Source organism: Vicugna pacos, chromosome 6 (genome assembly GCF_048564905.1).
Source record: "Vicugna pacos chromosome 6, VicPac4, whole genome shotgun sequence".
NCBI classification, from domain to species: domain Eukaryota; kingdom Metazoa; phylum Chordata; class Mammalia; order Artiodactyla; family Camelidae; genus Vicugna; species Vicugna pacos.
The window spans coordinates 60364348-60652705 of record NC_132992.1 but is presented as its reverse complement, the minus strand read 5'-3'; the positions used below and the strand labels follow the sequence as shown (position 1 = coordinate 60652705).

At 37.9% G+C, this 288358-nt stretch overlaps 3 protein-coding genes and 3 pseudogenes across 11 annotated transcripts; 3 read left to right on the top strand and 3 right to left on the bottom strand.

Moving 5' to 3' along the window:
- The first annotated feature begins 6326 nt into the window (after positions 1-6326).
- On the top strand, positions 6327-10528 carry SIX1 (SIX homeobox 1). The gene is made up of 2 exons (XM_006216552.3): positions 6327-7187; positions 9227-10528. The coding sequence occupies exons 1-2, from the start codon at positions 6628-6630 to the stop codon at positions 9519-9521; spliced, it is 855 nt and encodes a 284-aa protein (XP_006216614.1). The 5' UTR covers positions 6327-6627; the 3' UTR covers positions 9522-10528.
- Positions 10529-98431: 87903 nt separating this feature from the next.
- On the bottom strand, positions 98432-98501 carry LOC116281117 (small nucleolar RNA U3; annotated as a pseudogene).
- A 5481-nt stretch (positions 98502-103982) lies between these two features.
- On the top strand, positions 103983-104798 carry LOC116280863 (NAD(P)H dehydrogenase [quinone] 1-like; annotated as a pseudogene).
- Positions 104799-115870: 11072 nt separating this feature from the next.
- C6H14orf39 (chromosome 6 C14orf39 homolog) lies at positions 115871-250830 on the top strand. Of its 9 annotated transcripts, XR_012073661.1 has the most exons (23): positions 115871-116058; positions 121240-121419; positions 150179-150240; positions 150339-150395; positions 151407-151533; positions 155271-155360; positions 164445-164632; positions 164725-164767; positions 166433-166553; positions 167393-167484; positions 168909-169054; positions 169784-169860; positions 174849-174934; positions 175025-175083; positions 177678-177739; positions 178813-178985; positions 180625-180763; positions 184601-184658; positions 235593-235712; positions 238157-238248; positions 244080-244118; positions 248384-248621; positions 250586-250830. XR_012073661.1 is itself a non-coding variant. In XM_072963164.1 (19 exons), exons 3-19 carry the CDS (start codon positions 150192-150194, stop codon positions 191523-191525), a joined length of 1764 nt encoding a protein of 587 aa, XP_072819265.1. In that variant the 5' UTR covers positions 115871-116058; positions 121240-121419; positions 150179-150191; the 3' UTR covers positions 191526-193039. The 9 variants fall into 9 exon arrangements, 6 of the variants coding, with proteins under 6 accessions (XP_072819265.1, XP_072819266.1, XP_072819267.1 ...); XR_012073662.1 differs by lacking the exon at positions 244080-244118; XR_012073663.1 differs by lacking the exons at positions 244080-244118; positions 248384-248621.
- Positions 119669-122141, bottom strand: SIX6 (SIX homeobox 6). The gene is made up of 2 exons (XM_006216551.3): positions 121493-122141; positions 119669-120403 (listed from the first exon to the last, which is right to left on the bottom strand). Exons 1-2 carry the CDS (start codon positions 122062-122064, stop codon positions 120235-120237), a joined length of 741 nt encoding a protein of 246 aa, XP_006216613.1. The 5' UTR covers positions 122065-122141; the 3' UTR covers positions 119669-120234.
- Positions 202117-202734, bottom strand: LOC102530682 (large ribosomal subunit protein eL15-like; annotated as a pseudogene).
- Positions 250831-288358: the final 37528 nt, after the last annotated feature.

Genomic DNA, 288358 nt, shown 5'->3' with positions numbered 1-288358 from the left:
GGGAAGAATCCAGTTCCTCTTTGGACAACCACACTAAAATTAGGGCAGGAGGATGGCCCTGGGAGAAGACAACCATGAGGAAAGAAGAGCAAGCTCTGAACTGGACTAGGGAGAGGCGTTCACTTCTGAGTGAGGGGCAGGCCTGTCCCGGGAGCCTGGGCGAACGCTGTAGAGTGGGAACCCGCGAGAACTGCAGAGGCCCAGAGACCACGAGGCGTCTCTGCACCAGAGGAAAACAAAACCATTAAGACTCTTCATCTCCGTCCGCTAGGGTGAGTTTGGACCTGGAAAATGGGGAGAAAAGAAAAGAGTAGTGAAAGGCGTTCGGTTGTCGGCTCCTAGCGTGCAGACGCCTTGCTCGCCCCAGCCGCCCAGCCAGCAGTGGTAGCCACGCTGTGCGCGTGTCTCTTTCTCCTTCTGCTCAAACCAGCCCCCACATCTTGAAGTAATCAGCAGCCGAGAAGGGACTCGTCCCCCTGGCATCTCAGGTTAAAGAAGGAGGTCCAGGAAAATGTGGTAGAGCCATTACAAGAAACCCGAGCCGCAGTCATCAGGGACTCCAATTGCCATCGCATTAGGATTGATTAGAGACCAGCAGTACCGTAATGACCCGGAAAGAGGGGCAGCCGGGGATTATTAATATCAGAATGTGGCGGGGAGGAGAGGTGGGTGAAGGGAGGGAGGGAAGAGCTAAGTAGGGAGGGAGAAGTTTTAAATTACTAGGATTTATATATAAGTGCAGGCTTACCTGAGGAAACCGGATAGTCAGTGAATCACGAAAACAATAAATCTAATTGCATCTAAAATTTCACGAAGCCTGATTTTTTTTGGAGAGGGTGGGAAGGAAAACCAGGCCAACATCTTAGATTTTATAAACATCTAGTTTTACAAACCTATTGTAAAAATCCAAGTGAAGAGATGGGGAGGTTTGTTGGATGTTCACTTACTGATTCTCTAAAGATTTAGGGAGTGCATTTTTAAGTCATTTTGGGTCTTCTCTCAAGAGCTATGGGGCAATGGAGTGGACATTTTTGCAGCATCTGAAAAGGAGTAATAAACCGAATTTTAATTGAAATAGTGATACCTGGGTACTGATTTTTGTTTTTTGTTTTGTTTGAGACAGAAACGATCAGGATCCCTAAGAGATGTAGAGAAGAGAGTGGTTTGTCTCCTTCCTCGGACTATGAGCCAAAACAAATCAGCCCCTGATGGTCTGGGTTGAAAGGCAGCTCACTGGATAATTAACTCCATCTTTCCAGTCCACCCTAACTGTTTATTTAGTGTCACCCTGCATTACCGTCACTAGCACTTTCCTCTAAACAGGAGTTGCTGCAGGCTTTCACCTCCCAAAAGGAAATTCTTCTTAGCTTAGACAGATGCGATATTCAGGATGTACATTAGCTGACCAAAAAAAGTCGACTGAAAATTCAATGGAAGATAAGGATTCTTGGAGAGTGCCTTTCTGTAAACTTTCCCGGAGGCAATATTAGTAAAGCAAAGGAGGCAAGAGTGTTTAGATTCTTAAGAACAGATTCTTATAACACTCTTCTTTACTTTCCGGAAAGGTGCTTGGCATCTGATGTTGAGTGGTGTCTTCTGGCTCAAATCTGTGGGTTAGTGAGTCTCTGGGCCTAAGCCTTCTCAGAGCACAGCTTAAATCATCCCTTTTCCCCCAGGAGGCCAACCTACCTTCTTAAGTCCTACCCATGGGCACCCACCTTTTGATGACTCTACCCCTCAGTGACAAGTCCCCACCAACTGAGACCAACGTTCCCGCCTGGACTTCGGAGTCTACTTGTCCCATTTGCCTCAGGTGTGAGACATCAGCACCTCGTACTGTCTGTGAACCCCACATTACCAGATTGTGGAGAAACAAGCACAGGTGCTCAGAACCTTGAGGAAGGGAGGAGATGAGAGAGAAAAAAGAGAGAAAAAGAGAAATAGATGGATTCAGAGGAGAGTGTGTGTGTGTGTGTGTGTGTGTGTGTGTGTGTGTGTGTGTGTGTTTGAGAGAGGTGGGGAGAGGAGAAGCAATGAGAAGAATGAGACAGTGAAAGAAAGAAAAGAAGAGAGTGTGAGATGGAGATAAGAGAGAAGGAAGGAATGAGAAATGGAGGTTCACTGAATGAGCTTCGTCTTTCAGAATGAAAAGAGGATTAGGTACAAGGAGAGACAGAGAAAGACCCATTTAGAAAGGGACCAGACGTGGGGACACACACACAGGAAGAGGATAACCTCTCCAAACATACAGACTCCAGCACTGTCCCCCTCCAATCTGAGTTCCCTCGCGGCGGTGTGTTTCAGCCAGCCTGTCTTTCTCCTTTCCCCGACCCCGGGACAATGTGGAGACTGTATTTTCAGGAGCCGCGCGGGGCGGCAGGGTCTTTAGCGGCAAGCGGAGCTCGCAGCCCGTTCTGTTTGTCCAGGTGTGGGCGGGGGGCGGCGGTCTGCCTGCGTTTTGGGCTGGGGCTGCGTTTTCGCACCAAGGAAGCGGGAGACTCTGCTCTCGCGCTTCCCGCTTCCAGGAGAAAACTCCTTCCCCCCCACCGCCATACATAAATATATTAAGGGAACAGACAAATCTTCATTGTTCAGAAATAAACCGAGGAGGCTGGCCGGCTCCCCTTGGCCCGGCGGAGCGAGGCTGGAAGGAAGGGAGGGAGAGAGGCGGGGGCCGCGCGGATCCGGTGTCACGTTGCAGATTCCCACTAAAGATAACGAAATGTGATCTATTTTTCAGAACAGCAAGTGGATGGGAAAGAACCTTGACAACACAAAACTCATTTACTAATGGACTAGTTTTGAGTTTCTCTTCTCCGGGTCCTCAAATCGCCCTGCCTGAGCCCTCGCCCTATTCAGAGCTCGCGGGGAGCAGCGTCCCCAAGGAGGCAGATGGACGGCTGCTCCGGCGCCGTGCCGCCGTCGGAACCTGGAATCCCAAGGGTCGAGGGCACTTGGAGTTTCCGACCAAGCGGAGGAAAAAGATGAAATTGTCACTTCAGCCAGAATTTGGGGAGTCTCCGCATTACCCCAGAACGACGACGCTAACTTATTGAAGAAACTCCTCCCGAAGCCCTTCCCTTCCATACATCTGTAGGTAGAGTAGAATCCCCCTATCTTTCTTGATGGTAAAGGAATTCCCAGAAAGCGGGCTGGGAGCCTCGAAGCATCTCGCTCCAAGCCAAAAGGGAACCAAATGGATCCCGGCCAGAAGTTTTTGAACCAAGGCCTTATGTCAACCCGGCCGAGAAAACCCAGCACCAACTTGTGCTTCCGCATTGACTTTTCCATAGACCGGTTGTGCATACCCGGGGGTTACCTGCACAGAGGAGGCATAGAAGAACTGAAACCTGGCGTTGGGAACCCCTTTCCAGCCGCGTTGCCCTCGGGAGCCGCGAAGCGACGAGGGCAGCAGCTGGAGTTGCTCGTTGTCTTTAAATCTCCGACGCATCTCTGTTTTCTTGTGATTTGCATTGACAGGAAAAGGTTTTAAGTTACTACAACAACTCAAACCTTTCTGTGTGCGATTTAAAATGGATCATTTGGTTTATGTGGTTTGTAAATTCATGTCATTTTACCTCTTTTAGTGGTTTTCAGTGAAAGCTTCCATTTTGGGAAACCTTATATATCCGAGCCAATAATTAACATTTATAACAATTGGTTCCCCTAACCAAGGGATCGAAATAGCAGGTAGGCTCATTGGTATAAACCGAATAGCACTTTTCCTTTTTAGTCACGCGATCTACTGGGTTGAACGCTAGGAGGTTGGCGAGCCCGGGCATGGCCTTCAAGGATGAACACCATATCTCATCAACCCAGGTGCCCGAAATCGCCGCATCCACACGGATGTCTTTCCAGTTGTCGCCAACATCTAGTACGTCTTGGTTCCTTTTGAAGAGAAGAAGCCGAAAAAAGGGTAGTCATATTGGTGTCTAATTTTCATCACTCCGCTCCTCTTCATCCCCTGCAAATTTATACTTGCCCTTCTTTGTCCAAGATATGCCTAATTTCCTCATGCAAAATTGTTAATAATAGAGTACACCGCATATTCAACTTACCCTTTTGTCTTGTAAGAGACTTGGTTGTGCTTACAGTCTCCCACCCTGCTCCCCAGCCACCGATATACACACATTGTAGTTCTGCGCACTTGCTCTAAACTTTAGGGTATTAACTGATTTTTTTAGAGGCGAGTTTAAGCCTCTGATCCCATCCTCACACAGCTGCCATGTCAATAAGGACTGTTCCAAGCAGAGACATTCCTTCTGCCAGGACACTGCAGTTCCTCAAGACTTCATCTGAAACATCATGAGCACTAAAATAAGACCGCGAGGGAAAATTACCAGACACATGGGCTTGGGCTCCGCTTTGCCAGGTTTCCAGTTTAGAAAGCAAGTCGTTGGGCACACTATGTGGTAGGGGCACTTTTGAAATAATATGCATCTATTAAATGCATTTTAAAATAATCCTAAACATAATGAAATATCAGCATCTGTTTCCTGAAGTCTAATTGCATGGGATACTACAGGGTTTCAAAGATACAAAAAGCATTGTTTGGAAGTTCAGCAGGAGAAGCTCTTCGTGTCTACTCAGAGTCTCCCAAGGGACAGCGAGGAGGTAGAAACCCTTCATGAGTTTAAAGTGTACATTGCAGGGTGCACTGGATTGGGTGCATTATTTTAAAACCATATAAATAATAAAAGGGGAAACCCACACAGTGCTTCTCCTTCTCCCACTTATGTCTCAATATGCAAATTGTTCTGCCGTGCTGGGCTCTTGCTGATGGAATAAAAACATATTTAAAGAAGACAAGCAAGTTTAAAGGACCTAGAGTTTGTTCTTTGCAATCACTGAGAGGACACATTTAAATCAAAAGCATTTTTGAAGTGTACTTAAAATTCTGTTTTGAACTTATCTAATCAGAGATAAGTATAGTCATAAAGTCACTCTCCTTCCACTGTTTGGCTCCCCTTATCTACACGCATTGTTCTTATCTGCTGCCAGTCTCAGCTACTGACAATAGATTATCTTTGTTTAGAGACGCTAATTGTTTTCAAGATCTTTTTAATAATTGCTTTGGAACAAGGTGTGCAAATGAGGCTTAAGATAATTACAGCTTCATTTGTTTGTGTAGTTTTACTAAGCATTCTCCACACATACACAAAATAACAAATAATGGGACTGAAATTGCAGGGCATCTCTCCTTCCCTGGCAGTAAAATAGGCCAGCATTGCAATCTACACACACACACACACACACACACACACACACACACACACACACACACACACACACCTCTTTATTTAATCTTCTTGGAGCCGTTGTCGTCCTCGCTTTGAGGGCAGTGTCCCTTTCAGAACAGGACAAAGATTATGTTACAACCGGACGGCTATTGGAGCCGGACACAGTTTTATTTAATTTACACCCCATCCAGCGCCTTTCGTGCGAGGTTCCCGAAGCATTTTTGCTAATTGCAAGCAAAACTTCTCAGCGTTCCTCGGTAGCAGAGGTGGCCTTGGAAAATGCAACCGCGCAGATAGGGAAACCGAGTCCAGAAGCCTTCCGATTTAAAGTATAGAACATTAAGATATCAAATCACAAATCAACCCTCGGAATCTCTATCTGCTTGGTAACTATGCTCTCTAAACAGCTCTTCAAGTGGTCCCAAACAGTCACGGCCATTTGAGAATGAGGGAAGCGCTATACGGTTTGGAGTACTTGTGCCCTTTAGAAGACGGTGGGGGCAGGAGGGAAGAGAGGAGGAAATTAGGTTTGGCTCCTGGAGCTGAAGTCAGTCCTGAGAGAAGCCATTCTTCCAGCGGCTGCAGCCCGGAGCACTGGTCTGCTTTTGTATTATTTATCGCGTTCCATAAGCTATTCATCAATCCATTACTTATTTATTCCAACATTAAGGTAATTAAATATGAGCTCACCGGGAAAGGGCAAGTCTTCAAGGGACAGGGACAGGGGTACGGAGGGAGAAGAGGGGAATTAGAAGATCTGAAGTCATTGATTTGTGCAGAGATGTGCGCGGCTGCCCTTAGGTGACACTGCAGAGGGGGCTCACGTTGCAAGGTCCTGACTTGCTCACCCATTCCCACCGCCTTATGTCCCTGGGAAGCCCTGCTCCCTCCTCCTCCCCACCTCTCAAGGTCCCACTCCTCCCACCACTCCCTAGCCCCCGCTCCGTAGCCTCGCCCTCCCCTCTCGGGGCGGCGCGGCCTCGAGGCCGGGCCGGGCGGCGCGCGGGCTGGCCAGCCCCGGATAGGCGCCGCCTGCAGCCAATCAGCACGCCAGGGACTCTGCGCGCTTTAAGGCAGCTGCCTGGAGAACAGAAACCAAGTTCCCCGGCAACGAGCAGCATCCACCCGGCGGGAGGCCGGAGCCAGCGAGGCCCGAAAAGCTTCGGAGTGAGCCGGCCGGCCGTTCCTTTCCCAGCGCACGCCCTACTCCTCCTCCTCTTACTCGGCCGCCCGCGCCCAAGTCTCGACTCGTGATTTCGCCTTCGCAAAGCCTAGGGAGGGGGTTAGGAGCAGACGCGCCCCCATCCCTGCAGCTGCCTCGCCCTGCTTTTTCGGTTTTGCTCCCTGCCGCGTGCGCCCGGGCGGTGCGCCCCGGCAGGCCCAAGCCATGTCGATGCTGCCATCGTTCGGCTTCACACAGGAGCAAGTGGCGTGCGTGTGCGAGGTTCTGCAGCAAGGCGGGAACCTGGAGCGCCTGGGCAGGTTCCTATGGTCTCTGCCCGCCTGCGACCACCTGCACAAGAACGAAAGCGTGCTCAAGGCCAAGGCCGTGGTCGCCTTCCACCGCGGCAACTTCCGCGAGCTCTACAAGATCCTGGAAAGCCATCAGTTCTCGCCTCACAACCACCCTAAGCTGCAGCAACTGTGGCTGAAGGCGCACTACGTGGAGGCCGAGAAGCTGCGCGGCCGGCCCCTAGGTGCGGTGGGCAAATACCGGGTGCGCCGAAAATTCCCGTTGCCGCGCACCATCTGGGACGGCGAAGAAACCAGCTACTGCTTCAAGGAGAAGTCACGGGGCGTTCTGCGGGAGTGGTACGCGCATAATCCCTACCCCTCGCCGCGTGAGAAGCGGGAGCTGGCCGAGGCCACCGGCCTCACCACCACCCAGGTCAGCAACTGGTTTAAGAACCGGAGGCAAAGAGACCGGGCCGCCGAGGCCAAGGAAAGGTACGCGGCGTGCTTCCCGCTGCTGGGGCGACTCCGGGAAGCCTTCCTTTTCCCTCCGCCCCTTCCCGCCCCCGCAGTCACCAGGAACCGCGTCCTCCCCTCTGGCCCGAGCCTGTCTGCGGGTTGGCGCCCAGGCCTCCGCGGCACTGCGGCGAAAGTTCGTGAACTCTGAGATCTCTTGTTAGGGATTGGGGACTTACCTGATTTGAGAGTCCGCGCGTGGGTATCCTGGGATGTGAGTGTCGGGAAATGTTAAAAATGTTGGCCCTAGGTTTGTTTTTCATGCCTCCCTGTCTGGCTGGGGCGAGGAGTGGCGGGTGGAGAGTGAATTTCTAGAACTAGAAGGTAAGTCTTGATTGGCATCGCAAGGCAAGGGGTTCTGTGGGAGCTGAGGGTCTCGAACCCTTTTCTTCTTCCTCCCCAGAGGGTTGAAGCTGGCCTGAAACTTCTGCTCAGCCTCCACTCCCGCCCCGTCCTTCACTCGCTCCTTCCTGGTAGTCTTGGGTGAGAGGTCCTGCTTCATTCCGTACTAGCTGTACAAAGGGAGGAGTCTTTCAAAAGAAATCCACAGAGAAGAGAGGTTTGGGAGAGTTGCCGCTGCGTTTACTGCCCGGCGCCCCAAGCCCAGAAAGGATTGTTCCTTGCCATTTCTCTCGCGCTTGGCCCGGCGCCGCGGCGGGTCAGTCTGGCTGTCCGCGCCGCCGCCCCGGGCGGGGAAGGGGGCTCCAGTCGCAGACTTCTCTCGTCCCGGAGTTCAGAAATCAGTGTTTTTTTAAACCTGTCTTTGCCTCCGCCCTCCTTGCCCCAACACCCCCGGCCACCTGGCCCGGCTACTCCCGAGTGCTGTAGGTTTCCAACCGAGATTCGGAAGAGCGTCGGGGAGGCGGTGGCGGTGGCTAGAGCGCTCCCGGGAGCCGAGCAGTTTGGGGAAAACTCGAGCGCCCGGGACCCCTGGGTTTCTTTTGTTCGCTTCGGAGCCTGGGGGCCGAAGGTGTCGCCGCCTTGTTCCCCTCCGGGTGGAAAAGAAGAATCTGGATAAATTCAGCTGAAATGGCCTTTCTAGGAGAGAGAGACTGTGAGGGATGGGGAGTGAGAGACAGGCGGTCCCAGGGCATGGGGGGTACGGCCGAGCTCTCTGAAGGCAGAAGCCGCGAGGGCTTCGAGATCCTGCAGTGTATCAGCATCGAGCGTGCAGACCGACTCTCCGCTACACCGCGCCGGCTCCGGCTGTGCGGGGTCGCGAAGTTCCCCTTCCGGGAAAGGGTGCGCCGGTGTGGATATCCGCAGAGTTGTTGAGAGAGGGCGGTGAGGGACTGGGGACTGAGCGGGTAACACGGGGACGGGGACAGCAGAGTTCCAGTTTGATGTTAGTTACAAAACGGCTGTCTTTTAAGCGAGGCCCGAGGGCCCACTCCCTGATGAAATCGGAGAGACTGGCTGCGCTCCCTGTGTTTACTCAGGTCACTGGGCCGCTCTGGACACCACTTCCCATGACCTGTCCTGTGTCTGAAACCACAACCTCCGGGCAGGGGCAGGGAAACTCGACGTTTAATTGTTTCCTCAGATGGGAACAGGAGAATTGACTTGATTCACCCCCTCAAACATCTGTGCATTGGGGGCTGTTTTTCCCCTGCTCATTTTCTTCATCACTAACAACCATTTGTTGGAAGATTTTCAAACTTAGTTACTTCTAGATGTGTTGCTTGTTGATTAAAAATAACCGCTTGAACAAAAATTTAAAAATAATTTTTGTGTGTTTCAAAAAAGCTCTGCTGATCTGGCTTTCTGAAATGTGGAAGAGGAAAGGACCTGGGTCCCCAGGAGCTCTGTCTGTAGCTCCCCATTTCTCAAGTCCCCTCTGTCTCCTCACTTCCCCCAGAACCCTTGGGGATGGGTGAGAGGACAGAGCTCCTCCATTTGGGTCAATGACTGATTGCACAATGGCCCTTTGCTCCTTCCAGCTCCTCTCCCTCCATCTAACACTTTTTTTAACCTACTTTTTTTTTTTTAACCATATGGTGTCGTCCTCTATTTCTTAGGGAGAACACCGAAAACAATAACTCCTCCTCCAACAAGCAGAATCAACTCTCTCCTCTGGAAGGGGGCAAGCCGCTCATGTCCAGCTCAGAAGAAGAATTCTCACCTCCCCAAAGTCCAGACCAGAACTCGGTCCTTCTGCTGCAGGGCAATATGGGCCACGCCAGGAGCTCAAACTATTCTCTCCCGGGTTTAACGGCCTCACAGCCGGGCCACGGCCTGCAAGCCCACCAGCATCAGCTCCAGGACTCCCTACTGGGCCCCCTCACCTCCAGTCTGGTGGACTTAGGGTCCTAAGAGGGGAGGGACTGGGGCCTCAACACAGTGACTAGGGACACTTGTAAATAGAAATCAGGAACATTTTTGCAGCTTGTTTCTGGGGTTATTTGCGCATAAAGGAATGGTGGACTTTCACAGATACCTTTTTAAAACTCAAACCAACAGTGATCTCAAGCTTAATGCCCTCTTCTCTTCGACTCTTTCCAGTTTTGCATTTCCCCTCCCAGTGTGGAGATCAGGAAAAAAGAAAAAACCCAAACAAACAAAAACATCCAGTCACCCAGCCTGATTCTGGGCAACCCGTGTTCCTGCTTCAGTTATGTCTCTCTTTTCTTTCTTTCTTTTTAAAAAATGAATGAGAATTACAAAGCAACTGGATTTTAATTATTTCCTTTTAATTTATTTATGGAAAAATGTTTGGAGAAGAGGAAAAGGAAATGAAAACAAGAGAGAAAAACAGAGAGAGAAGTCAAAATCATGCAAAGAGCCTCCAGCCTGGGAGGAACTGGTTGCATTCTTAAGATGAATAGGAAAAATATGATCTTACAACTTTTTTGATGGGGAAAATTAAGTTTACATTTTTCATATTTAGTGTTAAACAATTTTATGTAGATTAAAATGAAAGAACAGTATTAGGGGGGGAAAAAACAAGTGCCTAAATGTCTTAATGCTCTGAATGTGAGGCAGTTAGAAATAGAAGTGGCCATTAGAAATACAACTATTTTTGTCAAATTTAGTGGGGTTTTTTGGTTGTTGTTTGTTTTCTTGGGTTTTTTTTATGGCAAACTTTAAAAATGTACCAATGTGAAAAAACACTTTCCTGAATGCCATTACTTCTTATGCCCTCAAAGCTTTCATATCTGTACCCCACCCCTGTTAAGGGTTTCTCCTGTTCCTAGTTTCTAGCTTGCAACAATACACAACAAATCTGGCAACCTGGTATTTGTTACTAAAACAGCATGTGTTTTCAGGTTTCTTTTCTATTGTACCTAAACCAGTCTAAATTAAAACTTAGTAGAACACCAGGAGTACCGATTCTGTTTCTGAAAGGTGAGTTGTGTTTTGCTGTCATTGGGCCGTTTTTTTTTTTTTTTTTTAATGATGTTTTCTTGCTTTCTTACTTAATGGTGGTTATGAATTGCAGGGTACTTTAAAGGCCACCTCCTGAACCAGGAGTGGTGACTGAGTTAATTATATGACAGAAAAAGTGAATTTAGTTTTGGGATATTTATTTATTTTAAAAAATTATTTAGATATGCAGTTTTGGTTACCACCAGCTCTTCTCCACAGCATTCATATGTTAACTCAGTTCTTTTGTATTATTAACAAGTTTATGACAAGACTGTGAAGATAAAATAATTTATCTGCCTGGGGGGAAAGGGGGGAACTCAAACAAGGGTAGCAACATTGTGAATTAATCTGTACAAACAAAAAGCAAACCAGCAGGACAGGAGCTCTTTGCAGTGTTGCAGGATAGCTTCCAGAAAAATCCCAGTAATTATGTAGGCTCCATATTATTTTTGCCTGAGGCAAAAATGATGTATCTTTGTATTTAGCTTTTAAAATTAGTGAAACAAATGGCATTATTTATTAAAATTCTACTCAGGATAACAGGCTTGCTTGTGCTTTGTAAAATATTGTTCCCCAGAGGAAGTCTATTTATTTTCTGACATGGCAGTTTCAAAATTTTAATTTTTCTCCCTCTGTGTCACCATTAACATATTTCTTTCTTCTTACTTATTCCTATCTTTCCTGTCCTGATCTAGAAGGGGATGGGCAGGGCATTAAGGCCTTATTACGGATTTCTTTTTTTTATGTCAGATGGCTTTGACTGAGTTCAAGGGAGAAAGGGTCACTGTATTTAACTGTAGTCACTTTTACTTATAAAGCCATTTTTCCCCTCAATGATGGACAGATGTTCACACAGCCGCTCAGAGACCATCATTTGGATTGGGAGCTCAGGGTCCCAATCTCCCTTGTTAGTGTTTTGGATCATTAAGTTGGTGTTTATTTAAGTCACTAGGGTGTTTATTCTCCACGTCTTGGGCCACGGAGAAATGCCACCCTCTGCAGGAGGGGCTCTCACAGGGGTTCTCCTCGCATTCTTCACATTCACTCCCCAAAACAAACACCCTGCACAAAGATAGCTTTCAATGACCCTGACAGGCTTCAAAGGACACCGCGGAAATCTCCCTGGAAAATAGGAAGGGCCAATTACTTTAATTTCTTACATGCCCTCTCTTCCTACTCTGATGACTACCCCCCACTCTTCCAGCTCTGTTTAGTATAATTTTAGACTCCTGGAAGTTCTGTCTCCCTGGGCGCCTGGGCCCACTTCCTGCTCCCTTGGTTGGTGAATCTTGGAAATGTTTGCAGATCTGGCGAGGAGCAGAGCGGGCCCGTCCTGTAAAAGCCCCTGTGATTACTGCTTGTAAACTTGTTAAAAGGACAGTTTTCTGTCACAGTCATAAACTCTTTGTAAAATCCCTGGCATTTGATCCAGAGCGCGCATATTCCAGATGTGTTTAATAAGAAATTGCACAATGTGCCTCCCTTACCATCCTCCTCTCAGTCTGGCTAAACCAGGGACAAACAGGAGGAGGCAAGAAAGCTGCATATTGCTTTGAGTTTTCTTGGCAATCATTTTAGAGCGATCATTAGAGGGAACTAACCATATTTTTTTTTCCCTCGAGGAAATCTTCAAGGACCAGCTGTTAAGGGACCTCCAATTTACCTTCTCGGCCTCGTAGTTTAACTGAATCAAAAGCCGCTTTTCCATTTCTCCTTTACAGATTTCATAACGATAGCCAAAGTAATGAACAGCAGCTTATAAGTAAAGTGTTTTTAGGATAAAATTTCACAGAATTTTGCCAAGTAAAATTAAACACACACACACACACACACACACACACACGGGCTATTTTTTTTAATTTTTGGACGTTTTAAATCTGAACACAGGATTGTTCAGGTCCCCACTACCTGTTCGCCTTGACCTCTTGGCTGAAGCTTCCTAAATACTCAGGAGACCAAGGGCTCTGGCCGGTGGTTCGCGAATTTGGCTTAGCAGGTAAGGATTTAAGAGCACTCAGAGCCCCACGAACTGCGTGCTGGGAGAACGGCGCCGCTGGGGTCTGGCACTGCAGGTCTTGAACTATTCTCTAGCCAAGGACAGCTTGGTCTTGACCCTGAGATGAAGTGGAAGCGTCCAGGAAGAGACAGTGGCGTTGGCGCTTATGTTCGAACTTTCAGTTTGCTGAGCAGTGACCCTTGTCACGTAGCTTTCCCCCGCACCCTGAGGGCCAGTCCGGCACCTGGCACTGACCCCGCGTGGAGCAGCCTTCCCTCTGCTCTGCCGCCGCCGCGCCTGCAGCGGAGACTGTGGGCGAAAGAGCTCCAGTCCTACTACTTCCCCCGCCTGGAGGTCTTTGGTCAATCGAGTCTTCAGGCAGAACTCCAGGCTGGGGAGCTAGAGGCTTCCGTTCCACGCTACTCTGGCTGCAAAAAAACTGGAGGAGCTTCTCCTGCCACCTGCAGACTCCGGAGGCTGCTCTGGCCACTCTGCCCTCCCTAGGCGCGGGCAGTCAGGACGCCGCGCTCTGTCCCCCTCCGCGGCTGGGCCCCTTCACCGCTTGCGAGAACCGCGCGCGTCCCGGGAGCCGCACCACAGCGCAGCTCCAGGCGCGGGGCCTGATGGTCCGGCCCGCGGAGCCCCTGAAAGCAGAGGCTGCCAGCCTGGCCTCGAAGGGTCAGGCCGTGGAGAAGGCCGCAGCCTGAGCTTCGCGAGACAACGCAGCTGCCGTGGCCTTGGGCATCCCGGAGCCACATCCCAAACCCAAGTCGGGTCTCGCTCTCCAAGTCAAGGAGTTAGTTCGGGGCGAGGCACGTGAGCCGCGCCAGACGCAGGACTGCGGGTTGGACCAGGCCCGGTTACGGCGGGATGAAGCAGCCCGGGCCACCTGCAGCTCCCGGGCCGCGCGGCAGGTGGGAGCGCTCCCTCGTTCTCAGACGCCGCGCTGTGGGCCGAAGACAGCCGGCTCAGGCCTCAGAGCCTGGTCGGGAGGCGGCCTAGGCTCCGCCACCCTTCCTGCTCCAGGTATGGCCCGTTTCCTTTGCTTCTTGCCGCCTCGGCTTTGGCTCTTCGACCTGGGCTCTTCACCCGCGCTCTCGGCGGAGGGGTGCCAGCCAGAGGGCGCCCCTTCCTGGGCTTGTCACTAGAACTTCAACAGCCTAGGAGAGTGGCCCTGCTTTTTAGAGTCGCAGTCAGGACCAGGCGGCAGCTCGGCTTCCTTGGCGAGGCCTGGTCTGGCGTTTCCCCCATGGCCCGTGGCCCCAGGGAGAGCAGCAGCCTCTTCTCCGCGCACCGTCCGGGGCCCCAACAGGAAGACGCGGGCAGAGGCCCGCAGCGCGCTTCGGAATGGGCTGTGGCGGGGCACACTGCCCTTCTTTGGTAGCATAGGCGGCGCTGACAGGAACAGCTGGGTCAAGGTTTAGGTGAGGAGAGTCGCTTGTGGCCCACGTGCTCTCTGTGCTCCATTTCTCCTTTTTTTTTTTTTTTTGAGCTCTTCCCAGGAGTAGAAGACCAAAAATTCTCCTTACCTACTTCCTCCAGCCGCCCGAAGGCAGAGGAACTAGTGTCCGTGCCCACTTCGTCCCCAGGGGCAATTTGCACCAAGGATACCCGAGGGCTCAGTCCTTTAGCCCGCAGGTATGCTCCGCAACCTTAGGCGGGAACTTGTGAGTCCCTTCAAGGTCACAGTGTTCCCTCCCCCCGCCCCCTACCCCCGGCCCCCAAGTCTGATTGAATCCAAGAGCTCCATCTGAAAGAGTCTCTAAAGATCTGTGTAAGCCAGTCAGGACCGAAAAGTCAAAATCATGGGCGAATTGTTGGTTTATTGTCTTACCCAGAAAAAGTATTGCCCTGGGAAGGCCTCATTTTCTCTAATGTTTTAAGCCGACTATACACACAACTTCGTTCCAGCTGATGAAATTGGAAACCCGTTCTCCCACTGAGGATGGCAATCAGTGTTTTAGGCACTGTGGTCCTTTCAGACAGCGAGGAACAACACTGCAGTAGCATTTAAAAACAAAGAGAAAGAGGCTGCTTGAGGCGCGTGGACGCCTGTCTCTTCCACATCCGAGTTTCAGCTTCTTTCCTTTTAACTTGTTAAGGAACAGCTGAGACTCCAGCACTCACCTTAAGGTTTGCTCCCCTATATTGCTTTGCTATCTAGGGGTCTCCCCCACCCCACCTTTTACTAAAGTGCTCACTAATTGTTTTCCTTTGCCATGTCACAAAATATTCTTAAAATCACACCCCCGCCCTTCCCCATGGTCAAGAGGAAAATTCAGAAAGAACAACCAACAAAACAAAACCTACCCCCCCCCAAAAACCCAAAAAACCCAACCCAACCCAACCAATCTTATCTTTGAAAGAGAAAAGGTTTGACTTCAGATTTAACACACACTTAAGCGTACCTGAAGTGGCCACCCAACTGTAATTAAAATACTATTAGGTGATATTGGCTGTTCTCCCTTCCTCACTGCCATTAGTGGTTGTCATTAAAAAGACAGACAAATAGAAAGATAGATTCTGGCCCTTTACCTACTATAATAAGGAGGCATGGAAATGTATACCAGTTCCCTCCCTCTGGTCCCCTGTCCTTTGCACCCTCCCTAACTTAGAAGATAAATCTTTTGTGAGACTGACATAGGCAGATCTGAATAGAAGCACTGATGGATTAACACAAGCCAAATTTATCTTAATTTGCTATATAATTTAATACAGGATTAAAAATTGATTACAACTTTTAAAATGCCACGGCTTATTTATAATAGATACAGTTTTTTTGGGGGTAGGTGGGTTAGTGTTGGGGTAGTGGTTCAGGACCTGAGCTGATATGCATGTGGGATCTTAAAGGAAAAAAAGAGTCCTAGACTACATATTTTTTACTAACATATGTCATTTAATTGCCTTAAGATTCCTAAAAAAAAATTTGAAATGTTCTTTAACATTTCATAGAGCTGGTCAGTTGGTATCCCTGATAACAAAATCTGTTGGTTCCAACCAGCGTGTCTGTAAAATCAAATTTCTAGGTGTTCTTTACACCTTACAAACTCAACTAACTACCCCCCAACTTAAGGCATGACTTTAGCTACTTTGTAGCACTTCAGTTCTAATTTGAATTGCCAGTTATCCAATCATAGAAAGACAATGGGACTGTGAAAAAAATAACAAACCAAACCAAATCCATATAGCTGTGACATCTTTAGTTGGCTCTCAAACAGATATTATATTCAAAATATAAGCATCAGTATGCAGTAATGTTCCTCTGAATTTCTGCAGCTTCATATGTGTGTGGGGGGGGTAGTTATGGGGATTGGTGTGGCTGGTGGAGGGGAGCTGCAACTTACAATGTACAAAAGTCCTTGTGCGGAAAATGCACATTTTGAGGGTGAGGTGGCCTAGTGTGCAATACCTTGCAAAAGGAAATTTTACCTCTAAGTCAAGGAGGTAGTTACAAGGAAGAAGCATTAGCTCTGTATTTAGGAAGCCGGGAATATGAAAGTAGGTAACAAGCTTAAAAAAATTAAGCTAGATAGGTCAACATGACTTAGTATCTATGAAGTGAAAAGAACGTTTAAACAATTGAAGTCTTGTCTGTCTTCAGATATGTGTGGGGAATATTTTCTATGTATTGCTGATGCTATATAAACATAACATACTTCCTCCTAAAGTCAAGTTCTTGATTTTAATTGAAGAATAATATTGCTCAGGGCCTACCTCTGAGCACAAATAGCTAATCTAAGAAAATCAGTTCTGGGAAACTGGAACCTATGGCTGTTTTCAAAATAAACAGACAGAATCTTCATAATGGAGGCCGGAGGATTATTTTTACATACAGTGTATCTCCTAATTTCTCACCAAAAACAAAACAAAACAAAACAAAACAAAACAAAACCCAACAACCCCAAAACAAAATTTTTCTGGAAAAACTAAAAGGCAGAATGTCAATGCAGGCCCCCTTATCAAATTTCTTTTTTAAAAAAATCAGTCTGATTTAAGGTTCCCAAGCTGTCCTGGTTAAATTTTACAGCATTAATATATCTTAGAAACAAATCTGTATGCATTTCCTCTTTCCGTCTCTTTTTTATTTCTAGGTGGGAAAGAGTTATAGGGAAAAGAAAGCTAGGACAAAATAAAAAGTAAAGGTATAACTTTAAGTTTATATTGTAATATTTAATAAGTAGCAGGTAAACAGTAGCCTCACAACAAAGAACACCAGGATACTAACCTTTCTGCTTTTGTTCAACTAAGGGAATTGAGTTAGGAATTAAATGAATAAGGGAAAATTTGAAATCATTTGGATTTTCCAATACAGACCCCAATATGGATACTCAACAAGGTTGACTTAGGGAAGAATCTGGGCAAGGGAAACACCCATTTACAGAAGTTGTCTAGAAACTCCTATTAGGGTAGAGATTTTCCTTTTATTAGGATCAAGCCCAACTGCATTGACACCCAGGCAGGAAGGAGATGTTGAAATCTACCTGTTCAAAGACCACACTTGGGACTCCTTTCAATAGATAGAACCAGGTAACCCGAAGATGCCACATTCTCTCCTGGTTCTCCTATGTTCCAAGTCCCACTAAGATGGGAACACAAACTAAGAAATTGCAAGATGGAGTGGATGTGAAGATGTTCCCTCAAAAAGTCATTTGGGTCATTTTGTGTGAATGTGTGTGGTGGGTTTTCTGAAAATGTATTTTTAGTTCCCCTGGGGAATAAGAAAGAGTTAATTTGTTTTCTGACCGGTTTCACACTGTGGGCAGGTCTGCCAAAAAGGAGAGGAAACAGAGAACAGCCCTATGATTAATTCTACCTGTTTTTCCCATGAGCGATCACCTGCTCCAGGGGTCATGAATAGCAGGTAGCTCTCCCTCTCCGGGGCTCTGAGAGCTTCGTTTGTTTGGTGACAGCTGAGTGACAAGGCCTGAAACCCGAGCCCATCGCCCGGCCTGATGGGGGGATAAAAACCCTGGATGTTCCCTCAAACATTTCAGGAAATGAAAGTTGTAACGCGATCCCTCCTGCGCCCACAATCTCCCCCAGCAAACACAAAAGCTCAAAGGAGCCTTCTCGGATTGAATTCGGCCTGGAGTTGATGGAGGGAAAGCGGAGCCCCGCGCGGGGTAGGGGGAGGAGAACGGAGCGGGTTGAGGCCGCGGCTGGCAGGCTTTCTGAGCCAGGAAGGGAGGACAGGAGAGCAGAGCGGGGAGAGAGCTGCGCGCGAGGGGCCGGGGGACTGTTTCCACGCCGCGTCCCTAGCGCCCTGCGCCTCCAGACAGCGTGGGCCGCTGCCGCTGCCGCCCGTAAAGACGATTACATCTGTCTTTAGGGTCAACCCGGAGTGGGAAGGAAAACCTGGCCACAGGCCCTGAGCAGACCCCAGGGGGTAGCCCGGCCTCTGCATCAGGGCCTAGAGCCCCCGCGGGCCTCAGCGCAGGCCCGGGCCCCACCTTTGCGCCCACAGTGGCCTGGGTGGAGGCTCTGGGACCCGGCACCAGCTCTTGGGCGGAGGTGTCCCTTCCAACCGACCCCGGGCCTGCGCAGGGTGGGCTGCCGGGACCCTGAGGCCGGGCAGGAGGACGCGAGGGCCTCACTCAGCGCCCTCGCGCTCGGCTGCCCTCATCAGTCAGCAGCATCCATCTGCCTCCGGCCTCTCCCGTGCTGGCAGTGGAGGCTCCCCGCCGGGGGCTGGGAGGTGGCGGGGAGAAGTTGACGCTCCGATCCCCGCGCGGCCAACCGCACGTCCTTGGGTCTTACCTTCCTGTCAATCACCGCGCCCGGTGCCCGAGCGACCTCAGGGTTGGTAGGTAGAAGTAAACCCAAGGCCCCTTAAGGCGAGTTTTTCTCCTTAACCCAGACAGCTGCGACTGCTTTGTTCTCTTACAGAATTTCCTTTTTTCTTTCTCCATGAGTTCAGAAATCTTTCCCAGACAGAGTTATCAGTCCCCATCTTTCTCCCCAACCTTCAAGGGGTCTAGGGAGGTGATTTTCTTTTCTTTTTAAAGAAACACGTTAGAAATACATTACAGGGAGAACTGACTGCTGGGAAGTAGAATAATGCGTGGTCACAGACCCATCACTTGCACACACTTGCAAACTGTATGACTCAGGGCAAGTTACCTAATTTCGCCCAGCCTCATCAGGGAAAATAGAAACTATGAAACTTACATTGCAGGGGTACCTTAAATGAGATGAAGTGCTAAATGTAGAGTGCTTGGCACAAAACACATTTAATGAATAGTAGATATAATTGTAACATGCTTGAACCTTCCTTAGACTTTCACAAAACCTCCTGGGAAAATTCCCATGATGCTAGAGTTTCCAGTGAGGGCAGGTTATGGCCATTTGCTCCTTTTGTCTGAGGCATTGATAGAAGCAGAAGTTATTCTAACAGGGACCTAAGGTCTGATTAGCCTTTGGGGTAGCCAAAACTGAATTTCATTTCTTGAATCCCTGAGTCTAGAATCTGGAAGTTTAACTTCAGGAACTTAATTCTGAAATGACATTTAAACCCACAATGTTTGAAATTTGTCTGTATTGTTCTTCATGATTTGAACACTTATGTAGATGCCATCACGTATGGTAGTGTTCCATTGATGAAAAATAAAACCTACTTAAATGTGCCTGAAAATGACAAATGACTTAGAAGGGAACTAAAGCATTCAGCGGAGTAGAGAATTTAACGCCCCACCTAAATGTGTCAACATAAGTGTAGAATAAGAAAGTACTTTGAAGATTTAATGCCTTGCTGATGTTAACACAGTCCTGGTATAATAGCACCTGATAAATATTTTTTGAGTAAATGAATGGGCTGCTGAAATGACAGAGAGTCTTTAGATAGATCACAATTCCCAGAGTTGGAATTTTGCAGGACCCTCTTGGGTACATTTCTTCTCTGGTGACACTCTCTAATGATCACTAGGGATGAATAGTTCATTTTGACATGTCACACAGCCTTCTCTGATTTCAAGGACTTTCTCATTCAGGTATTACTGAAAGCAAAATGCATAGCTGAAATTTGCGTGGGTAAATGAGAGAGAGAGAGAGAATGAGAGAGAGACCATGAGAGAGAACTTCTGGGATTATGCTGGGACGTTTCTCCCTAGACTGACTCAGTGGTAGAACCAGAGACCAGAGAACTGCTAGTAGGAGGAACAACTGCAGGAAAGGTAAATATAAAACCTAGAGAGTAGGTAGAGCGTGCATGTGGTAGGTGTCTTTAAGAAGGGATTCTCATGCAGTGCAATCCCTTCACAATGATTTCGTTGTCATTACTGGAAGAGGCATCTTGTACCCAGCTCTTTAACTCTACATTTTCCTTCAGTATCTTCATTTTTCTTCAGAAGTCTCCTAGCCAACTGAAACTACATATTTAAGTTTTTAGTTTAGGAAAGTTGATCAATTTGTAGTCAGTCACCATACATATTCAGGATAAGTTCAACATTTTCTAATATAAAAAAAATGATATCACACTCATGAATTCCTTGAGGTAGAAGTAGAGGGAGCAGATGCATGTTTAGAAATTTATCAGAAAGGTCTGTTATATAATTTGTCTTAGGCCTGTAGACTTGCACTTGTCCACACAAGAATTTATTTTTGGAAAATACATGTTCTAATATTACTTTTATTTATAAAGTAAAGATTTGAATGTAAGCAGTACACAGACAGAAATGGATAGAAAAAGTGAGAGTTAAAGCTCATCACTTTTAAGAATGTGTCCTATAATCAGAGAAATATTTGTTAGGAACTATGACTATATTGCTGCTAAATCGTTTGCATATTGTGAAATGACTTGCATAGTGTCAGGGCCAGGAGTTCTCAGAATTATGCTTTATGCCACTGCTTTTTAACATGACTGAAATGAAGAAATATGTAGTGCTTTTTCTTTCTAAATTGTTCCAGCATCCACATGTTTAGAAACACAAAAACGTGTCCATGTGCTCACTCAAAAAATAAAGAGAAATAAGAAAGAGCATTTTATGCTGAGGAATAAGTTAATTCAAATTAGATTAAACTTTGCAGAGGGTTCTTCAAGGAAGTTTGGGTAGAGTCCAAGCTTTAGCATATCAATTCAAGACATGAAAGGCCTCAGGGCATTCTAAAAGGCATGTCCGCTCTAAATCAGCTTTAGTTTATTTCAAATAAAAAAATATATGACTAAACTTGAAGGCTGGATAAAGAGAGGAGTCTTATTTCTACTCTGTAGATGTATCACAGTGAAATAAAATAAATGTGGAAATCCAGGTCCCTCAATGCTAGAATTTCTCTGAAGGATTTATATGTAAGTGCTGAAACTGTCGTTCCTGTTCAATCACTTAGCCTCTATGACATTGAAAGACTTATTTGTCAATAATGCTGAGAAGTACAGTAAATTTCTTTCCACTGGAAATTAGTTATAGCTAAAATGAATTAGCCCTCATAGAGTGCTTAGAAGATAACATACTAGATATTTTCAGTGTATTTTATGATTCATGACAGTTTATGATTTTAATTAAAGGTCAATCTCAGATAGCTAACTGGACCTTCAACTGTTAAAAGCATTTTTTCCTCTTTTGATTAAGGCCAAAAACAATGGAAAAATAAGCCCATTTCTTATAAAATTTAAAGATTTTTAACATTAGTTAGCTGAGCTAAACAAGGAATGAAATGAAATATAAGCTTTATTTTTTGAAGTCCAAGTGTTTAGCATTATATGGTGGCCAATTTAGTGTAAAAACATGCACATGACAAATACTATAATTTGTCACCACCACCCCCCTTTTAAACTAGATCGTGTATGACTTTAGGGTAATGAGGACTTGAATTTTAATAATTACCTGAAATACATGGATTAAATATAGTAAAACAAAGGTATCAAATTTTGTGGAGATATGAACAAAACTCACAAACAAGACTCAAGATTGATTCTAATCTTTCAGTACACTTCTTTTGCACAACACAATTGATTAAGAAAGACCTATTTTTTTTGCTGGTGCTGTCAGCCATACTTCCCTTGAGAAGTGTACCAAAGGAAGTATGGTAATGAGGATTAGGAGAGTCAAATACTGCTAGCCAGTGGGTGTACTGTGGATTGTATTACCTGCAGGAGTGAAGGCAAAATACCCATAAAATAGCCTTTCACATTCAGTTTGTCTCAAGTTACATTGTGCAATTCAGTGGTTTGGTACAGTTGTATACCCATTGGCTCTCAAGAATTAAACAGTTGGAGTGGGCCAAACCTTGTGCAGAAAGGACATGCAGGTGGTACCAGAGGTATTGGGGTTTGTGGTTTCTTATGGGAAATTCTTTTGGTGATTTCATCCCCTCCTGGGTAGAGTGGGTAAGAGGCAGAAGGTCCGGAGCCTGATCTGCAGTTCCTTCTTGGCTCACAAGCGAGTCTATATTGTGAAGACTAATTTGATTTAGACTATTATGTGTAATTCTGGCACTAGCTCTCTGACTGAGGACACTAACTAGTTAAAAACTGAAAATACATCTTTCGTCCAGTAAGAGCAGAGAGTTCTAATATTTCGTATTTCTTAGATGAGAAATAAAACCTCAAGTCCTGATCACATAACTCACCTTAATATTCTTCAGTTCTGTTGGAAGTGGTATCAACAATCCTGGTATCTTGGCTGAAATTCAGGTTTAAGACCTTCCTTATGTTCATTTATGTTCCAGCCATAACTGGAAGTGATATTTATTTATTCTTCACTTCCTGTTCTAGATTTTAGTGTGGTATTTTTTTGTGAGTGGCTGTTAAGCTGAAGGCCAAGGAAGATTTTCTGTTTAGACATATTTTCATTGATTTAACCTCTTAAGACTGAACAAAAATTATAGTATCTACAGATTTTTTTATAGAAGAAAAATATTAAAATTTCTAAATTTTTAATAAATTATTGAGACTGTGATACTAATGACTATATGTACATAGTATTCACTTGGGCTGTTAGATTGGGTAAATTTTTTTTAGTGAGAAAAAATATCACTTACTGGTTTTGTAGAAATAGTGGATTATTAGGATGAATGAAGTACCATCTCAGATAAAGTACATCCATGGCTCAGCTCATGTCAAAAAAAAATGTCTTACGGTGAATCAGCTATTTAGAGACAGTAACCAAGACCAGCAGTGAATTTCTCATGTCTACGTTTTTGGTAACATATGGGAAGTGTAACATTTATTTTCACAGCAATTTGACTTATCTAGTCATCTCTTAAAACCTGTATCCTTTTTTTCCTTATGTCTTCCTCTTTCACACATTCTCATAACCGCTCCAAGTAGGTTCGATGCAATTGCCTTTACAAATGGAAATAAATGCCATCTTTACTGAATGACTAATTCATTCATTAAGTGGGTAATTAATTAAGGTTAGTGGGAGGAGATATTAGAGTTGATAATGAAGATGGATTAAGAGGGATAAGAGAAAATATTTCTTTCTTTTCCTGATAAGGCTGTGCTTCAAATTAGCCAAAGATTTGAAAAGGGAAAAATGTAACACTAGATGACTGAATGAACTTTTCTGTGCTTGTGTTGCCTGGTTGAGCCAATTGCTTTGCATGTAGGAAGCAGACATGTCAGCACAGTGATCTCTGCTAAAATTCTGGCCCATTTGTTTTCACCAGAAATGAATCCAAATATTTAGATATGCTCTCAAGTGTTACCATTAAATTAGAAATTTTGCTTAGAATGAAATCTCAGAAAAAGAGAAATTGTGGTCATGTATGTTATAAGCGATGATGATAAAAGTAAGGTTTAAAACAATAAGCATCTCATGAGATTTTAGACTTAGTGCTGTCTTTGTTAATGATGGATGTAAGGCAAAGGGGTGGTGGAATGTAACCTTGGCTCTTTTAGGAACGTTTTTCTACCTTGAGAGTTTGGCAATAGTTGGAAAACCACCATCGAGAAACGCCTCTCCCCTCCTGGTAGTATGATTTAAAGTGGCTGTCTCAGAAGGAATCTGCCCATGGCCACTAGCTAATTCACAGAATTGAGGTCACATTTATTTTAAAGAGTTGACCAGTTAAATATAAAGAAAACTCTCCTTTCTAACAATGAGCAGAGAATTATGGTTAAAAATGTTATTCATGAGCAATCTGCAGAATGGTTCTTAGGTCAAATCTAGCATTAACAGTGGGGGTTTGGCTACGGACTCCAGATGCAACCGTATATGGGACAGCCTTATCTCCCTGCCCGATCTCTTCTGATAAGATTGTGCTGGTGGAAACTGAAAACTGTTCAGGTAGCTGAATGAATGCCCTGAGATAGACTGTCCCTGAGAAATGAGAAGCATAATCACACAGAAAAGCATCATGGTAACATCACTTATGTTATAACAAAAGTATAGATTGGTTTTATTGAGTTGCAAGTAATATATATTACCACTCATGTTTGGCGGGGAGGGGAGATAAATATTTTTACTATACAAAATTTTTAAGAGGATCTTTATCTTTAGAATTTGACTCCAAACCTTTGCTAGGCATGATTTTCATTAAAAACCCCAAAACAAAAATGCTGCCAGAGCACCCCAGGAAGGTGTTAACCATAGTAAATATCCATAAGGTAATGAGAGAAAGATTTGTATCTAGCTAGATTTGGTGAACTTTTTGGCGTTTAATGGTGTATTAAACCAGGAAAAACAAATCTAATACAAACAGTGCTATCTTTTTGGAACAATTGTAGTTGTGCTGGTTAACAAATATAAGCATGTGCATGAGCTTTGGTTACACTTTTGAAACCAAATTCTTCCAAGTGCCTAAGTTTGTGCCTACTGGCATCATATTTCTATTAATAAAAAACTACTCCAAGCCCAGGGAAACTGGTCATTTGGCAGCACAGAAAGAATAATACCTATCCGACTGAATGTTCCAGTTTTATAAATAGTTTGTAAATTTAAATTAGGCAGGCAGTTTCATTACCGTCTTCCCTAGCTCTTAGTAAACTGCAGGTCTTTTAAGATATAATAATGCTTTTAGGCTTCCAGGGTTCCATTTCTATAATTTTATATTTTAAAATTTCTTTCTACATTTTAAATCAGAACCACATTTTCCTCAGAGCTCTGCCAAGGAGTATGCCAGCAGACTGAAAGCCTTACTGTGCCTAACATGTTGGCAAAGTCAGTTTATTGACAGCGTAATTTGTACACAATAAATAATTTCCTTTATTGCAACTGTGTAACCTATTGTTTGTCATCTTGTTGTTAAGAGTTCAGAGAGGCTAGGAAAAAGAAATTTGAGGTTCTAGATTACTCGTGAGAACAGGCTGTTACTTCCTGAATAATTGTTGTAGTAAGACTCTTGGCAGAAGTGTTTAAAGCTTTGTTGTCAGTTTTGATGCCCACTCAAAACACTTCAATGTTTATCTTCTAAAAAAGAATTTCTGGCATTGTTTCTAGAAACAGTAATTATGCTCTCAATAAACCCCTTCTAGTCTTATTTAGCAGAGATTAGAGAGGTGAATATAAGCTTGGGTTCAGCAATTAATTAAACATCAAAGGGCCTAGGACTAGGGCTAAAATCTCAATAATATCTTATGGATTCTCAAATTGTCCACCCTTCCGATGGGATCAGCATGCAGTGATTTGGGGACCTTGTCTTGGTCAACTTCAGAAGACGGCCTGTTAGTTCCTTTTTGTTTCTTCCTCCCCTCAACAAGAAAACCTTGACCCCAGTGGTTTATAAACAATCTAGACAGATAGTTTTCTCTGCTGAATATTCAATACATGTCTCTGGAGTAGTCTCAGATAGTCAGATGTTGTCTTGCCTGTTGTTTGCTTAAGGTTCAGGTAAGAGATTTATAAGACCTCATCACATGCAGGCTCTGAGGAGAGTCTTATCAGGCTATATTTTCAAAGTCTTGTCATTGAACATTCCTCTGCTTTATTTCTACTGGATCTAATTTCCCATTGTGTTCTTCCTTTTCTCCTTCATAATGCTAAGTTTTATTGCATGGAGGGCATATGAGGGAAGCTAAATAGAGGAAGAAGATGAAGATGTATCATACAAGAGGGTTTGTTTTATTTATTTTGGTGTGACAAGAATCCAGCTCAGTGCCAAGCACTTAGACTGTGCTTAGTAGGTGCTTTTTGAATGGATGAAAACATAATGTTCAGGAACATTAGGGACAGTGAGTTATAGGAACATTACTTCTTTTATTGAGTGTAGCACAAGAGGGGATAGATAGGCTATGCTCAGAGAGATGGAGGTGAAACTAGGAAAAACCATGTGGCTGTAAGGAGTTCAGGGCCTAAGGAGTTCCTACCTGGGAAAGCTGGAAGCCCTCTACATTGGGAGATGGTTATTTTTGGAAAACAGTCTCACTTATCAAGTCAAAGGTCTTAATGAATGTTTCTATATTGGTGTTTCACAAATGCAATCTGTAGACCACTTCTATCAAAATCCATTGGTGTGTTTACTTGTAAATACCACCAGTGATTCTTCCACAAACTAAAATTTGAGAATGACTGTTTGAATGAATATTCCATCATCTCTTACCTGGATTCCTGCAATGGCCCCAGGTGATCTCCCCACTGCCTACTCCCTCTCTCCAGTATGTTCTCCAGACTGCAGCAGCCAGAATGGGCTTTGGACCATGTCACTTCTCTGCTTTGAGTCCTTCAGTGACTTCCCATTACACTTAGAATTAAGTCTAAACTTTTAACTGTGACCTAGAAGGCCCTATGTGATCTTTTTTTTCTAATCATCTCATTTCATGCTCCCCTTCAGTCATCATACGTCTGTCTTATGAGCTTTTAGTATGCCTCAAACAAGCCAAAGTCGTTCTCTTGTCAAAGACTTTATAGACTCGGTTTCCTCTGACCCTTAAGATTGCCCCTCTTCTGCCTAATCCTTCCTGCTGCTTGAGTGTCACCTTCTCAGAGAGGCCTTTTCTCTAAGGCCTAAGTAAGTACGGCAGCACAAGGTTAAGGTGCGTATGGTGGCAAGTATCAGAAAACCACAACCCAACCCAAATTGGCTAAAACAGGAGGGCAGGCTCCAGGCATGGCCTCTAGGAGCCTGCTCACAATGTGCCTCCTGGCCAGACCATTTTCTGTGTGTGACTGTCATCCCTCCTTCTGTGTGTTGAGCATCCCCAGGTTGGTTGCAGCAGTGCCAGGCATCTCATCACAGCTACATCAAGAAGGACAAGAGGAACTTTCTCTTCCTGGAGCTCTCAGGAAGGAGGCAACCTTTTTTAGAAGCCTTCTCCCTTCAAAAGGTTTTTTCTTTGTCTCATTGGCCAGAATTGGGTCATAAGCTAATTTATAAACCAATCACTTGTCAGAGGGAGTAGGGTTTATTGTGATCAGACTTGACCATGGCTGCTTATTCTATTTTGTACCAAGTACACCTTGGGCAGTTCTGTGAAATCTTCACACCTCTTCTCAGAATAATGTTTTTAAACGTATATCATTGAAATCAATGATAAAGACCTATACTCAACAAATTAGTAAAATTGTGATCTAGACCCTCATGGGAATCAAAAATAATTGGTTTAATAATAATTAGTATAATTTTAAAATAGTGACTAGTATAAGTGATACTTTGGGGTATCTGTAACAACTGTAATGTGCTTTGAGAATATCTGTGATTTCTATTGATGACAAATTGGTACCATGAATACTATTTTGGTTTCCTGCCTCCAGTGATAATGAAGGGAATGCTAAGTTTTGTTTAGAGGTTAATTGAAATGTAGATGCGATTTTTTTTTCTCCCTCAAATACATGGACACCCTGAACTTAATTCTAGGTAAAGAACACTGACCTAGACTAGTTATTTGAAGATTAAATAAGATTAAGTAATGTATTTAAAGTGCTAAGCATAGTGCCTAGTGCATGGTCTAATACAAGCCTCTAAAGTCATGACCACATCTGACAACCTGAGAGCACTCCAGAGGCATATATTGAATATTCAGAAGAGAAAACTATGTGTCTAGATTGTTTATACCACTGGAGTCAAGATGTTCAAGAAATGATAGCTTAAAACACAGACATACACCGAAGTCTAAGGAATCCAAAACCTAAAATGATATCATTTAAAAAAATTGAAGTATAGTCAATTTACAATGTGTCAGTTTCTGGTGTACAGCATAATGCTTCAATCATAAAAATAATATAATTTAAATCGATTCATTTTATCCTTATAAACTAGGAATAGGGCTCCAATGCAATGTATTAATATACTGCTCCAAAACAATTTCACATATGAATTCCAAGGCAGTTAGAAGAATGGCCAATGAGTGACACTAATTACTGGATGAGCTAGAACCTATCAAGAAATATTCAGAATCACACCAAACTTATGAAAGTTACTAGTCAGAGAATTTGCTGTCTAATGCCATAGTTCAGCACCACCATTCATGTGATTTGATGTGCCTGGACTGCAGCTCTCCCTAAGTCACGTTGCTGATACTGGATAAATCAGGATGATGGCTTGGCTCTGCATTCTATGGTGTGGTCACCTTGACTCAGTGCTGGGTGGTTCTGGCTTGCCCCAGAATTCTTCATTAAAATCTAGTTCCTTACCCACCTCCCTTGAGAAGGATGCAATTTTATGACCATTAAGATACCATATTTTGGTCAGAAAGATGAAAGGTCATCTTGACCCACAAGATAGGTCAGGGGAGGAGATGCATTTACTTTGTCCATGTGTGTGTTTGGGTCTGGAAGGAGAAACTTAAAGAGATGGCTGTTTCCTGATGATCATTCTTGTATGTTCTCTCCATGAAAAAGAGTAACTTTAAAATTTCCAGAAGTGGTCTTTTATTCTCAGAATTACCCCGGGTTAGGTGTTTGGAGGCATTGTCTTCTACAGGCCAAGCACTCAAGTTTTGGACTCAGGCAGACCTGAGTTCAAATTGTGGCTCTGCCGTTTTCTGTCTGTGTGACCCTGATAAAATAGCTTCACAACAATAATGATAACAACAACAACAACAATAATAATAAATACTAATAGTCGTGTCAGTAGTAGTACCACTAGTAGAGTCGCGGCAGATGCAGCAGTAGCAGTAATCATAATCACATATTTAGAACTTACTCTTACTAGGCTCAGTGCTTTGTATGGACTTGTATTTAATTCTCACAACCCTAAAAAATGGTTTATACTTTATTCTCACTGTACAAATGAGGAGATAAAGCCAAAACAGGTTATATAACTTGCCTCTAAACTTCGTTTTCCTTTCCTACACAGTGGAGATACATGTGGTACCTGCCTCGTGGAGTTGCTGTCAAGATTAAATTGCTGTGTGTTGGAGGTTTTTCAGTGCATGACGTGTACTAAGCGCTCAGTAAGTGGCGGTGTTAGTGAATATTAGTATACCTGATCTTATGCTGCCAATAAAACCTTATTGTACCCCTAGTCACTTTGCTAAAATAAAATACAGTAATTTTGCTTGTTCAGGAAGGGATGATATGGATTAATAATAATAATACATGTGATTCAAGGGTAAATAAATTCGAAGCATAGTCTGTGATCATGATGATTCCATCCCTTTTGCAAAACAATTTCTGGGCCTCTGTGAACATGATTTGGCGACTGTAGCCACTATTGTCATGTTAAGGGAATCTTTATAGTAAGGAATATCTTTATCTTTTATTTTTCTCTGCTCAATTCATTCTTATTCAAAATGGTTTTGGCTTGCTTTTTAATTTTCGAAGTGACATGTGGCTCTTTAATCCTATTCCAAATATTACTGAATCGGGAAAGGGACATTAGAAATTTCTTAGGCCAAATTACTGTGGACTGGAGTGGCTTAAGCAACAAGCCCTTTTTTTCTCATAATTCTCAAGCTGGAAGTCAAGGTGCCATTGTAGTTAGATTCTTGGTGTGTGCTCCTTCCTGGGTGTAAGAGGGTTGTCTTCTTGTGTCCTCACTTGACACAAAGAACAGAGACTTAGCTTTCTGGCCTCTCCTTATAGGGGCCCTAATCCAATTCATGAGAGCTCTTCTCTAATTACCTCCTAAAGTCCCCACCACCAAATATCATCACATTGGAGGATTAGATGTCAACATATGAATACTGGGGGACACAAACACTCAGCCCATAACATCCACAAAGCTATATTTTCAGTGTGGAATTTCTCTATTCTTGGAGAACTTTATTTTTAAAAATTACATGAATCAACTGGCTGCTTATATCCAATGTCAAAACTTTATTTAAGAAGACACTAGGAGTGAAATCCATAGTTTTTCACTAAGACGGCATCTGTCTACTATTTACTGAGCGTAAGAAGAAATTTTTTATGAACAAAGATTTCCCTGGCCAACAGGAAAGCTCCCTATAGCCTTGGATGTGAGTGCCACCTGCTGGATGTTATGTACAAACATTTTCCTGTACCTCAATCCAAGAATAGGGAGTCACTTGCAGTTCTTTATGGGAAAGTGCCCAAGTAATACCCCTTTGATTTTAGGTCACAAGGACAGCTGTAATGCCTAATGAGTAATGTGATCTTTGGGTAAGCCTGCAGATTTATAAGAAAAACATACTCAGGAAACAAACTCAATGCAAAAATATTCCACTGAGCTATTGTTTATAAGCTTGCCGGTGCCAAGAATGTAGTAAATAGTCCTCTGTTTATATTATGAGCTCATGACTTTTATATGGTGGTGACATAGGCAGTTGGTGGGTGGCTTTTACCTTAAGGAGCCTCTACCTATATCATGCAGTAGGGTAGGAAATTAGGAAACCCTTCGCTGTGACCACGTGTTGGCTTCAATGCCAACTATGTAATCTCATCCTAGAATTTTGGTTTTGGAGCCATAGCCCCTGTTTGGGGTTTAGTGGAGAAACACCTCTTTTCATTGCTTTATTCAAATGGGCTCTATGAAGAAAACTTCACCTCTGACTTACGGGGTAATTCTGTAGACCAGGACTCACAGGAGCATTGGGACAACTTGTAATTTCCATTGAGGGCAAGGAGGTAGAAATGGCTCTTTAAGGGGAAAAAAATACATGCATTTGGTCTGTTAAGAGTTTCATGAAGTTTCTGCCAGATTGGTCTTTGGAAAGGACATGAAAATTGCATAGCATGGTTTGTGTGCTAGCTATCTGGGAGAGGTGGAGGGAAGGGGGCCCTGGGAAAGGGACAACCATTTTAGCCTTTTCCTTGGATCATTTTTGATCCCTTTTACAGAAATTTTCAAGTTCTAGGAGTTGGTCCCCAGGTTATCACTGACCCAGGGATTGCCTCTAGAATATTAACATTATGAAAACAGTTTTCTGCTTTCAGGATTTTTACAGAAGCTGGTGGCATGTATTTCTCCTTCCCTTGTTTCTTTTTCCTACCACTGGAAAACATCATGCATAATTCACAAAGGACTCTGTTTTGGGCCAAAGCAAAAATTCTTTTCCTTTGTTCCAAAGTTGGTTAATGGGTTTTTGTGGCTAAAATTCTAAACCTACAGAATAGGATTCAGATTCAGAAAGGGCTTGAGGCTGATAGAGCTTTCTATTTTTATTTCTTCTTATGTCCGGTTCAGAACCTTGATAACACAAGGATGTTGGAATTCAGTATTTTATGGGAAAATGGTGGGTGTTTGATGGGATTTATTCCCAAATTTCTAGTTGACAAGAATCTATACTATGGCTATTGACTAAACTTATTGTGGCGATCATTATGCAGTATATACAAATATTCAATCATTATGTTGTACTTTTGAAACTAATAATATTATATATCAATTATACCTCAATTAAAAAAGAATCTATATTGTATGAGATCTCATGGCATTTGGCACTCTTGCCTGTACCTACATCAGTGCCAAACGAGAGTGCAGAAAGAAGACGTTACTTCTTACACTTACAATGGCACAATCAGCTCATGAGATTGAGATATTCTGTCCTAGCCGATGACTGCGCTTTTAGATTTTTGGCTTCTTTCCATATGTGTTTCCTGATTTAACATAGATCTGTGGACTGGAAAATATGGAGCTACTCTTCCCTAGAGGAAAACCCCCACTTATTATTTGTCCCTTGGCTCTCTCAGGATGCTATGCTGGTTCTATGTTTCTTGCACTTCTAGTCTGGGGCAACATTAGTCAGTTCTTGGATTTCCTTTCTCCAGCTCTTCTTCCCCATGGTATGCAACCCCCAGCAATTTTTTTAACATTTTTTATTGATTTATAATCATTTTACAATGTTGTGTCAAATTCCAGTGTTCAGCACAATTTTTCAGTCATTCATGGACATATACACACTCATTGTCACATTTTTTTCTCTGTGATTTATCATAACATTTTGTGTATATTTCCCTGTGCTATACAGTGTAATCTTGTTTATCTATTCTACAAGTTTGAAACCCCAGTCTATCCCTTCCCACCCTCTACCCCCTGGTAACCACAAGTCTGTATTCTCTGTCCATGAGTCTTTAGATTCCACATATGAGCGATCTCAGATGGTATTTTTCTTTCTCTTTCTGGCTTACTTCACTTAGAATGATATTCTCTAGGAGCATCCATGTTGCTGCAAATGGCGTTATGTTGTCGGTTTTTATGGCTGAGTAGTATTCCATTGTATAAATATACCACCTCTTCTTTATCCAGTCACCTATTGATGGACATTTAGGCTGTTTCCATGTTTTGGCTATTGTAAATAGTGCTGCTATGAACACTGGAGTGCAGGTGTCATCCTGAAGTAGATTTCCTTCTGGATACAAGCCCAGGAGTGGGATTCCTGGGTCATATGGTAAGTCTATTCCTAGTCTTTTGAGGAATCTCCACACTGTTTTCCATAGTGGCTGCACCAAACTGCATTCCCACCAGCAGTGTAGGAGGGTTCCCCTTTCTCCACAGCCTCTCCAGCATTTGTCATTTTTGGATTTTTGAATGACGGCCATTCTGACTGGTGTGAGGTGATACCTCATTGTAGTTTTGATTTGCATTTCTCTGATAATTAGTGATATTGAGCATTTTTTCATGTGCTTTTTGATCATTTGTATGTCTTCCTTGGAGAATAGCTTGTTTAGGTCTTCTGCCCATTTTTGGATTGGGTTGTTTATTTTTTTCTTATTGAGTCGTATGAGCTGCTTATATATTTTGGAGATCAAGCCTTTGTTGGTTTCACTTGCAAAAACTTTCTCCCATTCCGTAGGTTTTCTTCTTGTTTTATTTCTGGTTTCCTTTGCTCTGCAGAAGCTTGTAAGTTTCATTAGGTCCCATTTGTTTATTCTTGCTTTTATTTCTTCTAGGAGAAAATTTTTGAAATGTATGTCAGATAATGTTTTGCCTATGTTTTCCTCTAGGAGGTTTATTGTATCTTGTCTTATGTTTAAGTCTTTAATCCATTTTGAGTTGATTTTTGTATATGGTGTAAGGGTGTGTTCTAGCTTCATTGTTTTACATGCTGCTGTCCAGTTTTCCCAACACCATTTGCTGAAGAGACTGTCTTTATTCCATTGTATATTCTTGCCTCCTTTGTCGAAGATGAGTTGACCAAAGGTTTGTGGGTTCATTTCTGGGCTCTCTATTCTGTTCCATTGGTCCATATGTCTGTTTTGGTACCAATACCATGCTGTCTTGATGACTGTAGCTCTATAGTATTGTCTGAAGTCTGGGAGAGTTATTCCTCCAGCCTCTTTCTTTCTCTTCAGTGATGCTTTAGCAATTCTAGGTCTTTGATGGTTCCATATAAATTTTATTATGATTTGTTCTAGTTCTGTGAAATATGTCCTGGGTAATTGGATAGGGATTGCATTAAATCCCCAGCAATTTTTTTCACTGAGACTTTCGAAGTATTTGAGTTGATGTTATAGTTGGTCTAATAGTGGTATCGTATAGATTTGTGCTATATCCATAGAATCTTCTTGATTTTTACACTGAGTGGGTTTTAGTTATATTCTCAGCTTTTTCATCATTGGAGTCTCAAAAATTATTGCTAGACAAAAATTTGGTCCTGAGCTCATGCAGAACATAAGAGAAATTACAGAGTTGCATAGTCATATGCTATAGAAGTCATCAGGTTTTGCAAAAACAGTTTGAAACAAGACAGGAATGGAAGTGCAAATCTCAGTGGGTTCTTAGTGTTTCATCACAAAGTTCTGTGGTAAAACCAAGATGAAACCACAAGCTTCACTGTTGGGCAGACAAGTACTGGAAGAACGATTGATTCTAAGGTTAGCCAAGGTCAGGCGGAAACTTGGCTTTTTTTATTCATATGTTCAAACCCCAGACCTACTGAGTTTTGCATGGTTTGGGGTTTCCAAAACAGAAAGCGTTTTAGGGCTCAGTCCAAAGCCAAGGCCTGGGGACTTAAGGCTAAGGGAAAGTCATTCTGTCTTGGTCTGCTAGCAATGCTAAGGTGAGGAATTTTTGTCTCTGATTACCAACTGAACCGTATTTACTTAAACTTCGTAAATTTGCAAAACCAAAGCGTATCTTTTCTCCCTATCTCTCCACCTAATAGGAAGACCAGGATTCTTCTCTCAGAGTCTCCAGACATTTCTACAGGCCACAGAAAGATTGATTTCTTGAAAAAATTCATGGCTGCATTTACCAGCACTCATGGACTATAGTCAATTTCTTTGACTCAATATTTAGGGAATTCTGTAGGGGTAAAGGTAGCAAATTTGCCTAGTCTGAAAGAATTGGACCTAGCTAAATAGTCTGAAAAAGTAATATTGCTCTTTCAGAATAAAACTTTAAAGAAAACAAAAGAAACGATCAAGTGTAGAGCCTAAGATCAGTCCCTCGGTGGAGTGCAGGAAATGTGACATGTGGAAGACTCATTTCCTTGCAACCTCGTGGCCAGGCCAGGTTTTGACCGGGGTATCATCACTGAGTGGTTTGAGGCTGGGAGTGACTCTAGTTGTGCCAGAACCAAACCTTCTATGAAGTGGCAAAATCAATCAAGTCTATTAGATACGCTTTCAGCTGCAAATTATAGAAAACCCTTCTCCAAGGTTTCAGTCCTACAGGGAATTGTTTTTCTCTATAGAAATTCTAAGCCTGGTGAGGTGGCTCACCAGTGCCATCAGGAACCTAGACTTTTTCCTTCTTTCCACTCCACTGTCATCCTTATTGTGGTTACCTTAGGATCTCAAGATGGCTGCCATGATTCCAGACCTTATGTCTGCATTCCAGACTGGAAGCAGGAAAAAGGAGCTAAAGGGCAAAAGCTTAAGGGCAAAATGATGAAAGGCCCATTTTATGAGGAAAACAAGAGCTTACCCAAAAGTATCACCCAGCAGATTATCCCATATGTTGACTGGGTCATCCAGTTAAGAGTACCCCCCTCAACTAGCTCAGGACGGGGGGTCAACAGTAAGAGGATATGATGGAACCACACAAAAAAGCAGATGTGAAGTACTCTTTCTAGGGCAGGTCTCACTTACAAATCAGACCCATGGAATAATGGCCAGTAGAGAGCCTTACCACTGCATTTTAGAGGACTCTCAAAGAGCAGGTTCTCTGTGAAAGTTCACGGAGAAGTCTGGGGGAGCTGGAGTTAGATGATCACAAAGTGACTGTAGATTACAATAATTGGAGTGGAGTGGTTAAACTGTAGTGTTATAGGCTATTGTTGACCATTAAGTTTCTCAGAATGAGCAAACCAGCTAAGCCCACATCTTTCAGGGTCTTCAGGAAGAATTTCTTTCTTCCTCCTTCCCTCCCTCCCTTCCTCATTTCCTTCCATCGTTTCTCTCTCTTTCCATTTCTCTTCTTTCCTTCCACTCATCTTTTTAAGTTTTTAATCATGGAAAATCTCAGCATACAGAAAAAGAGAAGGAGTAACTAATACCACATACCTTCCATTGTTTCAGTAAGTTATTTACCTATTTTATCTTATCTTTTTTATATGTATAAAGTTGTACAATGCATATGTATATGTGTATACATCTATATACATATATGCATATACACACATATCCATCTATCTATCTGTATATATCTGAGCTATTTAAGTAGGTTGCAGACTCTTCACCTAAATACTTGAGTATACATCTCTTAAGGAGGCATTTCTGACTGGATTTGTAATTGAAGCACATACCTGTGGTTAAAAAGACTTCAAAAAAGAAATGTTTATTTAAGTATAATTGAAATACAACATTATATTAGTTTCAGGTGTACAACATAATAAATCAACATTTGTACACATTGTGAAATGATCACCACAATAAGTCTAGCTACCATGTGTCACCATCAGTGTTAACAAATTTTTTTCTTGTGATGAGAATTTTTAAGATTTACTTTCTTAGCATTTTTCAAATTTGCAGTACAATATTATTGACTGTAGTCACCATGCTGTACATTACATTACATCTCCATGACATTTACTTTAAAACTGGAAGTTTGTACCTCTTGATCCCCTCCTCCCATTTTGCCCACCTGCTCAAACCCCCAACTCTCTGGCAATCACCAATCTGTTCTCTGTATCTATGAGTTTTGTTTTGGTTGTTCATTTGTTTTGTTTTCTTAGATTCCACATATAAGTGAAATCATATAGTGTTTGTCTTTTCTTGACTTACTTAGCATAATACCCTTGAGAGCCATCCATATTTGCAAATGGCAAGATTTCATTCTTTATGACTGAGTAGTATTCCGTTGTATAGATAGACTACTTTTTTTTTATTCAGTCATCTGTCGATGGACACTTAGGTTGTTTCCATGTCTTGGCTGTTGTAAATAATGTTGCAATGAACAAGAAATATTATAAAGAAAGTGAGACAAGAGGAATCCAAGAAGCAAGTAGTATGCACAGAATAAGGAGTGCCTGCACAGCTTCATCCTTAAAGCTGGTACTACCCTAGTAATCATCTGTAAAACGTCATGCTCTCTGTATACAGAATGCATATCAGAGAAATACACGGCTCAGAAAACATTAATTTACCTTTCTAAATAGTGTTTTTTTCTAATTATGTACTAACTTTAAGGAAGAGAAAAAAGTCAGGATGTGAAACATTTTCAAGTTCTTCTACTACCCTTTTCTTTTTAAGTTATAAAATGTCTTTGTTTAATTCTCATTGTAGAAAAATTGGAGAAAGAGAAAGATTAGTTTGATTTGCAGAGATTTTAAAATCCTCAAAATGAAGCTGCATGACAAGAGTAAAACAAAGCAAGATAAATTGGTCACAGGCACTCTTTCGTGCCTACCTTGTGGAAGGAGCTGCCATTTTTTTCTGCAGTTGGTGTCAAAGTTCCTGAAGTATTGTCAGCAAAGAAGCCCAATCCTCACTGCTACCCAGTGCTGACAGCCAGTCTCTGACAGCTAGTCCCTGACAGCCCTGGAGATGATGGATGCACTGTGCCCCATCACCCTTCCCAGGGGCAGAGCTGTTCCTTTCTCTTCCACAAGAAGAATCATGAGCCCATCAAGAACAATGAGGGAGCCAATCTATGGCCGCTGGTGCCCAGATTCCAGCCCAAGCCTCCTCCTTTCAGCCACCCTCCTTGACTGGGGATGGTGAAAAAACAACAGTGGGGCAGATTGAGAATCAAGGGTGAAACGTGAGATTAGAGGCTCAGACTCAAGCAGTCAACTCAAGGGAGGATGGATTAGTGTCAGTGCCCAAGACGCTGACAGTTTTTTCTACCCTCCTCATGTTGCTGGGCAAGCTGATCCTGGAAGTTACCTACCAACCCCTTGACAATAAAGGCAGAGCAACTGAACGCTGAATTTGCCCGTACATCGCTTTCTAAACCACCTTGTTTGAAAGATTAGGTTTTTAGCCTGCCTTTAAGGACACGCAGAATTGTTCTGTTTTCTTCCTTTGAATTTTTCTTTGCCACGCTCATTTTTCCCTGGTCATCCTGCTGTGTCTGCTTTTGCTACTGTTTGTCTCATCAAGCCGCCACTCCCAAGGCGGCTGTTCACAGGCTGTGAGGCTACAGTGGTGAAAGAGGTTTTCTCACTGGCACTGACTCCCTCTGGTTTCTTTTTTGGGCAAATATATTCTTTTTTATTATTTTATTTCTCCTGGCTCTCAAAGTCTCCTTTCCTTTTAATCAGGTAAAATAAACCTCAGGGCTTTGTTTATGAGAGAGTGCTTTCAGAAGCAATATTCAGAGGGTTTGCTTGCCCGAAAAGTTAGCCAGCAAGCACCCAGCTCTTGTACAAGGCCATATGTTCTCTAAGGAAATGGAGTCCATTAACAGACGTTGTTGCCTGAGGCTTTTTCATTCTTTCCTCTTTCAGACTTAGAAGGATGTCTAAAGTGTTTATTATTAGCCTAAACTGAGAGCAAGTGAGTCCTTATCATTCAAAAACAAATACACCTGTCTGGCAGCAGGAACTCTGCCTGGCTTTATGAACCAGGAAAATCAACACTGTATTCAGAGCTCAGCCAGTAAATCTGAGGGGCCTGTAAAGTCATGTTGGAGAAGGGGTTCTTTGTGGAAGGATCCATACTTACACGAGCTCCAGAATTCTCACTGAAAGAGCAGACTCTGTAATTATTTGTCTGCACAGACTCTGCATCTTATTACTAAACTAAATGTGGAATATAAGAACTCCGATGGGTGGAGACATACTGAAAAATTTGTAGGGGAGCCACCTATGAGACAGAGAGAAACCAACATCCTGTGACTGTCGTCAGGTCAGCACTACTTTCTGATATTTCTCCAGTGCCCCAGACTTTCCTTTTTGCTGAAAAAGGAGCTAGTTTAGTTCCAAAACTTAGTTATGCCATTGTCCTGATTTCCTTTCGTCTAGAATAAAAGTTGACATTTAAGAGGAACTTTACTTTCCAAAAGGGAAAGTGTGTCTTGATACTGTCCCCATTCACAAGGCCATAACACCCAATATTCATTCAGTTATTTGACTAACCTTTGAGTGCCTGTGAATTTTAAGTCAGTGTGCTGTTCTGGACAAAACAGTAGTACAGTATGTGGTCCCTGCCCTCTAGAAGCGTATGCTCTAGTGGAGGTATAAGCTTTATACCATTCAGGTCCCCCAACACACACACAAGATCCACACATCCATTGTTCCCACTCTTTCATCATCATCTTCAAAGATGTTTTCATATTAGAGGCAGTTTCAGTCACCTGAGTCTTTCCCACTGTAATTTTAGGCCATGTCAGATTGGTCTCAGGTGAATTTTTTTTTTGACAGCTTTAGGGTCACCTGAACAGGCAGGGGTAGTGTTGTCTCCTTTTACCTTAGCGGCTTGGATGTAGTTAGATGGTTTACCATGTGGGAGAGATTCCACATGGGTAGGGTGAGAGGGATAATGTTTTTGATGGAATAAAAGCATTCAGGATCCATTTAAAAAATAATCCAGAATTTAAAAATAACCGAACATATGGTTATTAGTATTAATGAATGCAGTCAACCAAATATAGAAGTCATGTTTGTCGTATTTTCAAACCTAGGATAGCCTGCAAGATAGTGTAAGTTTTGAAATTAGCAGATCTGTATTCGAACTCTGCTCTGCCATTTTCTATCTGTATAGCCTTAGGCAAATAACTTGTTAAGCTTCTAAGCCTCCCTTTTCACCTCTGCAAAATGGAGATGAGCAATATTCATGTTTCAGAGTGGTGTAAAGATTAAGTGAGACAAAGTGTGTAAAACCTTTTAGCTCCACGCCCCAAATGCTAATTCAGACCCTATCTTTTCCTCTACTTTTCTTTGAAGGACTATGCCTGTATTTTATTTCAGTCCATCCTTCACCCCTCCACCCCCACCCCCGCCTTCTTCTTGGCTTTTCTCATTGTTTTTGTTCTTATTTTTTCTGGCTGATCTTGTCTCTTTGGTTTCCCTCTCTCTCCTCTCTGTGGATATTTGTTTTGATGGTGTTTATTTTTCCATCATGAACTTTCCTTGGGTTCCTTTTTCCTTTGCCTTTTTGCAGGCATCTTTTGTTTTACCTGGGGCTCTAGCCCTTTGCACATTGATGTCAACAGTAACTGCTGATTTTGGACTTTGCTGGGAAAGGAGGATGGAAGGTGTGCGAAGACAGCTCTTACGGGGCCTAGAGAAAGGATATTGGGAGGTTGAAGCGGTTAGTTGCTTGGCTGTACATATTTTGCAGACGTCCTTCTCAGTTCCTGGCCAGAAGTCTAACACTTTTTCCCATAGGTCCTCGGGGGCTTTTGAGCCGGCCCTGATTTCACTCTCTTTCTTTCCCTTCCCATTTCTCTACTCGACTGCAGTGGAGCTCTGCTTCCATCCCCCCAGCTTCCTGCTGTCTTGCTCTCCTTGAAACATGTTTTACCTATTATGCTCTTCTCCAGCGTTTCACTTATGTGGAACACCCACTTGGAAGGGGAGTTGTTTTTAAAGCGGGAGAGGTCATTATTGATAATGGCAATAAGAATAGCAGTTGCACATCATGCACATTTGCTCACACAAGGCCAAAAACAAGACAGCAGGAACTCAGGACTCTGTCCATTGGGCACAGATTCCTGAGTCCAGAGGGCCTGGAAGATAGAAACAAACTAAGGGAGAGGTGGGTGGTGACAGAAGGAGAAGCCAGGGAATTTTTCTTGCATTTAAATTTCTACAAACACTTACTCATCACCTACCCTGGCCCAAGCTGTGTGCCAGGCTCTGAGTATCATTTGATGAACAATATACAGAAAAGCCTTACTTTTCTTTGATGGTTCCAGTTGTGTTCTTTACTTACAATCATCCTGTAAGTCATATCTAGGATTTTTAATTTGGACCTATTTTTCTATCTTGGGTTATAGCTTGGAAGGGAAGGCTGGAGGGGCAACAACAGATATTTTGGTGCTTATGGGCAGTGGCTGGTGGCACATCACAATTACCCAGTAGGTATCCTTAAATATTTTTGTTATGGATATTTTTAAGCAAATGTAGAGAGAATAGCAGAATGAATGTTTGTCACCATCTCTCAGCTTCAACAATTAACATTTTTATCAATCTTGTTGCGTCTCCCCATGCATCACTATTTTTCTGAAATGTTTTTGTGCAAATTGCAGACCTCATGTCGTTTCACCTTTATTTCAGTCTGCATCTCAAGTAGGCAAAGACTTTTTTTTACATTACCACTATGCCAAAAATCAATAATTATTATATAATTTCATCTAATGCTTATTCCACATACAAAGTTCTCCAGTTATCTCAAAGTTGCTTTTTTATAGTTGGTTTGTGTGGCTGGAGGTCAAAGCAAAGCCTGCAAATTTCTTTGGGCCATTCTGCCTTTTAAAGCTCTTATTCTACACTAATAGCCCCCCTCCATTTTCCATCTATACCATTGACTTCTGCAGACATTTGGTATGGTGGATGTGTGGTGTGATGCCCAGATCCCTTCTTCATAACCAGAGCACTCATTCCTGGTGCTGCCAGGAGTGTGGGCTGCTGATGGTCCACGGCAGGTGTCTAAAAAGTCTTGGCCCTCTTGCTTCAGTCTGGGACAACTCTGAAGGACCATCTCAACTCCAGAACTCTTGGTGGGACTGTCTGAGTCCTCAGTTGTGACTGCATCCCAAATCAATTTCTTCCTTTTCCCAGTCTTGTTTCCTCCCTCCCATTCAGGGGTGTTCCTGAGGCTACTCCCCAGTAAAATTCCTGAAATCAAGTCTCCACGTCAGAGTCTATTTCCTAGGGTATGTGACCTAGACAGTTGATACCAGGTTGCTTCTAACAAGCAGAATCTAAAGTGGGGTTTCAGTGCTGGATTTAGCTGCCTGTCATCTTGTGATACAAATGCCATCACCGGTGGTAGGTGGAATACTGATAACACTGGTATGATGTAGAGGTGCAGTTGTTGAAATTTCACTCATGGTAAACTGGGACGACATACGATGGCAGGGAAAACACTGGTGAGGGCAGGATTACAAGCATTCAATAGATTTGGGAGAAGTGGGAAGCAAAAAGACTACAGGAGCTTGGATGGCTGTTGCTGGGGACTCTGGATGCTTTGGGAAAAAGACAGTGAAAGTCTGAGGGTGATTAGTCACCAGAAGGCTTCCTTGACAGCATATAAAGGGGTTGTTATCTCTTGCAGCTAGAAGGCAGAAGAAGCTGATGATCAGGGCCTGCACTTAATTATGAGGGGAACATAGTTGTAGAGACTATTGGATTTTCAGTCCTGGCAAGTGTGCTACCTGAAGGTCAGGGCCTGACTGGGAAGAAGTGGGGCCCTGAGAGTAGGGCTAGGGGCCTCTGGATCAGTGCACTTGGAAATGTTGAGTTTCTGGATTCTTCTGAACCTTTGGGCCTTGCAGAAATGGGCAATTCCTCTTTGTTGTGAAAAGTTGACACTCTCCTCCTGCTTGGAGAAGATGCAGATATGACACAACACATAGTACAGGCTGGAGGGACTGGATCCACAGGATATTCTTCAGAACATCACGGTGGCACATCATATTGATGACGTGCTAACTGAACCGAATGAAAAATAAGTGGCAAGTCCTTACAGACCTTGTTAAGACACTTGTGCTCCAAGAGATTGGAGATAACTCCTACAAATTTTCAATGGTCCACCACATCAATGAAATTTTAAGGATCCCAGTAGTCTGGGGCATGTCAGAACATTCCCTCCAAAGTAAAGAACAAGTTATATAACCTCCTAACTCCCACAACTAAGAAGGAAGCAAACACGTGATAGATCACTTTAGGTTCTTGGCTACAGTATATTCTACTTTCAGGAATACTGGCTTGACTCATTTGCTGAGTGACGGGGAAGGATTCCAGATATGATTGGGACCGAGGGAAGGAAAGGAATCTGTAGAAGGTCCAGGCTATGATAAAAGTGGCCCTGTTGCTTGGGCCGTATGACCTGCAGATAGATACTAGAGGTATCTTTAGTGGCAAAAGATGTTATGGGGAGTGCATGACAAGCTCCAATAGAAAGATTGCAGCATAGATCCCAGGATTTTGGCTCAAGCTAACTTTTGCAGTAGATAAACTTACACTGTTCACAAAACAGCTCATCTTAACCTACTGGGCCCTAGTTGTGCTGGAGCATCTAATGACCTTGTGTCTAGGACTGGATTTTGTCAGAGCCACCAAGTCACAAGGTCAGGTCAGCCCAGCTGCAATCCATTGCAAATTGGAAGCAGTGCATCTGGGATTGGGCATGAGTGAATAAGAGGGCACAAGTAAGCTGCATGAGCAAGTGGCCGGATTTCCATGCCCTAAGTGTGCACTGGTCTTTCCTTCTCACCTTGCAAGTATGACCAAGGTCATTACAAGGGTACAAAGGCATTGCCTTCTGACCTCTATTTCTGAAGGGACAGAGGCCCCTGAGGGATTGGCAAAGTTCTCCATTGCAGCTGTGTTGCAGTTTAATTTTTCCCTTTTCCCATTCCTGTTTGCCTCTTTTCTTTATAGGGATTTTCCCTGAGATCACTCTCTAATAAATCTGCACATGATTCTCTGTCTCAGTGTCTGTTTCCCAGAGAACTCTACCTAAGATACTATGTCACTCATCCTGTAGAATATCCTATATTCTAGATTTGGATGACTGTTTCCTTATAGTGTGGTTCTACAGTTACCTGTTTTTCTATCCCCTGTGTTTCCAGTAAAGTGGTAGTTAGAGTCAAAAGCTTTATTAGATTCAGATGGTACCATGTGCTTCCTAACTGTGTCACATTCCAGGGCATTCGATGTCTGGATGTCTCACTTTTAGGGATGCTAAGATTGGTTGGTTGGTTCAGGTAGTGTCAGCCAATCCCTTCAATATTAACGTTTTTCAGAAACAGACTCAGAGACATAGAATACAAACTTGTGGTTGCCAAGGGGAGAGGGGTGGGAAGGGATAGACTGGGAGTTCAAAATTTGTAGATACTGACAGGCATAAGTAGAATAGATAAACAAGATTATACTGTATAGCACAGGGAATATATACAAGATCTTGTGGTAGCTCACAACAAAAAAAAATGTGACAATGAATATATGTATGTTCACGTATAGCTGAAAAATTGTGCTCTACACTGGAATTTGACACATTGTAAAATGACTATAACTCAATAAAAAATGTTTAAAAAAAGAACCAAAAATATATATATAAACACGTTTTTTGCAGAACCCCCCTTTTCCCCCTTTTCTCCTCTCTTTTCTCCCTTATTCCTTCCATTTTTCATTTGCCTTTCTTCCTCTCCTCTTTTCACCTTCCCTTCTATATATGTCTCAAATCTCCCAGTGGCACCCATGTATGTTGAAGGGAGAGCTTAGGACTAGCAATTGCCGACAACAGACTAGACCTCTTGAGAAAGAGGAAGAGAAACTGATCAGACAGAAAGAAAGTGAATAGCTTCCTATTCAAGTCTTTGAATACTCTTACTTTAGCTCCATGGAAATGGAGTTTTTGTTTGGGCTGACAGTGAGGTAGAAGGGTGAGTTTATACTGGATATAGACGATTTAAAAATCTACTCTTTTATCACAAAACAACCCTTCCCTTTCCTGCCTTCTAACTTCTCACTGAATAATTAGAGGCATCGCCTCACTCTCACTTTTATTGAAAAAAGAAGTTAGTAAACTTTTTATTTTGAGATAAATTGTAAGTTCACATACAATTATAAGAGATAATACTGAGAGATCCCATTTATCTTTATCCAGTTTCCTTCAACGGTAGCATCTTGCAAAACTATAGTACCAGGATATTGACAATGATACAATCAAGGTACAACATTTCCACCACCGAAAAGATTTATCATGTTGCTCTTTTATAATCACCTTCAGCACTCCCTGCTCTGGCAACTCCTGGCAACTACTAATCTTTTTCTCTATTTCTATAAATTTTCACTTCAAGAATGTTATATAAATGGAAGCATGCAGTGTGTCCACTTTTGGGATTGCCTTTTTTTTACTTGGCTTAATTCTCTAGAGAGTCATCCAGGTTGTTGTGCCTACTCATAATTTGTTCTTTTTTAGTTGCTGAGTCATATTCCCTGTTAGATATGTACCACAGTTTAACTGTTCGCCTTTGAAGGGCATCTGCATTGTTTCTAGTTTTGACTATTATGAATAAAGCTGCTATAAACTGTTGTGTAGTTTTTTTGTGTGAGCATAAGTGTTTATTACTCCGAGATAAATGTCCATGGGTCGTATGGTAGTTGTATGTTTAGTTTTTAAAATACACTGCCAAGCTGTTTTCCTGAGTGAACCATTTTACATTCCCACTGGCAGTGTATGAGTGATCCAGTTTCTCCACATTCTTGCCAGCACTTGAGGTTGTCACTCTCCCTTTCTTCTGTCCTCCCTCTCTCTCCTCTTCCTTCCTTCCTTACTTCTTTCCTTCCTTCCTTCCTTCCTTCTTTTCCAGATTCATTGAGGTATAATCAACAAACAAAATTATATATATTTAAAGTGTACAATGTGATGACTTAATATACATATACATTGTGAAATGATTACCCCAACCAAGTTAAGAAACACACCCACCACCTCACATAGTTGCTATTGTGAGGTGAGAACACTTAAAATTTATTTTCAGCAAATTTCAAGTATACAATACAGTATTATTAACTATAGTCACCAAACCATACATTAGATCTCTAGAACTTGTTCATCTTATAACTGGAAATTTGTATCCTTTGACCAACATCTCCCCATTTCCTGCACTCCCCTAGCACCTGGCAACCGCCTTTCTACTCTCTGATTCTATGAGACTGACTTTTTTAGATTCCACATACAAGTGAATTCAAACAGTATTTGGCTTTCTGTGTCTTTCTTATTTTACTTAGTATAATATCCTCCAGGTTCATCCATGTTGAAACAGATGGCAGGATTTCCTTATTTTTTATGGTTTAATAATATTCCATTGTGTGTATGTATGTAAATGTGTGTGTGTGTGTATAGTCTTCTTTATCCATTTGTCTGCTGAAGAACCCTTAGGTTGTTTTCCATATCTTGGCTGTTGTGAATGAAGCTGTAGTGAACATGGTGGTACAGATAGCCTTTGAGATATTGATTTCATTTCCTTTGGGTATATACCCAGAAGTGGGGTTGCTGGATCATATGGTTGTTCTATTTTTAATTTTTTGAGGAAAATTCATACTGTTTTCACAGTGGAAGTGCCAATTTACATTCCCATTAACTGTGTACAAGGGTTCCCTTTTCTCTACAACCTCTCCAACACGTTATCCTTTGATAATAGCTGTTCTACCAGAAGTAAGGTGATATTTCATTGTGGTTTTGGTTTACATTTCCCTGATGATTAGTGATGTTGAACACCTTTTCATGTACCTTTTATTGAAATGTGATGGTACTTTGGTGAGTTGATAAATTATTCTACTATGTCAAATGAAAGGAAAGTGGAAAGGTCTAAGATTATCCTTCTAGGATCCCCCATCCCCTGCATGCTAATGCATAGCCAGCATCTAAAGATAATGTTTTCATTTTTATTAGTCCATCAAAAGAATGACTGCAAGGATGGGATTCATAGTCAGGGAGGAAGGGAAACACTATTGGCAAGCTAGGGTAGCTTGGTAGGTTTTTTGGTAGGGCTTGAGGGTAGTAACCATCAGTCAACTCAGTGGGCTGCAGCTTTCTTCATTTACATATGGGGCTGGCCAAAAGGCTCATATTGAAAAGCATAAAGAAAGTCTATTCACCCGAAAAGAAAGGAAAAAAGAAATTATTTGACAGTGACATCTGACCTCTATCACACAATGTGTTACAGTTAATGTCTTAAAGTTCTTCTGATTGCCAGTAACAGAAAATAACAGGAAATAGCTTACCAAAAAATGAGAGGAAAGAAACAGGAATAGATTATGAAATGTAAGTAGAAGTTGATCATTAATAAAGTTTCAGGAGAGGAAATAACTGGAAGTTAGAAAGCTGTCAGAACCCAGTCCATTATTATTGAGAAATCATTATTGGCTATCTTGGGTCAGGTGTCTGTTCTCAGTTCAATCAGCTATGGTCAACGAGACAAGACCATTTAGTACAAATGTGGGAGAGGGGCAGTCCTCACTGAAGGGGATTTGAGTTATGGCCTAGGTAGATACTGCAAAAGTCAGTCAATATCCAATAAATATGAGGAATAGATGAAGGATGCAAATACACAAATATAATTTATTTATTTATTGCATTTTTAAAATTGAAGTATAGTCAGTTTGCAATGTTGCATAAATTTCAGGTTCTTAGCATAATGTTTCAGTCATACATATGCATCCCTATGTTCTTTTTCATATTCTTTTTCATTGTAGGTTACTACAAGATATTGAATATAGTTCCCTGTGCTATACAGTAGAAACTTGTTGTTTATCTATTTTATATATAGTAGTTAGTATCTGCAAATCTCAAACTCTTGATTTATCCCTTCCAACCTCCCTCCCCCTTGGTAACCGTAAGTTTGTTTTCTGTGTCTGTGAATCTGTTTCTGTTTTATAAATAACTTCATTTGTGTCTTTTTTTTTAAAGATTTCACATATAAGTGATATGGTGTTTTTCTTTCTGCTTCTGGTTTACTTCACTTAGAATGATAATCTCCAGGTTCATCCATGTTGCAGCAAATGGCGTTATTTTATCCTTTTTCATGACTGAGTAGTATTCCATTATATATCTATGTATATGTATAGGCATATATATATACCTATGTATATATAACAACTTTTTAATCCTATCATCTGTTGATGGACGTTTAGATTGTTTCCATATTGTGGCTATTATAAATAGTGCTGCTATGCACAAGGAACTGTATTCAGCATCTTGTAGTAACCTATTACAAAAAAGAATGTAAAAATTAACATACGTATGAGTATGTGTGACTGAAACATTATGCTGTGCACCAGAAATTAACACAACATTGTAAACTGACTATACTTCAGTAAAAAATATAGTGCTGCTATGAACATTGTGGTGCATGTATCTTTTCGCATTAGAGTTCTTTCTGGATATATGACCAGGAGTGGGGTTGCTGGATCACATCGTAAGCCTATTTTTAGTTTTTTAAGCAATCTCCATACTGTTTTCCATAATGGCTACACCAAACTATATTCCTACTAATAGTGTAGGAGGCGTCCCTTATCTCCGCACACTTTCCAGCCAAATACATATATTTACACGTAAAATTCATTCATTGTTTAGTGAACATTAACGTTAAAAACAGTCTGTAGATCAATCATTAAAATAATAATATGTGAAAACTTTTTGAAAGAAGGGGCCTTGCTGTCATGTTTAATTCTTTATGCTTGGAACCTAGAGGTGTACCTGGCTTGTGGTAGGTATTTGGTCGATATTTGTTGAATTTATGAATTTTGATAAATAATAATAAAAAATAAAATGATAATAAGTATTATTAAAAGTGGGACAATGAGCCCTGTGAACTTCCTGATAAAATGCAATTTATAGTACATGGCACTACTATAAAATATTCTTGCCAAAAAGTTGAACCTGAGTCTAATCAAGATTTTTGAATTAACATCCAATTTACAGGAAATAAGGGGAGAGAGGGACAAGTTAAAATGCTACCTGAAGGAATCAAACAGATAAATCCAGAATTTTGGACATTCTATAGGACAGCTGACCTGGTTTATTCAACAAGTCAATGGCATGTGGTGGGGGAAAGAGAGAATTAAGAGACATAACAACTATATGTAATTTGTAGACCTTGTTTGGATTGTGATTCAAACGCATCAACTATAAACGGAGATTTTTGAAACAATCATGGAAATTTGATCACAGACTAGATATTAGATGATACCAAAGAATTATCGTTAATTTTGTTAAATATGGTAGTGGCCTAATGGTTACATAAGAAAGTGTCTATATTTTCTAGGAATGCATATTGAAGCATGTGGGTGTATAATAATATGTTTTCTTAGATTTTATTTAAAGTGCTTCAGCAAAGAAAACAAACAAAAGGAATGGATGATATAATTGCAAATGTTGGTAATTCTTGAATGTGAGTGATTTGGATTTGGGGGCTCGTTGTCTATTCTCTGTTTTGTGTGTATTTAAAAATTTTCATTAAAAAGAGATAGAGAATAGAGTGTATTTTCAGCTTTTTCTAAAAATACTGAGTCTTAACTATCTATAAGATTTATTATTATAATGTTCAAATTTACGTGGAGAAACACATTTTGTGGGGCAAGGTGAAATGGTGGAAAGTGTACTGCCTTAGAAGTCAGATAAATGTGGTTTGAATTCTAGTTGTTCCCCATGGTCCTGAGGAGGAAGGGAACATGACTGGAGCAAAAACAGCAAGAACAGAGGCACGGCTGGTTTCTAAGATCTCTGTGTGTGTGTGTGTGTGTCTGTGTGTGTGTGTGTGTGTGTGTATGGGGTGCGGGGTTGTACTTCGGGCAGGCTGTGTCAAGTCTGGAGCAAGCACATACTTTCTGTGTTTGCTTTTTGATCCTTTTTCTCCAACATTATTTTATCAGTCATAATGACTGCCTTGTCAACAAATTATCTAAAAGAAAATTGTTGGAAAGTTGTCACTTTTGGAGATTATGCACTGGAGGCATGTCTACCACCTTTCCTCACTTCCTAGCAAGAGTGAGTATAGTGTGAATTGAGGCTGATGAGGTGGGTAGGGACCAGATCATGAAGGGCATTGTAGACCATCCTGAGGAGTTTTGTCCTGATCCCAAGAGTAAAGGGGAGAGATCTAAGATTTTAAACAGAATATGCATGTGACATGATTGGTTTTGTGTTCTGAAATGATGATTCTGGCTAAAGTGTGGAGAGCAGATTGTAAGGGGCCAGAGTGGATGTACTAAGCTCTGTTTGGAGGCCAGTACGGTGGACCATGTGAGAGAGAGTGGGTTAAGGGTGGCAGTGGTGGTAGAGATGTAGGAGAGTAGATGATATGAGATACATTGAAGAGATAAAATGGACAGGACTTTGTGATGTATTGTAAATGGTAGAATGAGAAGGTGATGTCAAACATTATAGGTTTCTGACTGGTAGAACTGGATGGCTGGTAGATTGATTCACTCAGGGATCCCTGGAAGAGGACCAAGTTTTGAGGACATTCTATTAAAGAAATAGTGACTTTGGTTTTGGGCACGTTGAGTTCGAGTTTAAGCCTTTGAAACGTACAAGAAGTGATGTCAAGAGTGTAGTTCAGTATTAAAGTCTGGAGTCAGAAGAGAACAGTGTAAGTCTATTAGTTTGATAGAAAAAGGTAGTTCACGTTTGGGCTTTTCTATGTAAGTGTGTTACTGTTATAGCATATGCAAACATTTCACAGCTATAATACCTATGAGACGCAAGAACTCACATAAACCAAAATAAAGTTTTGTTTTATTTGTTTCACAAATGAGCAGGTTCATTTTTATAGGAAAGCAGTTACCTTTCCCCTACTTTTAATTTTTTATTGCAAATGTGGAAGAATTCTGGCAGTAACCAGATTTTTTTTTTCAGCCAAGTATGCCTTAGTTTTCTCCTATTATTAAGTTTCTCTGTTTCATGTTGCATATTTGCCAGTTACTAGTTAGGTCAACTTTCCATTGAAGGAGATTACTCTGGAATTGCAATCTAGCAGTTTCTAAGCAGTAACGCCCCCGTCTACCCCATTAGAGAAGGCCACTGGAGAACCATTAAAATTTTCTGAAGAGTCAGATCCCAAGTACATTTTAGGTATAGAACAGAATGAGGTAAGCTGGTGGGGAGGGAGTGGTGGTGGTAGAAGAGACTATTTCTAATCCTGTTTTCAAGAAAGTCTATAAAATGTTGCTTCTATAAATAATTTGGTTTCTTAAAGGGCTGTAACTCCTTCATAGCCTTTGGGAAACTCAGACATATTCTGTGGTCAGCTGTCCAATTTGGGATTAGGTTTGCTTAACCTCCCAGAAAATCCTTTGAGTAATACGAGATTTTTAACTGGGAAAAGAAGACAAGTTGTTGGCACGCTAAACTGGTTCTTGGACAACACTTGAGAGTTCATCACTCTTTCCTCACTGAGCTTATTTATTCACTTCTAGATTTTCCTAATTGTTTCTTACTTTTGCAGACCAGTCTATGGTTCAGTCAGTAAATAAAAGTTATGAAAACAATATGTTTGATTTAACTAATTCTTTGTCTTGATTGATTTCACATGTATGATTTCACTATAAGTTATTTGCTATTTCTGTCAGTGAGTCAGAGAAAGGCAGTTTCTATTCTCCTATTTTGATAGGGTAATCAGTGATCCCTAGTGCTAGTGAGTATCAGAACTAGGGCTGGACCACAGGTGTTTTGATTTCTATCTTTACAAGGGAAGAAGCAAGAAGGAAGACAAAGGATAAAGGAGGGGAAGGAGAAAGAGCAGCAAATAAAAAGTAAAATAAATTTGCTTTTTTATTCTTCCAAGAAAACTTTTTAAAAGCATTTTTTTTTTTAGCTTCTTCAGTGTTCCCATGTTTGAGAACAGAGTGGTGTGTGATGTATGGTTACCTTCCAAGAGCTAAAACTCCATTGGGAGAGAGAAACCCATAAATATTACAGCATGATGGAAGAAATAAAGAAGGGCCATGGAGAAAATATTGCATCAAATAAATTATAACACAAAGTAATTTTTGTTCATGGTCTCAATTTCTCAATCTCAAATATCTAATATTTTCTAATTTGTTTGTCTTAAAGTGGATATCATGTATAATCTGATGTTACCATTTTTTCATTCAGGGGCACTTTTGTATCTGTAAAATTTTGTCCACATTTTGGCATAGGATTACTTGATTTTCTCAAATATGTATGTTTTCTTAGCCACATCTTGCCCACTGAAGTTGTTGTAAATGCCTATTTTTAATTTTATTCTCCTAGAACTGCATTTGGGGCAGAGGAGGACTGCAGGAGATCCTCCAACCCTGTCTCCTGGGCTTTCCTTGTATCACTATGGCAGACCTTGATGGAACACCATGTCCTATGCCTGGACTTCCAAATGCTGTCCATTTCCCCCATTACAGTTGAGCCAACCCAGGGATGACTGATGGGCTAGATACTGTATGTTACGCTTACTTGCTTTTAAAAATATATTATTTCATAAGATCTTGTTATAGTGTTAAAAAGTAGAATTGGTTGGGTTTGAGTGCAGAAATGATATGGTAATTGATGTGACTCATTTAAAATAAAATATAATTAATTCTTTTCACCTAAAGCATCATGCTACTTTGTGTGTGTGTTGTGTGTGTGTGTGTGTGTGTGTGAATTATCAAGAAACAAACCACTGCTACTTCTTTACATTTGATATGTGATGGCTGACCTATTCTTGTGGTCAGTTTTGAGGAGAGAGTTTTGCCTACATATGTGTTTATTCAAAAAAGCATTTATTGAGTACCTACTATATTCAAGGCACCTTTAGATACATTGAAGATACAGAGGTGCTCTGCTCCCAAGGTGGCGGCAGGGTTTAAATGAATTAATAAGACAACATGTTTATATGAAAACTGCTTTCTAAATGATGAAGAAAAAGCAAATAGTTTAGTATTGTTACAAAAAACAAAATCAATCCATCTTTTCCTATTGCTTGATTGGCATAGAGGTGGAATCTTTTCAATTTTGTAACTTTATAAACTCTGGGCTTATGGAACAGCAGTAAATCTTGCTTGGACTTGGTTCACACTCTTAGATCTCAGAATCTGTGGGGACTATGGTTGTGACAGGACCATTCATCTTGTCCCGCCTAAACCCACAGAGTTATAATCTTCACTCCAATTTGGGTAGAAGAGGAAGTTGAGACTAGTTTTGCCTTTTGAGTCATGCAGACATTGAATGGCTTGGATTTTCATTCTCACTGATTTCTTTTGCAAAATGCCCTTGCATGTCAGGTGTGGGCAGAGAAACCATGGTTGGACTCCTTCCTCTTGCAAAACAAAGTGGAATGTTACTGTCACAACAAATGAAGCTTTTCTTCTCCTCTAGTTTTCATAAATGCCCAGGTGCTTAAACAAATGTTCTAGGACTATTTGTGGCTTGCTCAAGTTTGTAATGATTTCTATACTTTCTCTGTTTGAGGTCTTCTTTTGTCTCATTTTCTAAATTCTGTTATCTGACCTACCAAGGAAGGATATTTATTCTCAAAATACAGATTAATAAAAATAAGGCTCTATATATGGAGATCAGTGACAGCTCAACCTGTATGGCCTTTGTTCACAACATGAGAATTGTATATCTTGGTTTTGGTCTGTTAGTTGCTCTGAAATCTTTGATACAAATTAGTAATAACCTTAGTTGTGTTTGGCACTGAAAACAGCAGGGAGTAATATGCATTTTATTTTACAGAGTAGTTCCAGCTGGAGCTGACTGGAGCCACCTGACTTTTAAACAGTGTTTATTGGAAAGGTCATCTTACATCATTGCTCTATTGTCCAAGGTTAATTGCCAATTTGCTTTTAAATATTATGCAAAAGCATTGGCTTAGTTGTAGAAAACTTAGTCTTGGAGATTTTGACTCTTTTAGGGATGAATAATTAATGTCTTGTGAAGTCATACTTCTGAAAGAGAATTCTAAAGTTCACCATGACCGTTCTTTCTTCTAAGTGTCTCCTATTTTTAAAAATTCCAGGAAACCACTTTGTTGAACAAGAAACAAAATTTTAAAGCAAACATGCTGGGAAAGTATTTACAGAAAATATGATAGACAAAAAATATTAATTTTGTTACAGAAAGAATTTTATATAAATGTATAAGAAAATCATTACGAATACATTAGGTAAATGGAGAAAAGATATGAACAAACATTCCACAAAAAACAGTTCAGTTACTAAACATGAAAAATTGGTCCATCTCACAAATTTCATAAGTATATAATAGATTCTTTTTTGATCAAATTAGCATAGACTTGAGATGATTATAATACTGGTGAGAATATGATGAAATAGGTACTATCTTACATTATTTTGGGGTATGTAAATTGATAAGATTCTTTTGCTAAATAAATTGGAAAACTGTATGGAATTTCTTAAAAATAATCATACTTTTCATTTTCAGTAATTCCACTTCTGGGAATTTATTCTAAGGGTATTATGTTATATGAAACATAATGCACTAAAGCAAAAAAAATTAGAACCACAATGAACATGTTTACCAATTGGAAATGAGTCAAAACTATGTATATTTAATATTATGTCATCATTGAATAATATTATAATGTTAAATTGCAAGGTCTTTCATAAAATGGCAAATATTATATATTCCACTTATATGAGGTACCTAGAGCAGTCAAATTCATAGAGGCAGAAAATAGAATGGTGGTTGCAAGGGGTGGGGTGTGGGGATGTGTAATGGGGAGTTATTGTGTAATGGGTATTAGTGTTTCAGTTTGGGAAGATGAAAAAGTTCTGGACACATTGATAAACAGTTGCACAACAATGTGAATGTACTTACTGTCATTGAATTGTACACCTAAAAATGGTTAAAATGGTAAATTTTATGTGTATTTTATCACAAAAATTACAAGATCTTTATAATAGTATGATGAATGTTTGTTATATGTCTACTACACCTAGATCATACTATAGTTATCTGTGGTGATATCTCCCTTCCTGGAACATATCCTCTATCTAAATTCTTTTAGGTGGTTAGGGGGAATGTCTTCTTGAGTATTTTTGGCCTTGATTGTTTTCAGCTTGAAATGATCCACATGTGAAAAAGACACATTTGGGGTTGGCAAATTTTGCTATCCTACAATATGCATGAGTTTATTTCTGGGTATTGATTCTATTCCATTGATCTATGATGTCTGTTTTTATGCCAGTAACATACTATTTTGATTACTGTACCTTTGTAGTATACTTTGACAACAGGCAGTGCAATGTTCTTTGTTCCTCCTCCAGGTTGCTTTGGCTATTCAGGGTCTTTGTGGTTCCATACAAATTTTGGAATTGTTTTTTAAATTTAACTTAATTTAATTTTTTCTATTCTGCAGGTTGTCTTTTCATATTTTTGATATTCAAAAGCTGTGCAGAAACTTTTTAGTCTGATGTAGTCTTAGAAACCCCCCCATACTTTCATGAGTTTTATATCTAGGAATTCCACCTGCTTCTTAGAGTAAAGAGCCAAGAAAACTATGTTTCTGCTAGGGGCAGGAGGAAAGCAACCATTTTGAAATACATTTAGAGCAGTCTCCTTAGTCTACGTAGCAACAGAAAAGCTTACCAGAGCTTTAGCTGAAGGGAGAGGGAGAAGAAGGAAAGTTACTCAACTCCAGTCTCCTCTAGCCTTTCTAGTTAATCTAATGGAAAAAATAAGATCACAGCCCAGGATGACAGGCTCACTAAAAGGCTTACCATCATTGGATTATAGACTGCTTCCCCTCCATTTTAGTTGGAGACTTCAACACTCTTCTTTCAGTAATTGATAGATCAAACAGGCAGAAAAATTAGTAAGAATATCATTGAACTGAGCCTCGCCACTAATCATCTTGATCTAATATTGACATTTATAGAGTACTTCATCCAACAACAGCAGAACACACATTCTTCTCAAGTTCACATGGAGCATTCATCAAAATAGACCACATTCTGGACCAGAAAACACACCTGAGCAAACTTAAAATAATAAAAATCATACAAAGAATGTTAGTATGTTCCTCAGACCACAGTGGAATTAAACTAGAAATAAAAAACAGAAAGACAGTTGGAAAATATTTGGAGATTAAACAGCATGCTACTAAATAACACATGTTAAAGAAGAAGTCTTGAGAAATTAGAAGCTCTATTGGTTTATCTTTCACATTCAGGTTTACACCCCATTTCAAATGGACTTTATTTACAATGTGAAGCAGAGATCAAGTGTTGTTTTTTTCTGTATGGATATCTGTCAAATACTCACAAGACAATGTAGGGCCAAGGCCTGACTGATTTGGCTGTAATGATAGAATGAACCACTTCCAAATTCAGATACTTTATTACTACATAGACAGTGATAGGAAAAAATCTCTCCCTGGTCTTTGTCCCACACACTAAAAAGGACAGTACCAAAACAAAAAGGGCCAGACGACTGCAATGAGATTTGTGGGATACCCCATAATGGAGGAGCCAAAGAGCATGATCTTCAGAATCACACAGATCTGGATTTGAAGGCAGGTTTGATTACTGACTAATCATGTGATAATCAGTGAGATCTCAGAATCTTCATTTTCTGTCTATAAAATGGAAATAATAACTATCTCTCACTATTATTAAATGAGACAATATATTTGAGTTGTATCCATAAAAATACATCTTAGTACATCTTCAAAAAATATACAAAGGTGGTATTTGGGATGCCTTTTTCCTAGGATTGATAACTCATTATGGTCCTCAGTTTTCTTAAGCACATGGATAGGCCCTTAGTAGGAAAAGAGAACTGTGAATACTTGTTAAGGAATATAACCTGAAACTCTAGGCTGCCTAATACTTTATCAAATATCTATTGGACAAAATAATGTTTATGGACATTACCTAAAGAGTATGCAAGCCACCTAGTCCTCCATGTCTTAGGTTAGGTTGGCTGGGAAACACTCTGAAATGGAAATTGTGTGCAGGAAGGTGATTGAGGAACATCGCCAGGATCACCAAGGTGAGGGAGTAGGAAAAAGCAGAATAAGCAGGAGAAACTTAACTGTGAGAAAAAATTTTCCCTTAAATTGGTGAAATTGTCAGAGAGTTGCAAAATAAGAGTGTGATTTTGGCCTCATTCATTAATTCATTTAACAATTATTTATTGAGGACTTACTATACACTTTATGTTAGATTTTTGCAATGGTGAACAAGATAGAGTCAGTCTCTAACATGATGGAGTTTATAATCTCATAATGGGAGAAAGATATTTAAACAATTAATTGTAATACAGCATCAATATTTATGGTTTTTAAAAACTAGATAGGTGGGGAGAAGGGTAGAGCACATGCTTATCATATATAAGGTCCTGGGTTCAATCCCCAGTACCTCCATTAATAAAAAAAATTAAAAAAAAAAACCTAGATAGGCTAATTCTAAAGTTGCTAGTTAAAATATATTACATGAGTCTAGTTAAGTTATGAAAAAACAAGAGTAGTAAGTGATAGTGGGGGGAAACTAGCCCTGATAGATATTTAAAGCATATTATAGAACTATTTTAATTAATACCATTGCCACTAGTGAATGAATTCATCAGTGGAGCAAAACCAAGTACTCAGAAATTAATTCAAATACATAGGTAGTATGTGAAAAAGGGAGCTTTAAAATAAGTAAGATGAAAGGTAGTTTATTTGATGAATAAATGGATGAATGGCTTTAAGGTAATTGGTTAATTATTTGGGAAAATTTTTGGATATGACTTTACTCTTTATACCAAAATAAATTCTAAATGGACTTACTATTTAAAAATACAAATTAAAAGCATAAAATTATGAAACAAAAGCATGGAAGGATTTTTTAATGCATTGGAATGGAGAAGTTCTTTTAAAGCAATATCCCAAATCAAAACCCCACAGTGTAAAAATTTGTTAGATTTGACTATATGTTAGTTAAAAATATCTATGCTGTAAAAAGTACCATAAACAAAATCAAAATCAAAATTGGTCAGTTGAAGAAAATAGATTTTCAAAAGACTAACAATGGCTAATTTTCTTAGAATATAGAAGGCCCTTAAAAATTAACAAAGAATATATCATCAAACCAATAGGCCATGTTCACATACATATAGATCAGAGGAAAAGAAATCCAAATGAGTATGAAAGGTATGAAGAGGTAAGTGAAACATTGACTAAATAAATCATAATCATATCTAATTTTGGGGTGAAAAATCAGCTAGTAAGGATAGAATGAGGTCTGACATCCATCTAATTACAAGTCCAGGAGGGAACAATAGAGAGAATGGAGGAGACACATTATTCAAAGAGATTCTGTCTAATAATTTTCCAGAACTGTTGAAGACATAAATCTTCAGAGTCAGGACACACAATGAATCCCATGTAGGACTCTTAAAAAGTAATTCACAATTGTTTATGTCTTATTGCAATTGTGGAACACTAAAGACAAAAATAGGTTTAAGAAGGGCAAGCAGAGAGAAAAGACAATTTACTTACAAAGGGTATGACAATTACACTTGGAGCAGACTGCTCATCACTGACATAGAAACCAGAACACAATAGAGTCATATTCAGAGAGCTGAAAGGAAATAACTATTAACCTCAGCTCAGCTATCATTAAATAAATATAATTTCTGACAAATAAAAACTGAGAATTTTTACCTTCAATATATACTAAGGGTACTTCTAGGATCTAGAAGGATGTACTTCACGACCAAGGAAAATGGTCTCCAGAGGAAGGTAAGAAATGTGATAAGAAACTGTGAATTCATAAAAGAAAATGAATAAAAATAGTAGATTGGAATAACATGTAAGATGGGAGGAGGGTGATCTTGATTCCAGGTTTGAAAAAGCATGATATTCAAGAGCACAGAGTATAGAACCAGACTGGGTTTGAATTCTAGTCCAGGATTTATTATCTATAACCCTGGGTGAAATTACTCAACTTCTTAGGCCTTAAGTGACTTGCCATAAGTGGAGTACTTAGAGCAGTGACTAACAAGTAGCAGGTACCCAGTAAACATTAATTTTTATGGTTATAAAGGTCCTGAGATTGTTTACAGAAGAGCTGACGTACAGATTATCTTCAAACGTTAACAAAGTATGTGAGTTAAGTTTTTAAGGGCAATTTCTAAAAGTATAGAAATAGCAGTTATACTTTTCTCATCACAGCAAAAGGGAGAAAAAAAACTTAATTAATCTAAAATGAGACAATAAAAGCAATGAAAAAAGAAGCTTACAGATAGAACATCTAAAAAGTACAAAATAAGGTGATAGACACTTATGTGAGAAAAAAAGAGATAGAAAATAAATGTGAATCTGTTCATTTGTGCAAAAGAAATATAGAAAGGATAAACCAGAATTTAAAGAGATTGATAGGAAAGGGGTTGCAAAAATTGAGGGGGGGATGGGAACAGAGTAATAGGCATGTGGAGGTAGTGATAGTTCTCTGAGTATACCTTTTTAATAGCTCTACTAAAACCATAGTAATGTTTCACATACTCTCAAAAATGAATAAACAGAATCAATCAAGATGTTAGCAGGAATTCAAAATTAAATACAGTTACAGATAAATGTGTTTTGTAAATGAATATTACCATATTGAAAAGGATGGGAGCTAATGTAAATAACTTTGGAATGTGATATTTTGAACACTATAAAGAACTGTACACAGTACTGTAGTTGGTAAATTTGTTTTTCATGGGTGTGAGTAAACAATTCTGAAACTACATTATGTGTGTGCTAGAATAGAACAAATGAATATAATGTAGATAATGAGAGCAAGTTTTCTCACTGTTAGAGGAAGAAGGTATAAATAAGAAAGGGAGAAGATGAAGGTGAAAACTGACTCTGTGGTGTTGAATTGGACTCAGAGGTATCAGTATGAACTCATGATAGATAGCTGGATAGATAGATACAGGGTTTAGTATACATATATAGTGCAATAATTTAACACATCTATTTGAGTAATTGATAAAACAGTGAAAATAAATCTTTTATATGAACTTTTATATAGATTATAAAAGTTTATATATAGATTATATGATAAGATTAGGTCTAATGATCAAATATAGGACCATATATTCAATAATTACAGAATACACACATAGAAAGTTGTGGAAAATTGAACATCAAGTAAGTCTCAAAAATTTCAAAGAACTGTTAAAATACCAATCACATTCTCTGACCATAAAGTGCTTAAGTTAAAAAACAACTGCAAAAAAACCCAATCCTTTTAGAGGGAGTATAAGTTGGTTCAGTTAGTTTGAATTTTGGAAAACTGTTTGGTCATCTTAATTGAAGCTCAGTATACACATGACCTATCAATTCCTTTCTCCTAACAGAAATGCATATGTGTATTAAGCAAAAAAAGATGTAGTAGAATAATCACAATAGCACTATTGATAATAGCCCCAAACTGGAAATACCCAAATGTTCATCAACAGTAGAATGGATAAAGAAATTGTGGCAACACTTTTACCACTTTTATTCAAATAGCATTGGAATTCCTAGCCATAGCAGTCAGACAAGAATAAGAAGTAAAAGGTATCCAAATTGGAAGAGAAGAGGTGTCATTTTGCAGATGACATGATACTCTATACAGAAAGCCCTAAAGACTCCACAGAAAAACTGTTAGAACTAATAGAATTCAATAAGATAGTGGGATAGAAGATTAATATACAAAAATCTGTTGTATTTCTTTACACTAATGAAACATCAGAAAGAGAAAGTAAAAAAACAATTATGTTTAAACTCATGTCAAAAAATACCTAGGAATAAACTTAACCAAGGAGGTGAAAGACCTATATGCTGAAAACTATAAAACAGTGATAAAAAAAATTGAAGATGATTCAGAGAATTGGAAAAATATCCCATGCTCTTGGATTGGAAGAATTAATATTCTTAAAATTGCCATACTGCCCAAGGCAATCTACAGATTTAACATGATCCCTATCATATTACACATGACATTTTTCAAGGAACTGGAAAAAATAATCCTAACATTTATATGGAACCACTAGAGACCCAGAATTGCCAAAGCAATCCTGGGGAGAAAGAACAAAGCTGGAGGTATAATCCTCCCAGACTTCAGACAATACTACAAAGATACAGTAATCAAAACAGCATGGTATTGAAACAAAAACAGACATATGGATCAATGGAACAGAATATAGAACCCAGAGATAAACCCACACACCTATGGCCAATTCATCTTCAACAAAGGAGGCAAGAATATACAATGGAGAAAAGACAGCCTCTTAAGCAAGTAGTGTTGGGAAAGTGGGACAGCTGCATGTAAATCAATGAAGTTAGAACACTTCTTCACATCATACACGAAAATAAACTCAAAATGGCTTAAAAACTTAAATATAAGATATGATACCATAAAATTCCTAGAAGAGAATATACAGGCAAAACATTCTCTGACATAACTCATAGCAATACATTCTTAGATCAATCTCCCAAAGCAAAAAAAAAAAAAAAAAAAAAAAGAAAGCAAGCAAAAATAAACAGATGGGACCAAATCAAACTTATAAATTTTTGCACAGCAAAACCATAAACAAAACAAAAAACAATCTATGAACTGGGAGAAAATATTTGCAAATGACATGACTGACAAGGGCTTAATTTCCAAAATTTACAAACAGCTACACAACTCAATACCAAAAAAAACCCAATCAAAGAATGGGCAGAAGACCTAAATAGACATGTCTCCAAAGAAGACATACAGATGGCCAACAGGCACATTAAAAGATGCTCCACATCACTGATTATTAGAGAAATACAAATCAAAACAACAATGAGGTATCACCTCATACTGGTCAGAATGGCCATCATTAAAAAGTCTACAAATAATAAATGCTGGAGAGGATGTGGAGAAAAGGGAACCCTCCTATACTGCTGGGAATGTAAATTGGTGCAGCCTCTCCGGAGAGCAGTATGGAGGTTCCTTATAACACTCAAAATAGACTTACCGTATGATACAGCAATCCCACTCTTGGGTATACATCTGAAAAAGATGAAAACTCTAATTTGAAAAGATATATGCACCCCAATGTTCATAGCAGCATTATTTACAATAGCCAGGACATGGAAACAACCTAAGTGTTTTTGGACAGGTGAGTCGATAAAGATTTGTTATACATATACATAGATATCTATATCTATATCTAATATATATAGATATATATAGATATGATGGAATACTACTCAGAGATGTAAATGTAAAAAACAAAACTATACAACATACTTGTGTGTATGTATTATGGCATATATATGTGGTTTTGTTTTAAGATATTTTATGTATGTGTGTGTATATATATTGATATATATATAGAGAGAGAGAGAAAGAAGAGAAGAGAAAAGAAATTCTTCTCTATATATGACCTAGGAGATTCCAACTAAATGATGTCACTCACCACCCAGCTCTACAAAGATTGAGTCACCAGCCACTGCAGTCAATTACTGACCTTCAACACATCCTGAAAGGAGTTCAAGGCAGAGATAGGAATGAGGCTCTCTGTGCTCTGGGAAAACTGGCAGAACAGGCCTTCAGATAGATATTTTCAGGAGAAAATTTTATGAAGCCAATTTTTTGTGTCTTCCCATATTTACAGAAGCACTAAAATAATTTATCAAGATATCTGTGCCTCGTGATTAGCAGTAACCTTCTACCAAGAAGTGTGCTTGATTGCATGTACCTCTTCCCTAAAATCATGTATATGTTGACCTCTCCCATTACCTATTTGGAGCAGCCTCCTCAGAGCTACCTGAGAGGCTGTATCCTGGACTATAGTTCTTAGCAAGTCCCCAAATAAAACTGAAACTCATGAAAAAGAGAAATTGTGGCACATTCATACAATAATACACTCTACCGCAAGGATAATTAACAAACTACAGTTACATACAGCAATATGGATGATTTCACAGATATGAGGTTGAATGAAAGAAATCAGTAAAGTAGTTTAAATTTGTGTGATTTCATTTATATTAAATACCAAAGAAGGCAGATCTATGCTATTAGAAGTCAGTGTAGTGTTTCCTCTTAGGGAGGGAGTAGTGACTGGAAGGAAATATAAGGGTGGCTTCTGGGTTAGTGGCAAGTTTCTGTTTCTTGATTTTGGTATTGGTGACATGGCTGTATTTAGTTTGTAAAAATTTATTGAGCTGTGCATTTATAATGTATCCTTTGTGTATGCACATTATTCTCCAATGAATGGCTAAAATTAAAGCCATATGATCTTCATATATTTGGAAATTTAAAAAGTATTTACTAAGTAACTCATGAATAGAAGTACAGTCAAAATGGAAATTTGTAAATGCCTAGAACTGCTATAAAGAAAATGCTAAATCAAAATTTACAAAATATAGCAAAAACAGAAGGAAATGTCTACTTTTTAATGTTTACATTATAAAGGATGAAGGCTGAAAATCAATGAGCTAAACATCCAACATAAGATAGCAAAAGATCAGCAGAATAAATCCAAAGAAAATAGAGGAAAGAAATAAAGATAAGAGCAGACATGAATGAATAGAAAAAATAAAGATAAAATAGAGAGGATCAACAAAGTCAGAAGTTGGTTCTTTAGAAAGACTAATAAAATATACAAACCTTTGGCAAGACTGAGGATGAGGAAAAAGAAAAAGTGAATAAATAAACAATATTAATAATGAAAATGTTATCTAGTGCATATTCAGCAGAAATTAAAAAGATGATAAGAAAAAGATATGAATCACTTTATGTCAATAACTTTGCAAATGTAGATAAAATAGACTATTTCCTAGAAACATATAACTTTCCAATACTGACTTAAGAAGCAACAGAAATTCTGAAGAATATGTAAAAAATATTATAACCCCTCACCCCCACTGCATGCAGAGTGCAGTCCCAGCAGGCTCCCATTGTGAGCATGCAACGTGGTGTGCAGCCTTAAGATCTGGTTGGACAAGAATTTAGTACCTGTGAAAATCGGATATTGATATAAGCTGTGATGATGAGGTCCACATAGGTGATAGGTTGGATTTTGGACTAAGATGGTGGGGTGGGCCGCTCCTAAATTCCCCTCCTCTCACTGACATACTGAATATAGAGCTACACATGGAGCAACCATCTGAGAGAAATCTGAAACTAGTTGAGTGACTCATACACATTGGTGACTGAAATAATACCCACATTGAAATGGGTAAGAAAGGCTGAAACATACTTTACCATAAACCTCATCTCTAACACAATGTCATACAAGAAAGAGGGAACCCCAACTCCCAGCTTCTCCCTAAGGAGCAAATGATTTGGACCACTTATCTAGTGCCCTAACTTTTATGACTGCCAACTGAGGGATGGGCCTCTGAAATGCCTTGCTCTAGTACCCAGTGGGGCTTATATTCACAAGTCCCACAGGACTATAGCAGCTCCTGCCACAGTCTGTGGCTATATACCTGGGTTCAGTGCAGAGGTAGCACACAAAAGTGCCCATCACCCAGTTTCTCCCTGGTAAGGATTTGACTGCATACTTTACCAGTTGCTTCTTGAGAGTCTGGCTTCTAGTAGCCTGCATCTAGATACTGACTGTGATCCTCCCCTTTGGAACACTGATGGGTCTTGGCACACCCTCAATTACTGATAGCCACTAAGAACAAAGATAGAAGATTAAATAATCACAATAGTTAGAGCTAACATAGAGCTTAGGCTGAGCTGATTGATGTCAAAAAGACCAGAGATAACAAATGCTGGCAAGGATGTGGAGAAAAGGGATACTTTGTACACCATTGGCAGGAATTTAAACTGGTATAGCCACTGTGGAACACAGTATGGAGGTTCTTCAAGAAATTAAAAATAGAGTTATCATAAGATCCTGCAATCCCATTTCTGAGTGTATGTCCAAAGGGAATGCAATTGCTATCTTGAAGAGATATGTGTGCTTCCATGCTCATTACAGTATTATTCACAAAGCCAAGGTGTGGAAACAACCTAAGTGGCAATCAGTGGAGGAGTGGATGAAGAAAATGTGATATATACATACGAATATTCTTCTGCCTTAAAAAAGAAGCTAATCATGCCATTTGCGATGATTTAGTTGGAACTTGAGGGTATTATGCTATGTAAAATAAGCCAGATAGAGAAAGGCAAATACTATGAGGTGTCACTTATATGAGGATCCTAAAAAAAGTTAAACTCATAGAAACAGAATGGTAGTTGCCAGGGGCCAGAGGGTGGGGGAAATAGGGAGAACCTGGTAAAAGGGCACAAATTTTTAGTTATTAAATGAGTAAGTTCTGAGGCTTTCATGTGTAACATAACGACTATAGTTGATAATACCCTACTGTATAACTGAAATTTGCTAAGAGAGTAGAACTTAAGTGTTTTCACCATAAAAAAAGAAGAAAAGGTAAATGTGGGAGGTAATGGGTATGTTAATTAACTCAATCCTTTCATAGTATATCCATATATCAGATCATCATGGTGTATATTTAAGTATAATACAATTTTCTTTTTCAATTATACCTCAATAATGTTGAAAAAAGAGAAAAGGGAAAAAATTAAGGAGCGCTGCCATTTGAACTACTTGCTTTGTTAAAAACAATCTAGATATACCTTTGTAAGAGACACATCTAAAACATAAAGACAGATGAAACAACAGGATGGAGAAAGACACCTTGGGGAAAAAAAGCATAAGAAAACTTGTGTGGCTTTATTACTATAAGATAAAATGGACTTTAAGACAAAAAGTATTTTTAGAAATGGGGAAGATGATACTATAATGAACATACTATGGTTCTACGCATGTATGCACTGAATATAATAGCCTCAAAATATGGGAAGCAAGTCTACAGAAAGAAATGGATACATAAATCCAATCATTATCATGGGAAATTTTAAGCATTGTTCTTAATTATTGCTAGATCAAGCAGACAAAAAACAGCAAAGATATAGAGAAACTGGATAGTAAAATTAACACATTTAATCTGATGTAAAAATATAGAGTTCTGTGCCCAACAACTAGAGAATATATATTTTTATCAATCACTTTGATAATATTTTTAAAAATTATTCATTCACTAGGCAATTAAGAAAGCCTCAATAAGTTTTAAAGACTATCACACATGCCATAATCTCTTGACAAAATGCAAGTAAATTAGAAGTTAATTACAAAAACATAAAAAATGTTCAGTCCTTGCATATTTCAAAATCTATAAAACACTTTGCTAAATAATTTGTAGTTTTTTAAGTAGAAATTTAAAAAATACCTAGAAGTGAATAATAATTACTGCATACAAAATTATTCTTCCAGAAAATTTAGCAAAGCCTGAAAATTAATGAGATAAATGTCCATTTTAAGATATTGGTAAAAGAATAACAGAATATATCCAAGGAAAATAGAAGGAAAATACCAAAAAAAATGAAATAGAAAGCAAAGATTCAATATAGATCAATAAAGTCAAAATTGATTTTTCAAAACAACAACATCAACAAGGCACTGACAAAATTTATAAAAAACAGAAGGAGGAAGACACAATTTTGTGAATAAAAGGGAGAATATAACTAGAATAAAATAGAGGTGAAAAAATAAGAGAACACTGCCAACAATTTTGCAAATTTAGGTAAGAAGGAGAAAACTCTAGGGGAAAAATTTACTAGAAGAAATAAAAGTTTTGAATAGTCTTATACTATTATAATAATTGAAAGAATAGTTAAAATCTTCCAACAGAGAAAACACTGATAGTTTTATAAGAAAGTTCTGTGAAATTTTTGAAGAATAGAAGAAAATAGGCAAATTATTGAGGACAATCGAAATAGAGAATACTACCCAATTTGTTCTACAAGGCCAGTATAAGCTTCAAAATAAAACCAGAAACACATTATAAGAAAGAAAAATTGAAACAGAAAGAAAAATTGCAGGCTCATTTCTCTAATGAATATAAATGCAGTAGTCCTAAACAAAATATTAGCAAATTGAAAAAAACTGTATGAAAAAGATAATGCACTATAGCCAAGTTAGATTTATACCAGATATGCAAGGATGGTTTAATAGAAGTGGGAAAATTCATCATGTTTATGCATTAAAAGAGATAATTCAATGTGATCATCTCAAAAGCTTCAGAAAAAGTTGCATCATTCAACACAAACACTTAGGAATGGAAGGGAGCTTCTTTATTCTGATAAACATATTTATTAAATACCTAGTGCAAACATCATCCTAAATAAGGAAAAGTTAGAAATAGTCTCTTTAAACATCAGAAGAGAGACATTCTGAATTTGCATTGTCATCACTTATATTCCATATTGCACTAGGGGTTCAAGCCGGTAAAGACAAGGAAGAGACAATGGAGGCTAAAGACTGGCTTCAACTAGTAGAATATAGCAGAAATGACTGTCTAGGACCTCCAAGCCCAGGCTTTAAGAAAACTATGGACTTGTATGGCCTGCCTCTAGGAGTAGAGCCCCATATAAAATGTCCAGCTCCCCTGCTAGGGAGACTCCATGAAGAGACGATGTGGAGCAGCCACAAGAAGAGGGAGAGGCCCTGAAACTGAAGGAACTGAGAAATCCATCCAAAAGAACCAAGGCCCCACAGTTATGACCCCAGCCATTTGAGTCATCCTTGCTAAGTCTCCAGATGTGTGAGTAAAGATCCCATTTTGAACATGCCAGACCCGGCAGACATCAGACAGAGAAGAGATAAGCTGTCTCTGTTGTTGCTCGTCCAAATACTGACCCAGAGTCTCATGAGAAAAAGAAAATGTTTATTGTTTAAGCCTCCAAGTTTTGAAGTCGTTTTACAGTGATCAATATTTGAGATACAAGGAGTCTAACTTTTTACACTATTTTCTTCAGCTCCATGATAATACATGATGGTCATGATACATATATGATGGAGGAATGCTTGAGGCCTTTTATCTGAACTCTTGCTGTGGAAAAGTTTTCATTTGGTTGGCAATTTGTATGTGATATGGATTGTGTGGCACAAAGATGCCAAAATGACCCCCACTGATTCCCACCTCCTATGTATGTGATGGGCTTTCACTCCCATGATTAGGTTACATTATGTTGTAAAAGTGATGGGATGTCATTCCTGTAATTATGTTACATTATGTAAGACTGCATCTTAGCAGACTGGAGCTAGAGATTCTCCTTGCTGGATGAATAAACAGCCATACTGAGAAAGCCCACATGTCAAAGAACTATTGGTAACCTCCAGGACCTGAGGAAGTCTCCAGTTAACTGCCAACAAAAAGTCAGAGCTCTTAGTCATATAATCACAAGGAAATGAAGTCAGCCAACAACCTGAAGAGCTTGGAAGTGGATTCTTTCCCTTGAGCCTCCAGAGGAGAATTCAGACTGGCTGATGCCTTGATTGCAGCCTTGTGAGAATCTGAGCAGAGGATTCAGTCAAGCTATGCCTGGACTCCTGATCCATGAAATTACAAGGTAATAAATGTGTCATGTTTTAAGGCCCTTAATTTGCAGTCATTTGTTGCATAGCAATAGAGCACAACAGGAAAGTTTGTGTTGGAGTGAGTATTGATGGAGTATCCCTATGTGTCGAGCAAAGGAGAGCACTGCTAGGCAAGTAAGAGGTTATACCAAATTCCACACATTACTTCATTCATGAATATAGCTGGTGATCATCAGTTTGCCTCCTGATTTTGATTTGGAATTGAAGAAAATAAATGATTCATTGTAGTAGATTGAAACTTTGGGATCACGTTGTGGTGAGAGTTGGTATAATATTAATGTGAGGTTTTGTTTGTTTGTTTGGTATTTTTGACGCTCGGTTTGTGTGGTTGAGTAAGGCACTTCCATGGACCTTTCCTAAGATTTCTGATGGCTTACTTCTTTCTGAGTTTCCCTGTCTCCATGCTCCCGAAACCAGAAGGCTTTTAATATTCCAGCCGTGACATACTGGGTGCAGAATTCCATACCTTCCTGGTTTCTACAAGAAAGCCAGTGACACCAAGTGTTTTGTGATATTTTGGAAGAGTGAGAGGGGTAGTACCCTTTTACTGAAATTTTGGAGAGAATCAAAGTGGGGAGTCATGTGGAATGCCCTGTCTAATATCATCTTGGTGTTTCTTCTCCTCTCTTCCTCTTAGTCTCTCCTCATTTGCTTTGGGAGCAATGAAGTATTTCCTCTCCTCCTCTCTTGCACAGCAGGTCTACTCTGCCTCTAGTCCCCTCAAGGTCTTAGCTTCTATCTGAATTGACTAATCAAGAGATTTCTTCCAAATAAAAATTTTGTATATGTGGCAGGCTCTACCACTTGCCTACCCAATAGCTATTCATCCCTTTTTCTTACCGACAGAACCCAGATAAAGTTAATAATTTCCCCAGGCTTTTCTTACAGCCAGTGAGATGTATGTAGTCTGGTGCTTTGGAGAGAACTGTGCTTTTCTGACATAAAGGGACAGACTCAGCTGACAGGACCCTTTTGCCCTTCCCTCTTCTTCCTGCCTGGACAGATGCAGTGATTCACAGGGCTTCATCCATCTTGTAGGTGGAGACTTGGAGGAGATGGCAGGGCAGAGAAATACAAGGACTACCTTGAGGCTTCACTGAGCTGCTTCACTTGCCCTAATTATCTGTCTCTGGACCTATTGTCATGGGGGAGAACAGAATCTCATATTGAATTAAGCCACTTATTAGTGGATTTCTGTTCTGCCATCCTGGTTAATACAGTTCTCTTCCTAGAAGCAGTTATGGTGAGTAGTTTGTTTTCTTTCCTATGTGTAGTTTTGCCTTTTCTGAAGAGCTTATTTTGAACAACTCAAATAACACTGGACTTGTTTGCTCCCTCCTTAAAGGCTACCTCAGAGTGGTGGTTTATCCCAAAGAAACCCAAATCTGACTACAAGAAGTTGTGCTACTTTCCCTTACACCATACACAAAAATAAACTCAAATGGATCAAAGACCTAAACATAAGACAAGATACAATAAACCTCCTAGAAGAAAATATAGGCAAAACATTATCTGACATACATCTCAGAAATGTTCTCCTAGGGCAGTCTACCCAAGCAATAGAAATAAAAGCAAGAATAAACAAATGGGACCTAATTAAACTTACAAGCTTCTGCACAGCAAAGGAAACCATAAGTAAAACAAAAAGACAACCTACGGAATGGGAGAAAATTTTTGCACATGATGAAACCGACAAAGGGTTGATCTCTAGAATATATAAGCAGCTCATACGACTTAATAAGAAAAAAACAAACAACCCAATCCAAAAATGGGCAGAAGACCTAAACAAGCTATTCTCCAAGGAAGACATACAAATGATCAATAGGCACATGAAAAAATGCTCAATGTCAGTAATTATCAGAGAAATTCAAATCAAAACTACAATGAGGTATCACCTCATACCAGTCAGAATGGCCGTCATTCAAAAGTCCACAAATGACAAATGCTGGAGAGTCTGTGGAGAAAAGGGAACCCTCCTTCACTGCTGGTGGGAATGCAGTTTGGTGTAGCCACTGTGGAAAACAGTATGGAGATTCCTCAAAAGACTAGGAATAGACTTACCATATGACCCAGTCATCCCACTCCTGGGCATATATCCAGAAGGAACCCTACTTCAAAAAGACACCTGCACCCCAGTGTTCATAGTAGCACTATTTACAATAGCCAAGACATGGAAACAGGCCTAAATGTCCATCACCAATGACTGGATAAAGGAGATGTGGTATATTTATACAATGGAATACTATTCAGCCATAAAATGACAACATAACGCCATTTGCAGCAACATGGATGTCCCTGGAGAATGTCATTCTAAGTGAAGTAATCCAGAAAAAGAAAGAAAAATACCATATGAGATTGCTCATATGTGGAATCTTAAAAAAAAAATACAAAACAGAAACAGACTCATAGACATAGAGTACAAACTTGTGGTTGCCAAGGGCGGGGTGGGAAGGGATAGACTGGGAGTTCAGAATTTGTAGATACTGACAGGCATATGCAGAATAGATAAACAAAATTATACTGTATAGCACAAGGAAATATATACAAGATCTTGTGGTAGCTCACAGGGAAAAAAATGTGACAATGAATATATGTATGTTCATGTACAACTGAAAAATTGTGCTCTACATTGGAATTTTGTAAAATGACAATTTTTTTAAAATGACAACATTGTAAAATGACTATAACTCAATAAAAAATGTTTAAAAAAAAAAGAATAAGCTATGCTGGAGCCTCCTGAGCACAGGGGAAATTGCCACATGTGGCTCACAGCAGAACTTCTCCAAATCCTTTTGTGCAGCTTTCTCTCTAAAATCACCCACTAAACTACACCCCTCCCCCATCTCTTTGATAACTCTTCCTCAGAACTCTGTCCACCTCTCTTTCCTCCTGTTCCTCTTCCTTTAAATTAAGTCTTCTCTTCAAGAAAAAGCTTTATGCTGCTGCTTTAAGTCAGCCTGCCACCTTCTTTTTTCTTTTACTTTGCAGCTTTACCTGTTACCCCTGGCAACACAACAAAGAATCCATGTGCAGTCACAGACTTGTCCTCAGAAGGCAGTTAAATGAGAGAGATGTGAACAGGAACCTTTGGGTAAATTTCCTCATGTATTAGTTGGGGTTCTCCAGAGAAACAGAACCAATAGGGTTTCTTTATTTCTTTTATTTATTTATTGTAAGAAATTGGCTCATGCAATTATGGAGACTGAGAAGTTCCAAGATCTACTGGTAGTAAGCTGGAGACCCAGAAGAGCTGATGGTGTAGTTCTAGTCAGAGTCCATGGGTCCAAGACCCAGGAGACTGGAGGTGTTCTGCTCTGAAAGCTGGTGGCTTGAGACCCAAGAAGAGTCAATGTTTCAGTTCAAGTCTGAAGGCAGAAAAAACCTGATGTTCCTGATGTTTCAGCTTTCAGGCAGTTAGGCAGGAGGAATTCCACTTTACTTGAGGGAGGGTCAGGCTTTTGGAATGTTTTTCAGGCCTTCAACTGATCAGGCAAGGCTCACCCACATTAGGGGGAGCAATGTGCTTTATTCAGTCTGCCAATTCAAATGCCAAGCTCATCCAGAGACACCCTTACTGACACACTCAAAATAATATTTGACCCAATATCTCGGCACCCCATAGCTCAATCAAGTTGACACATACCATTAACCATCACACTCCATCACACATATCTCTCACACAACTCTCCACAACATGGCCAACTCTCTGAGCTCATTTTTTCTTACTTTCCTTCACTCCTCCCTTGTTCCTTTCACACCAGGCTGTTGTTTCCACATCCTGCAGTAGTCTCTTTCCTCCCTACCTTTCTCACCTTCAAACCTCAGTTCATCCTTTCAGACTTAGCTCACACGTCATTTCCTCTACAAAGTGGTTCCTTGCTTCCCCTAGTCAGACGTAATTCCTCCTTTTCTGCATGCCCCCGACTGTGTGACTCTCAGCCACGCACTTGTCACAAGAAACCTGTGTTCTGTTCATATCTGTATCTGACATGTCTGCATCTTGCAAGTGCTCCCCCAAGAGTTGTGGGTGTGGCTGAAGTGGTGGGAAAGGCTCAGTGATGTCGTATTTGCATAATTATAATTGGGCATGAGAGTAACTATTTTCCTTCTGCTAGAAAAGACGGTTTAATTGGAAGTTTTAAAATAGATATGTTGATGGTAATAGTACAAAATAGCTGTTACATAAAAGCCCTTATTGTGTCCTGGGCAGTATGCTAAATGCTTTGTATAAATTGCTTGATTTAATCATCACATCAAAAATATGATCTAAATCCTAATAACCCCATTTTACAAATGAGAAAAACCAAGACAGAGAGGGGTACAGTACCTTAGCAAGGTCACAAAGCTAGCAGGTATGGAGAAGCAGTTTGAACCCAAGTATAAATATGTAATATCCACGTACTCACTGGGAGGGGCAGAGGTGTGTGAAGTGCCCAGGAGGAAGTGGCACACCTATGTAATCTATCACACAGTCTTGGTTCCCCCAGCCCATGTGCCCAACAGCATTTCTGTATTCTTGGCCAACAAAAAAGGTGGTTTTTTTCCCTCTCCTTTTCTCCTCTGTTTTCCTTCAAAAATACTATTAATCACTGTAATAAAAACCTTTCTGTAAAAGCAACACCAGGCACCACATGCATTCCAAGTCTGGTTTTTGTTACCAAATTTGTTCTCCACATATGATTCTCACCATGAGCGTGAAGTTAATGGTGCCCTTCTTGTGACACAATGTTGTTGGCTCTGTTTTGTGCTTGGTGCTGCCAACCTCTGGATTAAATAATGAAGAGCCAATTGTATATTTCAGGGCCATTAGACCATTTAATCAGAATTTTCAAAAAATTCTATAGAGTAATGGATTCAGTAAATGCATTTATAATTAATGCTATTTTCATTTCAATAAAGTAAAACATATTATGTGGATTATTAAGGGAGAAATATCCTAATTTTTCTTCTGGAGAAGTGAGCAATTTTCCATCTAAAGTCTTCTTCCTCAATGCCAAAAAATATATGTTACTGTAATTACTTATTGGATAAAATATGGTTGATCAATTCTAATATATTTTTATATTAAAAACTATACTAAGTAATAGGATGTTGCTCTCATTACCATATAGAAATAAAAGTAGTGCCTTTATTTAAGTTTCAAAATTGCAATATTTTTTTAAAAAGTTACTGAAATGAGGTAAATATTCTTATAATTTAATTCCCTCCTCAGGAATTTTCTTGCAGGAATCTTGTAAAATATGCTATTGTAGGATGGACCTTTACCTTGGAGGATAATGAATTGTCAGCATCTAAGCAGCCATTCTATAAATCATGATGTTTTCAGAGCAAAATCACCATTCTTTGACAATTTTTTCAGTAAGCAAATGAGGTTAAAGAAAATAACTATTTCTCACAAAGCTCTTTTTGATAGAAGGGTACATAAATTGGGCATTTAAATGTAAGAATGTAGAAGTTCTCAAGATGATTCCTTGGTACCAAACCTGTCCATATGTTGCAGGCTCTGAGGTCAAGAAACTGAACTTACGAGTTTTGCTTTGAGGGAGCAGAATGGGCTTTGGTAGCAAGTCATCTATTATGAAATAGCTTGGGGAAGGCTTCCAGAGAAAATAGGAAAAATCTGCTATGTATTTAGAAATGCTCTTTCCCAGATAGGGAATGGACATTACTTGCAAACCTAAAATATTTTGGAAGACAAGTCATTGGCTCATATTCATTTAATTAGGACATTTCAGGAGTCCTTACCCTGGTTGGCATGGAAAATAACTTCTATTTCAGAAAAGTCTGATGGTCCCATGAGAAAAAAAGATATTCCCTCTGCCTTTTAAATTCTTTTTGGTGACTTTGATTCATCAATCTAGACGATTTTGTGGGAGAAGTAGAGCTAAATACTTGGAATAAAAGTTTGTGGGGCCAATCTCATATTGACCTTGAGCAAGTCATTTACCACTTTGGGTCTGGATTTTTTTCCCCTCTGCTGCATTTAAGTAAGCTGGACTGGATCCCAGGTTTGCTGGTCTGGTGGAAGAAGAGAATGTGTCCTTGGCTGGAGAAGTAAGAGGTGATGTGAATTTCATGTGTGTTATTTTTAGCTGTTAAAGACTTGCTTTCTTAAACAGAAAGTTAGGATGGTGATATGTATTTGTCAAGAATTTGGTCAGTGAATGAGAAACAATGATAGACATGCAAATTATTACTTCCATGTGGCTTTCTTCTCTCAAGGATCATAGAGACAAACCTGCCTCTAATTATATGTCGCTTAAATATGGCACTTGTCATTAGAGGATGTCAGAGTGTTTTGCAAACATTAATTAAGACTTGCATCTTTCCTGTGAAGTGAATATGATTGTTTTGCTGGTACACAGAGCCGCAAACTGAGACACAGGATACTTTAGAAGCTGCCCAAGGTTATCCTGCAGAACAGTGCCATCAAGAACCAAAGGGACTGTTTATGTAAGTTACTTGTTCAAACCTGCAACACAGTAACAACATGGTTACTTGGTAGAAGTCAAGTACCGAAGAAACTTTTGAAAGAAGGCCAGTCAATCTTGGAGCCACTAGCTAAAGTTCACAGACACTTTGGCATCCTTGTCTTCTAGGCAGAAGTGGAGGCAACCCTACCTAGTGAGGGAGGGAAAGCAACCGTGAGAAGGACTGGTTCTGTCTTCAGAAGTTGCAAGCTTCATTCCCACCTGGTGTGTGGGTAGGTTCTATGGCATTAGGTAGAATTTTTAAAAGCAGAGTTTCTGCGGAATTGGAATACTCCCCAGGGTGTTATCGTGGGTACCACTGGGGATTTCAGGGTCTAAGCAGAGCAGGCTAAAGGGTTGGATAAATTATCCCTCTGCTGCCTCATCTCACTTTTCACAAAAGCACAAAAAACGGAATCACCCCAGAGACTACTAGAATAATCCCTGTATGTCTTAATAGGATTATTGAACTCTATTTTTACAGGTTCTTAACATGGGAAGTTTTGCTTTTATGCGTGCTCACTTGGTGGCTGTGTGGAGAGGAAACTGACAGATTGAAAAAAAATAGCAGGTGGAATTAATTTTTTCCTTCCTCTTCTCTTATTGTCTTACTCCTGGACCACTGCCGCCTCGTTAGTTTTGTCATATTTAGTTGTCCCTCCTTCAGTCTGTCCTGTGCACAGCTGCCAGATTAGTTTAAAGCTTTCATGGTACAGCCCTTCTTAGAAATCTGCCACAGTTCTTTACTGCACAACAGCATCAATGATAACAGCAGCAAACATAAGCTGAATCCTTAATTATGAGCAGACATTGTGCTAAGGGCTTTACATAGCTTGTTTTTATTTAAATCCAAATATTTCTGTATAATTTTGAAAAGCCATCCAAAATTGGATTCTACCCTCCTTTTCCAATTGTATTTTCTACTATTCTAACATGAATTTCTGCTCTGGTGAGACGATGTCTCATTGCTGTGCCCACCCCACCCTTCCGCCCCAAATGCCATTCTCCCTACCCTTGGCTCATTCGGTTTCCCACTCATTGAATGGGTCCACTTTTCTCTGCCCATTCAATTCATCTTTGACGGAGCAGCTTAAATCCCCCTTCAGGGCTTCTATCAACAATTTTATTTTTCTTCTTTATACTTTTCTTCACTGTTGTTGCATTATGTAAGTAGCACTTAATTACCTACCAATCTATTTTCTGATCGACTATCAGGATATATTATGCACAAGATCTTCCTTGAACCCTCTATTTTCTCTTGGATTACCATCTCCTTCTAGAGTTGGCTTCTATATCAGGCAGGATAGGCTAAGTTATGCTGCAGTAATAAATACGCCTTAAATCTTAATGGTCTACAACAACAAAGGTTTGTTACCTATATCATACATCTGTTGTGAATTGGCTGGAAGTTCTGCTCCATGTCTCCTTATTCTGGAAATTGAGCTGACAGAAGAGCAACATCTGGAACATTGCCTAATGTAGTGACAGGGAAAAAAAGATGTGGCTAATAGTGTACCAGCTCCTGAAGCCAGATTCATGTCTCTTCTGCTCACTTTTCATTGTTCAAAACAAGTTATGCAGCTATGTCTAACTTCAAGGAATACAGGGAAGAACAATTCTATCACATACCTGACAGAAAGGAAACCAGAATATTTGCCAGAAACCCTGCTGACTAATATAACTTCCTTTTCTGTATAGCCTAGACCAGAGGTTTTCAAACTTTTTGACTAGATTCCATTATGAAAACTATGTTTTACGTAACAACTCAATAAACAATACACATATGTATATATATATAACTGAGACAGAAGTTACTTAAAAGTAATTTACTCTGCTATTTTTGTTCCATTCCATTTAATATCATTTTTTTAAAGTGATGGACATCACCTACTAAATTGATTTTATGATCCACCGATAAATTGTGACCCAAGATTTGAAAAACCTAGAAGTCATCAGCCCAGCATACTTAACCCTTTCTTACTGCAAATCACAAACTTTCTCACTGAAAATCCCAATTCATAAGGCTACCTTCTCTGTATTTATACTCTTGCTGCTAAGTACTGCTGATGGAAAATTATACTTATAAAGACTCAGTGGAGGCTGGGGATCATACATTTGTAGAGGTCTGACCCCCATAACTGCATGATTTCATCCAGCAGCTCTTTGTGTTTCCTATCCCATCACCCTCTTCTCTCTGCAAATGCATCAACACACACATGTAACTGAGGTCAAGTTCTCAACTTATGTATATAACCTTATCAATATCTGAATCCTCTTTTCCTTCCTATTGTCTGGTCTCAGAGGAGGAAGTACCACATTATGACATCTTAAATGCTCTTATTATTTATTCAGGTGTTCATCTGCTTCCTCCAGGAGTAGTTTCACGTCATTGGGCTTGCATCCTAATCACCCAAGTAGTTCCACCTCTTCCTGGCTGTTGGACTGCCTGAGGTAAGGAATTATTTTTCTTTGAGGTTCATTTGGGGCTCAAGCCTGGTTGCTGATATATTCTTAAATGGCAGGGATCCTGCAGGAAGTGCGAGGCAAGTGGATCTTCGGCTCAGACACCAGCCCTTCCTGAGACACCTGGAGGAGTCCCTCTGCTCTCTGCTATCCTAGCTTGGAGGTCAGGGAAGATTAGCCTTACCATTGGCTCTCTCCTGGCTTTTGGGAGTCAGGAGGACCAGCATACTCACATGTGGGGTCAAGATAGACTATCCTAGGAGCTACAGTTTGATAAACGCCAAGCTCTTCCTAGTGTCCACTGACTTTGGTCCTCATCCTTCAGTCTGGTTCACAGGGAAAGAAGCCGCACACCAGGTCACTCCACTGGGAGCCTGCATGACTACGGCCCTACTTTTACCCAGTTGCCTGAAGGTCCCAGTAGCCCCTTGTCTCAGGAGAGGCAGTTAGCTTGTAGAAATAGACAGCAGGGCGCTACCTTCAGGATGGCCTTTTCTAGGATCCAGATAGCTAACTGTCTCTCTAGTTACCTCCTTATCGATCTCTTTGATTTATTGCCAACCTTCTCAAAAAATAAACTATACCTGTTTTCTCCCTTTCCTATCTCACATTGCCTTCAAATCCACTGCAGTGAAACATTAGTCCTGACACTTACCTGAAACTGCTTTGGCAAATGCAACCATTGACCTCCTAATTGCCACATGCCTCGGAAGCTTCATGGTTCTCAGACCTTTCTTGACTTCTCAGCTACACTTACTCTTGCTGCTCACTCCTACTCCCTTTTTGCCTCTTTGGCTTCCCTGACAATACTTTCTTCTAATCCTTCCCTTATTCCTCTGGTTCTTCTTAGTCTCCTTTTCTAGCTTTCCCATTTCTCCTATGCTCTTAATTTTGGTGTCACCCATAGTTCTGTTCTCTTCTTTTCTCACTCTACTTGCTGTCCTCTGGGTAATCTCACCTAATCTTTAAAAATTTATATTTAGCCACTTGTACATGAATGATTCCCAAATTCAGGTGTCTAGGGCAGTTCTCTCTTCTGAACTCCAGATCCATTTATGCAACTGCCAACAGTACATTTCCACCTGGACATTCCGTATGCATTCTGAACATGGCATTCCAAAGTGGAAATGATCTTTCTCAGAAGTGGTACTGCATAGCTCAGGGGTTGGTGGACTGAGGCCCACGGGCTGAGTCTGGGCTGCTGCCTGATCTTTGTATGGCCTGAGAACTAAGAATGGTCTTTAAATGTTTAAATAGTTGGGAAAATGGAAAGAGTAATATTTTATAACACATGAACGTTATATGAAATTCAAATTTCATTGTTTATAAGGAAAGTTTTATTGTAACTCAGTCCAACCCATTGTTTATGTTATTGTTTATGTTTGGCTATAGCTTTTCACTGCAGTGACAGAGATGAGTAGTTGCAACAGAGATCAAATGATCCACAAACCCGACAATATTTACTACCTAGCCCTTTATGGAAAAATTTGCTGACCCCTGGTGTAGCTAAGTGGACCTAACTTTGATTCTCAGCTCTACCGTGTATTCTCCATATAACCTGGGCAAATCACTTCTTTCAATCGTAGTTTCCTCAGCTGTAAAATGAGAATTGTGTTTATTGCTCATGGTTTTTGTAGGGTAATAAGATAAAGCATGTAAGACACTTGACACAGTACTTGATGTCTATTACCTTGTACATGTTAACCGTTGTTATTTCTCTCCATACTCATGCTCCCTCTTATTTTTTTCTATCTTTGTGACAGCTTCATGGTCTACCAGTCACCCAAGCCAGACACTTGGGAGTCATTCCGAGCCTTATATCCTATTTGCTGATTTTACCTCCACAAAACCCAAGGCGTCCATCCTTTTTTCTTCACATCCACTGCTGTTTCTTTAGTTCACACCCTGATCTCCTCTTGTGCAGATTGTCTCTCTTGACTCAGATCTTGTCCCCATTTCTGTGTTTTCTGTGCTGCAACTTGTGTATCTTAAAATGAAAATCTTGTTGTGTTCCTCTCTATCTTAAAACCATGCAAGGACTCCCCATTGTTTGCATGATAAAGCCCAAGTTCCTTTCACCGTCCTCCATGGTCAGTTCTCTGCTCAGACTTAATTCTCACCATGCCTACCTTAGACACCATGTACCAGCCTTATTATGCCTTGAATTCCCAAGGCAACCTGGAATGCTGCACACACCTCCCCACCCCCCATTAATCCAGGTGGCTTCTAGTACTTCACTTTCAACATTAAGTATTTGAGAATCACTGTGGCTACGAAGTAAGTTTTTCTTTCATTCTAACCTCTCCCTATTCTCATGCAGAATTGAGGACTCCCTTCTTTGGGTTCATATGGACCCTCATGTTCTTTAGTCATAGCAAGTAATTGTGATTCTAGGTTATAAGCTTCTGAGAGCAGGATACATATTCAAATCCCAGGGTCCAGTACAGTGTTTGACACATTATGGAAACTTATGAATGTTTATCAAAAGAAAGAACAAATTCCTACAAAAATTAGACAAACACGGAGATACCCAAATGACTGTTTATCTACCTCTCTTTCCCTCTGTGATTTTTCTTTTTTTAAAAATTGAAGTATCATTGATACTCTGTGTGATTTTTCAGAAGATCAAAGTGATTCTCTAAGTGTGATCTCCCTGGAACAGCACCACCTGGCCATCTGTTAGAAATGCAGGTGCTTTGGTCCCAACGTACACTTCCTGAATGAGAAACTCTGGAGGAGGGGCCCAGTAAACTGCTGCAGTAAGCCCTCCAGGTGATTTGGATGTATGTTAAAGTTTGAAAACCACTGACCTAGACTATTTTTCCTTAAACTGTGGCTGTGGATCACCTCTGTTAGAATCACCTGGGCTGATTGTTGACACTAAAAATGCCAGGCTCCATTCCAGACTCTCGGGTGCACGAAATAGCTGTGCTTTCAAACCTGGCTGCACATTGGAAGTACCTGGGCAAGGCTTTAAAAACAACAGCAGAACACTGCTCTGAATTTGTTCCCAGAGACTCTGACTCTGCGTTTGGTGCAGGATGCCGACCAAGTGCTTATAAAAGCTCCTCAGGGGACACAAATGGACAGCTGAGGTAGGGAGCCCCTGCTTTCTGCCTTGTGAGCATGGGCTCTGGTGTCTGATGACTCACCTTCTAGTCCCAGTGGTGTGACTTTGGGCAAGGTAACTCTGTTTCAGCTTTTGTCTGTCATGAGAATTAAATGAGGTAATATGTGCAAAGTGCTAAACACAGGGTCTGGCTCACAGTATGGTCTTAATAGATGTTAATTATATTTTCATTAATGAATATAAACTCCTATGGTCCCTTATGTACACTAACATTTAGGAACTACGGAGCCAGAAAATCTTATTCGCTGAAACTAATTGAATGCTGGTGGAATTACTTTGCTCTTCATATGGTTTAACCAGGAACCATGTAAATCTCTCAACTTCCCGGTGTGCTGTTCCCTCCAGATAATCAGTCCTATCTAATCCTGATGGTGGTGACAAAGCTCAGGTGAATCTGCAGGGACACACAGCATGGGAAGTACTCCAGCAGTGCATTGTCATGATCTCTTGATCAGAAGTGTTTCATAGGTATATCTTTCTTCCTAATTAGGTTCTAGTTCTTGGAGGGGCATGGATTGAATCTTATATTTTGTTTTCATATCATAGAGCCTGGCAGAGTTAGGAATACAAGAGACCTTCAACTTGGCTGAAATGGAGGCTCCTCACATGCCAGTTTCAGGCCTGCCTAGTGTGATCCTGATGAGGTTTTCTGTATTCCTTGTGTCAAGGGAGGGAGTTAGTTATTTCAATTTACTTCCTAGGGCTGATATTTAAAACAAACAAACAAACAAACAAACAAACTCAGCCTTTCTAGTGTGCCTTCAATTTGCAAAGATTCAAAGAAAACGGACACAAAGTTTCCCCATGGCCAGTGTTGGAGCGCTAAGTATTTATTTCAGGCTGACATTGCAGGCATCACCAAGTATCCACTTAGTGCAGTCCTCCCTCACTGTGATGTCTCATTGTAAGTGGTCATTTTACTATGAATTGTATAAATACCCAAGAATTAAGTTTTCAGACACAGCTGCTTTTTAAGTCTTAAAACTTAAAGACTTGCCCTTTTATTTTTCTTCTGAAATTCCAAAAGGCATCCATTCACGAAGATTTAATTGACACCTTTAAAAAGGAAAATAATAATTAATTTTAAAAGCACAGAGGGTCACTATATATCTCATATTCATTATGGACAAAGAGTTTGTTAAATAAATCGCGATTCTGATTTTCATCCGTGATGAACTGCATGAATCGTATTTCCAGGAGATCGATGTGGTTGTTTCAGTAATTAGGGCTTTGTAATGATACCATCTACATGATTCTTACCATTGGATCCCATTAGGAACGACTGCCACTGTTGCAAGTTTTTGGTCAGAAATCAGTACATCAGAGAGTGGTCCCTTTGAACAAAGTTGAAGCAGAACTTTGAAAGTCAGAAGCAGGTTGGCGTTATGCTCAAACTTACCTCTCCTCCCTACAGTTATGTTCTGTGACTTTCTCTGTCCTTTGTTAAGTCACAGAGCATTGTTCTTACATTTTTGTATAAACTTACTATAGTGCTTTAAGCAGCTGGTTTTTATTTTAGTTAGAATTAGTCACACTGTTCTCTGGCCTTGGAATTTGTAAGAGTTTTGGGTGGAGAGGCTGTTCTTGGAAGCTGAGGTCTGTGTAATTTTGTTAGTTTTTTTGGCTTACTGAATTCATTGCTGTGGTTCTCGACAGATGAAGGGTGTATGTGAATTGGCTGTAATTTCTTTGTTGTATCAGGCGGAACTCTCCACCAAGTGACTCTTGGTAAATCAGATTTACTTACTTTCTGAAAGTTAGAGCATTACATAGGACTCCTAGAGAGAAGCTGGGTGGTTGTAAGTGCTCTTAGATTGTTTTATCACTGTAAGATTCTCCAAATACCTCTAATTGTGCACTGATACACTACATGAGATATAATTTAGGGTGATTCTGGTGTATTTGTTAGAGTGTTAGAGCTTGGATGATCTATTTAAGAACTTCTCATTTATATCATAGTTTATCCTTCAGATAAGCCAATTAGGAATGACAATTTTCCACCACTGAAATTTCCAGTCACATCAATGTACCTTTATATTTCAAAGCTGGTTTAATTTCCCACATTTTATCAAATTCTAATGGTAATTTTTGCAATTCAACCTGCAGAGCTAATTGGTAGAAAACATTTAGTATTGATGTTACAGCTGATTTGTTTTCCTATCTAAAAATTCCACTGAGTTCTTTCATTTGTCAGATAATTGTCGAGTGTCTGCCGTGTGCCAGAGGCTGGGGGACCCTGGGAGTGTGGAGGTGGACAACAGTCTCTTCTCTCAGGGACTTGCCGTCCAGACGGTGTCAGGTGGGTGGTAAACGAGACAGCCCAACACAGCATGCTAAGGACTGTGCTGGAGACTTGCAGTGCCTTCCTCGTATGTGTTCCTTCTTGCCAGGGGGAGTCAGGGATGGCCGTTCTGGTCATTCTCTACCTCCGTCTCTCCTGAAAATGAGTGGAGACTCCATGATTCAGAGCACAGAGGGGTGTAGGCTTTCCAGCTGGTTCTTGAGGAAATGAAACAAAACAAAAAGCTTTTGCACACGAGGTGGTGCTGCTGCTCTGTAGCAAGAGCTGGCCATCACTCTCAGAGGCGGGTGGGAGCCTCCTGTTATCTTTTGGCTTGTGCTGAAAAGCTGAATTCTTAGAATCTGCCCTCCTCGGTCTTTTAGAGCTTTTAATTCCTAGGTGCATTTACTTTCAGAATGAAAAGACCTACTTCATCTCTGAAGTGCTATTCATCGCCCACCTTACAAGGGAATGCTTTTGCTTTCATTAAAAGTTATCGAGGCTTTCCTGGGAGTGTTCTTGAGAAATATGGTATTTGCTACCTAAATGCCCCGGGGTTTTGTGTTTTGTTTTGTGATTTTGGTTGGCCTGATGAACTTTTGGAATGGCCTTAGCTGTTGAAGGACTTTTTTGAGAGGGTGGAATGGAGGCCGGAGAGGGAGGTCCCAAGGCACTGAATTGCATTTGAGTTTTTTACAATTGCTGCAGTATTTCTGGTAAGAAAAGTTATTAGGTGTTTATGGATGTTTCAAAAGACCAAGGGAAAAAAAGCAGATTCCACGTTAAAATATCCACTTGGGGACCCTTAACACTCAGAACAGAACCTAAGCTGGGACTGCTAAGGGGTGTGATCAGCGTAAAGCAGCAGTTGTTTCTAACGGGGTGGGGGGGAGGTGTTAGCTGGATGCAGTCCAAGAGGAACAGGGTTGCCAAAGTATTCCCAGAGGAGGATGGGCTGGCTTGGCCAGGTGGATCAGGAATATAGGTTTTCTTCCTACTGAGTCACACCCAACTTCTTCCCACACAGGGAAAGCCCAGTTCTGTTCACAGAGGCCTCTCTCTTTGTCTGCCTCCTCCAGGAGGTGTGGTGAAAGCAGGCTTATGGGAAGAGATAAAAAATCAGAATTCTGCAAGGGGCACAAAAGAGAAAGTATTTTTGGCTAATAATTTTGGGTTGCTGTTTTAGAATAAAGTGATTTTTCCCCCTATTAGAGATGAAGTTGCTTTGAATTGGTCTTTGCAGGGCAGATGAGGGAGTGGCCTTGACCTGGTCCACTCTCCCATCTGATCCACTTTGGAAACCACAAGCTTCATCTGCTGTTCAGAATCTAGCATTTGGCCATGGGTTCCTTTAGAATTCAAGTTCTGGAATATTCTGGGGAAAAATCTAAAATATGCTTAAAAGGTTATAAAAATTCTATCAGATATTCTTTTGAAAATATTGTTTTGACTAAGTAGTATGAATAAGGGGATCCAATGTTCATGTCTTTCTAATCTCTTCAGTGCTAAGGTGGTAAATACAGAGTACACTGCAACTTAACATATCATGATACCATTTGTTCCTAGACTGATTCAACATATATATACATTATACTATATTATATGAAGTCCATGTAATATATGCATGTTATATAAAATGATTATATAAAACATTGCGTATGTGTGATGTATGCAACATTAATATAGGTTTATAATGCATATTTTAATTATACATTAATGTACATGGCTGTTTTTTATTATACATTATGGGATACAACAGTAATAAAAAAACTGCTACTTAGTAAGATTTAGGGCTATATAAATAGTAATTATATATTCTAAAGTTCCAATCAAATTAAATATTAATTTGGCACCCACTCCCTATAAAACTCTTTTTTAGTTACTATTTGAAACACTTATAATAAGTTCAGGACAGAATCATAAAAAATTAAATGAATTAGCCAAGACCCAACTTGTAAATGGGTTGTGTTCCATAAATTTCTTGTAAAACTTTGTAAATCAGGACACATTCCTATTAAATGGATAACACATAGTGGTTAGTTTCCCTGGTTAGATAGCAAAAGCTCGATGAAACCATAATGACTTTTATAATAACTCCAGCCTGGTTTCTGGGGCTTGGGAGAAAGGAACAATGTGATACAGAGATGAGAGGAAAGTAGAGTTTTTCTGCTTTTCTAAAGTGGAGCCAACCCTTAACAGAATATTTTAAAACAAGAAAAATTTATGTTTGGCCAGTGCCAGCTTCCCTTTCCATACCCTTCTCCCAAGCGTCCAGGACTCTCATACTAACCTACATGCTTCCCACCTCATGGTTCTCCACTCAAGTCTAATATACTCCTAATGTGCTCCATGTCCTAGAATTCTCACCCCACCCATTATAACAGTGATTTGAGGAATACAGTCTTTGCACAATCTGCATTAGAATCACCTGAGGTGCATGCTAAAAACAGATTTCTGGATACCACTCCAGACCATCCATCAGAACATCCAAGGATAGGGACTGGGAATCTATCTGGATTTATAGCAAGCTCCTTGAATCACATTTAGATTGGGCACCTTAGAAGTGAAACTCATTTCATCAGAAGGGCCAATCTTGTAGAATATTATTCATCCTTAAAAGAGGAGATTCTGCCATTTGTGACAATATGGATGAATCTGGGGCAGGGAAATGAGGAGATGTTGGTCAAATGGTACACAATTACAGTTATGTAGGTTGAATAAATCTAGAGGTCTAATGTACAGCATGGTGAATATAGTTAATAAAACTGTATCGAAACTGAAAATTTGCTAAGAGTAAATTTCAGGTACTCTCATCACACACACACACACACACACACACAAAATAATAATTATATGAGGAGATGGATATATTAACTAGCTTGATTGTACTAATCCTTTTACTACATATGTATATCAAGACATCATGCTGTATACCTTAAGTGTATATACTTTTTTAAATTGAAGTATAGTTGATTTACAATGTGTTAGTTTCAGGTGTACATCAAAGTGATTTAAGTATACATATACCTATATATTTTTCCAGATTCCTTTCTATCATAGGTTATTAAGAAATATTGAATATAGTTCCCTGTGCTATACAGTAAGTCCTTGTTGTTTAGCTATTTTATATCTAGTAGTATGTATATATTAATCCCAAACTCCTAATTTATCCCTCCCCACTACCTCTTTCCTCTTTGGTAATCATAGTTTGTTTTCTATGACAGTGAGTTTACTTCTGGTTTCAAAAAAGTTCATTTGTATCATTAAAAAAATTCTACATATAAATGATATTATATTTGTCTTTCTCTGCGTCTGTCTACAATTTTCACTAAAAAATAAAAATAAATAAAAATCATGGGGAAAAAGAAGAGCCAATAGTGCAAATGTTTCTGAAGCTATGGTAGGCACTGGTTGGCTTGTGAAAACACAAACTACTGGACCCTCACCGCCAGAGTTTCTGATTTAATAGGTCTGGAGTGGACCCCTGAATTTGTATTTTTAACAAGTCCACAAGTAATCTTCATGCTGCTGGCTGGAGGACCACAGTTTGAGAACCACTGATCTATTATGTAGATTCAGTGGAATCAAGAGATGTTTGCATTTTGAAAAGCGGATGCTTATTAACCCAAATGGATCTCAAGTAGTGGAACATAGCAAAAGTGAAAATGAGAAGGACATAGAGGGTTAGGACTGTTGAATAGAGGCTGAGATGTGTGTACATGTGTGTGTGTGTTGGGGTGAGGTGACTGGGCATCTTGAGATCTAATTTGGAATCTGACTGGATTTCCATCCCCCCAAACCAGGTTCTGCTTTTCACAGCTTCTTCTCTCTAATATAACCCCAGATCTTTCCATTAGCAGTTCCAAAAGCAGTGACAATAAGAGGATAAGCTGGGGGAGAGAGGTGTGGAAGCTGTTCATTTCTGAAAATCTATTGTGCTCCATTTCTTTAAATTTGCCAGTTAGAATTTTACTTTGGCCACCAGAGGGCTCTCCTAACATTGTATAAATAGATCGTGTAGCCTTGGAAGAGAGAAGTGGAAGTGATCCTTCCATCTAAAAAGCCTAGACGGAATAAATTTGCAATTAGGGAGTTTTACACTGTTTTGATTATTAAGTTTTCCATGAAATTATAATCAGATTTAAAAAATCACTAATTGGCAAACAGAAAAGGACAATAATAGATAAGAACAAGAAATAAACAGGCTTGGAAATTTGAGTTTTACTGTAGTTGTTGGCTAGTAAAATTTGTACAGTGATAATTCCCAGATGTGTAGGGGAGGGATTTGAGAATTACTGAGTATTTAAAAAGGAACTAGCTATTCCAGACTCAGAGAGTATTTTGGGGGTTTTTTTGTTTGTTTTTTTTTGGTTTGGTTTGGTTTGGTTTTTGCTTTCTAGACCAAAAAGCCTGCATTCACAGTCCCTATTTCATAGGTAAGAAGTTTTTCCTGCTGTGGATATGAAGTGTAAGTCCCAAGTGTCTCTACATATTGATTCTTGGTTGAGCCTTTTATTAGTCTTGACAAAGCGAGGGAGCTTTCAAGGCAAATCAGATTGTTTAAATAGACAATAATGTTGTGCACAGATTAGTTATTTGTAGGCTCTTAGAGACAAAAAACCCCACCACACTGAGAAAGATGACATATTTCCTAGCCATTCCAAAGAGACATGCTCCTAAATTTTAAAGCAAAATAGTTTGGTTTAGTAAAGAGTGGAATCAAGGCTGGTTTCACAGGTGTTTGATCTGTGCAGTTACACAGGGCCCTGAGCTTAGAAGGGCCTTGTGCTTAGTTTAATAGTCTTCTCTTGTCATTTTGAATTCTTAATAATTTTTGAATAAAGGGCCTCACATTTTCATTTTGCACTAGACCCTGAAAATTATGTAGCTTGTTCTGAATGCAGTAGATTGTCTTCCATCCTCCTGTTTTTGTTTTTGTTTTGTTTTGTTTTTAGATAAGTAGTTCTTGTCTTTGGTTGTACTTTAGAATCACTTAGGGAGTTTTTGAAAACCTCAAGACCCTGGCTGTCCCCAGACCAGTTAACACCACAATCTTCCTGGGTGGGTTCCAGGCATTGGTATTTAAAAAAATTCCTCGAGTAATTCCAATATGTCGCCCAGGCTGAAAGCCACTGTAAGTTTGAAGCCTTGTTTTCGGAATCTTCCTTCCATATCAACCCCTCTGCTTCAATTGCCCTTGCAATTTAATGGGCTTGTAAGATTTTATTTATTTATTTTTAATTGAAGTATAGTTTATTTACAATATTATGTAAGTTCTAAGTGTACCATATAGTGATTTTTAAAGGTTATACTCCACTTATATTTTTTATAAAATATTGGCTATATTCCCTGTGTTGTACAATGTATCCTTGTAGCTTATTTATTTTATGCACAGTAGTTTGTGCCTCTTAATCCCCTACACCCATCTTGTCCCTCCTGCTTCCCTCTCCACTGGTAACCACTAGTTTGTTCTCTATGTCTATGAGCCTGTTCCTTTTTTTGTTATAGTCACTAGTTTGTTTTATTTTTTAGATTCCACAGGTAAGTGATATCATACACTTATAAGACTTCAGATCCTTCACACAGGCTTTACGTGTTAGAAGAAAAAATTGTATGAAATTTGAGTTCTTTATATGATGTTTTTTTTTTTATTACTTTAAAGATTGTGGAGTTACAAAGAAAACCATCTTTCTTAAATATAGGTCTAATCACACTTGCGTTTCCTTTAAAGTAGCAAATTAATGTACTTCGAGAGGAAAACCTCAGATATTTAGTGAGAATAAAACTGAAGAGGGTAGCATATAGACTCCTCTTCTTTGCTATTGGCTTAATATTCACTAAGCACCTTGCCCTGGTCAGACCTGCATCAGGTTTCATTAAATGCCTCTTTTCTATCTGAAGGGTTTTTTTTGGGGGGATGCTGATTATTTTTTCCTTATGAGTCACCTGTGGGCTTTGGCAATAATCTAGAAGTGTCTGGTCCCAATCCTTCTGGATTACAGGAATTGAAGCTCCCAATTAGGGACCTGGGGTCCTGCAAGGGCAAATCCCTTTAACCTTAATTCACTGGGGGCCTCCTCCGAACAGAGCTGTTTTGCTGCCTCCAGCCTTCTTATTCCCTAACAAAACAGCACACAAGGAATTTCTTTCTCCTTAGCATGTCTTCCTGCATTTATGTCTATATATACATAATTTAGGGATTAATTCCAACCCTTTTTAGATATTTTACTGTAAGAGTTGTATTAAATCTTTCTACTTGTTAGCCTTGAATTGAGCATGAAACAGAGAATCACTTAATGGCAAAGTAATTAAATGTTTAATGAAAATATTAATAAGCTGAAACCCAAGGGAGATGAAAAACAGAATAATCCTTTAGCTCTCGGAGCTCAGAAATTCAGACCCACAAGGAGGCAGTGTTTTATTGCTAAGACTTATGGTGAAATTAGAAATAAGAGATGATGGTGAAGCTAAGGTTTGGAATAAGTTATTTTGATATTAAATGGTTTTTCTTTAGCAAATCTAAGAGTAATCTAAATAATTTATGTATAAAACTTCAAATTTTGGAAAGTGAATTTGCTTTTTACATATATCATCCTCTGAACTGGATGTGTATATTTTTAGATTCATAAAAATATGATTTAATAAACACTCAATATCACATATGATGCCAGGTGCTTTACATATGTTATCTCTAAACCTCAGGACAGCCATGCAAAGTAAAGATTGTCCCATTTTAGACATGAGGAAACTGAGTCTTAGAAAAGCTAAATGGCTTTCCCTGGGTCACACAGCCTGTAAATGTCATAACTGCAACTGCAACTACCTTTATCTCCAAACTCTGCCTCTTTCCAATTTAAAAAAAAACTGTGGTAAAAGTATACATAAAATAAAATTTACCATTTGAATCATTTAAATATACAATTGTGTGGCATTAAGTTCACTCACATTTTTGTGTAAACATCACCATTATTTGTCTCAAGAATTTTTTCTTTATCTTAAACTGATAATGTTTTCAAGGTTCATCCATATTGTAACATGTATCAGGATTTTATCCATTTTCAAGGCTGCATAATATTCCACTGTAACTGTATATCACATTTTATCTGTTCATCCATCAGTGGACACTTGGATTGTTTCCACCTTGTGGCTATTATGAATAATGCTGCCTTGAACACTGGTGTGCAACTATCTGTTCAAGAACCTGATCCTTATTCTTTTGGGAATATACCTAGAAGTGGAATTTCTGGATCATTTGGTAATTCCATGCTTAATTTTTTTAAGGAATCACCATACTGTCTTAAAGGCATAGATTTACATTGGGGCATTTGACCTAAAAAAAATCCTCTGTGTGGAAGGCTGAGATGAAATTCAGCTGTGGAATGGACCAACAAGACCAGGTCTGTCTCCTTGGTTTGTGGGCTCTGATTTAGGCATAGAGTTAAGGGTACATAAAAGTCATTGAAGGGGGATAGGATGAGAGAGAGATCCTCCTCCTCTCACTGTGGGCCCTTTACCAACAAGTGGCTGTCTACATCTCTCTGGCTCTTGCCCTGGGTATTCCAGAAAGAAGGAAGTTCTTTTGAAAGTATACACTTTTAGGGTGGGTTTATCCTTTTCAACACAACTAAACCCAAACATCTCTCTTTCTGGACTCTGAAGGGAGCAAGGCCTAATCTCTGATCATTTTATTGTTAAAATTACAGACACACAGAACCACCTTGCAATCACAGATATTGAATAATCCCATTTATGAGCCACTTGTCATGTTCTTATAATCATGCTAATAGAACAGAAAAAATAAAAACAGTTTGGCAAGGTGGATGTTGGTCAAGTAATGATGACTTAACAATAGATTTCAGCTGTACTGCTAATGCCTTGTGTATTAATGGACATTTAATGGCTTTCTATGGATTTGCTTTGGCAATAATCATTGTGTGTACATTTTCAATTCAACAAACATTTATTACATTTCTGCTCTGTCCTATTATTAAGAGTAGAGGAAAAACTAAAGGGCTCACTAACGATTACCCCTATGCTCCATCCCAGACCTTCTTTCTCATTTCTATAACTATAGAGCTGGAAGAGGATCATAGAATTTATCCAGCCCAGTCTCTCTTTCTCTTGATTCTACTTCCTCAATGTATTGTGGATGAGGAAACCGGGGCCCACAAAGAAGAAACTGTTACGAACACAGAGATGTGGGTTTGAATCCCTACGTGTGTGTGTATATCTTTCATTGGCTTACTTAAGCTTTCTTAATCTCAGTTTCATCTGTAAATGTGAGCTTCAGACCCTCCCTTTGTTCTGAAATATTGTCTCTACTCAGCTTGTGTGGTATCACACTTTTTAGGTATTCTGTCTTCTTCTCTGGTTATTCATTCTCTTCTTTCATAGTCCCTACTCCTCTACTTGTCTCTGAACATTGGAATTCTTAGAACATTGCTTTGGGCCCTTTTCTCTTCCTCCTCTATACTGTTTCCTTGAGCAATCTCATCTGTCCCCATCTATGGGCTGGTAAACTCTAAATATGTATTTCGTTAGCCCTGAAATTTCTCCTTTAAAAAAAATTTTGGGGGGGTAATTAGGTTTACTTATTTATTTACGTTTGGAGGGAGTACTGGGGATTGAACCCAGGACCTCGTGTATGCTAATCATGAGCTCTACCACTTGAGTTATTCCCTTCCCCCTGAAATTTCTCTTTTGGTATTGTATTCGTGTTCCAAACCAATACACCCATTTGTGTGCTTGATTCCTGCAGTTATCCCACAGGCACTTCAAATTCCACATGATCAAAGTGGGGCTCAGGGTCTCCCCCATGCCTGCTCCTCCTCCTGTATTTTCTATCTTAATAAAAGGCACCACAGCTGAGGTTTCCAAGTCAGAAACTGAGGGATCTTTATATCCAGTTGAATTCCCAAGTTTCATTGCTTCTACCTACTGTTGAATTCCCAAGTTCCATTGCTTCTACCTGCTGACTATGTCTGGTATCCATCACCATCTCCATTCCCACCAACATTTTATTGCCACCATCCTTATCCAGAGACCCATCAATTCTTACCTAGACAACTACCACTGTCTCCTAAATGTTCTTTCTGCTTCAAATGTCGCTCCCCCCAATCCATTCTTCACACTATCCTCAGAGTGAACTGTTACTCAAACTCATCTGATATATCACTCAAAACATTTTAAATAGAGGAATACCTCTATTTACCTGTGTAGCAGGGTAGAACATTTATTTTCTTAACAATGGGAACTTTAAGAATTTTTCTTATCAGGAAGAAAATGGTCTTTGTTAGGAAAAAGACTGCAAAGAACTACTGGGGATGGGCTGAGAAAAGTTCTAATGACACGAGATGTCAGAAACCAAGTTCACAAATAATTGTCAATCAAAATAAATAGGAATATAAAGTTGGTTCAAGTCCTGATAATGAAGAGGCTAAGATCTTTGGAGAACCAGAATTCTGTTATTCGCTTTAATTTTTACATTGCAATGTTATAACCCTCTCAATGTACTCTGTAAAATCTGCTACTTACACAGATTACCTGGGTGTGTTGGTGATTATGTGTGTATATATGTGAGTGTGAGTGTGTGTGTGTGTGTGTGTGTGTGTGTGTGGAAGAAAAGAAAGAGCAGGTTCCATCTTCTGATCAGTATTGTGTAGGAATATTACCAGCACTCATTCATGGCAGTGATAATCCTTTAACTGAATTAAGCAGGAATTCACAGTCAGTAATATAAACCTATTAGAAATTTGATGAAGTCCTGGGGAAGGCGTTGGATTTTACAAACTCCTGTGGAATGAGGTTTTATTTTATTTATTTATTTTTTTATTGACATACAGTCAGTTACAATGTGTCAATTTCTGGCATACAGCGCAATGTCCCAGTCATACATATACATACATATATTTGTTTTCATATTCTTTTTTCATTAAAGGTTCTTACAAGATATTGAATATAGTTCACTATGCTATACAGAAGAAACTTGGTTTTTTAAAATTTATTTTTATATGTAGTGGCTAACATTTGCAAATCTCAAACTCCCAAAGTTATTCCTTTCCACCACCTTTCCCCTGGTAACCTTAAGACTCTTTACTATGTCTGCAAGTCTGTTTCTGTTTTGTAGATGAGTTCATTAGTGTCCTCTTTTTTCTATTTTTTAGATTCCACATATGAGTGACATCATATGGTATTTTTTTTCTCTTTCTGGCTTACTTCACTTAGAATGACGATCTCTGGGTCCATCCATGTTGCTGCAAATGGCATTATTTTATTCTTTCTTATGGCTGAGTAGTATTCCATTGTATAAATATATCACAACTCCTTTATCCAGTCATCTGCTGATGGACATTTGGGTTGCTTTCATGTCTTGGCTATTGTATGGTGCTGCTGTGAACACTGAGGTACATATATCTTTTCAAATTAGGGTTCCCTCTGGATATATGCCCAGGACTGGGATTGATGGATCATATAGTAAGTCTATTTTTAGTTTTTTGAGGAATCTCTGTACTGTTTTCCATAGTGGCTGCACCAAACTACATTCCCAGTAGTGTAGGAGGGTTCCCTTTTCTCTACACCCTCTCTAGCATTTATCAATTGTGGACATTTTAATGATGGCCATTCTGACTGGTGTGAGGTGATACCTCATTGTAATTTTGATTTGCAGTTCTCTGATAATTAGTGATACTGAGCATTTTTTCACATGCCTGTTGAAAATTTGTATGTCTTCATTGGAGAATTGCTTGTTTATGTCTTCTGCCCATTTTTGGATTGGGTTGTTTGGTTTTTTTTTTATTATTAAGTTGTATGAGCTGTTTATATATTCTGGAAATTAAACCTTTGTCAGTCTCATCATTTGCAAATATTTTCTCCCATTCCATAGGTTGTCACTTTGTTTTGCTTATAGGTTCCTTTGCTGTGCAAAAGCTTATAAGTTTAATTAGATACCATTTGTTTATTTTTGCTTTTATTCCTATTGCCTGGGTAGACTGCCCTAGAAGAACATTGCTAAGATTTATGTCAGAAGATGTTTTGCCTATGTTTTCTTCAAGGAGGTTTATTATGTCTTGTCTTATATTTAAGTCTTTAAGCCATTTTGAGTTTATTTTTGTGTATGGTGTGAAGAAGTGTCCTAACTTCATTGATTTACATACTGCTGCCCAGTTTTCCCAACGTCACTTGCTAAAGAGACTAATTTTTCTCCATTGTATGTTCTTGCCATCTTTGTTGAAGATTAATTGACTGTAGGTCTGTGGGTTTATTTCTTAGCTCTATATTCTGTTCCACTGATCCATATGTCTGTTTTTATACCAATATCATGCTGTTTTGATTACTGTATCTCTGTAGTATTGTCGTCTGGGAACATTTTTCCTCCAGCTTCATTCTTTTTCTTCAGTATTGCTTTGGCAATTCTGGGTCTTTTGTGATTCCATATACATTTTAGGATTATTAGTTCTAGTTCTGTGAAAAATGTCATGAGTAATTTGATAGAGATCACATTAAATCTGTAGATTGCCTTGGGATGTATGGCCATTTTAACAATGTTGATTCTTCCAATCCAAGAGCACTGGATATCTCTCCATTTCTTTAAGTCATCTTTATTTTCCTTAATCGATATTTTATAGTTCTCCATATATAAGTCTTTCACCTCCTTGGTCAGATTGAAGTTTTAGATCTGGCTTATCTAGATCTTTATCTACCTGACAGTGGGTTGCACATGATTATGTATGTATGGAATCTTCCATTATCTCTCCACTGCCTTTCTTTTCAGGTTCATCTCTCATTTCTCTTCCTTCCTGGACTTTATACTCCAGGTATGCTCAACAAATCATCTCTAACCTTCTTGCCTTTTCAAATGAAGTGCTTCTCTTCCCATTTTTAATTGGCCTAACTCTAGTTTTTCCTTCACATTGCTGCTTACATGTCATTCTATCAAGAAATTTTTCCTCATCTTTATCTAACTCTGTTTACAAGGTAGGCTGCAGATGGATTTAGTACTTAACCTATATGGGTAAAACTATAAAGTTAATAGAAGTAATATAGAAAAAATATCTTTAATGGCCTAGGTCAGGGAAGCAAAAATCATAAGGAGAAATGATGAACGTGATGATTCTATCAAAATTTAGTGTTTCATTCAACAGATGAATATACAGACAAATGTAACAGACATGATAAATTTGGAGGAAATACTTGCAAGGATATAGTATATAAAACATGTAAGGTACTCCTACAAATCAACAAGGAAAGAACAGAAACTACAACAGAAAAATGGGCAAGGGTTATAAACAAGTAATTCATGGAAAAAGAAACTCAAACGGTTAACAAGCATGTGACAAGAGCTCAAACATTAGTAATTAGAAAAGTGAGCATGAAAATAACGAGGAAAGAGCACTTTACATGCATCAAATAGGCAACACTTAGGTGACGTGAAGTGCTGTCAGGGAGTGGAGCTGGAGGAAGCTTCATGCCCTACTCAGCACTTTTTGGAGAGCAGTTTGGTGCTCTATGGTCAAATTAAGTGCAGCTAGTCCCGAAAAGCCACCAGTTCCCCCCTAGTCACATATCTCAGGGAAATCTCTCCACAGGTCCATAAGGAAGCATATTTGTGGATGTTAATTTTGAGTTGTTTGTGTACTGAGAAACTGAGGGCAAAATTAGGTGCCCATTACTGGGAAAGTAGAAGTGAAAAAAGTGTGGTAGATACACACTATGGGTATAAAACAATTCAGAAGTGATAAATTACATGTTCATACAGTAATGTGGAAAGACCTAATAAACATGATGCTGAATGAAAAAGTAAGAAATAGAATGAGGTCTGTAGGACAATATGGCTTAGGAAAGTGAAAAATATAAACTAAACACTACATGTTTCATAAAAACATATAAGAAGGGACTTCTGGTTTCCAGCCCCAGACAATATAAAGAGCTTGGAGACTGTCACTCCCATCATCGCAAGATGAAAGCTGAACAAACTGAAAATCAACAACCTTTCTTAGATTCATCAGGGACATGAGGCCACAGGGTAGACTGCTGCCCCCAAACTGCAGAGACAGATGGGTGAATACAGGGACTCAAAGCTTAACAGGAGCAGAAGCCCAGAGCTGGAGGAACAGCTATCAGTAGAAATTCTTTAAATTTTAATTGACCAGTTGCTAAGCATCCAGCTTAGACTAGCTTGAGTGTTAAAAACTCCAAAGGGTCCCAGTCTTAGGGTATTACATTTTCATGAGTTTTACCTCCAGAAGTCCCCACCAGGTTCTTAGGGTAGAAATTAGAGAAAATAATCCTCTGGTACATCTGACAGGGGGAGGGAAGAGTAGCCATTTTGAAATATGGTTATTTCCTGAGCTTGCTGTTCTTAACAAGCCCTGTCCTCGAGGGAAACTATTTTACCAAAACCTGATCAATTGGGGTTTTCCCAAAGCCTAACCAGTCTGGGGAAAGGAAGTATCCAACTCCAGCTCACACTGGCCTTTGACATAAACGTAAAGAAATACCCAGCTCAGGCTCACTAAAAGACTGAGGCCTAAACACAGGACTGTACATTTCCCTTCCCCCAACACCTCAACAAGGCTTCTGTGTAACTAGGGATAACAACTAAAAGAGCTGAAAGCCTCAGATTCTATTTAAGGAAACCTTAGGGAAGCCCAAAGGCAGCAGATGAGACAAAAACAAGGACACCAGAGGAAATTTTAGCCCCTGACATCACAGCTACAGCAAAGAGTAAACACAGCCTAGCTCCTAGTCAGATGGACTAGGGGATACAAAATGGTACAGCCACTCTGGAAGACAGTTTGGTGGTTTCTTACAAAGTCAGACATAGTCTTTCCACGCACCCCTAGATATTTACCCAAATGAATTAGAAACTTCTGCCCACACAAAAACCTACACACAGACACTTACAGCAGCTTTAATCATAATGATTAAAAGTTGGAAGCATCCAAGATGTCCTTCAATAAGTAAATGGATAAACAAACTGTGGTATATCCATGCAATAGAGTATAATTCAGTGATAAAGAGAAATGAACTACCAAACCATGAAAAGACATAGAGGAACCTTAGATGCATTTTACTAAGTGAAAGAAGCCAGTCTGAAAAAGCTGTATACCTGTATAACTCCAAGTGTATGACATTCTGAAAAAGGTAAAACTACAGAGGTAGTAAAAAGATCAATGGTTGCCAGGGGTTTAGGGGAAGAGAGGGGTGAATAGGTAGAGTACAGAGAATTTTTAGGGCAGCGAAACTATTCTGAATGATCCTGTAATGGTGGATACATGTCATAATACATTTGCCAAAACTCATAGAATATACAACATGGTGTAATGTAAATAACTTTATAATAATAATAGTATATCAGTACAGGTTCAATATGGTTAATAATAATGTATCAATACAGGTTCATCAATTGTGCCACTCCAGCACAAGATGTTAATAATTACAGGACCCTAACACTGGGAATGGTAGTGGGGATAGAGAGATAATATATAAGAACTCTTTGTACTTTCTTTACAATTTTTATGTAAACCTAAGTTATCTCTAAGAAGTAAAGTATGTTAATTTTTTTAACAGCTTAAAACAAAAGCAACTGCAAGACCCAGCACAGGGAAATGGAGAAGCCAATATGCCTGGGGACTTTTTTTTTAAGCTCTTTCTACTTGGCAGTCCTGAGGTTGATCGTGATAATCTGGAAGATACTAAGTATTGTAATAATACTTTATTAATAATAATTTATTAATAATAATAGTCTTCAACTCTCAAAAAAGCCCCATCCATCTGTGATTTTATAATCAACAGGTACACATCAACAAATTAGAATGATTGCCTATTTGCAGAGAGGGGAATAGGAGTAAGGAATGGGAATAAAAGGTCTAAATATATAAAACTAGAGATGACCTTATACAGACCAATGATAATGATGTGTCCTGTGCAGAGGGTGATTCCCTTAACTTTTGTAAAATGACTTTAAAATTTATCAGTAATTCTCATTTGGGGTGGAGAGTGCCATACCAGAATCTCTCCAGTATGTTACAGTGGATCAAAGGCTGAAGAGGAATGAATTAGGTAGTCTTACCAAGCTTGTTGAAAGTGGTTTGATATAGTGAAAAGAATGCCAGATAATAGTCAGAAATGAGTTCTGCTTAGGCTACTTCAACAGCATAGTCAAGAGATGAAAGCCTGAATTACACAAGCAATAGCAGGAGTGCAAAGGTGCTTTGGAGGTAGAATCATTAAAATAGTTTGTATTTGGGGGTGTGAAGGGTGGAGAAGAAATCAAGGATGACTATATAATTTCTGCTTTGGATGACTAGGAAGGTAGAAAACACAGATGGAAAGGGAGGTTTGGGAAATGGGTAAGAGAAATTCAGTCGGGGTGTATTGAGGTTGAGGTGTGTGGAGGTGAGGAAACGCACCTCACAGAAGCTGCTCACTAGGGGCAGCTTGCTGGATCAAGAGCTCCAGGTGCTGCTGTGCACTGACATCCATTACATCCATCAGACCCAGGCCAAGCCTTCCAAGGGTGGCTCCCAGCCAGTGACTGGATGTGGCAGGAGTGCCAAACAGGTCCTCTAGGTAGATTTAGAATTTCCTCCTTTCATCAGCAACGTTGGTTGGGGACTCTCCATCAGCCTTGCCAAAATTTCTTAGAACTGCATAGCAGTCTATGGTTCTTCCACTCAACTCCCCTTCCTCCTTTCTCCCCCCAAAAAAGAGACAGACTAGTTTGCCAGCCTTCACAGCCTCACTGACTTCCTCTCCATTTTTCCTCACCAGTATTGCCCTCAGTTCATCTCCTGCACATCTAATTCTGTTTTGGCATCTACTTCTCTGACAACCTGTGCTGACACAAGGTGTTATTGGGACATCCATTTACAGACACCTAGCTGACAGTAACAAATACACGTTGAGAGCTTTAGAGAGGTTATATCAATTATCATGCAAGTAATAGAAAACCCAGCTCAAACTGACTTAAATGATAAGAAAATTCATAATCTCGTAATCTCACTCAACAGGGAGTCCATAGGGAGGATAAGGTATTTCTAGGAATGGTATGATCAGGGCTGTGGCTACATTTCTCCCATACTCCTTTGGTTCTTCCCAACTCTGGTTGTGGATTTTGTCCTCAGGTGATTGTCTTAATCAGAGACAGCTCTTCTTCCAGCCTCAGCTCAAATATCTCACATTCTGTGGAGGTTTACCCAATCAAGTCTGTTCGATGCCATTTTCCTTCCTTTCAGAATTGATTGTCTTAGTTAAGGCTGCAACAACAAAAACACTGTAGACTGGGTGGTTTAAGCAACAAACATCTGTTTCTCACAGTCCTGAAGGCTGGAAAATCTAAAACCAAGTCACTGGAAGATCCATTCTCTGGTGAGAGCTTGCTTCCTGGCTTATAGACAGCCACCTTCTCACTATATCTTCATTTAACCTGGAGAGAGTTCAACTCTTGTATGTCTAGCCTTTTTTTAAACCTATTTTCTTTTTCTTTTTTTAAATATGATTTAAATGATTTACAATGTGTTAGTTTCAGGTGTACAGCAAAATGATTCAGTTATACATATATGTATAAAGAATATACATATATTCTTTTTCTGATTCTTTCTGCTTTATGTTATTACAAGATACTGAATATAGTATGGTATTTTGCTTTCTCTTTCTGGCTTGCTTCACTTAGTATGACGATCTCCAGGTCCATCCATGTTGCTACAAATGGCATTATTTTATTCTTTTTTATGGCTGAGTAGTATTCCGTTGTATATATACACACAACACATCTTCTTTATCCAGAAACTTCTCTAGTAACAAACTGTAGAAGTGATTCCTGAAAGTATAGTCTTTAACAGGCAGTTTTAAAACTCAATACTCCAAGAGGTAATATGGACTAAGCTGTATTAAATTCAGGGCTATTCAATTCATACCAAGTTATAAAAATTGGGCCACTTTAGAAACACACAGAAGTATTTTGAAGTTAATGTTGGCGGAGAACCATCATGCCCTTCTGCCAAATACCTTTTGTGCCATGGATGGACCTGTTGCCTAAGATGAGTATTTTTTAGTGATCAGTAGCCACCTGCTCCTCTTGATGGACTGTGAATGGATCCACAATTATGAGTTCATTGGCTTTCAGTTTTATATGTGCCTAAGGACTATTTACATATAATCCACTGTTATAGATGAGTTGTGTCCCCACCTCCAAATTCACGTATTAAAACCCTACCCCCCCAATGTTACTGTATTTGGAGATAGGACCTTCAAGGAGGTAATTAAGGTTAAATGAGGTCATAAGGGTGAGATAATTAAGATTAAATGAGGTGATAAGGGTAGGGCCCTAATCCGATAGGACTGGTATCCTTATAAGAAGAGAGAGAAACACCAGACTACCCTGTGAGGACACATCAAGAAAGCACTGTCTGCAAGCTGAGGAGAGAGACCTCACCAGACACCAACCTGCTAGAACCTTGATCTTGGACTTCCAGCCCATGGAATTGTGAGAAAATAAAATTCTGTTGTTTAAGGCACCCAATCTGTGGTATTTTGTTATGGAAGCATGAGCAGACTGATAACACCCATTAGCTGAGTCACTAAAACTAAGTGAAATAATAAAATTTGGGAGAGTCCATAAATAAAAAGCAGTACATCACCCAGAATACATATATATATATATATACACACACATACACATATATATAATATATGTATAATATATACACAAATACACACATATATATAGTTTACATGTATAGACTGAGTATGTGCTGGGGCCTGTTCTATGTACTTTACATATAAACACTCCTTTAATCTTTATGATTACATAAGGCTGGTGCTATTATTAACTCTATTTTACAGAAGATGAAACAAACCTACCACCTTCAAATTAGTAATTTTCCTAATATCACAGACTGGGTTTCATACTGACTCCAGACTATGCCTCTAATCACTGAATATCATATAGAACAGTTCTGTTCAATAGAAATATGATGTAAACCACGTATGTAATGAAAATTTTTCTAGGAATCACATTTTAAAAAGTAATGAGAAACAGGTAAAATTAATTTTGGTAAAATCTTTCATTTTAACACAATAAATCCAAAATATCATTTCAATGGGTGTTTAGTATAATTATTAATGATCTATTTTAATTCTTTCTTTAGTACTTAAGTCTTCAAAATCCAGTGTGCATTTTAAACTTACAGCAAATCTCAAGCAAAATTTATATTTCAAGTACTCAACAGCCACATGGTTACTGGCTATTGTATTGGACAGCCCATGTGTATAAGGCATTATAGCTTAGTAAGAAGCCCGGACAAGATTCTGCAAAGCTCCTACTTCATATATACACTCATAGTTGGATTTCTTCCAATTTTTCAGAAGGATGTTTTCTTATCACAGCATACCATTAGTGTTGTCTCAAGTTGGTTGTGGTTTTAAACTGCTACTATTGGTGTATGTATGAAAATATTTGTAGAATTGCTATTGCTTTTTCTTGTGAGTGTATGTGTGGTTGACATTTTGATATTATCAAGTTCTTTTTTCCCTAGAAAGTAGGAACATGTAGGAGGACTTCCTAGCCTTTTCCCCACATATAGTTACAAAAAAAGATAAAGAAAACTACTGAGGTAGATGGATTATTGGCTTGACCTGGACTAGCACTGTTTGTTTATAGTAAGTAAGACATAATTGTGAGATATGGTTAAAGGTGCTTGTATGACCATGAAATAGAGTGATGCTAACCAATTTACATAAATCCATCATGTCAAATGCAGTAGAACTGTGGGCCTTCCCATGACCTTACCATACAGATATGGTTTAGAAGTATTCTGAAGGGGTCTTTTCCCTAACATTAGCCTAACTCCAGTGCATACAGAGAAGTGGTTATTTCTAAACCAAATGAAAAAAAGAGCTTCACCATGTTATAATGCCCACGCATTTATTGTCTCTAGATTCCAAGGATAAGTGGATAAATGTGATGGTTCACATTTGCCCTTCAACTAGTTAGAATTGGTTCTCTAAGGCAAATGTTTCTCCTCCTTTGCTTTCACTTTACCAAATGATTGGAGCTGAAGCAATCTCTTAAAATGGTCGTGATGCACTCAGTGTTTTCTAAAGCAAAGCACTGTAACCATTTAGATCCTTCATCATTATTGCAATGCGTCCAGTGGCTCTTCTTGTAGAATTAATACATGGAGCTTCCATTAAGTGTTCTCAGAATCTACTCATAAATAGGCCAATCTATTGTCCTCTCAACTGAGTATTCATATATAAGAGTTGAAAAATATTCAGAAACATCCCCAGTCAGGAGGGAAAAAAACCACGCACAGCAGTTTTGATAAGAAAGAGTTGCTCTCTAAAGGGTTCTTAAGAGATGGGGTCCCCAAGGGATGGTAGAATAAATAAACTCTCAGAAAAAAACAGCTCAGAGTTTGGAGATCTGATAGTGGCCCTCCAAAACCCCCAAATGGTTGTCAACTTAGAAAATCCATGGAGGAAAAAGATTAAGAAAAACAAGCTGATTAGACTAGCAAAAAAGAAGAGAAAATATTACAGCAGTCTTCAAATATATGAACTGTGCCTTAGTCAAGAAGCCTGGGAGCAAGTGGAAGGAGCCTAATTCAAACTAGTTTAAGTGAAAAAGAGAATTTTATCTGTTCACATGACTGAGGAACATCCAAGGAACACCTGCCTTTGGGCATACCTGGGTCTAGGGTCTCAAACAATTCTTTCTTGATTCTCTTTCCTTATCTGTCTCTCTTTTCTGCTTAGTTTCTTTCTTTTCTGTCGTATGTGGCATTTGTCCCCATGGCAGAAATACGGCCTCTGGCAATGCAGGTGTCTTTGCTCTATAGTTCTGGCTCCAAAGGGAGAGAGAAAACTGTCCCTTGGCCTCCAGTTTGGAAAATTTCATGAATATTGATTGTTCTGAGTGGATTACTTACCAAACTCTCCAGTTGGACCAGTCACCGTGTCCAGGGGGCTCTAGTCCTGTGGTCAGCTTAGCCTGGCTTACAGGCCTGCCGTGGGTGGTGTGATGGGGAGGGAAGATAAGATACTGTGATTAGCAGCTCCATCAGATCCACAGAGAATGGAGGGGAGGTAGTGCCTCCAATTGGAATAGTGAAAGATAAAAATAATTAAGTGTTTTCCAAAGGTATTGAAGAAAACATAGTTAAGGTTCTAAGAGTTCTAAAAAAAAGCATTTTTAAAATTTAGAGATTTTGTTAAAGTAGCTTCCAATTCAGTAGGTTTGTGTCAATTTCCAGTGTACAGCATAATGTTTCAGTCATACATATACATACATATATTCCTTTTCATATGCTTTTTCGTTATAGGTTACTACAAGATATTGAATATAGTTCCTTGTGCTATACAGTAGAAACTTGTTATTTATCTATTTTATATATAGTAGTTGGTATCTGTAAATTTTAAACTCCCAGTTTATCCCTTCCCACCCCCTCTACCTCCTGGTAGCCGTAAGTTTGTTTTCTATGTCTATTAGTCTGTTTCTGTTTTGTAAATAAGTTCCATTATGTCTTTTTTTTCTTTTAGATTCCACATACAAGTGATATCATATGATAGTTTTCTTTCTCTTTCTGGCTTACTTCACTTAGAATGATAGTCTTCAGGTCTATCCATATTGCTGCAAATGACATTATTTTATTCTTTTTTATGGCCGAGTAGTATTCCACTGTATAAATATACACAGCTTCTTTATCCAGTCATCTGTCGATGGATATTGAGGTTGTTTCCATGTCTCGGCTATTGTATATAGTGCTGCTATGAACATTGGGATGCATGTATCTTTTTGAATTAGAGTTCCCTCCAGGGGAACAGTATAGCTCAAGTGGTAGGGTACATGCTTACCTTGCATGAAGTCCTGGGTTCAATCCCCAGAACCGCCATTAAAATAAAATAAAATAAACCTAGTTATCCACCCCCCCAAAAAGGGTTGGGTTAATAACAGTTGCTCACTGTATTGTTATAAATAATGAATTAGACAAGGCATGCAAAAAATAAAGATAAAAAAGAAATATGCCACAAACACCTAACATGGTGTGTCTGCCATATAAAAAGACCATTAGTAGAGTTCCCTCCAGATATATGCCCAGGAGTAGGAGTGCTGGATCATATGGTAAGTCTATTTTTAGTTTTTTGAGGAATCTCCGTACTATTTTCCATAATGGCTACACCAAATTACATTCCCACCAGCAGTGTAGGAGGGTTCCCTGTTCGCCACATCCTCCCCAGCAGTTATCTTTTGTGGGTGTTTTAATTATGGCCATTCTGACTGATTTGCTTTTCTCTGATAATTAGCAATACTGAGCATTTTTTCATGTGCCTATTGGCCATTTGTATGTCTTCATTGGAGAATTGCTTGTTTAGGTCTTCTGCCCATATTCGGATTGGGTTGTCTGGTTGTTGTTGTTGTTGTTGTTGTTAAGCTGTATGAGCTGTTTATATATTCTGGAAATTAAGCCCTTGTCGGTCGCATCATTTGCAAATATTTTCTCCCATTCCTTAGGTTGTCTTTTTGTTTTGCTTATAGTTTCCTTTGCTGTGCAAAAGTTTGTAAGTTTAATTAGGTCCCATTTAAACGTGACTTTTTTAAACCTTCATCCAAGTCCAGGATGAAAATATTGACTTTAGATGGTTACCTGTGGCAGGCACTATGATCCTCCTTGCTGTTAGAGAACTTTGGCTCAAGCTGTGTTTTCTAAAATCTACCCTTTTTCTTCTTTCTGAAATAAGGAGATTACCTTTCCATTCCAGGGTTCTGCCATCTCTCCAGTTGTCCATTTATCCTCTGAGATTCCTTGACTCAGAGACCACTTGAGCAAGTTCCTTATGGGTCCAAGAATGTAATTCTTTAAGATTTAGAAATTTGAAGTCATTTAATGTGGCTAAGTGCTCCTTTCTGATATCTACCTATTGGACAGTCATTTACTGATAATTACTTAAACTATGAAAAGGGTTAAACAGATTCTTTAGTGTGGATAGAAAGCTGATAATGCCTTACATCACACTAAATGCCCAATACATGAGTGAGTGGATGGACGGTTATAGGGTGATTGAATGAGTGAATGAATTTCTGACCAGTTTGAGTGTCTGTAATAGTGTTAGTGATACCATTGGGTGTTGACAATGAAAGTACTTCTTCACTAGAGGAATAGGATTTATGATTTATACAAGTTTTAAGATACTATAGACTTGTGACGTCTCCCGGGTTGCAACCGGTGCAGCAGTGGAGACCTTGTCTCCACCCATCCCCGGCTTGAGTCGCCCCGGCAACCAGGAGCTCAGCCAATCAGCGCACCGCCAGAGCCATGTCTGTGAGAAAAGCACTGATCATGCTGGCGCACTCAGAGAGGACGTCCTTCAACTATGCTATGATGGAGACCTCTGTAGAGGCTTTGAAGAGAAAAGGATGGGAGGTCATTGTGTCGGATCTGTACGCCATGAACTTCAATCCTGTCATCTCCAGAAAGGACATCACAGGTAAACTGAAGGACCCTGGGAATGTTCAGTACCGTTCTAACTTATAAAGAAGGCAGCCTGAGCCCAGATATTGTGATTGAACAAAAGAAGCTGGAAGCGGCAGACCTGGTCATTTTTCAGTTCCCACTGCAGTGATTTGGGGTCCCTGCTATCCTGAAAGGCTGGTTTGAACGCATGCTCATAGGGAAGTTTGCTTACATGTATGCTGCCATGTATGACAAGGGACCTTTCTGGAATAAGAAGGCAGTCTTTCCATCACCACTGGTGGCAGCGGCTCCATGTACTCTCTGCAGGGTATCCACGGGGACTTGAATATTATTCTCTGGCCCATTCAGAGTGGCGCTCTGCATTTCTGTGGCTTCCAAGTCTTGGAACCTCAACTGACATAATAGCATTGGCCACACTCCCGAGGATGCCAGAATTCAGATCCCGGAAGGATGGAAGAAACGCCTGGAGAATATTTGGGATGAGACGCCGCTGTGTTTTGCTCCAAGTAGCCTCTTTGACCTAAATTTCCAGGCAGGATATTCTTAGTGAAAAAGGAGATGCAGGATGAGCAAAAAAATAAGAAATTAGGCTTTTCTGTGGGCCATCACTTGGGCAAGCCCATCCCAGTGGACAACCAGATCAAAGCTGGAAAATAAGATTCACAAGACCTGCATTCCTTCTAAAATGTAGGCAAATCTAGCTTTCTTTTTCAGGCTTCCTTGACTTGCTTGCTTCTTTAAGATTTGTGTGTTTTCTTTTTCCACGACAATAGGAGAGAGAACAGACTGTATTCATAAATATAACTGATTTTTACGATTGCTATCATGGCAAAATCTGATTCGGCTCAAGAGGCCTCTGAGGATAATGAAGACAGGAAAGGTATAGAAAGATGCCACACAGTATTCTTTAAGGTCCTCAGCACAATTTAATCCTTCTCTTTAGGGAAATATTTTTAGGAATAAATCTGACTAGAGAGCACCCAACTTCTCAATTATCTATTTTTCTTTTAAGTCCCTCTCTGTGGTTCATGGCAGAAGGGAATTGCTCAAAGAAAGAAATGATGGAATCTGTCTGACCTAAGGAACTTGTTTAGTAGTTACTACTCTATGCTTATTTGTGATACATGTTGTCTTTAATTACTGCACAGTGACTATTATTCCTAAAATGAATGTCATTCTTCCTTCAACTTTTGTTGTTAGTGTACAATCCACATAGATACCTTGAAATGAAAAGCTAATAAAAATCTCTTCTTTACCTCAAAAAAAAAAAGATACTGTAAGTTTACTAGTTAAGATGTTATAAATCAAACACCAAGCTGCTTCCCTCAGCTAATAGGAGTGTTATTTTAGCTAATTATAAATTAGTATCTAAGTAGATTATGTGTCAAAAGACCTGACTTTTAACTTTTAAGATAGCAGAGATTAAGACCCTTTTTTTAAAATCTATAAACCTACTTAATTTTATTGTTTTTTAGCATTATCCATTACTTTGGTTTATATGATTTCATTTAGGTCATCAGATCTTTTAAGTTATGGGAGTCTATGATTGAAAACAAAATAAAGGAGTCCTTGGATAAGAAGATTGGGAATGACTAGACAAAATCTCTAAGATCCCTTTCAATCTAACATTTTACACGTTTTTAAAATCAGCTTTATTGATATATATTTACATACAACAAAGTTCACCTATCTGAAAGTGTAAATTTCAATAAGGTTTTAAGAAAATGCTTTTTTTTTTTACTGGAAAGAAAAACACTAATTAGTAGATGGAGAATTTTGAGTTCTCTTTTATCCTTTATTTTTTATATGAAACAATTTTATTTGAACACTTTGCATTTAGCCTCAACACTAATGTCATTATCATCACCAGGGCTGTTTGTTCCATTTATTGACGCCTCTAACAGAATTTTCTAGAGTACATCATCTTCATTTCTATATAAATTATTTGAGCTATTGCACTTTCTAAATCAGAGCATGGTGCTAGCACTGCATGTATATTACATTAGGAAAGTAGGTTCTTTATTTCATGTTGTAGGTGAATGATCTCTACAACAAAACCACTTTACTTAGTTATTATTTTATTCATTTAGTTTTAATTTAACTTTGAATAAACAATGAATCACCTGGTTAAAAATTAAAATATACAAAGTATACAGTGAAAAGTCTCCTCACCTCATCTCCCATCTGCTCAGTTGCTCCCCGAAATTTGAAATCACTTTATAGTTTCTTTTGTATCATACAAGAGTATATTTATTCAGATACAAATACATATAAATACAGGTCTCACTTGCCCAGCTTTTAAAAAACATTGGCACCCTTTAACATTCACCATTTTCCCCTAGCAATTGGTGAGCCATTTCTTCTTTTATTTTTCCTTTGCAAAAGAAAATACTTTTTATTATTTTTAGAACTTCAGATTATTCAGACTAAAATTTCCTGAAATTAAACATAGAGATTCCAGATATCCTTTAGTGATGTCCATTCATCCATTTAATTCATTCCCTCGTCAAAAATCTATTGATTTTCTGCTGTGTCAAAGATTCTGTACTCAGTGCTTTTTTTTTTTTAACATTTTTTATTGATTTATAATCATTTTACAATATTGTGTCAAATTCCAGTGTAGAGCACAATCTTTCAATTATACATGAACATACATATATTCATTGTCACATTCCTTTCTCTGTGAGCTACCATAAGATCTTGTATATATTTCCCTGTACTATACAGTATAATCTTGTTTATCTATTCTACAGTTTTGAAATCCCAGTCTATCTCTTCCCACCCCCCACCCCCTTGGCAACCACAAGTCTGTATTCTATGTCTATGAGTCTATTTCTGTTCTGTATTTATGCTTTGTTTTTGTTTGTTTGTTTGTTTTAGATTCCACATATGAGCGATCTCATATGGTATTTTTCTTTCTCTTTCAGGCTTACTTCATTTAGAATGACATTCTCCAGGAGCATCCATGTTGCTGCAAATGGCATTATGTTGTCAGTTTTTATGGCTGAGTAGTATTCCATTGTATAAATATACCACATCTTCTTTATCCAGTCACCTGTTGATGGACATTTAGGCTGTTTCCATGTCTTGGCTATTGTAAATAATGCTGCTGTGAACATTGGGGTACAGGTGTCATCCTGAAGTAGGGTTCCTTCAGCATGTAAAACAATGAAGCTAGAACACTCCCTTACACAATACACAAAAATCAACTCAAAATGGATCAAAGACTTAAACATAAGACAAGATACAATAAACCTCCTAAAGGAAAATATAGGCAAAACATTATCTGACATACATCTCAAAAATGTTCTCCTAGAAGAAATAAAAGCAAGAATAAACAAATGGGACCTAATGAAACTTACAAGCTTCTGCACAGCAAAGGAAACCATAAGTAAAACAAAAAGACAACCTACTGTACTCAGTTCTTAGAGGATCACAAAGATTATGAATCTTGCCCTTGAAGAACATGTAATATAGTAGGAGATGTAAGACATGAAGCTAAATAACTATGAGAGATGTATAAAATGCCACAGCAGTTCAGAGAAGGAAGAATTAGTTAAATCCTGTGGATAAAGGAAGACTCTGGGAGGAAAATGGCCTTTGAAATGAGCCATGAATGTTGGGTCTACGTACCTGTGGAGATGAGGTGAGAGAAAAGGAAGAACGTTTTAGGTTATATCTCAACACTCTTGTTAGCAAGTGACAGAGACTAAAAGTAGCTTAAACAAAGAAAAAAAAAAGTAGAAAGGTAATATATTAGTTCCTGTAAACAAATTCAGAAAAAACAAGGCTGGAGCTAGCATCAGTGTCAACAGCATATAAAAACTTTATTAGTGTTAGCCTTTTCTGTCTCTCCTCCCTCCATTCTGCTGCTTCTCCTCAAGGCCCCTTCTTGTAACAAATGATATAGTTGCCACTAATTTTGGCATCATATTCTTACTGTTCTCAATCCAAGAGTAAAGAGATAATTATTCCTTTGCTTCCAAATCAGAAATTTTGGGAAAGAACTGGCCCAGCTTGGTGGTTATACTGCACTGTGAGTTGGATAGGGAGGGGCTATGTTTGGCAGCCCCACCAGAAACACACTGAATTGGGGAGGAGCAGTGCTCTAAGAGGGCTGCTACCAGAGGAAGGTAGGAAGGGGTACACAGCAGGTACGAGGCATGGAGGTTCACTTACTACATGAGCAAAGGCATGAAGGCAGGAAATTACAGAATGTGCTTTGAGTATGATGAGAAGCTCAGTTATGTTTTAGAAGCAGAGCTGGGACAAGTATGAGGGAAGCGAGCCATCTATGGTGCACAGTAAAGGAGCTACTCACTCTCACGTGCCAATCCTGAATTTGTAAAACTTTGAGAAGAGTGCCTCCTTAAATTTTGTACTTTAGGCAGCTATCTTGTCTCAACCTAATCCTGGCCCTGTTTAGAAAGAAGGGATGGCCAACAGTGTTGAAAATCAACAGGCTGAATAGTTTGAGGACCAAGTAGAGTGACTTTGAGGGAACAGTTTTGATTGATGGAATGATGCAGGTGAAAACCAGATTGCAGGAGGTTAAGAGTAAGTGAAGAAATGAAGGCAAAGAATGTAGGCTACTTTTTCATGAAGTTTGGTTGCGAAGGGATGATAAGAAAGGAAGTGCAACTTGAGGGAAAAGCTGGTGGCCCAACAAGTTTACTTTCATTTTATTTTTGATTTTGGCAGTATCTGACCCCAAAAGCAGTCATCTGCTTCCTTGGAATGAGTTGAAGCGTTCCTGGCTCCCTTCCAACCAAAATTAATTTTCTACTAGCCTAGTAGTGATGTCTGAATTGCTACCATTAGTGATTTGGGGTTATTGAATTAAAGGATTATCTCCTAGCAGTAACTACCCTCCCAGGCCCCCATCTGTAAGTAATTCATTAAGCTTTTAGCAGCTATTTGTGTTGATGTGAATTGGTTTATTTGATTTTTTGGTGACAACTGAGAATAGATTTTGATAAGGGGGGGGTGAAGAGCACTGAAAAGTTTTAGGCAGTTTGGGATGCGGCATTTGTTAAAAGGCAAAGTAAAGACCTCACCTCCAAAATAGAAAAGGTAACCAGGTTCTAAGAGGTTACCTTTCTACCTCAGTTCTACCCAAGGCCAACTTTCTATTTGCAATCTTAAGCTCTCCCTCTCTTCATCAGTAAATCACTTTTCAAGGCAGTTTTGAGTAGAACCCTGTCGAAACTTTCTGAGAAAATGTATTTTGTCCCAGATAATAGAAAAGAGTACTGAACTTGAAGTCATAAAATGTGTTCTCTTCAAATGCTCACTGGGCATGTGCAGAGGCAGAATTACCTTGAAGCAAATGATGCTTGGGTTTCAAAATACCTCACCTGCACAGGCCCCTTTCAAGGCCCTGGGAGGGACTCTAGCAATATGTTCACACAATCATGCATTTTTTAAAAATTAGCAAAATAAGACAATTTAACTACAGTAGACTACTCTCTTTCCACTCTTATTTCCCCTTTGTCACATTTCCCCTAGTGCTGGGTGGCACTTGTCTAACCATAGTCATTTTTATGATGCAGTAGCTAAAGGGAGGTTGAGTTGGAGATACAGTTAGTTTGGATTTAGCAGAACACATTTTTATGGTTTGCTGTCACTTTTGTGTATTGTTAGGTTATCGCTAGCTGCTTCAGTGCAAGGATGTCTTGCAGGAATATTCCTACTGCCCACTGTGCTGATTTATGTGTCACAACATGAATGTTTAAGGCTCTTGATCACAAACTGGTTAATGAATGTTAACTAATGCAAAGATCATTTAAAGTGGATCACTGTTTAAGGAAACTTAGAATGTCATAAGAACCTTACTGCTCCTATATGAAAGAAACTTCACAGAGGCCTTCCCAAATTTAATACCAAATTAAATATGGCATTGCCAATAGTGAGCTATGAAGATGAAAGAAACCTTTCTAAATTATGAATACTGAAAATATTAGAAATCAACCCATACTATAGGAAAGACTGAATTATCTTTCTATTTAAGATTGTATTATAAGAAGCAATCAAAGAGCATACTGAGGAAAAAAATAGGGGAAAGTATTCTAGAGGTTTATACAACAGTTAATTAATAAAATTACTTTGTTATTATTTGGATTTTGTGATGCTTGTTATATTTGCCAGGTTTTAAAATTTCGTGATTGGTGTAATTTCTTTTTTTATACCCAATTTTTAAAAATCAAAGTATAGTTGATTTACAATGTTGTGTTAGTTTCAGATTCTTTTCTGTTATAGATTATTACAAGATATTGAATATAGTTCCCTGTGCTATACAGTGGAAACTTGTTGTTTATGTATTTTATATATAGCAGTGTATATCTGTTAACCCCAAACTTCTAATTTATCCCTCCTCCCTTTCCTCTTTGGTAACCATAAGTTTGTTTTCTATGTCTATGAGTCTGTTTCTGTTTTATAAATAAGTTCATTTATATCATTTTTTAAAGATACCACATATAAATGATACCATATGATGTTTGTCTTTGACTTTTGTCTGACTTACTTTACTTAGTATGATAATCTCTAGGTCCATCCATGTTGCTGCAAATGGTATTATTTCATTCTTTTTAATGGCTGAGTAATTATATATATATATATATATATATATATATATATATATACACACACACACACACACACACAATATATATATATATATACACAATATACTATATATATAATATACATATATACATATATGTGTGTATATAACTATACCACATCTTATCCATTCACCTGTTGATGGACACTTAGATTGTTTCCATGTCGTGACTATTGTAAATAGTGCTGTTATGAACATTGGGGTGCATATTATCTTCTCAAATTAGAGTTTTCTCCAAATATATGCCCAGGAGTGGGATTGCTGAATCATATGGCAAGTCTATTTTCAGTTTTTTAAGGATCCTCCACACTGTTCTCCACAGTGGCTATATCTATTTACATCCCACCAATAGTGTAGGAGGGTTCCCTTTTCTCCACACACTCTCCAGCATTTATTATTTGTAGACCTTTTGATGATGTCCATTCTGACTGATGTGAGGTGATACCTCATTGTAGTTTCGATTTGCATTTCTCTAATAATTAACAATATGGAACATCCTTTGATGTAGCCATTGGCCGTATGTATTCTTCTTTGGAAAAATGTCTGCTTAGGTCTTTTGCCCATTTTTTGATGAGTTGTTTGTTTTTTTGATATTAAGTTGTATGAGCTGTCTGTATATTTGGAAATTAAACCCTTGTCAGTCACATCATTTGCAAATATTTTCTCCCATTCTGTAGGTTATCTTTTCATTTTGTTTCTGGTTTCCTTTGTTGTGCAAAAGCTTGTAAGTTTGATTAGGCCTCATTTGTTTATTTTTGCTTTTATTTCTTTTGCCTTGGAAGACTGACCTAAGAACACATTGCTACAATTTATGTCAGAGAATGTTTTGCCTATGTTCTCTTCTGGGAGGTTTATGGTGTCATGTCTTATGTTTGTCTTTAAGTCATTTTGAGTTTATTTTTGTGTATAGTGTGAGGGAGTGTTCAGTGTTCTGACTTTACTGATTTACATGCAGCTGTCCAGCTTTACCAACACCGCTCACTGAAAGATTGTCTTTTCTCCATTGTATGTTCTTGCCTCCTTTGTTGAAGGTTAATTGACTGTAGGTTTGTGAGTTTGTTTCTGGGCTCTCTATTCTGTTCCACTGAGCCATATGTCTATTTTGGTGCCAATACCATGCTGTTTTGATCACTATAGCTTTGTAGTATTATCTGAAGTCTGGGAGGGTTATGCCTACAGCTTTGTTCTTTTTCCTCAGGATTTCTTTAGCAATTCTGGGTCTTTTGTGGTTCCACATAAATGTTAGGATTATTTGTCCTAGTTCTTTGAAAAATGTCATGGGTAATTTGATGGTGATCACATTAAATCTGTAGATTGCTTTGGGTAGTAAGGCCATTTTAGCAATATTAATTCTTTCAATCCAAGAGCATGGGATATCTTTCCATTTCTTTGAATCGTCTACAGTTTCCTTTATCAATATTTTATAGTTCTCAGTACGTAAGTCTTTAACCTCCTTGGCCATTGGTTTATTCCTAAGTGGGATTTTTTAGATGCAATTTTAAAAAGGATTGCCTTTTACTTTCTCTATCTGGTATTTCATTGTTAGTGTAGAGAAATGCAACAGATTTCTATATGTTAATCTTGTATCCTGCTACCTTGCTGAATTCATTTATCAGTTCTGGTGGTTTTTGTGTGGAGTCTTTAGGGCTTTCTATCTATAGTATCATGTTATCTGCATATAATGATAGTTTTACCTCTTCCCTTCCAATGTGGATACATTTTATTTCTTTTTCTTGTCTGATTGCTCTGGCAAGGACTTCCAATACTATGTTGAATTGAAGTGGTGAGAGTGGGCATCCTTGTCTTGTTCAAGATTTCAGCAGGAAGGCTTTCAGCTTTTCACCATTGAGCATTATGTTCACTGTGGGTTTGTCATAATAGCTTTTATTATTTTGAGATATGTTCCCTCTATATCCACTTTGGTGAGAGCTTTTATCATGAATAGATATTGAATTTTATCAAGTGATTTTTCTGCATCTATTGAGATGATCATGTGGTTTTTATATTTTCTTTAACTGATGTGGTGTATCACATTGATTGATTTGCATATGTTGAACCATCTTTGCAACCCTGTTTTTATAACCAATTTTGTACTTATAATCTTGTATTTATCATAAAGAGTATTCTTCCCTCCAAACTGTGTTAATTTCAAGCCCTACAGTATACGGATTCTTCCCTTATCCTATGACTTTGAGCAAGTAATGTGAGCCCCCAGTTTTCTTATCTGGAATGTAGGAATCACCATATCTGCTGATTTACCAGTCAGAGTTCTTGTGAGGAAGTGAGACGATGCAGTAAAATGACATTATTATTAGTTGTAAGAGCCATAAAAATGTAAATAAAGTAGAATCTCTGCTTCCTTCTCAAAGAAATTAACCTTGAGTTTTCTCCAAGACATTGTTATCTTTTCAGGGTCATTCTTTACATTTGGGGTTGTCTTGACTTTCATCATGGGTCAGGCTCTCTTTGGAGAGTTTCACATAGGTGGCAAGAAGCCCTAAGCAAAGTAAAAAGCCTAGGAAAGGATGATGGTGCATTAGCACAAGACCATTCATTACCACTGTTGGAAAACCAACATACTGGGTCCTCCCTGCTGAGTATGGGGAGCTGAGCTGCTTTTGATACTAAGAACAGCATTTGGCATATAATTCAATAATATTCCAAATATGTAGATGACATCTATTAAAAAAAATTTAAGGGGAATGGTACAGCCTATTTCATTGCCCTGACATTTAACCCCTCCAAATGGGAAAAAGAACCACACCTATTATATGTGTGGTTCTGTGCTAGATGATTTATATACATTATCCCAGACACCTACAATATCCCTGGATATTATCAACCTCTTTTTGCAAAAGTAAAAACCAAGGCTCAAAGAATTGAGTGACTTGCCCAAATTCACAGTGATTTTGTATTTTAAGCAAAGTGTGTTTGATTTCACCCTCTCAGGTCCTGCTTACAATATAGTTTTCTTTTTCCTATTTGCTTATGTGTTTTAAACTGATGAATCCAGCTCATACAGTTATAATCGCCTGCAAAAGTAATTTTATAGATCAGATGGCTAGTATATACACACAAGTCTTTAGTTGAAATGCATACTTTATCATGAATTTATGGAAAGTTAGGAGTATATCCAATGCAATAGAATATGCTTAAAATGGTGCTTAATTTAAATAATAAAAATATGATTTAAATAAACAAATCTTTATTAGGAATTTTAAATAATCTGAAAATGTTTGAGATGCACAATAAACTAGTTTACCACCAATTAGACTTTTCATATATCAAGTTAATATGCACCATCTGAACTTAGATATTTGATTTCATGCTAGAAAATTCAAGACTAATCTCTTCAGCCAGAAAAAAAGAAAGTAAATCAACCTTCTCAGGTTGCAGATTGACAGTACTAGGCTAAAATGACTTTCCAAGAGGCAGCTTTATATATATTTTATCAGAAATTATACACAGTTCACTTGTTTCTTTCCATTAAATTTTAAAATAGAGATGAGTTTGGTAACCAGTAGATTCTCTTGGGGCTTTTGCGATTTACAATTTTAATGAAAACTGTGCCCTCCACTCCCCAGGTTTGCCTAAGTATGGGGTGGGATGCCAACCCACTGTCTCAAAACTGGACACCTTGTCTGAGCTTGTGATTTTCTTTGTATGTTTACTTTTTAATGTGTAGGTTAAGACTAAAATGGAGGAGGGAGTGAGAGAGAGAGAGAAGAGAGGAATTATTTTGAAGAGGAAGCTTCTGTCATACTATAATAGATAAAAATATTAGGAATTATATTCTTTTGGGTTCAGAGAATGTAATAGCTAGAAGTTTCAAAATCTAGGGAGATGGCTCTTACTTTGCTATTTGGGAAAATATGTTTGTGAGAAGATAATTTTCATGTTATGAATCCAAAGCCACAGGATTCTGAAAAACTATATGCCTAGAGGGAGAATCATCCCAGAGAACCTGACAAGTAGGTACAGCCATTAACCTGAGCTGAGAGGATTTAAGTGAATTTAGGATCCAGTCAACATCAGTCATCTTTGCTGTTCAAATGAGCTCAGAGCTGGCAGAACTTCTCCACTAATTTGGAGTCAAGAGGCTTCAAGGAAGATTCATTCATTCATTCAATTTAAAATAGTTTTTGAGCACCTACTACTTATGCAAGGCGTTGGGATATAAAGATGAGTAAGATTCTTTCCTTGCCCTTAAGGAGTTTACACTCTAGTGAGAAGTGGAGGGCAGGGGAGCAAACATACAGACAAATACACAAATGTATTACAAACTTTAAAACAGACGCTTACGTAAGGTACGGTGACAGCTTTAAAAAGCAAGTGGAAAAGTCTCTGTGGAGAGCCCAATGAATCAAGAAAGACTCCTTCGAGGTGGTGCAGGCTTGAAGGATTGACAGGTTAGCTGTCGAGGTAGGGGGCGAGGTTCCGGCAGAGGAAACCACGGAACAAGCGGAAACAGGGTGAGCAGAGAGGCACGGAGGCGTGAAACTGCTTGTTCTGCCCTGGGATCGCCCTCACACCCCTTTGTCTCCAGACAAGGAGGCGAAAAGGGGGAGAAAACCAGTTCGATCTCTCACGGCAGGGTAGGTCTAAGGAAGTTTGGGCATATAAAACTAGCAAATAGAGCTGCAAGGCAGGACCTAGCCTGAGGAGATTTGTTAAGAGCTGAAACGGGAGCGGCCAAGTTTCCGAAAGAAGGGGACTCTGGTGGCTGCGGGGGCTTGCCAGAGTTTAACTGTGCGTTCGCGGACCTTTGGTTCTCCTGGAGCCCTGCTCCGGGTCCCCGCCCCGACGCTGAGCCCGCGGATCTGCCGGGTGCACAAAGCCCTCTTGAGGCCTCAGCGCCTGCAAATCTGGCTCCCTGAGTCTGCAGCGCCCTGCTCTCCAGTCCCTACGCGGGCGACTAGCTCGGCGCCCCCGAGAGACGATAGTGACAAAAGCTTTCTCCGGACCGGCCCCGTCCAGCTGCTGAGAGCAGCTGGCTCGGGCCAGACGCGCGAGGCCCCCCCAGCGCGGGCTCCCAGCGGGCGGGCCTGACGCGCGCCGCACCCTCCGGCTCCGGGCTCACTAACTGCCGCGCCTTCAGAGGCTCGAGGGCGGGCGCGCGCCTCAGCAGCTGCCAGAGCGCGCATGTGTGTTTATCCCCTCACCTTGGTTTTTTATTTAATTATTTCCCCCTGGTGTTGAGAGATTTCTCTCCTCGAGTTATTTGAGTCAGGCAGTCTATTAGGAGTGGTTCGAGGCCTACACGTCTGAGAGCTCCCAGGGAACTGGACGCAAAAGGTGGGTGTGTGGGGTTGTCACCTCACAGAGTTACGATCCGCACCCTAAAGGAAGGACCCACTTTCACGGGTACTGCCGGCCCACTCTGGGCTTCTCCTGGGGAGCAAAGTTCGGGCCCCACCTCCTCGCTCCAGGCCGCCTCCCCAGGGGACCCACGCGCCCGCCGCTCGGGCCGCCATTTCCCAGCAGGCCTCCAGGGGGCCTCCCGGTCGCCGCCTTCCAGTCGGCCGCTCCCGGCCCCGAGGGCGGACGCGCAGCGGCGCCCGGGCCAGTGCGCGGACAATGACCCCTTCTCCCCTCCCGGCCTCCTCCTCCGACACCGCCCCCCTCGCAGCCCCCGGGCAAACCTATTAGCCATTCAGGTCGACAAAACCCCGCGGCCCCGCGCATTGTCCCGCAGAGCGCCCGGCCACCGTCATTAGCCCTGATTACGCTGAGCCGCCTGACAGCCCCGCGGGCCGCTCGGCAGACCCCCTATTCACGGCCGCCCCCCGGCCCCGCCTCACAATAGGAGCGGAAATCGTCCGCGCTCCCGCGTCCCGGCTGAATAGAGCGAAAAGTGCTTCTCCTCTCCTCCCGCCCCATTCACGCTCTCTTTGGATACAATATTTTTTTCCTTCTTGTTAAAGTTAGGGAGAAAGAACGAGGTCAAGAAAGATTTTGCTTGAGCTCTTTGCCTGTCATTTGTTTAATGTAAACAAAGAGCAAGTCCTCCCCTACCCCCAGCCCCTCATCCCCTCCCTCCCAGATTTTTATAAACAAACTGGTGATGGGAAAGGCGGCTCGGAGGTGGCGGGGCAGGGGGGACAAGGACGACAGTGGAAGCGGAGTGGGTCATTAGAGTCGAAGAGAGAGGAACTGCGGCACTTGGGGAGCAGGAGCTATCGCGCTTTTGGTGGAACTGGCGGGTGGTTGGAATATTTTTAACTGGTAAAGGAGCGCAAGCTGGGGCTGAGAGTTAAATCTTCAAACTGGTCAGGTCTGTTGAAATGCAAAAATGCAGATTCTTTACACTCTGCTGGTGTAACTGCTTTTGGGGAAATTATTACAGAAAAAAGAATTTTAAGGGGAAAAAAAGAAAACCCATCATCATAGAGATTTCTCCAAATTCAAAAACCTTCAGCATTGCTACTAACTGGAATTAAAAAAAAAAAAATCCTTTCTAGACCAAGAGTAAACTGATATGGAAAAAAATCTTAAAAGGAAAACGAAAACCTTTACATACTTGTGCTTGGGAAAATTTGAAGCAATTAAAATAAAATAAATCTGTGTGAAGAGTTGGCCCAATTTCCAATATGTAATCATAAAAAAATTGATTAACAAAGAATTATTATTCCCAGTTAGGTGCCACTAGGTTTCAGATAAACATTTAGAAAATCTTCTAAATATGTCACCACTTAAGATGCTAAAGTGAAATTATATAAATAAATCTACACATTGGTGAAACAGAATAGCTGCTTTATAATGTAACCCTTAGGCAGCATGTTACTTTCAGCAAATTAGATATACTTCAAAGGCTTTCACCAAAGCAGGACGAAAAATCGTCCCTCACTGTTTTGCCTTCTCTCCTTTGCCACACAATTAAGCATTATTTTAAAATTATTTGTGAAGAGAAAGCTTAGTTCTTAGCAATGTTACAGTTTTTTTCCTTGAGAAGGCAGAATGGACAATTTCTTCTGCTTTTAAGCATTATTTGAACTGCTGAGTGGGGTGTGATTTTTAGAATCTAAAATTCCTTCACATCATTTCACTAATTAGTCCTTTCCCTTCCCTCTTAGACCTGGAAGAGCCAGATTAAGAGATAAAATATGCCAACTATCTTCTTCAAATGGTGGTCTGGACAGCTTCATTGTTAGGATGGGGTCTGGCTGGGGAACAAAACTGGAAATCTCTTGATTTTTTGTTGAAGTGCAATACTCTTTAGCAGATTCAGGTCTAGCACGAGACAGGGGAGGCACGTAGAGTGCAAAATTTAAGGAAGTACTCACTCCCAGATGCCATACACTTGCTGCATTTGCTTGACCTTGATAGTGAACGCCTCTCAAAATTTTGTAGTCTAGATACCTCCCTTGCCTCTCCCCAGTCCTGGCCCTGCTACTTGGGAGTACCAGGGTCTCTAGGAAGCAAAATAGAGCCTGAGGAAGCTCTAGCATCCTAGCCTTTCAGGACCTACGAAGGGCATTTGCTTGCTTTCCTGAGGAACATCAGCTTGATCACAAAGACTTCTCCACTCCTTCCAGCTAGACCTCTTGTGCAAGAGAGTTTTGATTGTCAACAATTCTCTGGGTAAGGGCCCCTATATAAAAAGACAACCATTTACAAATCTCAAATGAAGCCAAATCTGTTTAAGCAATTTAGAGACCAAAAATCAACCCTTATTTATGTCCTGGGCTTTCCTCATATATCTTGCCATTTGACTGTCTTTTGTCTTCTGTGACTTCACTTATTTTTGTTTGGTTTGCATGTGACATTTCTACCCAAATAAGTTAGCAGGCTTCTCAACCAAAGAGCATCTGCTAAGGACAGAGAGTCAAACTGAAAGTAGTCCAATGGAGGAGGTGGGGGGGAAGTGCTCAGGGAGGAAGTTCAGCTCAAGTGATTTAAAGATCAATGTCAAAATTTATAATATGCAATCCATTTCACTAGGGAAAAAGCTTAGAGACTCTCCAGATAGCAGAGAGTCTCTGTTCTTTAAGTGCAAGGACAGTAGATTTTTTTTGGTTTTGTTTTTGGTGTGTCTGTCTGTGTGCCTGCATGCACCTGCACTCTTTGGGAGGACAAATTAAATTCTGAAAATATTTGATATTTTTAACTGAGGCCATTAAAGGACAACGAGGCTCTGCGTGACTTTTTTCATGTTTAATACAGGAATCAGATTTTTTAAATGCCAGTTCTTTATCTGCAGCCTTCTATTTGACCTTACTACATGACAGGATTACGTCCTTTCCCCATCTCAGTATTTCTTTTGTTGAAAATAATGCATTTGATTAAAACCTGTTTCTGCTTTGAGAAGATGGTAGTCTAGTTAGTAAAGCCTTTCCTATCTTCTTTTGTCTTATTTTAATGCAATCCTAAATACAATCCTAAATGCAGTATATGCTCACTCGCATGATCATGGGTACCTACTGCTTTTGTATGGGAGGGGACCTTAAAGGAGATGGAAAGCCTTTATCATTGCAGAGCCTCTGTCAGAATAGGCTTGTATTTTTATAAAGTAGGACTCACTATTGAGTCCCAGAGTTTGGCCTCCAAAATTGTTCCTGAAAGCCATATAAGTAAGTGTCAGGTTGACAAGCTATAGTTAGTTACCTGTGCTAGGGATTTGGGGAGTTGCCTTACAGGGGGTGCTCATGTTACCATTTTCTAGGTTTAAATATATCATACATACATGCATATGTACATACATACATACATACATACATGTACAATCTGACAAGGAAGTGCTTATGGACCTACCTTGGGCTGTTTTAAAAATATACCAGGAGACATCAGAAAAGGCAAAAGATACAGAGAAGACTCTCCTGAGACCATTTGCACAAGGGCCCCTGCCTGTCTGGTGAAGAGAATGATCTCTCTCTCTCTCTTTTCCAGGAATCTGAGAGCAGCTCCCTTAATTAAGAAAGGTTGCTCACCAGGTTTTTTATTGTTTGGCTTCTTACACAGAACCCAACGGCTCCACCCTACGCCTTTAGAAACACTAAGTTCTCTCACGATATAGAGAAACCTACCACACCAATCTCTTAAATAAGTAAATAAACAACATATATATGTTTTGTTTAAAAAAAAAACTTTAAAGCAGAAATTATACATATATAACAGCGTCCTTTCGATGTGAAATACCCACAGGAGATTCAGGGCAGGCGCTCAGCGTGCAGTTCGGGTTCCGGAGGCAACTTTGCAGCAAAATCCTTGGGAAAAGCAAAGCAAGGAGAACGTGGCGCTGGGTCGGGCCTCACCGCGGGCCCCTGTGGTAGTGGCCGGAGGTCGCCAGTGGAGAGGGTCAGGCCGCCGGGACCGACACGGCAACCTGAGCCCGCGGTTCCCTGGCCTCCGGTCCCTGGCCAGCTGGATTCGCAAGCGTTGGGTTGCTTGGTCTCTCATCCTCTCTCCCTCCTTCATTTTGTTTGTCTCGATTTTTACACCGAATTCTGTTTCTGAGCGTGCTGGGTAGGCAGCTCAGATGTCGCACTCACTGTCACTGGAAGTGATGGAGATGGCCGAAGTGGCTGCCTTGCTGGATAGGCTGGCGGCGGGGCTGGCGGCGGCGCCGAGAGCCTCGGGCGTGCCCTCTTCCTCGGCCCTTAGCGCCCTCCCGGAGCCCTGCGACAAGACCTGCTGCTGGAGTCTACGGAAAGGGAAGGGAAAAGAGTCACAAAGCGTGTAACACAGCCGCCTGTCCCCTGCTCCCTCCCTGGTCCGCATCCCTTAAGCTCCGTGGTCAGCGGCTCTCCGCCAGACCCGGGCACTGAAAGCGGGCAAGATGAGGTAACAGGGGTCGGGCAGGAGACCTGCGTCCGCTTCTCCGCGGAGCCCTGCAGTTCTTAGTCCTTTCTTGGCTACCTGTCTCCTCAATCTTTGGGGTGCTGAGGTGGTAGAGTCATTCCCGATTGTTGGCCACCTTTGGAAGATTTACAATACTGTCAAGATAAACGAGGTGTGGGTGACAGACAAGGACAGATCAGGTTTTGGGATAGGAGACCCCTTTCCCAGCTTGCGACTGCCTGGGGTGCACGCCTATGTCAGTGGCCCCAGGCTAGGTTCACCCAAAGCTAAAGGCAAAAAAAAGGCTGTGTGACAGTTGCACGGAGAGTTTGGGCTTGGGAGAAGAGGTTGGGTTGTTGGTCAAAATATATGGCTAATTAAGAGTCACAGGCTGGGGAAAGAAAAGCCTCAGCCGACTAGTTTGCTGTTTTGAGACAGGGCTGCCCACGCGTGGAAAGAGGAGAACTCGACTTTCCACCTCTTACAAACGGAAGTCCATCGAGAAAACTGTTATCAAAGCATTAGAGAAGGTTGCATGCGGGCTTTAAAAATGACAGCACTGAATTGCCACATTGCTAATAAGCAAGGCTTCGCTTAATAATAGGAGCCTGGGCCCAGGCTGACAAGAATTAGCTTTGGGCTTCGGGGTCTCTAATTGTTTCTGGGATTTTAATTTTTATTTGTTTCTCCTCAATGCAGCCTTGGTTTGGTGACTGGAACCAGCTGCTGGAGCGACCCCAAAGCACCGAGAATGAGAAAGAGAGGGTGGGGAATCTAGAACCCGGAAGGAAACCCCCACCCAAGATCCCAGAATGCAGAGGAGTCAAGACCGAGGACCTCGAGCCCAACTTCTTCGGAATCCAAGTCGAAAGGCCCTGGGTAAGTGCGCCGGGGGTGCGGTCACCCGCTCCTCCCCGGTAAGCGCAAGGCTCGGAGGCCTCTCGGTACCGACCTGTTCTTGGCAGCAGCCGCCCGGTCCCTTTGTCGGCGGTTTTTGAACCAGTTGCCCACCTGCGTAGGGGTCAGTCCGGTTGCCTGGGCGAGCTCACGCTTTTTGCTGGGGTTGGGGTATGGGTCCTGCAGGTACCACTCCCGTAGCAGGTGCCGCGTGCGCTCCTTGAAGCAGTGTGTCTTCTGTTCGCCGTCCCAGATGGTGCGCGGCAGCGGGAACTTCTTCCTCACACGGTACTTGTCCACTGGCCCCAAGGGCCGTCCGCGCAGCTTCTCAGCCTCCTGGTAATGTGCTTCAAGCCACAGCGCCTGGAGCTTGGCATGTGACTCCTTGGTGAACTTGTGGTTTTCCAGGATATGGTAGAGCTCGCGGTAGTTGCCACCGTGAAAGGCCACGATGGCTCTCGCGCGCAGCACCGATTCATTCTTGTTGAGCGCCTCGCAGGCCGCAGGGGCCACCGGCAGCGACCAGAGGAAGCGACCCAGGCGCTCCACGTCGCCGCTTTCCTCCAGAGTCTCGCATACCCCGGCCACTTGCTGGGGACTGAAATTCAAGATGGGCAGCTGGAACATCGAGGCAGCGCTGGCGGCAGCGGGAACGCTGAGTCCGGAGCGGGACACGCAGCAGATGCCTGCGGGCCCGGCTGGGTGCGCCAGGCTCTCCTTGGTGAAGCGGCTCGGGGCAACTGGGACACACGCCGGGCCAGTGGCAGTGGCAGCACAACCGCAGGGAGCGAGGGGAGGGATTGGAGGAGGAGGTGCGGTCTCCGCAGCTTGGGTTTGGCTCTGCTCGGTTAGGGCACGCAGGCCAGCAAGCCAGCGCGGCTACTGGGGTGGGCTGATTGGCGGGGCGGGCGCCATGGAGACCCCCTGTCAGTCACTGGCCGGCTCTGCCAATCAAAACTCCGACCAGAGTGCCCCGGCCGTTTCAGCACCTCCCAGCCCTCGACAGCGCCCGCCGTTCACCCGTGGACTTTTCCTCAGTATTTTGCAGAACCCGGAGGAAGAAAAGACGTGCAAGTGGATGGGAGAAAAAGACGGACGAGAGCCTCAGCGTTTCACCACCACCCCCTCAGCCTTGTTCCTCTCTCTTCTCCCGCAACACCTCCTCCCCCCTAAGAGGCAGTGATGCTACAGGAATTCACTCTGAGGCGAGGCGCTGCCTGGGTCAAGAGGTCTCCAGAGGACAAAGAGGACTGGGCCAAATCGAAATTCTCTGAGAATTCACCAAGTTTAGTTGTAACAAAACAGAAAACCTTGAGGAGACACACGAATGGGGAGGGAGGAGAAGTGGATCACCTCTTTTGTTGCCAGCACCCATTCCTGCGTACCTTTCCTCCTTTTCCAGCTGCCAAAGCAGCCGAGTGAGAATCGGGTATGAAGCAGAAGGAACACGACCTAGGATCTGTAGAAGAGGTCAGTTTGGACTCTAGTCCCACCACCTTCAGAAGCCTCCTGAAATCAGTTTAAATATGAGCTAGGACACTCTCACACCTGATAACACAAGTGCTGACCATGAAGTAAAACGCTCGCAAAAAAGGGGCATCGCACTTTCCCAAGTTTATACTTTTCAGTTTTTCCCCCTGTTTAATGGACTTGAACAAATGCGCAGCATAACCACATCTAGAGTGAGAAGTCATTGGTAGGTCAGGACAGCAACTTAAAAGCTTATTTCAAAGATCTTTTAAAAAAATATCGATTTGCTCTTCTTGCAAGCTAATTTTGCCATACCCTGTGTTAGAACATTTAACTCAAGCTGGGGATAAAAACTCTAACCTTGGCCTTCAGGCCCAAAGGTAATTCAGCAAAAGTAAAATAGAGAAGGGGGACCCACATCAATGGAGGAGAGGGTGCAGAAAGCACTTCTTAAGCTGCTAAGCCCTGACCCCTCCTGAAGAGATGGCAAAGGGCTTTTTGATGGTTCTGCTTTGGGGCCAGCAGATTGAATTGGCAACTTTTACTGATTCCCAATTGACATCCAGATAATACTGTTTTGAGACCTTGGTCAAATGTAACCATGATCTCACCTGCACTTTTGATAGGGGTTTGCTTAGTTTGAAGAAAATAGTTGGGAGAGGGGAGTCCAAAGAAAATACCAGCCAAACTATCTTTGGAGGTTCATCCCTAGGAAGGAATCAGACAGGAATGTCCACTGCCGAACTGGACTGGGCCCGGCTGCCTTTTCTTTAGTATCAAGTACAATTTGTATGCGGCTTGTACAGCTCTGGTAAATCAGAAGGCAGATAGATAGCACAGATGGTTGGAGGTGTCAGGTCAGATCATACTACGCCTGAGTGCAGGGCAAAGCTCATTCTGACGGAAAACCCTGATATTATTTTCACAGATCTTCACAGTTCACTCGAAAAAAATAGCAGAGGGAAAGAAAAAAGCCCTGCAACCATTTACATCATTTCTGTGAGATTGCCAGCCGCCTCAACGGAGAGGCTTTCTTTTCTGAGAGCTCATTTTCTTGAAATGCGACAGAGCAGGGGCAAAATAGAGAGGGTGATGAGGATAAAGTCAAAGCACAAACCTTCTCTAGCTTGGGGCGACTTCCGAATCCGCCGGAAGGACAACTTTTAGTGAGGAACATCTCATACAAGAGCCGGCAATGCGCAGTATACAAAACCTGGAAGGCGGGGAAGGGGTGAAGAAGGACCCCAGAAGGTCCGTCTTCCCTGGCCAGGGGAAACCCTGCACCCCTAGGCAGGGAAGGAAAGCACCGCCCTTGCTCGTTTGCAGAGGTTCCTTGATTTTTCCTCCCGGGATGTCTTCCCCGCCGGCTCACAGTAGCCGAGTCGCTTCCCGCTCGCCCTCCGCGAGCAGAAGCTAGGGATCCTCCAGACTTTACAGCCCTTGAGCCCAGAGGGGACGCCAGCCTACACGCCGGAGGTGGGAAAAAGTCGTCGGTGCTGCAGGGGACCGCGCTTCCCCATGCCCTTTTGTTGTACAGTGCGAAAGCGGCGAATTCCGGGGAAACTGGCTTCTTATTCTAAGTCTTTGTGAGCAAGTCGTGTGATTTCCCGAGTCTAGGTGCCCTATACAGGAAATGGGAATATTTATTTCCAAACATCCCCTTTGGCTTCTGCGTGTCTGGGGCTCTCGAGGGACTGGGACCGAAAGCCTAGGTTGCCACCTGGAGATGGGTAAAGGGCGCTCGCGGCCACAGAGTCCGAACCCCACCCGAAGCGGTGTCTGGGTACCCCGGCGGGCGGGTTCTGAGAAGTGTCTAGAGGCCCAGGTCTACTGCTAGGAGATCCTATCTTCATCCTTGCAGTGGACCTGGCTTCACTTTATTGATTCAAGGGAAATAAACTTCTCCAGGGCACCCTGGGAACACGTATTCGTTCATCAGCTTCACTCTGGGAAGGGACAAGCGGAAGACGTTTCTGATTCCCCATTCTTGGGAATGAGAGAAGCTCCGAGGGTTTTCTTAGAAATAACTCCATTGTGAAGATGACCCCCACCCCAGGATATAAGCGCACTTCTCCGGTTTTCCCAGGTGAAAGCTGGGCCGTCGTATTGACTTTTCTTAATTTTATGGGAGAATACATTTTCCCCCCCAATTTTGGAACTTTGCGCCAACCTTGTAGGCAACTCGCCACCCTCGACTTCATTTTTTCTTGTGCGCTTGACCAAGAAACCTGGAAAGCGCAGCGGCAGCCCTTGACCTCGGGCCTATCTAGGCGGTCTTGTAACTTTCTGTGATTGGTTTGGAGCTAATAGTAGATTTGGAAGGCCTTGCATTCCTGCCGGGAATCCGTAGACTATATTTTGCTTTCTGCAAACTCAAAACCTTTACTTTACAGAGAAAAAGATGGGGAAAGAGCATGTAGAAGACAATGCCCCTGGGCAGATTCTGTGTCTAATTGTAAGTGTGGACGCAGCAAGGCAAAGTGTCCCGGGGAGTTATGAGGTTTATACCAGAAATCTTCAGAGTTCAGTTCTGGGACTTCTCACAAATATGGATTTTTTTCCTCTCGTTTTGCCCCTTCTGACTTTGCTCTTTAGAGTAAAGGGACTTTTGGAGCCCAGATACACCCTGCTGAAAGATTTGCCAGTGGAGAGCACTGTGTCAGTACTTTCTTACATCTAGTTTCCAATCTCTTCTCTTGTTTTGTCTTGTCTTTTCTTATCTTTTCTTCAACTTTTCCTAAATCAAGCTGTAAAATAAACATATCTTTGTTTTCTTTCCTACATAATTTTGAGAATGTAGTAATTGAATGCATCTGAATTTTTTGATAAAAACATTTAGTTTGTGCTGCAATGTGAGCATCACAGACTGGAAGACAATGAGGTCTCAGCCTTTTGTGCATGTCCATTCTGAATTTGGGGAGAGAGATCTTGGTTTTTCCTTTCCTGGCCTTCAAAGCCATGTGTTGTGGATGGGTGAGAAAAATGTGAAAAAGACAAAAAAATCCTGAAGATTAAAAAGGTATTTTATTGTCTTTGAAATTACTGTATTAAAATTTCACACTCTCAAGCATTTGTTCTGAATTTAGCATTCTGATTTCCAGATGATAGCATATGCATAAACATAGATATGTTTGTTTATGTATTTGGTGGTTCAGATTATGAAATTAATTCAGTATGCTAGTTTTAAAGTACCAACTATCCTAATGAGCTCCTAAGATAGATTGCTTTCCTCCTCTCCCTGTATGCACCTTATAACAAAGAACAGAGATGCCTCTTTTATTGTGTATTCCTGAGAACAAATGCCATTTGAGAAATGTTTTGTAGATTTCCTGGTACTATAAAATTAACTAGCAAAAAAGTATTAGAATTAAAATATTGATCTAATTTTAAGAGATTTAGGATATATTTGTTGTTATTTGTGAAATTATTCACCAACTATTTTTAAAACGATGCAAAATTGCTTATGTTGTTAAGTACAGGAAATTTTAATAAGTTTAAATGTAGGGAAATGTACCATTTGAATGTATTGATTAATTAGGAGCAATGTTTTTAAAAAATATTAGGCTGACTATGCAATTCTGTTTTGACCATTAGTTTGTGGTTGCTTCTATGCATTTGGATGGTAATTTGTATTTAAGCCAAAAAGTATATTACACATTATATTCTTTATTTAAACCATGGTTTTACATTCACTGTTCTCTCTCTCTTATGCTCCTGTGAGGGTAAGCCTAAATCTTCAGAGGACTAACTACACCACAGCATAGCTTGCTTAGGGCTATGTATCAATAGGTTCATTCTTAACCAGCATGTCACTTATAAACACTTTCTCATCAGTAATGAAACATTAGTTGAATGATTGAAAGAATAATTAGTTCATGGTTCCCTACTAGAACTTTATTTTTTTCTACCAGCAAATTTGTTTTGACTATTTTCAAATCCAAGATCAAAGTATCTTTCTAAAATACATATAGAAACCTTAAAATTTAGTGAAGTGAAAGAGTGTAAGTTTGTTTATGTTCTCTGGCATGAGCCAAGCATTATTCACATTAAGTTTCACGTGTGTTATATATATGTATTAATTACATGTATTACATATGCAGTAAATAATAATTCCCTCCCAATTATTGTAAAATCAAATAGAAGCACTAGCCTCCAATAAATACCTTAAATTATCTGAGTTGATTCAGTTGGTAAGCAGAAAATACTTTAAAAAATTACATTAAAAATATATTTTCATGGCATCCTTCAAAGTGCAAACCTCAGGAGGGCAATTTTATATCCTTTTTCTAGGGGACATTTGGCAATGTCTGGAGACATTTTTGGTTGTCACAACTGGTGTCTAATGCATGGAGTCCAGAGATGCTGCTAAACATCTCACAGTGAATAGCATAGCCCCCCTCCCCACAACAAAATGTCAATAGCACCACTGTTAAGAAACCCTGCTTCAAAGGAACTCAAAATAATCAACAAGGCACAGACATGCAAAATCTGCTAAAATTCTGTTCATTCTGGAGTTGAAGCACTTCTAAAGGAATCAGTGCCCTTTTAATTTCACCTTAGGTCTAGGCCACACCAATAAAATCTGTTCCTAAGAACCTACTATAATTTTGTTTCTTTTTAAAATTTATTGTAAATGATACTTATGGTGACTGAATATTTATAAATTTAGAAGTGTCTCTGGGGAAAGTGGGGTTTTCTTTCTATCATGTTGGAATCTATGTTCTTTGAATAATTGGTGGGACAAACAATAGAGGTTGAAAGTTATTGTTCAGCCCGTCTCCATTTTACAAGTGAATAAAACATGAAGACCAAAGAGGTTAAATGATTACTCATAATACACAACTAGTTAGTGGCAGAGATATGTTAAAAACACAGATTCAAACCTCTATTTGTCACATACCTTGCCTTCTCTACCCAAAGAAGATGGTATAATTCACACTGAGTTTGAGGGCAGAGGATCTGAATCACGCATAAATATTTATTGGTGGCTGCCATGTATAAGGTCTTATGCTGTTTCCTGATGCTGCGACTTTCAGAGTTTGATGAACTCTAGTTCATGGATCGCAGAGAGATTGAAACTATTCTGGGTCTTGTCAAATGGTGTTTCCTTGCAAGCCCTAAAAAGTCCTTGAATCTCAAATGTGGCTCTGGGACTTCAATTATCTTCTTTGTGTGGTGGGAACATTGGAGTCTGGGTTTACTGAAGACCTTTCTCTGAGTCATCACACTGTATACTAGCAGGAAAATGGAACTGAATCCAGCCTCTTGGGAGGAGAGATTGGACTTGAGGTGCTGTAAGGCATGGTTTAAGTAAAAAAAAACCCTCCAAACTCTTTTGTCAGGTCTTTCAAAAGAATAACAGTGCTGCTCACTAGCATTTCTGTAATTAACAAGCTGTCAACATTTCTATTATGACCACAGAAGTCTATTACAGACCACAGAATTGTGATAAATGTTTCTTTAGGTCTGAAATGTTAGCCTTCATCTTCTTTTCAGCCTAAGGCAATTTTTGAAACCAATTTTGTTTCAATCATTTTGGATCAGTTGTGTGGTAATTTTGGAAGTGCAGATGCTCTAGGCCCACCTATTGAAATAAAGATTTTTAAATGGAAACACAGAGAGGAGTCTGCTTAAGCCCCAGTGGGGACCAGCTGCAAAGCTCTGGCAGGGAATTATATAGGCAGACAGTAAGAGCAGATTTAGAAAAAATTAAGAGGCAGAGAAATGTGTGCATGTTTCCTTTAACAGCAGATTTTTTACCCCCTCCCATCTTTCAAACTATGGAATTTTAATCCTCCCTTTTTTCTGTTTTGTATTTTATTTGTTATTACTTTCCCTATTATTCCTAGGTTTTGGTGAAATGAATGTAAGAGAATTTGTTATTACAGCTATTAAAATTTGGGGCTGAACTGCTTTTTTGGAATTTTAATACTTAATTTTAACCTTTTAGTTTAATTTTCTTTCTATTCCTCTCATCTCCTTTCTTCTTGACTGTCTTTTTATCCTTGTCAGTCCTTCTGTGGACTCTGAAATTTAGTATTTCCCAATGATTGTTGTTCTCTTATTGTAATAATTTGCATTTATTTTCTCTCTTTTCTGTTTGTTCTGACTCCATGACTCCTTCCTCCTGCTTGCCAATTTTCCATTGCCAGATACCTCCTCACTAAACTAAGCCTTGTTAAAATTGTGAAGTTGGCAAAGACAAAATGCTCACTTAAGGAAGTTGATGGGAGACAGGAGTGGTTCTCAGAGAAGAAGGATATGGTGTCACTATAATAATGTTTTGGGACAGTGATACTTGTCAAACTAAACTTTATGAAAATAGATAAAATAGTGGAAACAGCAAGGACTCTAGACAATTTAGGTTTAAAACATTGCACTAGCCACATGATTTTAGGCCCCAGTTTCCATATTGGATAAACAGTATAGCACTTGTCACATATAGTAGTTGCAGGGATTAAATGAAATTATGAATGACTGTTCCTTATATAGTGCCTGGCTCATAATAAATTCTCAGCATGTATTACTTCTCCTCTTGTGGAAAACCATCCACTTAATCTGTTAGTTTGACCCTCTATATTAGTTTTGTCTCATTTTCTGTCTTGGTTTTGGTCTCGTAATCCTTTAGTGTTCTGATTAGGTCTCTTGAAACTTTCCAAGCAATAGGTTCTTTTGAAATAGGCCTTCCTGTTCTGTGAACCATTGTTTTTGCATTAATTTGGTCTAAAGAAGTCGATAGATAGCTTACATGAAATTCCCCAAATGCTCACTGTGTTAGTTTCCTGTGGCTGCTATAACAAGTTACCACATACTGGGTGGCTCAAAACAACAGAAATATATTCTCTCACGGTTCTGGAGGCCACACGTCTAAATCAAGTGCAGTGCTCCTTCCAGAGACTGTAGGGGAGAATCAGTTTCTTGCCTCTTTCAGCTTTGGTGGCTGCCAGCATTTCTCAGTTTGTGGCCGCATCTCTCTGATCTCTGCCTCTTTCTTCACATCACTTCCCTTCCCGTCCCTTCCCTTTCTTCTTGCACTTGCTTTCTCTCTGAAAATTGCCTCTGCTTATATTTTATAAATGCGTGTGACTGCATTTAGGGCCTACCTGTATAATCCAGAATTATAAAGAATTATAAACTCCTCCTCTCCAGATTCTTACCTTAATTATATCCTTTACCAAAAAAGGTGATATTCACAGAATCTAGGAGTTTGAGGGCCTTTTTGTTTTTTTCAGCCCACCACATCCACTTATATGACAAACGTAATAGTCTCAAGTGTTTCTTGGAAGTAAACTGAGAGAACAGAATACTATAAGTGGTCAATCTCTAAGTAGAGAAATGGTCCTTTTGGCTTTCATTTTTATAAATGATAGACTTTTACCTGAACATTATTCAATGTTGAGATTGCCAAGATCCCAAAGGAGAGTTTTTATTAATTTCTTCATTTTCATATTGAGCTTTGCTTTTAAAGCTCCCTTGGGGCATTAAATGAAATGAACAACTCCAGTAGTAGATTTATTTTATGGGATAAAAGAGAAGATTCCATCCATCTTCACATGTTTTTGGTATAGAGTGAAAACATAATATGGTAATATATTGAATTACAATTCACAAATTTGCAGTTTATTGGTATTTTTCTTTATTTCAGTGAGTTGAAATAATAATTTAGAATTCTGCTGTATTTGCTAGTCCATCAATGGTTATCTTTTCTTTCCCTGCTCTCTTAATTGTTACATATGACTCTATTATTGCTTATAAACAAGACACAATATTTCCCCACCAAGATGCATTGTTTTTCCTACCATGTCATTACTTTCCCCATTCTTCTCCCCACTGAAATAGGATCAGCCTTTTAGAGTATTTTCATTTCCCCACTTTTCTCCTCCTCAGTTACCCCAATCCCAGAGTTTTCTGAAATGGTATAATACCTAGCATTTTACTTGTAGGTGTCTTCTGTTTTAAGAATACTTATTTAACAGCTACATCACACAGTTTTAGAAGGTCTGTTCTTAGTACACACACAGACAGACAGACACACATATTCCTCTCCATTCTTTCCCTCTGCTGTGGTTCACGTTGATATTTAGATTTTTTCTCATGTATTTTCCTCATCTGGTGTGCTATTTTCCCCCTGCTGGGACTACATTTTATGTTTCCTCTTTATAAAAGCAATATCTGCTCATTGCAATAAATATCCATATTTGTACAGAGTCAAAATGGAAAGTATTTTGGAATGTCACTATTCCAGAGATAATCACTATTAGTGCTAGGTGCATACTCTTAAAGATTTTTTTTCTACACGCAAACAGATAGATTTTTTTCTTTTGAGAGAAATGCTGTCATATTATCCATACTGTTTTATAACCTTTTTTTTAATGATAACATTTTGTGAACATTTTTCCTGATAATAAATACATGTTATCATTTAGAATGGCTGCATTGTATTCCACAGGATGCCTGCCGTAACTTGCCTAACCAGTCCCTACTGATGTTTGCTTAAGTTGATTGTCCAGTTTTTCACCATTAAAAATAATGAAGCAATGACCGTCTTTATGTGTTTTCCAATTTTTTGCCTTCAAATTCTTGCAAGTGAGATGAATGGGTTAAAGGGTTTACATTTCTTAAAAACTGATACATGTTTCCAAATTGTCATAAGAAGGTATTTTACCAATTTATACTTCTACCCATACTGCATGAGTCTTCCTTCTTTACTTCTTTCCTTCTGTTTTTCTCCCTGAAACATAGAAACTAGAAATGCAATCCCTTTCATCCCTAGCCCCATTTCCTTTCTAGCCCCCTTTCTTCTGAAAGAGTGTAAATTTTTCTCTGTGACATTTCTTCCCCCTTCTCCTGCTTCTCAGCTAATAGATCCTAGTCTTCAGAATGTACTGGAAACCTGCTTCCATTCCAGACCTGGGTTTGTCTTCTGACAGCCTAGGTTCTCTTTTTTCTCTGGCAGTCTTGCTTAACATGAGTGTATCTAGATTGTGCTTGTTCTCAGAATATTAATAGGGTAGAAGCTGGGTGGGGTTGCTTAAGGAGCCAAGAAGACTCACAGGGCTGGAAGAAGACAGGAGTAAGTGTGCTACCATGCAGGAAAGGGAGGCTCTCGACCAGGGCCTCAAGGACTTGGTGGGATGTGCAGAGATTCAGGTTGGAGATAATGAAATGGGCTGGAGACTTTCTGGAGATGAGAACCAGGGTTCTAAGAGATTCCTCAGACCAAAAAGTGCCTCTGGTGTGTATTTTCCAGAGTTCAGTTTTACCACTGCTGAAATCTGACCATTATTTATTGGTTGATATTTCTTTCCTCACAGGTTTGAAATGCCACTTTTATCACATATTAAATTCCTATATATACATAGATATTCCTCTAGACTTTCTATTCTTGTTCATTGATATGTCTGTTTATTCCTACAGTTCCACTACTGTATTTCAGATATATTTTAATATTTGACTGGGCAAGTCATTCTTCAGCATTTTTAAAGGAAAATTCTTTGGCTGTTTTGTGAGTAATTTTTCTTCCAGATGAGCCTTAAGGTCAGTTTTATCAAGTGTCTTTTTCACAGACCCAGATTCCAGTGGAAGTTTCCATGGAATTGCATTGTTTCACAAACTGGCCCTATAACTGGAGGCAAGGAGAGACTGGAGAAAGAGGCAGACCATTCAGGATTGGTAGGTGGCAGGTGTAATAAGCAAGGGAACTTATTTATGAGACTTGTCTTGGGTGATTGCAGGATGAGTAGATCTCTGCATCTGCTCACCAAATCTTAAAGCTTATATAGAGGCCTTAAACTAGGTTTGGTTATGTATTCAGTCCAGATGTTCTCAACAATACCTCTCTCTCTCAAAGCTGTGTCCTTGAAAATGGCTTCCCTTGTGGGAATGGAGGTAGAGCAAGGACAGGGAAGGAGGTGAGGAGCCTCTGATTGCTTAGGTCCAGCTCATGGGTCAACTAGTGGTCACAATCTTTTGATGACCTTCTCCAATGCTCCACCCTGTGACTGGCTCTTACAGTCTTACATGCTCTCTTCCACCATGTGCCTTGAGCTGTCAGAAGAGGTTTCTCTAGCATGTAGATGGCTTGTTTGGCAGCTATCTGACCATCCTGGTGAGATGTCCCATTGCAAATTACAGTAGATGACACCTTTTCCAGGCATAATGGGGGCTTCGGTGTTCTCAGCAGTGTAGCAGATTGATCCATGGTGAGAGTCAGGCAATAGCTGTTTCCTGCAACGTCTATATCTTTATGGTATTGCATATCTTGGCAGGGGTCCCTATTCTGGCATATGGGGCAGTAGGTCCTACTAGTTGATCATTCAAATGTAATAAATCTTAGGACAATACTTTAGTCCACCTGGCCAAGGTGGTTTTACCTGTTAGTAATTAATCTGCTGCTTTGATGATCAATTTTTCCTTTCTATCAACCTTGCTGCTTGTTGATTATAGGGGAGATGGAACCTTCATTCAATGTCATGTTCTTTTGCCCAGTCTTGCATATCATGACCTTTGAAATGTGACCCCCAATCACTATCTGTTTGATGATGATACCTGTACATGGTACTCAGCTTCTCTAATCCCCTAACAGTGGCAGCCTGGTTTGTATAATGGCAGGGGAAAGCATGTGTTAGGTCAGATGCACACAAACCAAGGCGTATTTAGAACCTTCACTTGGAGGGAAAGGACTAATATAATCAACTTGCCACTCCCTCACTGCTTGGGAACTCCAATATATGGCCCCAGACTCCTTTGGCAATTGCCTTGGATGTTGTTTAGAACACAAAGTACATGTTGTTACTACATTAACCATGCCATTATATTTCAAAGGCAATCCAGTGTCTTTGACAATATGTCATCTCACCCATGTGCTATGTGGGTGGTCACTATTCAACCGATCTGTTGTTGAAAGGTCAGTTGCTAGGACTTGTACCTGAGCTAGGGCATCAACATCCTGATTGCCAGGGTGTGTCAGGCATGCGGAAGACAGTAAGGACTGCATCAAGCTCTTCCAGGCAAACCCAAAGTCTTTTCACAAATGCTGACCCTACAAGGGATTTTTCATGATCATCCACCCCTCAGCTTCCCATTTTCCAAGTCATGGGGTCAGTCCCTTTAGTACAGCCCAACTGTCAGTACAAAAGTTTAATGACAAGGGTTCATGAATTATCACCAGCCAAACTGCTCTGAGATCAGCCCACTGGCTGCTGTGGTTTGTTCCTGTTTCCAGGCTTCTGTATACCAGATACCAGTGGGAATTTCCCCACTCCCTCTCTACAGGTTGCAGGGGCTGCCACAGGAATAGAGGTGTAGGCATTTGGATCATCTACATACTCTACAGGACTTAGTAGCACTTGTGTTTCTAGAGACACTGGGCTGGCAGACAGGGTGCTCCTCTGCTGCAAGTAGGCATGACACATGTCAAAGTGGGAGTCTGAGCCATGACAGAGATGAGCTGATGGATCATATTCTCTATCCACCCCTTGACAGGAAGGGATGTTCTTACCATAATATGCTATTCTTTTGTAAGAGGATCTAACTTGAGGAGCACTGTGTCAGGAGCTGTTGCTCGATGGGGGAGTGGGTATATTTTGGGTTTCTGACCCTTTCCAGAGCTGAGACCAAAATCCTACGGGTACTTTCTCCTTCTCTTGTCTCTGCTGCAACACCCAACCCGTGCCTTCCAGAGTCAAGGATATATCTAACTTAAATAGTATCCCTGTGTGGAAAATGCCCAGAGCTTTATTCTGCCTCACTGGTATTTTTGTCTTTTCAAAGGAAGCTTGTTGCTCTGATCTCCAGTCTCACATTCTCTCCTTCACAAATGTTGCAGCAAAGCCTGCAGAGTGTCCTGCAACAGATGCAAATCATCACATGTTAACATTATATAATCAATGTAATGGGTCCATTTTACTGTGGTGGGGAAGAACAGGGATAGATCTTGGGCTACCACCCAGAAGATACTGTAGGGAACAAAACCACAACTGACTGCCAAAGAACCATCAAAAAAAAAAAAAACCAAACCTGGAACTTAGCAAAAAAAATCTTCTTTAACCGGAAACATAAAGAGGGAACCATATCAAGACAGCAGGAAAGATGTGCTAGTGATATAATTAGGCCCTGTACACTTCAGCTGGCTGACCCACAAACTGGAGAATAATTAAATTGCAGAGGCCCTTCCACAGGAGTGAGAGTTCTGAGCCCCATGTAAGGCTCCCCAGCCCAGGGGTTCCGGTGTTGAGAGGAGGAGACCCTGGAATATCTGGTTTTGAAGGCCAGCAGGGCTTAATTGCAGAAGCTCCACAGGACTGGGGGAAACAAAGACTTCACTCTCTTGGGAAGCACACACAGAATCTCATGTGTGCTGGAACCAAGGGCAGAGGCAGTGATTTCATAGGAGTCTGGGTCAGACCTACCTGCTGGTTTTGGAGGTATCCTGGGGATATCAGAAGTAAGAAAACAATAATCCCACAACTTTGGAAGGAGTCCACAAACTCAAGCCACACCCTAGCTTGGGACCAGCTGGACCCTGGCCCTTGGGTGACAGGAGGGGAGTGCACTGCTGGGATGCAAAGGACATCTCCTATAGAGGGCCACTTCTCCAAGGTCAAGAAATGTAACTAACTTACATAAAAATACAAATGAAATTTAGACAAAATGAGATGACAGAGGAATATGTTCCAGGCAAAGTCACAAGATAAAATCCCTGAAGAAGAAATAAGTGATGATGAAATAGGCAGTCTACCCGAGAAAGAGTTTAGAGTAATGATGTAAAGATGATCAGAGAACTTGGGAGGAGAATAGGTGCACATAGCAAAGTTTTTAGTAAAGGTTTAGAAGATATAAAGAATACCCAAACAGAGTTGAAGAATACAATTACAGAAACGAATAATACAATAGAAGGAACCAAGAACAGACCAAATGAGGCAGAAGAACATGTCAGTAAGCTAGAAGACAGAGTAGTGGAAATCACTACCACAGAATAAAAAAAAAAAGAATGAAAAGAAATGAGAATAGTTTAAGAGACCTCTGAAACAATATGCAGCATAATATTAAGGGTCCCAAAAAGAAGAGAGACAGAGAAAGGACCTGAGAAAATATTTGAAGAGATGATAGCTGAAAACTTACCTAACTTGGGAAAGGAAACAGTAACCCAACTCCAGGAAGTGCAGAGAGTCCCACACAGGATTAACCCAGAGAGGTACACACTAAGGTACATAGTAATCAAATGGACAGAAATTAAAGATAAGGAAAAATACTAAAATCAGCAGGAGAAAAGCAACAAATAATATACAAGGGAGCTCCCATAAGTTTATCAGTTGATTTTTCAGCAGAAACTCTATAGGCCAGAAGAGAGTGGCATGATATATTTAAAGTGATGAAAGGGAAAAACCTACAACCAAGATTACTTTATCCAGCAAGCCTCTTATTCAGATTTGATAGAGAAATCAAAAGCTTCACAGATAAGCAAAAGCTGAAAGATTTCAGCACCAACAAACCAGCTTTACAACAATGTTAAAGAAACTTCTCTAAGTAAAAAAGAAAAGGCCGCAACTAGGAACAAGAAAAGTAATTGTGAGGGGAAGAGGGTAGAAATGCAGGGTATCTAAAATATATCTGAAATTAAAAGACGAGCAACTTAAAACAATCATGTATTTATATAGATTCCTATACCAAAACCTCACAGTAATTGCAAACCAAAGATCTATTAATAGGTATACACACAAAAAAGAAAGAGGAATCCAAATGTATATAGTCATCAAACCACAAGATAAGAGAACAAAATGATGAAAGAGAAAAAGAAAACCTACAAAACAATACAAAACAATTAACAAAATGGCAATAAGAAAATACATATCAATAATTACCTTAAATGTAAATGGATTAAGTGTTCCAACCAAAAGACATAGACCAGCTGAATGGATACAAAAACGATCCATATATATGCTGTCTACAAGGGACCCACTTCAGACCTAGAGACATCTACAGGCCAAAAATGAAGGAATGGAAAAAGCTATTCCATGCAAACAGAAACCAAAAGAAAGCTGGATTAGCAATACTTATATAAGACGAAACAGATTTTAAAATAAAGACTGTTATAAGAGATAAAGAAGAACACTACATAATGCCCAAGGGATCAATCCAAGAAGAAGATGTAGCAATTGTGAGTATATATATATATATATATATATACACCCAACACAGGAGCACTTCAATATACATGTTAACAGACAGAAAAGGAGAAATTGACAATAACAATAATAGTGGGGGAATATTAACACCTCACTCACTTCAATGGACAGATCATCCAGACAGAAAATCAGTAATTAAATACAGGCCTTAAGTGACACATTGGACCAGATGAACTTAACTGATATTTATAGAGCATTCCATCTGAAAGCAGCAGATTGTTCTTCTCAAGCGCACATGGAACATTCTCCAGAATTGATCACATGCTGACCCACAAAGCAAACCTTGGTAACTTTAAGAAAATTGAAATCATATCAAGAGTCTTTTCTGATCACAACGCTATGAGATTAAAAATCAACTACAAGAAAAAAACTGCAAAAATTACAAACACATGGAGACTAAACAATATGCAACTAAACAACCAATGGATCACTGAAGAAATCAAAGAGGAAATAAAAAATATACAGACAAATGGAAATGAAAACACAATGATCCAAAACCTCTGGGACACAGCAACAGTATTTCTAAAAGGGAAGTTTATAGTGATACAAGCTTACCTCAGAAAAGAAGAAAAATCTCAAATAAACAACCTAACCTTACCCCTAAAGCAATCAGAGAAAGAAGAACAAACAAAACCCAAAGGTATTGGAAGAAAAGAAATCATAAAGATTAGAGCAGAAATAAATGAATAGAAACTAAAAAAATTTTTAAAGATCAATAAAATTAAAAGATCGATAAAACTAAAAACTAAAAGCTACCTGTTCTTTGAAAAGATAAACAAAATTGATAAACCTTTACTCATCAGAAAAAAAAAAGAGAGCCCAAATTAATAAAATGAGAACTGAAAAAGGAGAAGTTAACAACCCATGGAAATGCCATGGAAATATAAGGGATCATAACAGGCTACTATGAGCAACTATATGCCAGTAAAAAGGACAACCTAGAAGAAATGGACAATTTCCTAGAAAGGTGCAATTTGCCAAGACTGAAGCCCAATTACCAGTACTGAATTTGAATTAGTTATTAAAAAAATTCCCAACAAACAAAAGTCCAGGACCAGAAGGCTTCACAGGTGAATTTTACCAAACATTTAGAGAAGAGTTAAGACCTATCCTTCTCAAACTATTCCAAAAAATTGCAGAGGAAGGAACACTTCTGAACTCATTCTATGAGGCCACTATCACCCTGATACCAAAACTAGACAAAGATATCACAAAAAAGAAAATTAAAGGCCAATATCACTTATGAACATAGACACAAAAATCCTCAACACAATATTACAAATTGACTCCAACAATGCATTTAAAGGATCATACACCACGATCAAGTGGGATTTATCCCAGGAATGCAAGGATTTTTCAATACTCACAAATGAAACAATGTGATACACCACATTAAAAAATTCAGGAATACAAGCCATATGATCATCTCAATAGATGCAGGAAAAGCTTTTGATAAAATTCAACATCTATTTATGATTAAAAACTCTCCAGAAAGTGGGCATAGATGGAACATACCTCAACATAATAAAGGCCATATATGACAAACCCACAGCTAACATCATACTTAATAAGGAAAAGCTGAAAGCATTTCCTCTAAGATCAGGAAAAAGAGAATGATGCCCACACTTGCCACTTTTATTCAACATAGTTTTGGAATTTATAGTCATAGCAATCAGAGTAGAAAAAGAAATAAAAGGAATCCAAATTGGGAAAGAAGAAACAAAACTTCCACTGTCTGCAGATGACATGATATTATACATAGAAAATCCTAAAGACACTACCAGAAAACTACTAGAGCTCATCAATGAAATAAAGTTGCAGGATACAAAATTATGATACAGAAATCTGTTGCATTTCTATACACTAACCACAAAATAGCAGAAAGAGAAATTAAGGAAACAACCACATTTATCATTGCATCAAAAAGAATAAAATATCTAGGAATAAGCCTACCTAAGGAGGCAAAGGTCCTGTACTCCAAAAGCAATAAGACTGATGAAAGAAACTGAAGATGACACAAACAGATGGAAAGATATACCATGTTCTTGGATTGGAAGAAATATTTTTTAAATGGCCATATTACCCAAGGCAATAAACAGATTTAGTGCAATCCCTGTCAAATTACCAATGACATTATTCACAGAACTGGGACAAAAATGTTGAAACTTGTATGGAAACACAAAAGACCCTGAATAGACAAAACAATCTTGAGAAAGAAGAATGGAGCTGGGAGAATCATGTTCCCTGACTTCAGAATACAGTACAAAGCTACAGTAATCAAAATAGTTTGGTACTGGCACACAAATGGGCAGAAGACCTAAATAGATATTTCTCCAAAGAAGACATACAGATGGCCAACATGAAAAGATGCTCAGCATCACTAGTTGTTAGAGAAATGCAAATCAAAACTACAATGAGGTATCTCCTCACACCAGTCAAAATGGCCATCATTAAGAAGTCTACAAATAATAAATACTGGAGAAGGTGTGGAGAAAATGGAACCCCCTTACACTGTTGGTGGGAATGTAAATTGGTGCAGCCACAATGGAGGACAGTATGGTGATTCCTTAAAAAACTAAAAATAACTTACTATATGACCAACAATCCCATTCCTGGGTATATACCCAGAGAAAAATATAATTTGAAAAGACACATGCGCCCCAATGTTCACAGCAGCACTATTCACAATAGCCATGACATGGAAACAACCTCAATGTCCATCAACAGATGACTGGATAAAGAAGTTTTGGTATATTTATTCAATGGAATACTACTCAGCCATAAAAAGAATAAAATAATGACATTTGCAGCAGCAGGATGGACCTGGAGATCATCATTCTAAGTGAAGTAAGCCAGAAAGAGAAAGAAAAATAACATATGATATTGTTTATATGTGGAATCTAAAAAACAAGAAATAAACTTATTTACAAAACAGAAACAGACTCACATAGAGAAAAAACTTATGGTTACCAGAGGAGAAAGGGGGTGAGAAGGGATAAATTGGGAGTTCAAAATTTGCAGATACTAAATACTATATATAAAATAGGTAAGCAACAAGTTTCTACTGTATAGCACAGGCAACTATATTCAATATCTTATACTAACCTATAATGAAAAAGCATATGAAAACAAATATATGTATATATATATGTATGACTGAAACATTATACTGTACACCAGAAATTAACACAACATTTTAAACTGACTATACTTCAATTAAAAAATAATGATTAAAAAATATATTTTGGGGCTGTGCAGGTAACCTTATTGCCCTTCTATTATTGCCCTTCCCACATGAAGGCAATTTGATCTTAGTTATCAGAAACCTGTACTTGTCAGAGTCTTTTTTTTAAATAAAACTCCTTGAAGAGGAAGCACTTTTGCAGGAACATATATTTATAGTAATAATGTATATTTATACAAAATAACCTAAAGAAAATTTAGCATCACTTCATGTTTGGCAATGCTTCCCATGTAATTTAACATGTCAAATAAGCCTGATTAGTTTAATTCCCTTTTATAAGAAAAGAGAACATATCTTTGAGATGTTCCAGGGACCCTCTAGAAAATCCTAAAGTTAATTCAAAGTCAACAGAACTTCATTTAGACTTTGATTTGAGGTACGTTTTTTAAAAATATCAAAAGATTTAAAACAATTGAATAGGATCACAGGCCACTGTGAAACAATACTTAGTTATGCAGTTAGTTAATCAAAGTAATCATTAAAGACTTCAAAGACAAATACAGAAAGTTACATGGTTGTAAAAAAAAAAGTAGCTCTTTTTTTTTTTGGTGGAGGAAGTAATTAGGTTTATTTGTTTTATTTTTAGAGGAGGTACTGGGGATTGAACCCAGGACCTCACGCATGCTAAGCATGTGCTCTACTGCTTGAGCTATACCCTCCCCTGAAAAGTAGCTCTTTTAATGGCAGTGACTCAGTTTTCTTAAGTAATCAAAGATCTGATAAAGACAACATGAAGCAGAGGAAATTACTTTGATAAAACCAGAATCTCTCTTTTCTAGGCAGACTACTTAAAAGTTGAAGAAAAACCTTTCATAAACTCATTAGGAACAGGCCAATAGTCCAGACTAACTTTGCCCTTTTAGCAGATTAAAAAAAAAATCATTTCATTTTTACATAAGTGCACTCCTGATATTAAAGCTTATTTTTCTTTAAGCCAATTAAATAGAGCTCTTTTACAAATTAATTTTGGCAATACCCTCCAAAGATAGAAAAGCATCACACATACATGACAAATATTCATAGGCATACATCAGCATATAGACAGACATAGAGGCCCCATATCTTTTGTTCCAAAACCTTAGCCAGAAATCAGATACAACAATATAAAACTCATACATTTCTAAACCAGTTGAATCCAAATGTGTCTCTGGCAGGTGGAACAAGTTAAGATTACCCGCTCACATGGCTCGAGCTTCTTACTATTATTGTGGAGAAGACTTTTAAGGTTTGCATTTGGCCTTCACCAGTCATCCTATGGAGGCTGTGGACTAGATTGTGGGCAAGGGAGTTTCTATAAACATCTGTATTTTAGTCTCTTACCCTTCTTTTTTCTCTTCAGGCAATCATGGGCAGTGTTTTAGTTATCTCCTGAGGTGTTTACATGTCAGATACAATTTACAACTTCAAGGGACAGAGAATTTTCTCCTAGGAGTTTTGGGATATATTATTCTGCTCTTCTGCCTTGTCTGCCAGTCCCCAGGCTAGCAGAATCCTGGACAACTGCATGCTCATCTCTAACTTAAGCTCTTCTTCCAAATTTCTAACTCAGGTTATTCTCCAGTTGGGCTGAACTGCCCACAGAGAGGCAAGCCCACTGTGGCAGGCATTCCTTTCTCTTTCCCACAGTTCTCTGTATGCAGTTTCTCAAACAAGCTTGTTAAAGCAGCCATGTTTTTGGGGTGTCCTCATACTCATGCAGTGGTCCACAAGCATCTGACATATGGGTCACCCCCTCTTCACATAGAGGTCAATGGTGGGATTTCCACTGCAGATGACTCTGAAGGCCCGTTACTTCCATCTCCTGGCTGGCTCACCAGGTTTTGGTTTACAAACTCACCATCCTGAACACAGAAGGCAAGAAAGAACAAAGAAAGAGGCAGACCACTCCAGATTGGTAAGTGGCGGGTAACAAGCAAGGGAACTGGCTTACAAGACTTGTCTTGAGTGAGTTCAAGATGAGTCTACCTCTGAACCCACTCCCCAAATCTTAAAAATTTCTAATAGAGGCCTTAACTGGGTTCAGTCACATACATAGTCCAGAAGGTCTCAGCGACACATTACTATCTTAAGGCTATATCCTTGAAAATGAACCCCACTGTGCAAATGGTAAGCAGAGAGTACATTCCAAGGACAGAGGAAAGGGTGAGGAGCCTCTGATTGCCTGGGTCCAGCCTTCAGGTTAACTAGAGGTCACGTCCTCTGGATGACCTCCTCCAACAAACTGCATTACATAGATTAATTTGGGATAAGTTGCATCTTTACAATGTTGACTGTTCCCATTCCCATTTATCCAAATGTTCTTTTATATCCTTCAATAACATTTTATACTTTCCTCATATAGAAAAGCAATCATGAGAACTGAAAAAGCATCATGGCTTGATGTTATTATTGTAAAGGTCTTAAGTCCTGCACAACTCCAAAGATTTTTCAAGCATTGTTGTATTATAGCATGGTACAATAATTAACATTTACTATTGTTTAAAATGAATGAGGAAGTTTTTCCGTTGAGTCCCCCTGACTTGGTAGATACAGATAATTGGAAGGGGAAGAGGAGCAGAAAATGAAGAATTGTCTAGAGCAGGGCCATGCTAATTGGCTTTTCCTATCTACCCTCTACTCCTGTGAATGCACCCAGACTGAAGCCCAAGAAATAGTCTTTAATGAAATTGGCTGATTAGCCTGAGAAGGTATAGGTCTTTCAAAGTGGAGAATTTGTTCTTACTCAGGGCTCAGAAATTATGCTAGTGCATTCAAAAATCAGTAAGGAGCCTGAGGGATTTAGTGATATGGTGAAGAAGATATATGATTCTTCTGTTTACAGGGGTGAAAAAGCACACTTTGAAACTCCAGGGAAAATAAAGGCTGTACAGGAAATCATAGCTCAAATATGAAACAAATTAAAACATGGCATGATTACACTCAATTGATAAAGACTAAAAGAAAATTTAATTGATTTTGATGCTTGGAAATTTGATGCAAGTAAATTTTCAAATGGCATGTGTAGTGACATAAAATTTCATCACCTCTACTTTTCTGCATTTTTTTTTTTTAAGATCTCAGTAGGTGCAGGAGATTTAAATCCAACTTGGGCTATCTTGAAAAGGGAATCTATTGACTTATGGAACTGACTAGCTGACTCTTCCACATCTTACTTCTGCTTTGATCTCTGTTGTTATTGAAGGACTGGTTTTTTTCCTGTGGTAAGAAAGATATTTATCAGCTGCTTCAGCCTTACAAGGTTTTTGAAGTTTACCAGCTAAGATAGAAATTTTTCTCCTGTTGTTCTACGTATACTGTTTAAGGAGAGACTGGCCTCACAGCACTCCACTTGCTGAAGTCATTGATTTAATATCTCCAAACTATCATCCAAATAACATATGTATATTTCTGTTATGGTAGTTATAACTATTAATATGTCTCCATTGTCAAATGGAGAGGTTTTTGAGAGCAAGGACTTTCTTCATCTTTATAAAGCTAATGTTCAGCATACAGTGCCATAGTCTTCAGAGAAAGTGCCATAAACTTCAGAGAAAAGGAATATCTATAATAATCAGGATGGTCTTTCTGGGAGATTAGGACTAGAAATCTGAAGAACGGATAGATCTTGATTGGCTCAAAGAGAAGAAACTTTCCAGTTGGGAGGAATATTGAACACGAAGCCATAAAAGCTTAAATAAGCATAGTGTCTTCATGAATTAGTGAGGGAACTGCTTAAAATAGATTTTGTTGAGAAATCAGGTTGAGATCAAATTATAGATCTTAAAATAGTGCAGAGGCATTCCAATTTGAAACAGAGGAAAATATAATCAATTTCTTTTGAATTATATGAGTACCATAAGAAATAGCCATAAGAAAAATAAATATTTTTATAGGAAGGAATAGGAAGAATATAGAATAGATGAAAGGGGAAGTGTTATACCCAGTCTGTTACAGTAATCTGGATGTGAAATGATGTAACCATTTTTGAGCACTTTTCATTCATTCATTATAATATCTGTCGAGCTTCTGTCATGTGTTAGGCAGAGCTAGGTGCTGGGGATACAAAATACAAAGGTAAGCAAACAAGGAATAAAATTAAAGAATTATGTGATGGAAAGGATAAAGATTAAGAGTAAATTAAAATTTAAAATTTTACTTAATAGGATTTTAGAAGTAAGTAGGCATATTTGAGGGAAACAGACTTGCACCAAAAACAGAATTAAAGTACATGAACAGTAGAACAATGAATGGGACAGACTGATATTAAATGGTGTCTATGAGCGCTACAAGAACAAAAAAGGCTGTTTTTTCTCTTCTTTTTTTTTTTTTTTTTGCATTTGCCTGATATAGTTTATACACACTTGGAAACCAACCAGCATTAGGATTATTGTCAAGAAAGGGCAGCAGAGTTGTCAAACAACTATCCATATTTTATTGACTTGGTAATTCAAGGAGGTCATGAAGATATAGACCAAAGTTGACCAGGAAGTCAGCTAATCCCGACACTGGGGATCAAATGAGAAAACGAAGGAGAGGTTTTTGTTTTAATATGAAAATATGAATTTTAATCATGCATTTTTGAAAATCCTGGCACACTTTAAGCCTGTTGTTTTTCCCATTGACCTGATTGCCATGGTTCTAGCAAATTCATTTTGCTTCACTTCTCCTATGACTATTTTCCCTATAAAGACTGTTCTTAGGATGAAGTGGCATTTATTCCCTTGGAATTGCTTTTGAATTGAATTGGGATTATAACTATTATAACAAAATACTGCTGTAGCCTATTCATTGTGGCCACCAAGGTGCTTTTGTGTGTTGGGGGAGGGGAAAACAGGCAGATGGGGTCTGTTTTCATGGAGCCTACCGTATAGTGGATGAGATAGATATTTATACAATAATTGCACAAATAATTTAGAATTATGGCCACATTAAAGGCTGTGGAGATAAGTACGTGAACTTTGAGAGGTAAAAATGGTCATCAATGAGGCTGTGATACTTGAGTTGAGATTTGAGAAAATGAGTGGGAGATTATTAAATGAAGAAGGATAGGGCACTGAGGAGCCAGCAAGTGCATTCACTGTCCCTGTGATGGAAAGGAGCATGTTAAGAACTGAAAGAAAGTCTGAAGGCTGGATTGCAGGGAGGAAGATAGAGTTGGTATAATATGAAGAAGCAGAGATAGGTAGGGACAGAATCATAAAGGGCATTGTAAGCCATGATAAGGATTTTGTCCTTTATTCTTAGAACAATAGGAAGCCATAGACATATTTCAGGGAGTGTGTGTGTGAGACAGAGAGAGAGAAAAAGAGAGACATAATATTAAATGTACAATTAAGAATTGCTCTGTTGAGGGATCGATAGTGAATGGGCAAGAGGGCCAGAGTAGATGTGCAAGAAAACCAATTTGGAAGCTGTTACAATTATCGAAGTGAGAGAATGATGGCAACTTGGACTAAGATGGTGGCAACTGAAATGGAGAAAAATGGATGAATTTTGAAAGATAGTTAAGAGGTAAAATTGGTAGGATTTTTGATAGATTAGATGCAAGGGACAACAGGAGAGGAAGACTGTCAAGGGTGATGCCTAGGTTTCTGGTATGCACAAATGGATACTGGTCCCATTTATGAAAAGAGATAATGGAAAAGGCACCGCATTAGTTGGGGAAAAACATGAATTGTGTTTTGGCTTATCATGTAGGCAGTTAGATATGTGGGTTTGGAACTCAGAAGATAGATATCATGGAAAGTTGCTATTATTTTTGACTTCCCAGCATTTAAATCCACTTTTTATGTTTGGAGAACTTCCTACCTTAAAAATCTGAGAGGAAGAAGAAGCAGAGCATGTGGCCTAGGCTTTCCAATCAAATGTACCCATCCCAAATTTTCAACTGGGAATATGTGACACAGAGAAGAATGTCCTAGGGAGAATCCCCTCTGGTAGTGGTGGCAGTTGAAATAAGATCAAGTTTACAGGGAAACTGTGGTACTGGTGGTAGCAGGAATTGTGTTGGTGTCAACTGCAGCCTTTAGTGCTTGGTTGTGATGGTGGTGTCCTGAGCTCTAGTTCTGTAGTATGAGTTTGGGCATTACTCCTTGCTATGCTGTCTCCGAACCTGTTCCTCTAGCTTTTCTGGGGAATTGTTTATTTGTGTTACACAATATCCTTGTTAACAAACTTGATTTTTACTTAAATCAGCCAGAATCAGCTTCTGTTATTTGCCTCTAAGGACTTGAACTGATACTAGAGTTCTGTTCTATAGATATACTTTTGTGAGTCACATGTTCAGTGGTTGTATTGGAAGCTGTAGACAGGGATGAGATTACTTAAAGACAAGAACAGAATGAGAGAAAAGGGCTAGGGTTGAACCTAAGGAATTTATGATATTTGATGACTGAGTAGAAGAGGATGAGTCTGAAAGAGGAGATAGATAAATTATTAGAGATAGAAGAAAAATCAGGTAAATACTGTGTCTCAGAAGCCAAGATGTAGAATTATTAATTCTTGCTTTACATTTGAGGAAACTGAAGCTTAGGTTAGAAACTTGCCCGTAGTTTTGACTTAACAAATGTCAGAAGCAGAAGTCAGATAGAATCCACATCTGTCTGACTACAAAGACTGCTTATAGAATTGATTGGATGTATACAATAGACATATCAAAGAAAAAATCAACAAGACTGTGAATATTTATAAGAGGGAGTAGTAAGTCATATGAGATACCAACTTTTCATGTATTGATTTTTGGGAGAATTACTATGCCTCTGAGACAGTATGTTAGAGTGAAAGGAAGAGATGACTTTGGATTTGGATTTGGATTTGGATCAGAATGAACTCAGATTAATGGAACAGCATGTAAGTGAAAATATTTGGGTAACTCTCAGATACAACTGGAAATATAGATTTGGGAGTTTTAAGCACAGAAGTGATAAATGAAGCCATTATGAATGAATAATTCAAAGAAAGCATAGAGAGGGGAAGAGTTAAAGAAAATGCTTAGGTAAGAGTCTACAGTGAGTAAGGACGGTGAGAGGGAAAGAAGTAGAAGCTAAAATCAGAGGATCAGGTAGAGAACTGGGAGAACTGTAAGAAAGTAGTGTCTTGCTGGGACATTGTGATGTACACCAGAAACTGACACATTGTAACTGACTATACTTGGAAGTCAGGGTTAGTGTCGCAGAGAATTTTAATGGGACCAAGTATGGAAGAGAGTTAGAAAAAAGATGGGAGTTTAAGACTAAGTAAAGACCATTACTTTTGAATAAAAACATATTATAGATTATCTGAGAAAGCAGTTAAATGTAATGGGGGATAGCGTTTGAGTTGAAAAAGTCAGTGAGGAAAGGAATGGAAAGGAATTGTAGGCAGGAAATATGCTTTTTGTTGGATAAATTTAGTCCTAAAGCAAAGAGTAATAGAGTGCAATTAGAATGGACAGCAGGTTTAAACTAAGCATTTTTTCAGATTCTGATTTGCATGTATGGAGCAATAGGGGAAGGTGCAAAGAAAAGGTAGGGAGATATTTTAATGGGAATTCTTTCCCAGAAAATGATTTGTTAGGATAAATGTTTACCTGAGTCAATGTTCTTTAATTTTTCAAGTATAACACTATATTTCATTGAGGGGATTTATAGAGGAGAATCAAATTTATTATTTAAGACCCTCCAATGGATGGAACATCTTCATCTTTATTGCTTTTTCCAGAAGGGGTTTTTGGAATGGGTGGGATACGTGGTAGTGAAGTTGGTAGAACTCAGGTATATTTTTTTGAGAGTAATTAGAATTTGCATATATGTGAATGTAAATAAATTGATTTTCAGGTTTCAGTAAAGTGGTGTTTTTAGGTTTCCACAATATTTCATAAGAAAACTTATTGTTAAGTTGAAGTGGATCAACTCTTTCCACATACCGATTTTTCCTGACAGTCATAGCAATGTAGTGCAAGCAAAACCAAAAGATAATTTAGCCTTCGTATCTATTCTCATGCCTTCCTAAAAAGGGGTAACTAGTAAATATATTATAAACAAGTATAAGAAATATAGCTGCTAAATCTCTTATGTCATCACACATTAAATTAGCCTTGATGGCTCACTATCATTAATACTAACTAATGAGCACCATTACATCACATAATAACATTGGTTATGCCTGTATGACCTGAAGTACTTAAGTAAAACAAAAAACAAACTGAAAGTATCTTCTTCATTTTAACAATCTGTGAAACAACTTAGGTTGTAGTGAATTGAGGCAATTATTTACGTCATTTATTAAATGTATCAATATTTACATTTTCACTTTAATATTATAAAAACTATTAAAATATTAAAAACATTTTCACCAGAAATATACAAACAATGAAGGCAGTTTGGGGGACTGGTTTGTTTAAATTACTGTGAACAAGTTATAAACTATAAATAATTTTTAAATTATTTAAAAAGTGAAGTCTTTATTTCATTTTGGATATGTAGACAAAGTCTAGGAGCATAAATTATCCAAAAACAGCATTTTGGACAGAAAATATTAATGCGCATTTTATTTGAAACTACAAAAAGTTTGAATGAAAATGATTTTGAATCTCTATACTTGGTTTTCAACAATTTTGAAAAATGCTGAATGTGAAAATGAATTTTGACGATTGATTCGAGTGGTTTTTGCCGTCATGTTAAAGTTAATATCAATTTTATTGCTGTTCTGCAAATAATCTTTTAAACTTTTATTTTACAAGCGGAATGAACAGTCTTAAAATAACAGCCCCGACAGTTTCCCCAGCCTGGGGCTGGGGCTTCTGACTCCAGCACGCCCTTCCGGGCGGCGAGGGGCTGGGGTCAGGCTTCGAGCGGGGCGGGAGGAGTGAGCGCCGCTGCGCCGGTCTCGCGGGGAGTCGGATCTCGCACCTCCGCGCGATCTGCAGCTCCTGCCGTGGGCTTCGCAGCGCCGGGAGGGGCCAAAGCGGGGCTCTGGCCATTCGGGGCTCGCCTCGCTGTCGCGGCCCCACGCTCGCGACCCGGAGTGGAGTCCTGAGGGACCGGGAAAGGAAGGGCGTGGGCGTTCGGGTCTCAGAGGGGCGGCTGAGGTGGGTGGGAAGGAACAGTGTGCGGCGGTTATTCCCCCGGCAGGCGGCCCTGAGGGGTTGGGGGCAGGCGGGCTGGCCGGCCCTGCCCTAGGAGTACGAACCCAGGGCACTCTGGGGGCTCCCCAGCGCGCGGCCTCGCCCTCGGCCACTCTGCCGCCCGAGGCTGTGAGGGCCACCGCGAGGCTGGAGTGTCGGGAGCGGGCGCGGCTGAGGGGACGCGAGGAGGCTGTGAAGAGAGTCCGCGAGCGAACTTCCCGCTTCGAAACGCGCGGGCAGAGTAGCTCCTAGAAATCTGCGGGTGACGAGAGAGCCCAACCCTGCCTCAGGCGTATTTTTTAATGCGGCTTGGTAGTCCTGTGAATACCTACACTTTCTGGATTCTTGTGGTGAATTCGCAACTGTAAAATCGCACGGTTCCTGTAGGTTTTCCTCGCTGTTGGTGAAGGACTTTAAGAATTTTGCTACGCGTAGTAGTATACACGTCGAGAAAGGACATACTCAGAGAGAGTATTTATTTTAAAGGGCACATCCTTTTGAGAAATCTGGGGTTCTTTGGGCTCCAGAATATCCAGTGACTTACGGCATTACCACGTGTAAACAATCAACGAAGTTTCAGTCATGCGAGTATTAAGCGAGTATTTATTGAGTACCTGCTAGGGCTGTGCCGAGTACTGGGATGAAGGGGTTTACTCCCCGCCCCAGTTCTTGCTCCGCCCACATTTTTCTGTAATAATGCTGTGTCCAAAGTTTGGTTTTAGAAAATCCTTCCTTACTATTACTTTTTTTTTTTTTTAGCATAGTATCCAAGATGAATGACAGCCTGTTTGTCAGTTTGGACAGACTTTTGCTAGAATTTGGTAGGTATAAAATGAAAATAAAGAAATAGGTAACTATTTGTATTATCATTTGACATTTTAATAATGAAGTGAAATCACAAAAGAATTGTTTATTTCAGTTTTCCAGTATGAGCAAGATATAAGTACTAAGGAAGATATGATTCAACGAATTAATAGTAAGTAGTTTTGCATGACAAAGATTTTTTCATTTTTTAATCTTTATAGTATATAAGATGCAGTCGCCTTGTTTAGGGTAACTTATAGCTGGCATTGTAACTTTTCCCCGATTCTGTCTAGTGGCTAATAAAGAGTTATTTACCCTAACTACAGTTTTTCAGTAATAGATTTCTGTATTCAGAATTTAATTATTTTGTGTTTAAGAATTTTGTTTTAAATAGAAGTGACCCTTAATTAAATGCAATTGAAAATGTTTTTTTTCAAATAACAGATTATTTCAAAGATTTGAGTGAAAATTTAAAAATGTTTTTAGAAATCATCAAGTCAGCAGCTGGGATTAATGGATGCTACATTTTAAGGAATACTAATTATGAGTGGAATGATAAAGCAAATTACATAAACGTAATACTTTAAGATCCTACATAAAAACTATTAGAGTACAACTGTTAATTTCTTAATAGTTTTGAAAGGTAGAATTTTGGTTATCTTTTCTGCAACAAAAAGAATGCAGAATATTAAGAATTTATTTTAATCTTTTTAAAAAATATATTTTATTTTTATCTTGTATTTACTCACTAGTAACAAAGAAATAAGTGAGTTGAAGATGCATTAAATATTTGACATGGAAGAGATGAATGGAAATTTCACATTTGTCAAAAACAAAACTCTTATTTTAGTATCATATGAGTAAATGTTTACATGAATTCATAACATCATAAGATGCCATTGACCTTAGGTATCAGTTAACCTAGCCCTCTTACATTTAATTTGAGGGACGGGGACATTTATTTCTCTTCAGTCCCAAACACAGATTCTTAGCTTCTTGGTCTAGGAGCAAGCCTGACTCTGGTTCTGTACTTTTTAGTAGAGTGCCCTTCCCATCTCAAGCCTCACTTGCTCTCTGTTCTCTAGTTCTCCTTTTTTATGTTAGCTGCCATACCTTTTTTTCCTACTATATTTGTTTGAGTTTATGATTCCTCCTTAAGAAAATAAGTATGTCCTTTTTCCAGAATGCCTTGAAGATATTAAAGAAAATAAAGCAGCTATTTGTAAGATACATGAAACTATAAATACAACAGATGAGGAAATTGGGCATTATTGTAAGCATAGTAAAGAGATCAAAGACAACTGTACTAAGTGAGTATTTTAAAGAAATAAACTTTCAATAATTGTCATTAGATTCTTTCATTCAAGGTTTTTGAGTTTATAGTTGCTTTAAAGAAGTTACTTTGAAGTAATATTTTATATTAGCAAAGTGATGAATAAGTCTTCAATTGCCTTGTTCCATGCCACTGTAAAAGAGATCACAAAATACAAAAGAAAAATAAAGTGTCGTAAGATCTCTCTAATTCAGATCTAATTAGTCTAAATACAGTATTTTGAATAATTGAGGCTCAGTATATAAAATTCCTGCTAGATAAGTAAATTTGAAATAATTTCCATCTTTGAATTTTCAATATCTTATTTTTAGGGAAATCTAGCCTAAAATTAATAGTTTTTCAAAATGAAAGTATTCAACATGTTCAGAATTCTTTCAGTATGGGTTCAAGTTCTGGATTCTAGTGGTTACATCTATTATTAGACAAACATTTTGAAATGAAAACTTGTTAATGGATCTTAATTGTGTGTTATAGATACTTATAAAAATAAAGTGTTAGTTTTCTGTATTTAATTTTATGTGGACCATTGTCTTTGTATTAAGTACTATATTTAAGAATCATATTTGTTTTAAAATATTTTGTTATTCAAAATTTTCATAAGCTTCTTTGGCTTTTCCCCATTACTTTTTAAATACTGGTTTTAAAATTTTATGAAAGTAACACATACCTTGTATAAAAATTCAAAAATTGTTCAAAAGTATGGAGTAAAGTTTCTCCCTGCCTGCATTCCCCAGCCCCACCCTGTCCTCTTCCTTGTAGGTAATCACTCATAACAGTGAGTACCCTTTTAGGCTTTTAAAAATACATATTCAACATCATTATTATATATGCTTATATACACACCTATCTGTATATCTGTCTTTCCTTTTTTTCAAAAATGGAGTTATACCAAACTTATTCTTCAAGTTTATTTTATTAATTTAACAATAATGTGTTATAAATGGTAGTATACATATAATGCTTATGTATAGATTTCATTCTTTTATTTAACAGCTCCATAGTATTTTATAATATTGCTGTATCTTAAGTTATTTAATCATTCTCCTACTAATAGACATTTAGGTTATTTCCAGTTGTTTCCTGTTATAAGCAACGTATACAGGTATTTTTCCATATTTGTATACCTATTGCTATAGAATGAACTCCTAGAAGTGAAATTGCTAGATCAAAGACTATGGACATTTATACATTTGATGAATAATGCCAAACTGCTCTCCAAAAAAGATCATACTAATTTATACTTCCATCAACAATATATGAGAGTTTCTATTTCCTTACACTCTTGCTAACACTGGAGTTAGTTTAATTTTTTTGGCGATCTGAGCAACCAAAAAAACTACTGTTGAACTTTTTATTTTAGTCTGTCTTAGGTTTATTTTAGTAGGTTTTACCAGTGGTTTCCCTCAGCTAGCTGCAATGGGTACTAGAAAAGTACTGATAGTTTCCTCTTAGAACCTGCTGTGTCCAAGATACATTTTACTTTATATAGGCTTGTTTTCTGCCGGGTTCTGAGGAGAGTTAGTAGGATGTGTTGATTTTAATGCATGAATACCTCTAGTTCATGATTTCAGCATATTGGTTAAGCAGTTTAAATGTGAAAAATGAATTCATCAAAGTATTAGAAGAATATTTTATTCTTCTATTCTTTATTATCATTTAATATTATTAGGTGACTATAATCTTTGAGAGAAGAAGGCCTAAGTATGTCATCAAAGGTAGAAACCTTTGTGGTAGTAAATAGTGGATAAATATGCCATGTACAAATTGAGAAGAAGAATACCTCAAAATGATACAAAAGGCAAAAGGATAAATGGAAAATGAAAGGAAAATTTGAAAAAATGTTAATTTAAAAAATATAAAGTATTTGTGGAAATTAATAAGAGCTAAAGCCCCATTAGAAAAGTGGGCAAAGAAGGTAAACAGGTAAATACCAAAGTGAAGAAATATATGTCTAATAAACATGTGAACAAATGCTCAATCTTTTGAATAATCAGACATCCAAATTAAAGCAGTAGTAAATTTTTTTTTTTTTTGCTTTTAAGTTTTGTGGACGTTTAAAGAAGGACAATACCTAGTGTTAGCCAGAAAATAAGAAAATCACCTCTCTTATATACTGTAGGAATATATACTGGTGTATACCTTTTGGGTGACATATTGGTATACTTTTAAAACTTTAAAAATAAATATGACTTTTGATTAAATGGTTCCATTTCTGAGAATGTTTCATAAGGAAATAATTACGCATTTTCTCAAAGATGTAATATACAACAAGGTGTTTATTTCAACCTTTTTTATGATAGGGAAACATTGGAAACAATTCAAATATCCAACATTAGGTGATTTGTTAAATGAATTTTGGTATATCCATATGAATGAACAGTAGGTGGCCCATTAAATTATGATGTAAGTGAATATTTACTGACATGCAAATATGTTAACAGTATATTACAAATTGAACAAAACATTAAGACAACATTTATAGTATGAACCCAATTTAGTAATTATATAATTATATATAATTAGAAAAAGTCTAGAAATATGTACATCAGAATGCTTACAGTATCTTTTCAGTGAAAATGTATTTCTTATGGAATTTAAAAAATATCTAAAATGTATGTATATATAACCTTTGACCTTATAGTTCCATTTTGAGGATTATTTTCTAAGGAAATGATTGGAAATTCAGACAAGTATTTAAGTACAAGTTATTAAAAACTTAAATTAACCAAAAATGGCCAACAATATTGGGATAGTTAGATAAATTACGTAATATGTTGTATTTATTAAACTTTAATGATGAATTCTTAGTGACAAAGGAAATGTATATAATTTAAAAGTAAGTGCTAGATGAGGATATGTTGTTTATGTGAATATGATCTAAAAATGTTAAAATATATGCTTAAAGTAAAATCTGGAAACAATTTATTTAAACAATATTAGTGGTTATTACTCAATGTTGAGAACATGGATGAAACTTATTTTTTAATATACGCTTTTCTGTGCTTCCAAAGTGAGTATGCATACTTTTTGAATCTGAAAAAATAAAAAAGATTAGAAAAAAGAGCTAGAAGAAATATTTGAACAATACTTAGAATGGGAGCTGCCATGGTGTATGCTAGTTTTAGATTTTTCACATACGTAATATTTTCTGAATCATAATGAAACAAATGTGTAATTTGAATATTTATTTTATTCCTGCTGTCTGATTTTATAATTCATTTTGGTCTAGTTTCTTTCTTTCAAGTTCAAGAGAGTGTAAAACCTGACTTTCTAAATTTTAATGGAGAAAAAGGCCTCTGTTTAGCCCTTATTGTAGCTTTTTAAATGTTTACTCTAAAAGAATTTCTTATTCTTAGTTAAGATCTTAGAAGTATGATGAGAGAGAAAGCCTGATATTGGAGTGTTTCAGACTATATTCTAGAAATGTCAAAGCAGTCCACAGTCCTGACATATCATATTTACTCATTCCCTTGTCATGATTCCAAAATAGGTTTTATGTAAAAATTAATGAATATTGATATTTGAGCATATGTATGATTGCATGAATGGTCGTAGTGGTGGTGATGGGCGATGGGAATATTTTCCCTGATGTAAACTTGTTTTCTCCAAGAAGGGAAAGATTTGTTTATCTGTAAATGGTTACCTTCATTTTTTATTGTCTCTTATAATTTGTTTATCATTCTGAGATGCTAATTACAATATTTTTTTCTATAGCTGGAAGCCAACGTGTGATGTTTTTCATAAACATGAAGACTATATGCAGGACCAATTTACTTTTTATCAAGAAACTATTGAAAAAGACAAGTACAGTACATACATTAATTTAAAATTATCAATTCTATAAGTTAGTATTAATAAGATATGCTTTGTAAAACTGTTAATTGAAGAATGTAGAAACTTTGAACACAAAATTTTTTGTTTTAAATAATAAATTTTTGTTTGTTTGCTTGTTTTTGGACTCTTCGGATGTCATTGTTGGCCTACCTATTTGTTACAAGCTCTATCTAACCCTGGATATGTTTAAATATGTCCTTGGAAACTGTTAACCAGTACCAATTATAATGCACAGTGCTACAGTTAATGTTCTTTATGACTCAGTTGTTTTGTTCAAACATTTGGGGGAATAGTTAGCTGTATGAGAAATTTGTAGCTTATGAGGAATTTGGAGTATTGACTTTTGAAGGGTATTTTGTATCAAACTTCTGTTTTTCAGAGTGCTAATTTAGTGGGGTGTTATATTTTGATGGAGAAATACTAATATTTATATGGGGTTATTTGTAAAATCATCTGGTTTGGGGGACTAAATGTAATTAGTGAATATAATGAAACAAGGCAAGGGACTTTGAATGCATTATATAGCATTATAATTTCACTTAATTATAAAATTTAAATGTTTTTATTTTTAACACAATTGGACAAAGGCAGTATCTATTTTGTTTTTTATTTTTATCGACTTATTTTACTACTTTCCCCCAGCTTTATTGGGATATAATTGACATATAACACCCATAAAGTCTGAAGTGTACAACATGATGATTTAATACATGTATGTATCATGAAATGATTGCCACAAGGTTAAGTAACATATCTATCACTTCAGTTAATGAGTTTTTTTTGTAGTGAGAACAGTATTGTTATATTCAACATGCTTTATATTAGATCCCTAGAACTTACTCATCTTTTAACTGGAAGTTTGTACCCTCTGACGAACATCTCTCCATTTCCTTCACCCCCCAGATCCTGGAAACCACCATTCTTCTCTGTTTCTATGAGTTCAGCATTTTTTTTTTTTAGGTTTTACGTATGAGTGTGATCATAACAGTATTTATTTTTCTCTGTCTGACTTATTCACTTAGCATAATACTCTCATGTTCTATCCATGTTGTCACAGATGCAGGATTTCCTTCTTTTTGTGACTGAATAGTATTATATACACACACACACACACACATGTATATCTCACATTTTCTTTATCTGTTCATCTGTTGATGGATACATAGGTTGTTTCCATGTCTTGGCCATTGTGTATAATGCCTCAGTGAACATAATGGAGATGTCTTTTTAGAATAATGATTCTATTTCCTTAAAATATATAGCCAGAAGTGGGATTTCTAGATCATATGGTTGTTTTATTTTTAATTTTTTGAGGTACCTCCATACTGTTTTTCATTGTGGCTATGTCAATTTACATTCCCACCACTTGTGTACAAGGGGGGTCCCTTTTCTCCACATTCTTGCCAACACTTGTTTTTTGTCTTTTTGGTATTAACCATTCTAACTGGTGTGAGGTAATACCTCATTGTGGTTTTGATTTGCATTTTTGTAATAGTGATTTTGAGCATCTTTTCATGTACCTTTTGGTCATTTGCATGTCTTCTTTGGAAAAATGTCTATTCAGGTCCTCTGCCCATTTTTAACTTGGATTATTAGTCTTTTTGCTGTTGAGTTGTATGAGTTTCTTTTATGTTTTGGATATCAGCCTCTTATTGGATATATGGTTTGCAGATGTTTTCTCCTATTCCTCTTCACTTTATTGATAATTTCTTTTGCCGTGTAGAAGCTTTTTAGTTTGATGTAGTCTCACTTATTTATTTTTGCTTTTGTTGCTTGTGCTTTTGATATCATAGCCAAAAAAAAATCATTGCCAAGACCAACATCAAGGAATTTTTCCCCTGTATTTTCTTCTAGGAGGTTTATATTTTCAAGTCTTATATTTAATTTAAGTTTTTAATTCATTTTGAGTTAGATTTTGTGAGTGTTGTAAAATAGGGGCCTACTTTCACTCTTTTGCATGTGGATATACAGTTTTCCTAGCACCATTTATGGAAGAGAGTATTCTTTCTCCACTGAATATTCTTGACTCTTTTCCAAATACTGATTGACGGTATATTCATGGGTTTATTTCTGGACTTTTGATTCTATTCTGTTGGTCTATCTGTCTGTTTTTATGCCAGTACCATACTATTCTGATTTCTGTATCTTTGTAACATAGTTTGAAATGAGGAATTGTGATGCTCCCACATTTGTTCTTTTCTGAGATTGCTTTAGATATTTGTGTTCTTTTGTGGTTCCATGCAAATTTGGGAATTTTTTTCTATTTCTGTGAAAAATGCTATTGTAATTTTCATTGTATTGAATTTATAGATGGCTTTGGGTAGTATGGATATTATAGCAGTGTTAATTCATATAATCCATGAGCATGGAATATCTTTCCATATTTGTGTCTTCTTCAGTTTCTTTCATAATGTCTTACAGTTTGCGGTGTATAGATCTTTTAACTTCTTGGTTAAATTTATTCCTAGCTTTTCTTTTAGTGTTTTTGATGCTATTCTAAATGAGATTTTCTTTATTTCTTTTTCAGATAGTTCGTTGTTAGTGTATAAAAATGCAACTGATTTTTGTAGGCTGATTTTGTATCCTGAAAATTTACTGCATTTGTTGATTAGTTCTATTAGTTTTTTGGTGGAGACTTAGAGTGTTCTCTCTATAAGGACATGCCATTTGCATGTTTCAGACTATATTCTACTTCTTCCTTTCCTGTTTGGATGCCTTTTATTTCTTCTTCTTGCCTAATTGCTCTAGCTAATTTTTCCAGTACTGTGTTGAATAGGAGAGTGGCACCTTTGTCCTGTTTCTGATTTTAGAGTAAAATCTTTTAGCTTTTTACCATTGAGTGTGGTATTAGTTGTGGCCTTGCCATATATGGCCTTTATTATGTTGAGGTATATCCAATTTGTTGAAAGTGTTTATCATGAAAGTGTTTCAAATTCTGCCAAATACTTTTTCTGCCTCTGTTGAGAAGATCATATGATTTTTTTTAATCTTTCATTATATTAATGTGATATTTCATGTTTAATGATTAGTGTTTGTTGAAATATCCTTGCATCTGAAGGATAAATCCCACTTGGTCTTGGTGTATGATCTTTTTAATGTGCTGTTGATTTTTTTTTTTTCAGTATTTGTTGAGAATTTTTGTATCTGTATTCATCAGGGGTATTGACTTGTAGTTTTCTTTTCTTGTAGTGTCCTTATTTGGCTTTGGTATCAGGGTAATGCTGGCCTCGTATAATGAATTGGAGAGTGTTCTCTCTTCTTCCATTTTTTGGGGAAGAATTTAAGAAGGATTGACGTTAATTCTTGTGTAAATGCTTGGTATTATTCACTAGTGAAACCATCTGGTCCTGGACTTTTCTTTGTTTTCTTTGTTGGGAGGTTTTTGATTACTGCTTCTATCTCCTTACTAGTAACTGACCTGTTCAGATTTTTATTTTTTCATGGTTCAGTCTTGTTTTTAAGGTGTATGTTTTACTTTATTAGATGCCAATTTTACACATAGTTGTCCGTTTTTACATTCCCATTAGCAATGTAAGGACATTTTATTTGCTCCACATTCTTGTCAGCATTTGGTATTATCAATCTTTTAAATTTTAGCTCATTGTGTCCTTATCCCTTCTTCATATCTGAAGGACAGTTTTGCTGCAAATAGTATTCTTCTTGGCAGTTTTTTCTTTCAGTACTTTGAGTATGTGATCCCATTCTCTCCTGGCCTGCAAGGTCTTTGCAGAGACATCTGCTGATAAAGTTATGAGAGTCCCTTTGAGATGAGTCATTTTTCTCTTGATGCTTTCAAAATTCTCTTTGTTTTTGAGTTTTAGCGTTTGATTATGTGTCTCGAAGTCATCTTCTTTGGGTTGATCTTGCATGGAGTTCTTTGGGCTTCTTGTGCTTGAATGTCCATCTCTTTCCCAAGATTTGGGAAGTTTTAAGCTCTTATTTCTTTAAATAAGCATTTGCCTCTCCCTTTCCCTCTCTCTTTTCCTTTGGCACTACCATGATGCAAATACTTGTTTGTTTTTCAGTATTCTGTAATTCATATAGACTTTTTTACTCTTTTTCATTCTTTTTCTTTTTGTTCCTCTAATTGGCTAATTTCAAATGAACAGTCTGAGTTTGCTGATTCTTTCTCTTGCATGATCAAGCCTGTTGTTAATGCTCTCTGTTCTGTTCTGCCATTGTATTCTTCAGCTTCAGGGTTTCTGTTTGGTTCTTTTTTATGGCTTCTATTTCTTCATTAAGCTTCATTTTGTTCATGCATTGTTTTCTGGCTTTTGTTTAGTTGTCTGTGTTCTCTTGCATTTTACTGAGTTTCTTTAAGATAATTATTTTGAATTCTTTGCAAGGTAAATTATAGATCTCCATTTCTTTGGGGTCAGTTACTGAAGCTTTATTACTTTTCCTTGGGTGGTGTTATGTTTGCCTAATTCTTTGTGATTTGTGCAACCTTGCATTGGTGTCTGTGCACTTGAATGAAAAAACACTTCTTCCAGTCTTTACAGACTGTTTTTGGCAGGTAAAGACCTTCTCCTGTTGGTTTCCAGGGCTGATGGGATTCCCTGTAGAATTGTAGTTGTACTGAGTTGGAGCTATTTTGAGACTGTCTTTGGGTCTGCAGTGGGATCGATGGTTAGTGTGTTTGTTACTAGGGGCTCAGGCAGGTATGGCTCCTATCTGGTACCTGGGTGAATGAGACTGCCCCAGTATTTTGTTCAGTAGGATAGTACTGGGACAAGTGTCTGCTTCAGGTTCCACCATTGGGTCCTCAGTCAGCAGGCATATTACCAAATCTGTGGACAAGTGTGGCTCCCAAGTCCCTGGGAAAGCTCCTGCCTAGTTACTGGATGGATTCATGGGTGCTTAGGACTGTCTCTGGAATGTGGCTGGGAGCAGCTAGAACTGAGCCTTAGGGCTGTTTCAGGTTTCACAAACAAGATTGGGGTCTACAATCCTGGTTCTCAAGCCGCAGATGGGCATGTCCCTACTGAGTCCCTGAGTGGGCTGATATTTTCCTTGATTGTAGCTGGAGAAGCTGGAGACAAGTATAGGGCCCTTTCAATATCTCCAGGGTAGCAAATAGGAGTATATCCTTCTGGGTCCCTGGCTGGAAGTTCTGTTGGTGCTAGACTGCTTGGGATCTGGAACCAAATATAGGGCCCTTCAGGATCTATGGGGTGCATACAGGAATGTCTCTTGCTGCGACCCTGTGCCCTGTGACAAACTGTGGCTGTGAGAAGGCTGGAACCAACTACTGGAGCCTTATAAGATCTTCAGAGGCACAAACAGAAGTGTCTCCTGCTAGATCCTTGTGCCAGTAGGGTTCCTTGGTGACTGTGGATGAAATAGGCTGGAACCCAGTTACAGAGCCCTTTCAGATTCTACGGTCTGACTGAGCTTGGGAGGCTTATATGCAGGGGCTCCCAAACCATGGCCATAAAGGGCTGGAGCTGGCTCACAGGCCACTTCAGGGTCCACAGCTGGGACCATTGTCTGTATGCCTATTACATGACACATGTGACTTCTTCTGGGTCCCTTAGTTTATGGGACTGGTGACAGACCCAAAGCAAAATGGGACTTAGCTGAGTTTGCAGGTGTATGAGGATGTTTCCAGGTCCATACCTAGGACCACAGTTAGAGAGTTAGCCACCAAGGTACAAGTCTGTCTTCTCAAAATGACACTCTTCAGTCTTGGACTGTACCAGAGTTTCATAGTTTCCTACCTGGACTCCAAAGCTTCCAAAAAGGCATTTTTGTCCATAGATGAATGCCAGATTTTTATTGTTGAGGGCATGATATGCACAAGGGATATTTTATTCTGCCATCTTGCTGACATCTCTCCTATTTTGGTATTTTAATTAAAAACACACATAATCTAGCATCGATACATTTTATATTTAAAGATGAGTCTTAAGAAAAAGTAGGGACTGAAGGTACCACTTTGAAATTCACTCACATTTGACATCATGGAAATAGATTAGATTGCCCAGGGAAATGTATAGAGTAAAAAGAAAAGAAAGCTAGAGTATGTGGTCATCCAAGGAATAGGCAGAGGGTAGAATGAGTGAAGGAGACTGTTACTTTGTCATTTATAGGCCATGTTTCAATGCAAAAAAAATTTGAGATGATTTGTATAAAGAATACCATAGTATTAAAAGAAAATTAGATATAAAAATTGAGGCTATAGGAAAGCAAGGATAATATAGGTAAAGTCTTTGATCAGGATAGAAATTCATACTATATGGTCTTGCACATTTCTTAGATATAGGCACAAATTAGACTTTGAAGTTCCTAGTAGTAGTCAAAGCATTGTGGAAATGTGATCAGTTTAGAATTCAGAGTATTCATTTAAAAAACAGTTCAATTGCTTAGAATAAGCAGAGGTTTTTCCTGGTACTAAGAATTGAGATAAATTTCTTCCTTGGGTTCTCATAAAGAGGAAATTGTGCAATATGGTAGTTAGTATCTTCAATGACCTCTACCAAATAAGCACAATATGTATTACTGCTTCTTATAACATCTCTCAATACAAACCATGACTATAAAACATTATTTAAAGTGATTCTATGAGGGGCTGAAGCAAACCAGTCCAAATTTGTACCTCTCTTATAGTGTTTGTTGTAGATGAGTCCTCTTAGCTAGCCAGAGGTATTAAAGTAAAAACATCTGTTTGTTTTTTTTCTTTCTTAAACCAGCCACATAGGTTGATTGAATTGATGACTCAGTACTAGGCATTTTCAGAGAAAAAAAGCCCATCTGTTGGTATCATGGGTAATGAAGGAAGTAGAGGCACCAGCTACTTATTTATCCTAATCTCCTATTCCTGTCCCAGGCATTCACAAAGACTAGTATTACTGGCAACAGATGACATAGTAAGGTTTCTTCTTCTTTTTTTAATTGAAGTACAGTCAGTTACAATGTGTCCATTTCTGGTGTACAGCACAGTGTCCCTGTCATACATATGCACACATATATTTGTTTTCGTATTTTTTTCATTAAAGGTTATTACAAGATATTGAACATAGTTCCCTGTGCTACACAGAAAAAACTTTTTTAAAAATTTATTTTTGTATATAGGCTAACATTTGCAAATCTCAAACTCCCAAATTTATCCCTTCCCGCCCCCTTTCCCCAGTAACCATAGGATTGTTTCCTGTGTCTGTGAGTCTGCTTCTGTTTTGTAGATGAGTTCATAGTGTCTTTTTTTCTCCTTTTATTCTTTTGTTTTTAGAGTCCACATATGAGTGATATCATATGGTATTTATTTTTCTCTATCTGGCTTACTTCACTTAGAATGATGATCTCTAGGTCTATCCATGTTGCTGCAAATGGCATTATTTTATTCTTTTTTATGGCTGAGTAGTATTCCATTGTATAAATATATCACAACTTCTTTATCCAGTCATCTGTCAATGATCACTTAGGTTACTTCCATGAAGGTTTCTTCTTGAATCATGGCGTGGGCTGACAAAAAGTTCTTGTATGGAGTATGTTAGGAGAGTCAGCATGAATATGCAGTCTGAATGACATATTGGTGGAATGCTGATCTCATCTGAAACTAGTGACCTAGACTCAGTTTTCTTATAGATATTTCCCTCCTTTCTGGGAAATACCTTTCAACCCTCAAGAAATGATGGCTTAATTAGCAAATATTCATTTAGAGGGATAGGAACAAACTTCTTTTGAACTAAATTGCTTTATCTTGCATAACGGGACAGAATTTAGTAATATTAAGAAATTAAAACATTCTTAAGATTCAGACCTGTTGACCAGTTGACCAGGCTGTTATCTTACTTTTCTTCTCACTGTATAAGCAGTGTGTATATTTGTTCTTTTCTCGTCTGCTAAAGTGAGATAATCATTGCTGTATCTTTTAAGAAATTTTCCTATATAGTATGGCTTGATTTAGAGAATTAAATTTTGAGGAACATTAAGGCTATATATTTTTAGAAATTTTTCTATGAATATTATTTCTGAAACTCAGTATACATTTGATAAGGATTAGGTTAAAAAAAGGAACCAAGAATATATTTTCCATAATGAACATGGATTGAACATTTTCAATGTTGTAGACCAGGACTGATGAACTTTTTTTAAAGGCCAAATAGTAAATGTTTTAGGCTTTGTGGGCTATATATAGTCTTTGTCATACTCAAGTCTGCTATTGTGGTACAAGAGCAACTTTAGACAATATGTAAGTGGTTGACTGTGTTCTAATAAAACTTTATTTATAGGCATAATGGTTTGAATTTCATATAATTTTAATGTGTCATGAAATGTTCTGTTTTTTCAATCATTCAAAATGTGAAAACGACTCTTAGCTCATAGGTTGTACAAAAACAGGTGGCCGGTTGGATTTGACCCATAGGTCATAGTAACTGACTCCTACTGTAGATCAAGCAAAGTTCAAATGGGAAGGAAGAGTTAATATCCTTCTGCAAGAATTAAACATGCTACTGAAAACTGGTGCATAAATAGATGACCGTGCTCCTCTATCTGAGTTGTACTGGAGTGCTTCCAAACGGTGCTGAAATTTTCTTATAAAATAGTTGTGGATTATTCAAGAATGATTGTGAATGCAAAGTTCTTACACATAGAACATAGCTTCATGTGATAATTTTAGCTTAGAAAACTGAGGGAGATTTAAATGCACAGTCATAGAGGGAGCTGAACTAGGGAGGATAGAGATTTAAGAAGTGATCAAAAGAACCAGCTTCTGCAGTGTCATTTAGGATGAGAACTGAAAAGAGATCACTGAGTTGGACAGATTAGATCATTGGTGACCTTGGGAAGTTTGGTTCATTAGAATAGTGGGTGTCGAAGTTTAATTGAATAGGATTAAGGAGTGAGTAACTCAGGTAGTGAAGAAAAAAAGTAGAGAGTTGAAAAGTGTGACAGAGCTAGGAAAAAGTTGAAGGGGAGACAGTATTGAGGGAAGCAAGAATAAGTAGATTTTTGACTTTTTTTTGCTTAATTTAGTACACTTTAACAAGTGATTTTAGAAAATTTTTAGGTATACTTTTGTTATATTGACATCATTTCTTTTAATTTTAACAGAAAAATGTACCATGATTATATATGTCAGTATAAAGATGTTTTGAAGCAATACCAACTAAAATACTCAGAAACACCTCTTTCACGTGAATATTATGAGAAGAAAAAAGAACATGAAGAAACTCAAAACAGAGTGTTGGCATGTACTGAACAACTAAAAATGAATGAAACTATTTTTATGGAATTTTTAGGTATTAGTGTTTTGTTACATACTGTTTATAATGTTATTTTTATAATTAAAAGAATAAAATAAATCAGGCTAAAATATGACTTTGTTTTTCAGTGCCTGCTCCCTTTCCATCACTTACCAATTGGACGTTACATATGTATCCACATTTCTACTTAGAATTTTTATTGGATAAGTATTATTTCTAATTTTAATTGTTGTGTTTCCCTGGTGAGAAGCACATGGATTTGTTTTTTGTTGAATTTTAAAAATTTAGAGGTTACCTTAAAGTCATCTGGGATTAGTTTTCACATATGTGCATATCATTAGAAGTGAGTAATTTTATTGCAAATAAATAGTATATGTAGCTGGCTTTAAGTGGCATATCTTAGCAACCAAACTAATGAAAAAGTCATCTGGCCGTCTTACCAAAGAATGAGTTCCAATTAAATCGATTATTACCTGTTAGAATGGAAAGTGGTAAGGAAGTGAGTCACAATTCATTGGTACCTACTTTCTGCCAGGTAATACCCAAGAAGATACAGAACATTCTTATAAGAAGCTCACAGTTTAGTAGAGGAAGTAGAGATGTAAACAAGTAATTCTAATACAGTGACATTGTATTAGATGCTTAAGTAATTCTTAATTGGTCTAAGTCTCATCTGTTTGTCAAGGAGAGCTTCCCTGATGATGAACTTGGAACTTTAATCCTCTTCTACCCTCCACAATCCTTCATATGCTTTCCTATCAGATTATAACTCCACTGTTTGTACTAAATCTTCTTTATCCCTGCATTCTACCTTGCTTCATCCTAAATCATCCTTTTAACCCCTTTGCTGCTTGCCCTCTCCATATTTGGGTTTTAGCTTATTCTGTACTTAGTTGTTCATTTGCTGCCCATCTGTGTTATAACTTCTCAGTGGGAAGGGGCAGAGGTTGGTAGATGCAGAAGGTACAGCAGGGGTTTAGGGAGTTGGATATAGAAATGGATGAGACATAAGATTGCATAAAAAACACGAAGAGGTGATGGAGGTAGAGAGAATTGAAATTAGAATTTAAGGGTCTACATCTAAAACTTTAAACTGATGATTTTGATAATAGATTGGCATTATAAATAATATTCATGTGAAATTTTATTTTCTAGAGTATAAATCATAAAGTTTAAGGCAGAATAGGAAAGGTCTGACAGATTTTCTCTGGTGTTCCTGTTCGCTAGCACTGTTTTATTTATTTTTAAATTCTCCTAAACATATTGTCGAATAACTTAGGAAATTGTAGTAGCTAATAACAGGCAGCAGGCTGTCTGTTAACACCTGAGAAATTCTCTACTTGAAGTTGGGTATAAATCCAGTTCAAGCAGAAAGTTTGGATGGAAAATCTAGCTGTCTTTTGAGTTCTGCAATGTGCACTGATGAACCATACAGAGTAAGAAAAGGGAAACTTAGTGGATTTTTAATGTTGACCTTGGAACAAATAAACAATGAAAACGCAAGAAGTGAAAACACCAAATGACATGATGAACTTGAGTGAAAAACAAAAGTAAAAAAAAACCCTATGAAAATATTTAACTGAAAGAAAAAAATCTTAACATATTTTTGGTGAAATGTTGTTTTTAAGCAAAGTATAAAACAGACAAATAATAAATTGTCTTTGTCAATTTGCCAAATGCTTATATTAGTCTTACCACTATTTTCAGATACAGTTGTTAATATTACTTATATGATACACATATGTAAATATTACATAATACTAATTATTTCTGATATAGTACATATATTACAATTGTGAAATTTACTTGTGTAATATAGTTCCTTAAACATAAAAGGGTCAATTTGAGATTCAAAACACAAGATATTCTTAAACATGCTGGCGAATTTTCCAAAAGTTCATCTGAATTGAAGAAAGAAGTAGATGAAGTGGAAATAGAAATTAATTATTTAAACCAGGTATACATTTTGTTATATGTTTCTGATATATGTGTTAATGTGTAAGTGTAGTGATATGTTAGTTGACAGTCTTAGCAGAGCTATTGTTAAAGAGCCTCAATATGGAGAAAGGTTTATGATAATTTATTTGCCTCAGATTACCTTTGGAGCCAAAATGTGTTTTACGTAGGAGTATATTGAGCTCCGAGTTTTGGGAAATAGTTTAACTTTCTTTGGGTGCTGAGGAAGGAAGACAAGGAAAGAATAAGATGTACCTTAATAATAGGTATTTAAAGGCATTAATAGCTTACAAAGTGTTGTCAAAAAGAACAAGAAAATAATTTGCTTAAGGGATAAATTGCTTAAGGAACTTAATCTTGAAAATTTTATGACTATAATCTTTATAAAGCTAGACTAGAACTAGTTTAGCCTTTAAGATTGATATCACATGATATTTTCTTGAATATACTTTTAGTGTCATCTATTGAAATGTAACTTTTATTGACAGGTATGAGAACCCATCAAAGGTACTTACAAATTTTGAGGAAAAAAGTGAATAGCTAATTTTCTAAATTAAAAAATTATGTTAAAATGGTATATTTATCATTTATAGGCAGGTTACAAATAACAGTAATACCGTTTTAGCAATGAGAAAAAAATGGATGCCACTTTCTTTAAAATATTTGGTAACTATGTCTCTGTGTAGGGAGTCAATGTTTACTTTCATTAAAAGATAGCTAATACTACCAAAAATATAAATCTTGTGATTATGTAGGAAAAATAGTATTCATTAGTTAAGATAAAGCATATGTTCCTTTGTAGGTAATTATTTTATTTTGCTTTGTTATTTTTATTTTTAGCAGATTGCAAGACTTTATGAAATGAAGACTCTTTCAGAAACTATGGAAGAAAAAAATAAAAATATAGAAAAGAGAAAGGAATTGAAAGAAAGGTATAGGTAAACTTTAAAACGGGACTTTATGTGAACAGATGTTCTGCATCTAAAATTTGATTCTATATCCTCTCCAAGCCGCTAATATTTATATAATATCTATAAACATGTATTGTACAGGCTATTTTCTATTCATTTCTTATGAAAAATATTAATTTATACCTTTAAATATTAGGGACATATATTCAAACTCGCTTGTTATTTAGTAAGGCCAAGGATAATGTGTAGTGAGAAATAGGGTAGCAGCAGCCCGTTTACTGTTCTGTAATCTGTCAGTTGTCCATTTCATCCAGTTTTCCATTATGGGTCACTGGTAGGAATGAAACAAGGGGAACAATGGTGGGAGCAGCCATGTATTTACCTTTTTATCACCCTGTCACCAGCTTGACAATTCTTTGCCATAGAGAGATGAGCCAAAACGTTACTGAATCTGTGGCATCATATGTTTCATTGTCCTTCATCCTAATGGTGATAAAATAGACATCAGTGGTGGAGGCATTTAAAAAGAAAAGGTTGATTTTGCCTGTTATTGTGTGACAGAAAAATAGATGTATTATTGTTGCTGTTTCTGATAAACTTTCTACTTTTTCTCTTTCTCCTTTACTCTTACATTCTTCTTAAATTTCTCTTAGCAGGCTCCATTGCTCTGATTTTGATTTTTCAACACACTCTTCTCCCAAGTTAAATTCTCAGATTCTCCTTCCTTACATCTGTTATTTTATTAATTTCCCCACTCCCACGTCTCACATCTATGGTAATATGTCTTTAACTTTTTAATGAAATTGATTACAAAAATAGGTAAATGTACTGAATTTCACTTTACTGATAATATTTTAATCTTATAAAAATAATATTGAGAAGAACTTATATAGCTAGTTATTTTAAGTCATATTTTGATAGTTATTATCAAAGAATATCATTTAAATTATTATTTAACTATCAATAATTAAAATTATTTCTTTAATTTAGGAAAAATTCAGTGAAATTATCTTCCAGTAAAACACTTACTAGATCCATTTATGGATGTAATATGGCTTTAATGATGTCTGTGTTCATGCTAGTTGATTTGTTTCTGAATAAGTCTTTTTAAAAGTTTGAAGTAGCACTCCCAAATCTAAAGCATGCTATTTGTGGATATCGTTTTGGTTTAAAATGTTTTTGATGTGTTTAGAAATTCTTTTAAAATGATTATGTTTTAAAAATGAGAGTGTGGTACATTGAGAACACAGGACTTAATCAGGAAAAGTGTGTATTAGCTATGACACTAGTAAGTAATTTAATAATATTGGGCAGATCTGTTAAATTTCTGGAACTAGGTTTCATTATCTGCAAAATGAGGAGTTTTAAGTGTATAATATCTAAATATCTTTTCTAGCTTTAAAATACATTAATTTTTTACTTAGTTAGTGTTTAATATAATTCAGTTTTCCCTTTAGAATTTTTGAAAAAGATGAACAACATGTACTTACATTGAATAAAACTCCTCAAAACAGTCAATTATTTCTTCCATATGAATCTCAAAAACTAGTCAGACCAATAAAGATGCATTCTTCAGAACCAAGAGTTACAGGTACAGTATCTTTTTTATTATTCAAAAACTTAGTTTTCTTTGCATTTCTTTCATGGAAGAAGAAATAGAAAAGAACAATTTTAGTTGTTTGGTGTAAGCAAGAACAAACAATGCTGGAGACCTATTGACTCAGGAAGGTGTCACTTTTATTCTGAGAGCAAACAAGATGAGCCTTCTGTACATAACAGTTTTCTCTTTGAGAAAGAAATCACTCACATGATATTTTTAAAAAGCGTTCTTGTCTGCCTTTACAGCTGTCAGAGGAGGATGATTAATTATATGTTTTTCATTTGAGAAGTTGTATTTTCAGTATTATCAGTCTGTGTGATTAAAATGGGTAGCAGGCTTGTGTTAATGATATTTGTGACTTAGTCACTGAGATATTTCAATCATATTTCATTCAGTGACTCTGTAGATTAATTGCATTGTGTTAGATTAACTACACTGTTTCTTTTCCCCAATTGTTAATTTCACCACTCTGTGTTTGATTCCCCATTATAAAGATGTATAAAGTTTTGTCTGGTGTTTTCCGTTTTATATTCATAGTTATTATAGTAATTATTATATAGCGAGGAATTAAGATAATAATTTCATAATTCTATATTTTAACTTAAATAAAATATTCATGTGACTTGATTTTTTTTAATTACAAGGTTAGGATAAATGTTGGCCATGACGTTTGATTTTATCTCTTGAACTAATTTGAAGTTTTACAATTTAATAACCTAGATAAAAAAGAAAAAAGTTCTGTGAAACAGTCAAAGCTTGCCAATATTGACTTCGGACAAAAAGAAAATGATGCACAGGTAAGTATTTCTTTTTTAATAGTATAAATTAAATGCTTGTGTTAAATGAGAGTGAATTTACCACATTTTGGAAATGGGTGTATATGTGTTATAAATATATTAAAGCAGCCATTAGTATAATCTCAGGATCTAAAAAACTTAAAGAGATTCAATATGGCAGCTTGAGCATATACAATAGCCTTCTCACTTCTAAAAATAAAAGATATTTAAAAATACCAAGCCTTGTACCCAGTAGACCAAAAACTAAGACATTGCTAAAGGAGTAAAACAAATTTGGATTGAAGATGGAAATTGTAGCCCAGGACTTGATAGGAGAGTACTCTTGTAGAAGGTATAGGCCTGAGGACAATGAATAGGATAATTGGTTGGGTTGCTTTAGTGAGCATTAGTTTAGTTAACACCTAATCATTGCATATCTAATCTGTCTTTTGCCAAGCATGAACAATGGGATAACTGTCTCCAGGTGGAAACTGAGTATAGGAGCTTGGGTTAGAGAGATAGACGGTCCTCTGGGTGATTCATGAGGCTTATGAAGAACACTCAGAAAGCTAGCTTCTGGTGTACATATCTCTGTCTTCTCCCATTCTTCCTGAAAATAGTTCAGAGGGGAATTCTCAATGAAAAATATAATTGCTTCTCATTAATACATATTAAAACACACAAATACAGGGGGAATGGTAACCAAAATAATTAGTGAGACTTATTAATTCTAAATATGTTTTAATTACAAAAATTACAAAATCCAGTACTAAAATTCCAGATGATATCAATATAGGATGAAAGTGGGAAGATAAAAGAGGGAAACAAAAGTTTACTCAAGTTATTTTTTTGTCTTCGGATGGAGGTAGGGAGAAGATACGAATACTGATTAACTCTGTATATTGTTGGAAAAAATGTAGATTTATCCATATGTGTTAGACACTTAACAGTAGCCAACAAAAGAGCAATGGAATGTGTAAGTTTTAAAACAGTAGAAGAAAAAAGGTGAAATCAAGAAAACCTAACTAGTCCAAGAAAAGGCAGGAATGGGAGGTGGAGGTGAGAATAAAAGAGCTAGAAAGCATTGTAAATAGAAAACAAATAAGATGTCAGAAATAGTTCTGAACAAGCTGGTAATCATAAAAATGTGATGGATGTGCTTCTATGGGATATATAAACAAAGTACAGCTAAATACTATTAAAATACAACAGCTGAAACAGCTTGACAAATGAAAGCTGAAAACAAAAGGATGGAAAATAACAGGTAAATGCAAACAAAAACAAAGCAGGTGTAACAGTGCCATACAAAACAGAGTTCAAAGTAAAAAGCATTAATAGAGACAAATATATTTCATGTTTTTAAAAGACTAATCACCAAGAAATCATAAGAACCATGATGCACTAAATTATATAGTTTCAAAATATATAAAACATAAATTGTTAGAATTCCAAAGAAACATTTGAACCCACAGTTAAAACAGGATCACGCTCTCAAAAAAAGTACTGATCTTGAGATTAGGGGTTGAGTTTAGCTGCATGTGAAATGATTACAAAACCAAACTCATTAAATAATAGCATCTTAAACAAGATAAGCATTAAATTTTCTCTTCTTGCCATGAAATTCTAAAGTAAGTGACTAAGGTTCACTAGAGCTGATAGCACCATCTCCACAATGTCATTGTTTCTCAGGCTCCATCTGTGTTTTCTTTTTCTGTGATCCTTAATGCTAAGCTTTCACCTCAAGGTCATCTCATGGTCAGAAGCTAACCATTACAATTTTGCCATCGTATCTGCCATCTCTTGGCAGCAAAGAAGAAAGGGGGAAAGGCTGGCTGAGTCAGCCCCATTTTTAAGGCTCTTTCCTAGAAGCTCCTTAAACAATTTATGATAGTATTTCATTGGTGGAGAGGTTGAGAAATATGATTTTTTTTGGTTTTTTTAATTAGAACACAAAGAAAGTAAATCTTGGATAGCATAGAAGACTGGCAGTTTCTGTCACAGGAATGATTCAAGTAGATAGAAAATAAGTAAGGATGTAGAGAATCTTAATAACACAGTTAGCAAACATTGTGTTCAACATACACAGAGTTCAGTTAAATTTTTATTTGCAGTATTCACCAAAATTGAACAAAAGGATATAGCAACCAACTTTAAAAAGTTACTATCTTTACTGACCACAATATTAAAAATACAAGTTAAACAAAAAGATAGCCCTCTTCTCAAAAAACTATTTGACTGAAAAAAAAAAGAAATTCACACACTTTCAAATTACTTTTGGGTTATAGAAGAAATCAAAATGGGATTTTAAAACAATTTAAAAGAATACTGTAAACCTAAACTTGTGAAATGTAGCCAAATTGGTCCTCAGAGGGAAACACATTTGAAAAGATATACTAGAAAATATATCAACAAATATATTAGAAAATGAGAAAGATTAAAATTAGCTGAACTTTCAGTATGAAAAGTTCAACTCAGAGTACAAAAAGCTCAAATCAAAATAGAAAAATAACAGAATAATAATTGCAAAGAAAGTAGGAATTTATCAAGAGAAAAGCAGAAATTAATGAAATTTAAAAGTTAGGTTAATTAATATAGCCAAAAGCTCATAACTTTCAGCAAGTATAAAGGAAAAAAGAAAGCCTCTCTCCCCAAAAAAAGAATAAAAGGGGGAAAGTGCTTATTGTTACACCTATAGAAGAAATCTTTTCAAAGTCCTAAGAGGATACTATGTAAAACTTTATGCCAATAAATTTGAAAATTTAGGTGACATGGACAGTTTTTAAGACAATTCAAATTGCTAAATAGACTGAAAAAGGAAAACACAAATAGATCAATAACCTAGAAGAAACTGAAATGTAAATAAATATCTGTTTCCCTCTTTTCTCCTTTATTTCCCTCCCTTCTCACTCCACCACACCTGCCCTTCAGAACATACCAGACTGAATTTTTCAGGTGAATTCTACCAAAACGTTAAGGATTAAATCAGAGTTTTTCAATTGTGACACTATTAACATTTTGGACCAGATAATTCTTTGTTTGGGATCATCTTGTGACCCTGTAGAAGCCAATAGCACCTCATCCCCAAATTATGACAATCAAAAATACCTCCAGACATTGTCAAATGTGCCTGAGAGGCAAAACTGCCCCCTGTTGAGAACCATTAGATTATATAATATTTATATACAAACAGTTCCAGAGTATAAAAAAAGTTAGAACCTATCCAACATATTATATATGACTAATCCATTAGACAGCAAGGACAAGGATAGTGAAAGAAAAGAAAAATTATAGTACACTAGTCTCAAGAATGAACATAGAGGTAAAAATCCTAAATAACTTATTAGCAAACAAAATTTTGCACTATAACATTAAAAATATATATATATATTATGACTAATCTTGGTTTTCTCAAATGATACTTTAGCATTTATAAAATCTATCAATATGCTTCACTCCATTAATAGATTAATATATGATTTTAAATAAAGATATTAAAAAGAATGTTAGGGAGACTCATACAGATATCAAAAATTTTTTTCACTTCTGTTACTAAGATATAATTCACATCATACAATAATCATTTTAAACTGTACAATTCAGTGGTTTTTCGTATATTCATAAGATACGGTAACCATCACCACTGTCTAATTCCAGAACATTTTCATTGTCCCCAAACATTTTTAAACATTAGCAGATTGCAGTATTATAACAGCATGGTGCAAGAAAAGACAAATTGATCAATGGATTTATCAAAATAAAAAGCTTTTGTATGGCAAAAGACACTACAAAATTAAAAGACAGTGACAGAATTGTCATTTAGGGGCTTGGTATACATAATTATAATATATAAAGAAATAAATAATAATTCTTACAAATTAATTAAAAAACAATAAAAATGAGCAAAAGATAGCTCAGCACATAATAGGAAAGCAAAGGGTTACTAAACATGACAAGATGCCTGACCTCAGGAGTACAGGGAAATACAAATTAAATCAATGAGGTACCTGGTTTCACCTATCAGATTTGCAGACATTAAAACATTTGATAATATCTAGTACAGTGAATAATACTGAGAATGTAATCTGGTACAACTGCTTTGGAGGACTGGTGCATAGTAATCGTTAAAAATTAAAATGTATATACTCAACAATTTCACTTCTTGTCACCTATTCTAAATAAATACTTGAAATACTTGTGCAAATACTTGTACCAGGAGGTATATACAAATGTGTATATTGTTTAAAACGTACATCAAAACAGTAGCAACACCTGTTCTTTAAGGGACAAGTGTTCTTTGAGGGACAAGGTCTTTTTCTTATGATGTAAAAGCACAGTAAGATGACACAATTAAGACCAATGGCTGTTATAACAAAAGTAAATAGCGTAGACTTTCCTATTAAAGGTATTTTCATTTCAGGTCAAATAAGAAAAATCAGCAGCTGTTCAAAATGAGTCACTCAGGGAAAATGAAAGACTTGAAACAGAAAATACAAACATTAGTTAAAGCAGTGATTTAAATATTAATATTAAACAACATTTAGAGTTAAAAATGAAATATTAGCTCTGTCATATATATTTTTAAAAGGAAGTTTCAGGCTTTAATCTTAGAACTTGCTGTTTTCCTTTCTTACTTTCAATTTGAGAGGTTATACGGGATAGGAGACAGAAATCAGATAATTAGTTGAGAAAAATGGTAAGATTCACTTGATTAGTCATGAATATGAAAGAAAAAATTTTCAAGTTTACCTTAAATGTAGAAATACTAACAAGCATAGTTATCATACTTGTCAAAGGCATCAAATTCCTTGAGAGTCTTAAAACTTTTTTGTTTCCCTGTGTTTGACTTAATGTTTTGCATATAGCGGTTTCAGTTAATGTTTGTAGTTGTTGATATTGATAGTAACAGTAATGATGATGACAATGTTCTTGGAGATCCCTGAGTAGCCATGGCAAGCAAAAATTTTACTGTTTTGTGTAGTCAACTCTAATGCTTAATTTCTTTTGTTCAGGTATTGAATGATTCTACCGTGACTAGCTATTCAAAATGTTCACATGTTACAGCTATTAAAAATTCACAAAATGTTATGCAGTTCAGGTAACCTTTAAAAATAAGAAAATACTTTAATTTCAGAAATAATTTATCAGGTCAGTAAATAATATAAACATTTTATTTATTGTGTTTTAGATTGTTAACCCCAAAGAAACAATCAGATTGCAATCAATGGTTTGAAAAAGGAGATGCAGGTATTTACTGTTTATATTTTTCCTAAGAAGTGAGAGAAACAAGTTATATCAGGTTTTTATATCAGTCAAGTAGATTATCTGGATTGTTTGCATCTCTGATTAACTGACCATGCATACCTGGTTTTTAAATACATTTTTCTTAAGTATAAAACAGATACATTTTATTGTAGAAAATTTGGAAAACAGAGAAATATATAAAATAAACAAAAAACCACCACTGACACTTCACAAACTGTTGTATATTGTCTTTTTTCCTATGTATATATATATGTTTCATTATTTTAGTTTAGTCTTCCACATTTGAAGCATACTAGGTATATCATTTTGTAGCCTCTTCTTTCCACTTGATACACCATTGAGGATATTTTTCCATTCCATTAAATCAATTTTATTTGTAATGACTGTATAATATGCATAGATATGCTATAAGTTATTTAGCCATTCTCTCTGAAAATATTTTGTTATTTTCAGGGTTTTTTTTTTGCTTTTATAACTAATGTTACTATGTTCTTTTATATAAATACTTTACTGTCTTGGATTATTTTCTTTGAATAAAATTGTAAAAAGGTCACACACTATATATCTATATATATGTTTATTATCCTAGAATCAACTAGCTATTGGAACTTTGATGCAGCCTTGAAATTACTAACTCATTCTCTATGTATACATGTATGTGTGTGCATGCATGTATATGTATACATGTACATATATGTATATATAAAATATGTATCATGTGGACACATACATATTTTGATAACCCAGTAATGAATAATTATTTCATTCATTAGGCTATTATCTCTTATCTATAGCATGTAGATTACAGACTTATTTTGAAATTTAAAAATGGTTCTCTCTGGCAGTATAAAAATTTTGTGTTATGCATGTCCAGAATGGTCATGTAATATACCATGAGTCTATTCCTCTCACTCTGTGTAGGACTCAGCCAAGACAATATGCTTATTTCATGCAGATGGCTATTCTTACTTCTGAAAGGGGGATTTATATCTTACCTGCCCAGCTGATCTCTTCCACCTGTTTATAATCTTCCATATATGCTAATCTAACAGAATATTAGACAGGGAGGAACAATACATTCCTAATACACATATGTGAGGAAATGCATATATCTGGCATAGTCTTAGCTGACATTGAGCATGTATGGGGAGACTTCATACCCAAGAAGGCATATTATTATCTTGGAAGAAGAAAAGACCCTTTCAACAATCTCCAAACCTATTTTTTGAAGAAGTTAATATGTGGTGAAAATCATAGTTGTGACTTAAATGCAAGAGGCAAAATTGTAAAGCTTTCAGATGACCAAATAGAAAAACATCTGTGTAAGCTAGGAAAGAATGTTTTTAAAGAATTTTTAAAAAGAATTTTTTAAAAAGAATTTAAAAGCCCAATCATAAAGATTGGTAAATTTGGCTCTATTAAAATTAAGAATTTATCTTTATCAAAAGACACTATTAAAAAATGGGAGGCAAGAGGATATATTTTTCAATACATAAAACTGTCAAAGGGCTAGTTTCCAAAAATTTATAGAGAACTTCTACAAACCAAGAAGAAAAAGACAGACAAACTCAATTAGAAATATATTCAAAATAAACAAATAGGCACTTTCAGATAGAGAAGCTTTTGTGGCAGATAAACATGGGAGAAAATGCTCAGCAAATCAGGAAACTGAAAAATAAAACCACAATGGGATATGATTACACATCCACCAGATTAGCAAAGTTCAGAAAGTCTGACAGTACTAAGTGTTGATGAGAATGTAGGACAGTAAGAACTCTCATAACTATTGGTAGGGACTGTCATTTATAAATGACTATATATTGACACCATGACTAAATTTTAGTTGAAGCTAATAAATTTGCCCAGTGAAACTGAGTAATTTCCTAGGGTAGCTCAGGATGGCTAGTTGCCACAACAATAATTAGTGAATAGTTTTGAAACTAAACTTTGGAATATAGTTTAACATTGATAAAATGGAAGATTCACATACTCTATATTTCATAATTCCACTCCTAGGTATGTACCTAGAGAAATACAAGTACACATATACAAATATACATGAAAAATTATGTTAACATCATTATAATAGCCTCAAACCAGAAACACCCCCAAATATCCATTTGCAGTAGAATGGATGGATAGATATATTGTGCTGTGTTTGTACAATGGAATGCTTTACATAAGTAAAAGTAAGCAAGCTGTGTCTCCACGCAACAATACAGATGAATCTCATAAGCATTTGCTAAACAAAAAAAGCATGACAAAGAGCACATATATTACTATTTCATCACATAACATTTTAAAATAGGAAAGAGTATGGGGCCTTTTGGAGAATGTTCTATTTCTTTACCTCAGTGGTGGTTAAATGGGTGTCCACTTTATAATTTTGTTTGTTAAACTATTCATGTAGGTTTTCTTTTCTTATCTTTATGTATTGGGTTGAACTATATAAAATTTCCATTTTTGCAGACCAAGAACAGTTAAATATTGGCAATTTCATATGGTTTGACTAATATGTTTTATTTACAATTAAACTGCAAAAAGAAAAAAATAGTTTGTTCTCATTTAACAAACAGATGCTGAGTGCGGAGATAAAGGGACAGTAAAACAATTGAGAGAATCAAAATATACTTCACAAGTAAGTCAAATGTTTGGTTTCTAATTTCTAAGGAAAATATTCTAATTTAAAATGTTCTGTTTCCATTTAAATTTCAGATTTAGTATAATGAAGTTTATTTATGTGAGATCTAGATATTATTAGCTTGGTAATCAAGTTGTTGTGATATTACAGATTCTATCCCTTAGAAGAGCTATAGATTAAAAAAATGAAGCCACAAAATGTTTATATGAAAATATTTAAAAAATTGTCACTAACAATTGACTATATATAATGACACCACCACAACTAATTCATGACTGACGAAAACAATTTTGTTTGGTGAGATTGAATGATTTACCCCAGCTGCTGCAAAAATACCTTCAAAATATTTTTTAATAGTGGAAAGCTTTAGTGATAGGTGTACCACAGCTACTAAAAGTTAAAACGAGAAACAACGTAGTTTTCTTCTGTAAAGAAATACAGGTTAAAAGCACATTATAATTTTTTTTTTTTGGTGGAGGGTCTCAAATTGTTTCCATAATGGGCTTTGGTAACAAACATATTTGAGAAATCATATTACTAGCCTACAAAATGATATAAAGGAAAATTAGTATTCAAGTTCTCAATCTTTGCAGAAAAAGTAGTATGAATTTATAAGAGTAAAAATATGCAAAGAACATAACCAGTGAGAGCAAGATTGCTTTTCTTTTTCAAGGGGGTATCATTTACAAACTTGACCCAGAGCATGATGTGGAAATTTTAAAAGAAAAATCATTCCCAATACTTTTTATTCATCAGTCTGAGTATGTTCTGGTTATCAGTTACTTTTTCAGGTAGTGGTAGGTGAGGTAGAGTTGGGAAGGAAAGAAAAATTAGAAAATTAAAAAGAATTATTTTTCTGTTTTTTGGACAGATATATTTTGGTCTCAGTTTTACCAATTATCTTTATTTTCTTACTTTGTGAAAAGATACCATCATAGATTAATATGATGTTTTTAACCTCACATGTTTATATATATATATGAGTTTATTTATATTTTATGTATATATGAGTTTATGTTATTTATTAATGACATTTGTTTTTATAGTTTTCTGTTACTTTGAATTTGCAGGTTATATATGCAGAACATTTTGGGAACCCAAAAGAAAGTAACAGTGATGAAGTAGAAGAAAGGCCTGAGATTTTTCCACAAACTCCTGAAATTCCTTTATTTTTAAGGACTCCTGAAGCTGTGAAAACACCTGAATCTGTGGAGAAATTACCTAAAACCCCCTCATTTGAAATGTAAGACTTTAATTAATAATAATAATTAAGGAACCTACATATTAAGTTATATAAGTAATAGGAATAGAAAAATGCCTAGTACCTGTAACTTTAAAAAATTTTTGTTATGGAATATTTTAAACATACAAAGGAAAGAGACTAGTATAATGAACTCTTATGTACTTACCAGTTTGAACAATTATTAACATTCCACCATCTTGCTTCATAGATCCTCTTCTGCATTTTTCCTGAAACATTTAGCTGAATCTCTCACAGACCCTGAATATTTATCAAGTTCAATAATACATAAAGATTTTCCAAAGGATAAAAAAAAGTATGGAAAAATTTAAAGGTCAAGCTAAAGGGTTATTGTCACATTTGGTATATTGTGGACATCACTGAATAATGTTCCAATAGACATTTTTCCTTAATGTTTTAGAGTCTAAAGCCAAGAATTTCCATTCTTTTAAGTAACACCGTTATTTAACTTTGAAAACTACAAATTTGTAGTTTAGAGTCAATGACAGTAGTGCTGTATTTAACCTTTTTGTTTAGTTCAATCTTTTTCCTTAATGCTGAACCCTGATATTCTTCTAAAATATATGCCAAATAGATATCATTTCATCAGGAATCTCTCACCTGTGTTCTACTCTGTATTTTAAATTTCTAGTAAGAATTTTATATATGAATGTGGAACTCATCATCAAATCTGAAAACTGTTACAGAATATGGTAGTCATATACTAAAACGTTTATGGATAAGAAAACCAAACTATAAAGTAACTCATTCATTAATGATAAAGTAACTCAAATCATTTAATCATGGAGATAGTTATGAAAGTATCTTCTGACTTCTATTAGTTTTAACAAACAATAGCATTAACTCTGTGTAAGCATTTATAAATATTGTTCCTTTAATATTTACAACTTTATGAGATGTAAGTACATTATTATCCTTATTTTAGATGAGGGAACAGAATCATAAGTGATACAACTTGTCAGTGATAGAGTTGAGATGTAAACCCCAGCAGTTCTGCCTCCAGAATCCATGCTTTTAACCATTGTATTGTATATTTTCTTATCTAATTATTTTTCCCTAATCATTTTATAATTTAACTCCTTTATAAAACTGTCTGTCATGACTGGCTTCTCATCAAGATTAATTTTGTAATTGCTTTCAAGATCTTGAGGACAGTATGACATCAGGGTTAAGAGACTGGACATTGAATCTGTTTTGCTGCATTCAGATCGCAACTCTGGCACTTAACATTCTTTGAGCAAATCATTTAATCTTTCTACACTTCAAAATCTTCCATAAAATGCAGGTGATACTAATAGTACTTGTCTCATAGGATTGTTGTGAAGAATAAGTAAATTAATGCTGTTGGGAATATATAGAATAGTGCCTTACAGTATGTTTGCAGTAGGAATTCATTATTGTCATTCTATAATTCGTTATTCTACTTTATTTAATATTATTCCCCACCCAAAATCATAGGTTTGGTTTTTTTTCCACAGGTTTTTCATTTCAATAACTACTTCTTCCCTTTTCCTGCTGTGCTAGTTCTCACCCCTATGGCATCACCTATGGTGCTTACCAGTCTGTAATATTTAATAATATATATTTAACATTTTGATGATTTCTTATGTCTCTGTAACAGAAATAGAAATACAACAACTGAAGGTCAAACACAAAAGGAGTCCCCTGGATTTTCTTTCCTTATGAGTTATACTTCTAGATCACCTGGATTGAATTTATTTGATTCTTCTATATTTGATTCTGAAATCTCATCACAGCAGGTAATATGAGAAGCCAAAGTTTTATTTCTAAAAAATTATACACTGGAACCTCAAGTAATTTTACTTCTTTAATACCAAACTGTTTTGAAGTGGAGTACAGGACAGAGGCAGTTTTTTAAAAGAATCTGAGTATTGATAGTATAACAAAGTTCCCCCATTATCTTTTTGTTTTCAACTGCAGGTGCCCCCAGTTGACATCTGTTTATAAAAACAGAATCTCAGAATAGCAATGATTTAAATTGCAGTTAAAGGCAGTTTAAAAATTAATTTGGCTTTATAGTTCTAAACAAACTTCACATATACTCAGTGTGAAAATTTTTCCAGTTTGTTAGTTGGTATTTTCATCTACATGTATATGTGACTAATAACAGCTTCAAAACACAGAAGCAAAATTGACAGAATAAAAAGGAGAAATAGACAAAAACACAAACTTAGTTGGAGATTTTAAACTCCCCTTTCTTAGTAATTGATAGTATTAGACAACACAATCAATAAAGATCTTATATAAAGTCTGAACAACACCATCAACCCCCTTGACTAACTGATGTTTAGAGAACACCACATCCAGCAACTGCAGCATATATATTCAAGTGCTGATGGTACATTCACCAAGATAGTCCATATTCTGGGGCAGTCAATGAGTCTTAATAAATTTAAAAGGATAGAAATCATACAAGTATGTGCTCTGATCACAGTGGAATTATATTAGAAATCAATAAGATATTAGGATAATCCTAAATATTTAGGCTGTGATCAAAGAAGTAGTCATGAGAAAAATTAGAAAATATTTTGAAATGGATGATCATGAAAATTCAGCATATCAAAAATTGTGGGTTGCTGCCAAAACCAGAGCAAAATGATAGCTTTAAATAATTTAATTAACCATTTAAACAATTAAATTAATAGAAAAAAAAAGAAAGGTCTGTGATCAGTGACTTAAAGTTCCACATTGAAAAGCTAAAAAAAGAACACAGTAAAGCCAAAGTTGGTTCTTTGAAAAAATTGGCAAAATTTATAAACTCATTACTTTGACAAGGAAAAACATAAGACAACTATATTAGAAGTGAAAGAGAGGATATCCTTACAGGTCCTACAGACATTAATAGTAAGGGAATATTATGAAATAGAAGGCTGGTAAGGGGAAATGTCACTTACTATATACTAAAACATTCTGTAAACCTAGCAATCAAAATAGTGTGATAATAGTACAGGGATTGATAGATTGATCAATGGCATGGGAGAGCATATCTTGAAACAAAAGAGTTTAGAATATGATATAGGTAGCACCACAAATTAGGCACTTTTCTTACAACATACACCAACAGACATTATAAGTGCATTAAATTTTAAAATATTAACCATAAAATATTTCAGAGAAAATGTAGATGAATATTTAGCAGATCATAAGAAGAGGAAGGATTCTCTAAGCATGGAAACAGTGGAAGAAGAGCCAAAGACAATAAAAAGAGTTTGGGTTTGGTTATATATAAAAGTTTTATATGTTAAAAAATTTTAAAGGTGAAATAATAATGTGATATAAAATATTTGTAATAAATGCTAAAGAATTAAGATTTCAGAAAAGAGGGCCCAGAAGTAAACCCACACACTTATGGTCAATTAATTCATCAAAGGAGGTAAGAATATATGATGGAGAAAAGACAGTATCTTCAGTAAGTGGTGTTGGGAAAGCTGGACAGCTGCATGTAAATCAATGAAATTAGAACACTGCCTCACACCATACAGAAAAATAAACTCCAAATGGCTTAAAGAATTAAACATAAGACAAAGACACCATAAACCTCCTAGAAGAGGACATAGGCAAAACATTCTCTGATATGAATGGTAGCAGTATTATCCTAGTTCAGTCTACCAAGGCAATAGAAATAAAAGCAAAAATTAACAGATAGGACCTAATTAAACTTATAAGCTTTTGCACATTAAAGGAAACCATAAATAAAACAAAAAGACAACTTACAGAATGGGAGAAAATATTTGCAAATGATGCATCTGACAAGGGCTTAATTTCCAGAATATAAAAACAGCTCATACAACTCAATAACAAAAAAGCAAACAATCCAATCCAAAATGAACAGAAGACCTAAACAAACATTTCTCCAATGAAGACATACAAATGGCATATGAAAAAATGCTCAGTATCGCTAATTATTAGAGAAATACAAATCAGAACTGCAGTGAGGCATCCCTCATTGTGATGGCCATCATTAAAAAGTCCACAAACAATAAATGCTTGAGAGGGTGTGGAGAAAAGGGAACCCTCCTACACTGTTTTTGAGAATGTAATTTGGTGCAGCCATTATGGAAAACAGTATGAAGATTCCTTAAAAAACTGAAAATAGACACCCTATGATCCAGCAATCCCACTCCTGGGCATAAAACTCTAATTTGAAAAGATATATGCACCCCAGTGTTCATAGCAGCAGTATTTATGATAGCTAAGACATGGAAGTAACCTAAATGTCCATTGACAGATAATTGGATGAAGAAGTTGTGGTATATATATATATAAATATATAGGAATATTACTCATCCATAAAAAGGAATAAAATAATGCCATTTGGAGTAACATGGATTGACCTGGAGATTGTAATACTAAGTGAAGTAAGCCAAAAACAGAAAGGAAAATACCATATGTTATCACTTCTATGTGGAATCTAAAAAATGACACAAATGAACTTATTCACAAAACAGAGACAGACTCACAGACATAGAAAACAAACTTATAGTTACCATAGGGGGAAGGGAAGGGTGGAGGGATAAATTGGGAGTTTGGGATTTGCAGATACTGACTACCATATATAAAATAGGTAAACAACCAGGTCCTACTGTATAACGTGGGGAACTATATTCAATATCTTATAATAGCCTATAATGAAAAGGAACACATATATATATAGTGATTCAGATATCACTATAGAATCACCATGCTATATACCAGCAATTAGCACAACATTGTACACCTCAATTAAAAAAGAAATAAGATTTTTTAATATGTAAAGAGCCTATATGTACTAGTAAGAAAAATTCCTACCTCAGCAGAAACATGGACAGAGTCCGGTGAGTAGATTATTCGCTGAAAAAGAAATTCAAGTGACTTACAAAATCTCTGGGTAAAACAGCTTTCCTTATTAATTGTCAAAGAAATAGAAATCTGCACAATAGTATTTATTCAAGTATGATTTATATTAGAAAAGGTAATAGAAACAACCTAAATGTTTAAAACAAAAGGATTGAAACTATGTGGTATGTTCATATGGAGGAATATTAAAATGCCATAAACAGAATCAGGTTTTGGAAAAATAGTGACATGGAAAAATGCTCATAATGCAATGTAAAGAAGAAAAAAAAAGACAGAAAACTATCTTGTCATGGTCCCATTTTTTAAAAAGCCTGTTTTACAGAGAAGATAGACTCTTTTGGCAGCAAAACTTGATCTGAACTGATATAAAGCTGTCATACTTTCTACTATTTTTATAGTCATGAAAGCAATACCAACAGTCTGATTTATAAAAGGCCTTCAGAATAAAACAAGTTAATTAGAATTTTAGGTTACATTTATATTCCAAACTTCTTAGTACAATACATGTTGCCTATTAATATTTTATCTGTTGCCAAAATCAAGTCAGTAAGCCTTATTTTAGTAAGCCAATGATAGTTTGGAAGCTATATCCCTTTTTGAGTGTGCTGTGTAGAATGTTGCCATTTTTGTCTACTCTAATTATGCTTATTAGAAGAACTAGGTTTTAGAGTCAAATACATATGCTATATATACTGTTCCACTGATTTCATGAGTAATATTTAATGGAAATTATTTTTCAGTTTAATGAACATTATTCTGTGGGAAATTTAAATCCTCTCTCATCACAACAAGAAATTGGTAAGTGATTTGAAGTTTATTATATATAAAATCATGTTAACTTTCGCCCTTTGCATTTAGTTTGTCTCTAGCTGATTTTTTTAGGCCCTCAGTTTACTTTTTAAAGATTACTGTTACTTCTGTACCACTCACTAATTATTATTATTATTTTTTATCAATTTAGCTGCTTCTTTCATTGTTCTATGAAAACTTGCTTTTTCCTTTTTCCAGTATTACTAATGACTTAGCAGTTATGAAACATCATAAGTATTTTGCATTTATTCAGCATTTGATAGAGTTGACTACTCCTATCTTCTTTCTGGAGTTTTTGGATTTTTTTCTTATTTATCTGGTGCTTTCTTTTTATTGGATCTTCTTTTCTCTTTTATCCCTTGATTAATTCATTTATCCAGCATATAAATATAAATATATTTGCGTGTATATATAGTATATTTTATAACAAGTATTGCTTTTGGCTCTGATGATAGAATAGGATGCTGTCAGTGGAAGTGGTGAGAAGAGGTCAGATTTTGGTTATTAAGTTTTCTGAAGGTACAGCTGTAAGGATTTGCTTATAGACTGACTGGATGTAAGGATTAAGAGAAAGAAACAAGGATGATGCCAAGATGTTGACATTAATAACTGTTAAGAATGGAACTAACATTTATTGAAATATGGAAGGCTATAGAAAGTAATTTGAGATTGACAGATTCATTTTACAAGTGTTATCATTGAAAAGCCGATGTTAGATATCTAAATGACAGTACGTAGAAAATTTTATATTTGGATCTAGAATTCAGTGGGGTAGAGACATAATTTTGGAATTATCATAAATGGTATTAAATGAGACCAAAACAAATCTACCAATTGTAGACATTCTTTAAATGCCCACCATCTAAAATATTAAATCTATTTCTATTCTCCCCTTTGACATTCTCATTCACTTGACACTCATTCGCTTCAGCACTTTCAAATATTATGATACAGGTGATGACCAAATTTATATCTTTCCTCCTTGACTTCTCCTAAACTCCAGGACCTTAGTTTTTTTAGCCTTCCCCCTGCTCCAGTTTTATTGAGATAAAATCGTCATACATCACTGTATAAATTTAAGATGTGTAACAAAATGGTTTGATTTATACATACTGTGAAATGATTACCACACTAAATTTAGTTAGCATCCATCATCCCATATAGATACAATAAAAAGAAAAAGAAAGAAAAGAAAAAAATCTTTCTTTGTAATGAGAACTTTTAGGATTTAATCCCTTAACAATTTTTATGTGTATGACACAACAGTGTTAACTATTGTCATCGTAGTGTACATTACATCCCTAGTACTTATTTATCTTGTAACTGAAAGTTTGTACCTTTTGACCACCTTCCCCCAGTTTTCCCTCTCCCTACTCCCACCTCTGGTAATCACAAATCTGATCTCTTTTTCTGTGAGTTTGGTTTTCTCTTCTTTTTTTTTTTTTGAGGTATCATTTGTAGGTGAGACCATACAGTATCTGACTTATTTCACTTAGTAAAATGCCCTTAAGGTCTATCCATGTTGTAAATGACAGGATTTTTCTCTTTTTCTCTTTCTGGCTTTTAGAATGACATTCTCCAGGAACATCCATGTTGCTGCAAATGGCGTTAAGAGATTTTTCTCATTTTTTATCACTAAAAATATTCATGTGTGTGTGTGTGTGTGTTTGTCTCACAACTTCTTTATCCATTCGTTTATCAATGCACACTTAGGCTGCTTCCATGTCTTGGCTATTATAAATAATGCTGCTATGAACATGGAGGTGCAGTTATCTTTTCCAGTTAGTGTTTTTGTTTCCTTTGGCTATATTTCCAGAAGTGGAATTGTTGGATCATATGGTAGTTCTATTTTTAATTTTTTGAGGAAACTCCCTACTGTTTTTTGCAGTGACTTTATCAGATTATAATCCCATGCCAGCATTTGTTACCTCTTGTCTTTCTGATGATGGCCATTCTAATAGACATGAGATGATATCTCGTTGTGGTTTTGATTTGCATTTCCCTAGTGGCTAGTGATATTGAGCATCTTTTCTTTTCATGTACCTTTTGGCCATTTGTATATTTCTTTGGAAAAATGTCCATTCAGGTGGTTTACCTATTTTTAAATTGAATTATTATTATTATTATTATTATTATTATTATTATTATTATTATTATTATTATGCTGTTGAGTTGTATGAGTTCTTTATATATTTTAGATATTAACCCCTTATTGGATATATGGTTTCCAAATGTTTTCCCCACTCTATAGGTTATCTTTTCACATTGTTGATTGTTTCTTCTGTTGTGCAAAAGCTTTTTAGTTTGACGTAATCTCATTTATTTTTTATTTTGTTCCTTGTGCTTTAGGTGTCATATCCAAAAAGTTGTTGCCAAGACCCATATCAGGGAGCCTTTTTCCTGTATTTCTTCTAGGAGTTTCATGGTGTCAGGTCTTACATTTAAGTCTTTACTTTGTTTTAGCAGCTTTACATGTCCCACCTGTATTATTTTAATTCTTGTGAGTGGTGTAAGATAGGGATCTAGTTTCATTCTTTTATATATGAATATCCTATTTTCCTAGCATTGTTCATTGAAGAGACTCTTTTCTCCAATGAGTATTCTTGGATCCCTTGTCAAATATTAGTTAACCAAATATGCTTGGGTTTATTTCTTGGTTCTCAGTTCTGTTCCATTGGTTCCATTGATCTGTTTGTTTTTAATGCCAGTACTATACTATAGCTCTATAGTATAGCTTGAAGTCAGGAAGTGTAATTCCTCTCTCTTTGTTCTTTCTCAGGATTGCTTTGGCTTTTCTATTCTGGTTCCATATAAATTTTTGGATTGTTTTTTCTACTTTTGTTAAAGAAATGCCATTGGTATCTTGAAAGAGGTCACATAGAGTCTATAGATGGCTTTTAGTAGTATTGACATTTTAACAATATTAATACTTCTAATCCATGGCCATGGGATACCTTTCTGTTTATTTCTGTCTTCTTCAGTTTTTTCATCAATGTCTTGTAGTTTTTAGAGTAGAGGTCTCTCACATCCTTGGTTCAGTTTATTCCTAAATATTTAATTGATTTGGTGTAAATGGGATCATTTTCTTTCTTTCTTTTTTCAGATAATTTGTTATTAGTGTATCAAAACACTATTGATTTTTATGTTTATTAGTATCTTGCAACTTTACTGAATTTGTTGATTAGATGTAACAGTTTTTTTTTTGTGGAGTCTTTAGGATTTTCTGTATAGAAAACTGTGTCATTTGCAAATAGAGACAATTTTACCTCTCCCTTTCCAATTATGGTTCCTTTTATTTCTTTTTCTTGTCTGAATGCTCTGACAAGGATTCCCAATACTATGTTGAATGGGAGTGGTGTAAGAGTGGACATTCTTGTCTTGTTCCTGATCTTAAAGGAAAAGCTTTCAAACTTTTACTGTTGTGTATGATGTTAGCTGACGGCTTACCATGTGTGGCTTTTGTTATGTTTAGTATGTTGAAGTTAGTTTCTTCTACACATTTTTTAGAGGTTTTTTTATTATGAATGGGTTAAAATTTGTCACATTCTTTTTCTGCAACAGTTGAGATGATAGTATGTTTCTTTTCTTTCAATCTATTAATGTGATGTATTACATTTATTGATTGCATTGAACCATCCTTGCATCCCAGGTATAAATCCTGCTTGATCATGATAAATGATCCTTTTAATGTGCTGCTTATTTGGTTTGCTAGTATTTTATTGAGAATTTTTACATCCATATTTATCAGAGATATTGGTCTGTAGTTTTCTTTTCTGGTTGTGTCCTTTTCTGGCTTTAGTATGAAGGTAATGCTGGCCTTATAAAATGAGTTTGGGAATGGTCCCTCCTTTTCAATTTTTTAGAGGAGGTTGAAAAAGATAAACATTAATTCTTTAAATATTTGGCAAAATTCACCAGTGAAGCCATCTGGTAAGACTGTATTTCTTATTGTATAATTGATATCTCTTTGTATCTAGATATCTGTCAACATTAAAAACTCTGTATCAAAATCAAACTTGTTCTTCTTCTGAGGTACCTAATGGTATCTCCATTATTCTAGTTGCCAGGACTCAGAACGTCAGAGATCATTTTAACTTATTTCTGTGCCTATTCATTCAGCTAGTCATTAAGTTTTATCAGTTCTCTTTCTGAAATATTTATTTCCTTTTCTATTTTCATTATATTGAAATAATTATATTTCAGACTCTTATTACCATTCACATGGGCTATTGCAGTAATATCATAATTGGTCTTTTCATCCTTTCAGCTTACTAATATATCATAGCCCAATTAATCTTCTTTATGCATAATGTTGGCTTTTTCATTGCTCTAGTTAAATCCCTTTACTGACACCCCCATGGAGTTGCAAATTATGCTCCTAGTTTTCTAACCTATCTCCTAAGCCTTTTCTCTTATAAGAATAAGCTGTGTGTGCTTTGACCAGATTGAGGAACTTTCTGCATCCCAAATCTGCCCACACTTTTTTTGTTTGTTTGTTTGTTTTCTTTTTTTTTTTTTTTGAGATAGGGGGAGGGAAGTAACTAGGTTTATTTGAGGTACTGGAGATTGAACCCAGGACCTCATGCATGCTAAGCATGCACTCTAGCACTTTGAGCAATGCCTCCCCTGCCGACACTTTCTTGTCCACTTTTTTCTTCCTGAAATCCTTGACTTCCATCTCTTTCTGTCTTTTCAAGACTAAGTTTTCTTCTATAAAACCTTTTATTTTCCCCTTCAACATTCTGTTCCAAAAAGGTCTGTCCCTGAAAGGGACCATATGAAGGACATTCTCAAAACTATAAAACTTGGGACTCTGGTTGCCTAAAAGAAAGTAAAGAGTATATTATTTGACTAGTAAATAACTTAGTCTATGAAAACTTCCCAGATCAACACCAGACTGCCAGCAATTGGAATGGACTTTCCATTAGTCATTTTTAAATAAAGTAAAAGCAGAGTATCCATATTTAATTAGATTATTTCTAGGTTGAGACTTCTACATATACTATTACAAATTATAAATTTTAAAGATTTTTTATGAATTTTTTAGTCATTGTTATATAGAAATAAAATTTATTTTCTGTTTTGAAAAAAGAATCCCTCTCTTTTAAAAAAAATTCTGCCATATGTCATTATTTAAGAATATATATATAATCTCTTCTAATCAGATTCTTTGGGAGCAGGGACTCTGATTTTTTTATCTTTGAATTCTCCACAGCACCTAGACTACACAGTAATATTTCACAGTAATATATTATTTTATTTACAGTAATCATAGGAGTTTTATGAAGACTTCATATGCATTTCTTTTCTTCTGAAATTAAAATAATGTCAAGGGGAGATTCAAGATTTTTAGTTCTTTCCAGATCTACAGTTGTATTATAGTTATTTTCCTTTGTTTAAGTATTATGAATATGTACTGAAGTCAATCAAAAAATGAAGTGAGAAAGGGAAAGAGGAAGAACTCAAGGATCAATCTGTCCATCTGTCTGTCCTTCTGTCCATCCCTCTATCCATCTGCCCACTCACTTACCTACGCTACTGCTGATTTGGTTAGCTTTATTTCAAGCAAAATAACTGAGATGTTTAAAAATGTATGAAATTTTAAAGTGGCACAAAGTAAATTGTTTTGCTTAATGTACTCATTGAATTGGTTCTCTATGGAAAAAATATAGGTACTTTAAAGGACTTATTTCAAGTAAATGTTTGGATTACTGTACATTTAAAATTATTTAATAATAATTAAACTTACAATTAAGATATTGAAACATATTTTTATAGTTACAGTCTTAAATAATATAATGAATGAATACCTTTTTTAATGGCAGTTTTTGGAATCGTCAACCAAATAATTCTATATGTAAAGTTGATTTCAAAAATTCCTTTTAAAACTATAGAAACTTTTTCACTGTTGTGTCAGTTTCCTTGAACAATTCCACGAGCAGTATATAGTAGTTACTCAATAAATAATAGTTGAATAAATTTGACTTATGCACTATCTCTCAGATCCAGCATTTCTTTCTCTATTCCCTTTGCTATGATTTTGGATAAGGCTAAACTTTCACCATCTCTTTCCTGTTAGCTCTATTTCTAAACATTTTCCTGTTCCAGCCTTTCTACACATTCTCTCTTGATTAATCCTTATAAAGCAGTTCAAATTCTGTCTTACCTCTGCTTGAAAAATTTTAATGGCCTCATGTTACTACAAAATAAAGTCCAGATTCTATAGCTGGAAATTCATCAGTATTTCCAAGCTCATCCTGAATAATTCCTTAATAACCCTTTGTTATTTCTCAGGGCTTCTGATAACGTGAATTGACTTCTGTTGCCCTTATGTTTCCTTTGCGCACCTATTTCTGTGCCTCTGTGCTATTCTCTCCATTTGAGGTGTTTTACCCCTCTTTCTACCTTATATGCTAGTTCTTGATATGCTTGGGTTCAAATTACTTCAAGGTGAGGGTTAAATTTGAACCCGTTTAACCTTCCAGAGTACAAAGGACAATGCTTTTTGTACATAAGAGGAAAATAGTTAAGTACATGGTAATAGATACATGACTCAATGTTGCTCTATTTATTATATGCAGTATACTGTAATTTGGTATGTTATGCAAATTATGTAACTTAAATAGCATGATATTGTAATAATTGTCTTCTTTAGGAAACTTATTTGGGAAACCAGAAGGAGAAGATGCCTTTACTTTTTCTTTTCCATCAGACTCTTCAACTCATACATTTGGAGCTGGAAGAGATGATTTTAGTTTTCCGTTTTCATTTGAACAGGATCAAAACTCAACACCTTCTTCTGTAAAAGGTTTTTCATCCTCCTCACAAAATACAACTCAATTTACTTTTTTCTGAACTAGTTACTAATTTATTGAATTATTTTACTGCTTTGTAATCATCTAGGGCACAAATTTACATTATTACTTAAATATGATAGTAGCTTTCTTTTGTTGATTAAAGCAATAATGGGTTACCACAGTTACATTATTTGATTTTATTTATTTAAATATTGAAGGAAATTAAGCCTATGCCATCTACTTTCATTTTTATTTGCAGCATTAGCTATCATTATTTGTTTTGGTTTTGATTTTGCAAGCCATATTCAGACAGAATCTATGCTTCACTACTGTAGTATAGAGTGGTACTTTAAGAATAATCTCAGAGAATTTATGTTTTTTATAGTGAATAAAATGTATTATTTTTTATAATATAATAAAAATTCAAATAGTATCAGTTACTCTAATATCTTTAATAGGAGGAAATTAAATGTGAAGGGCTAGAGTAATTTCTGAAAATTGGATGGTTGCATTAATGGTGATACTGTTAATATATATTTTTGCTTAACTCTTTTTGAAGAACATTTAAAATTCTGTTTCCTGTCTTCAACAAAAAATTCATCTTTATATTTTATATGCAGAACTTGCTTGTCAATCAATTATATAGCTTAAATGAAGATAATTAAAATTTGGTTAAATTATATGGACATATTGCTCAATAGCTTTGTATCTTGTGCTTTAAAAAATTAGTTGTATTGAGTTATCAAGTTATAAGAAGTCTGACTCCATATTTTGGTGTGTGAGCGCTGACAGGTGTTAAGCCTCACCCTGTTTTCTTCCCCTTCTGCCCCACATCTAGCCAAGCTAAAAAGAGAGCCCAGATGTTCACTCTTTTGGCACTAGTTCAAAACATGTATAGGAACTTTTGCCCTGGCCCACCCCTAACCACCTTAAAAACCCAAAGCCAATCTCCTTTCTCTACTCTGTCAAGCCATTTTCAGACCAGCTTGGGAGGCCTGGTCTTCTCTCCCCAGAAAATGTTATTATGGAGTAGTAAACCTTTTCATATCCTACTGGAGTGTGTGATGTCATCAATCTCAATATCCAAACCAAATTTGGGATGAGACTCAATCTTGCTTCTTCAGAGTGTCTACAACATATTACAACTGTATTAAATTAAGCCTTCTCAAACGTTTTGGAAGTCAAAAGCATGATATGACTAATGATAGAAAGGATTTAAGGAAACATTGGACTATGTTTTTAAAAATCTTTAACAGCTGGTTGAAAGATAAAAATTTTAGTTAAAAAATTGGGATTTTTCTTTTTGTATCAATTTTTAATTTTACTGACCTTGTGATTTAATTAATTGATAGTTTTGGTGTAATAAAGACATGGACATATATGAGAAAGGATAAAAATGTTGCAGTTGATTTGTTATTAATTAAGAGGTTCAAAACTGGCTTCAGCCTTGAAAGGCCCACTGGTTTCATGGCTTAGTTTTACTTTAAATAGAAAAATGTATAGCGTACCAGTATGGTTAGATTTATCATGTATCAGTATAAGAGGTAAAATAAAATAAGTGTTTCTAAAGTATCTACAGTGTGTTTAATGTCTTGAGAGCATGTAAAAGAGCTAAAAGATACAGTTTTATACTCAAAAAACTTACAATTTAGTTGAGAAGACAAAACTTAGGAAACAACAAAAACACATTAGAATAAAATAATTGACAATTTTATTCTATAGTTTATAATTTGGTCTGTGCTAGAGAAGAGACTGAGTATTTTAAGAATTAGATAAAGAAAGATCATCATGGATTGGAAAGCCTGGGAAGGATTCATTGAAAAGGTATGATTTGCATTGGAACTTTAAAAGTATGTAGATTGTAAAATTTTTGAGTGTAATATTTGATGCCTTTTTTTTATCTTTGCATTTTTTACTGCCTAACTCTAGTAGCTAGTGTTTAGTAAGATTTCATTAAATGCTTGTTGAATTAATAGAGTTGAGCTGAACTGGTGAAGGAAGTAGGGAGGACCTTCTAGGTAAGGGAAACCATATGTGCAAAAGAAAATGTAATCACAAATATAATATGTGTGGAGGAAATTCAAGAGTAGGCCGAATTGGAGTGGACGATAACAGTAGGAAATTGAATTTAATAGATATGGTAGGACTGATTTGTGGAGGATCTTCAAGTGTTTTGACTTGATTTCTGAGGCCAATAAATGCCAGAGTTGCATGAGGAAACAAATGGCTAAGAAAGACTAACTGGCAATATAGTTAAGAGTTGGGAGAAATTAGATTTAAAACAATTAGGAGGCAATTGCATTGGTCCAGGTATGCAGTGGTAAGTTCCAGGTGATAATAACTGTGCATGAAATCTCCCTCTGCCTTCCTTTTATAAGAACATGTGGTTGCATTGAGGCCCCTCTGGATAATTCAGATAATCTTCTCATTTTGAGATCATTAACTTAATCACATCTGCAAAGACCCTCCCCTCTTTTTCTTGTTATATAAAGTAACATGCACTGGTTCCAGGGAGTAGGAAATGGGTATCTTTGGGGAGAAATTTTTCTAGCTTATTATATAGGAAATAGTGTTGTATACTTTCTTTTAGTCTTTAGCATTATTCAGTCAAAACACCATTTTCCAAAGTTACTTAGGCTAGCTCCTATCTTCCCCACTGCCTTGATTATGATCATGTCACTTATTCATAATACAGTTAGATTTATTTGTGGCCATCTGCATTTCATCTTGAGTTTATTTGAATTCCTGGTTGATCCCTTAGTACATAGTAAAACTCTGTCTTTTTGATGTGCAGCTCTATCCATTTTAACAAATAGAGTCATGTATCCACCACTGCAGTACATACAGAACAGTTCCACCACACCTAAAATTCCCTAGTGTTGACCTTTTGTAGTCAACCTCTCCCTCTGCTTCCAAAGCCTGGAAACAGTGGATCCGTTTTCTGCCCTTATAGTTTTGTCTTTACCAAAATGTCATATAAATGGAAACATACTATATGTAGCCTTTGGTTTCACTTAGCAAAGTTATTTAAGCTTCATCCATGTTGTTGCATCAATCAATAGTTTGTTCCTTTTTATTGCTAATTATTAATATTGTATGGATATAGTACAATTGGTTTGTTTACCTGTTGACAGGCAGTTGGGTAGGTTTTAGTGATTATGAATAAAGTTGCTATAAACATTTATGTATGGGATTTTATGTGAATATAAATTTTATTTCACTTGTTTAACTTTATAAGAAACTGCCAAATTTTTTTCCAAAGTGACTGTACCATTTTCATCTCTACCAGCAATGCATGAAGGTTCCAGTTGCTTCATCTTTTTGTCAGTACTTGGTATTATCAGTTTTTAAGATTTTAGCCATTCTAATCAGTATAAAGTGGTATATCATTGTAGTTTTAATTTGTATTTCCCTAATGTCTGATGATGTTGAACATCTTTTCATATGCTTATTTTCCATCAGAATGTCTGTTTTCATTTAAAAATTGGGTTGTTTTCTTATTGTTGAATTATGCAAGTGCTTTATGTATTCTAGGCACTAGTTCTTTATTAGATACGTGATTTACAGCTATTTTTCTCCCCATCTGTGCCTTATCTTTTCATTTTCTTAACAGTGTCTTTCATAGAGAAAACATTTAAAATTTTGATGAAGTCCAGTCTATAATTGGATCATACTTTAGGTGTCACATCTAAAAGCTCTTTGCCAAACCCAAGGTCATAAATTTTTCTCCTATTTTTCTGTTTTAAGTTTTAGAATTTTGCATTTACATTTATGTCTGTGGTAAATTTTAAGTTAATTTTTATATAAGATGTGAGGTATGTATCAAGATACATTTCTTTGCATCATTTGTTGACAAGACTACCCTTTCTCATTGAACTCATTTGTACTTTTGGCAATAATTGACTGACCATGTTTGTATGTCTATTTTCAGGCTCTCTGTTCTTTTCCATTGATTTATATGTCTATCCTTTCACCAATACTGTATTGTTTTGATTACTGAAGATTTATAATGAATCTTGAAATTCGGTCATGCAAGTACTCAAACTTTGCTCTTTTTATTTATTTTATTTTCTAAAATTCTCTTTTTTTCTTTATTTTTCAAATTGAGGTATAGTTGATATACATACAATATTATATGTTTCAGGTGTACAAGATAGTGATTTAAAATTTTAAAGCCTATGTTCCATTTATAACTATTATAAAATATTAGCTATATTCCCTGTGCTGTACAATATATCCTTGTAGATTATTTTGTATATAGTAGTGTGTACCTCTTAATCCCCTACCCCTATCTTGTCCCTCCCTTCTTGCCTCTTCCTACAGATAACCACGCCTATGTTCCATTTATAACTATTATAAAATATTAGCTATATTCCCTGTGCTGTACAATATATCCTTGTAGATTATTTTGTATATAGTAGTGTGTACCTCTTAATCCCCTACCCCTATCTTGTCCCTCCCTTCTTGCCTCTTCCTACAGATAACCACTGGTGTTCTCTTTTTCTGTAGATCTGTATCTTTTTGTTATATTCACTAATTTGTTGTATTTTTTATGTTCCACATGTAAGTTATATCATACAGTATTTGTATTTCTCTGTCTGACTTATTTCACTAAGCGTAGTACCCTCCAAGTCCATCTGTGATGTTTTGCAAATGGCAAAAGTTTATTCTTTTTATGGCTGAGTAGTATTCCGTTGTGTGTGTGTATGTGTGTGTCTGTGTGTATACACTTAGGTTGCTTCATATCTTGGCAACTGTAAATAATGCTGTTATGAACATTGGGGTGTATGATCTTTTCAAATTAGTGTTTTTGTTTTTTTGGATATATACTCAGGAGTAGAATTGCTGGATCATATGGTAGTTCTGTCTGTTAGCTTTTTGAGAAACTCCATAATGTTTTCCACAGTGGCTGCACCAATATACATTCCCACCAATAGTGTATGAGGTTTCCCTTTTCTCCACATCCTCGCCAACATTTGTTATTTGTGTTCTTTTTGATGATAGACATTCTGACAGGTGTGATGTGGTATCTCTTTGTGGTTTGATTTACATTTCTCTGATGATTAGTGACATTGAGCATATTTTCATGTGCCTGTTAGCCATCTGCATTTCTTCTTTGGAAAACTATCTATTCAGTTCTTCTGCCCATTTTTTGTTGTTGTTTTGTTTTGTTTTTGTTTTTGTTTTTGTTTTAAATTTTTTTATTGAGTAATAGTCATTTTACAATGTTGTGTCAAATTCTAGTGTAGAGCACAATTTTTCAGTTATATATGAACATACATATATTCATTGTCACATTTTTTTTTTGCTATGAGCTACCACAAGATCTTGTTTATATTTCCCTGTGCTATACAGTATAATCATGTTTATGTATTCTGCATTTTAAAATCCCAGTCTGTCCCTTCCCACCCACCACCCCCTTGGCAACCACAAGTTTGTATTCTATGTCTATGAGTCTGTTTCTGTTTTGTATTTATGTTTTGTTTTGTTTTGTTTTTAGATTCCTCATATGAGCGATCTCATATGGTATTTTTCTTTCTCTTTCTGGCTTCCTTCACTTAGAATGACATTCTCCAGGAACATCCATGTTACTGCAAATGGCATTATGTTGTCGGTTTTTATGGCTGAATAGTATTCCATCATGTAAATATATCACATCTTCATTACTCAGTCATCTGTTGATGGACATTTAAGCTGTTTCCATGTCTTGGCTATTGTAAATAGTGCTGCTATGAACATTGGGGTGCAGGTGTCATTTTGAAGTAGGGTCCTTCTGGATTTATGCCCAGGAGCAGGATTCCTGGGTCATATGGTAAGTCTATTCCTAGTCTTTTGAGGAATCTCCATACTGTTTTCTACAATGGCTTTCCTTGCTTCCCTCTCCCACTCTTAATGATTTAGATGTCTTCTTTTACAATTTTATGTTTATTCTTTTTGTAATTCATGGCAGTTATCTCCTTTCCAGTTATGAGTTTCTCATTTTTGTAGCATCCTGCTTCTTTTCTACTCAGACTAGACCTGTCAATATTTCTTTTAGCATGGGTTTAGTGTTGCTAAACTCTTTTAGGTTTTGCTTGTCTGGGAAGTTCTTTATCTCTCCTTCTATTCTAAAGGATAGCCTTGCTGGATAGAGTATCCTAGGATTCATCTGTTTTTCATTCAGGACTTTGAATATATCTTGCCACTCCCTTCTGGCCTGTAGTGTTTGTGTAGAGAAATCAGCTGAGAGCCTTATGGGGGTTCCCTTGAAACTCACTCTTTGTTTTTCTCTTGCTGCCTTTAAGATCATTTCTTTATCCTTGACTCTGGCCATCTTGATTATAATATGTCTTGGTGTGGGTCTGTTTGGATTCTTCCTGTTTGGGACCCTCTGAGCCTCCTGTATTTGGATATCTGATTCCTTTAGGTTTGGGAAGTTTTCAGTCATGATTTCTTCAAATACCTTTTCAAATACCCCTTAGTTCTTTCTTCCCCTTCTGGAATCCCTATTATGCATAGATTGGCACGCTTTGTATTATCCCATAGGTCCCTTATATTGTTTTCATTGTTTTTTATTTGTTTTTCTTTCAGCTGTTCTGATTGGGTGCTTTCTGTTGTCCTGTCTTCTAGGTCACTTATTCATTCCTCAGTATTATCTAGCCTGCTTTGTACAGCCTTTAGGTCAGATCTCATCTCAGCAAATGAGTTTACTAATTCTACTTGGTTCTTCTTTATAGCTTCTATTTCACTTTTGACATATTTTATATCTCTAAACACTATTTCGTTTAGTTCCTTCAGTACTTTGATCACTCCTTTTTTGAAATCTTTATCTAGTAGGCCATCAATGTCTATTTCCTTGATCATGCTTTCAGGGGATTTCTCTTGATCTTTTAATTGGGAGTGGTTCCTCTGCTTTTTCATATTGCTCATATCTCTCTGACACTGTGGCTTAAGGAGTATCAGTTATCTAGTTCTCCTGGAGACGCTGTGCTCTTAATGATTTTATTCAGAGGTATTTGTGTCTTTGCCCTGTTTCACGAATTCAGCTTGCTGTTTCCAGAGGCCCTCTGTTGGTGCCTTCTTCTGTGCTGCTCCCAGTGGCTGTCAGCTAGCAGATCGTGCCCCTCCCAACGCTGGGTCAGGTGCTGAGCTCTTATCCAGTGGGCTGGCAGGTCACTCCCCCTCCCGGTGCTGCAGTCAGATGCTGCACTCGGGGGAGGCAGGTGGGCAGATCACGCCCCCTCCCAGCGCCGTGGTCAGGTGCTGTGTTCCTGCCAGGAAAGCGGGTTGCTGCCTGCCCTCTCCCAGCGCCGATTGCTCCGCTGCTCTGTGCAGCTGCCCGCTCTGCCTCGGGTCCATGTTCCAAAGGCGGGCTCAGGGAAGACTGTGGAACGGCCCCACCTCTGCTTCATACCAAATCTCAGCTCCTTGTTTGTCTTGGTGGCACGAGTTCTCTGTGGTGCCAGGGCAGAAAGATCCTATCTGCCTCCAGCTGTAAACAAGTCTCAGTCCTGCCTAGGAGGTTGCGGAGCCCCCCAGGTGTGGATTCAGGGCTCGGCCCCACCCCCACCCGGGCGCTGTACACAGGAGAATATGGTGGCTGTGGCTGAGCCCCAACTCTCTTCTCTTGAGAAGTGCCAGTAATGGCAGCGCAGGTCTGAGGAGACAAAGGCTATGGTGCCCCTCTCCCCAGGGAACACCAGCCATGTTGCTTTGGTTTTTTTTTGCAATTTATGGGGGACCAAGGTTGTTCTGCTCCATATCCCCTCCCAGCCACAGTGCGCAGCACCCTGCAGTCTCCCAGGGCTGCCTTAGTGCAGCCACCCTAGTCCTCCACCCAGTTCAGGCCACCTGCCCCAGCCCCAGCTGCCCGCCCGCGTCTCGGGCTGGATGTTATGGGGACCCTTTGTGCCCATTTAACTCAGTTCTGTCAGTCACGAGGTGCTCAGGGCAGATCTGAGCCTTAGAGGTTCCCCCTCTATCCCACTGGCCTCTTCGTTGGAGAGGGGAGACCCAGTGAACGAGCACCAGTCCTCCTTTGCCACTCCCTTCCCGTGGGATTGGTCCCTCACTGTTTTGCTTTTTCTTCTTTCTTTTTTCCTACCAGATTTTTGGCGTCTTTGTCTTTCGAAGAGGACAGTGTTCTGTTGGAGTTCAGCAGGTGCTCTGGTTGGCTGAGTGGGTCCGTAGATGTGAGTTTTGGTGTATTTATGGGAGAGGGTGAGCTACAAGCGTCCTTCTACTCCGCCATCTTGCTTCTCCCTCTGCCCATTTTTTTGACTGGGTTGTTTGTTTTTCTGATATAGAGTTGTTTGGGCTGTTTATATATGTTGAATATTAATCCCTTATCAGTCATATCATTTGCAAATATTTTCTCCAATTCAGTAGGTTGTCTTTTGATTTTGTTGATGGTTTCCTCTTCTGCGCATAAGCTTTTAAATTTAATTAGGTCCCATTTGTTTATTTTTGCTTTTGTTTTCTTTGCCTTAGGAGACAGATCTAAAAAAATATTGCTACAATTTATGTCAAAGAGTTTTCTGCCTGTGTTTTCTTCTAGAAGCTTTATGGTTTCTGGTCCTACATTTAGGTCTTTACTCCATTTTGAATTTATTTTAGTATATGGTTTTAAAAAATATTGTAATTTCATTCTTTTACATTTATCTGTCCAGTTTTCTCAGCACCACTTATTGAAAAGACTGGCTGCTTTTTTACTTGTTCCATGTGTTCTTCGTTTCTTATTTCCTCTGCCTTTTCCTGAGTTTATCTTTGTTCTCTGTGTATAATGTCTTTTTTTTTTCTCTTTGGGTGCCTCTATGATTTTCTCTGATATTTATTTTCAGCAGTTGGAATATAATGTACCTAGGAGTTTTGCTTGTTTGTTTATTTGTTGGGTATTTAGCCTGCTTGGAATTAATTCTCTAAGATTTAATGATCCTATGTGTTTCTGGGCTCTCTATTTTGTAACATTGCTGTGTCTGGTTTTGTGCAAGTACCATACTGTTTTGATTACTGTACAACTTTGTTCTTTTTGAAACTTACTTTAGCTCTCCTAGTTTTTTGCCTTCCCATATATATTTTTGAATCTATTTATTACTATATATGTGCCTTTATCTGATTGAGAATGTTCCTTTCTATTCCTAGTTTGCTGTTAATTTTTGATATGAATGGCTGTTGAATTTTGTCAAATTATTTTTCTGCATCAATTGATATGATCATATTGTTTTTTCTTTTGGCTTATTAATATGATAGATTACCCTGATTGCTTTTTAAATGTTGAATCAACCATACATTCCTGGGATAAATTCTGATGTATTTTCCTTCTTATATACTGATTTCAAGTTGATAATATTCTATTGAGGATTCTTGCAATGTTCATGAGAAATTTTCATCTGTAGTTGTGCTTTTTTCTATTATCTTTATCTGGTTTTGGTATTAGGGTAATAATGGCCTCATAAAATGAGTTGGGAAGTGTTCTGTTCTCTTATTTTCTGGAAGACTGTGTAGAATTTTTTAATTAAATGTTTAAGAAAACTTACCAGTGAAACCATATTGGCCTGGAGTTTTCTGTTACATCATTTTAAACAATGAATTCAGTTTCTTTAACAGAGGAATATTCAGGTTATCTATTTCTTCATGAAGGCTTTTGGTAATTTGTGTCTCAAGGAATTAGTCCATTTTACCTAGAGGTTTATCAATGTTAGTTTTTTCCCCTAAAACTCTCTCTTGATACTGATTTTCTCTACTTTTCTGTTTTCAATCACATTGACTTATACTCTTTATCATTTCCTTCTTTCTTTTTGCTATGGCTTTAATTTTCCCTTTTTCCTTTGGTTTATTAAAATGGAAGCTTATATTTTGAATTTAAGACTATTCTTTTCTCATAAGCACTTAATGCTATAAATCTATAATTTTATTCTAAGTCCTGCTTTAGCTATATCTCTCAAATTTTGACATATTTTTATCTTAATTTTCATTTAGATAAAATGTTTAAATTTTCTTTGAGACTTACTTTTTGACCCATGAATATTTAGAAGTTCAAGTTCTGTACATTTAGAGATTTATAGATATCTCTCTGTTATTAATTTCTAGTTTAATTTCATTATGGTCCAAGAAATACTTCGTATGATTTTTCTTTTAAATTTGTTAATTTGTTTCATGACCCAGAATATGGTGTATCTTGATGCATTGAGAAGTTTCATGTACAGTTGAGAAGAATGTATATTCTGCTGTTTTGGGGTAGAGTATTCTAAAAACTTCAGGTCTGATTGGTTGATAGTGTTGTTTATGTCATCTATATCTGACTGATTTTCCATCTAGTAGTTCTGTCAGGTACTGAGAGAAGTATTGACGTCTTCAGCTATACCAGTTGTGCATTTGTCTATCCTTTCAGTTCTATCAGTTTTTGCTTCATGTATATCTATATACACACATAGAAGATTATGTCTTATGTCACATGTCTTCTTGGAGAACTGACCTTTTTATCTTTACACAATGTCCCTCTGAAGTCTACTTTGCCCAATGGTAATAGCTTGCTTTTGGTTAATGTTTATGTGGGCTATCTTTTCCCACAGAAATATGGGTTTCTTTGTAGACAACATATAGTCAGGTCTTACTTTTTTTTTTTTGAATGTCCTATATTGTTTATTAGGTAAGAATTTTACAAACATTATTTATATTAGCAGTAACAGTGGGGCTAGACTATTGTGCCTTCTCTAAACTGCATGGTGAGAACCACCAATAGTGTGGTGGAACTTGTGGCCCTTTCCAAAGCCATGGCTCTTTTGGCCTGTGGATGTCAGCCCTTGCATTTCCCTGTTCTTGTGTACTGGTTTGGTGACCCACTGGATGTCAGGATTTCTTCTGATAGCTTTATGGAGTGGATCAATGAGGATAACCTCAGAGAATTTGTATGTAGAATCTTCACCAACCCAGTAAGAATTTAGGACCCACAGAGCCCCACAGTGGCATCCAGCTCGCTCCTTGGTAACAGACTGAAGGCTCTCAGGAAACTTTAGCTGGTTAACACCATAGTGGACAGGCTTGCTGTAGGTGGCACCCTTAGGAACTGGGTGTTTGCAGCCACCACAATGCACACGAATCAGATGTTTGACATAACCTTGCTTGGCCTTGTAACCCAGCCTGAGCCGCCTTATCAGGGAGGGTGGGGTGGGCGGCCCTGTGGAGCATGGAGAGCTGGCGATACTGCCAGCAGCCACTCTGAGAAGAAAGCACATGACATCGCACTGCTTCTTCCTCCATAGCTCCTGGATGTACTTGTAAGTACACATCTTGGCTTACCTTGCTGAGACCTCCAGGGAAAGCGCTGCCAAGGGTGAGTTCTCCAAAAGAATATACTCTACCCAGCCCACCAGCCTCACTCGAATTCGCGCCAGCATCACAGTATCCCCTAGCCCAGGGTCTTACTTTTTTATCCAACTAGATAATCTCTTTTTTTTTTTTTTTGGTATGTTTAGGCCATTCAGATTTAATGTGATTATTGATTGTTGTATTAAAACGTACCGTCTGGATGCTTTTTTAAACTTGTTCCATGTATCTTATTTACTCTGCCTTTTCTTGAGTTAACTGAGAATTTTTTATAATTCCATTCTATTTCTTCTATTGAATTATTTTGTATGCCTTTGTAAAAATTTTTTTCTGTTTCCCTGGGGTTTACAAAATACATCTTTAATTAGTCAGATTCTACCTTCAAGTACTATTATACCTCTTCATGTGTAGTGTAAGGATCTTATTGACAGTCTATTTCCAATTCTACCCGTTTATCCCCTGGGCTATTGTGTTTGCACATTTACTTTTATGTATGCTATAGAATACACAATAATATATCACTATTATTTTTGCTTTAGTCAGTTATCTTTTATATAAGTTAAATAGAGGGAAATAATTTAGTTTTACCATCTTTTATTCAATTTCAAAGGCTCTTATTTCTTTGTGTAAGTCTAAGTTTCTGTCTGGCATAGTCCTTCTGTCTAAAGAATTTCCTTTAAGGTTTCTTACAGGTCTGCTGACAAGTAAGTTACTTTTCATAAGAATTCTTTGTTTCTCCTTTATCTTTGAAAGATATTCTCACCAGGTGTAGGATTCTGGGTTGCCAGGGCTTTTTTTTTTTTTCCCTTCAGCATTTTAAAGATGTCATTCCATTGTTTGCATGATTTCTTAATGGAAGTCTACAGTAATTCTTATCTTTGTTTGCTGTATATAATGTCTTTTTTCTCTTTGGGTGCCTCTTAAGATTTTCTCTTTGATATTTTTCAGCAGCTAGGATATTATGTACCTAGGAGTTTTGCTTGTTTGTTTATTTGTTGGGTATTTATCTTGCTTGGAATTCTCTAAGATTACATGATCCCTTGGGCTTGTTGGTTACTTATTAATTTGGAAATTTTTTGGTCATTGTTTCTTCAAACATTTCTTCTGCCCTATATTTTCTCTTCTTTCCTTTTGGGATTCCAATGATGTGTATTTTAAACCCTTTGATATTGTCCACATCTCATGAATACTCTCTCAACTTTTTCTGTTATGTTTTAGTTAGTGGAAACTGGGAGAAATGATTACTTGTATTTTTCAAAGACTTTATCAGTTTCATCTATACTGTTGAATTTATTAGTATAAAGCTGTTCATAAAATTTCCTTATTATCCTTTCAGAATCTGTTGTGGTAATCCATCTTCCACTCCTGATATGGGAAATTTCTGTTCTCTGTCTTTTTAATCAATTCAGCTTGGAGCTTATTGATTTTGTTGATGTTTTCAAAGAACTAGCTTTTGGATCTGTTCATTTTTTCTATTGGTTTTTTCCCCCTATTTTGTTGATTTCTGCTCTATTTTTTTCCTTTGGATTACTTTGGGTTTACTGTTTTCTTTTTCTAGCTTTTTAAGACACAAACATAGATCACTTATTTTATTCCTTACTTCTTTCTAATATAGTTGACCCTTGAACAACATGGTAGTTAGGAGCGACCCTCCACACAGTCAAAAATCTGGTATGACTTTACAGCAAGCCCTCAGTAGCCACAATTCTACATCCATGGATTCAACAAACTGCAGATCATGCAATCCTGTAGCACATAATTATTGAAAAACATCCATGTGTAAGTGTATAAGTGGGCTCACACAGTTCAAATGTATTGTTCAGGGATCAACTGTATAAGCATTTAAAGCTATAAATTTCTTTAAGCACTTCTTCTAGCTATATCCTAGAAAATCTTATATGATATATATTTTTATTATCAATTAGTTCAAAATATTTCTTAAATGTCTCTTTCAGTTTCTTCTTTGACCTATGAATTATTTAGAAATGCATTGTTTAACTTCCAAATATTTGGAGATTTTGTAAATATCTTATTTTTACTGGCATCTAATTTAATTCCATTGGAATCATTCAGAGTATGATTTCCATTCTTTTAAATTTCAGACTTCTGTGGACCCACATATAGTATAATTTTGTAAACAAATTATGTGTATTTGAAGAGTGTTATTTGATAGTTGCTGAGTGTAGCATAGTAGTTTTTATCAGTTAGGTCAAGGTGTTTGATGGTGTTGTTCAGATCATCTTTATCTTTGCTCTCAATTGCTAAGAAGAGGGTATTAAAAACCATGACTGTGTTTCTGTCTGTTTCTACCTTTAATTTTGTTCATTTTTGTTTCGTGTATTTTAAAACATTGTCATTGAGTTTATATACATTATGATTGTTATATCTTTCTGATGAATTGGTATGAAATCTTTTCCTTTAACTCTACTAATAATTTTTTTCTTGAATTCTGTTCTATAGGATATTAATATAGCTATTGTTTTCATGCTTTATCTCCTACATCCGTTTATTTTCAACCTGTCTTGTGTCTTTATATGTGAAGTTTATCTCTTGCAGATAGCATATGGTTGGCTCTTTCTTTTAAATTCATTCTAGTAATCTCTGCACATATTCCCTTTAATAGTCCCACAAAATATTGTGGCTTTTGCTTTATTGGTCAGAATGAAGTTATCACAAGGCTCTATATAACTGTAAGGGATGCTGAGAAATGTGAGTTTTTAGGTGAGCACATTACCCAGGGTTTTATTAACTAAGCAAGATGAGGAAACTGGATATTGAAAAGTAATTGGTCAGTCATATGTTATATGGTTTTTTTGTTTATTTATTTAGATAGTAGTAAATTTTAGGACTTGACATATATTCTCCCTTACTCCCCATATTTCATTGTATATTCCTGGACATATTTCTTTTTATGCTCAAGTATGTCCTCCAAGAGTGTTTTCCTGGATGATTCTTGAAAAGTCAGTAAACCTTCTGAGGCCTTTTACATCTGGGGGACCACCTTTATTTTTCTATTTTAAGTATTTTTAAAAAACTAAATTTCTTTTGCTTTTTTAAAAATAATTGAAGTATAGTTGACATACAATATTATATGCATGTCAGGCGTACAACAGAGTTTTGACATTTATACACATTATGAATAGATCACCATGGTAAGTTTAGTAACCATCTGTCACCAAAGTTATTACAGTATTATTGACTATATTCCCTATGCTGTACATTACGTCCCAGAGACTTAACTTATTTTATAACTGTAAGTTTTTGCCCCTTGATCCCCTTCACCCATTTTGCCCACCCAAACTCCCTTCTGGCAGCCACCAGTTGTTGTTTGGTTTTTTTGTGTGTGTGTGTCTATGTGTCCGTTTCTATATTGTTTTGTCTTTTAGCTTCCACATATAAGTGGAATCATATAGTATTTGTCTTTCTCTGTCTGACTTATTTCACTTAGCCTAATAGCCCCTAGGTCCATTCATGTTGCAAATGGCAAGACTTAGTTCTTTGGAGTAATATTCCATTGTATGTGTATACCACATCTTCTTTACCTATTCAGCTATTAATGGGCACTTAGGTTGCTTCCATATCTTGGCTATTACAAATAATACTGCAATGAACATTGGGGTGTATATATTATTTGAATGATTATTTTCTTTGGATGCATACCCAGAGATGGAATTGCTGCATCATGTAGTAGTTCTGTTTTAATCTTTTGAGGAGCTTCCATATTGTTTTCCATACTGGCTGTACCAATGTACATTCTCATGAACAATACACAAGGGTTCCCTTTTCTCCATATCCTTGCCAACACTTGTTATTTCTTGTCTTTTTGATAATAGCCATTCTGAAGTGTATAAGGTGATACCTTATTGTGGTTTTGATTTGCATTTCTGTGATGATTTTAGTGATATTAAGTATATTTTTATGTGTCTGTTGACCATTTGTATGTCTTCCTTGGAAAAAAAGGTATTCTGCCCATTTTTTAAATGGATTGTTTTTTGGATATTGAGGTGTGTGTGTTCTTTATATATATTAGATATTAACCTCATATCAGATGTATCATTTACAAATATCAGTGTGGTAGGTTGCCTTTTTGTTTTGTCAGTAGTTTCCTTCACTGTGCAGTTTTTTAGTTTATTTTCGCTTTTGTTTCTCTCGCCTTGAGGAGACAGATTTTAAAAATATTGCTAAGACTGACATCAAAGAGTGTACTGCTTATGTTTTCTTCTAAGAGTTTTATGGTTTGAGGTCTTATATGTAAGTCTTTGATCCATTTTGAGGGTTTTTTTGTGTGTGTATGGTGTGAGAAAGTAGTCCAGTTTGATTCTTTTTTGTGTAACTGTCTCATTTTCCCAATACCGTTTATTGAAGAGGCTGACTTTTCCCTGTTGTATCTTCTCGCCTCCTTTGTTATAGTCTAATTTGACAATATAAGTATGAATTTATTCCTGGGCTCTCTATTCTGTTCCATTGCTTTATGTGCCTGTTTTTGCACCACTACCATATTGTTTTGATTACTAGCATTGTAGGATAGTTTGAAATAGGGAGCATGATACCTCCATCTTTGTTCTTCTTTCTCAAAATTGTTTTGGCTATTTGAGGTCGTTTATGTTTCCATACAAATTTTAGAATTATTTATTCTACTTTTGTGAAAAATGCCATTGGAATCTTTATAAGGATTGCATTGAATCTGTGTGTGTAGTATGGTCATTTTAACAATATTGTTTCTTTCAGTCCATGAGAATAGTATATCTTTACATTTGCTTGTGTCATGTTCAGTTTCTTTCATCAGTGTCTTACAATTTTCCGAGTATAGGTCTTTGGTTAGATTTATTCCTAGGCATTTTATTATTTTGGTGCAATTGTAAATGGGATTGTTTTCTTAATTTCACTTTCTGGTGGTTCGTTGTTAGTGTATAGAAATGGTTTTAGTGGTATTGAGCAACACAATATTGTATATAAATTTTGTATCCTGCAACTTTACTAAATTCATGGGTTCTAATAGTTTTTTGGTGATGTCTTTAGGATTTTCTATATATAATATCATGTCATCTCAAACAGTGACAATGTTACTTCTTCCTTTCCAATTTACATTCCTTTTTATTTATTTTTTCTTATCCTGTTCTGTGGCTAGGACTTCCAATACTGTATTGAATATAAGTGGTGAGAGGGGATATCCCTGTTTTCTTCCTGATATTAGAGGAAATGCTTTCAATTTTTCACCATTGAGGATGGTGTTAGCTGTGGGTTTGTCATATATGGCCTTTATTATGTTGAGATATGGTTCCCTCTATACCCACTTTATTGAGAGTTTTTATCATAAATGGGTGTTCAATTTTGTCGAAAGTGTTTTCTGTATATATTGAGATGATTATAATATTTTTGTTCTTCAATTTGTTAGTGTGGTATATCACATTGATTGATTTATGGGTATTGAACCACTTGATCATGGTGTTGATCAATGTATTGTTTAATTTGGTTTGCTAATATTTTGTGAGGATTTTTGCATTTATGTTCATCAGTGAAATTGGCCTACAGTTTTTGTTTTTGTTTTTGTGGTGCCTTTATCTGGTTTTGGTGTCAGTGTGATGCTGACTTTGTAGAATGAGTTTGAAAGTGTTCCATCCTCTTTAATTTCTTGGAATAGTTTGAGAAGGACAGGTAGCAATTGCTCTTTTAATGTTTAGTAGAATTTACCTGTGAATCAGTCTGGTCCTGGACTTCTGTCTCTTGGAAAGTTTTATTACTGATTCAATTTTAGTACTGATAATTAGTCTATTAATATTTTCTGTTTCTTCCTGACTCAGCCTTAGGAGATTGTGCATTTGTAGAAACTTATCCATTTCTTCTAGGTTGTCCATTTTATTGGTTTATAATTATTTGTAATAATAAACCAATGGGTAGTAATCACCCATGATTCCTTACATTTCTGTGATGCTAGTTGTAACATCTCTTTCATTTCTGATCATATTTGGATCCTGTCTCTTTTTTTCTTGGTGGCTCTGGCTAAAAGATTTATCAATTTTGTTTCTCTTTTCAAAGAACTAGCTCTTAGTCTCATTGGTCATTTCTGGTTTTTTTTTTTTTTTTTTTAGTCTCTATTTCATTTATTTGTGTTCTGATCTTTACTACATCTTTCCTTCTATTAACTTTAGGGATTTTTTAATTCTTTTGTAGTCCCTTTAGGAGTAAAATTAAGTTGAGATTTTTCTTGTTTCCTGAGATAGCTTGTGTTGCTATAAACTTCCCTCTTAGAACTGCGTTTGCTGTGTCCCACAGATTTTAGGTCCTTGTGTTTCCATTTTTATTTGTCTACAGGTATTTGTAATTGAAGTATAGTAGATCCAGGTATATATTTTTATTTTCTCTTTAGTTTCTTCAGTGACTCATTGGTTGCTTGGGAGCATATGGTTTAGCCTCCATGTGTTTGTTTCTTCAGTTTTTTTCTTGTTGGTGATTTCTGGTTTTATATTCTAATGGTCAGGTAAGATGCTGGATGTGATTTCAGTTTTCTTAAATTTAAGAATTTGTATCCTGCCCTGAAGAATGTTCCATGTGCACTTGAAAAGAATATGTGTTCTGCTGTTTTTGGATGGAATGTCCTAGATAGAGCTATTAAGTCCATCTGGTCCAATGTATTGTTAGACCAATGTTTCCTAATTAGTTTTCCATCTGGATGATCTGCCCATTGATATAAGTAGTGTATTAAGATTTCCTACTATTATTATGTTACTATCAATTTCTCTGTTTCTGTTTGTTAATATTTACTTTATGTATTTAGGTGCTCCTATGTTGGGTGCATATATATTTACAATTGTTTTATCTTCTTGTTGGATAAGTCCCTTGATCATTATATCATGTCCTTCTTTGTCTCTTGTTACAGACTTTGATTTAAAGTCTATTTGGTCTGATATAATTATTAGTACATTAGCTTTCTTTTTGTGTCTATTTGCGTGAAGTACTTTTTTCCCTCCCCTCACTTTCAGTCTGTTTGTCTTTAGATCGGAAGTGAGTCTCTTGTAGGCTGCATATATACGGGTCTTGTTTCTATCCATTCAGCCACTCTATGTCTTTTGATTGGAGGATTTAGTCCATTTACATTTAAAGTAATTATTGAGAGGTATGTGCTTATTGCCATTTTGTTTATTGTTTTCTGGTTGTTTTGTAGTTGTTTTTTGTTCCTTTCTCCTCTTGCTGTCTTCCCTTGTGATTTGATGAGTGTTATGTTTGGATTCCTTTCTTTTTGTGTGTACATGTCTATTACAGACTTCTGGTTTGTGGTTATCATGAGGCTTATATATAACAAAATACATATATTAAAACTCTTTATCTCTCCTTCAAATCTGAATGATAGCCTTGGCAGGTAGAGTATTCTTGGTTGTTGGTTTTTCCCTTTCATCACTTTGAATATAACATGCCACTCCCTTTTGGCCTGCAAAATTTTTGCTGAAAAGTCAGCTTATAGTCTTATGGTGTTTCCCTTGTATGTAACATGTTGCTTTTCCCTTGCTGCTTCTAAGAATCTCTCTTTGTGTTTAATTTTGGCCTTTTTAATTATAGTGTGTCTTGGTGTGGACCTCTTTGAGTTTATGTTGTTTAGGATTCTCTGTGCTCCTTGGACTGGAATGTCTGTTTCCTTTCCTAATTTAGATTTAGGGAAGTTTCATCTATTATGCTTCAAGTAATTTCTCTGCCCTTTCTCTTCTCCTTCTGGGACCCCTATAATATGAATGTTAGTATGCTTGATGTTGTCCCAGTGATCTCTTAAACTATCTTTGTTTTTAAAACTTCTGTCTTTTTTCTGTTCACTTGGGTGATTTTCACTACTCTGTCTTCCAGTTCACTGATCTGTTCCTCTGTATCATCTAATCTACTGTTATTTTCTTCTAGTTTTTTTTTTTTTAATCTTGGTTTATATTCTTCAGTTCTGTTTGGTTCTTCTTTACATATTCTAACTCTGTGTTAAACTTCTCAGGGTGTTTATGCATTCTTCTTGCAAGTTTGTTGAGAATGTTTATGATCATTGTTTTGAACTCATTATCAGGTAGACTGCTTATCTCCATTTCACTTAGTTCTTCTGCAGTTTTGTCTTGTTCCTTCATTTGGAGCATTTTCCTCTGTCTCCTCATTTTACCTAATTTTCTCCTTATTTCTGTGTATTAGTAGATTGGTTAAATTTCCCAGTCTTGGAGAACTGGCCTTATGTAGGAGATGTCCTGTGGGGCCCAACAGTGCACTCCCCTCTGGTCACTAGAACAATATGCTCTAGGGGTTCCCCCTGTGTTGGCTGCATGGGCCTTCTATTGTGGCAGGAATGACAACTGTGAGCACACTGTTAGGCAGGACTGGCCTCTTGCCTGGTTGTCTACCATGCATTGCCTCATGCAATGGTTCTAGCCCACTGGTGAGTGGGGCCTGGGGATGCCCAGGGCTAGTGCCTGCCCACCTGCCGGCCCAGGTCTTGAAGTGGCTGGCTGTATGCTGGGGGGATTCCAGGGCTGGTGTTGGCCTTCCGGTAGGTGGTTAAGCCCATGGTGCTAATAAGGTAGAGGGAGGACTCTAGAATGGCACTTTCCAGCATCATTGTCCTTGTGGTAGAACAAGATCCCCAAAATGGTTGCCACTAATGCTGTGTCCCCACAGGGAGCCCTAGCTGCCTCCTGCCTCTCCAAGAAGCTCTCCAAAATTAGGAAGTGGGTCTTACCCAGGCTCCTTTCAAAGTAATACATCTGCACTGGGTTCTGGAGTGTGTGGGATTTTATGTGCAACCTTTAAGAGCAAAGTTTCTTATTTCCTACAGCCATCTGGCTTTCCTTGGAGTCTTCAAAGCCACATGTTCTGGGGGCTTGTCTTCTCAATGCAGAACCCTTGGGCTGAAGAGCCCAGTGTGGGGCTCAGACCCTTCAATCCTTGAAAAGAACCTCTGCAATTATTATTGTCCTCTCTTTTTTGGATTACTTACTTGGGAGAGTGGGTTTTGACTACACCACATCTTCATCCCTCCTATCTGTATTGTAGTTCTTTCTTTATATCTTTAGTTGTAAAAAATCTTTTCTGTTAATATTCAGGTTGCTTTCATAGATAGTTGTTCTGTAAGTAACTGTAACTTTCATGTGCCTGTGGAAGGAGGTGAGCTCAGGGTCTTCCTCCTGTGCCATCTTCTCCATTTCTTGGTGATAACTTTTTAGATACAATACCAAAAACACAATCCATGAAAGAAATAATTGATAAGATGAACTTCATTAAAACTAAAAATGTCTACTGTGCAAAGGATACTGTCAAGAGAATGAGAACATAAACCATAGGCTGGGAGAAAATATTTGCAAAAGACATATCTGATAAAGGACTGTTACCCAAACATACAAAGAACTCTTAAAACTCAACAATAAAAAAACTAACCACCCAATTAAAAATGGGTCACATATCTGAACAGACACCTCACCAAGAAGATAGGTGGCATATAAACACATGAAAAGATGCTCCAAATCATACATCATCAGAGAAATGCATTTAAAACAACAATTGTGGTACCACTGCACAGCTATCAACATGGCCAAAATCTAGAACATTGACAACACCAATTGCTGACAAAGATGTGGAGCAACAGGAACTCTCATTCTTTGCTGGTGGTAATGCCAACTGTTACAGCCACTTTCAAAGACAGTTTAGCAGTTTCTTATAAAACTAAGCACACTCTTACCATATTATCCAGCAATATAGTGCTTCTTGGTATTTACTCACAGGAAGTGCAAATTCTGTCCACACAAAAACCTGTACATGGATGCTTATAGCAGCTTTATTCGTAACTGCCAAAACTTGGAAGCAACCAAGATGTTTTTTAGTAGGTGAAGGGATAAGTAAACTGTGGTACATCCGGATAATAGAAGATTATTCATTGTCAAAAAGAAACCACCTATCAAGCTATGAAAAGGCATGGAGAAAACTTATATGCATATTTCTAAGTGAAAGAAGCCAGTCTGGAAAGACTGCATACTGTATGATTCCTACTATATGACATTCTGGAAAAGGCAAAACTATGGAGATAGTGAAAAGATCTGCAGTTGTGCAGGGTCAGGAGAAAGGAAAGGATAAATAGGCAGAGCACAGAGTATTTTTAGGGCAGTGAAAAAACTCTGTATAATAATATAATGATGAATACGACATTATAAATTTTTTAAAACCTATAGAATGTACAACACAAAGCATGAACCCTAAGGTAAGCTATGGACTTTGGGTGATGATGATATATCAGTGTAGGCTCATTGATTATAACAAACGTACAACTCTGGTGGTTAATGTTGATAATGGTGGGGACCATGCATGTGTTGGGGTAGGGGGTATACAGATAACTTCTACCTTTTGCTCAGTTTTGCTGTGAACCTAAAACTACTCTAAAAATGTCTATTAAAAAATCAATAGAAAATTTGAACAACACCTGCACACATACACACACACACACAAAGCTTTAAGCTTTCTACTATGTTTCTGATTGCAGGATTGTAAGTCCTTTTTTGGGTAATGGAAAAATATAAATTAATTTTTTATTTATTGTGGCTAAGTAGGTACTATAATTTTAGGGGCTCAAACAAGAGACTGACTAGAGTTTTAGTAACTGCTAGCTGACCAGAGATTGTTAGTAATTTTGAAATGGTATTATTAGTATTTTAAAAATACAGTTTATCTGATATTTGAAGGAATGAACGAACAAGCAGTGTATAAGCCTGACTTGGATGCTGATGCTTTCCCTTTGAATTTCAATTGCTGCCATATAACTTGCCTTAGAGGCTGAATGGCTCATTTAGAAACACTCCCATTGCCTTGCTTTTATATTTTGCTCTTGATTTCTCCAAAGTTGACACAAGTCACATGCGATCAAGTCTGTATCTCTGGTGGACAGGCCTGTCCTAATATTCTCTGACTCACACCCAGGTTGTTTGCAGCTCAGCAGTTCTTCTAGATATATCAGTTTGTATTCTCATGTTAACATCTTGCTAAGAATTTTTCTCTTAAAACATTGTGTCTTTAATAGTGTACTTTTTTGATTTGATATGAATATGATGCTCTTTTTTGAACTTTAAACTACTTTAGTTTTTAGAAGGTTATTTTTACAAAGTGTATCAGCTCACTTTTTAAGATTTTTTGGTGTGTTTTAGGAAGTGTTTTCTCCTTAAATATGTATAGCTCCATGTTGATGAATCATAGAGACTATAGCAGAGAAAAGATAGATGATGTATTGAATAATGGTTGAGAGTGTGGGCCCTGGAGTTCCTCTCTGGGTTTAAAAACTGAATGAATTCATGCCAAAGTGTGACTCTGAGCCAATTATTTATCATCTTTGTTTTAGTTTGCCCAGTTTTAAAATGGAGTTGATGATCCTACCTGTCAAAGAGGGTTGTTGGGATTATTAAAGTGTTTTGCTTGGTATTTAGCTCAGGGTAAGTGCTTTAAGAATGGTGGTCTAATTTGTTTAGAGATAGTGGAGACTTTCATGCCAAATGTGATAAGGTAATTTGATGGTAAGGTTTTAAAAACATTTGTTAAGAAATGTTAAACATGTCAAATGATAGAAACAAACGCTATTTTAAATTAACTTCTAGAGCCTGCCCATTAATAAAGCAAGTATTGAATAGGAAAGCATTTTATATTAGTTCAGTTACACCACGGTCCAAATGGGTCTGAAAAATAACTATTTGCAAAAGTTATGCATGTTTTTCCTAGCCAAGAAAGTAATATTTGCCTTCCAACACATTGTAAAAGAGTGACATTAAAATATTTACTCCCAAATCTCATTTTTAATTTTTGCCCTTCATAACTAATTGATGCCTTCTGATAATATAAAGATATTTGAATTGTGCATTGAGTTTTTTAATAATTAATAATAGCCTACATCTATTGAATTAGTTTCTCTCTTACTCTCTGTACGTGCTGGGTAGGAAATAAAAGGATCTCAAAAGTGAAAATGTGGCTAACTTAATAATAGTTCAAGAAACAATTCTTATGTATATAACATATACATATATACGTATGTGTATATATATATGTATATGTTATACCATAATTTCTTTATCCAGTCATCTGTCAATAGACATTTAGGTTGCTTCCATGTCTTGGCTACTGTAAATAGTGCTGCTACGAACACTGAAGTGCATGTATCTTTTCGAATTAGACGTTCCTTTGGATGTATGGCCAGGAGTGAAATTGCTGGATCATAGAGTAAGTCTATTTTCAGTTTTTTAGGGAATCTCTATACTGTTTTCCAGAATGGCTGCATCAAACTACATTCCCACCAACAGTGCAGGAGGGTTCCCTTTTCTCCACACCCTCTCCAGCATTTATTGTTTGTGGACTTTTTAATGATGGCCATTCTGACTGGTGTGAGGTGGTACCTCATTGTGGTTTTGATTTGCATTTCTTTAATAATTAGCAACACTGAACATTTTTTCATGTGCCTGTTGGCTATCTGTATATTCTTTGGAGAAATGTCTATTTGGGTTTTCTGCCAACTTTTTGATTGGGTTATTTTTCTTTTTTGTTACTGAGTTTTATGAGCTGTTTGTATATTTTGGAAAATAAGCCCTTTTCAGTTGCATCATTTGCAAATATTTTCTTCCATCTGTAAGTTGTCTTTTTGTTTTGTTTATGGTTTCCTTTGCTGTGCAAAAGCTTATATGTTTAATTAGGTTCTACTTGTTTATTTTTGCTTTTATTTCTGTTGCCTTGATAGACTACCCTAGGAGAAATATTGCTATGATTTGTATCAGAATATTCTGCCTATGTTCTCTTCTAGGAGATTTATGGTATCTTATATTTAAGCCTTTAAGCCATTTTGAATTTATTTTTATGTATAGTGTGAGGCAGTGTTCTAATTTCATTGATTTACATGCAGCTGTCCAGCTTTTCCAACACCAATTGTCAAAGAGACTGTCCTTTCTCCATTTTTCCTCCTTTGTTGAAGATTAACTGACCATAGATGTGTGGCTTTATTTCTAGGCTCTCTATTCTGTCATAAAAAAAAAATAAAATAATGCCATTTGCAGAAACATGGACGGACCTGGAGATCATCATACTAAGTGAAGTAAGCCAGAAAGAGAAAGAATACCATATGATATCACTTATATGTGGAATCTAAAAAAAGGACACAAATGAACTTATTTATAAAACAGAGACAGACTCACAGACATAGAAAACAAACTTATGGTTACTATGGGGAGGAATAAATTGGGAGTTAAGGATATGCAGATACTACTTTATTGATTGATTGATTGATTGATTAGAAATTAACTTTATTTTTTTTTAATTTTTTAAAATTTCTTTTTCTTTCTTTCTTTCTTTCTTTCTTTTTTTTTCTGCAGGGGGAGGTAATTAGGTTTATTTATTTTTAGAGGAGGTACTGGGGATTGAACCCAGGACTTCGTGCATGCTAAGCATGCCACTCTACTGCTTGAACTGTACCCTCCCCCCCAACTACTATATTTAAAATAGATAAACAAGATCATACTGTATAGCACAGGAAACTATATTCAATACCTTGTAATAGCCTATTATGAAAAAGGATATGAAAAGGAATGTGTGTGTGTGTGTGTGTGTGTGTGTGTGTGTAACTGAATCACTATGCTATACACCAGAAATGAACACAACATTTTAAATCAATTATACCTCAAAAAAAGGAAAAACAAAAGGTCCACTAAGTGGGATTGATAGGCAGTACACAAAACTTGCATAAATAAATATTTGTTGGAGAAAGGTGAATGGCATGAGATAACTATGCCAGTAGGCTAGTAAGTCCTACATATCAAAGACTAGCTCTTAATCGTTTTAATGTCACCAGTGTCTAGCACTACTTTTTATAGGTTACAATTTTTCCTGAGAACTTTCTCATAATCCTAGATATGAGCTGCTTGAGAGCAGGATGTGGTCTTTATAATCTTTAAATTCCTAAGGCCTAGCTCTTAATAGATGACCTATAAATGTTTACTAAGTTACTATGTAGCATATAATATATAGACTTGGTAAGTATATGTGCAGATGATAATTTGAAAAGTATTCTTAGATATTCTTTAAAGTTATTTACAAATCCTTGAAGTTGAAATATTTATGCATAATAGATAATTAGTTTGATCTGAAGTATACTTTTTCTGTTTTTTAAGCAAAAAAAAAATTATAGCTGTGACATTTATCACCATTAAATTGTTACGTTTTCTTTAGAGAACGAACTTGAGAAAATTTACCTGAGAAAAATGAATTGCAATCTGAAATAAACTTCAAATAGTAACCTAAATTCTAATAATAATAGTCTTTTCTTCAAATATTTTGATCAAAAGTGATGCTACATCTTATTTGGCATTAAATGGCACATTAGAATTCTCAGATGTAAGAAACAGACACCCAACTCACACTAACTTAAACACAGAAGAAATCATAGATTTGGCTTCATCTCTGATTAGAATCATATGCTTTCTTACTAATATTCTCACTTTTTCATGTCACTTCCTCAACGATGTTTCTCTCCTTGCCGTGGACTGTTAGGATACCTCTCGTAACTTGTTGCATTCCTCCTTCATGTAACATCAGAATTTTAATTATATGAAGAATTATGTACTTAATTTTTCAATATTTGTATCTGCTACTGGACTAGAGTTTCCAGAAGGTAAGGGATCGAGTCTGTCTTGTTCAATGCAGTCTCCAAAACATCTTGCACAGGACTTTTCACATAATAATACTCTATAAATTTTTGTTGAGTAAATGATTAAAATTCTTTTTGAAGACTACTGAAATTTATAGGCCTATAAAACCTAGGGAAATAGGCCCTAGAAATTGTTATTATATTTTGTATTGAATAATGATGCAGCATCTTTTGCCCCAAATAAAAACAATATCTGTAACTATGCATCAAGTCTTTTCTTTATATAAGGAGAAAAATTATTTCTTTTTGGACGGTACAGGTGGCCTGAAACAGAACAAGGATTCTAGAAAGTACACTGATATGCTTGCTCTCTTGATGTATACCACTTCCATTTCACTTCTTAAGAATTTTCACCTCTCCATTAACACAGCTGAGTATTTTCTGGTTTAGATAACAAAGGATACAAAAAAGCTGTATAAAAGGAATAATTCTTTAATTTACCTAATTGGACATATTTCATAATCTGTTTCTTCCTATTCATAAAACCAAGACCAATCCAACTATTTGGAAGTTCATAGGACTTCAAATATATTTTCCTTTAATTCTTAAAGGATATGGCACTTCAGAATTATGATCATCAGAGAATAAACATAGTGACTAGATCAATTTTAAGTACTGACATAATGTAAAACAACTGTTTGCATTCCTGGGTTTTGTCATTTATTGCTTCTTGTTAATCATGATGATTACTTTGACAAGAGAATGCTGAAGGCTTAGCAGTTTTTTCCAGGACTTCAAATATAGTTACCTTTTCTCTGGGCTATCAATATATGAGAGATGACATTTGATGGTCAATGCTTGCCACATCTTTGTAAGTTAAGATATAAAATCAGATGCAAATGCATGTATTTTTATTATAATATTAATAAGCATGGATTTATAAACCACTAATAAGAATCCTTTGTATTAAATGTCTCTAGATTCTATATTACAAACACATAAGAAAAATAACACAAAATGTGCCTACGTTTACGTTTATAAGCAAGTAGTTTAAATGTGTTGTTAATTTTTTCTATTATGAGTCAACTATGAGAACTGCTTTAGGGTAGGTTATTTTAGAAACGACTGTATCAGCTATTACCAAGGAATTAGAGATAAAGTTTTTATAATATGTTTTTTCAAATTAATATAATATCTATTTTAGAAAGTGATATTAAATTTAGTAAATATTAATCTAGTAGCTTGAGAAGTGCCTGATCATTGTTTTTCTATTAACTTTTTTCATGAAAAAATAGTATTGTATACTTTGCTATATCTCATCTCACTATAAGATTAAGATACATAGTTATTAAATTTAATATATGTAATATTTATTTTAATACACATAACATAATGTAATTACATAATTTTATTTATATATGTTGCATATAAGATAGATATATTAGTATCTATCATATAATAATATCATTGATATGTGGATATTAAATTAATTGTAGTTTTATGTAGAACATGATTAGCTTACATATGGAAGAAGGGAGTGCTTAAATTTTATACACCATACCTTTCCTTTTTTGTTAATCTCCACTTATTTTGAGAAGAAAATCTAGAAATAGCCATTCTAGTTCTCTTTTACATATATATACCTTAAATTTCTTTGTTTGTAAGGAATAGAAACTGACTTTTCCCGAGTGAAGCCAAAATGAAAGGTTGGTAGGAGGTGAGGATTTATTGGAAGAATGGGAATAGCCTGTAAAATAGAAGCAAAAATTGAACAATTAGGGCTTAAGAAGAATAGGGACCAGAGAAATTCCAGGAATCTAGGTCTCTTCAGGGTTCTGCCAATTTTTTTTTATCTTTTATCACTCTGCTAAAGATTAAAATTTCTAAGAAAGCCTGATGGGCCTAACTTAGCACGTGTGCTTACTCCTTGGTACCTTGATTGATGGTTCCACAAAGACTGCATGGAGTCAGACAAAATAGTTTCTAAAAGAAATATTATGTTTCTATTTCAAAAGAAAGGAAAATAGATGATGAATAAACTAAACATCACACATTCACAACAATATAACACATGTACATTCTTGCTAGTAAAAACTTTTCCCAAATGTACAGCAAGCATTTTATCCTTGTCAGAATTCACTCATTTATTCGACGAGTATTCAGCATGTACTATATGCAAGGTGCAGGGAATCCCAGAATAAGCAAATAAAATTGGTTTCTACGTGACACAATAAGCACAAAAAATATCCATCTGGCAAATTAGGGAAGAAAAGATGTGATGAACACTCAGTCCTCTACACTCTGTCAACTCTCCTTCAGCTCCATATTAACTTGAGTTGCAGGGTAGCTGTTGCTGATGACACATGACGTAAGCTTCAGCCATGTCTTACTTGTTGAGAAGTAGGAAACTCGAAGTCTGAAGGTCTTGTTAATCCTTCACAGTATTATAAATTATTACCAACATTAAAAAATCAGGACAAAGGAGATATGACTAAATGCAATGTCGGATCTGGACTGGATCCTATTTCAGGAAAAAGATATTAGTAAGACAACTGGTGAAATTTGAAGATCTGCAAATTAGTTAATAGTGTTGTATCAGTGTGAATTTCTGATTTTGGTAATTGGACTACAGTTATGTAAGATATTAGCATTAATGTAAGACAAATTATTTTAAATGGAATGTTAGTAAAACAATTTCTAGCTTCTCTTGAAAAATGGGAAGATCTGATAAGATTATTTTGGTGAAATGAATGAATTTCTAAGAAAATATAAATTATCAAAATTGACTCAAGAAGAGAAATAATCATAACAAAATGAAAGATTTATTAAAAATTTGCCACTATAAAGTGTACCAGGCCTTGTAGGTTTTAATGGTTGTTACTGTCAAACTGTCAAGAAACAGATAACTCATGCTTTTAAAAGTATTTCTGAGCACAGAAAAAATATGGGGCATCTTAGTTCATTTGAGTAACTTGTCAAATTCTGAAAAAAAATATACACAAAAGAAAATTATACACAATTCATCATTTGATTTGGAATAACTTCTAAATAAAATATTAACAAATTTAGCCTAGAAGTATGTTCAATAAATAAACAATTCCCATAGAGAATTTATTTTGTAAAATGCAATGATGTTTTAATATTAAGAAGTCTATGCATATGATTTATCATGTTAATAAGTCAAAAGAGTAAAAAATATGTTATATCTCTAGGTGTCAAAAAGGCACTCATTAAAGTTGAGCATCTTTTCCTGATAAAATGCACTCAAACATCTCCAAAAAAACTATCTCAAACTTGTAACCAGCATTGTACTTAATGGTAAACCCTAGAGATATTAAAGAAACAAAATGTGGATGACTAAGAAAACCAATACTCTTTAATATTATTTTGGAAGCTGAAGTTTCAAGCTAATTAAAGAAGAAAAACAAAAGAAATAACAAGCAACAAACTAGAAGTCAGGATCCAAATTTTTATATTCAAATTATTTGTTTACCCAAGAAAATCAGTGGAAAATCTATTAGAATTAATAAGATATTTCAATCAGTATGGGAGCCAGAAATAAATATAAATATAAAAATCTATACCTTTTATGTACTATCAGTAATCTGTCAGAAAATGTAATGGGAAAAAAGTACCAATCAGACATTACACAAAGGCATAATATTTCTCATATTACATACATTTCAATGCAGTCTATCTTTTTTTATTTTTCTCTTTCTCTTTGCTCTAGTTTTCTTCCCTATTCTGCCACAATGATGTCCCCAAACCCTCTTTCTCCCCAGGTAACTCACATCAGCAACCTGATATGTATATTTCCATATTTTTCTATGCTCATATTATTGTAAGAAGGCATATAAACTCATATACATACACACATGTACTCACAAGCACAAAGGAGTTTTTGTCGTTATTTGATTTATTACAAGAGGATTTTATTTCACATATTTTTCTTTATCTTGTTTTTCTTACTCATCTTTGTGAAAATCCCTTCAAGTTAACTGGTATAGCTCCAATTCTTTTTTTCTTGAAGTATAGTTGATTTACATCCAATTCATTTTAATGGATATATATTATATATCATAATTATTCTAACACTACCAAATTGATGGGTAAACACTTTGTTTCTAGATTTTGCCACTACGAACAAATTCAATAAATATTTACATTTTTATACCCCGATGGCTTTATTTCTTTGGGAGATATTCTCAGGCCTGCTATGAGTAGGACCATTAATATCTCATGAGTGATATTGGTCTGTTTTGTTTTTTTAGGTTCTATTGGTACTGTCTTTTGTCTGACTTTGGTGTTACTGTAATAGTAACCTTATAGAATGAGTTGGGAGGTGGTCCCTCCTCTTCTATTTACTGGAACAGGTTGTGTATAGTTGGTGTTAATTTGTGAAATGTTTAGTAGAATTCTCCAGTGAATCTCTCTGGGCTAATGATTTTGTAGGGGGTGGTGGGGAGCTTTTTAATTATGAATTCCTAATGGTTATGGGACTATTGAGGTTTTTCATTTCATGTTGGTTGAATTTTGGTAGTTTATGATTTTTGAGAAATTGGTTCATTTCTTTTATGTTTTTGAATTTATGAGCATAAAGTTGTTCATAGTTGTAACGGTTAATTTTATGTGTCAACTTGGCTGGGCCACAGTGCCCAGATATTTGATCAAGCATTATTCTGAATGTTTCTGTAAGGATGTTTTTGGATGCGATCAACATTTAAACTGGTGCATATTGAGTAAAGCAGTTTGCCCTCCATAATGTGGGTGGGCTTCTTCCAATAAGTTTAAGGCCTGAATCAGTTAAAGAGACTAACCTCCCCTGACCAAGGGTAAATACTGCACAAGATGGCTTTTGGCCTTGGACTGCAACACCAGCTCCTTCGTAGGCCTGCAACCTGACTGCCTTCAGACTTGAACTGCAACGTTGGCACTCTTCTGAGTTTTCAGCTTGATAGCTTTTGGACTTGAGCTGTAGCATTGGCTTTTCTTTGGATCTAGAGCCTAGTGAGCCACTGTGCAGATTATGGACTAGCCAGGTTCCAAAGCACATAACTCAATTTCTTAAAATTCATCTCTTTTATATATACACATCCTTTTGGTTCTGTTTTTCTGGAGAACCCTAAAAATTATTTACCTCTTAGCTGCTGGATCTGTAGTGATGTTCTTTATTTAATTGCTACTGTTGCTGATTGTATCTTCTCTTTTTATCTTTGTTGGTATTGCTAGGGATTTATTGATTTTATTGATTTTTTCAAAGAGCCGGGTTTTTGTCTTATTTTCTCTATTTTCTTATTTTCAGTTGCATTTATTTCTGCTGTTCCTCATTTTATTCCTTCAGCTTGCTTAGGTTTATTTTGTCTTCTTTCCCTAATTTCTTGAGGTAAGAACTTAGATTATTGATTTGTGATCTTTATTTTTTTTCTAATTCCAATATTTAACAGTCAGCACTCCTTCCGCTGCATCCCATGTATTTTCATATGTTGTATTTTCACGTTGTATTTTCACTTTCATTCAATTCTGTGTATTTAAATTTTCTTCTTTGATACTTTCTCTTTGACTCAATGATTATTTAGAAGTGTGTTTTTTAAATTTCCATGTGTTTGAAGACTTTCCTGTTGTTTCTCTGTTACTGATTTCTACTTCAGTTCCATTGTGGTTAGGGAATATACTCTATATGATTTCAGTTCTTTTAAGTGTATTGATGATTTGTTCTATGGCCTGGAATATAGTCTATCTTGGTGAATGTTTCATGAGCACTAGAGAAAAAATCTGTATTTTGCTTATTGTGTTGTTCAGCTCTTATATATCTTATATTTTGTCCATTCCACCCACACCCTCACCTCTGGCAACCACCGATTTGTTCTCTATATCTATGAGTCTGTTTCTGTTTTGTTTTGTTTGTTTTATTTTTTTAGATAACACATAGAAGTGAAATCATATGGTACTTGTTTTTCTCTGTCTGACTTATTTCATTAAGCATGATACACTCCAGGTCCATCCATGTTGCCACAAATGGCAAGATTTCTTCTTTTTTATGGCTGAATAATATTTCATTGTATATATACCACATCTTCTTTATCAATTCATCTATAGCTGTCCTCTTAGGTTGCTTCCATATTTGGCTATTGTAAATATTGCTGCGATGAACATAGGGTCCATATATCTTTTCAAATTAGTTTTTTCATTTTGTTTGGAAAAATACCCAGAATTTTTGAAATTGCTGGATTATATGGTAGTTCTAGTTTTAGTTTTCTTGAGGATCTTTCTTTTTTAAAGTAGGCATTTACAGTTCCTCTTTTAACTTTTAAACTTTCCTATTAGCACTGCTACTGCTAAATTCATAAGTTTTGTATGTTGTGTTTTGGTTTCATTTGCCTCAAGATTTTTTCTAATTTCCCTTGTGACTTCTTATTTGACACATTGGTTGTTTACTATTATGTTGTTTTATTTCTAGATATTTGTGAATTTTTTAGTTTTCCCTCTACTATAAATTTCTGGTTTTATTCCATTGTGATCAGAAGGTACTTTGTATGATTTCGATCTTTTTGAATTGTTAAGACTTGTTTTGTGGCTTAAAATGTGGTCTATCCTAGAGAATATTTCATATGTACTTAAGAAAAATATATATTCTTCTGTAGTTGGGTAGTGTTCTGTATGTGTTTGTTAGCTCCAGTTGGTCTATAGCATTGGTCAAGGCCTCTATTTCCTTATTTATCTTCTATCTGGTTGTTATAGTCTTTATTGAAAATGAGTTATTCTCCTGCTATTTTATTGTTGCTATCTATTTCTTCTTTCTGTTTGGTCAAAGTTTGATGTTTGAACTGGTCAGTTAGGAATCATATTATTAACAAATACAAAACCATAAATAATCTTTTAAAATATTAAAACAGCATAAGCATCTTAGAAACATTTCTGTACACTATTTTGTAGCTTTTTGGAAGAGATTTCCTTAAGTTAAAGTCACAGTGATTTTTTCCAGGGGGTTAAATGCAGCAGTGGAAACTGGTCTTAAAGATAATTTTTAAGTTTTGCCTTCTTTATGTCACTTTTCTGGATCAACCTGGTCAGTAACAATGGCTTCAGTCTAGAGGCAGATCCATGGAGAAGGTACAGAAGCTTAAGCATTCTTTTACCCCTTCTGATGTATTCACATAGTTATGCTTCTGTAAAATTTGTAAGACTGAGGCATGTAACCTATAATTAGTCAAGGTCACTTTTGTTAGGTGGTTTGGAGTGGCCAGTGGCACTTTTGGGATCCAAATGAGGGATAAGACAAGTGAGTTGGGGGCACTCTCTTTGAGTTTAATGGCATATATCCAGGTAGTTTGCAGTTACTTGTGTGTCTCTCTAAGGCATTGTTAGATGTCAGAATGGTATTAGAATGGTTTCAGTATGCTTCCATGGTCCACTATGCCTGCTCAGCCAGCAGTGTGACAGAAAAGTTTAAGCCCAGAGTCCACAGCACCAAATGAAATGTCCTGCAGCACTGTGACAGGCAGCTGACAAGGGTGCTGCCTCCTAGTACTCACACCCTGTGTAAGCACTTTCCCTTGAGTGTAGACAGAGCCTAGCAAATCCTTCCAACTGAACAGTGATGGGATGTCACTTTTGTGATTAGGTTACAAAAGAGACTGTGGCTTCCTCTTGGGAGCATGTTCTCTCTTGCTGCTGCAGTCTTTCTTGTTCTCTTGCTTATATGCATTTCCTCTTGCATGAAGCCAGCTGTTGTGTTGTGAAATGCTCAGTGTAGAGGTGTATGTGGAAAGGAATATTTTTAATAGTAACCATGTGAAATAAAATTTATCAGATTTCTGTGTTTGTAACTGCAAACCTATAAGAAACTTACAAACAGCAAATACATCATTTATAGTTGATATTGGAGAAACTTGATGGGAGTTTTCTAAAATTTTCCTACAAATGTATAGGAGAAATGTATTATAGAGGCATTTCAGGCATTTAGTCAAAACTTATGTTTTCTAGATTTTGTAATGTTTATAATATATGTCTGTACCTTACTGTTATTTATCTTCTCACTCCAAGTAGATATTTTCTCACTTTAAAAGAGTTAAAAACTTGACACTCTGCCAAGGAATTTCATTATTCAATGTATTATGTTCAAAAATGGAATTATCACTTTTTAAGTGTTTTAAATGTTTTGGAAAAATATTATAGAGACAATAAATTTACTTTTTAAGGATGCTCAGAAAAAAATATGACTGAAGAGGCACCTTTTCTATACATAGAAAGATCTCAGATCTCAGGATTTAATATGCCTGGCACATAAAAGATTCTCAATAAATATTTCTGAGAGGGAGGGAAGGAATAAATGAAGTGTACGGAGTCTACACAGGACCACAATCTGTTTTACATTACAATAGATGCCTCATTATAATTATACTTTGTCTTAAACACTTAACATGGCATGCTGAGGAATAAATTTAAAAGAAAATTAAATTTGAAAGATATGACTTTATTTATTTGAAGCTAATAATCAACATGCAAGGTTTTATAAAACCTAGAAGTCATTTTTTAAAAATGAATAAAGTTTCTTAGCTATAAAATAGCACCACACAAATGCAAAGAAAGCAAGTAGAATTATATCTTTTAGAAATAACTTTCCCAAAGAGACATATTTAGAAAGGGTAATTGAACTTTTGGTTTCATTAGATGCCAGCATTATGTACCAAAGTCTGTAAAACAAGTAGGCATATCATTCTATTTGTGATAAAGCTGCATGAGGCCCCTTAATACTGTAAGTATTCTTTTTAGTTGGTATACCACTTGCTTAATCCACTTTGTTCAGTGAGAAACATAATTTCCCAGTCATTTTAGAATTATATTGATTTTCACCAAGATCCTAGAGACTGATGTTCATACTATAAGATGAGATGAATCAAATTTTAAGATGTATTCCTTTGTAAAATGAAGACCATTCATTATAAAATATCTTCCCTGTTGATTGCAGTTTTTGTATCTAAATAATCTTTACCTATTAGATATGGACTCATACTGAATATAATAAAATAAACACAAAACAGACACAAATATGGGGAAAATAGCAAAATAGGAAGCCTTATCCAAACAAATATCTGCCAATTTCTGAAAAAAAAAATTGCAAAGGATTATTGCAGAAAAATGATTAATATCTAAAGTTGTTAGGTTAACAGATGCAAAGGGAATATTAATATAATCTTATTAGTGTGTAGCTTTCATTATGCGTACTTATGTCAATTAACAGAACTTACTAACTAAAAGGTAAGTTTTTAGCACTAAATGAAAAACAGACTATGTTTGCTGCAAAATCAAGGATAATCAGGCACCAAATATCAAAGTTTATTAATGAAATTTATTTGATGATAATTTTCTCTAATTATATAAGCACAACAAACTAATTTAATAATGGCTCCCAGTATATAAATGAAACTGTTACATTTCTTTAAATGTTCATTAAGCTGAAAGGGAAAAAATATATACTTTCCATAATTATAAGCTTAAATTTAAAATTTGAACTTTTTATCAGTTTTAAATTGTCACAACCAACTAAATATTTGAGTAAGACTAAGAATTTTTATTTTAAACATTTTGAACTTTTATCCACTTCTCTTAAGGAAAAGGCAATGGACAGAAAGTCTTTAAAATTACCTTTTTATTTTATGGGACGCAGCAAAGGCAGTGCTAAGAGGGAGTTGTAGCGACACAGGCCTTCCTCAAAAAAGAACAATCTCAAATAAACAATCTAACCCACCAGATAAAAGAATTAGAAAAAGAAGAGGAAAAAAACCCAAAAGTCATTAGAAGGAAGGAAATAATAAAGATCAGGGAGAAAATAAATAAAATAGAGATTAAAAAAATCAATCAAACCAAAAGCTGGATTTTTGAAAAAGTAAATAAAATCGACAAACCTCTGGCCAGACTCACAAAGAAGAAAAAAGAGGGCACAAATGAGCAAAATAAGAAAGGAAAATGGAGAAATTACAACAAATAACATAAAGAATATCATACGAGAATATTATAAAAAACTATATGGAAACAAAATGGATAACCTAGAGGAGATGGACGGGTTTCTGGAAACATACAGTCCACCAAGACGGAATCAAGAAGAAACTGACCACTTGAACAAACTGATCACTAGAAATGAAATAGAATTAGCAATAAAAAAAAACCTCCCTACAAATAAAAGTCCAGGACCAGACAGCTTTACCAGGAAATTCTACCAAACATACTAAGAAGAACTCATACCAGTCCTTCTCAAACTATTCCAGAAGATAGAAAAGGAGAGAATATTCCCAGACTCATTCTATTAAGCCACCTGATACCAAAACCAGGCAAACACTACCAAAAAAGAGAATTACAGGCCAATATAACTGGTGAACATAGATGCAAAAATCCTTACCACAATATTAGCAAATAGAATCCAACAGCACGTAAAAAAGATTATACATCATGATCAAATGGGATTCATCCCAGGGACACAAAGGTGCTTCAACATATGCAAATCAACCAATGTAATACATCACATCAACAAGAGAAAGGACAAAAACCACATGATCATTTCAATAGATGCAGAAAAAGCATTTGATAAAATTCAATACCCATTTATGATAAAAACTCTCACCAAAGTGGGTATAGAGGGAACATATCTCAACATAATAAAAGCTATATATGACAAACCTACAGCCAGCATAGTACTCAACAGTGAAAAACTCAAAAGCTTCCCACTAAAATCTGGGACAAGACAAGGCTGCCCACTATCACCACTCCTATTCAATGTAGTCTTGGAAGTCCTAGCCACAGCAATCAAGCAAGAGAGAGAAATAAAAGGGATCCAAATTGGAAAAGAAGAGGTAAAAGTGTCACTATATGCAGATGACAAGATACTATACATAGAAAACCCTAAAAGGTCCACACAAAAGCTACTAGAGCTGATTGAAGAATTCAGCAAGGTAGCAGGTTACAAGATTAACGTTCAAAAATCAGTTGCATTTCTTTACACTAATGATGAATCAACAGAAAAAGAAAGTAAAGCAAGAATCCCCTTTACAATAGCACCCGAAGTAATAAAATACCTAGGAATAAATCTAACCAAGGAGGTGAAAGACTTATTCATGGAAAACTATAAACCATTGATAAAGGAAATTAAAGAAGACTTTAAAAAATAGAAAGATACCCCATGCTCCTGGATTGGAAGAATCAATATTGTTAAAATGGTCATACTGTGCAAGGCAATCTATAGGTTTAATGCAATCCTTATCAAATTACCCAGGACATATTTCACAGAAATAGAACAAATCATAATAAAATTTATATGGAACCACAAAAGAACTAGAATTGCCAAAGCATTACTGAAAAAAAGAAAGAGGCTGGAGGGATAACTGTCCCAGACTTCAGACAATAATATAGAACTACAGTAATGAAGACAGCATGGTATTGGTACAAAAACAGACATATAGACCAATGGAACAGAATAGAGCCCAGAAATGAACCCACAAACCTTTGGTCAACTAATCTTCGACAAAGGAGGCAAGAATATACAATAGAATAAAGACCATCTCTTCAGAAAATGGTGTTGGGAAAACTGGACAGCAGCATGTAAATCATTGAAGCTAGAAAACTCCCTTACACCATACACAAAAATCAACTCAAAATGGATCAAAGACTTAAACATAAGACAAGATACAGTAAACCTCCTAGAAGAAAATATAGGCAAAACATTATCTGACATACATCTCAAAAAGGTTCTCCTAGCTTGGGCAGTCTACCCAAGCAAGAGAAATAAAAGCTAGAATAAATAAATGGGACCTAATTAAACTTACAAGCTTCTGCACAGCAAGGGAAACCATAAGTAAAACAAAACAACAACCTACTGAATGGGAGAAAATTTTTGCAAATGATGAAACTGACAAAGGCTTGATCTCCAGAATGTATAAGCATTTCATATGACATAATAAGAAAAAAACAAACAACCCAATCCAAAAATGGGCAGAAGACCTAAACAAGCTATTCTCCAAGGAAGAAATACAAATGATCATTAGGCACATGAAAAAATGCTCAATATCACTGATTATCAGAGAAATGCAAATCAAAACTACGATGAAGTATCATCTCACACCAGTCAGAATGGCCATCATTCAAAAGTCCACAAATGACAAATGCTGGAGAGGCTGTGGAGAAAAGGGAACCCTCCTACACTGCTGGTGGGAATGCAGTCTGGTGTAGCCACTGTGGAAAACAGTATGGAGATTCCTCAAAAGACTAGGAATAGACTTACCATATGACCCAGGAATCCTGCTCCTGGGCATATATCCAGAAGGAACCCTACTTCAAAAAGACACCTGCACCCCAGTGTTCATAGCAGCACTATTTACAATAGCTAAGACATGGAAACAGCCTTAATGTCCATCAACAGATGACTGGATAAAGAAAAGGTGGTATATTTATACAATGGAATATTATTCAGCCATAAAAATGACAACATAATGCCATTTGCAGCAACATGGATGTTCCTGGAGAATGTCATTCTAAGTGAAGTAAGCCAGAAAGAGAAAGAAAAATACCATATGAGATTGCTCATATGTGGAATCGAAAAAAAAAAAAGAACATAAATACAAAACAGAAACAGACTCACAGACATAGAATACAAACTTGTGGTTGCCAAGGCAGTGGAGGGTGGGAAGGGACGAACTGGGAGTTCAAAATTTGTAGATACTGACAGGCATATGCAGAATAGATAAACAAAATTATACTGTATAGCACAAGGAAATATATACAAGATCTTGTGGTAGCTCACAGTGAAAAAAATGTGACAATGAATATATGTATGTTCATGTATAACTGAAAAATTGTGGTCAACACTGGAATTTGACACAACATTGTAAAATGACTATAACTCAATAAAAATGTTAAAAAATAATGAAATAAAATTACCTTTTTAAAATTTTGTTTCATCCTATTATGAATGTAGGGAAATTAAACTTACAGGTTATCATTGCTAGACTCACTCTACTCAGTGATTATAAACCAATGACTAATCAAATCTTTAAGCAGTCCACACAAACCAAGAATTTATTAAAAGGAGAACAGGAATGAAATAAAATTAAAAGTCAAGTTTAAAGTAATCCTTCAAATTCACTTTAAAGAGTTAGATTTTTAATCACTTTAAGAAAGCTACTGGAAAAGAATGGATTCTAGAGAACTAATGGTAGACAGCAGCTTCTTTTAAGTATATTAATTCACCAACTTATTGTTCAACAGATAAAATATGAAGGCCTATTATGTAGATCACTATACTAAATGCTAGGAATATAGTGGTGAACCTAGAAGACATGATCCCTGCCCTCATGGAGTTTCAGCCTCCAGGGACGCTTTATGTGGCAAACTAAGAAACATGCAATGGAGCCTCACAAATTGAATGCAGTTTTTTTTTTTTTGAATGCAGTTTTAAAGAGTGTTTTATTACTTATTTTTGGAGGAAAAATCTTAAAACAGTGTCAAAATGTGAAATAAGTTCAATTAAGGCCATCACTTAGCTTTTCTGAAAAACAAGAAGAGAAACAACTTATTGTTCTATCTACACCATACTTGAACCAACAAGAACTAGTGCAGAAGCAGCATGGAGCATGTCCTGCAGGAAAATGTTATCTGTGCTTCATTGCATGCCTGCTGTAGACTCACTGAATCATCTTGGGCAGCTAAGTCAACAACAGGGCTTACACTTTCTCCCTCATGAAATGGGATAAGCTATGAAGCCTTTCAAGATATGTGAGATCATATAGGAGTGCTCAGACAAGCCACCTACTCTGAATTATTGGACATTAGTTTATCATTGATGATCAATAGAAAAGATAAGAAAACGATATCCTGATATAAAGTCAAGTTCAATGTGTTATTTAGCTTCAGGTGCTCTTCATAAGAGACTGGGACTTTTATCTCACTCTCAGAATATCAGAAATAAAAGTTTTCTATCTGCCTATTGTGTTTGGTGGTGATAGGGAGCACAGGTGTGGGCCCACTTTCCCCAACAATGAAATTGCATCTCTGTCATCACACACGCACAGACATGCAGGCAGCCATATTTCATAGACATGTATTAGAGAGAGTCAAAGGCAAAGAATTAACGCCTGCATAAAGGATGCAAACCAGGCCATCACATTAAAAAGTATAAATTGATCAAATGAAAATGTAGTAAATGACATCCTAATGGTCCTCATTCTGGCTTCCTAATTCTCAGTGCACAAGATGCTTTAATGCACCACTGAAGTAGAGCCATCACAACTTTCAACTAGCCCCAGTTAGTCTAATTAGAGCCTAATGCTCTCCAAATATGTCTGGCATGAAAGCCTGCATAACCTGCCTTTCCTTCATTTTGATGGGTTAGATTGAGCACTTTTAAAAATTTGAACTATAGTGTAACCTTGTAGTACACACAAAATATACATTCTTAAGGAAAATATGCATTTAAACTGCCTGGTATGTTGGTATGGTAACCTATCTCTGTACACAGAGAATTTGTGAAACTAGAGGATTTTGAGAATTCATGAGAAAATGTGATAAACTGCTGCAAAAACTCTAACTAAAAGGTATTATTACTTTCCATGTCTTAATATTTTTCATTCCTGTGGACATGTAGTTTTGTCTTACTAAGATATGGAAAAAGTCAGATAGTGGTTTCATCATATTATGCTTATTATCAGTATAAGAATAATAACAGTTAATAAGCACTAATTGCCTTACATGTGTTAACTCAATCTTATAACAACTCTAATCAGAAGATACTATTATTATCACTATTTTAGAGATGAGGAAACCAAAGCATAGAGAGGGAGTAAGTTATCTCAGGCCACACAACATGTAAATGGTAGACCTGGGATTTAAACCCAGGCAATCAGTCTGTCTCCAGGTCAGATTTTTTTTAACTACTATACCAGACTACCTATATGGATGTATAAAATACAAGTCAAGGCTTATTTTATCAGTAAGGATTCTTAGACTGTATCTTAAGTCACAGAATGTCCGTGAGGGTCAGAGAGCCAAGTGTGGGGCCATCCAGTCAGTAAAGGCATTGAATAGCATGCCACAGACCTGGCTCCTTAAAGCCACCTTGTTCTCCCTCTGGGCAGAACATCACACTTGAACAACTGACATCAGCCAAGCTGAATTCTCGATGCTGGATGCTGCTGCTAGAATCTACTATCCTCCAGACACTGGATGTAGCCACCACCTCACCAGAATTGATTCTGCCAAGCCCCTACTTTGCGTCCCTAGACTGCATCCAAATCCAGCCTCTGTGGCTGATAATGACCACAGAGAGTATGTCCTGCAACAACGTTAGAGGCAACACATTTGTTCCAGGTGAAACAATCACGTAAACCTTTGAGAGAAAAAGCAATTTTTGATGGTTGATTATGTGTCACCACTGAGAGGAATTTAAAGTCACCAAGAACATCTCTATTAGGCACAATCAAGCTGTAGAGATAATGGAAAAATATGAGTGTTTCTTCAAGGTTGTATTTTCCATTCAGATTAGCAAAAAGTATCTCTGAAACTCCTCAGAGGAAGTGAGTAATCATAGGCAATATCTACTGAGTCTACATCTTTCTTTGCACTGTGTTTCCCCTCATATGACGCTAATGAAGAAAAAAATAGTTTGTTGTTTGAGTGTAAAGACTAAATAATGATAAATTGGTTGCCTGAAGTGCAGTAAAAAAGAAACAAATGGATGTGTGGCATTAACAGAGTTAATTATAGATGCAGATTAAAAGGCAAGATTAAGTAGTGGAAGAAAAGCAGAGAGTCACCTTCGGCCCAGACCCGCCAAGCAGCGGCGGTCAGTCACCTAGCAACAAGTTTCCTATCCCCGCTGTGCTCTTTAATTCAGCAAATCTGCTCAGGATGGCAGGCTGTTCTCCTGACAAAACGCATTATGTAGGAGACGGAGGGATACAAAAATCCACTGTACGCAGCACTCTGCTCCCTATTGACCACTGATCCTTTCTCTCAATCCACAAAAGAGGCTCACATAATGCCCTGAAAGGAGAAGAGTCTCCACAGAGAAAACATTTGCTTGTAATTGAGATTGACTACATAATGAAAATGATGTTCTTTTTAAAATTCTGCTTGTTGAGGCCACACTTTTTGTCTCCTGGCACTCAAAACACATCCCTGCTGGGAAAAGGGGCAAACATTGTAAAAACTCAAAACTGTGATTTTTTTTTCTTTGCATTGAAAACACCCATTCTATAACAAAATGGCCAGGTCTCTCTCCTTAGAACTTAAACAAGTGATAAGAAGGTAAACAGGAAAACTTCTATTCAGAGTTTCTGTCACAAATGCTCCCTTTGCTGAAGGCACAGAGGTGACACAGGCTTATTCATTTGCACAACTAGACAAAAATGGTAGAGAGAATTTTGATTTCTTGATTGTGCCCTTTGTGAAGAGACCATAAATTGCTGGTCAAAACTCAGTCATCATTTCAAATATGTGGGTTGAAACACCCATTAAAATCTTAACCTGGCTCAGAGGAAGAGGCAGAGACAAGGAGAGAGCAGAATAGCTCATTTCCTTAATCTAGAGGACACCATTAAAGTGACCTGTGTATGGTTTAAGTTGATTTCCTATAAAAAGATTATGTTAGGATCTTTGTGAAAACTGATCCAGCATAGTCACAACTGTTTTAAAACTATATCATTAAACCCATGAATTTTGAAATAATACTGAAATTATTTTAAATAGATAAGCAAGCATTAATAACATGTTTCTGGGTTCAAAGATTTTATTCTACAAAACAAATGACTTTCACCAAAAAAAAATGATTTCTGGCACAACAAACTATTCTTAATGGAACAAACATTTACAAAGCACCTACTTGTGCAAGGCTCTGTTCTAAATGCTGGGGAATCCAGAGATGAAACATACAGAATCCTGGCACTCAACAGAAACTGAGGAATACCACACAATTACAGCATGGTGTGAAGGACACTGGGATAAAGTTTGGCGCATGGTATAAGGGAACGCCTAAAGTGACATATGGCCCAGAGTGTAGGGGAAGTGAAATGTAGGGGAATGTGTGGTTAGAGATTGTTCAAGAGAAAGAGAAGTTCTTGGCAGAGAGAACATCGTACGAAGATTCTAAAAAGAAAAAGAGCATGGCACTTTGTGTGACAAGAGAGACCTTCAATACAGAGGTGGTGCGGTTGTCGAGGACAAGATCACATAGCCTTGTGTACCAGGCTAAGGACTTTTCCTGAAGGGAGTGAGGAAATATTGATGGATCTAACTCAGGGATGATTAGATCTGCAGTGGCATTCCCAGGTAATTTTTTTTTTGAGGTACAGTTGATTTACAATATTGTGTTAGTTTCAGGTGAACAGCAAAGTGATTCAGAGGTGTGTGTGTGTGTGTATGTATTCTTTTTAAAATTCTTTTCCATTATAGGTTATTATGCAGGTGATTTTTATTTCCTCTTTTTGAGGAAAGCTCTCAGGTAATAAAGGAATGCAAATTTCCCATTATAAGTTACCTTTTAAGTTAAATGATGGAGTTCAGATTTTGCTGACAACTCTGACAGGAAAAGAAGATTGTTGGTTTTATTGAGTGGTTGAAGGAGGAAAAATAATATTTCATTTTTCAGGGAATAGTGAGGTAGTGAGTCCTTGATGTTACTAAGGCTGCACCAGATTGGCATAGAGTGAAACAAAGCAAAAAATACTTGACATTTGTGCATCATTATTATGCTGATTAATACAAGTGCATCAGTGACTAAATTAGAGTAACAAAATAGATTATTTTCTGGCTTTCTTGCCTTGAAAGTGAAAGCTGTCATGCCTTATGATAAGGGGAAAAAAACTGGTACTTTTTACTGTCTTAGTAAATGGACTGAATAGATGGGTTGTGTGCACTCTGCATCTGGGCTGAAAAGTGTAAGGTTATATAAAACACAAACAGATCCCAAAAGACCAGCTTATTATTTACACTGAGATGTGATTAATGGTCTAGCAGTAGTTGTCACAGTTCCTGTGTACTGTATTGTATTGTCTGTAGTTACGAGTGTCTGCCTGCCCTCTCTGCCCCCACCGCTATTCTCTCTTCCCACACTCTCAGGATACAGTTTTGTCCAGATGAGTCACGAGAAGGGAAGTCTGGTATCCACAACAGAACCAGTTCAAGATGAACCAGTTTTAAATGATGATTTCATATCTCTGCTAGGTGGCACTTCCCTGTATTTCTGATGGCACCCAGTACAAGGCCCGGCGTGAAGCAGTCCAGGCACAGCATTTCTTGCTTGGATGGTTAACTAATTTTTAAAGGCACATCAGAGCTCAAGAGGTAAGAAGATTATGAAGGGTGACAAAACTGCAGTACTCAGTGCTGTAAGGACAGGAGTCACATTAACAACAGACCCCCGGCCCTTTCACAAGCAAAGTTGTAACCTTTCGTTGAGAGGATTTTTGGTTTATTCTGTGGTGTAACTGGACCAGACTTTTTAATAGACTCTTCCACCATTATACTTCAGCAGAGAAGCTTCTGTGATTAAACAGTTTCCTCATTGGTATTATATTCCATTGTTTCAATAGGTGTAAGTGGTTTTGAGTATCTATTCACTCATCAAAACCAGGACTAGTTTCTTGAACAGGGAGGGTTAACTTTTACCCTTTGTTGCAGTGGTTAAACTAATGCTTATGGGCTTAGCAAACTTCAGCATTTCCTTCTTTTACCCAAAGCATATCCTTGCAAAAATTTCATAGTGGGTATTTCCAGGTCCACTCCGTAGTAGCTTTCTTATACTAGGCAAAATCCATTGGGAAAACCATGCCTATCAGTGCTGTAAAAGGTGAATAAAACTCTCAAATGAAAATGGGTTTTATCAAGTCCACACGATGAGCCAAGGAGGATTTATGAAATAGAACTATGTCAGGGAAAATGGGAATGTAAGACTTAGGAAGTCTTACTCTAATAGTGTCTTTCAGAGAGTATGCTTAATAACTTTGCAAATATTGCCTTCTCACATTTATGTCTAATCAGTTAAACCACATTATCCACCCTCTTAGCTTTCTCATAGAAGATTATCTGACATTTAGCATTCACCAGTTTTTCTGAAAAGGTTAATAGTTCACCAGCCAAAGTTAGAACTAAACAGAATTGATCATTCCTAAAACTCTTGGTTGAAATGTGAGGGCTTTGTGTTGACAGCCTAGGGGTTGTAATGAGTCTCTAGTACATTCTTAAGGCTTGTTTCTTTTGCCCTGTGAATGGAGAGAGTAAAATTATAGTCTCTAGGTGTTTTCCACGGTTCTTTCACATGTAGGCTTCCCGACACCAATTAAAGAGATTATGTCATCAAGTGAAAGGAAAGCTATAACTTGTATGTTAATGCTGTGATTACTTGAGACAAGGTCACAGGACCCAATAGCATAGCAGCTGACCTTCAAAAAATTAACTTTGAGCTCAATTCCTAATTAACCTTTTTCAATACAAGAAAGTATAATTTCAGGCCATTGGCCTCCCAAAATATTCACTTTTTCTTGTACTATAAATGTGTTACCAAAATTAATTAGTAGTTGTCAAAAGATTTTTTTTCCCTTAATGATGTTATCTTTGAGGATGAATTTTTTATTTCTACTCTAAATATTCTGTTTTCTCAGTGAACAAAACTGCAGGAAACATACTCAAACCTACAAGAAATGATGTGTTAAAATAAGTTCATCTTGATGCACAAAAATGTCAAATAAGTATTACACTTTGCCACTGAATAATTAACAATATGAGATTATCATGTGTCATTATCATGACATCAATCATGTGGACATATAGAAATATATGTAAATTTTAAAAGATTATGTTGGAATCCAAAATTTTATCACTTTGAATGTTCTTTGTAATTCTTAATACTTTGCTCTGCTATATATAATGTGTATTTTATTCCAGAAATTGCTCTCTGATTAAAGTGTTCCAATTATATTAGCTCTTATTTAGTCAGACCTGAAATTAATAGCTGATGGACTCCACATTTCTTATTATCTCTAATACCCTCTGGCTGAACAAAAGAGAAAGTAACTTTTAAAGTAGTGCTGTATAATGGTTGAAGGGCTTGGTCCTGAGATTCATGGTTTGCCTCTGGAGATTATAAGGGTTCTCTGAATAAATGATTTTCACATTATTTAGTAATTACTCTCTTATGCCCTCCATATTAAAGCAACACTTCAAATTTAAAATCAGAATTGGCATTTTTATGCCATAGATTTAGAAAATACTTTAAATATGAATTGAATGTAAGTTCTACTAGCTCACTCCTTTGACTGCTTTAAATCCAAACTGTAGATAAGACAGGCCAAAATGTTGTTTCATTAATAAACTATTCAGAAACTAACCTACCAATATCTGTATTTTGCTGTTTTGCATTTCCTCTGGTTTTCAATAGCAGCAGTTTTTATTCTGTTAGTATTGGACTATGCTGCACAAAGTCTTGCAATACTTTAGTGGGAAGAATTTATGATAATTACCCTTCTGGGTTAAAACACCCCAATATTTGGGTCTGAAGTGTATCATTGTAGAAATAGAGCAATAGACTTTTTAAAGGAAACCCACAAAATGCCCTGAAATTCACTAGCAAATCTGAATTTTTCATATACTCTTTGCCTCATGAACAGTGTACAGAAGAGTATACTGTTGTTTTGTTTATCAGTTGTATTTCTCTTGGAGCATTTCATACATAGCAGGATTGAAAAGAGGAGCAAGGACCGGTAATGAGACACAATTAATGTCTTGCATAGGTTTCACTCAAATCAGAAAAATTACACCAAGGACATGGGGGTGAGCACAATAGAAAACAGTTGGAGCACAGCTGGAAAAGTTGCCATGATATGTAAGTATGCAATTGACATTGATCCTTATGCTTTTAGAATGAAACAGGGAAAAGGAATCTTCCAGTTCTCAACTTATCTATAAAATAAAGAAATACATAATGTTGGAAAAGCACACAAAAAATGCATACTTTTAAAGCAAATTTTATGTAGGTTTAACATTGTTCCAAAAACAAAAACAAAAAACCTTGGATAGGACAATTCAGGGTCCTTGTAAAACCTGTGTGTAGGGCAGAGGGGGTTTATGCATGTACTTGTCAGTGGGGGAATTAGGCATAGAAGGAGTTTAATATGGCTATGGAATGGAATTTTCAACTTCAGGGAAAGGCAGAAGGACTTCTGAAATCACCATCAACATACTTATTCCACTCCTGGTGGATTCTTTTGTACTGCTTGATTCCTTTGAATTCATTTAAAAAGAAACAGTGTTATGACAGGATCTGAGATATGCTAAATTAGCCCCCTTCTTCACTTGGTGACTAGTGTGACTTACAGCAGGTAGACAGCTAATGCTCACTATTAACATTTACTTGTTTTGGTCAGCTGAGATACATATCAGTTCACAAAAGGTATTATGTAATTCTAGAAGGGTCAGTTATTAATACATATTATTAAATCTTGCAGCTAAATGTGTTAAAATATTTGTAATATAAATTAGATAGTTATTGGATTTTCGTCCTCAACTAGAATTGTCTCCTTAGTACACAAAGGAGATGAAATGCAAGGATTCCTGAGTTCTTTTCCCAGCTCTCATTTAACGTTCTTCCACTCTCCAAAATGCCCTGGAATTGGGAGGAAGATATTACTCTCAAGTTCCCAAAGAGAATGCTTTGTTTAGAATATCCAGAGACAGCCACCACCATCAGTAACTATGCATGCCAGCGGTAGAATGCCACTCCCCATAAACATACACATTTCCACCTTTTCCCATAACCATTCTACTTTCTTGATTCCTGTAACACCTGCTCACCTATTCACTAACACAACTTAGAAGTTTCACTGAATTATTCTCCATCTCATTTAATTCACAAACATTTGATGAACACCTCCTATTCCAGTCCCTATTCAATCTCTAGCTAGCTTTATGCCTTTGAGCAAAGCCCTTAACCATTCTGACCTCAATCTTTTCATCCTTAAAATAAAATAATTTAAAGTCCCTAGTGATTCTATGTGAACTTTGTTTTCGAAATCTTTTTCTGAAAAATGACAAAGCACATGTAAATTGATATTAACATGTATATTCTCAATGTGCATTTTCTTTTATCAGTTCACTTATTGTGTTCCTATGGCAGATCTCGTAGCACAAAATTAAACTTCAGATGCAGTATCTTCAAGATCCTAAGTTATAAGTGATGGGAAGTAGGTGGTATCCCTTAGTTCCTATCATTTATATTACTTAGTTAAAACATACTCGAGGTATCAGAATTCCAAGACAATAAAGGGAGTTAGATAATCCAATGAAATTCAGATAATGAGACTTGATACTTATACAAAGGTATGCAAAAAACCTACATACATATGCAAAGACAAATGCATTAAACGTGCAAATGAGAATTGTATGGGTATAACATATATGATTGCGTTTTTAAGTAAAAATTGTTGGAAGTGTTTAGATAGAAATCCCTTTTAATTATTACTGATGCTTGCCAAGAATACGTGAAAGCAGCTGAAGAAAGTGTGTGACAAAGGAGTTTGGGGACTGCAAGGTTTACAGACCCTTTAAATCATAGTACTGTGAAGTAAGACCCTACGAAAGAGAAGAAGGCTCTGGTGAGGAGTGGGGCTTCTTCAGTTTACCTCCCTGTGGAACAGCTCAGGATGCAGCCAGGAGTGTAAGGTAATTCCCGCAGTTCCTGTAGGCTAGCCTCCCGGAGCGCCAGGCTAGCAGGAGTTGGGAAACCAGGGCTCAACAGAGAACACTTAATGAAGACATTCCTGGACCTAGACAGAGCTGTACTGCCTTACAGAGATTTCCTTACAGACAAAACAAACGCAAAGAAGTCGGAAGCCGGAATTTTCTCTCCCACTAAGTAGCACAGTGAGGAAAAAAGAGAACTGGAATTTTTTAAAAAACGTCTTTGCAATTGTGTTGTAAGGCTAAGAAGAAAAAAGGAAAAAACAAGCCAGTAATGCGTTGTAGTCAGCATTTAGATGACAGTGGACTCGTCTTTATATTGAATATTATTGTTGCTGTATTTTAATGAAACCTTGAATGCTAAATGTATTTGAACTAATTTTTTTTTCAGCCTCTAGTTTTCAAACATCACAGGAATAGATTTGGGAACAGGGTTTACTCCGCCACCTGCTGGTCATTTAAAAATACTGCTGCTCTAGGGAGCTCGCCACAGGAACAGCGAGCCTCAGCCCTGGTTTGTGAAAATGCTATGTTGTACAGGAGAAGAATTCACCTGGCCTGGGTGGTGATGGGAATACCATTGGATCTGGTATCAGAAAGCCTGGGGCAGGAGTTGCAGTTTTATCATTTCTTCCATGACTTGCTGCCTAAGGCTCTCTCCTTAACCGGAGCGTCTCTCCTTCTCTCTTTCCGGACGGCTCTACCCAAGCCCTCAATTTCCTCCTCCCTAGGATAGCTGTTGAGACCTGCCTTGCATACCTCAAATGGGAAAATGCTTTTAAAACCGTAAGGCATTCTATAAACAAATATATTGGTCAGAATTAGGGGTTGAATTAACATCATGTCGCCTGCAATCTGTACTTCCTGCGGGCATTGCACAGATCTTTCGAAGTCCGAAATCTAACTGGAGTCCCCTTAAAGAGTCATCTTAAGAAAAATGGAAAAATATAAATACATATGCATATTTGCATGTATCCTGAACCAGTTTCAAACTTCAGCAGCTCCCTGACCTGTATTTTCCTTCCATATTCCAAAAATACCTATTCCAATTAAAATGCTGAAAGGTTCCAAAATGTGTGCTTTGAACAGAGAAAGTACCAGTAATCATAAAAAAACAAAATTATCTTCACAATCTTTTCTACTTATGCTGAATTGTATTCAAAGTTAGCTTTAACGGAGCTTGGAGTGGGGGGGACAGAAACACACAAAGCATAAAGGCCAAAATTGAATTGATTAAAATTGCCACATTGAACTCTTTTTTTCCTAACAATTTATTGATTTCCTAGCTATGGACTATTACTCCATTTTTAAAAACCCCAGTAAAGTTTCCACATTTATCCTTGTGAGGGACTCTTGTTGAGATTTAATATAAATTTGCAGGTATTCACAAAAGGCAGGTCAGGCAAAATCACATCCTCCCCAATTGCTTTATTTCTTCACATAAATATCCCTTAAAATAGGCTTTTTCATGCTCCTGAGCAGCCCTGCAATCACTCTCACAAAACAAACATAGAATTCTGAACCTAAGCAAGCCACTAAGTCTGCTTGGGGGAGACAATGTCTTCCTTGTCACTTGATTTTGCCTTTTTTTTTAGAAGAGGAAAGTTTTCTTCCCCCCTCCTATTTGCAGACCACCCATGAACCTTTTTATTTTTCTCTTTTAATCTGAGAAAGGGGAGAAAAGGAGACTTGTTGCCTTTAGCAGCTCTTGGGCTTTTCTCCCAATAGGGTAAGTTAATTATTTTAACCTACCGATGAGGGGTGGCCAGGGCAGTCGGCGTGGGCGGGAGGGGGAACAGGTGTTTCAAACACCTGCATTTCTAGGCTTAATTGCTCTGAAATCTTGTAGGCTCTCAACTGCATTCTCCTTTCTTTACAGAGGCTCAGGGGAAGGTTTCATTTGTGGAGATCTTAACTAATTGTAGCATAAAAATGCAACCACTTTTGGCTGAACAAATTATTTTCTTTAAAATGAACTCCAGGTAAATTTAATTAGAAAAAAGGTGATTGACAGGTATTACTCTGAATGCAAGGATTAAAAGTCCTACTGTTGTTAAAAGAAAAGAGCAGAGTCAGTTGTCAGCCATGTTCTAGTTGTTTCCTTCTCACACTGATGAGTTCAGGTAAAGAAAACCCAGATCAATGACTCTGAAATTTCAGGTTGTGGGACAAATCTACCACAAAACCAAAATGTAATTTTTTTTCAGTAGAGTGCATGGAAAAATATGCTTTTAAAAGATGTTGAGATAACCTTTGTACCAAAATGAGCAAATGTGGTGTTGTATTTTCAGCTTAAATGTTTCCATAAACAAAGCTATAATAACTGAGTGCTTACTTGTGCCACTCGCCTTTTATATATTGTCTCATTTAATCCTCACACCAGCCCTGTGAGATATTTCCTATTGAGAGCCTCATTTTACAAGATGCAGAAGCTGAGGCATAAGGAGACTAGTTAACTTATCCAAGGCTAGTAGGGATTCCTACTCAGGCAGTCCTGAGTAGTGACAACAGTCCTAGGTCACACACAGTATTACTTAATAAGTGGTGTGGGAAGATTCTAGACGAAGTCTGTGACACCAGGATATATCAGCCCTGAAGCCAGGGAATCTTGATTGCAATTCTGATTTGGAAAACCAGTTATTTTGGAAATAATCCCTCTGCTCAATGAATAATTAATCTGTGGCCCAGAGAAATTAAGGGAGATTTGGTCACACTTCTACAGTGGAGTCAGAGTCAGGTGCGAGATTATAATCCAGAAATACTGCTTCACAGCCAGTGCCTTTTTACTCCCAGTAACCAGTTTTTCTTCCTTAGGTGAGGATAATTAGACCAATCAATTAGACCAACAATTTAATGACCTTGCCATGTGACTGACTTCTTGCCTATTGGTGAAAAGGGCCCTGGAATGGAAATACAATGTGTTACTGACTTAATGGTTCTCATCAGGCAGCAGTGAACACATGCTCACTTGAAAATCGGAACACCAGTGTCAACACTGGCTGACTCTGTCAAGTAAACATTCTGGCCTCTGACAAGGGAGCCTTAGTTCTTGCTTCCCCTTTCCTTCCTGCCTGCCCATTTTCACCTGCATTTTCAGGGTGTGGGTATCAAAATGGGAAAGGGGGAATTCCCTACTGGAAAATGCCTGAAACTTCCCGTTGCTTCTTGACGGATCCCAGCCACAGCCTTCCATTAAGGCTGGCTGTACCACCATCTCCCTCCTTGCAGCCTGTTCCCAGTCTCTTTTATGATGATAAACTCACCTTGGAATGGAGATCAATAGGAAATTTTAGAATTATGAAAAGGGAGGAGTGCACAGCTGCAGCATGAGTAATGTGGCCAAGATTCCTTTGGGACACACTCGGTCTTAAGGCAAAAGGTTATAGTACAGATTAAATGGGAAATTTCAGAGAAAGCCCCGTGTTGCAAGAAGAGGAAACTCATGTGATTGGTTGTGGTGAAAGGTGGGTATGTGGAAGGTTGGTGACTCACAAAATTTGAGCATAGAAAGAGCTCATCCTAACAGCTCCTGGGTTAGTCTTGGAAGGTCCATCCAGGTGTTTTGAGTTTCTTAGATCTATACCCCTTATCACAATATAGAATTACCATCTTTTTACCTTTTCCCACACTTGTTTTATGTATAGTACTGAGAACTGGATAGCAGTGCTTCTCAAACTTCAGATGTACATACAAGCCATATGGCGATGTTGTTGAAGATTCTGAGGTAGGGCGGTTCAGGTGGGCCTGAGAATCTGCATTTCTAACCAAGTCTTAGGTGATGTTGATTCTGCTGGTCTGTTGATCCTACTGTGAGTAGCAAGGTGATAGAGTAAATTCAGCTGGTTAAAGAAGGCTGTTCGGTTCCATTTTTAATAAATAAATTTACAGTCTTAGGGAAGGACCTGAAAAAATAGTAATTGCACTTTTGTATGCCAATGAATTCTGCTAACATTGTGGGGCTTGGCTTGTATTTTTCAGATATTTGAACTAGTTGAGAGATCCTGAACTGTAAAATTGGTAAGTCTAACTCAAAAACTTAGGGAGTTCTTGCTGATTTTGATGTATAAGTGGTGCATTTGAAGTGTTTGAGAGAATCAGATATGCTGAATTTATAACCATAGTTTGAAACATCTAAGGGAATTTGAATAGCTATGTAAGTGGCATAAAACTTTAGGGGAATTTGGTCTTTTAAATTTAATTAAAGATTAATCAAAGAATAAGACAAAGAAAGAAACACTCTTAAATAATTCATAGATAAAACAAAAAATTACAATGAAAATGGGAAAATATTGAGAATTGAATGACAACCAAATGCTTTATATCAGAACTTGTGGGATAAAGCTAAATTGATAGTTACAGAAAAATTCATAGTTTTTAATATGTATGTTAGAAAGGAGAAAGGGCTGAACATTTGAAATTAGAAAAAGAATAACAGGATAAATTGAGAAAGAAGAGGAAGAAAATAATAAATATGAAAGTATAAATAAGTGAAAAAAACAGATATAAAACAAAGAGAATTAACAAAGTTCCAAGTAGACTATTTGAAAAGACATAAATTACAAATTTCAATAAAGATTGATCAAGTAAAAGAAGATACACATAAACAAAATCAGGACTGAAAAGGAACCACAACCACAGGTGCTGAAGAGTTGTTGTTTTTAATAGTGAGGATATTATAAGCTGTTGTAAATACATTTGAAAACTTGGAAGAAATGGGCAAATGCCTTAAAAAGAATATAAATCATAAAACTGACTCAAGAAAAAATAGAAAACATGAATGGTTCTATAAGCATTAAAGAAATTGAATTTAGCTGTTAAAAAATTCCACAGAGCTTAAACACCAGACTCCTTCACATTTAACAGTTTGCCAAACATGAAAGGAGTTATAGAAAAAAACAAGAGAGAACACCTCCAAACACACATCTAAATGGAAATTCCGGGTAGATTAGAGACTTCAGTGTGAAAGGCAAAACTTACTATAAAGCTTTTAGAAGATGAACATCTTTATGGTATGAGGAACTATTTTTTAAATAAGGCACTAACTGCACAAACTGTGGAGGAAAAGACGAGTGGGAAAAAAAATGTCAAAATACTGTAAGGAGAAAATTTGAGATAACATTTCACACTTTTCAAGTTGGCAAAAATTTTGAAGTATGACCAAATCAAGTGTTTGCAAGAATGTAAAGGAGCAGAAACTCTTACACAGTGCTGGAAGGAGTGCAGATTGTTACCACCACTTAGGAAAACAATTTGGCCTTATCTAAAAAAAATTGAAGATGTGCATGCTATATGACCCAGCCACTAACTATATGCACAAAGGAAAATGGTACATATGCACCAGGAAACATGTACAAGAATATTCATAGCAGCAAATATGGTAACCATAATGGTAAAAAAAAAAACTGGAAATAACCCAAATGTTCATCCACATTAGAACAGATAAATGAATTGTGATACTAGTCATACAACAGAATATTATACAATACTGAAAATGAATGAACTAAAACGACACATGACATAGATGAATATCAGGAATGCAGTGTCACAGAGGAATATAAAAGCAACAGGAAACTTTAAACTCATTCCTGTGCCTGGCACTCATTATAGCGTTCCATCATCCATCTTCCATTAGGCCCATTTAATCTGTCCAGTCTCATGTCCTTCCGCAAAGCACATTCAGTCATTCAATCTGCCAGGCACTGCCTTCTTCATAGTCCCTCAAGTTATACCACGATCCGTCCTCCTGCCTCGATTTCACTTCACCACTCCAGGTAAATTTAATTTAACCTGGTAAAGCTCCCAGTGTATGAGCAAGCCTGTGGGAGGTGCTGCAAGGGCCCAAAGAGGAACATAAAGCAGTCTCCAGTCCTAAAGAGTAAGCTATCAAAACTGGGTAGGAAATTAGGCAAACTTTCGGCTGAGGCTGCTCTTGAGAAAGGCCTAAAGCGGCGGGTGGTGAGGTGGTTTGGGCGTGAAATTCGCAGACCTGACGTCTAGTCCTGGTGCCATCCCACACACCGGCTGTGACCTGGGCTAAGTCATTTTACCTCTCTATGCTTTAGACTCCCGAACTGTGAAGGTACAGCGGTATTACCTGCTTCCCGGGTGGTGGTGGGGACTACAGCAGACGATGCAGGATCCAGTGCTAAGGGCAATGTCTGGCACATAGTAAGAGGAGGGAGAAACATGCTTACTATGTGCCTATTAGTACTGCAGATGACAGAGATGGTGCAGGCGGGGAAAGTTGCCTCCCTTGAATAGTACCCTTTGCTAGGAGCACAGAGTTGAGGCCAAGTAAGGGGAGTGGCTGGATCTGCTGTAGAGAATGAGGCTGCCTCTGAAAACTGTGTACGTAATCCTGTGGGAAAGGGTATTGGGCAAGGTGACCAACAGGACTGTACTTGGCTCTAAGAAGGCCCTGTGAAGAGAGAGTAGAAGCAGGGAAACTGATTAAAACCATTGAAAATGTTACTTTTTGGCTATAATACAAAAATAATGATGCCATTAATTGTTGAAAATTGTAATAAGAAGTTTATATTCTGCTTCTGTGGAAACAAAAAAGTAAATAAAAATTGACATAGACATAACTCTATAGCTTAAACTGCAATTCCATTTGAAACCAAAATTTCCAAAAATGTTGTCGACAATCATTTTTATTGCCAAAATTGTAGAAACAAATATTAGAAAACGTTATCACTAAGGGAGCTGTGAGAGTGACTCAGTGCTATCAACTGACAATCCTGGTCAGCATTTCCCCAACTCTCTTCTCTATTCTGGGAGGTAGGCAGGGGGCTGGGGGATGTTTAAAACAAGGACTTGCCATGTTGCTTTGAATTGAAAATACTTTCTTGGTTTTATTTTTTAATTATCATGGCAAATAGTTGTCATATAACAAAAGCATGGGTAAACTGACTTGCTTCATATTTTTTGCAACATCTTTGAAAACTGTAATGTTCACCCAATCCACTTCAGTGCCCAAGGCAGACGAGAAACCCCTGGCAGAGCCTCTTGGCTTTATCAGTCAAAAAAGTAGAAAAAGGATCTTCTACCATCGCATGTACTGTACTCTGGAACTTTGAATCTCTTTGTGAGCCTACCAAAAATAAGAATATAATATTTAGGAGTAAATATTGTAAAATTTGCTCTCTTTGTAATTTTTCTGGTAACTAATATCGAGCTCTCTAGAGTTTAGACGAGATGGGTGGCAGATTCTGTGACTAACAGTCTTTATGCCTGAATGAAGTTGGAAGATTTCTCTCTTTCATAACTAAAAAATAAAGAGCCTTTCCTGCCCTTCTCTAAATACCTGACTTTTCCTCCCAACAATTCTCAAGATTATGAAGTCTCACTCACTGAATACACAAGTCAATAAACTTAGAAAATGGATTGAATTATTCATTATGATATAACCCACTTATAAATTAATCATAAGAGAGTAAATCTTCCCATAAGAAAGCCAGTGTTTTTCCTTCTGTGGACTACTAAAACTAGATCATTTTATTTTACTCAACTATAAATTTGTTTTGAAAATCTGAAAGACTGAATTTTGCCAAGTACAGACCTTGCCTATTTCCATTTCCTGGGTGTAACCCAGAGAATGCACAAAGAAATATTTGTAACCTACCAGCAAATGCTAGAATATATGCCAGGAAGTCTGCCATCATTTAAGGTCTCTATCTATACTGACAAAGAAAAACATCCCTTCTTAAGAATGAGTTTTGAAAAGAGTTCTTAATTTTACAATGCACTGTGATGCTAAATAAAAAATAATCAATCATCATGATTTCCTTTCTTTAAGAGAAATAATGTATAGGTATTTCAGTTTTCACCATCAAATGCCACACCTTATGAGATAATTCAAAAATCCAGTGCAATTACCTGACTTCCACAAGTGCTCCCTTAAAATGGAAATAATGGGAGCTGATCACTTTTTCTACCAAGGCAGCATTCCCAGCGCCACTGCTATCATGTGTATTTGAAAAGTAGAGGCTCAACAGAGCCATAGAGAGTATGGGGATGGAAAGATGCTGTGCTGTGAGGAGGGCTCTGTTACTGATGACAGAAGCCCTTTCTGTTGCTCTAACTTAAAAGCACATACACGTGATAAGAATATAGAAGTGTTATAAATCGTGTGCAGTCTGTGAGCAACAACGGGAAACATTTATTAAGAGTATGTTATGTGCCTGGCACTGTTCTGAGTATTTCATGTGTTAACAACTTCTCTCATTTAATCGTAACAACCTGATGAAGTTGGCACTATTATCATCATCTCCATTTTACAGATCCTCGAGGAACTGAGGCTTATGCAAGAGAAGGTCCAAGGTCCCAATTTTCTGAGACCCAAACTGCTAACTACTCTGCAGCCAGATGTCCCAGAAAGCTTGCATACAGTGACCAGTGTGATTGCCAAGTGCTGGCCTGGAGTGGACCTTTGCCCAGAGTGCCCGGACATCAGTGCTGGCAGAGTGGAAGAGCTCATTCTATCCTGCTCCTCTTTCTAGAGACGTCAGACACAGAAAGGTGAAGTGAAGGCACCGGGACTCCACCTCCTGCTTTCCTCTCTGCCACTCTTTGTTCCATACCAGACTTCTCTCCACTTTTTACAAATGTGTGGATTTTATTGGCAGCTACTCCAAAAGCTTTGCTACTGGCAAAAGTAATGGAGGGGAGCCTTACTCAAGTCAAAGTTGCAAACTAAGGGCTTCCTAAGTTCAAGTCCCCAGTGTCAAGCATTAGTTATCACAGCAGGATCATCACGCCATGAATAAGTGGCTGACAGACCTTCTGTTGTGGAGAGTAAGATTGCAACATCACCCGGTTTCTCTGTCCTTGATATTACTGCATTCAAGATGAGTCAAGTCACTTGCTAAGATGATCTAAAGCATATGATTGGCTGTACCACAATCTGGTCATTTTGTTCATCTGAGCATGACTTAGACCAAAAGAAAATATCGTTGCCCACATAGCTAGTTCTCTCCTCTTTACCTTATGACACAGAAAGTTTCTGGAAAGTGAAGCTAAGCCACACCCACCCTCCATTCCTGCATCCAGTCGACAAGTGCCAGTGACCTCTCTGTTGAACATCAAGCAAATGCTGGCCTTTTCATAGTTGTAATCTCCACCCTCACAGGGCTGAATCTTCCAGGGGAGAGAGAGAGAGTCAAACCAGCAAGGACTAAAAAGTGTACTCATGAGAAAGGAAAGCTGAGGGGTTTGTGTGAGAGCAGACTCAGGGGCCAGGGGTCCATGCAGTCTTCTCCGAGGAAGGACCTGAGGCCCGAAGGAAGGCTAAGTGTTACCCAGAGTGAATGGCCTGCGGAAGGAGGGCCTGTAACGGGCAAAGCTTTGAGGTAGGAGAGTGTGGCCCATCTTCGGGACTGGAAGGGGCCCCCAGAGCTATTTGTATTCACTGATTCACACGAAAGAGATTTTATTCTTGTCCAGCTAGGCTTTGGAAGTGGCTGTAATCGAAACCAAGTTACAGGAAATGCTTGCAGGAGATGTGGTAGGATCCCCTGCTGTCTGCATCACGTGCTGTGAGATGTGGGCTCTGTGTGCACAGGAAGGGCTGTGAGACTTCCGGGCCCAAGCAGCCTTGCTGGGGAGTGCCTTCCCCTCCATCTTCAGGTTGAAGGCAACTTCTCAGGCGCACTCTTCCCCCTTCCCCTGAGTGATAACTTGGATCTCTGGCCTTCGGGTGCAGCCCCTACATTCAAGTTCTGTCAGACTCAGGGCGGCCACAGCCTGTTCTGCCTGCCAAGGAGGGTTTCCCGCTCTGCCCACATCCGGGCTGTGGTGATAGGAGTGACAGAGTGAGAATAAGGTAACCCTCAGGCAGTACCTCCGTGGAAATCTAGAGGCTGGAGGCAACAGAATCCTGGCTCAGGTGGCAAAAGAAAGAGGGTATCACTCAGCACATGGTATTTGGGAGCTCAAGCTGTGGGACCCCAAATGGGCAACAGTAAAAACAGATTCTCCTCTCTACAAGAACCATGGTATAGGGGCGTAGCACATCTTCAGCCCTACTGGCCCTCTGCTGGTAGCAATGGCACTATGGGCAGATGCCAGCCTGAAGGGAAACTTCGGTGGATTTGTTGGATCCTAAGACTGAGTTGTGATTAGGCCACCAACAGTGGCAAGGGGCTATTGGGACTACTTAGTGGATACCTGTAAGGACCTTGGGGGTTCCCAGAGGGGACTATGTAAAAGATGGTGTTTTCTATGGCACAGCAGGGAGAAAGGGACTTGGAGACACTGAAAGTTGGACACAAATAGGTTTATATCCCTCCTCACAGGATGGGGAACAACGAGGTGTGAGTTACATCCAGAAGACACCAGCAGCATGGCTAAACATGATAAACTCCTGGAGATTAGAGGTGGTGTGTGGTTGAATCTTCTGTAGTAATTATTGTATGTCTTGCACAAAATTAAGTTTTATATTTGACAGTTTACTGACTGCATGTCTTTCTGTTTGATATTTCTAGAAGGAAAACCTCCAACCAGGAAGACATGAGAATTATGGCGACCCGGTATGTGGTATGTGTACCCCTAGGCATGTGCCTGGAGAGAAACGTGGTAGAACTCCCTGGAGCGTTAATTTTTCTTAAAGATTTTTTTGGACAAAAACTAAACATTTGAACTGATCTGTGGTAAATAATTTAAAACATTTTGTATTAAAACAGACATGGCTACATTAAGGAATAGCATATTAAAATGCATGTTAACTCTGTTCATACTGTATAAGTGATATGTGAAACAATATAAAACAAAGATAAACAAATGATTTCAAAGAAGTATCAGACTTGCACTAGGACACTTAGAACCTTGCCTCCTCTTTCTCTTCCTGGTCTGCATCTTCACTTCCTTTGGCTAACAGAGATACTTGAGCCCAAAAGTCTGAAAAAGCACTGATGGAGGTGGGTGAGAAGAGTCAGGAGATTTAAGTTCTAACTTTCTACTTTAATCATCATCTATCTTCTTATTAATAATGGCAATAGCAGCAACAAGAACAACTGCTAGTTTCATCAAATGCTTACTAAGTGCTAAATATTTTTAATGCCTTATCTCATTTAAGCTCCAGCCTGCCACACACAGATACATCTTTTGAGGTATAAACTATCAGTGTGTCAATTTACTGATGGGAAACTGGTGCACAGACACCTGAAGTTACATACTGGCTGTTAGATGGCGCTGACTTTCAAACCCCTGCAGTCTGGCTTGAAACTCTACATTGAGCAATAGGACCTTAAGATGCCAACAAGCTATGCTGCCCCCTACTGGGGAAATAGGTTGTTGGTCCTAAGCCAAAGCACTTTGGGCTACACCAGTGGGGTAGCTGGGCAAGAAATCTTGGCCCCCAAGGCATGCTTTACATTAGCGATGTCCAATGATCCCATTAGTGTTTTCTTGAGGAAAGTGTGAATGTAAGACGATTAGAAAGAGGTTATTAGAGGCAGAGGCAAAAAGGAAACGGTTTGAGAGGAAGCAGAGCCGGAGAAAGGAGGCAGGGGGTAATGCAGTCAAAAGAGTCCCCAGTGCCCCAGAGCCCCAGAAAGAGATGACATGGTGATCAGGTCCCTTTAGAGCTCACATCTGCTCAATCTGCAACTGTGGGCAACATCACTCTGCTTCTCCATTAGGCCAGGCTGGGCCTCCCCTGATATGTTTCCTAGGTTTCCTCACCTCCCGGGTAAACTTTCAGTCATCCCCCCCACAGCTGAGGTGGTCTGATGCTCTCTTTCTTTTTTGGTCTGGAAACCTGACACAGTACCAGAGTTTGGTAAGGGTCCTGGGGCAAATCCCTTCTCCTTTCTGGGTCTCAGGTTTCCTCTCAGTAGGTGAGGCAGTTGTGTTCTCAAGCCAGGGCGATCCTGTCCCACTGAGGGCAGCGGTAATGTGTGTACGTGTGTGTATGCGGGGCAGGGGGCAGTTTGATTATTCCAGAGACTTGGAGGGGGTTCTGCTGGCATTTAGCACCAGGAGCCAGCCATGCTAAACCTCCTGCCAGGGCTTTTAGTATCCCTGCTGAGAATCACTGCACAGTCTATATGATAGTTTCTTCTTACAAAAATATAGGTAAATCCACTTGAAGTTTTGAAGTTCTCTTAAATGGGCTTCTTAGCATTGACTGTTAAAATGTTCAAGGGAAGTGAAAAATAGCTCATGATTTATATGGAGCTTTCCAAACAGGCATTTAAATACTGGATGATTTTCTAAAGGAAACAGCTTTGCTGTGACTGGACGATTTCTGGCATGTTTCTAACACCTTCAAGCTCTAAAGATCTAAAACCATGATCACATTAAACACAGATGTCCTGCGAGCTGGAAATTGTTCTGTTGATAAAATTGTATGGCAGAATTTTCTTGAGTTGTGGGGGAAAAAGTGTGTTTGTTTCTTTGTTTTCTCAAGCCATGGGTACCTGATTTTATTTGTCTACTAGAGAGGACAGATGGAATGTTCGGCAAAGTCAGACTGTGTCTGACTTTGTTAAGGGCCCTTTCCGTAGGGCCAGCTGCAGTTGCCTTTTTTGGTCCTCCTGGATCATCTGTGAACCTATGACTTCAATTTTAGGCATTCCTTACTGCCTGTGTTATTTTTGTCATATCTGAGTACCATGTGAATTATAATTAATAGTTTTTATCAATTCACCTTTAAAAACTTGTTTGCATCCTAAGTAATCTCTGTGAAATGAAGTTTTGATAAGCAATTTCTATTTTTCAAATATACTTTAAATATATGCCTAGCTATTTAAAAATTTTAAGTTTATCCACATAGTACCTTAAATTACCTCAAATAAATGTAACCATAACCATATATAACAATAATATAAAGGATATTTTAAAATCCAGATTCTATATAGGAAAACAGAGGGATTAAAAGAGAATAAATAAACCCATGTTTGTAAAATGGGTACATATAAATTTATGATAGTTGACTTAAGCATGGGTGTGAATGTGTGAGTTTGTGTGTGTGTGTGTCTGTGGGTGTGTGTCAATTACATCTAATATTCATTGTGACCTGATGTGGCATTCTGGTATTAACTTCAAAATACTTCTTAATAAGTAACTGGTAAAACATTCAGCCACTATCACCACAGTGATACTATTGCTATAGCCAAAAGCAAATAAATTTGACATGTTGGTTAGTCTGTTCTGGCTTATCTAGGGTGGATATACAATTTCTTTTATGTTTTGGAGACCACTGAAACAGATCCTGTGGCTTTAGAAAGCACTTAAACAGATTCCTGCAGGAATAATTATAATACTTGGCCATAGAATTGAAGGTGGAGGAAGAGGGAAGTGAGGACATGAGGGGGATGAGTGAGAGTTTAAAATGGTTAACAGACTGTGGTCCCAGGGAAGGTGAGTACCAGAGGCCCTGCATTTCCGATCTGACCTAAGGGTTCTCAGGAATGGAGACAGGAAGTCCAAGTTCCTGTAAGCCTCATAGTCAACCTCATGTTCTACTCACAGAACCACATTACCAGGGAGAGGTTTGCATGTGGCCGAAGACCCCTCCACCGGCTAAGTTCATAAGAAGAAATTAGAACCTTCTTCTGTTGTTTCAAACATAAGAGTTCCTCCATCAGCCATGCCTTTTTCTTCAAACTTACTGAATATGATAATAGCTTCACATGTATGCAGGACCCTCGATGTGTCAGAATTCTCCTTAAGTCAAAAAGAAGGATCCTATTTAGAGGAAATTAGTGCCAGCTCATTGTCAGGTTGATACTGTCCATCAGTTTTATTGTTTCATTTTGCTTCTTGCAAGCTCCAAGTGGACAGGGATTCTCACCTGTTTGGCTCAGAGTCTGAGCAGCAGAGCTTAGCACAAAGAAGGCTGTTTATAAGCATTTGCTGAATGAATATTCCTTAGCCTTTCTTGGTGTCAGTGAAAAGCACTGCAAGGCAACTGAGAAGGAAATAAGGAAGCCTAGGCCCCTGTCATTTGTTGATGGAGGGACTGCAAATTTATGAGGAGTGTGGCCAGGAGGCTTTTCCATGGACTCCACCACACAGGCCAGAGTGAACTGCATGATATGCGGCATGATCCTAAGTGGTTATTCTTGAAGCCCATTTCAGAGTCTTAGAACCTTGGCTGAGTGCAGACACAGCTCCTCTGCTCCCAGTCCGGGGACAGTTCCCACTGATTTAGAGATACATTGTGTGATGTATACAGTTTGGCCTTCAATCTTCAATGGTCTTTGTAGCTTGAAAATTATAGTAACGCCTGGTTGTTTAGTCCTCAGACTCTCAAATCCCCTCCCTTTTGCTCCACGCCCAGCCACAGCTGGTCAGCCTAACTGCCTAGCTCTTTGAGGAAGCTCACCCCGCTGCTAGAGCCGTCCAATTTCATTTTATTATTTCAATTAAAGTATTTTTTAAATGTGTCTCTAAAAGCGACTTCTCTAGCTTTGTAAGATTTTCCCCATCTGAAAATATTTCCAAATGCTAGGAAAAAAGTCATTTGACAGTTATCAAAAGGTAGTGTATGGATGATTGACTGAGGGTTTGGAAAATAGGTTTGCCACATGGAATTCATGGCTAGGACCCATTTCATGCAAAACTAACCCTCAGACATGGTTTGGTATCATCCTTAGTGTGCGCGTGCCAGCCACTTCACTAACCACGCTGGGGCTTTTTAAGGTTGACGACCGAGAGCACGTCTCAGCTCATGGGCGCACACCGCCTGGGCGCGGAGCCCACAGGTCCAGATAAATACCTGCGTGGTCACTAACAAGCCCTGGGGGACGGCGTGGCGCGGAGACCCTCGAGCGCCGCCGTGCGGGGGCAGGCGAAGCCCCCCGAGAACCCCGCCTGCCCAGCCTGGGAGTTAGACCCACCGCGTCCCGCCAGGCGTCCGGAGCTCTGCAGAGCGCGGGGCCGGGGGATGCGTGCAGGCGGCGAATTCCGCACTCCCGAGGCCTCGCGGGCGGACAGCCTCCTCCCGGTCCTCGAGCCGGGCGGGCAGCTGCACTCACGCCCGCCGCCTCCCTCGCGCACCCCCGAGCGCCCAAGGGCCGTCCGGGGGATTTGTCAGTGCGCCCTATATAGCCGCAGACAGCTGCCATCTGTTATGTTTAGAAACAACCCCGCGCCCTCCCCCCGCCCCGTAAATAAGCCTGCCGCGGTCATTAAGCCAGGAAGTTATTTTTTAACGACTCCCACTCCCTCTCGCAAGCAGGCTTTGCCCAGTAGGCAGCGGCTGAGTCCTCAGCCCCGAATCCTCCTTTCTCCTTACCTCCAGGCTCGGTGCAGGAGGCCGACTCTCTACTGGCCTGGGCCTACAGGCAGATGCTTCAGTGAAAAGAGAGCGCCTCCCTCCATGGGTTCAGTGAAGAGAAAAATCTGTGATGTGTGCACCATTCTAATGCATCACATTTCAGTTCTGCAAATGTTAAGTGTAAATTGGGCTAGAATATGATTGTGAATCAGACCAGACGTCATGATTAATTTATCACCGTGCTCCAGATACATCAGCTAAAATAATATGAATTTAAAGTAACGGTTCCCCCTGCCTTTTTGTTTGCTGGTGAATTCTAAAGAATACATCACTAGAGAAATAAAGGAACTAAGATTCCAGTCTCTTCTTGTATTGGCAAAGCATGAATGTAATTAAACATTCTCAACCAGGTTTCTTCCACCAACTGAAATTGAGTGTGTGCACTGACAGTTTACTTCAGCCTGTATCCCACTCTGGTCAACACACCCTGAGCTGCTAATAAACATTGAAGCGGTGATGAGCTTTTTCATATTTCAGGCAATATTTGAGATGCCTAAAGTTCTGGTTCCCCAGTTGGCTGATTATTATAGTTTTCTAGGGCGTTGCCGCTCCAAGTGTGGTCCAGGAAGCAACGGCACAGCTTTACTTTCAAGATCATTAGAAATGCAGAATCCCAGGTTCCACAGCAGAACTGTAGAATAGGAATCTGAATTTTTAACGAGACCTCCACATTAAAGGTTGTGGAGAACCAATCTTATTTGTAAAAAATCACAGATATCCTTGCCCAAACATCGATATGTGTTTTGTAAACAGTCCAGGTGATTCTTAGAAGTCAGGTAATTAGGCTTGGAGGTTGCTAGGCTGTAAGGTCTCAGGTTCAGGTGACTTTGATGCTCACGACATCAGCCACACTTTTGAATCAGTAGAACTGACTTAAAGTTTGGTACAGGTTAGTTTATCTGTTTGGTCGTCTGTGAATTACAGATACAAGAAGGCTTATAAATTATTTGGTTAAATAACAACACATTTATTGACCCACTAGGGAAGCTCAAAACTGAGAAGGCGGATTTTCTCCTAGAATAACTGGCTCATTCACTCCCAGATTGAGTGTAGGCATGAGAAAATCTTTTGCTTGGCCATTAAAGTGGCTCCCCCCCACCATTCAAATGGTCTGACTTTATTTATAACAGTACCTTTCATTCAGAAGGACACAAAAGTCCTTTATGCTGATGCTCAGTCCTGTTTAGGGCCGTGCTAGAGGACTAGGTCTGCTTCTGGACTTCACAATAAAAGAGGGATGTGGAGACCTTGGCACAGGTTCAGAAGAAATTCCTAAAGGTTATTTTTCAAATTCAGAGTGAATCCTGTGTGGCGTTATCTAGAAAATGGTCATCCGTCCATTGACATAAAACAACATGAAATGAACCTTCTCGGCAGCTTGAGAGATTTCCACTTTTAGAGAAATAAATATTGTAGGAATAAGTAGAGGAAGAGGAGTGTCTCTGGAGCTCAAGTTCTCCACCTTGGTTACACATTCTAATCACCTAGGGGAGTTTTAAAAATCCTACTGCCAGTTAAGTTGGGATCGCTGTGGGCAGGACCCAGGCATCAGTATTTTTTAAAGCTCCCCACGTGATTCTGATGTGTGAGAATGAGAACAGTGCTTCTCCAACTGTGGTGTGCACTGGTACCACCTAGGGATTTTGTTAAACTGCAGATTCTGATTCAGCAGGTCTGGGATGGGCCCAGAACTTCTGCAGTTCTAACAAGTGCTTAAGTGATGCCCAAGCTTGGTCTATGTGCCAGGTTTTGAGTGGCAGGGGACTCGAGGCCTTTGAAACTAGACTAAACTCCCTCCCAGGAAGAGTCTGTGATCTTATTTTCAGGCTAAGTCTCTATGGCCTTATGTATTTGTCAACCTGCGAAAGAGATAACTTCAAGCATCATATAAAGTGAGGAAAAGGAAACCAAAGTCAAGAACACTGCTTTGGATGAAAATATTTAACAGTGATCAGTATCTCCTTGAAAGGAAAAGCATTTACAGAATTTAAAGGACAGAAATGTTCCCGGCTCTCCAGGACAGTCCTACCATCCCCCTTCTCATGTCCCTGTTTCCTCGAGATGACTTTGGTAGTAGCAGAGTTGTTGTAATGGTATCTGGGCATACAGGGACAGCTGGGGTGCTGGCATTGCTGTGTCTGTTCTAGTAACATCTGTTCCAAAGTGGAGCCATCTCAGAACCTAGAGGTTTCTCTGAGTTCTCAGCCTAGGAGAACCAGCCACTTTGTCAAGAGATCCCATTCAACTGTCAACATGATGGAGCAAGTAAGTAAAGCAAAATTTTAAATTTTTAAATGTAAACATGTGCAAGTGATATTAACAGCTAACCTAAATGACAAGGCTTTATGTGTACTATCTCATTTAGTCCTCTCAACCTGATGAGCTGATTACTATTATTATACCTGTTTACAGTTAAGACAGCAGAGCTTGGAGAAAGGGAGACACTTGCTGGGGTGGAGGGAGGGGGGCCATGCCTCCAAAGCAGCTGAGCCAAGGTTGGAAGCCATTTCTGCTTGACTCCAGAATCCCCACACTAAGCTCATCCGTGTGATAACGGATCTAGCTTGCTGTTTGGAATTTTCTATGGATATTTCTGCCACTATAAGCAGTGTGTTCATGTTTTCCCTAGGCTGTGGTCTAAATTTTTTTTAAAAGCAGCCTTTTAATTTTTTAATTAGCCTGGTTTCCCCAAAGATAAAGCTCTTTAAAGGTCAGATGTTAACTTAATCCTCTTTGGGTTATCGTTGAAAAAGATCAGCCGAATTGACCTTGACAAAAACTGCCTCAGAGGCCTGGGGACAGACAGGCCTTGGATGTCAGTGAACACAGACAACCACTGTAATGGGAAGGGGCATTTCCTGTGCCTTTGATAGCAGGCAGATTTGTTTATCTTGACAAGACCCTGAGTAAAAAGACTTAACATCTATCTTCAATGTGACTCGAATCGCGTCCTACTGATACTAGATCCTCAGCCCTGGGGAACACCAGGCTGGCCGCTGAGGGGCTGCATTAGGCTGGCTCAGTGACCACAGGAAGAAACAGAGCATGACGGGAGCCCAGTAACATCGTCAGAAAGGACTGGCCTGCCTTCACCTCAGAGCCTAACCAAGGGCAAGTCAGGAAAGGCGCAGAGTTCAGATGACACTTTCTAAGGACAGCCAGGGTTTCCAAGATATCAACCTAAAATGCACAGTTTACCGGATAACAAAAATCTGTCAGCTTTGAGCCAGCATGGTGACAAACAACTTGATGCATGACAAACACAACACTGGAATAAAGATGGGAGCCTGCTGACCTGCCCCTGGGCCTGCCACCTCCTGCCCACACAGCTAGAGTGCGAGCAGCTCTGACCACCATCTTCTGCATGGATGCACAGCCCCAGCTGGGCCAGGAGTCCTTCCATGGAATCTTAAAAACTGGAGTGAAGAAAGGAATCTCTGCCCTCGCAGTGACAACGGAAGAGGGACTGAGGCTTAGGAGCTGTCAGCAGTTGTTCTGCCCCGCCGAGAGAGGAATCTGGTCTACCCAGCACAAAGGCTAAGAGAGGCCAGGGCGAGGTAGGCAAAGTTCTTGGTTGTTCCTGCAGCCCAGCTGATTCCTGGCCAGTCGCGATTTAATTGTTCAACCAGAGTTGCCTAACCTAGTTTGGTGAAGTTCCTATTACTTGACACCGAGAAAGTCCCGACTCATGCAGACAATGTGAGTGAAGTGTGATGTTAACCGTCCTCTTCATTGTCAGTGTCCTCTCCTCAAAAGTGGACACGCAGTACCTTCTCTCAGGAAATACTATTTTTTCCCAAACCAGCTGGCTGATGGCCCCTTACCAAAGGATCTGGCCCTCTGCTTTCTGCCATTTGGCTTTAAGAAGAAAGAATTTCAAAATTTCCCCTTAAGGGAAAATCTACATTTTTTTTAAGAATGGAAAAAGGAGTGCATTTCAACTCAATAAGCTGATGGTTGCACGTACTTTAGGAGAGAGCAAGTCTTCCAGCTCTTGCTCATGTGACATCATACTGTTGACCCTATAGGTTCAGGAATGGAAAGGGATGGGCATTTATGGAACGTGCCTGACAGTGTGTGAGGCACAATTTACAAAATACCCTTTTTCATTGATCCTCACAATCACGGATGAGAACTGCTAGTCCATTTTGTAATGTAGCTGAGAAATAATGATTTTAACTATTTTCTAATCCTTTACTCATATTCTTTCTCTTACCATTCAGACATCCATGGGGACTTTCTATCTGCCCTCCCCCTAAGGTAGGACCAATATCTTAGAAGAAAGAAGGAAATTCTTGGTGTTTGAATTCAAAGGTAGGTTTCTTTTTTTTTTTTTTTTAATTGTAGCAGATTTATCTGACTTTCTAATGTAAGAGCTCCAGGCACCAGAATAATTTTTCTTTTTTTACTTCTAAAAGCTGTTTCTCAATACTAAGGGCCAACGACAAGAGGACTTAGAATCCAGACTTTATTCTATAAACTGGGGGTCCTCAAGGTATAGCCTGCAGGGGTGAAGTTTTTTTAAATAAAGTTTTACTGAAACAGTCACGCCCATTAGTCTATGCACTGTCTGTAGCTCCTTTTGCATTCGAGCCACAGAAGTGAATGGTTGCAACAGAGACTGTATGGACTGCAGAGCCTAAAAGGTTTACTATCTGGCCCTTTGGGGAAAGTTTTCTGACCTCTGCATAAACCATAGAAAGGAGGAAGACACAAGAAGTGGTGTCTTCTTCCCCAAAAGGAAATAAGGGTTGGACCTGCAGGAGGAAGGAAGAAATTTAAGGATGAATGAATAGAGCTTAGAGTTTTCTGGGCTCTGGAGAATGGGCCCACCATCCAGAGCTAAGTCCAAAAGGAGGAGTGGGAAATAAAAACCACAGATGGACTGGAGGGAATCTGAGAGCTGAGGAACCTTTGCCTGTGGGTGACCGTGTGAGGAGTCTAGGGGGCAGCCTCAACACAGAGCAGTCTACAGAAGCATCTAGAAGTCTCCTATATACCCTAAAAAGGGGTGGAGGTGACTTAGAGGGCTGGTAGCCTGGATGAAGTCTCTCAGTTATGACATGAGAATGCTGTCGACAAATGAAAGGTACATGTTGGAGACCCCAGCAGGACAAAAGCATCAGCAGAGACAGAGCCAATACCCAAATGCCATCAGGGACGGAGATTGTCACATGCCCTGGATGTCCCTCTCTGAATGCCAGGGTAATTCTTAGAGCCCCTAATTCACCCTCAGAACTCAGATCACTCCTGCAGAAAAAGGAGGTAGAAGATGGAGTTATTGTCTAAGTGGTTTCTGAAAAGTGCTGAGAGGGCTGTCTGGAGGGTTAATATTTACCTCATTGTTAACAGTGTCTTTTATCTCATCCTTCAGAAGTTCTGCCCCAGTGAAGTGTCATCAGTAGGGCAATAATACTAACTCATCTTACTCCTGATACTCCTTAGCTGCTGTTGCCTGAATTGCATTCATGGTATTTGGTGGCAGTGCACTTCTACATACCTGCCCCCAGGGATATTGCAGAGGAGGGGTGAACCAAGATCATGAGGGTCGTGTGTGGTATGTGGGGATGGAGTGTACGGTCAGGCCACTCAAGATGGCCATCCTTTTGCTCTCCGAACATCCCCCACACGACCAATCCCTGCTTCACGTGCACCCTACCTACCTGACTGATCTTCCCTCTTAATCATAGAGCTAAATCAGTAACTGCCTATGTGTTTACGCCCCTGCCCCAGCCGGTGATTGTTCTAATCCTTAGACCAGAACAGCTCCACCAGGCTAGGTTATCAAGGGGAAACATCTGCCCCCGTGAGGATCCTTAACCCTGAGGGGCTGTGAGGGACGTGCTCCTCTGCTGGTTTCCCTGGTAACTGATGAGCCAACCTGATGTCAGTTTCCCCTATAAATGGTAGCCTCTTTCTCTGCTCCACCTACCCACCCCACCTCAGGCAGCAAAGGCTGCTACCGTGTCCTGCCTGCTGTCTGCCGTGCACAGTGGGACGTTGCTCCAGGACTTTGCTTCAACCTGTAAGATTCTGTATCCAATAAACTGTTGATATCTCTGTCGTCGTTTCTGGGCTCTTTCTTTGGTCTCTTGGTTGGGCAGTTACAAGGCTTTCGGGCCTGTGGGGTGCAGCTCAATGCTGCTGTAATGGAAATGTTGTATGTTTGCACTGTCCAGCATGGCAGCTACTCACCACATGTGGCTGTGCAGCCCTTGGACTATGGCTGTGCAATGAAGAACTGAATTTTTAATTTTATTTCATCTTTATTAAAGTTGTAATTTAAATAGTCATAGTACAGGTCTAGGAGATGAGATTATTTCCAGGTATAAAATGTACTAATACCACTTTGAAAAGGAGTAATGGAAGAAGTCCAGTTTGAGGGATAGTGGACATCCTGACCTCTGTTTTCTTGTCCCTGTGGTCTTGTCTCTGGAGTAAATTCCTGGAGTATTCCTGGTGGGTTCTCATATGTAATACAGATCAGAGAACCCAAATGAAGAAGCAAAACGCAGATTGTTTGGCATGAGGATGTCTCAGGAGCTTTTATTTTGATCCTTACAGGCCACCTGGTGCTGGTGTGGGAAGATAGACAAAGATCTGGGATGAGGAAAAACACAGATCAAAAAAGAAACCCAAGGTAAGGAGCAAAAGGTGGGGGGTGCAGGGTTGGGGCGGGAGATGATGTAACCTCCCCAGCTGCCGGCTGCCCTTCCCCAGCACTCGCAGACATGTCCTGAGCCAGCCTCCCACACCCGGCTGAATTCGCCTGCCCTCTGCCTTCTTTCCTCCCTGTCCCAGCCTGTAATTACTGACACCAGGTGCACGGCTTGCACTCATCTCCTCTGACTTCATCATTCACGGAGCTGTGAGGGGTAATTTGCCAACCTGCATGGAAGCTTCTTTTTACAGGCAGGATACGCTGGGTGTAATGTTACAACCCTAAGAATCCTCACACAATAGAAAAGGAAATGGAATTTATCCAGGGAACAAAAGAGTCTGCAGTTCACTTTTCTTTAGACCTAGATAACCGTGTGGAATTGACTGCAGGGCTCTGAGGGGACAGAGGCTGTGCACACAACGGGGAAGGGGCTTGTTGCAGGAGAAGTTTCTGGAGTCAGTGTCTGCAAGTGGGGCATTTGCTCGAATGCCAAATTGAGATTAGGGCTAGGAAGGAAACGGCTGTGGTTCATGCGCTCAGCAGATTGCCAGTGGGGACCACAGTGTGGTTAGGTGCTTGGACATGAAAGCAGACTTCTGGTTCAAACCCTGGCTTCCCCAGTTGGTAGTGGTGCACCTGCACAGGCCAGGCTCCCTCTCTAAGCCTGAGTTTTTCATCTGTCCAATAGGATGATTATCACACCTGCATCATGGTGTTATTTTGGGGATGTAAATGAGTTGCCACATTGAAAGCACTTAGCGTGTTATCTGGCACAGGCATACACACAGTAAGTGTCAACACTGAGGTGATGCTTGTTGGATTGGCTTTCCTTGGCCCTGTGCGAAATGGTTGTGGGAGAGAGTAGCCATGCTCTTTGGGGCATGTCCTTTTAAGTTTATCATGTTCCATATTTCAAAGGAGGGAATGATGCGTCTGATACAAGTTTTAGGCATCTCTTGCTCCGATGGGCCTCCATTTAAGTCTGTTTCCTTAGGAAGATGGACTGGAAAAGACTGCTCCCTCCTTTCATGTCTTCACCTTGTCACAGGGCTGGGATAAGGAGGTAAAAATCCCTGGCAGTTTCTCTAGTCTCTTTGGGACCAATGGGTTTTCCAAGTAGCTAATTCTGGAGGATTTAACAATCCTACTTTATTTTTTTTTTAATTGAAGTATAGTTGATAGTATTAGTTTCAGGTGTTCAGCATAGTGATTCAGTACTTTTATAGTTTACATACCATTAAAAGTTATTACAAGATAATGGTTATAATTCCCTGTGCTATACAATACATCCTTGTTGCTTATCTATTTTATACATAGTAGTTTGTATCTGTTCATCCCAGGCCCCTAATTTGCCCCTCTTCCTTCCCTCTCCCCTTTTGTAACAAGTTTTTTCTGTATCTGAGTCTTAATACTCCGATTTCGTAAACAAGGTTTCCTCGAGACCTCTCCCCACCTGCCCTTCTGTGGCCTACGTTGCCTGGGAGGTGGGAATGCCAGTTCCCTGGCCATGTTCTTTTCTCTGAGAGAGATTTAGGAAGAATTTAGCTGGTCAAGGGTTTAGGAATAAAGTGGTAATGTGGGGCCTCTGGGAAGAAGAGGATGTGAGGGAGATGAGACATCTTCCCCCACATGAAACTCAATGATCAGCCATAACCTGTCTTCCCTAACGAGCCTGTGAGACTTCACCTTAACCCCTGGCAACAGATGAAAACACTGCCTACCCTCCGCTTAAAGATAATCATGGTTCACAAATTACAAATTAGGCTAAATTTAGTCATGGGGTTACAACCCATTCACAGCCCTTGAAAAGCCACCTTGGCCAGTGGGGACAGTCACTAAGGATGGCCTTTGGCCCCTCTACTTTGCTCCTAGTTGCATCAGAGTGAGACCACAGTGCTGGCTTTTGTGCTCCCAAAGGCTGAGAGCCTGCTGGAATATGTTTCAAAGTAATATTTCAAAAGTCATGCCATTTGAATTTAAGGCCCAAACGGACTTTACAAAGCAATGTCTGCTTGAAAATGCTGCATAAACTATTCCTTGCTATCCATTCAACTTGATTCACCCTGACCTCTGAAGCATGTCTGAGGCCAAGGGCTCACCCCACTGCAAAGCAGTGGGTGGGAGCCCCGATGTGCACCTTCCTCCTGCCATGGGGACCATCAGGCTGGCTCTGGTAGGGCTGGGAACACCCAGGGAAGCAGCCACCTACTGTTCAGGAGAAACCTCTGGCAAACCACTGTCATTTATGGCTTTGAAGAAGCTGAAGGTGCCCCAAAGAACACAGCTCTAGAAGTTGATCTGAATCCACAAGTTCCAAGACAGACATCTGAGCTGAGCCCATTAAAGGGTGGTGTCAGCTAAACTGCTGACAAGCAGGGTGGGTGAGTAGGGGACTGGAAAGCTGATTGCACTCAAAGCTTCCTCCAGTTCCAGGTGAGCACCTCCCCCAGCCCAGCCCCATTGTTCACCTGGGCTCAGGGCAGCCCCCGGGAGGAATAGTTAGAAGCTGTTAAATGACAATGGCAGCCCCTGTGGACAGTGCCTCTGCTGTGTTCTCCCTTTGCAAAAGCAGCTGCCCCTGCCCCTTAGACTGGCTGTGCCTGCTCCCCAACCTTTCTTGGTCCAGCAGAACTGGGTGGGACACAAGAACATGCCTGGAAGCTCCAGGATGGGGCTCTGTCTCCTGTCTCCATGGTAACAACTATCACTTACTGAGTTCTCAGTGAGGGAGCAGGCCCTGAGTTAAGCAATTGGCTAGCATGCTTGACTCTGGGCAAACTTACATTCAGCATCAGCTGGACGCTGCCATTCTTCCATTCCCCCATTTATTCACTGGCTTGTCTCATAACCATGGTACAGCATCTGTCACTGTTCCTGAATGTCAGGAATTAAATCTTTTCCTCAGCTTTATCCCCTACACAGATGAGTTCAGGGCCTTGCATGTACTGCTGAAAAAGTGAAGTAAAATCCTCAACTTATGTTCTGGGTGTAATCAACTGAGTCCCCATCACACTTACAGGTGAGCTTGCCTTACCCCACATGACCTTCCCACGCTAGGTCAGAGATTGACATCCGAGTCTAAGGCACTGTTTCACTGGCTGGCTGTGGCCCACGAGAAGGCCCAGAGAGGGCCCAGAGAGGGTATCCAGCCCAATAAGACTCTTGAGAAAGGATGTTGACTGGCCATCAGCTGGAAGCAGCAAAAGTGGAAAAAACAAGTTGACTCTTGTGGAATCTTGAAAATGAAGAGTAATGGCTGCCTGTGAGTAAGAGGCTGGAGCTATTCGATCCTTGAATGATGTCAAGAAGCAAAGGACTTCGGATTTCCGTCAAGATGGAGTATCAGGGACCAGATTCTTCCTTCCACATGAAGCAGTTAAGGAAATAGGCAAGATACATGAAACAAAGGTTTTCAGGACATTAGATAATCAGGCAGCAAAGCACAGGGACCCTGAGAGAAGGGAAAATACAACCTGAGCCCCACAGATGCTCCAGCTTCCTGCCTGGGAAGAGGCCGTGGTGCAGAGCCGGACGGAGCAGTGAACCCCTGCATTGAGCAGACAGAGCTGGGAGCCCAGGGAAACCTAGGCCACTAGAATTCTCAATGGAGAGTCTCCAAGAGAGCTGAAGAGGGAAAAAGCTCTAGAGATCTGCTGAGGTTCCTGCAAGTCTTCAGCTGAGTTCCAATCCGCAGCACATGACTATGAGGAAACGGTAAGGCCAGGTAGAGAACCACCCAGCACTAAATAATGGTATAAATATTCAGTAGCAAACTTTATGTGACTTCAGTTTGGGGAATTTGAAAAGTATCATCCTCTATTTGGTACATAAAGGTGACCAGCTAAAGATAAAAGCTCCTTTTTGCACTGGCTACTTACTAGGAAGCCCCAAACCAAGCAAAGTCCATATGACACGCATTCTGTATACTAATTAGCCTTACTCCTGGCTTAATCTTACTTTTGCTCTTCTTGCTTCCTCTCTTAGTCAGTTTGGGCTGCTGTAACAAAGTACCATAGACCAAGTGGCTTTTCAACAACGGAAATGTATTGCTCACAGTTCTGGAGGCTGGAAGTCTAAAATCCAGGTGCCAGCATGGTTAGGTTCTGGTGAGCGTCCTCTTCTGGGTTGCAGACTGCCAACTTCTTATATTTTCACATAATGAAAAGAAAGCTAGCCAGCCGTCTGGCCTCATCTCATAAGGGCATTAATCCCATTCATGTGGGCTCCACCCTCATCACCTAATTACCTCTCAAAGGTCCCACCTCCACATAACATCAGATTGGACATTAGGGTTTCAGCACATGAATTTTTATATATAAACATTTAGCCCGTTGTATTTCCTTTAATCCCTGTTCTCTCTCTTAAAATCATTAGTTTGTATATTTTTGAAAAAACCTTTAAAAATACAGTATAAACAGAGTCAAATCAGGACTCATGTTTTGAGAAGAAAAATTCTAGTTTCAGCTTTGGAAAAGTCAAGGAGACAAAGATTAGTAATGAAAGTATGTCTAAAGCTTTCAGGATTGATGGAAAATAATAGATATCTACAAGATGGAAGAGAGGGAATAAAAGACTTAAAAGGAGGGGAAGATTGGTATAATGTTCTTTTAGAGAGAAGTGTTTCTGATAGCACATTATCACTGTCCACTCTACTACTCTTCAGGGCACTTTGTTCAGACTCAAGATCAAAAACAGGGTGAGATGAAGGACACAGGAAAGTCTGAGGATGGATGAAGCTCAGAGATGGAGTAGGAGTCAGGATGGGATGGCAGTCAGTCAAAGGCAAGTCTGAGGATAGGAGTGGGGACTAACAGTGAGTTGAAGCTCAGGAGAGGGGAAGTCAGGGATGGGGTGAGAATATGTTGGGCACATGTGTTAATTTTCAAAAAGCTGAAAGTTGGAAAGAAAAGGGAAAGCCTATCCTTATAGTAGAATATAGAAAGCGAGGAGTTAGAAACCCAATTGATGCTAAAACTAGGGGGTGAGATGTTGAGAAGGAATAGACTATTCACACAGTTGTAGATAGTCTCCCCACAAATTATGCATTAGTTACAAAGGGAAGAACAATGACCTCACATTCAAGAAAACCAGCAGGCATCTCCCTAACTGACTGATCAAAGATACCCTCACCAGTAATGAAGCAAATGGATAGCGTGTGCCCCCTGATGTGATGGCCTAAAGAAGACATGACCTCAGTTCTGTGGTGGTCCTGCCAAGACTACATAATCTGAAACTAGTAATAAGAGAACATTGGAAAACCCAAACTGAAGGGTATTCTCAGAATAACTAGCCTCTACTCCTTAGAAGTGGCAAAGTCATTAAAGACAAAGGTAGGCTGAGGAACGTTCCAGAATGAGGAAACTTTTTTTTTTTGGAACATAATTGGATTTATGTTATTAATTTTAGAGTATTCTTTTTTATTGAGGTATAATTGATGAACAATGTTATATAAGTTTCTGGTGTACAACCCAGTGATTCACAATTTTTAAAGGCTATATTCCATTTATAGTTATTATAAAATGTCAGCTGTATTCCATGTGTTATACTTTACATCCTTGTACCTTATTTTATACATAGTAGTCTGTACCTCTTAACCCCTACCCCTGTATTGCCACTCCCCCTACCCTCTCCCCACTGGTAACCACTAGTTTGTTCTCTATATCTCTGAGTTTCTTTTTTTTTTTTTTTAGCTATAATCACTACTTTGTCATATTTTTTAGATTCCACATATAAGTGATATCGTACAGAGTATTTGTCTTTCTCTGACTAATTTCATTCATTATAATACCCTCCAAGTCCATCCATACTGTTGCAAATGGCAAAAATTTCATTCTTTTTGATGGCTGAATAGTGTTCTATTATATATATACCACATCTTTATCCATCCTTTCTGTTGATGGACACTTAGGTTGCATCCATATCTTAGCTATTGTAAATAATGCTGCTATGAACACTGGGGTATATGTATCTTTTCAAATTAACCTTTTTTGGGTTTTTTGATAAATACCCAGGAGTTTAATTGCTGGGTCATATAGTAGCTCTATTTTTAGTTTTTTGAGGGCTATTCATACTGTTTTTCTTAGGAACTGTGCCACATTCCATTCCCAACAGTGCATGAGGGTTCCCTTTTCTCCACACCCGTTTCAGCATTTATTGTTTGTAGACTTTGGATGATAGCTATTCTGACTGGTGTGAGATAATACCTCAGTGTGGTTTTGATTTGCAATTCCCTAATAGTTAGTGATGTTGAGTATCTTTTCATGTGCCTGTTGGCCATTTCTATGTCTTCTTTGGAAAAATATCTATTTATTTAGGTCTTCTTCCCATTTTCTGATTGGGTTGTTTGTTTTTTCTAATAGCGACTTGTATGAACTGTTTGCATATTTTGGATATTAACCCCTTGTCAGTTGAATTGTTTGCAAATACTTTCTCCCATTCCGTAAGTTTTCCTTTCATTTTGTTGATGATTTCCTTTGCTGTGCAAAGACTTTTAAATTTGAGTAGGTCCCATTTGTTTATTTCTACTTTCATTTCCTTTGCCTTGGGAGATTTAAGAAAATATCGCTATGATTTATGTCAAAAATGTTCTGCCTATGTTCTCTTCCAGGAGTTTTATGGTGACAAGATCTATATTTAGATCTCTAAACCATATTTTTATTTTATATATGGTGTTAGAGAATGTTCTAATTTCATTTATTTGCCTGTAGCTATCCAGCTTTCCCATAAACTCTTGAAGAGATTATCTTTTCTCCATTATATGTTCTTGCCTCATTAGTCGTATTTAATTGACTGTACTTTTGTAGGTTTATTTCTGTGCTCTCTGTTCTGTTCCATTAATGTATAGGTTTGTTTTTGTGCCAGTATCATGCTGCTTTGATTACCATAGCTTTCTAGTATAGTCTGAAATCTGGATGAGTTTTACTTCCAGCTTTGTTCTTTTCCCTTAGGATTGATTTGACATTTCTGGGCCTTTTGTGGTTCCATATAAATTTTAGGATTATTCTAGTTCTGTGAAAAATGTCATGGGTTTTTTTGATAAAAATTGAATTAAATCTATAGTAGCCTTGGGTAGTATGGCCATTTTAACAATATTAATTCTTCCAACCCAAGAACATGATATATCTTTCCATCTGTGTCATCTTCAGTGCCTTTCACCAGTGTCTTACAGTTTTCTGAGTACATGTCTTTTACCTCCTTAGGTAGGTTTATTCCTAGGTATTTTATTCTTTTTGATGTGATGGTAAATGGGATTGTTTCCAAAATTCCTCTTTCTGATAGTTCATTGTAAGTGTATAGAAACGTAACAGGTTTCTGTATAATAATTTTGTAGCCTGCAACATTGCCAAATTCATTGACGAGCTCCAGTAGTCTTCTGGTGGCATCTTTAGGTTTTTCTATGTAGAGTATCATGTCATCTGCAAACAGTGACAGTTTAACTTCTTCCTTTCCAATTTGGATTCCTTTTATTTCTTTTTCTTGTCTGATTGCTCAGACTTACAGTACTATGTTGAATAAGAATGACGAGAGTTTGATGTTAGCTATGGGTTTGTCATATATGGCCTTTATTATATTGAGGTATGTTCATTCTATACCTATTTTCTGGAGAGTTTTTTTTTTTCAATCATAAATGGATTTTGAATTTGGTCAAAAGTTCTTCCTGCATCTATTGAGATGATTATATGGTTTCTATTCTATTTGTTAATGCAGTGTATCACATTGATTGATTTGATATTGAAAAACTCTTGCACCCTTGAGATAAACCCCACTTGATCATGGTGTATGATCCCTTCAAAAGATTGTTGGATTTGGTTTGCTAATATTGAGGATTTCTGCATCTATGTTCATCAGTGATATTGGCCTGTAATTTTATTTTATTTTTTTCCTAGTCTTTGTCTGCTTTGGGTATCAGGGGGACACTGGCCTCAAAGAATGAGTTTGGAAGGGTTCCTTCCTCTGCAAGTTTTTAAAATAGTTTTAAGAAAGGTAAGTGTTAACTCTTCTCTAAATGTTTGATAGAATTCACCTGTGAACCTGTCTGGTCCTGAACGTTTGTCTATTGGAACTTTAAAAATTACTGATTTAATTTCAGTATTGGTAGTTAGTCTGTTCATATTTCCTATTTCTTCCCGGTCAGGCTGGGGAGATTGTACATTTCTAAGAATTTGTCCATTTCTTCTACTGTTGTACATTTTATTGACATACAGTTGTTCATAATGGTCTCTTATGATCCTTTGTATTTCTGTGGTGTCAGTTGTAACTTCCCCTTTTTCATTTCTGATTTTATTGAATTGGACCCTCTCCCTTTTTTTCTTGAATGAGTCTGGCTAAAGTTTTCTCAATTTGGCTTATCTTTTCAGAGAACCAACTTTTAGTTTAATTGATCTTTTCAATTTTTTTTAGCTTCTATTTCACTTATTGCTACTCTGATATTTATGATTTCTTTCCTCCTGCTAACTTTGGGTTTTATTTGTTCTTTCTCTAGTTCCTTTAGGAGTAAGATTGGATTCTTTATTTGAGATTTTTTCTTGTTTCCTGAGGTAAACTTCTATCACTATAAATTTTCTCATAGAACTGCTTTTGCTACATTCCATAGGTTTTTTATTCATTGTGTTTTCATTTTCATTTGTCTCTAGGTATTTTTTAAATTTCTTCTTTGATTTCTTCAGTGTTCAATTGGTTGTTTAGTAGCATATTGTTTAGCCTCCATGTGTTTCTGTTTTTTGCACTTTTTTTCTTGTAGTTCATTTCTAGTCTCATAGCATTGTGGTTGGGAAAGATGCTTGATATGATTTCAATTTTCTTAAATTTCCTGAGGCTTGCTGCTTTCAAATGAAGTCCTCAAATATCTATTAAGTGCATCTAGTCTAATGTGTCATTTAAGGCCAGTGTTTCCTTACTGATTTTCTGCCTGGATTATTGTTCCATTCATGTAAGTGGGATGTTAGTCTCCAGTTATTGTGCTACTACTGATTTCTCCTTTTATGTCCGTTAATGTTTCCTTTGTGTATTTAGGTGCTCCTATGTTGGGTGCATATATATTTACCATTGTTACATCTTTTTCTTGGATTAAGCATTGTGTAGTATCCTTGTCTCTTGTAACAGTATTTATTTTAAAGTCTACCTTGTCTGAAAAGAAAGCATTGCTACCCCAGCTTTCTTTTGGTTTCCATTCGTATGGCCTAACTGTTTCTATCCTTTCACTTTTAGTCTGTGTGTATCTTTAAATCTGAAGTAAGTCCCTTGTAGGAAGCATATACATGGATTTTATTTTCCATCCATTCAGCCATTCTGTGTCTTTTGATTGGAGCATTTAGTCCATTTACATTTAAGATAATTATTGATATATATGTTCTTATTGCCATTTCGTTAATTGTTTGGGGGTTGTTTTTTAAGGCCTTTATCCCCCTTTTTTGTTTCGTCCTCTTGTGATTTGATGACTATCTTTAATGTCATGTTTGGATGCCTTTTTCCTTTTTTAGTGCAAATCTATTACAGATTTTTGGTTTTTGATTACCACGAAGTTTTTATATAGCAATCTATATATGTATAGGATTGCTTTAAGTTGTTGATCTCATCATTTAAAATGCATTTTTAAAACCATGCATTTGTACTCTCCTCCCCTCATGATTACTGTTTTTGATATCATACTTTACATGTAATTGTTTTGTGTATCCCTTAACTGCTTATTGTGTATATAGATGATTTTACTATTTTTGTCTTTTAATCTTCCTGCTAGCTTTTTGCATGGATGATTTCCTAGATTTACTGTTATGTTTGCCTTTACTAGGGAACTTTTTCATTTCATACATTTCTTTTCTCTAGTTGTGGCCTTTTCTTTTTCACCAGAGAAGTTCCTTTAACATTTGTTATAAAGCTTGTTTGGTGGTGCTAACTCTTTTACCTTTTGCTTATATATAAAACTTTTGACTTCTCCATCAAAAATGAAAGAGAGCCTTGCTGTGTAGTGTATTCTTTGTTGTAGGTATTTCCCTTTCATTACTTTCAATACATTTGCCACTCTGTTCTGGCCTGCAGAGTTTCTGCTGAAAAATTAGCTGATATCCTTATATCACATTGTTCCCTTGTATGTTATTTGTTGCTTTTCCCTTGCTGCTTTTAATATTCTCTCTTTATCTTTAATTTTTGTCATTTTTATTACAGTGTGTCTTGGTGTGTTCCTCTTTGGGTTAATCCTATATAGGAGTCTCTGTGCTTCCTGGACTTGGGTTTCCTTTCCCAGGCTAGGAAGTTTTCAGCTATTATGTCTTCAACAATGTTCTCAGCTCCTTTCTCTCTTCTTCTTCTGGGACCCCTATAATGCAAATATTGGTGCACCTGAAGTTGTCCCAGAGTTCTCTTAAACTGTCTTCATTTCTTTCATTCTTTATTGTCTTCTGTTCAGTGTCAGTGATTTCACTACTCTGTCTTCCAGCTCACTGATCTGTTCCTCTGTATCACTTAGTCTGCTGTTGATTTGTTCAAGTGTATTTTTCACTTCAGTTATTGTGTTCCTCATGTGTATAGTTCTTTATATTTTCTAACTCTTCATTGAAAACTTCTAACTTCTTGCTCTGTGCATCTATTCTTCTCCCAAGTTCTTTGATTATTATTACATTTGCTACTCTGAACTCTTTCTTGGGTTGATTGTCTATCTCCACTTCAGTAGTTCTTCTTCTGGGGTTTTATCTGGAGTTTTATCCTTTGTCTGGAACATGTTCCTCTGCCATCTCATTTTGTCTAAGTTGCTATTTGTATCTTTATATATCTGGCAGGTTGGTTATGTTTTTAAACCCTGGAAAAGCGGCCTTTTCTGGAGGGGAAGTGGGAGATGTCCTATGCCTCCCAGCACCACACTTCCGTCTCATCATCCAAGCTGTATACTCTAGGGGTTCCCCCTATGAAGATTGCATGGATCCTTCTGTTATGGCAGGCTGACTATGTGGGCAGTCTAGTAGGCTTGGTTGCCCCCTATCCCAGTTAGTTGCCAGGCCTCACCTTTGGCAGACGTTGTCAGCTGCTGGTTTGTGGGTCTTGGTCATGAGGTAGCTGACTGTGGAACCCCAGGAGGCTCTGGGGCTAGTGCTGGCTCACGGGTGGGTGGATCAGCCAGGTCCTGGGTTAGTGCCTGACTATTGGCAGGCAGAACCAGGTCCTAGGGCCCGGCTGCAGGGCCCAGAGATCTCAGTGCTGATATCAGATTGCTGGTGGGGAAACAATTCCCTGACACAGTTGGGGACAGAGTCCAGGGTGTCCCAGACCTTGTGTTGGCCTGGTCAGCTAGTCCTAGGGCAGGACTTGGCTTGCTGGAAGCTGGATCCTCAGGCTGTGGGACTGTGATTTTCTTATGCCTTGTATCTGTCTCCTGGTAGGTGAGGCTGGCCTAGAGTCTAAAGCAGGCTTCCTGGAGTCGAGGGCCAGTGCCTGTCCACTGAGTAGAGCTTGGTCTTAACCCTCTGGTGTGCAGGGCAATGTCTAGAGGCATGTCTAGAGGCATATCTAGAGGCAGCTAAGGGCTCAAGAAGTCTTTAGGCAGCCTGTCTGCTGATGGGTGGGGCTATGTCCCCACCCAGGTAGTTGTTTGGCCTGAGGCTTCCCAGCACTGGTGCCTGCAGGCTGTTTGTTGGGGCTAGGTCTTGGGCCTTATTAACTAGAGGGAGGATCCCACAATGGCACCTACCCACACCAGTGTCCCCGGGATAATACGGGCTTCCAAGCACGGCTGCTGCCAGTGTCTGTGTCCCCAGGGTGAGCCACAGCCATGTCCCACACCTCCAGGAGACGCTCTAAGCCCAGCAGGTAGGTGTGGCCAGGACATCTATCAAATTACTGCTTTTGCCCCTGGTCCCAGTGTGTGTGAGATTTTGTGAGCACCCTTTAAAAGTGAAGTCTCTATTTCCCCCAGTTCCTTGGGACTCCAGAAACTAAGCCTCGCTGGCCTTCAAATCCAAATGTTCTGGGGTCTGGTGTTCCTGGTGTAGGACCCCTCAGGCTGAGGAACATGATGTGGGGCTCAGAGCTTTCACTCCTTTGGGAGAACCTCTGCAATATAGTTGTTCTCTAGTTTGTGGGTTTCCCACCCAGGGGTATGGGACTTGATTATAAGTCCACCCCTCCTACCCATCTTGCTGTGGTTCCTTCTTTATGTCTTTAGTTGTAGGAGATCTTTTCTGGTAGGTTCCAGTCTCATTCACTGGTGGTTATTCTGCAAATAGTTGTGATTTTGATGTGCTTGTGAGAGGAGGTAAGCTCAGGGTCTTTCTAGTCCATCATGTTGGCCCCTCAGATGCTTTTCCTGCATCTGTTGAGATGATCTTGTGGTTTTTTTCTTTCATTTTGTTAATATGGTGTGTCACATTGGTTGATTTGCATATATTGAACCGTTCTTATGACCTCCAGAATGAATCCAACTTTCTACTGTTTTTGAATCTCAGTTTTATTTATTTCTTCTCTGATCTTTATTATTTCCTTCCATCTACTGACTTTGGGTTTAGTTTGTTCTTTTTTTTTCTAGTTCTTGGTGGTAGGTTAGGTTGTTCAAGATTTTTCTTGTTTCTTGAGAAAGGCCTGTATCGCTGTGAACTTCCCTCTTACAACTGCTTTTGCTACATCTCATAGTTTTTTTAAGGTCATGTTTTCATTGTCATTTGTCTTGAGGTATTTTCTGTTTGCTTCTTTGATTTCATTGTTGACCCATTTGTTTCTTAGTAGCATGTTATCCAATCTCCATGTGTTCATTTCCTGTTTTTCTGTGATTGATTGATTTCTAGTTTCATACCATTGTGGTCAGAAAATATGCTTGAAATAATTTCTATCCCCTTATATTTGTTAAGGCTTGTTTTGTGACCTATGTGGTCTGTCCTAGAGAATGTTCCATGCATACTTGAAAAGAATGTGTATTCTGTTTTTTGGTTTTGGGGTTTTTTTGGTTTTTTTTTTTTGGTGGGGTGTAGTTTCCTGTAGATATCATGTAAGTTCAACTGGTTTATTGTGTCATTTAGGACCTCTGTTGCCTTGCTACCTGGATGATCTGTCCACTGATGTCAGTTGGACACTTAAGTCTCCTACTGTTATTTTATTGGCAATTTCTCCCTTTATGTCTGTTACTATTTGTTTTATATATTTAGGTGCTCTTATATTGGGTGCATATATATTAAAGAGTATAATATCTTCCTCTTGTATTGATCCTTTTATCATTATATAATACCCTTCTTTGTCTTTATGGCTTTAATTTTAAAGTCTCTTTTGTCTGATGATGAGTTTTGCTACCCTCACTTTCTTCTCATTTCTGTTTATGCAAAATATCTTCTACTAGCCTCTCACTTTCAGATAGTGTGTGTCTTTTACCCTGAAGTGAGTCTATTGTAGACAGCATGTCGTAGGGTCTTGTTTTTTTATCTTGTATTTTTATCTTCCATTCTATGTCTTTGGTGGGTGTGTTTAGTCCACTGACTCTTAAAGTAATTATATATATAAATATATATATTATATATATATATATATATATACTTACTGCCATTTTAATCCTTGTTTTCCAATTGTTTTTATAGATTTTCTTTGTCCATTTCTTCTTTTTATTTCTCCTTTTGTGATTTGATAATTTTCTTTTGTAGTATGCTTGAGTTCCTTTATTTTTGGTTTTTGTGACTCTCTTGTATATTTTTGATTTGTGGTTACCATGGAGTTCAAGTATATTGACCCATAATTACATCTGTCTGCTTTAAACTGATAGTCATTCAAGTTCAAACACATTCTAAAAGATCTACATTTTTACCTCTCTTCTCCACGTTTTATGATTCTTGATGTATTACTTTACATCTTCATGCTTATCCTTTTACTGTTAATTGTAGTTATAATCACTTTTATAATTTTTGATTATTTTTAATCTATGTTCTGGCTTAAGTGATTTTTACTCCTTTTATGTATTTGCCTTTCCTATTGTAATTTTGCCTTGTTGCTTCTTTTCTACTTAGAGAAGACCCTTCAACATTTCTTTTAGGGTAAGTTTAATATTGCTAAATTCTTTCAGTTTTTGCTTGTCTGAAAAATTCCTTCTCTTCCTTCTATTCTAAAGGATAATCTTGCTGAGTAGAGTATCCTAGATTTCATGTTTTTCACTTTCAAGATTTTGATCATGCCATTCCCTTCTGGTCTGCAGAGAAATCTGCTGATAGCCTTATGGGGCTTCCCTTGTAACTGACTATTTTTTTCTTGCTGCCTTTAGAATCCTCTTTATCATTCATTTTTGCTATTTTAATTATGATACATCTTAGTGCAGGTCTGTCTGTGTTTGTTTTGTTTGGGACCTTCTGTGCTTCCTGTATTTGGATACCTGTTTCCCTTTTTAGGTTTTGGAAATTTGGGGCCATAATTTCTTCAAATACATCTTCAATTCCCTTCTCTTTATCTCCTTCTTCTGGGACCCCTGTTATGTGTAGGTTGGTCTGCTTTATATTATCCCATAGTTCTCATATATTGCTTTCTTGTTTTTTTTTTGTCTTGCTGCTTCTGTTCTGATTGGGTGATTTCCATTATTCAGTCTTTCAGATCATATATTCATTCTTCTGTGTCATTTAGTCTGAAATTTATTGCTTCTAGGTTGATTTTTTTTTAGTTTTTTTTTGTGGGGGAGGGAGGTAATTAAGTTTATTTATTGAATTCGTTTTTTTTTTTTAATGGAGGTACTGGACATTGAACCCAAAACCTCATACATGCAAAACATGCATTCTACTACTTGAGCTATATCCTCCCACCCCCTCAGCAATTTTGTATCAGCAATTGAATTGTCTGTTTTTGATTGGTTCATCTTTATAGTTTCTAGTTCCTTGTTACAGTGATCTGTCTTTCTATTGATAATCTTTCTTAATTCAGTTAGTATATTCATTAACTTCTTTTAGAACTCAGGGTTAAGTAGATTAGTGAGGTCTGTTTCATTGCTTTTTCTTTCAGGGGATTCCTTTTGTTCTTTTAACTGGGGGTAGTTCCTCTCCCTTTTCATTTTACTTTCTCTGTCTCTATGAGTTTAGGAGAAACAGTTACCTACTATGGTCTTGAAGGAGTCAAGCATTTTTATGTGAGAGTATCCCTGTGTCAACTGTGTATGTCCAATATTTTTGGTACAAGGGCTGGTTTCAGATGCCATCTACATCTTTCCTCAGAGTGTGCTGGCTGTTATCCCCTTGATAGGGGGTGTAGTTGGTGTTGTAGTATGTGAGCCAGGGTTTCCTCTTTGCTCCATGGCTGTCATTGTCATCAGGGGTGGAGTCTACTGCCCAGTTGTTGGTGTATAAGTCCTGAGGGTTCAGTTAGATCAGGCTCTGTTGCCCTTGAGTGCATGTCCTGCCCCAAAGGAGGTGATTGATGAAGCAAGTGAGGCACATACGGTCACATAGGACCTGTAAACCACCTGTGTAGTCATCTTTGTTCTGCTCAAAAGCAGTCCAAGTTTCCATCCCTTTCTCTGTTGTGTTCGTCCCAGATCTAAAGCTAGGTTGTGGTGTGGAGTAGGCTGGGACTGGGGATTGGGGTATTGTGGCTGCAGGAATTGAGATGGCTATATTGCCACCTGAGATCTGGACTGCTTCTGTGGCAGACTCCTCCCAGGACCTGTCTGCCCCAGATCTAGCACTGAGCTGTGGTCTGGAGTGGGCTGAACTGCAGTGCTTTCACTGGGAAATGAACTGCTGCTCATTCTTGCCCAGGGCCAGTCTTCCTGAGGTTCAGCACTTAGCCTCTGTGCATTCTTGTGGTGCTTCATGGTGTGCATTCTGACAATGTCTGCTACAGCCTCACTCGCTGCCTTGTGTTTACTGACAATGGGCTCCATGGCTCCACCCGGATCACACTTGAGGCTCTCCAAGCTGTCTTTGCATAGCTAGGCTGAGTCCTCTCTCAGGCCCTATCTGCCTGAGATTCAACATTTAGCCTCTGTGCGTTCTTGTGGTGCCACCCTGTGTGACTGATGATGGTCTCTGAGGCTCCAGCTGGTTCACACCCCAGGTGCTTAGGTCTGTCTCTGTGTAGCTAGACTGAATCTCTGCCCAGATCAAGCACCAGTCTGTGGTGTGGAGTGAGCAGGGCCAGGGTGTTCACCCCTTTGGATTGGGAAGTCTAGCAAAGTGGCAGCCACCAGTGCAAGGCTCTCTTCACCCTGATTGTTAGCAAGCCAGCATGTGCACACTCCTTGTGAATAAAGTCTAGGCTTCTCCAGACCTTTTATCTGTCTCAGTGAATTTTCCAGTGGGTAAGGGTGCTTGTCTCCTCCATGCAGGATCCCAGGTCTGGGAGCCCAGATTGTAGTTTGACCTGCTCACTCCTCAGGATGAGAGTCCACCCATGTGGACCTTCTCTTCCTTGTAGATCCTTCCCAGGGGTGCAGATGCCGACCTTATGCCTTTTTTCTCTTACCTGGTTACGTGCAGATCTTTCTTGCAGCTTTGGTTGTATAGGAGTTCAGTTTCCAGTTAGTTTTTCATGTGAATTTTTCCACAAGTAGATTTGTTTTCAATGTGTTTGTCAGGGGAGGTAAGCTCCATGTCCTCCTCCTCTGCCATTTTGATCCTCCTCCTTCCCTTGGTATTTTGATAGGAATTGCATTGAATCTGTAGCTTGCCTTAGGTAGTATGGTCATTTTAACAATAGTAATTCTTCCAGTCCAAGAATATGGTATATATTTCCATCTGTTTGTGTTGTCTTCAATTTCTTCATCAGCATTTTACAGTTTTCCACTATAGGAAAACTTTTTACCTCCTTAGGTAGATTTATTCCTAGGTATTTTATTATTTTTGATGTGATTGTAAATGTGATTGTTTCTTTAATTTCTCCACTAGTTTGTTGTTAGTGTATAGAAATGCAACAGATTCCTGTATATTAATTTTGTATCTTGGAACTTTACCAAATTCATTCATGAGCTCCAGTAGTTTCCTGGTGGTATCTTTAGGTTTTTCTATATAGAGTATTGTGTCATCTGAAAACAGTGACAGTTTTACTTCTTCCTTTCCAATTTGGATTCCTTTTATTTTTCTTGTCTGATTACCATGGCTGGGACTTCCAATACCATGTTGAATGAGAGTGGCGAGAGTGGGCGTCCTTGTCTTTTTCCTGATCTTAGAGGAAATGCTTTCAGGTTTTCACTGTTGAGTATGATGTTAGCTGTGGCCTTGTCGTATATGGCCTTTATTATGTTGAGGTATATTCCCTCTATATGCACTTCCTGGAGAGTTTTTAATCATAAATGGATGTTGAATTTTGTCAAAAGTTTTTTCTGAATCTATTGAGATGATCATATGGTTTTTATTCTATTTGTTAATGTGGTGTTATCACATTGATTGATTTTAGGATATTGAAAAATCCTTGCATCCCTAGGATAAATCTCACTTGATCCTTCTGATGTATTGAGAGTGAGGAAACTTTTAATGAGACATGACAAATGAATGCAATATATGATCATGGGCTGAGCCTTGGAGTGGGAAAAAAACATCTATGATAGACGTTTTGGGGAAAGTGAGGAAATTTGAATATAGACTGTAGACGAGGTAATGATTTTATCAGTGTTATGTTTCCTAATTGTGATAATTGTACTGTGATTATATAAGAAAACATCTTCATTCTCAGGAAATAAACATTGAAGTATTCAGAGGTAAATAAGCACAATGTTTCCAGCTTATTTTCAGTTGGTTCAGAAAAATATATCTACAGATAGAGGAGGGTGGGAAAACAAATGGGGCAAAATGTAAACAGTTGGTAAACCAATGAGACTATTTATAGCAGGTGGTTACTGTAAATTTCAAATGCTGCCCAGCATTCACTCCCTCTTTTTCACTGTGCTCTGATTTCCTTTGGGAAATCTCGTCTATAGCATTATATATAGTCTTGGTGCATTACTAAATTTTGGTGTCTGCCCCATTATGAAGCTATAAGCATAGCTCCTTCCCCTAATTACCTTCATTCCTACCCATTTCCAAGCCTGGTTTTCTAGCCTTCCTATAAGCCTGTCAGCTTCTTATGTCCTTTCTATAAATCTCACTTTTTGCTTAAGTTATCTAGAGTCAGGATCTGTTGCTTAGAAAGGAAGAGCCCTAACTGATCCACCCACTGTGTGGTAGGCACTGTGCTAGTATGTCTTGTATACATTGTCTCAGTAATCCTCACAGCCATCCCCCAGCCTCATGGGGAAGACATGGTAGCAAGAACTGGAGATCCCATTTGTCTTGGCTAATGGGGAATTTTAAATAGGGAGTTTCAGTGTTGTTATTACTGTAGAATCAGGGTTGATCCTCACCAACCAGGTAAAAAGAGAAGGAAGAAAGCCTGCAAGCTTTCTGTGCTCATTATCAGGTGAGGCAGAAAGAGAAAAAGAATAACTCAATCTATTGTCATAAATAAATCTGGTGATCTTTTCAATAAGTGGTGCTAGGAAAACTTGTATCCACATGCAGAAGAATGGACTATTAACTTACACCATATATAAAAATTAACTTTAAAAAAAATGGAGCAAAGACCTACATTTAAGTGCTGTATAACCTTTAGAATAAAACATAGGTGAAAATCTTCATGACCTTGAATTAGGTAGTGATTCCTTAGGTATCATACCAAAAGCACAGGCACTAAAAAAATAAGTTGTACTTCATCAAAATTAAAAACTTCTGTGCATCATAAGACTATCAACAGAGTAAAAAGATAACACACAGAATGGGAGAAAGTATTTGCAATTTGTCTGATAAGAAATTAATATTCAAAATATATAAAGAGCTACAACTCAACACACCCAGAAAACCAAACAACCTAAATAAAAAGTGGGCAAAGAACTTAAATGTAGGTTTCTCCAATGAAGATACGTAAATAACGAGTAAGCACAAGAAGATACTCAACATTAGCCATCAGGAAAACGCAGATCAAAACCACAATGAGCCACACCCATTAGGACAGCTCTTATTCAAACAAAGTAATTGTTGGTGAGCATGTGAAGAAATTGGAACCCTCCTGCACTGCTGTTGGGAATGCAAAATGGTGCAGCTGCTGTGGAAAAGTTTAGTAGTTCCTCAGTAATTTGAACAAATAATCACAATATGACTCAGCGATTCCACTCCTAGATACATACCCAAAAGAAATGAACTGAAAACAGGGACTCAAACTTGTGTACATAGCAGCTCTATTCACAAGAGCCAAAAGATGGGAAAAACCCAAGTGTCCATAAATGGGTTAACAAACTGTTGCATATACATCATTGCAATAATAGCCATAAACATGAATGAAATTCCTATTTGTGCAATATGAATGAAACTCGAAAACACTATGCTAAGTGAAATAATTCAGAAACAAAAGGACAAATAGTGTATGATTTAAGTTATATGAAATATCTAGAATAGGGAAATTCCTAAAGATAGAAAGTACAATAGAGGTTGCCAAGGGCCAAGGAGAGGAGAGAATGGAGAGTTATTGCTTAATGGGCACAGCTTATGTTTGGGACGATAATAATGCTCTGGAAATAAACAGTGGTGACAGCTAACCAACATTGTGAATGTACTTACTGCCACTGAATATGGTTAATAAGCTAACATTTGTTACACATATTTTACAGGAAAAAAAATTGCCACAAGATAATATAGGTGGTGTGATCTTCTTGGAAAGGTCAATTCAGGTGTATAATGTTGACCAAAGATGTTTGAAAAAATACTAGGTCTTTTTTTTCTCCCAGTTTGAGGAATTCTTTAACAGGTTATTTTAAATCATGGTGGGAGATAAATCTAATATATTTTAATTATTAATATTCTTTAACTTATATAATAATCCATATACATCAGAGTTGCTATTTGATTTGTCTTTTCCCTGCACCACAAGAAAATGACTGGAAAGACTGTCACTGAATTTAGAAAGCGTAAGGTACTCTAACTCAATATATAGACTCTGTGGCAAATATAAAATTCACTCTGGCGCTCCCTGAAGCACCTCGAAGAGATAGGGAATCCTTATCTAGAGAAGCTGAGACTGAGGCCCAAGCACCTGCAGGTGCACAGGAACTTGCAGCAGAGACAGCAAGTGGTCTCCACGTGAACTGCCTAGAGTCACAGGTGCGGGTGGCAGTGGAGAGGTCTTTGACAGGGGCAGCTTTAGAGTATTTCAGGGTTAGTGTCGCCAGGGGTTTATTTATTTGATATTGGTGAAAAATTCTCCCCAGCAATACTGGGCAGGACAGTTGCAGCAGCCAGATGATGTATCCAGTAAATGAGCAGAAGCCACACTGTTGAGTTTTGCTTTTTGCTATTTATATTCAGAGAATTTCTGCTCCAAAGAATCACCTTTACTAAGAAAAATGTATCAGTTTTACCTCATGGCCTAACCACAGTTGGCAGAGGTGACTGTTTTAGAATGGAAGCAAGCAGAACACTGTGGGTGGAGGGAAGCTTTCTGAGAAAAAGTGTCTCGCAATGTTTACATACAAATGATTGTATTCACCAGGAGTCAACTTGGGTATAGCTTTAGAAGCAGCTCAAAAATATGCACATAATAATTTTTTTAAGATAGTCACATCAGAAATAAGCTGCTGATAAATTGGAGACTGTTTTATAAAGTTTTTCAAATTACAAAATGTCCATTGTGAAAACTTGGAAAATGATAAACTATCAGATACCTGGCTGCTTTCAGCTCTGACGCCACATTCTGAATGTTAATGTTATGCAGTTTTGGCTCGGAGGGTGGTGGCGGCAGCGCAAAGGGCAGCAGCATCAGCGGAGGGAGAGCAAACAGGAAACCTCAAACAGCATTTCATGTGGTCCCCGCCTCCCTGCTCCCACGCACTCACCTCAAAGTGCACAGTTCAAGTCAGACCATGGCTCCTGGCTCACGCAGGCCAGGTAGTGGCCAGACCAGCTAAGGTTGTGGAGAATGCCTTCTACGTGGACCCACGGGTCTGCTAGAACTCCTGCCAAGGCTCTCTGCAGCCCATGTCCCTCCCAGGGACTCCAGAACACTCCAATTATGTGGAGGACATAACAAATTTTTCTGACTGGACAATAGGCCAAAATTCTTTAAAGACTGAGGTTTGGGGCAGCGCTGCACTGGGTGGTGTATGAAGGAAGGACAACTCCATGTGTTACTGAAGTAAGTAAAACTGATTCAAGATAAGCAATGTCATATTCATAATCCAAACTTAGTGAAAGCTCTTCTTACGAATAAGCAAAGGACATAAAAAGTAGGCTTTCTTAGGGATCTACCTTTATCTAAACTTCTCTCACCACCCCCTTAGAGATCTGAGTGTGGGAAGTTCCTGCTCAGACCAACATTCTCACTGGCCTCAGTAGCCTTCCCTACCTGACACTTCTTTTCCTTTGCTCACTTGTTTCCTCTGCTTGGAAAACTTCCTACTTAGCTCTGTTTATGGAAATCTAACCTCATTCTCAACACTATGTGTCCCAGCTTCATCCCCAAAGATGAGTAGCAGTGACCTCTTCCTTAATAATTATGAGCACTTATGACACTGCCATCTGGTTCCACCCTCTCTGCTACCAGCACTTGTCTCAAAGTGCACAGTTCAAATAAGACATCTAGAGTGTACATAACACCAGTCTCGTTGTCTGCAGGTGCACACACATGCACAGGCTTATTCATCCATCAGATGCATATTGTGCCCCATGGTGGTTAACTAGTATTGTTCACAAATACTCCGGTTTGTTCCTTTCAGGTCCCCTTGAAGTTAGATGTGACTTGCTTTAGTCAATGAAACAATCCAGACAGAGGAAACAGGTAAAAGCAAGTGCCTGTAAGACCCTAGATTTGAATGAGACAGGCATGTTCTGTGCCAGGCAGACCAGTGTATCTTAGCAGAGGGATGGAGGTGTACCTGACTGAGAAATTACAGGGACCAGGTCAGATAGGGGGCTTTGCAGGGGGATCATATAAATAAGGACTTCTGAGTGAAATGGGAGCCATTGTAGGGGTTGGAACAGAGGATCTGAGGAGAGGCCAGGGAGGCACTCACTGGGCATGGTGGGAAGTAACTGTTAGTGTGAACCTTTCAACCTAACCTTCACTGCTGAAGGATTTTTTTTTTAAGCTTCCCAAGTCATTCTACCTTGCTGGCAGGTTGAGAACCACTGCTTAGAAAAGCCAGGGATCCAATAAAAGAAGGGAAATCTGCAACCCTTAAGCCTCATTTTAATTGCTTTCCTAATGGAACCTACAAGTGGCAGTGGACAGCTGAAGTTGGATCATCCCCTTCTTCCCCTAACATAGGGCCTGTGGAGGGACATGATGGAGGGAGAACAAAGAGACTTGACAGATCCATCAACCAGTGATGCATTATTGGCTGTTTTAAAACATGAGGATGATTTATGGAGACTAAATTGATTAACTCCATTTTGAATTTTGGAAAAATCTCCTTATTTTCCCCTTCTCCACATTCCCTTTTCTTCTTCCTCCCATGCCAAAAAAAACAAAGCCAACTTCATTAAATAACTTAAAGTTAATGTCTAAGAAAAACCACAGATTCTAAGATTTTAAAGTACAATTCTTTCACATGAAGTATTCAAGTTTTTATACCTGAACAACTGAGTTTTGAACAAAAGTTTGACTTTCAGTCCAAGAAACTAAAATATCAAGACAGTGCCAACAGATTTACAGCACCAACTATGTGATCTCCAGAAATCGCTACTGCATTCTTCCTTTATCTCAAATTATGGAGACTTGCCCTCAAGGAAGTTGCCTTCTGGGAGCCCTGCTCCTCCTGAGATGAAGCCTTTACTGACACTGTGGTCCTGTCAGATGTCAAATCCATCTGGTCATGAAGCGGGCAAACCTCTCTGAAGGTCAGGTTGAATCACTAACAGTAGTGACAGGCACTGTGGAGTTGACCTGAGCAAGGACATTTATACATGCGTATATAGACACAACCCTACTGTCATTAAACAGTCCAGCCTATATATGTTGTGAAAATCAGGACAGAGCACATGACAAACCCTTATGATGTCCAAGGATACAAAATTCAACGCCTTCAGAGTTTTTCTAAAAAATATATATTTATAGAAGCCCTAAAGCATACTGCAGTCTAGGCACTTACATATTTAAAACAAAAGGAAAAAAACAAGGCAATCATTCTGGTTTCAGAAAGAAAAGGAAACACTAAGGAAGGACACCAAGCAGCTTCCTTTCTATGATAAAGGCACAGTTTCATTGCCCTTTTTAATATTAAAACCTCTATTTTATTAAGGATCACTGCAGCTAAGAGTCTGTCAAAGTACATCAAGAAAAGCAGACAGTTACAATGCCTAAAGACAAGCTTAAAAAGTCATTTCCCATGTGCTTCTAATCACAAGAAAATTTTAGTTGTTTTTGTTAGGAATGTTCTGGAGATTTTCAGTCAAAAAAACCCTTTTAGTTTTGTTAATAGGCAGTTAAAAATCAATGGCTAAAATAATTGAGAATAACTCTTCTAATATGTAAGTTAAACTTTGTTTTCTTCATTAAATAGGACCAACTGTACACTTAAAACGTTACGTTGAGAATTTAAGACAACCCCAGAGTGGTTTCAGGATGCTAATATATGGTACACATATAATCTCTCTGGCCTAGAACAGTCAAAAAACTCTTCTAGCAAACCCCTTTTTTAAATACTAGGCAATTTTAGTCACTTGTTACCAAAAGAAATCCAAATAGCAAAATACAATACAAAAGATCCTCAGAAGGGCGCAGCACGGCTACAACCTAGGTTCGATCACCACCTAGAACAAATTAGAGCCTTCATCCACCTTTCACATGGGCTGCACATGAAAGAGTACTATTTTGAGACTTCGGTGATGTCTCACAGTCACAGACTGAAACGGATCCATACATGTTAACTCTCAATAAAATGTTTTCATTTCAGTTTCAACGTTCAAAAGAATAACTACACAAAACAAAAAAAACTATAGGACACACTTTAACAAGTGAACAGATACTAGTTACACGTAAGCCAAATAAATCTTTATTTGCCTCAACCTTACTTAGTTCTAAAACTTGATACCTTTGGTTATGATGCCTCATTACTGTTTTTATTGCACATTTTACAATGAATATATATGCTCTTGCAGTTCATAGAACTTCACTTACATCACCAATTCACTGTACTCTAAAATCTTAACTTATGCAAGCCCGTAAAATAAGTCACACTTTCAGACATGAATGGACACAGGACAGAGGTACAACCAATTTTCAGAATGAGCAAAGGGAATAAGCATCCTGAACACACACGTATATTACGAAGCAGGCAGTACACCAGGGATACTAGCTAGATGGAGAAGCCCTTTTTCAGGCCACTCCCCATGCACAATGTCAACTCTTCAAAGGAGTAAGAAATAGATATCATCTGTAAGAAGACCAATGGGAATGTTCTTGCCAAAGAAGAACAACTTCTGGCTTCTTTATTCCTGGAATGTTTTCATGAAAATAACCATCAATCCAAACTTACTGGCTTTCAGTCATCTTCCTAAAATCAGGAACAGACAAGTCTAGTTAAAATGCTGTCAGATCTTTTTAAGCAAATTAACCAAATTCAACTGAACAAAAATATTTTTCAGGTCTCCTAATAATTTCAAATTTTCCAGGTTTCTAGGCAGAACAAAAACACTGCTTGCAATATCAAACAATCATAGATACACACACATTATGCAATTGCCTGTTTATTTAGTGGCACCAGTTTTGCAAGCTAGAATTATTTCTACTTGTCATCTCATACAATCTACAACCATTCTACAGGCTGAATGCAGTTTCTTCAATGGACGTGAAAACAAAAAGTACATTCTTAAAGTTAGAACTGAATTCACATATTTTCTTTGGACCAGGAAATGGTACATAATACAACATATACATTTTTGGAATTTCTTTAAAAGTCTGGATCACATAAATTGCCAACAGTGGGTGAGTTACTGTGTTTTGTTATACTGTGTTTAGGAGGAATATTTCTGCAGTTGTATTAGTTTTACATGTATGGATTTAAAAAAATGAATCCAAATATACTGCAACATGCTTTTAACATGTACATGGTTTCTACACTCATAACATTTATACAAATTAAATGAAATAAATCAATTCAAGAGTGAAACCAACCAGTGTTGGGGCATATTACTATAAATAAGATATTTTTTCTGCAGATCAGTTAAGGGCTAACCAGGTAAGACAGTCTGTTTCAAAATTCCCACAAATTGGAATTAAATAACCTGGAACCAAACATCCCAATTTTGACAACAAATGCAGTAAAATAATCAATTTTTTCATGGTAGGTATGTTTAAGAGAAACCTTATTAATCCTGTATATTGGTGGCTGTCTGTTAGATCCTATTTTAACATTTTGTGTCAGTAATATCTAATTTCTCAGAAGTTGAAGTGAACTAAACATTTAATGAACTCTAACACCGGGAACCTCAAAATCTTTAAAACCTGAGTGAGAGCTGACAGGTAAATGTGTTGTTTGTATATATTAAATCTACACTATGCTGGTCAGAAATGTTCCATTAACATTTCCATTTTACCTCTTTTCTGCTGAGATTCAAAGTGGCAAACTTAGAGATATCATTATCCAAAACTAGTTCAAATACTAATCGCTCTCTTTCCTCAAGATACCAATTTTAAAAAGGATATTTTCATATCAGATTCTCACTGAGGCCCCCACCTATCGCCCTTTCTTTTAAAGAGCGAAACAGTTCCTTAAAACAGATTCATTATTTTGATGTCCTCAATGTATTTTTTATGGGCTTTGCAGGGAGAAGGCTGATGCCCTATTATACTGTAGCATGTGATCTTAACCACGGGCCCAGGAACCACTACGATACTGCGAACTTTAGGGAGTTACCTACATTATATGCATCTTCCTGGGTAACAAAGTTTCTAAGATCATTTGGTCTCAAAGGGCCTATAAGCCTAAGAGGTTAAGAAGCACTGCTGTAATGAATTTGTGCCATTCATTCCACCTAAGACGACTAGTAATTTTGTTCTGCAGCTACCCAGTCTCTTACACAAATCTAACTGCACACAGTACCATACAAATGCAAACGTTACTAAGCGTCCCTCACTGGATCAGGAGCACCATGTAAAACACTATGTAAAAGGAAATTCTTCTCACTTTTTCTAAGCATTTAATTCAGTGAGAAAACTGTTATAGAAAACTGGGTTTCGGAACAATGAGAATTGAAGGGTTGGGTTTTGTGGTGAAGAAACATTGCATTTATTTTTCTCAGTTGTTCCTATTTGGAGAAGCAGTCGTTTCTATCATTAGCTGCCTAGCTGGAAAAAAAATCATCAAAAAAATTATCTGCAGAAGCGAAGACTGGTTCTTGCTGGTTTATGTGC

What these genes read in the sequence shown, in the direction of transcription:
- SIX1 (XM_006216552.3), top strand. Translation starts at nt 6,628, where the DNA reads ATGTCGATGCTGCCATCGTTCGGCTTCACACAGGAGCAAGTGGCGTGC. An exon ending in GCCGCCGAGGCCAAGGAAAG is followed by an intron (nt 7,188 to 9,226) that starts GTACGCGGCGTG and finishes TCTATTTCTTAG; the next exon opens with GGAGAACACCGAAAACAATA.
- SIX6 (XM_006216551.3), bottom strand. Translation starts at nt 122,064, where the DNA reads ATGTTCCAGCTGCCCATCTTGAATTTCAGTCCCCAGCAAGTGGCCGGG. An exon ending in GCGGCTGCTGCCAAGAACAG is followed by an intron (nt 120,404 to 121,492) that starts GTCGGTACCGAG and finishes CCCTTTCCGTAG; the next exon opens with ACTCCAGCAGCAGGTCTTGT.
- C6H14orf39 (XM_072963163.1), top strand. Translation starts at nt 150,192, where the DNA reads ATGAATGACAGCCTGTTTGTCAGTTTGGACAGACTTTTGCTAGAATTT. An exon ending in AAAAAGAAAATGATGCACAG is followed by an intron (nt 169,861 to 174,848) that starts GTAAGTATTTCT and finishes TCTTTTGTTCAG; the next exon opens with GTATTGAATGATTCTACCGT. An exon ending in AATCAAAATATACTTCACAA is followed by an intron (nt 177,740 to 178,812) that starts GTAAGTCAAATG and finishes TTGAATTTGCAG; the next exon opens with GTTATATATGCAGAACATTT.